At 32.5% G+C, this 234583-nt stretch overlaps 7 protein-coding genes and 1 long non-coding RNA gene across 14 annotated transcripts; 2 read left to right on the plus strand and 6 right to left on the minus strand.

The window, feature by feature from the left end:
- Positions 1–29400: 29400 nt before the first annotated feature.
- Positions 29401–40989, minus strand: LOC145333466 (uncharacterized). 2 transcript variants are annotated; one of them, XM_080178618.1, is made up of 5 exons: positions 40897–40969; positions 34158–34280; positions 33070–33124; positions 30186–30307; positions 29401–29539 (listed from the first exon to the last, which is right to left on the minus strand). In XM_080178618.1, the coding sequence occupies exons 2-5, from the start codon at positions 34277–34279 to the stop codon at positions 29533–29535; spliced, it is 306 nt and encodes a 101-aa protein (XP_080034744.1). In that variant the 5' UTR covers position 34280; positions 40897–40969; the 3' UTR covers positions 29401–29532. The 2 variants fall into 2 exon arrangements, with proteins under 2 accessions (XP_080034744.1, XP_080034745.1); XM_080178619.1 differs by lacking the exon at positions 30186–30307 and having other exon boundaries at positions 40897–40989.
- A 2165-nt stretch (positions 40990–43154) lies between these two features.
- On the plus strand, positions 43155–76795 carry LOC145334020 (uncharacterized). The gene is made up of 5 exons (XM_080179298.1): positions 43155–43373; positions 73606–73722; positions 74574–74628; positions 75037–75120; positions 75773–76795. Exons 1-5 carry the CDS (start codon positions 43348–43350, stop codon positions 75803–75805), a joined length of 315 nt encoding a protein of 104 aa, XP_080035424.1. The 5' UTR covers positions 43155–43347; the 3' UTR covers positions 75806–76795.
- Positions 76796–83754: 6959 nt separating this feature from the next.
- On the minus strand, positions 83755–84854 carry LOC145333151 (AP-2 complex subunit alpha-2-like). Of its 2 annotated transcripts, none has more exons than XR_013884473.1 (2): positions 84427–84690; positions 83755–83981 (listed from the first exon to the last, which is right to left on the minus strand). XR_013884473.1 is itself a non-coding variant. In XM_080178302.1 (2 exons), the coding sequence occupies exons 1-2, from the start codon at positions 84835–84837 to the stop codon at positions 83904–83906; spliced, it is 219 nt and encodes a 72-aa protein (XP_080034428.1). In that variant the 5' UTR covers positions 84838–84854; the 3' UTR covers positions 83755–83903. The 2 variants fall into 2 exon arrangements, 1 of the variants encoding a protein (XP_080034428.1); XM_080178302.1 differs by lacking the exon at positions 84427–84690 and adding an exon at positions 84697–84854.
- Positions 84855–92386: 7532 nt separating this feature from the next.
- LOC145333506 (uncharacterized) lies at positions 92387–113075 on the plus strand. The gene is made up of 17 exons (XM_080178661.1): positions 92387–92453; positions 95691–95775; positions 96215–96300; positions 97660–97787; positions 98567–98626; positions 102658–102742; positions 103168–103209; positions 103790–103875; positions 105311–105358; positions 105868–105947; positions 106871–106930; positions 107444–107523; positions 109424–109497; positions 109928–109991; positions 110358–110465; positions 111180–111262; positions 112441–113075. Exons 3-17 carry the CDS (start codon positions 96253–96255, stop codon positions 112526–112528), a joined length of 1134 nt encoding a protein of 377 aa, XP_080034787.1. The 5' UTR covers positions 92387–92453; positions 95691–95775; positions 96215–96252; the 3' UTR covers positions 112529–113075.
- A 5576-nt stretch (positions 113076–118651) lies between these two features.
- LOC145333472 (eukaryotic translation initiation factor 4 gamma 3-like) lies at positions 118652–121783 on the minus strand. The gene is made up of 2 exons (XM_080178627.1): positions 121577–121783; positions 118652–120907 (listed from the first exon to the last, which is right to left on the minus strand). The coding sequence occupies exons 1-2, from the start codon at positions 121654–121656 to the stop codon at positions 120697–120699; spliced, it is 291 nt and encodes a 96-aa protein (XP_080034753.1). The 5' UTR covers positions 121657–121783; the 3' UTR covers positions 118652–120696.
- A 195-nt stretch (positions 121784–121978) lies between these two features.
- Positions 121979–169747, minus strand: LOC145333471 (eukaryotic translation initiation factor 4 gamma 3-like). Of its 3 annotated transcripts, none has more exons than XM_080178624.1 (41): positions 169579–169747; positions 168125–168190; positions 163827–163882; positions 163288–163431; positions 162831–162928; positions 161875–161963; positions 161433–161525; positions 155133–155409; positions 154640–154779; positions 154156–154361; positions 153634–153817; positions 153194–153301; positions 152366–152476; positions 151248–151406; positions 150173–150227; positions 149882–149965; positions 149163–149404; positions 148656–148776; positions 147893–148071; positions 147469–147568; positions 146974–147059; positions 146626–146730; positions 146019–146102; positions 145423–145548; positions 144966–145028; positions 144497–144606; positions 134367–134460; positions 133846–133914; positions 131633–131734; positions 131193–131333; positions 130818–130891; positions 130178–130261; positions 129443–129631; positions 129000–129079; positions 128462–128571; positions 127842–127912; positions 125916–126000; positions 125375–125461; positions 123130–123259; positions 122383–122705; positions 121979–122225 (listed from the first exon to the last, which is right to left on the minus strand). In XM_080178624.1, the coding sequence occupies exons 5-41, from the start codon at positions 162856–162858 to the stop codon at positions 121995–121997; spliced, it is 4620 nt and encodes a 1539-aa protein (XP_080034750.1). In that variant the 5' UTR covers positions 162859–162928; positions 163288–163431; positions 163827–163882; positions 168125–168190; positions 169579–169747; the 3' UTR covers positions 121979–121994. The 3 variants fall into 3 exon arrangements, with proteins under 3 accessions (XP_080034750.1, XP_080034749.1, XP_080034752.1); XM_080178623.1 differs by having other exon boundaries at positions 128453–128571; XM_080178626.1 differs by lacking the exon at positions 153194–153301 and having other exon boundaries at positions 128453–128571; positions 169579–169674.
- On the minus strand, positions 136070–137887 carry LOC145334536 (uncharacterized). The gene is made up of 3 exons (XR_013884854.1): positions 137705–137887; positions 136423–136542; positions 136070–136192 (listed from the first exon to the last, which is right to left on the minus strand). It is a non-coding gene; the product is annotated as an uncharacterized LOC145334536 (long non-coding RNA).
- Positions 169748–178503: 8756 nt separating the features above from the next.
- On the minus strand, positions 178504–232819 carry LOC145334200 (guanine nucleotide-binding protein subunit beta-1-like). 3 transcript variants are annotated; one of them, XM_080179568.1, is made up of 16 exons: positions 232626–232819; positions 229339–229404; positions 191424–191569; positions 189386–189449; positions 187085–187251; positions 186538–186616; positions 185678–185794; positions 184201–184272; positions 183476–183553; positions 182262–182400; positions 181716–181842; positions 180057–181259; positions 179708–179943; positions 179117–179283; positions 178920–179031; positions 178504–178732 (listed from the first exon to the last, which is right to left on the minus strand). In XM_080179568.1, exons 2-11 carry the CDS (start codon positions 229393–229395, stop codon positions 181736–181738), a joined length of 1026 nt encoding a protein of 341 aa, XP_080035694.1. In that variant the 5' UTR covers positions 229396–229404; positions 232626–232819; the 3' UTR covers positions 178504–178732; positions 178920–179031; positions 179117–179283; positions 179708–179943; positions 180057–181259; positions 181716–181735. The 3 variants fall into 3 exon arrangements, with proteins under 3 accessions (XP_080035694.1, XP_080035695.1, XP_080035696.1); XM_080179569.1 differs by lacking the exons at positions 178504–178732; positions 178920–179031 and having other exon boundaries at positions 180048–181259; XM_080179570.1 differs by lacking the exons at positions 178504–178732; positions 178920–179031; positions 179117–179283; positions 179708–179943; positions 191424–191569 and adding an exon at positions 192512–192657 and having other exon boundaries at positions 180599–181259.
- Positions 232820–234583: the final 1764 nt, after the last annotated feature.

Genomic DNA, 234583 nt, shown 5'->3' on the forward strand with positions numbered 1-234583 from the left:
CACTTTTGCCCCTACCTATCCATGGACATATGAATGCTTTGTTCCCCCAAGTAAGGAATTTTGATTGGAATGAAGAAGCCGATTTTCACTTCAATAAAATCAAAGAAATACTTGCATCTGATAATCTCAGCAATGAATCAGCAAGAAATATAGACTTTCAGATGTTATACACAGACGCCAGCAAGCATGCCATAGGTTCCAGCTTGCTAGGATTTGAAATTAAAGACCTTTTTCAATCCGAGCTGCCTAACTTTATGGACATGCCTGCTGAACTAAAAGCATATTTTAATGGCCATGAAGAGATAGGGGTACTTTTTAAAGAATCAAATTATCTAAACTTATTTTATCAGATATCAATCTTCTTAAAACTAGATTTTTCAAATTCATATGAAAATTGGTATAAAATTTTTTCAAATAATTTTACAATGTATTCACAATTAAGCTATCTTTTGGAAGTCACATCTGACGATGTTGTAAGGACTAAACAAGAAATGAATAAAATATTTGTAGAGAAAATAAATCTACTTAGAGCAGGGGCTCTACCGTTGAATAATCCATACGTTCAGACATTCCTATTCTATTCTTTTTCAATGTTTTCAAAGCATAAACTTCGAATAATTTACCTGTCAAGCAAAGACGGATCCATCCTCGAGAACTCGCTCTACCAGCGATTCACCGAATCCTCCAACTCTGAAATTATAATATTTGTTAATAATGACAATTTTTATTATTTGGGAGTAAAAGAAAATTTTGAAATAAAACAGAGAAAATACAAAAAGACAGTTCAGAATCTAGACGTCAGTGACAGAGAAGTTTATACGTTCCTCGAAAAAAGCATGAAAAATAATTTAAATGATATTAATGTGAGAGGAAAAATATTAGGGTTTTTCTCAAAAACCGTGGCCCCCAAAGTTATGGAGACCACAGGTATAGTGTACCTAGAGATCCTGGCCATATACGAGGGCCTCACCTTCTTTGAGGTGGAGATCAAAGGTACAAGGACATTAATACTGACAGACAATGTGGCTTGTTATAAGATCCTTAGAAACAAGAAAATTGAAAATCGTAAGAGTAAACTTGACTACTTAAGTCAAAAAATTCTCTATTGGTTTGGAAAAATGGTTTCCTTTCTATCTATTCGGACAGACGAACAGCTGGCCGATTTTATCAGTCGCCTAATGCCCCATGCTACTGAAAGACTTGACTTTCAGGTGGAGGAAATAAAGCCTGTATATCAAGGGGAAAATTTTGCTATTTTTGATGCAGCACCCATTATTAGGGACAAAGAAAACTTTATAAACAAGGACACGGATGTACAAATTTTAGCAGTAACTAGAGGCAAAGCTGACGAAGTTCTTAAGAAATATGAGGAATTAACAACCCGCAATAAAAGGGCAAAAAAGGATAAAACCAAAAAGCCTAGTAAAAAGGAATTGCAAGAATCAAAAGCTTTAGCAGAAAAATTACTAGAACAAGTTTTGCCTCCTGTCCCTGCTAAAAATCCGTCCGAAGAAAATATTAATGTGCAACAGGAAAGTACAAGTATACCTATCCCTGTCCCCGAGACATCAGACAATAAGACACATGTTGAAAAGAGCTCAAATAAAATTGATGACCAAAATGTTAATTTTGATTCAGGGGTTAAGGATACAGATTCAGATAAAAATCAACAACTTTTTAATGACCCAATTCCTATAACAACTGAGGATAATAATCCAATAGATATTGTGCCCGTAGATGAACAATTTATTATAAATGATCCTATTCCAATTTTCCCTGACGAAGAGCAAAAAATAATAGAAAATCCAATAAATAGTCTTCCAGATAATGAACCAATAAATTTTAATAATATAGATCCCCTGACTCCTGACCCTATCGAACAAAATATTAACACGAGTTCAAAAATAAATTTAAATGTTGAAAATACTGAGGATTTAGGGATAAGCATTGATACAAAAAAATCATTTTCTGAAGTCCTATTAAATACACAAGAACACAGTACAGTAGGACATAGCTCAAATAAAGCCATGGCAGATAAAATGGCACATTTTGAACAACAACTCAATAAAAAACCTGACAGGGAAGAAAGGGAAAAAATGAGAAAAGAAATAGTAAATGAATTTCTAAATCAACCCCATGATAATGAACAAAATTTGTCAAATAAAACTGAAAGTCACACCGAATATGAAGAAAGCATAATATTATTACCAAATGCAAATGCTACTTTTGAAAGGCTGCGAATTTTTGAAAAATCTACCTTTATACAATTACAAATAAAAGAAAATTTGTCAAATGACGTCGATCCAACGACATTAAAATATAAACAAAATTTATTAATTCTACCCTACCCTCTTTATGGCTATATGGCTGGAAGCATGCACCGTGATATGGTACATGCAGGGGTGAAAAGGGTTCGTGATAATATAACATCTACATTCTATGTACAGTATAAATCAAAATTGCGGAAAATAGTTGAAGCCCATATAGGTTTATGTTGTACATGTATAAAATCCAAAAACAATCACTTAAGGTTAAAGAGATTAACCTCAATTAATAGAAATAATAAATTTAGAAATACGGTAGTAGCAATGGACATTTTGGAATTTAGTAAGAAATCAAAAATAGATGGAATAAAAGGAATACTGGTTTTTATGGATGTGGCCACCCAGTATATTACATTGCATTATCTACCAGACCTAAACTATGAAGATATTGAGAATGGCATAAGCCAGTACATTCTATTGCATGGACATGTCAAAAATTTTTGGGCCGATAACGGCAAAAACATCAAAAATTCTAAAAGTAAATTATTTTTAAGAAAAATAGGCTCAAGATTTTTAGATAGTGCTGCTTATAAAAGTGCCTCGAGAGGCAATATCGAAAATAGGATTAAAGTAATCCAAAATTTAGTACGAATTGCAAGGGCACATGCCGCAGATATAAAAATTAAAACAGCATTAAGCACAGTAATACATATAGTGAATACAATAAAATTAATAGGAACAAAGCTAAGTCCCTATAACCTCCATTACCTTAGTTTGTATGGTTTTGAAGGTGGAATAGTGCAAAATGATAATTTATTTAGACCTAATTTTTCATTTGACCCCAAATCTCTATCCAAGAGATTTGAGGATTATCAGATTCCTTTTAAGCAATTACATGATGAAACACAAGAATTTATTTTCAACAGACAAGAAAAATTGTTGAAAAAACTTAACAAGAATAGGCATGACCATAACTATAAAGTGGGGCAGTTTTGCGTGCTGCGCCGTGACCATCTAAAAAAGAAATACTACGCAAAAAATAAACCAGTTTTTGATTTAATAGTATGGGTAATACTTCATATAGGAACACCCCTAATTACGATAAAAAATATCTGGAGCACTTCTACAAAGAAAGTGAACCCCACGCAAGTAAAAATACTGCGTGAGGATTTAATAGGCGATTATCAATTACCCAGAAAGGTTGCTAAACACTTTAAGGTGTTGACCTTGCGGGATATCCGAAAATTTAACAAAATAAATAAAGCAAATAGAATACTGAGAAGTATATCAGACGACAAATCTAGTTCTAGAGTAGATTCACTGTCAAGTATTTAATCTTAGCTAAATTAAAGAAAGACAAATATCCTAGTTATATAGTAGCTATTCTCCTTTAATATTTAAAAAAAAAAAAAAAACCCACCTTTCGTCATTGCGGCCAATTTCGGAAAGCTCAAGCTCGTCGGACCCCAAGGGTAGGGCTTGTCCATCAGTTCCTTGTCTTGTAACAGCATCTTGCACTTCGCTGTAAACATCAAGTTCCAGCCACGAGCCGGACAGGCAGATGTCCTGGAGCGAGGTAGGAAGGCTACGGGTTCCGATGGGATACAAATAAGGCAGAGATCTTGAAGTGGGGTTGCGCAGCGACAAAGGGATTAAATCCATCTTTTGTTTAGCCACGTTATAACGTCGCTGGTAACCATGCATTTCAGTCCGCAGTCTCAAACATTCTACTCTCAGGCGTTGGGTTTTTGCATTCAAGGTTCTATAGCGAATTTTTAACTCCTCCTCTTCGGTTTTAGATCTCTTCAACAGCTGGCGAACATTCCTCAAATCACACCAAAGGCTGAGGGAGTTACAAATACAGGTCACCTGAAAATAAAAAATACAAATTAATAAAATAAGTGATTAAAAAACACATTTGCTAGAATAAGTGTAATATGTGTCATTCAAAAACAATAGATCTAACAAAAAGCAAACAAGTAGTGTCCCATGATCGCATGAGTATATATTGGGAGCTAGTAAGAATAATTCGACAGTTGGATTTAATGTACAACGCTGTAATCCAGGCTAAAATCTGTCTATGCAGAGCTTGTAAGAACTTAAAAAGGAGAGAAGCTACTCAGGAATCAGCAGCACGTTTTTATCGATACATGGAGTTAAACTATCAACGTTTGGCACGCCCTTATTTGAGAAGAATCATTCTAAGTTTAGCCGTACAAATTAGGTTAAATTTAGGGCAACAAAACTCTTTAGAGTAGTTAACCAATCATTCACTTAAATAAGCTACACAAATTATTTTCAGTAAAAAATCAGAAAATAAAGACAATAATTAAAACAAGTGAAAAACAATGATGGTTGTGAATTCACCAGAACTTTTTAGATGCTTTCCTAAGAAAAAACTCATGGAACTAGTGGATGCTGATATAAAGCAGGAGGATGTGATTGTACTTTGCTATGATTACATTTTCTACTTCAACGCAATGTTCAGGGACTTGAAATGGGTCCAAAGCGCCACCTCCGATGAAATATTTCATGACCAGCTGAGCGATCAAATTCGAAAGAACGGCGAATGGAAAGCCTTCTTGAAAAATTTGATCGCTTGGTTCCGTGAGTCCCCACGGAGTGAAAGGCTGACTAAAGTCTTCCTTGACCATGTGGCCAGCATAGACCATTCCATCAACAAATATCATCTAGCCATTAGGGAATGGGACTCTGCAGTATGGGAGGGAAGAGATAAACCTAGCCGGTTTCAGAGAGAACGACACGAGCTCCCCCATCACGAAGGAAGCCGACTCCAAAGCCTCGGTCGCCGACAACCTCGAGAACATGAAGATCACCGCGCTCACCGCAACCAGGATAGACGAGATAGACGTTACCAACAACTGCAAGAACGCCGTGCTAACCATTACCAGCACGATACTCGTAACCTACTTGGAGAGTACCCTAGAGAACAGCGACAAAGGCCTAGTGGACTAGCAGCATGGGGTTTCAGAGCCTGGCCTACTAGTGGAGACCTTCGCCTACAACTTGATAGAGGAGCAGGACGTCGCCGCTGTGCCTCGGTTCAACCAATGCCACGCTATGACCACGCCCCTAGAAACCACGACGGCTAAGAAAATCAATACCCATTCACTTAGATAGTAGTCTAGAATAGCAACATATTTAATCCTTATTCATGATAACTATATTTAACCATATTATCCTTATTTAATCTTATTTAACCATATTAATATTATAATCTTTATATGTTAATCCCTATATAATCAAAATATATAATAATCAATAAGCACAAAATGAGTTAATGTATCGCCTAAAAATAATTATGAATGATTGATAAACTCTATTTAAAAAAGTTAGGGATAAGTAGATTAAAAAATTATTTGAAATCTTGATTCTATATTTAGCGAAACGAGAAAAATTATAAAAAGTTTCTAAACGAAAAATAGTAGGTTTTGCCTCAAAATAAATAAAACTGTAGCGGTAGAATGTGCGGCTGATGCCTAGAAAAGCTTCGCTCCCAGAAAAATAGGGTTGATATTAAAACGAAAACGCAAAATTTTAAGAGTAGCTTACTCCCAAAAAATTGAAATAAAAAGATTTTATTACTACAAAAATCTATATCGACGAGCGTAAAAAACTAATTTAAGTAAAGTTTCGCTCCGAAACTATTTTCATTTATTAATATTCTCCTTTTGTAAGAACTAATAAAGTGTTGAAAAAAGTTGACACATGTCAAATTTGAGCATAAACAGACCTAAAATGATTTTCAATTTAATTTAAATAATGCAAATTTGAATAAGTATGACGCCAGCTTGCTTATTTTGAAGTCCAACTTGCGAATTTTTGAAACACACTCACACAGCCTAGTCTGCTGGTGTGTGTGCGTCACACAACTCAGTTAGGGATACACACACCCTAGTGCCATATAGGCATACGCACACACAAGCCAATTAGCAGTAAAGTACATCTCAGAAGGTCACTGAGGGACACACACACACACCACCCGTGCTGCACAAGCACACACACACACGCAAATACACTTAGCCTAGATAAAACATAAAACATACAAAATACAATCTTTATTAACAAAAAAAAGTAGCAAATTAATTTATAATCATATTAATAAAAAATTCTTCGCGTAGTCGTAAATATTCATCAATAATAGGTCTCATGCGAACGACAACGGTCTCGCGATCGTCACCATAGCTGGGATATTGGGAGAGAAAGACACTATATAGGCGCTCCAAACGTGCATGAAATCCAGTAAGGAAACCTTCCCTAACTCTCATAGGCAATTCAGGATTATTGAACCTGGTCACACTCTCGTATTTAACTTCATCCAACACTTTATCCAATAAAACCTTAATATGAGTCTGCAAATTCTCAAAATTAAGATTATTTACAAGCAAGGCTTGAGAATTTACCAGCACATTTTCTGCAAACGACATCTTTCAAACAGAAAATATAAATGATTAAAACACCATAATAACCATTCATTTTATACCAAAATAACCAGGTACATTAAAATAGGGATACGAATCAAACTCACGAGTAAACCTCATTAACCTGTCATTAATCAATTCCTATTGGCTAATAGAATGCTGCATGATAATGCGCTAAATTACAGCGGCAAGCCTAACATTACAATTCTTTCCAATACCAAATAAATCTAACCTTTAATAAAAACTATTAATAAATTATTACGCCGTTAAAAACAAATAAAAAACAATTTTCCACAATTTATTTAAAAATCAATTTGGAAACATTAAAAACAATATTTTCAAAATCAAGGAAAGCTGCCGCTGGTTTTCTCACAGATCCTGTTGGAAATTGAATCGAATCTTCGACGGATAAACTCAATGTAATCATTCGAATACTCGATAAAATCATCCCCAAAAGTAGCAGGCTTAGTATCATCTGGTGTGAAACGGCTGACCCACTCAAATTCTAGATCCAGCAACTCTCTTCTAAAATTATCGCGATCAGTTTGAGAAGCTAAATCTCCATATTCGCCGTTTTGTAAACCCTCCACAATTTTGGCTATATTTCTAGTGAAATCGCCATAAATAACTTTTAGAGCCTCGCGACTAGCAAATGTAGGCATTTTCGCAATAAGCAACCAAACACAACTGAAATTAAACAAAACAAACCAAGCAAACATCAACTAAAGCACAAAAATAAACCAATTCGCGCGCAAATTAAGCGCGCCAAATAACAAAGACTTAATAGCTACCACACCTGGAAAAATAAAAAACACCCCTTTTTAAACCGATTAAAATAATAACTAATCTACACAACAGCTGCGGGCAGCTAAACAATAAAAGAGGCGGCAAAATTACTAAACAAAACAAATCTTAGAAATATAATATAAAATAAAAAATAAAATAATTTTCACATTTATTAACGTATATTTGAAACACAAATAATTTGTTTAAACATGAAAAACTTGGAGCTGATGAATTTCTACATCATCTTCTACAGATTTCAATTTAGCAAGTTGAACACCCTCACTTTCTCCTGGCAAAGGCCGACAGAGCAAGACCCTTGCGACTAAAGTCTCTTGAACACCCAATAGTCTAACCACCTCTTGTCTATCAACGGTAGGGTCAGAGGTCTCAATCCTACTTTGTAGATAAGTATGTGCATTCCTCATGACGCTAGTCAAATCTTCCCAAATTAATCTAACAATTTCGCTTGCAGCCATTCTTTTAAATATTCGCTAACAAACTAAAAGTAAAACCAAATGCAAAAAACATTAGAACTCTGAGCACACCAGATAAGGATACGCGCGCGCAAGGATAAATAAACCAGCCATAGAACAAAAACAAAATAGATCAGAAGTATTTTCGGACATACAAAACAACAAATAAATAAATATTACAAAATTTATTCATAAAATTATGACAATAAATTTTATAAAACACTACAAACTAAAACTAAACTACAAATTTAAATTTTAATAATCTTGCCAAATATCATAAACATTCTGGCCAACAAAGCCCATAGCATCTTGGAAAAATCGGTCCAGTTTTGCAACCTTTTTAAAGATAGGTTTCATCTTTCGAACAAAAGCCCCCTTGGTTTCTCCAAATATGGGGCGGCTCAAGCTGAAATAGTTAAACAGTACATCCAATTCACGCAAACATTCTTTAGCCAAGATACAGATACCATCACCAGGATATTCCAAATATGCTTCAAACTGCTGCCGAGCACAACCAAACTCGTATTCTCGAATAAAATCCCAATCTTCACAGGCACTCTCATACGCGTATTCATAACAAACACCCGAATCCGTGGAATCCTTTTCAGACATCTTTATTCCAAAGTTCAATAGAGAATGATAAATTCATAAAGCACAACTTATATTTATACTTAAAATTGTCAAAAACACACATACAGATTACAAACACACACACCGATATCAAAAAATTCAAAATAACAAGCAAAAAACTTAAACCTTAGAATAAATAAGTAAAATTAAAATTTTGTTTCAAAAAGCGTTAAATTTATGAAACTACTAAATATAAGTTATAATCCTTATAGCGTTAACACACAACAGCAATAGAAAAAATAGCAAAATTAAAAATAACATTTAAGCTTGCATTTAAAATGTAATCCTTGCAATAAAACTTTTCAACACTAGCAAAATACGTAGATTTTAAACCATAATAACCAAATAAAATTAATTTCGAATATTAAAATCTCACAACACTCAACCATAAAAATAAAATACAAATTATAAAACACATCATATTTATTAATAAGAAAGAACAAACTAATTTATAATCATATTAGCATCAAACTCTTCGCGCAGCTGATAATATCCATCCATAATAGGTCTAATATTAGCAACAAAAGATTCACGATCAGCACCAAATGCTGGTTGTAGGCTAAGAAATCTCTCATACAGGCTATCCAAACGACCAAAGAATCCAGAATCCCAGAATTCTTCCCTAATTCTTATAGGCAACGTTGGATCATTTAATCTAATAAAACTAGCATAACGGGCCTCATCTTGAAATTTATCCAAAAGGAAAATAAAATTCAATTTCGAACTCTCAAACTGGCTATTATTCAGCTCGAAAGCTTCAATTTTCTCCTCCTCTGTTAAAAGCATTTTCAAACAAAAAACCACAACTAATAAAACCAAAACAACAGCAAACTATTTTTATACCAAATACCCAAGCGCATAAATAAAACACGTGCATTTAACTCGCGAATACACCTCTTAAACCTGTCTTTTAAAACGAATTCCTATTGGACAACCAGCCATAACAAAGAGGAACATAAACAAACTAATGTCCGAACAAAGCAGCAAATAAAACGAAATAACAGCTCCTATCTATCTTTCTCTCGACTAAATCTATATCACTAATACTCAGTCAGTCAAAATTCTAAAATGTCAATAAAAAAAGCGCTACTAGTCTTGAACAAATAAACACTTATAAGATAGATAGAAAATAATTTTAACAAAATACACCCTCCCTCCCTACATCCCTGGAATTTAAATAATTAAAGGAGATATAAAAGCTACATATATGTCGTCAAAATACCCCTAAACAGTAATTTTTTTTGCCACAGGGGGAGAGTATTTGCCATAGCAAATAACATTAAATCTTTTGGTTAATAAAAAATCCTTTAAAGTTTCATTCAAATAAAATAAGGGTAAAGTATGCATACGGCCTTATTCCTCAATAAAAGAAAAAAGAGGTCTTTTAGCTCAAATCAAAAAGGGCAACTAGCTCCCAAACTTATAAACAGATAAGAACGGGGCAATAGGTCAAACATAGACCAAAAATAACTTTCCAAAGACCCTAAAATAAAAACAGGGAGGAAAGCACCATAGGTTATAAAAAACCAAATATATTGAAACTTAAAAAACATAAAAGGTACTCACCACAATAACCAAAAGAAAACACACAACGCCAGCCCCAACCAGCAAGAGTGCTGGGCAAGCGGCCCGAAGGCCGCTCACGGGCGCCTCCTTCAAATCCGGGATAGTTTCGGAACAGTTAAACAAGACAGGAGGCGGCGCTGGATGTTGGTAGCGACTAAAAAAGGAAAAAATAGAATTAATAAATAATACTATTCTTCCTCTAATAAATACTTCTAAAAAAGTACAAAAAATAATCATTACCTACAAATAACATTAACTACAGAAGGCTCTAAGCAACGTAAAAAATCTTTATGATAATCCAACGAACGATCATGGAGATCAACACCAATCTCCTCACTACTATCTTCGTCGTAAACGTAGTTGGGATCCATATCAATAACTAATCAAAAACTGTAAGATTTCAGTGTATAATTTCACTGACTAAATAAAAAAGCAATATATATATCAAAATTCTAATTATTACCTCGCAATCTGCTAAACAGCAGATAAAATAGATGGTGAAATTAGCATACAGCCAAATGGCCAAAGAATACCCCAGGTAGATCTGGGAAAGCAGAAAAATCTGAAAACAACATAAATAAATTAGTAAAGAAATACCAAAAAATATATTAAAAGACTCTTGTTAAATGTCTTTAGATAATAAAACGCTAAAATCGAAATAAAAAATTAGCGGGCTATCGAGAACACTTTATTAAAATAAGTCCGATACTTAAAAAAGTTACTTACCACATAATAGAACAATAAGCTGGGGGAGCATCCTCCACAGCAACAACATCGCGCTCAACAGCGGCGTTAGATATAGGAGCTTCAACATCCTGGAGCTGAAATTCTTCAGTGGCCCCCCCCGGACGTGAGCGAAGATGAAACACCTGGCCAAACGCCAGGGAAAAACGCCGGGAGAAGGCCTTCAGCTTGTCCTTTGGCAACACTGAAAATAAATCAAAATTAATAAAACATTACAAATAAATTAAGATAAACCTTTTAAAGATCGGACCAATACTCAATAAATCTATTAATTGATATCATTTTAAAAAGCAATTATATTATTTTTATGTTTCAGCACAGCATATAAATCAGAGATTAAAAGATGGCGCCTGCATATAAAAAGCAAAAAGTTATATGCATAGGGGGAAGTTACTTTCAACGAGTAAGGTCCGAACTTGAAAAGGCAGGTTTTATTTTTGTTTTCCTAACAAATGTACAGATGTTATATTCATCAAACTTACCCCCCAGAAAAAGAGAAATAAAAAACAATTTCTTTGAATCCGTAAGAAAAGAAATAAATAAAAACACACTAATACTGTTAAACTTAACAGGAAACTCCCTATTTGTCAACCAATGTAAAAAAGATCACCATAACCCAGAAAATACAACCGGTTTTGACAACGACAAAACAATGTCCTACATACAATGTATGAGGAATCTACTATGGTTTCTGATTAAAAATCTCAAGAGAAAAGGGATGGAATGGTCAGAAATGAAAGAAAGAATCGTGATCCTGCCAACCTCCCCAAGATTTATCTATACGTGTTGCCAAGATCCTGAACACCACACACAAAATTTAAAAACAATCCAAGATACAGTGTCATCAATGCAATTACATTTAAAAAATCATTTTACTATATCAAATGTACCAATAGTCCGAGTGGTGCCATTGCGCCACTGGACCAATTTCATACTAATCAACCTAGACATAGACGAAATATTTTGTGCAGATATGGAATTTTTGAAAACACTGTGCAAAAGGAATTTCTCGTACTCTTTCCGAAATCTAGGAGGGAATAAGACCGCTCAAAAAATAATACTGAAATATGTGTTAGACTTGGAAAAAGACAATGGACTACACATCAAATCAGACTACAACAAATTATGGATCGACTACCTGCACTGCCTGGTATCACCTGACTATTCGATTAAAGCAACTGTATACAAAAAATTGCGTATTTATTATGATAAATTGAAAAATTAGGACGATTAAAAATGTACGACTTTCAGTGGTTACATAAAAAACTAGACGATAAACTAAAAAACTTTTTTTACTTTTAGGAAATGACTTTGTTAATCCTATCCTTACTATTTGGGGCTAGTAGTGGTGTCTTACAAGGGGAACAGGTCAGTTTTCTCAAGGAATCTCACTACCTACCAGTAGAAAGATTCCCTTCTTATTACCAAGATGTCATAAAATTCAAAATACAAATTTTAGGGGAAAAAGAGTTTAAAAACATTTTTAGAGATCAAATTCAACATGGCTTTTGGCAAGCTTTTAAATTCATTGCTAGGAGATATTTCTTAAACGATCAACTGAACCATATTGGTATAGGATTACTAGATTTAAAAAATAGTTTGGATAGAATTAAAAATGGCACTATAACGTGTCAATTAGCTAACGTAGAGGATCTGATTATAGAATTATATGACATGATTATTACTAGTAACCCTACAACCACTGAAAGTCCTACTAGAAAAAAGCGTAGTGAACCTAAAAAACCACGTCTTGACCCCGCAATTTCTAACAAACCCCCAGCAATAGAAGACCCAGCATTTCCAGCTTTCACTATGAGACAAATATTGGCAATAATTTTTAATAACGGTTTTGACAATCCACCTACTCAATATAATGATAGACCCAGATCTGAACAACTAAAAATAAGTATATCAGTAAATTATGGAATCGAAAATTTAAGAAGAGAACAATTATTTAGAATAGGAAAACTAGGGAATTTTGATTTAAAAAGATACAAGACCCAAGTACTAAAAAAGAAAGTAAGAAAAGGCATAGCTAAATTGCTAGGAATGGAAGGAATGCCAGACGAAGTGTTTCGCAGATATGTCAGCGATTCAACTTCTGGTTTAATCAACTTTTTGGATTCAAATAATCTTCCATTACTTAGTGCTAATTCAGCTGGCCCTTCTACTTCAAATAATATAAATACAAATAGTGACAGTCAAGACAACGGGGGTCAAAACATGGATTTAGGAGGACTCAATTATAATTATAATGATTATGACGACCCAAATTATAATCCTGACACAGACTCTGACGCTCAAATGAATTCGAGCTCCGACTCTGAAAGCGATAGCGATGAAATTCACGAAAGTGAACTAGATGAACTAGGGGATGAACAACCCCCTTCATCACCCTCAACAGTAGAACCAACATCTGAATCTTTACCTCCATCACCTCCTCCAACGCTACCTTCAACACAATCTGAATCTACCCCATCAACGGAAACCCCTCCAACTACTGAGGCTAGCTCTAACCCTACGGAAAAATCGAGCACAGCAACAGAAGCAAGTACAGACCCTACAACAAAAACGGAAACCCCTCCAACTACTGAAACTAGCTCTAACCCTACGGAAAAATCGAGCTCAGCAACAGTAGCGAATACTAATCCTACAACAAAAACAGAAGCTCCTATGATTTCTCCCAAACCTGAAGAACCACAGGAAGGTCATAGCAATGCAGCCTCCAATGGGGAAGCTCCTCCACCTGGTCATTCTCCACCTATGAAAGAAGAATCTCCTCTACCTGAAAACTCTTCTCCTGTGACAGAAGAATCTCATTTACCTGAAAACTCTTCACCTGTAAAAGAAGAACCTCCTTTACCTGAACACACTCCACCCATAAAACCTGAAGATATCCTAGCTAAACCCGAGGTAGAATCTTATCTATCCAGAGACATGGAAGATTCCATCTCAAATGCCAATCCTATAAAACCTGAAAACAATCTTAACACGGAAATGGAGGTTGACAATGATGACCCTAACCCAATAAAACCCGAAAATAATCCCGAATCACAAATGGAAGTCAGTGGGGAAAGTAATGCTTCAATAAAACCTTTACCTAAAGAGGAAAATAATAGAAAGGGACTAAGATGTATACCACTAAATAGGCTGACAGAGGACATAATGGAGGTGGATCTAACAGAGTGTGATGATCCCAACCACGTAAATATACTACAAACTATTTTTGATCTAAGACAACATCTAGGACAACTTGTTAATCAAGCAGCTAGTAAAGATAGCGAAATAACAAGGTTAAAAGATCATATAGAAGATTTAGAAAACATCATTAAACTAGAAACACAGGAAAGAACCAGACTAGAAAATCTACAACGAGATTGTTCAGCAAGCTTAGCACATTTATCTACAACATATCAGGACTTAGGTCGAAGGTATGATGACCTAGAAACGCAAAATCATGCCTTATTTGGAAGTAAATTAACACTAGAAAGTAGAGTAACAGCTGAAAAAACAAGAGCTGACACAGCGGAAGGAAGATGGGCAGAATTAAATGAATTATACGAACAAATAACGGCTGAAAAATTAAGTGCTGATTTAAGTCTCAATGAACTTAAAAGTACTGTAACATCACTAACAATAGACAACAAACAGATTAACAACGATAAAGAACTACTAACAATAAGGTTAGAGAATTGCGAAAAAAGGACAAATACTCTAGAAAAGAATCTCCAAGAATTAAATCAAAATATATTTGTTTTGCAAAAGGAAATAAATAGACTAGAACTAGAAAGAAATAAAGCCATTAACGAAAAAACTACAGTTCAAAATCAATTAGATACTTTAATATTCCAAAAAGATAGGTTTAAAGATGATAAGGTAAACTGGCTAAATAAAGAAATAAAAGAAATAGAAATAAAAAGGGGTTCATTAGAAAATAAATTGGAAGACTGCCAAAAAACTATCAAAGACCTAACACTAGAAAAAGAAAATGCTCAAAAAGACTATGGGAGAAACATCTTACAAATAAGAGAGAAATTGTCACGAGAGATTTCAGAATTAAAAGAACAACTTCAATCTGCTACTTCATACATCAATGAAGGGATTGAAATGGAAAAAACTCTGCAAAATGACAAAGCAGTGGCAAGAAATAAAGAACTAAAACTTGTTGCTGAAAAAATCGCATTACAAAATAATATAATCTCCATTGACTCAATGTTAAAATCAAAAACATTAAAAAACCGCTATCTTAGAGGCCTATTCAAGAGAACTATGGGGAAAAATAGGGATTTAAAGAAGCAAAATCGTATTCTAAAACGACAAATACTTGAAGGCAATAATTTACCAATCAACGCACCAAAAGTGGAGAATGAAACTCCCCCATCTTCTGAAAATCCTGCATCACCGGCAGGATCAAGCTCCGAAGCACCTCCAGCTAACAATGGAGGACAATCAGAAGCGAACAGTGCACCTCCTGGTAGTAGTGAAGCACCTCCAACAAACAGTGAAACACCTCCAGCCAATGCTGGATCATCCCAAGAAAATAACAATGGAGGACAAAACAATAACAATGGAGGACAAAATAACAATAATGGAGATCAAAATAATAACGATAGGTCAGAACAATCTGAAAAAGGAGACAGTGGCGAAGGTGATGACGAATCTGATTATCCAGACTTCAGAACATCCGAGGAAGTCCTGTCTCAAATTAATCTAGCTTACGGTGAAATTAAAAAGATCAAAAACTTAGTACAAACTCCTGAAACTAGACAAAGATTAATAAGATTGGAAACAAAATATGACACTTTAACTGAAATTTTAGCAGGATTAACACAAAATAGCGAAAAAATTCAGAATACACTAGAATCTATACCAAATAGTGGATTTACACCACTCTACTCCAAAATCAATTTTAGGAAAACATTAAAATTACAGGAATTTGATTTAGGCCTCAGAATACAAAAAATCTATGACATCTTAAAAGGGAACAAAACACCTTTGAGACAAAGAATATACCGCCGTATCATAGAAGAAATAGACCTAATATCAAATTATCTAATTAATATTATCCCATTGGGGGATCAACCTAAAGTGATTGATCCCACCTTACTACGAGAATGCGTAGATTTAGTAGCTGCTGATAAACCTATAGTAAGCATGCTGTACCATGATGATTACCTATGGGCCTTTAATACTGATAAACATTATGGATACAAATACAAAGCGATGTGGTTTGGTGGTGTGCCACAATGGGCTTTGCGAGAAAGGTCGATTTTTTCATCCACCTTTCCCCCAGAGCTCCTTTGTGACAAAACACTAATCCATCATCACTCTGTATATTGCTTAGGGAAACATATAAGAGTAGAGGACAACAAATGCATAAAGGACACAGTGAAAAGTTGCGATTATACTTTTACATTCTCAGCAGACGCACACACAGAATTAATAGAGGACCTAACTTATGCTTGCAACACTACATGTGAAATTTACCAACACGAAGGAAATCCTATCGCCAGCTTTCTTATGACGCCGGACATTATTAACAAATATTTTGGAAAAACCGGATCTTTCAATGATATCTTAGGAGTAATTTACGATTTTATAATACAACACTGGTGGGCAATTTTCGTTTGGATTTCCTTTGGAGGTTTTAACGTGCTCATAGTCATTGTTACATGTTTTAGTAATTATTTCATTAGTAACGAAGGAGAATTTAGATGGTTCCCTTGCACAAAAAATGACGCAAAAAATTTAGCAAAATGTTGTTGTTGCAAAGAACAAGAAATTAGACATGCTGAATATGAGCTCGTTAACATCCAAGGGTCAGCCGTCTGAAGGGTCGGCCACCAGTATACATTAAAAAATTCTTCTAACAAAAATAAATAAAATCCTCTAAAATCTTAAGATCCAGGTTTATCTAGAAAAAACATACATCCAATTGCCGTATTACTAATTTTATTTTTAGGTACCTATATATATACATATTTTTAGACCGACAAATTAGGAAAATTGTACAACAGCCACACAGTACCAGAAATTACCAGGATAACCGAAAAAACCATTAAAATTCCAAAAAGGACCAAAAGACAATAACTAGACATTTAAAACGAAAATGACTGCTTTGCAAAAAACTACGAGACACAGATTCTAACACTATTATGTCACAAAATTTAATTTGCTTAATTATAAAAACATATAAAAAACCTCCATATTGTTCTAAAAAATATAAAAGAATAATTCAAAATCAAATTAAATCAGTTAAGACTTGAGGCTGGACACATGTATCTGAAATCATACTTAACTTTTATTGATCATAATTCAAATAAAAATAGTTTGGTAGAAGAACAATTTTTAAGGTAAACTACAGTTTTTCCATTACAAAATAATTTTAATAAGCCAAACATGAAAAATTACCACCCGATACCTCTAAAACCAATGCTTATTTCTCCATTTTTAATTAAACTTTTAAAACAATTTTGATACATCCCAATCACTAATTAATAATTTTCCTATACTTAATCAAAAAAAGGCTAAATTAATCCGGGATAAAGGAATAAACAAAATCTTTAATGATTTTTAAATATTTTTAGAATAAACAATCAGAGTGTGCATTTCCTAAAGACGAGAAGTTATTAGCCGCGGCTGTAAAGTCCCGCAAATACAGCGTCACCGCTCAGGGTGGTTCTACCACCTGTATTTGTTAGGGCATTCCCGCCTATCCCAGCCACGCTCAGGTGGACAATTGAGAGGATTGACAATGGCTGATAATTTTTCAGGAAGGACAGCTCCAATTGAAGGGGAAAATAATTATATTGGGCAAAATGAAACCTATCCCGAGGGACAATACCAATCTGTCCTAACCGAAGCCTTAAGAAAGCTGATGTTATCAGCTGAACATAAAGATTTCCCATCCAGAGAACTAATGCAATTGGTTGAGAGGAATTCGACCGCTTATACCCCAAAATACAGACGTCCAATTACCCCGTCTGAAATGTTATCTATGTGTCCTAATCAATGGATAGGAGGGGAAGTAATATTTGCCTTTTTAATGGAAGAACTTGGTCACCTTGAAAATGTCGCTATCCTACATACCTACTTTGGCGAATTTCTAAAAAGCAACAGCCGAGAGGAACTAAACCAAAAATATGACGGACAACTAAATACCATGTTAAATCGAGAAATAGTCCTAATTCCCCTTCACCTAAGGGGAAACCATTGGGCTTTCGTTGTAGTTTCTAAATCAAACAATATAATAGAATATTATGATTCGCTTCTCCAATGGGACCTAGCAGATCATAGAAAAAGTATTGTTGAAGGTCTGCAAAAACTACACAACATTTTTGTAGAAGAAAAAATCCTAAACACGCCTGTAACCGTTAGTATCGTCAACGATGCGCCACAACAAACAAACCTAACTGACTGTGGTCTTTACGTCTGTAAAACGGCGGTTGCCTTGGTCAGGGGAGAACCACTCAACTTCGGCGGTCAAGATCTAAACTACTATCGAAAAACCATAGTCAAAAGCGTTCTTGGCATTGACAGCAATGATGCCCCGGCAAATTCTGCGAATACACTACAACCATCAACACCAAGCCTGGAAGAAACCATAGAAATGGACTTAAACCTCACTTTCCAGGATCTCCCTGCCTATAACGAAATGTTAGACGACATTTTTGCTGAAATAGACAATGACATAGCTAATGGCCCTCAACCAACCCAACAGGACGACCAGCCAAACATGGCAAGTACAATGGACCAACCAAGCCCTATGGACAGCGTTAGCCAACTATCTGTAACAGCTGCAGAGGTTGAAGATCCTTTCCTACTATGGAACCAAAAACACCATGAACAACTAGAATATCTTAGAACAACCAATATCCCTTATCTAGACTTTAACCAAGACAAGGTTTTGTGTACACATAACTTTTTAGGATGCTACAAAGATTGCAGAAAAATGTCAGAAGTTGCCCTAGTACTAAGACGACAATATAATGTAGTTGGGGACTATAAATGGACCTTCTTGGAAAATGAAGCCAGGCGAGACGGGCGTTTCGTCATAGATTGGTTTCTAAAAACCCCCGTGTACGACATAGATATTGAACCAATGGCTTTTCTACCAGGAAACAGGAAAACTCTAAGCAGACTGATAAGAATTATAAAACGCATCAACAGACACCAATTGGACTCGGCCCAACAACAAATGATAGACAAAAAACTCAATATGTTCCACAATAATCCTGAATACCACAAGGCAAAAATACGTGAGACCAGGAAGATTCCAACAAAAAGGACCACCAAACGACAACGAAATCAAATGTAATGAAAATCTACCACTGGAAACAAAAACGCAAAAAAGGATTTTATTTTTACTCAGAAAACCCAAAACAAATTTTAACCCAAAAAACCCCAAGCAAAGTTAATTTTTAATCAAAACCCAAAACAAAACTTATTTTTACTCAAGATCCAAAGCAAAATTTCCTACTTTTAAAAGGGAAAATTTAAAAAAAATTTTAAATTAAGATAACACGAAAAAGCTAATGCTGGCTAAAAAACCGCAAAAAATCTAAAGCTAAAAAAGGGAAAGAACTACTCTATAATTAAGATTGACAAAAAAAAAAAAATAAACTACGATAATATATATAATATATTCGGGGAAATATCTGATCAATGATACCTTTCTGTCACTGCTAGCTGCTCTTATGTAAATAATATAAGTGGAAGAGAGTGACATTGATCAGACGGTTCCTTTGACCAATAATTTAAAATATAGTAAACTGATTGAAAAATACACAAATAAAAGAGGCTAAATTGTTTGAGTATTTTACTTTCGGCAAATAAAGTAGTAAAGTTAAAATATATTAAAAAATCGGTCAAAATCGAATAAAACGAACTATGCACTTACGGAATTTCGCAGAAAGGAGGACGATCAGCAGAGAGATTAAAGTCAGGGTGGCTATCAACACGTCTCCGGACACGGGATCAGCAGGGCTGATCATGTCAAGCCCGGCTTTCTCTAACTGATACAACGTATTCTGAAAAAAGGAAAATCATTTACTTATCAAAAAAGAATAATCAAAACAGAATAAAATAAATAAAATATAAAATTCAAACACAAAACAACTATTATGCGATAAGCGTAATACAGGGATGTTTGAAATTTTATATGACTATGAAAATGAAAAAAGTTTCTTTAAAAAATACGTATAAAATTTAGTCCGAAAAAGATATTTATCTACCGCAATAGGGAGACTAAATATTATACAATTCTAAATTATGGAATAGAGAATTTTTAAGAAAACTGATATAAATGATTTACGTTGAAACTAAGCGATAATGACCGAAAATATTGTAATTAATGTAATATTGTAATTAATGTAATAACATTTTATATTTATTAAAATCAGCAAATAAAAGAAGAAAACTAAACCAAAAACAGAAGCTGATTCTAATAAATATAAAATTATTAATATTAAGGGAATACATTATTGTGATTGAAATATTCATTTGATAAAACATTATCTATTATAGTAAAAAAGTCTCCATAGAAAAAACAGGATTAAGGATCAGTGCCGGAACAATAAAAAGGTATATTTACCTGCAGAAACAACCGGTCCTCCTCCTTATCCCTGCCTGGCTGCCCTAACATCTCTACCAGCTTACCGCCGGTATAGATGTTTAGGGCATTAAACTGTTGCATGGTGAGATTATACTCGGCCAAGACCGAGTATAACCTCCCCATGGCAACTTCGTTTAACATAATGCCTGACAAAAATAAGTTTGCACAAAATATGAGATCGCGGAAAATAATCGAAAATTCTGAAAAATAAGAATCACTTTTATTAATATCAAAATGAAGAATTGATTCCTCATTCGACAAGAAAAAAACTTATCACCGAAGGCTAATTCGAAGGGAAAATATATTGAAATTATCACCTAGCCTTAATTTATGCATTTGCACATGCATTTCATATATTTTTAACCTATAAAAGATGAATTTTCACTGTATTTTTCCCTTTTTAGAAAATAAGAAATTTCAGCGTGACGCCACCTTAAAGTAAACTAAAACCGGCATGGTTATCCAATATGGCGTACTCTGGAGTGTACGCGGCATTCGCGAAATATGTGAGATAAGACGACATTTAGCCATCGGTATAAGTATTTTTGGTCTCTTTATGTTTATAAAATAAAAACTTTAACAATATCGTAAATATAGTATTTAGAAATCTTTCTTTGCACAAAAAACACAAAAAAATCATTAAAATAATAAACGAAAGATATCCTATGATTTAAAACGCCTCAAAAACCAAGGCTGTATGAAACACGGGTCATCTTTAGCCTCTTGAAACGTGTTATAATCGAGCTTTTCTTTTTGAGAGGGGTACATGGTTCGTCCTTTTCCCCTAAACCGATTCTATGAATAACTTGTAGAGTAGCTTTACTGGGGAAAAATCCAACCCATACCTTAAATTATGTATTTATTCTAATGAAAGTAAGAGATTATAAAAATATTATCAAAATTAGACAAATTTAAAACAATTTAATATAACTTTTAAGTAAAAAAGCTTGTATAAAGACCTATTTATTAAAATGGGGAAATAAGATCTATAAAACGAAGACCCTAAAAGATAATATTAGAGAACATAACCCTTTTAATAGAATGGTCATAGTACAGCTAAAAAATTATTAGCAAATATTGTCAATATGAATTAACATTAGTAAAACAATACAAGAATCATAAAATTAGAGGTTTCGTGATAAAAAACTGAAAATCTGTAAAAATTAAAGAGGACATTGAAGAAACATTATTAGAAAAAATTAATTCGAAACCAATAGTTTAATGTATTCTTGATGTAAAATAAAATAAAATGTGATCTTACTAATTTATGAAATGAATATTGTGATTTAGTTGAATTATACACACACTATTAAATGCAAAATCTTAAAAATCAGGTCGCCAATTTTTAATTAAACATAAAAATCAACACAAAAATAAAAGTCATCCTTTTTGTCTCTCCTTTTTGCATAGGCCTCAGGCCTATAAAAGTAAACCTGGAAGAGAGAAATAGTTAGTCGTTTTACGGAATTTATATATCACACAAACTCTTGTTAAAATTCTAAAATTTAAGGAAAGACTCCCTTCTCTTTCTTTGGAATTTTCTTGAGAGTCTTGGCGGCTCAAACTTAGGATTTTACATTTGGAACACACCTAAAAAATAAAAAGTTTTGTTAGATAAATTCATAATACTTTGTTAAATAAATTATAGAATATCATTTTGATCTTGGTCAATTGAGATAAATTTAAGGATAGGGCCTTCTTAGGGCCTAAAGGCTTAGGCATCCGGACAGATAGTTATCTCCAAATTTTCTTCTGAAGAGAACTCCTATAGCGCGGTACTAGGTACCAGCAAGTCGCAAGTCACTACGGGGCTAAATAGGAATAACACAGGGAAGGTACAGTGGTGGCTCGGCTACCAACGGTTGATGATAGCACGCTATCTGACGGCCGATACTAACAACTGTATCCTCCCCCAGCTTCTGAAGTATAGGAAAGTTGGAGATCGTTACCTATTCGGACAATTTAACATTTTCGGATTAGAACTCTAAATAAGTTCACGTCTTAAAGGTAGTTTTGCTTTGTTAATACTCTGGAAGATCGGTTCGGAGCTAACCTAGTGATTTTCTTACCTGACAAAGGTACCTAACAAAGAATTTCACGCCTCACGGGGATATAGGCAGCAGAACGGAATGTTGTAGTCATGTTCGCATGGCTCTAGTAATCACAACAGATACTTCCAGTCCAAAAGTGTCGGCAAAGTTAGCTACCTAGGAATAAAAAAAATTCTTAGCACAAATAACAGTATAAAGTTATCGATAATATTTTAATACCATTTTCGGAATAGGGCTTATAGGCAAAAGATTATCCCTTAAGTATATTTGGGTTTAGGATCGGTGTAAAATAGTATCACCATTCTAAGGTTAAATATATTTGTTAAAACAGGGATTAATGCGTCGCTAATCTGGAAAGGAGACATTGGTGAGAGATTGTGGTTCTGTGATAAAGGATTGCATTTGTCCCTGGAACCCGGAGGCGACCCATGTAACATATTTTGTACATGATAAAAAGTAATTTTACATATAAGGTTTTCTTTAGATAAAGTATACAAAGTCTAACTTTTCTGATAATCAAAAACAATCATAATTGAGGCAAAATTTGTTGTTTTTCTGATAAAGCATAGAAAAAAAAACATTTTAAGAAGATAAATCAATTGCTTACATATAAGCTGTAAGGCAAAAATGGTTTGTTTTTAAGAGAAATATATATTATAAATCCTTCCTTCACTCTTCTTCATAGTAGCAATGATTATTCTGAAAAAAATGAGGCAAAATACTTTTTCGTTATATTAAACATTCCCAAAGAAATATCCCAAGTTCAAGGAAAAAAGTTGTAAAAATGTATGACTATTCTTTCATTATTCTAGTAGGGCGTGTAAAAAGTTGTTATTATGAAATTTCTCAGGGATCTAAAGGGACAAGACAATGGCCGATAAATTGATGGTACATCCCCAATGATGATACTTAGAATTACCTCTTCTGTATATTACAATTTGTGGTTGAAACGTTTGGACACTCGTCTTAATGAACCAATCAATAAAGACACAACTCAAGTCCCCAAAGTTGTCAAATTAATGAATAAGAAATCGTCACTAGAAGACTTTGGGGACTAGTGCAATAAACAGCCCAATGTCCTCTCCCTCCCTTGAATATTACTCAACAAACTATTTATTGATCACGACCCCTATTACAAATTACAAGTTTGTATGGAAAATCCCTTTTCATGCAAAATAGGATAAATTAGATGAATGTAAATTTATGATTCAGATCAGAGAGGTATCTGGATTTTTCCACCTTTAAAAAAAAGGTTTTCGATTAAGATGCTTAAAAATGGTTTAGAAGAAGATGTTATTTCCCTCAAAGTTGCTAGTAGGGCACCATCACTCCCTCTTGTTAGTAAAATAGATGGAAAATACTGGCGTTTAGTTTTTTTTTGATAATGCCTATCCCATATAAGGCTACCCTGTTCCTAATTTAACCTAATCTAATTTAGCCTAATATATCAATTAACGGTAGAACCTCCCCCCCCCCCTGCCCAGTGTAATTCTTAATTTATTTCATACCAAAGGAGGGAATGTTTTGTGCTCGGACAGAGGACAAAGACATTTTTCGCGGATATTAAAATGAAAAATCGTATGATTAAAACTGGAATTGATTTTATGATTGTTAAGAATTATTCGTGAAAATTGTCTGTAAAACGATGATATACATGATTTTTTCAGTACAGCTGAGAACCGGCTATGATCCAGGGGATCTAACGGTTTTGAGGCAATACTAGAAAATATTTTCTCGTATTCATTCGAATCCGGTGGATAGGAACCGGTTCTCATCCATACGAAAAAACTATGTCTAGCATCGAATTATATCCAGCTTTCTACGAATATAAAAATGTACAATCATAAGATTAAAACCAGTTTTTTTACCCCGTGCCTTCGGCATCTCGGGGCTAAAAAAACTGGTTTTAATCTTATAATTGTACATTTTATATCCGCAGGAAGCCGTTTATAATACGATGCGAGAAATAACTATTAACCCATTTTAAAGCAAATTCATTTCATAAATCCTAAATTCTTAAGGAACCCAGTAAAAGTGTCGGACTGATTATGACGTAAAAAAATTAATTAGCCAATGAGAGGACACTATAAATTTTACCATTGGTCAATAATGGCCTCTCATTGGCTAATTTTTTTTCTTACGTCATAATCATTTTGACACTATTACCGGGGCTTCTAAAGTCATTTATTATCTTTTAAACTTCCTCGACGAACTGACACTGTGAGTTATAAGGTAGCTTTGCTACAGATTCCTTGTAATTTTTTAAGGTCAAGTATTATCTTGAGTGTATATCTTATTATTCAGACAACAAAAACATTTGTTTGATACGAACATTGTATTTTAACGAAACGATAAAACTATTTATTAAAAGTTGAAAAGATACATGTTTATGTGATCTCGGTCAATTTTGAAATCGTCCGATACGCTTTCAAAGTTCATCTAAATGCAGCTGCATGACAACAACAATAAATAAGTATAGAATATGGTTCCATAAATGGATATATTATTATTTGGATGTTGCATCAGATTTTGGATGTAGTTCTGATAAAGTGATGCTGAAATTGGGATATCCCCCATCTAGCTCCTTTATCCCATCCACTCTCCTCCTACTGGATTAACAAACTGACCAATAAATGAGGTCAATCAAAATCAAATAGACGGCAAATTTTCCCCTGTCAATATATCCACGTATTTCCTATTTCCATTGTTCCATGTCAAATTTATATCTATAAAACAAAGTAGAACGATGTCTATCTGTCTGTTTGTCTGTTTGTTTGTCTGTCTGTTTGTTTGTAGCGAAGTATCTCGCTAACCGCTGAACCTATCGGGTTCTCCTTTACAGGGGAGCTTCTCATAGGTCCCGGGAAGGTTTAAAACTATTTTCTTGGGGGGTGGGACACCCCCAAGCCCCCTAAAAAAATAAAGATACCCCCAACCCCCCCCCCCCAAAAAATACGAAAATTTGGTTTGATCAAACCTCTTGGGGCCCAAGCCCCTAGAGGCTGGGGGGGAAGCCGCTAGTAGACTAAAATTCATTTGAATGTATTTTTAAAATATTGCCTTTTTAACAAATAAGTGTATCGAGTTTTAAGAATTAATAAAATTAGAAAGCCATGAAAAGATTGATTTTTTGATATTTTTGTTATTTTTGATGTACAAATGGCTACGCCCCTAGAGGCAGGATCAGTGGTTAGCGAGATCCTTCATACATACACACATCCTGACACAGATCCTGTAATTTTATATAAGGATAAATGGTCAATGACCGCAACAACATAAAAAATATTTATGTATATCTTTTGATATTAATATTTTAATATTATATTAAATTGTAATGCATTGTTTTAAATTTTAGGATGTCATTGTCTTACTTTTGAATTAAGAATAGTTATTTCTCGCATCGTATTATAAACGGCTTTCCGCGGATATAGAATTTACAATTAATTATAAGATTAAAACTAGTTTTTTTAGCCCTGAGTTGCCGAAGGCACCGGCTAAAAAACTGGCTTTAATCTTATAATTGTACATTTTTATATTCGTAGAAAGCTGGATATATTATGATGCTAGACATAGTTTATTCGTATAGATTCGAATTAATACGAGAAAATATTTTCTCGTATTCATTCGAATCCGGTGGATAGGAACCGGTTCTCATCCATACGAAAAAACTATGTCTAGCATCGTATGATATCCAGCTTTCTACGAATATAGAAATGTACAATCATAAGATTAAAACTAGTTTTTTTAGCCGGTGACTTCGTCACCTCGGGGCTAAAAAAACTAGTTTTAATCTCATAATTATACATTCTATATCCGCGGAAAGCCGTTTATAATACGATGCGAGAAATAACTATTAAGCAATAATATTGTGTACGTTAGTTGGGTGAAAATATTATCTTTTATCAAAATTTTAACTATAATATGAATATATTAATTATTGTTTAGACGATTATCTAATATCTATGAATTGTGGTCCATGACAGATACCTTTTATTGTTAATCTATAAATGTTAGAATTGTCCTATAAATCTTAAACTTAGCTTGAGTATTCGTGCAACAGTTACTTACGATTAAGAAAGTGCAGCAACTGAATTATAGTGCCGAAACTCTACAAGAGTTAATGTCGTTTGTCTTACCTTCTTATTTTAGAGTATATAATTATGATGTTATCATCCTTGTTGAGTTGATACAGGGATAAGGGATGGGAAACCTGACCGAAAATTAGGTCTCAGCCTCCTTTTAAAAGTGATGGGGCAACTTTTCTTTTTTGCCTATAAAATCAACTCATTTCCCCCAGTTCCTCATTGGCTGTAGGCCAATATCCAATAGCCTGAAACTTGCTTTTAGCATTAACCAATTAATTAATAACAAACGCGTCCCCCAGTTCATTATTGGCTAAATTAATTCAACCAAACATAAATTTCTGCTATTAGAAAGACAACAATGGAAACTTTCTGCTATCAGATTGACAACAATATATATGACGTTCAATCACATCAACTTATTATTAAATTTACACATTAATAAATGTCCATATAGCAAAACATAAATTGAGAGATCGTCTTTTGAAGACTGAGTAGGATTCAACATTTTATACTTTAGAACAATGTGAAAAACTCATGTCTTTAGACAATTTAAAAGTTACATTTCATGTGGAATTGATAACCCATCTAAATGATCACAAATACAAAACTAGTTCAATATGTAAATAAAAGTGTACTGTGTTTTGTTAAAAAAAAAATTTCATTAATTTTGGTAAAAATTATTGCTCACTTAATTGAACTTTTCTGTTAATATTTAACGTAAAATAATTTTTTTTTTAAATTCTTAATTTATATGTTTGCTATGGAACAATTAGTTGATAGAATGTTACCCATGTACTTATTCAATTCTACTTAATTTATTTATTAAAGCTGGGGAGCTAAAGCGGTGTTTATTTCTAGATACAAATTTTGGGGTAAAGTAGATCCCCCCTTAAAATGTTTGAAAATAAATCAGATTTAACCATCTCAAAAAAACTTTTTTTTAAATGGGGGGAGGGGGGGGGGTTGGCAAAGTAATAACGGGATTCTACTTAAAGCCACTAACATATTGGTTCTTTGAAAAGTTTTTATTGTATTTTATGATAGGTGAAATCAACTACCTGAATTATATTCTATACTTTTTTACTTTGCATTCATATAATAGCTATTTCATCATTGTTCATAGTTTTCAAATCTAACTACTGCGTCATCCCGAAACTAGTTTTTTAGGCCTAGTTGGAAAATAGGCCTGGAATAATATTTTCTTACGTTTCCCATCCCTTATCCCTGAGTTGATAGCGTAAACAAAAATACGCAATTATTTTTTCTAGTTGTCAAGAAGGCGCTTTGATATGAAGCTGACGTGAATATTTGGAATTCTTAGAAAAATTTAAAAGATGTCTGAAAATTGATTTTAGACGGGGGAAAATTGAATCCATGTGCAGCGTAATTTTGACAAATACGCAATTCTTTTTTGTAGTTATGAAAAAGCGTTCCTGGTGGCTTATAAGGAATTCTTAGAAAAAATTCAAAAGAAATCTAAAAATTAAATAAATCTGAGACGGGGTCAAGTAAAATCCATGCGCCTGGTTTTGCAAAATACTACAACTAATACGCAATTCTTTTTCTAGTTATCAAGAAGCGTTTCTACAGGCTTTTTTGGACTTCTCATAAAAAATCCAGTAGATTAGTTTTGACAATCAAACGTTTTGCATTTTGTCTGATGTATAGTTTCGTTTACAAGGAATTTGCCAAGTTTAATTTTAAGGGGGTTTAACAGTTTAACCCTCCCCCCCGGGCCCCCCCCTCATATCTGCACGCTACAATAGATCTCGGAAACGCTGTGCTCTTTTTATTGAAGATACTAATTATTTCTGTTATCTATAAGGCACAACAAAAGAAGTATTAAAATGTGCAAATATATTTACAAGGATGACAACATTCATAAATAGCGAAGCACAAAAAATTCACATATTGACAAACAGACAAAAAAAATATAATTATATGTTCAGTTGTTATAAAAAAATAGTTATAGAAGGGGTATGATTTAGCCTGTAAACAGGCGCAACTCATTATTATGCACAGTTGGGATTTCAGTCAAGGAGTCGGTTGTCTGTTGGACGTTACTCAACCTAATTATACCCAGCAACGCTTTCAGTTGAAATGAAAGATGTAATAAGGTTTTCGATGATTAGTTGAATTTAAATAGGAACTCGAATAATAATTATCTATGCGCGGCAACCGCGCGTCAGACGCGTGTAAGCCTCAATGTAATTGTCAACTTTAAAATTCTGCTGGATGTCTATACCTGTTCAAGACAATACATCTTTTCAAAAAAAATAAGTAAGTTTAAATTCAAGGATTTGGCTCGGCGAGCCCTGGTAATTATAAAGTAGCTGCGCTTCTGCTAAAGTCGCTTGTAATATTTGCAAAATGCATTTTAGCCCCAACTGGAAACTTTGTTGTCCTAGGAATCAGTATTCCAAAAACCAGATCAATCGGATAATTAAATCACTGAAAAATTTGTTGTTATAAAAGTTAAAAATCAACATGTTTAAAATGGACGTACGAACGTTCTGGTAACGTTTAGAGAATTACCACGCTTTCTTAATTGTACCTAACTACTACTGAAACTACCATTTAAAGTTTGAAATTGATAGGACAATTCTAACATGCCTAAATTAACGAAAAAAGATATCCGTTCCGGATGGACGTTTGGACGGACCGTCAATAATTATAGAAAAGCTTCGCTTCAAAAATTTATTTAATAGATTTTATTCAAAGAAGGAAATATTCTTTAGATTTGGGATACTTTGTTGATAAACCATTTATTATTTTTATTAAACATAATCTTGACATTTTCTGATATGTGAAATTACAAATCTTTCAATTTGATTAATTGCTGATTCTGATGACTCAGATACTCCATCCTCTTCTGGCTTCACATTCTGAATACAATAGATATATTACCCTACATATGGACTGTCAGATATATTCTAAATACAATAGATTTATTACCCTAGAGATGGACTGTCAGACATATTCTAAATACAATAGATTTATTACCCTAGAGATGGACTGTCAGACATATTCTAACTACAATAGATTTATTACCCTAGAGATGGAGTGTCAGACATATTCTAAATACAATAGATTTATTACCCTAGAGATGGACTGTCAGACATATTCTAAATACAATAGATTTATTACCCTAGAAATTGACTGTCAGACATATTCTAAATACAATAGATTTATTACCCTAGAGATGGACTGTTAGACATATTCTAAATACAATATATTTAATTCCCTAGAGATCGACTGTCAGACATATTCTAAAAACAATAGATTTATTACCCTAGAGATGGACTGTCAGACATATTCTAAATACAATAGATTTATTACCCTAGAGATTGAGTGTCAGACATATTCTGAATACAATAGATTTATTACCCTAGAGATGGAGTGTCAGACATATTCTGAATACAATAGATTTATTTCCCTAGAGATGGACTGTCAGACATATTCTAAATACAATACATTTATTACCCTAGAGATGGAGTGTCAGATATATTCTGAATACAATAGATTTTTTACCCTAGAGATGGACTGTCAGACATATTCTGACATTTTCTGATATGTGAAATAACAAATCTTTCAATTTGATTAATTGCTGATTCTGATGACTCAGATACTCCCTCAACTTCTGGCTTCACATTCTGAATACAATAGATTTATTACCCTAGAGATGGACTGTCAGACATAATCTAAATACAATAGATTTATTACCCTAGAGATGGAGTGTCAGACATATTCTGAATACAATAGATTTATTACCCTAGAGATGGACTGTCAGACATATTCTAAATACAATAGATTTATTACCCTAGAGATGGAGTGTCAGACATATATTGAATACAATAGATTTATTACCCTAGAGATGGACTGTCAGACATATTCTAAATACAATAGATTTATTACCATAGATATGGACTGTCAGATATATTCTAAATACAATACATTTATTACCCTAGAGATGGACTGTCAGATATGTTCTGAATACAATAGATTTATTACCCTAGAGATGGACTGTCAGACATATTCTAAATACAATAGATTTATTACCCTAGAGATGGACTGTCAGACATATTCTAAATACAATAGATTTATTACCATAGATATGGACTGTCAGATATATTCTAAATACAATACATTTATTACCCTAGAGATGGACTGTCAGATATGTTCTTAATACAATAGATTTATTACCCTAGAGATGGACTGTCAGACATATTCTAAATACAATAGATTTATTACCCTAGAGATGGAGTGTCATACATATTCTGAATACAATAGATTTATTACCCTAGAGATGGACTGTCAGACATATTCTAAATACAATAGATTTATTACCCTAGAGATGGACTGTCAGACATATTCTAAATACAATAGAGTTATTACCATAGATATGGACAGTCAGATATATTCTAAATACAATACATTTATTACCCTAGAGATGGACTGTCAGACATATTCTAAATACAATAGATTTATTACCATAGATATGGACTGTCAGATATATTCTAAATACAATACATTTATTACCCTAGAGATGGACTGTCAGACATATTCTAAATACAATAGATTTATTACCCTAGAGATGGAGTGTCAGGAATATTCTAAATACTATAAATTTATTATTAATAGATGGACACGCGACCGTGGCATTTTGGGCATCCGCTTGTCGTTTTGGAGGTGATAGGTTCGAATCTCGGCTTACACTTTAGTCGTTAAAAAATGGTTCCTACTCCCTGCTTTATCAGGTGACCGATTATTTTACAATTCATTTTGTGTGTCTGTCCGTCCGTCAGTAACGCTATGGGGAGAAACATGATTTTCTCGGCTCCTATTCAAGATAGACATCTGAAATTTTCACAGATTAAATATATTTACATTCTATATATTTCAATTATTATCATGATTAATTAGTGATTTAAGTTTTTTAAAGTTCATTTTTTTCCGGATGTCCATTCATAATTTTTGAGCTTTGCTACTTATGGATGTTGTCATCCTTGTTTAAAAAAAAACTCTTTCCATGCCAAGATTATTTCACCATCATATAATGAAACCCTTTCTTTTTACCCCACTCTCCAAATACGTTACTTTGTTATAATATAAATGAAATACCAGGGATCTAAGGGATAAGACATAAGCCCCTAAGCTTCCAACCAACAATTTCTGAGAACGTCAGTTATTGAAAAAAAAAGCCTTTCGGCCTTATATTATAAGATAAGGAAATACAACGGCAGTTTCCGAGCACAAATACCCCCCCCCCCCCCCACCTTCTCATTTTGAAATGAATAAAAGAACAAAGGATTGGGCAATTTTTATATAGTTTTTAGTAGCGAAGCTACTCTATAATTCGAAATGTCCGTCCGTCCGTCCGTCGGTCCGTCCGTCGGTCCGTCCGTCTGTCCGTCTGTATGAGACAAAGTGGGGGAAACGTGATCTTCTCGGCTCATTTAAAAGATAGACAGATGAAATTTTTAGTGAAGATTCCCATAACATATGCGCATCTAATCTATACATTGTTTTGTCCATCTGTTTGTTAATTGGGGTGCTAGATAGATTCCTAGATTTTTTGTTTTCGTAATTTTCTCGACTCCTTTTCAAGACAGACGACTAAAATTTTTAGAGATTAATTAAGTCAACATTCCACACATTTCTAAAAGGTTTCATTAAGATTTGTATATTTATTGAGGTGCTAAATCGATTCCTAATTTTTCTAGTTTTCATAATTATCTCAACTCCTGTTCAAGATAAACTGCTAAAATTTTTAGGGATTAATTAAGACAACATTCTACACATTTCTATAAAGTTTTTAAAGATATAATAATTGGTTGGGGTGCTAGATCGATTCCTAGTTTTTCAAGTTTTCATGATTTTTTCGACTCCTGTTCAAGATAAAGAGCTTGAATTTTTAGGGTTTAACTAAGTCAACATTCTACACATTTCTATAAAGTTTTTAAAGATATAATAATTGGTTGGGGTGCTAGATTGATTCCTAGTTTTTCAAGTTTTCATGATTTTTTCGACTCCTGTTCAAGATAAACAGCTGGAATTTTTAGGAATTAATTAAGTCAACATTATACATATTTTCAGAAAGTTCAAGAAAGACTTGCTATTGGTTGGGGAGCTGGATCGATTCCTAGATTTTACGTTTTGTTTCTTAGCTTAATGCTTCAAAAGATATTAAACATTTTTAAAAGGTTTCGTTATTTATTTTATTCATGTCTTTTTAACATACTCAAAAGATTATTTTTTCTTGATGTCTATCATTAAATTTTGAGCTTCACTACTTATGGATGTTGTCATCCTTGTTTTTAATAATCAATTTTAAGATAATAGAGAAGGAGTAGGTACTCGAAGTATTCAAACGGGTTTAAATTTGAGGCGCAGTCAAGCCCTGACTTTAACTTACCAGTAAGCTTTGATGGACCAAGTCGTGGGTGGATAACAATTCCATTATCAGAATCCTAAAACATAAAATAAACTAGGGTGTCAACAACAATAAATAGCGAAATAAATAAATTAAGGGGCGATTCTTCGTATTTTTCACAGAAGGTTTTCTCATATTTCTAGCCCCTGCGGGGGGCTCTAACCCTGCGGGGCCAATTACCAAACCCTGTGGGGCAATCACCTAACCCAATATAACCTAACCTAAAATAACCTATAAAAAGCCATTTTAAAAATACGACAAATCGCCCCTTAAGGTGCGATGTCACGAAAGGGACTATTCCCCAATTAAATTGTGGATTAATAAACGGACAAAGTGAAAATAAAATCGAAAATAAAGCTAAATGTATAATTTAATTTTGATACCTTTACCAACAAAAATTTTGAAAATCAGACCCAAAACTGCTGTTGATCTTATGTTCCATAATAATTGGAATGTTGACAAGAAATCAGAACTCTTGCTTTAAAAGCAGTTGAGTAGACCTCATTTCCAAGGACGTCCAAGGGGGGGGGGGGTAAAAAGGTAAAGGCACCCCCAACCATTTAGGGGGTGGTATTTACCCCCCCCCCCCCAACAATTTTGGGGGGTAAATACCCCCAAAAATATATAATTCGTAACAAAAAAATTTGGCGCGCTTCGCGCGCATTTTTACTGCTAAATATTTAATAGTATTTCATTATTAGATAAGAAAACGACGAACAACTATTTTAGGTTAGGTTAGGTTTTAGTCTGGAGAGCCGAGCGCTGCGGCTAGGCAGGCAAGGGGGCCGAGCGCTGCAGCTAGAGTTCATAGTTCGCTGTTGGGGGGGGGGGGGGTGTGGAGGGGTACTCAAATTTTCAAAATTGAAAAAAAATTTACTAAGAGGATAATACCGAAATTTCACACCCTCTACCCCATCTACTTCCCTTCCCTCTTACTGGAAGAACGCACTGGCCAATAAATGAGTTCCACATAGGCAAGCTAGATTGAAGACATATTTTCCCCTCTGTCATAATATCCACGTAGATTCTACATCCACTATTCTAATAAAACATCCATAAAAGCTCCAAACCTTTGCGGAGTATTTTCTTGGAGCATGTTCAACTTGTTCTCCAGTTTTTCTCTGAGTTGTGTCATTCTTTGCGCCTGACTTTCATATCTCCCTCGTAAATATTCATAGTTAATGTTCCTCATCCTAAATAGATAAAAAGATATATAAATAGATAGATGAATAAATATATATGAGTAGATAGATAGATAGATAGATAGATAGATAGATAGATAGATAGATAGATAGATAGATAGATCAAAAGTTAAGTGTAACTGAAGATTGCTTAATGCATGAAACATAATGTTTTACAAATTTTCCATTATAAACTGCTTACAGTGCCTAATAAAAAATGACGTCATACAATACAAATCACAAATGATAGCATACATACATTGTAATTGACCAATGGTAAAATCTATTTTTAAAACATTTTTTATAAGGCGCTATAAGGTGTTTTTTAGTAGCGAAGCTACTCTATAATTCGAAATGTCCGTCCGTCTGTCCGTCTGTATGAGACAAAGTGGGGGAAACGTGATTTTCTCGGCTCCTATTAAAGTAGACAGCTGAAATTTTTAATGAAGATTCCCATGACAAATGCGCATCTAATCTACACTTTGTTTTGTCCATCTGTTTGTTAATTGGGGTGCTAGATCGATTCCTAGATTTTTTTGTTTTCGTAATTTTCTCGACTCCTTTTCATAACAGACGGCTGAAATTTTCAGGGATTAGGTAAATTTGCATCCTACATATTTTTACTAAGTTTCATTATGATTTGTATATTGATTGAGGTGCTAGATCGATTCCTAGTTTTTCAAGTTTTCATGATTATCTCAACTTCTGTTCAAGATAAACGGCTGAAATTTTTAGGGATTAATTAAGTCAACATTGTACACATTTCTTTTAAGTTTTTTCAAGATATGATAATAGGTTGGGGTGCTAGATCGATTCCTAGTTTTTCAAGTTTTCATGATTTTTTCGACTCCTGTTCAAGATAAACAGCTGGAATAAAAAATTAAAAGGTTTCGTGATTTAATTCATATATGTCTTTTTAACATACTTAAAAGATTATTTTTTCCTAATGTCTATCAATAAATTTTGAGCTTCGCTACTTATGGATGTTGTCATTCTTGTTTTAATTAATAATATTCTTAACGAAAGAGTAATCCTTTAAATTGATTTTTCAGTTTGGTTTCCTAGAACTTATGATAATGTTCTAAGCAAGGCATCTTTATAATCAAATCCTAAATGTGTAAGTATGTCCACATTTAGTATCCATTATTTAAGTCTTTTAAGGATAGATTTATTCTCGTTTGTCTTCTGTCTGTTATGGATGTTTTCATCCTTGTTTTGGTAATTTCTTATGGATAAGATCATCAATTAAATCAATTGATGAGGAAAGTCTCTAGGTGGAAAAAACCATATTTTTTCATCACCTTTTCTGCTTCCTAATATCAACTTCTGTATTGACAACTATTAGAGTATGCAGGTGTTAAAACGAATGAATTCATATCCAACTGGAACCATCCAATCAAATTTCAATAGAGAACCGAAAGCTTTTGAGCCGACGAATAAGATATCGAGGTTTTAAAATTTTGGGTATCTTTATTCTTTAAATGTGTTTTGGTAGCTAGTCATAGAAAAGCTTTGCAATGAAAAAAATTACATAAAAACAGAATGACTGCCGATATAATCCATCTTTATTGATCAAGGTTATTCAGACAGTTGCAAAGCCAAACCAATCAAAGCCAAAGCAATCAAAGCCAAAGCAATTAAAGCAAAGCAATTAAAGCAAAGCAAAACAATCAAAGCCAAAGCAATGGAAAAGTTAAAATCAAAATTAGCAAAGCTTCAAAGCAAAATAGAAAACTGTGAAAAGTCCGCCAATGACCTTGTCAATGCATCCAAAAGTGACAATTTTTCAGCAGCAATAGCCGCTAAGCGAAAAACTCTGGATAAACATTAATCCTTATACTAAAGTAACAGGATGTTTGTCTGTCTGTCTGTGTGTCTGTCTGTGTGTCTGTACCGAAGGATCTCGCTAACCGCTGAACCGATCGGGTTCTCCTTAACAGGGTAGCTTCTCATAAGTCCTGGGAAGGTTTATAACTATTTTGGGGGAGGGTACCACCACCCTCCCAAGAGAAATGACAAAAAAATCAAAAAAAAATAAAATTTGGGGGAGACTTCAACGTCAAATAAGGTGGTATCGTACATAAAAAATTAACTTTAACAAACAACAACATTTAAAGTGCCACTAGAGGCCTCTAGGGGCGTAGCCGCTAGTGCTAAATAAAGCATAAGTAAATAACGGAAACAGTATATAATTTTGAAGGTCAAGAAACAGCATCAGATTTGTTTGAAATTATTGACAGCTGCTCAGATAAGCTGTCATCCGTGTCTTTTATTATTGAAGATTATGATAAAAACAAAAATCTTTTTGGTCAAAATAGTACTCCTGTAGCTCCTGGTGCATATCCTGAAAATTTTCCTTCTTTTCCATCAATTTATATTTAGTTAATAATTAAACTCTTAGTATATATTATTTTATTTTTGTATGAGACTAAACATCATAATGTAAACTCTAAATTGTCGATAGATAGCAGCAATTTAGAGTATTGTATGTGCTATCTCCTAAGCTAGGGGGTACCTAGCAGCACCAAATAAACATTATTATTATTATTATTATTCAAACAGTTGCGAATTCCTGAAATTACATACATAAATTGATGATCATAATTGAGACAAAATGTTTGATTTAACATCTTTAATTCAAATGTATAAGTTCAGTTTTTTTTAATAAAGAAAGACTTACTGTTCTGATAGTTATCAACAAAATCTGAGAGTAGCTATAGTCCTGGCTGCTTTAGGTTTGAATGAATAGTGAATACACGTTACTACTGCTAAAAAGCAATGTGGAGGGGAAAAAAGCACATTGTAGAATGGCGGAAAAAGAAATCCAGTTTGTGTGAAAAAAAGGTCGTCTTGAAGATTATTGAATAAGGAATTATAATGCATATTTTTTTTTTAATTATATCACATAACATATTTAATATTTTATTTTCCAAATTATAGAAAACTAGTGGCTTCGCCCCTAGCCTCTAGGGGCTTCGCCCCATGAGGTAATGTAAAGTCAACCCTCCAGAATAATTTTATAGTTATATTTTCAAAAAAGTTATTCTTTGCCGAATTACTCTTTGCTAAAATTAAACCCAGGTTGTGCGTCGTATGCACAAAAATTTCAATTCGTAAAAATTAAACCCAGGTTGTTCACCGTATGTCTCACACGGGTTGAGCATAAGCGAGTACCCTGTATGCGGCGCAAGCTCTGATAGTCCCACTGATTGGACCACATATACACAAAAATTGAAAACTCTCCTCTGTAAATTTTATTTAATACCTATAATTGCAACAACTTTTTAAAGATGTCAATTTTTAAAAGTTACAAAATGCCCCAAAAAATTTTTTGGTGAAATTTTTTTTTTTTTTGGGGGGGGGGATCATGAGGGCTTCATCCCATTGTGCAGTGGGGTTCCACCAACCCAATTACTGGTTTTTGTTTACAAAAATAAAAAAATTGGAAATAGAGATTTTTATTTTTAGGGGGGTTGGGGTGTCCCACCCTCCTAGAAAATAGCCTAAAACCACCAGAGGACCAGTAGGTATATTCCCAGAAGAGTAGAGCCCAATTTGTTCAGCAGTTACTGAGATTTTACAAAAAATGTAAAAAAAAAATTGAGGGGGGGTGTTTTTTTTAGTTTTTGGGGGGGTTGGGGGTGTCCCACCCCCCCAGTAAATTAGTTTAAAACCATCACAGGACCAGTAGGTATAATCCCTGAAGAGTAGAGCCCAATCGGTTTAGCGGTTACTGAGATCTTAAGCTTCAGACGGACAGACAGACGGACAGACATCAAGCTACTTTGTATTATAGATGACTATTTCTTGCTGAAACAAAATGCATGCAGTTTAAAATGATTTTTATATTCCAAATCTACAATGGAATTTCCTTTCTGACTAATATTTCCTATTTTACCAGACGCGACGCATTAGAAAATTAAAAGATAAAAGAACAGATAAGTATAATAAAATCCTATTATATTTAGAATTTGGAAGGGGTATTTTTGTGTGTCTATTAAGATACCTCTAGACAAATATGATACTTTTTATTGTTTTCGGAAGGGTTTTGTCTTTTTTTTAGAACTTAAAACATGTTGATTTTTTACTTTTTTGACATCAAATTTTTGTATGTTAGAATTATCCGATTCAAATGATTTTTTGAATACTGTTTCCTTTTACAACAAGGTACAATGTTATAAGCGAAGCATCTCTATAAACAAGTCCAAAAATGTAAGTTTGTCCTTATATAGTATTATGTATTTATGCATTTTTTCTACAAATTTACTTACAATTTTGTTTATATTTATGCAATAATAATCTGCTTATTAAGTTCTGACACTATACAAATGTTAATGTTCGTTTGTCCTACCGTTTCAGAGCTTCGCTTGTTTTAAAAGGGCTTAGAGGCCCCTAGGAGCGTAGCTGCTGGTTTGATAAAATTGGTCATTCCAAAAATTATGTTATCCCAAACATTAATAAAACGTTTTAATATTTTTAATAAATTTTAAAAATTATGTTTTTTTAAATTAAATTCAGCGCTTTTTTTCTTAGTTACACTTTAATATAATCAAGTGCTTTTTTACCAATCATAACATTCCTGCAATATTCAAATAATTTGATTGGCGGCGGCATAAACACAATAATGTCATGTAAAAAATTTCTAAACACACATTAGTAGAACGCCCAATTTTCAATTTTGGATACAGTAAAAACTTTTGGATCAGGTCTGGCTTGTAAAACATGTTAAAAAAAAATACTGAAAGAGTTGATTTAAAATAATAAAATGAAAAAAAAACGTCTCTTGTCCTCAAAAAGAGTAGTGAAGCAGACACCCCTTACACCTTATTTTTTAAAAAATGTGTTATTATAGGGGAGTGGAGTTTCTTTCTGCATAAACCCTGAGAGGGTTCCCTCTCCAACTTGAATGTTTTAAAACTTTTTTTTTCATGGAACATATCGATTAAATATAATATACAGACATACAAAAGGTTAGGAATCTAAAAGGATAAGACAATGGCTGATAAATTGTTGTACATCCCTAATAATTATACATAAAATTAATCCTTCTGTAGATTACAATTAGTTGTTGAAACGTTTGGATACTCAACTTAATGCAAGAACCAATGAAAAAATTCTAAAAGCCCCTACAGTTGTTAAGCAACCTAATAAGAAAATTTTGTTATAAAACTGTGAAAGGCCCTAAAAACAGTATCATAGCTATTAAAAATATTACTAAAAGATACATTACTTTTTCTACACATAAAACATAATTAACAGATAAGCGGTCCGACGTCACAAAATGGACAACTTTTTCAGGAAATACTCATTAAATGAGTCATAAAATACTGAAGAAACCAACCAACCAACCCTTATTTTAATTTCTACCCAAAGAAAACCACCCCCTACCTACCCCTGAAAGCAATTTTGTATATTGTGTAAATATCAAAAAAAAAAAAAAACAAGGATAAAATTTTAATACGAAAAGATGATTCATACATAATAAGAACTTTAATCTTGATTGGTTGGTTTAAACTACAAAAGAATTAATTTTGTTTATCATCATTGGATTTTTACATTTATTTATGCCCATTGTCTTATCCCTTAAGATCTAAGTTTATTTTTGTACATCTTTTAGAAATATAAACTCTAAATGTAGAAATTCTTTTTTTAAAGGGTCGGTCTATCCGTACGTCCGTAACGGATAGCTTTTTTCGTTAATTTAGGCATGTTAGAATTGTCCTGTCGATTTTAAACTTTGCATGATAATTCCTCCTACAACAATTTGGTACAATTTGGAAAGCGTAGTATTTTTGTTAAAGTTATTAGAAAGTCCGTACGTCCATTTAAACATGCTGATTTTAAACCCTTTTGACAACAACTTTTTGGATGATATAATTTTTCTATTGTTCTGATTTTTGGAATAATGATTTCTAAGACAACAAAGTAAATATTAAGAGCGAGGCACCACAAAATATAACAAATAAAAACCTTTGGCTGATGAACCGAACGCTAATGTTAATTTTTGATTACTGATTTTGAATTGTATTTATATCTAGAAAAGTAGAATTGTTTTTCTTGTTTTGTTTATATTTCTTATCAAACATGCACATGCTCTTTTTCTATAAAGCAACTAGCGGCTTCGCCCCAAGAGGTTTAATCAAACCAATTTTTCGTATTTTAGATTTAAAAGAAAAATTTTAAAAAAATTGGGGGAGAAATTTTTTTTGGGGGGAGGGGGTTTTGCTGATTTTAAACTTTTTTGACAACAACTTTTTGAATGATATAATTATTCCATTATTCTGATTTTTGGAATAATTGTTTCTAGGACAACAAGGTAAATATTAAAAGTGAGGCACCACTATAATAAAATCCTTAAAAATAAAGAATGAATCCTGTATTTACACAATCTTGCAACAACTTTATGTACGATTTTGTTTAGACTTATACATTTATATTCTGCTTATTCTGCGGTTCAAATACTCTAAAAGTGTTAATGTTCATTTGTCCTACCGTTTCAGAGCTTCGCTTTTATGGATATTGTCATCCTTGTTTTACAAAAAGTTTGGTTCATTTAAAATTTAGTCGTGTTAGGTAAAAAATTATGAACACAAAACTAAAAAAAATTCAAAATATAACAAATAAAAACCTTTAAACCAGAAGTAACTTGTATATAGGAAGGCTGCAAACTACTACTGTACATTAATCTATCACTCAATGCCTTTTTATAACCAATACTTTCATATTTCTGTTAAGTCATGTTAATAAATTAAGTTTTGATATAATCCCAGTCATTTAAAATAAACCAATTAATGGCAAAGAAAACTAAAAGTTCTTAATAGTAATTTATCGCATCGTATTATAGACATCTTTCCGCACACATTAAATGAAAAAAATTATAAGATTAAAGCCAGTTTTGTTAGCCCCGAGGGGGCCAAGGCAAGGGTTGACAAATCTGGAATTTTAAGAATCAGCCATACTCAGCAGCAACCCTAAGCCACACTGCCAACTTCAGCCGCAGCCATAATTAGCCTAGCTCAGCCTAAGCCAACTTCAGCCGCAGCCAAAAGTCGCGGCTGCAGAGCTCTGCAAAACGTTAAAAAAAGAAGCTATATAGATAGTATTATGTATATTTAAAACACAATTTCGTAATGGTACACACAACCCGCGTATACAAATGTTCTTTGTTTGGTCGGTGTTTTCTTTTATGATAACAACTAGCGGCTACGCCCCCTAGAGGCCTCTAGGAACATTTGAGAATAAGGGAGTTCAATCCAAAAACGCATTTTTTAAAATATAGATTTTAAAAAAAGGAAGAAAAACATTTTTGGGGGGGAGAGGGCGACCCCTTCTCCCCAACTCCATTTCGTATTATTTCTTCCCGGGACCTATCAGAAGCTTCCCTATTATGAAACCCGATTGGTTTAGCGGTTACCGAGATCATTCGGTACAAACAAACAGACAAACACACATCTTGTTACTTTATTTTAAGGATTACAGTATGATATTAAATTGCACTAACAATGTAAGATTTTCTTTTGAGACTAATTGCAAAGACAAAAAATGGAATATTACATAAAAGGGATCTTAAAAATACGACTTAGGAATACACATTTTTACAAAGGCTAACCTATCTCAAAAATATGATCAATTAGTCTGTAGTAACATAATTCGGCAGTACATATACTAAAGTTTTTTTTTATATTTAAAAAAATCTTTTAATTTTTGAGAAAAATCTATGAAAAATAATTCGATATATAATAAAAAATACCGCAAAATAGTTGAACAATGTACGGTAACCGTACAAATGGTCGCCTAGAAACATTTCAAGATCTTAACAAACTTTCTATATAAAATAGTACATGTTATATAAATCTTGAAAATAAATTTCAGCGGCCAAAAATAAAATTATGTTAATGGGGAGGTATGATTATTGTAAAGTTCTCGTAAAAAGGTCCCCAATCTTTTAATTACGAGATGTCTTCAATAATTCCCGCCCCATTTGTTAAAAGCAGGGTTCGGAAGCCGCGCCTCAGCCGCGCTTAAGCCTCAGTTTTAAACCTGCTTGTGAGCAGAAAAAAAAAAATTCAGAAAGAAGGATTGTCTGCTAAAGAGCAGTTTTATACATCCAGCTGAATTTTATAGTGATAAAATGAAGATTTCAATGAGGCTTACACGCGGCTTACGCGCGGCTTCCGAACCCTGGTTAAAAGTAATAAGTAACCATGTGATTTAATCTAAAGTATAATTATTATGTATCCTAAGTGATTTTATTAATATAACAATAAACAGTATTTTATAATAATAATTAATTTGAAACCAATTATTAATAGTTAATTAGAACCAGTTCTCAATCATACTGAAAAAAATCATGTATAGCATCAAATTACAAAAGATTTTTCCATGAATATTTTTTTAAAACTAGTTGTAATCTTATAATTTTCTATTTTAATATCCGCGGTAAGCTGTCTATAATATAAAGCAATAAATAATAGTATATAACTCACATAATGTTATTATCATAGTTTAGTTTTTAAACTGCAGTGATAACTTTTAAAGCGTGTTGAGACTTGAATTTGGATTATTCCTGCCATTGCGATAACCAAATGTTATTGTTATTGTTGTTAAATAAGAGTATTTGAAGGAAACTTTGGGGGGAGGGATATAAAAATTGCGTTCAAATTTGATTAGTTATTTTGAGGATGTCGGGTTCGAAGTTGTGATATATTTTAAGTTTGGAATTTTATAGGTTTTGATTGGATGGGTTAAACTTTTTGACCAATAGTTCCAATCTGCAGAAGGGGCAAATTAAATCAATCAATCGTTTACTTCAATTAATGCAACAATTACATGATAAACAATACATTTTGACCAATAGTTCCAATCTGCAGAAGGGGCAAATTAAATCAATAAATCGTTTACTTCAATTAATGCAACACTTACATGATAAACAATTCATGGGTGATTTTGTTTATTGTCATTGGGGATGGATGTACATAAATTTATCGTCTATTTTCTTTCCATTAAAAAAAATGTGTCGTTATTATGTGAACATAAGTATGTAGTTATAATTTCGTTGTATTAACGATATGTCTATATTATGTCAGCTATGGCCGCTTTAAAAAGGTAATAAAATCAATTGTTAATTTACTTAATAGTGTTTATAAAAGCGAAGCTTTTCCAATTCTATAATTAGAGTCCGTCCGTCCGCAACGGTTAGCTCTTTTTAATTTAAATATGTAAGAATTGTCAATCGATTTCAAACTTTGTATGTTGATTCCCATAAAAGTTAGGTGCGATTTGGAAAGCGTAGCAACTCTATAATCGTTATCAGAAAGCCCGTACGTTTGTTAAAAACATGTTGATTAAAACCTTTTTAAAGTGATATAATTATCCTATTTATCTGTTTTTTTGGAATACTGATTCCTATTACAACAAGGTACACTGTTATAAACGAAGCATCTCTATAATAAAGTCCTAAAAATGTAAGTCTGTCCTTATACAGTATCCTGTATTTAGGCAGTTTGCAACAAATTTACTTATTCAGTTCTGAATCTCTATTATGTTAATGTTCGTTTTTCTACCGTTTTTGAGCTTCGCTTTTATATTGTTGTCATCCTTATTTCGATTGATTTTACTTAGTTTTTTTTATTTTTCATTAAAAATCCTAATCCTTGTTTAATATGAAAATGTGTTTAACTTACTAAATGACTATGCTCAATTTTAATCTTCAAATCTATAATTTTTAAAACGTACTTTTTTACTCTTTCCCTAATTTAATATTAAATTAAAATAAAACCAACTTTTTTTTAGACTAATAAGCATATTCTGACTGATGGAATAGTTATAGGGTAATAGTATTTATCGCATCATATTTAAGACAGCTTTCTGCGGATATTAAAATGTAATTTTTATGATTTTTATTTTACTATTCATAGAAAAGTTTATGTAATATGATACTATATGCTATACATAATTTTTCAGTATTGCTGAGAACCAGATCTAACCCAGCGGATATTTATCGGTTTCGAAGCCATACTAGAAACTACTTTATGAAATAAATATCTCTTCCTTTTTTATATTTGTAAAATTATATTAACTAAAATACAAAAATTTTATGTCAAATTTGGGACCAAATTTTGAAATAACCCAATAAAAAATCTTTTGTGACCCGCCTATATTGGGTAAGCACCCCCTATAAATCCCTATTTTGCCGCTGAAACTATAGCGGCAATCTCTTTTTCCACATTTTATTTAATAAAGTAACAGAATGTGTTAAAAACGTAAAATGATAAGTCAAATCTTAAACATACCTGAATCAAGCTAAAAATATTTTCTTTAAAAACGTTCTAACATTTTTTTGCATACAAATTTGCGAAAGAATGTTCGAGAATTTTCTAGTATTTCTTTTATTAACGTTCTTCATGAGCCCAAGTCCACCTAACCTAACATGTTTAAAAGAATAATCGTTTGATATTTAAACAAGGATGACAACATAATTAAGAGTAAAGCTGAACAAATCAGATTTGATTGTTCGTTAGGCACTTTGAGGGAAAGCACGGATTATTGTAAGCATGTTTTAACTGTGTTTTATGGACATGACCTGACCATCCCTTTAAAGTCAATCATCCATATTTGCATTTGTAAGTTTGAAAAGGTTCGTATCTTTTTCCACCTAGCAACCAAAATAGAAAGTAATATATACAATAATAGCAATAAAACTCGGAAATAGGGGTTGATTAATGGAAATATAATTCATCCTCAAGTTAAACTAAATTAATGATGTATTTATGACGGATTGTAGATAAAAGGTTTAAAGTATTTCAAATGGACGTACGAATTTTATGGTAACGGTGATATATTTTCTACACTTTTTACATCGAACCTTATCTTTACAGTAATCATTATGTTAAGTTTAAAATCGATAGGACATACTGTAAGTAAAGTTTTAAATGACAGTTAAAACTTTAAAATGTACAAAATGTTAAAAACTCATAAACTTTCCATTAACTAACATAATATCATGTCCGCAATAACACAAATTCCTTATTTTAGCCCGCCGGTAATCCCCTACTCCCCCTCCTCCCCACAAAAAAAAAAAACTTTTTATACTTACTGTACTGCTTAACCCCTGTCGCACCTGGAATCATTAAGGTGTTATACAATTTTAGGGGCACATTTTTCTAAAATTGTTGACAAATTTATAATTAAATTATTATTAATATATTATATAGTTGTCGATTTTTCTTAAATGCACTAGAGTGATTAGTAACATTATCCAAAACGTATTTTTTTATGCTTTTTTAAGGCTATAGGTTAGATTAAGTGAGAATTAGAATGGCCCCACAGGGATAGAGTCTATAAAGACTTGCAGGGTTAAAGCACCCCGCAGGATTATAAAAAAGTTTTAAAAGTACGGTCAAGAATTAAATAAGTTTGATTAAAAGCATAATATATTCTTTTGGATCAAAGACATTTACAAGTTGATATGATAACAGCACAAACTTTTTACAGGGACCCCCCCCCCCCCCCGGCCCCCCCCCCCCAATTGATCCTATATATAATCTATTATCTATCTAAGTGCCGCGTCATACCCCCCCCCCTCCAAGTGTCCCTGCACGACGTTGCCGCCATCATGATAATTTTCAAATTTTGAAAATGCAACAACAACAAGACACGCAGTGGTTCAACAATTCTGAATAAAAAATTTAAAATAGCTAAAATGAATGTTATATGTTTTTGGCAAATAAAACAACTAAAAAACAAGAATAAAAAGATCCATGGGCAGCAATGCACAACAAATCAATGATGGTCAAAGCTGTTATGGTAATCTAACGTCATATAAAATCATCATTCATCTCTGAATTTATATTTTCTTCATGGATATATTTGATATTCATTACAGGCAAACCAACGGACTAAGAGTGTTTTAAACATTATATTCAGCCATCTATTTTAAGAGGTTTTTTTCCTTCTTATTTTATTCTCAAGAATGATTTTTTGGCGAAAAAAAAGTATAAACATTCTCCTTCCTTACTACAAATTGAAACAATCCTATTATATAAAATAACAAGTTTTTTTCTGTCTATAGCGAAGGATCTCGCTAATCACTGAACTGATATGGTCCTCCTTTATAGTGAAGCTTCTTAAAGGTCCTAGTGTGGTTTTGGGCTATTTTTTGCCCTTCTATATCCCTTTGAATATAGAGCCCCTAGGTGCTAGGGGCGCAGCCTCCTCTAGTATACTTTTATAATGATAATGAGTAAATCAGCAGTATTTATAAAAAAAGGCATATTTGAAAAGTAAGAAAGTTTACTATTCTACATAAATTGTTAAGAGTTTTTGTGATGACACCCACTACTAACAGAAACCAGGGAAGGTTTATAACTATTTTGGGGGAGGGGGAGAGAAATCACAAAAATCAAATTTTTTTACTTATAGAGACTCCTCCGCAACATATTAAGTACCTATCGTAGAAACTTGAAAGCAACATAGATAGGTATAGTATTATAAAAAAAAACACTTTAGGTGCCACTAGAGGCATCTAGGGGTGTAGCCGCTAGTTTTATATAAAGTAGTTAAATGTATGTCTGTTACTTATGAGACCTCTAAGACGTATATACATATTTGGAACATAAGTTTTAAAAAAAAAATATTTTTGCATTTATGATAATGACCAATATTCTTATTCTTATTGAAATTGGTTCTTTGTATGGCGTTTGAATTTCAATCCATCAAGAGAAATAGATGCACTATTACTTGAATCTTACACCAGATTTTCATGTTCTCCAATAAAAACACGTATCAGGTTAGAATAACGATTCCACACTTCCACCCCCTTTACCCCATCCCTTCCTGCTATTGGATGTTCTAACCTACCAATAACCACAGTTCCCCTGTTAATATATCCACATTACCCCGTCCCGTTTTAGAAATATTTTGTTAATTTTTTTGCCCCTAGCCATAATATAGTTGATTTATGCAAAATAGGGACCCATGCAAAATATTTTTTCTGTAATGCAAAAATTGCGATGGTACAAGCACTAGAAAGTTTTTAAAATTTGCAAAAAGACCTGTTTATAAAGCTCTTGTACCATCTCAATTTTGAAGATTTTTACAAAATTTCAATTCTAGTGTGTCAATATAAACCTGAAATTTACCAAAAACAAGGATGACAACATCCATAAAAGCGAAGCACTGAAACAGTAGGACAAACGGACATTAACACTTATATAGTATCTGAACTGAAAAATCGGAACATAAATGTATAAATGTCGAATCAAAATTGTAGGTAAATTTGTTGAAAAACTGCTTAAAAACAGGATAATGTTTATGGACATACTTACATTTTTGGACTTGATTATAGAGTTGCTTCGCTTATAATATTGTGCTTTGTTGTCCCAGGAATCAATGTACCAAAAATCAGATCAAACGGATAATTAAAACACTTAAAAATTTGTTGTTAAAAAAGTAGAAAAATCAACATGTTAAAATTGAACGTACGGACATTCTGGTAATGATTATAGAGTTGCTACGCTTTCTAAATCATACCCAACTACTACAGGAATCATCATGCAAAGTTTGAAATCGATAGGACAATTCTAACATGCCTAAATTATCAAATAAAAGCTATCTATCTCGGACGAACAGACGGACCAACCCTAATTATAGAAAAGCTTCACTTTTAAAAATGGGGCCATATCAATTATAACATATGAAGGACAAAGGTGTAGCAAGTAATTTTCTAAAGTAAAAGTTGCCAAATTTCATACATAAATAATAGGGTTGGGCCGGATTGGACAGATACAGATATCTTGCTGATTTATAATGCTGAATATCAAGTATTCAGGTTTATATTGACACACTAAAATTAAAATTTTGTGAAAATCTTCAAAATTGAGATGGTACAAGAGCTTTGAAAACAGGTCTTTTTGCAAATTTTAAAAACTTTCTAGTGCTTGTACCATCGCAATTTTTGCATTACAGAAAAAAAATATTTTGCATGGGTCATTATTTTGCATAAATCAACCATATTATGATTAAAATTGAGATTGGACAATAAGATATATAAGTTTTCCGGAATTTTAAAGTTAGGGGGAGATTTGAAATCTGCGTCAAATTTTAAGGATTTTTTATAAAATTCGTTTTTCCTATAATTCTTTATTTAAGAGCGGAAATGCATTTTAAGTTAATTAATTTTGACCAATAGGATAGGTGGATTTTAAACTACCTGCGCTCTAATTGGTTGAATGATGTACGACATCCAATCAGAGCGCAGATTTTTTAAATCCACCAATCACAGATGCCAAAATTAATTAACTTAAAATGCATTTCCGCTTTTAGATAAAGAATTATAGAAAAAACGAATTTTATAAAAAATCCTTAAAATTTGATGCAGATTTCAAATCTCCCCCTAACTTTAATATTCCGGAAAACTTATATATCTTATTGGACAATAGCTTTAAAAATGGTCTTTTTGCAGATTTTAAAAAGTTTGTACCATCTTAATTTTAAAGATTATCACAAAATTTCAATTCTAGTGTGTCAATATAAACCTGAATACCGGATATCAAGCATTTTCAATCAGCCGGATATCCGTAACCGTCCAATCCGGCCGAACCCTATTATTTATGTATGAAATTTGGCAATTTTTACTTTGGAAAATTACTTGCTACACCTTCGTCCTTCATATATTATAATTGAGATGGCCCCCATTTCTTTTAGTAAATTTCAGGTTTATATTGACACACTAGAGTTGAAATTTTGTAAAAATCTTAAAATTGAGATGGTACAAGAGCATTAAAAACAGAGCTGGATCTTTAAATCATTTTAATGGTGATTTCGCGCACCCCGATCTGATTCACCACTAAAATGATTTAAAGATCAAGCTCAGGTATTTTTTGCAAATTTTAAAAACTTTGCAGTGCTTGTATTTTTGCATTACAGAAAAGATATTTTGCATGGGTCATTATTTTGCATAAATCAGCCATATTAAGGCTGGGGGCAAAAATTTTTTTAAAAATTTTCTAAAACGGGACAGGGTAATCCACATATATCCTTTATTATATATACAAAATGACTATTATTTTTATTGTAATAAATTAATATGTAAATGGTTTTAAAATTTAATTTATAAAAAAATTCGCTAATGTTTATAAATAAATTTAGTATAATATATGTAACTAGAGGCTAAGCGCCTAGCATTAAGGGGCACTTGATTGCAGTGTTAAGGTTGGAAGCGGATATATAGACTAAAACCATCCAATGACTTTAATATAAAAATGTAAAAGACTAAAACCTTCACGGAGCCTATGTCAAGCATACCTAAAATAGAAAAATCAATTGGTATAGCAGTTATTGAAATCTGAAGCTACAGACAAAACCTTTCTAATTTATTTATATAACAGATTGGCTTGATATTACAAACCTAATTCAAGATTTTTATAGGAGCAGGGTGGTGATGTGGATATATCTATTAGTAGCTTAAAATTTCTTGAAAAATTTACTAGGGCAGGATAAGAATTTCCCAAGTCCATTTTAAAGTTTTAATAGGAGTAACCAATCAGTATAGCTAATGGTTAACATAAAACAAACAAAGAAGTTTGTCTGCTATATTTTTTTAAGTTTGACGGACTATGGGGCTAGTATGACCATCTAGGTTTGATATATCTATTGTTATGGACAATTTTGTTAACATCTTCACCTATCCTTTAATCCCTGCATTCAATGACATCACTGATAAGCACAGCGATAATATAATTCTCTCAACCAATCACAAACATTGGCGGCAAATCATTCAAGAATTTTCTAGAATGTAAAGTAAATGCGTTTCCAAAATTTTGTGTACTTTCTTTGCAAGGGTTATTTACTATAGTGTTTAAAAATAAACACTTTTCTCGTATTCATTTGAATCCGGTGGATAGGAACCGGTTCTCATGAATACGAAAAAACTATGTCTAGCATCGTATTATACCCAGCGAAACTTTAAGAAAAAAAGGTAGCATGCTACCTTTTTCAATATCTATAAGAGTAGCATTTTGGCGAACTTTTGTGAGCTCGTATGATGGTAGCTAGCTAGTATTTGCGAGCTCCTAAACTAGTAGCTTAATACCTCATAATTTATTAGCTTTTCTGCTAACATTGGCGATCTCGTAAATACTAGCTTGAAGAAAAAACGCGATGTCGATTAAATGTAGCATTTTATATAGTTAACAAACATTTACAAACGCACACACAATCAACCCATGATCAAAATTAATAGGAGAGAAATATAGTTTATAATTTTGCCACTAGGGACTCAAATAATTTGTAAATATTGTTTTAATTCATCTGTTTTCAAACTGAAAACAATAAAAAATGGTAAGACATAAAATTTTATAGTGTTGATAGTCTCTGGTAATAAAATCATTTTTAAAAAGGCTTTCTTTTTTTGAAATCACATCAAACAGTTAGGGAGTTGAATCCATTTTTATAGAAGCAGAAACATAATCTATGATTATGGTTTGGACCCTCTAAAACTGTAATCTACCCTTCCACTTTCCCCTCTCTTGGTGAAGATATCTTCAACGCCGATACGATTTTTGAAATGTAAGATTCCACTTTTGCCTCTCTTGGTGAAGATATCTTCAACGCCGATATGATTTTTGAAATGTAAGATTCCACTTTCAATAGAGGCGAAACTGAAATCATGGTTTACATTTTTAATATCTATGTTTCTGTAATCTTCCATTACTTCTTTAACATCGACATAATAGAAATGTACCATACTGGTTTAAAATTATGTCAAATGTGAAAAAAAGCATAGATTTTATATATAATTTAAACATTGTTGTATATTCTTAATTGATTAAACAAAACATACAAAGAGCCTTTTATAAAAGTTGTTTTGTTTATTTAAAAAAATACTTTTAAAAGTGTATTAAATGAGTAATCAAAATTATTTTAAGAAAGTCGTTTATTAATTAATTCAATTGTATATATTTGTAATTTTTTTGTTCAATTTATTTCATCTTAATATTTCCCTAGTAATCTCTCACCGTGTAAGTAAGCACTAAAAGGTTAATTACTTATCTAATTGTGCATTTTTGTGGTAAATTACTGATCAATTACTGAACAATTTGGTATGATTTGTGTGTTAAAAGTGGATGGAGTAAATAAATGGACATTTATAGTAAAAGTTGCTTGTATCGGTTGAAGTGAAGAAAAAGAAGGAGGAGTAATAAGGGGGGGGGGTGTTCTGACACATTTGCGTAAACCTGGTGTATAGGCTTTTTCTTTGGACTGAGAGGATAGGTTATTAGGAATAAAATCATTCTTATATGATGAATTTCTCCCAGATTTAAGATTTTTTGGATAGGCCTCCAGGTTCCGGAGCTTAAGGCCTCCAGGTGGTCTCTGTACAGATAAAAATTTAAAATAAGATTTTTTTTGAAGAGTTAAAGGTTAACTTATAAAACAAAATATGCTTCTTTTTGATTGTTATTCACATATTTGAAGAAAAACATACATATTTTGTCTCATAAGCTGACTTCTAACTCTTAAAAAATTTTTTTTTTCATTTTTACCTGTAGAGAGACCACCTGGAGGCCTGGAGCTCTGGAACCTGGAGGCCTATCCAAAAAATCTTAAATCTGGGGGAAATTCATCATATAAGAATGATTTTATCCTTAATAACCTATCCTCTCAGTCCAAAGATAAAGCCTATACACCAGGTTTACGCAAATGTGTCAGAACTTCCCCCCCCCCCCCCCTTAATCCCTTCCTTCCTGTAAGCAGTTTATGACGAAAATTGAAGATTTGGCCGATATAATCCAAAAGAGCAAAATTTTCATCGATTGCTTAACCCTTAACGGTTGGGGGGGGGGGGGGCGTTGAACGCCCCCCCCATCCGGTTTTTTCTATCTAATTTTCTGTGTGTGAAAGATAAAGAGCCCAAACTGCGTGACTTTTTAAGTATGGGTGTGACACATAACTGAGAGTTGGAATTTTTCGAATATCTCCATCCTTGCGGGCACAGGATGCCAGCAAACCTGGCAGGGTCATCCAGGTAAAGAGCAAAAATAATTTTTTGACTAAAACAAAGCATTTTATCATACCAAAATACTAAAATATACTCTAGTAGTACATCCACGATATTGATGGCGACCTTGCATGCTACCTTTTGCTTGAAAGGACGATTTTCCAACATTGTTCGCCAAAAAATTAGGTGTTGATTCATGGGGAATGGGATTCGAGGTAGCATAGGACTCTGTACATATATTGCACGAGCTCGTAGGTGACTCTACGGAGAAATGTTTTGCTGGGTATCCAGTTTTCTACGAATATAGAAATGTACAATCATAAGATTAAAACTAGTTTTTTTAGCCGGTGCCTTCGACACCACGGGGCTAAAAAAACTAGTTTTAATCTTATAATTGTACATTCTATATCCGCGGAAAGCCGTTTATAATACGACACGAGAAATAACTATTCTAGTATTCATTTGAATCCGGTGGATAGGAACCGGTTCTCATGAATACGAAAAAACTATGTCTAGCATCGTATTATATCCAGTTTTCTACGAATATAGAAATGTACAATTATAAGATTAAAACTAGTTTTTTTAGCCCCGAGGTGCCGGAGGCACCGGCTAAAAAAACTGGTTTTAATCTTATGATTGTACATTCTATATCCGCGGAAAGCCGTTTATAATACGATACGAGAAATAACCATTAAATCCTAACAAATTAAAATCGGCAGTTTCCCTAAAAATGCATTGTTGAACACTGCTAACCTCCCTCTTTAAAAAAAATAGTTTTCTTTTGTTTGGTAAGGTTAGGTTATATTTGGTATCCCCGCAGAGTTAATGACTCTCGCAGGGGTTAGGCATAGATAAAGACTACCCTCCCCCATTATTAGCAATTTATTTCAAAATAAGGTGGTGGGGTTTCAGGGATTGATAGGCAATTTGAGGGAAATCACCTAAAACTCAAATGTGAAAAATTATTGGAATAAAAATGCCTTTTCTCTAATGACATATTTTAGCAACTAAAGGAAAAAAATAAAATATCAAAAGAGGAGATGATTTCTGGAAAGGTTGGAGTTAAAAAAAAGAAAAAAAAGATATTCTTATATATTATCAAGTTGGGGTTTATGTCAATGTCATTTTAGGGAAGCTTCACATATATCTTAATATTGGAATTTTTTTGTCAATCTAAGTTGATAACATGGACATCATTTATTGGCAAGTTTGTTCATCCAGTATCATGTGAGTGGATTTGGTAAAGGTGGTGGGAGGTGGTATTGTTCTTTTGGCCAGCTACAAGTTTCATTTTTTTAGAGTACGTAATAATTTGCTGTAAGATCCAAGTGACAATAAATCCATTTTAGCGATAAACACCCGGTTGGCTAAAGGATAGAAAATATTTTTTATTTCTAACTGTTTAGTATATAATACTGTATGATATATATGCAGCTATACTAGGTCATTGCACTACCATGCACTTTTATAGGTTACGGCTTAACAAGAATAACATATTACAAAGTTATACATTAGCTATTTGTTCACTACAATTTGGGGACTCAATTCTCGAATAAATATTATCTAGGAATATTTCTTTATCGCATTGTATTTTAGACTTAGTTTTTTGTCTTTGACTTTCACCTGACATATTAAAATTGTAATGAAAGCCCTTTCTAAGTGGAACTAAATTGAAAACTGTATCAAAAACATAACTCCACAGTTTATAGATTAAGGTTTAATTTAATTAAGATTGTAAATCTCAAAGAAATATACAAAAATAATCATCGTATAATAGACAACTGTCTGAGGATATTAAAATAAAAATTATAAGACAATTTTCTACGAATATTATAACAAATTGATACCAGTTTTAATCGTATAATTTTTGATTGTAATATTTGTGAAAAGTTGTCTATAATATGATGCGATAAATAACTATTAAGATTTTGGTTCTTAGCGCAGCTACTCTATAATTATTTATTGTCTCCACGTTCGCGAAAAGACCTTTAAATAAGTTATCTTTAACTTTCTTGTTTGTTGATTGATATAAAATTTTAAAATCATAATTGAATAAAAGTTTAACAGCTATCTAAAAATTATATAATTTTTTGGATCAACTGCAGTTCACGGTAAAATATTCCTGGTAACGAATATTTACAAAAATCTATGAATTTTAAAGGCTGCTAGCTGCCAGACGGCTGAGCGTACAGATCATGCCCGCACACTGTTTTAAGCGGCATAAGAAGGCCTACAAATAATCTGGAATAGCCATAAATCAATAATGCATAATTAGCTCGCAGTGCAGAGAATTACGCGTTTTTTCTTCAGTGCATCATTGGATCTTGGCTATTCCAGATTATTTGTAGGCCTTCTTATGTTGCTTAAAATGGTGTGTGGGTATGACCTGTACGTTCAACCGTTTGGCAGCTCGCAGCCTTTAAAATTCAAAGACTTTTGGAAATATATTTGTTACCAGGAATATTTTGCCGTGATCTGCAGTTGTTCCCATATTTTACTATTTAACAAACACTTTAGGCCTAGAGAGCAAATTGTTTCAAACAGACAGAAATCCATACGGCCATTTTTAAATATAGAGTAGCTTTGCTACTGTAAAGAAAGACAAAGTAGCTGCACACAGTGGTCCTCAAGGCAAAAGAAGTTTGACAAAACCTACCATAAAAACGGACTATATGGCCATCAAATATACACATTGGAGGGCCAGGAACTGATTTTCTTTAAATCATAGCTGTTCCTTCTTGGGGTTTATTCCATTTTAAAGTTAACAGACCAAATTTCCTAAAAAATCAAGGTTGTTTGTCGCGATTTTGTTGCTTTGGATTCAAACCTATATAACTTTGGCTGTATGAAAGACTCATGAAAGCTAAACCTACCATTAGAAAGCCTATTGAATGACAATTTCAGACATAGCTTTAAATTTTTTGTAGCTTTCTTACTTTTTGCTCTACAAGGAAAATTGTAACCAAAGGGAGAAAATTTATTGATAAATCTATTCTCAGAATGGCTTTTACTAGGGTATTTTGATATAAATTTTTCAGGATTTTTCTTATGTTCAGTGATTCTTTTGATGACAAATGCAAAAAATACACTTTCATACATTTAATTTGGTATATTTGCTTTTTTTCTACCTTGTGCCAAAAATTTTTTATAAAAATTATATGTTGGTGTATATTTTTTTGTCCAAAATTGTACATAAATTTCAGGAATAAATATTAAGAACCATCAATTGCTACATTTTACATGTGTAGTTTTAAATTTCCTATATTTATGGTTGTGTAGGAGCCTCAAAAATGCTAAACCTACCATTGTAAAGCTTGTTGAACACTCTATCCAAATAAATCTACGACTTTAAAAAAAAATTGACATAAAAGGCTTGCACAGGATTTATGTTAGGTGTAATAAATTTCACCAAAAATGTTTTCTTTCCTACAAAATTTGGAGTAGAAGGGAGGTTACAAACCAGTAATAGTTATCACATGTCCTGTTTCAACACCAATCTATGGAGGGGGTGTGCCCCCCCCCCAAAAAAAAAATGGTGCAGGGCTTAGGTGCCCCCCCCCCTTTCCCCACCTAAAAAGGGAGGGGGGTAACATTTTGATAGTTGAAAATAATGCAAAATTTAAAAATTAAAAAATTTTTTTTTTTTAAAACTCAACAAGATATAATATACCCCCCATCTGGACCCCCTCCCCTATCCCATATCTATGGGGAATAATTCACAGTTGGGGGAGAGGGGGGGGGTGTAAAAAGTGCATGAAGAGTCATCATCATTGCCTCTTAGGCCATGCACAATGGTTCTCCAATCTTCCTTTGTTTGGGCACGTTTTGAGGCAATGCTGAAAGATGGAATTTTTAAATCTTTTAGTTCACTTAAAGGGACTGTAAATGTAAATTTTTCTCATCTTAATATCAAATCTTAACATTATCTCATTCATAATATCTCACATATAGAGCAAAATGTGCTTTTGTTTGGTTAAGAAACGGCTTTTTCCGATGATTATTATAAGGTACAGGGAAAGGAAGAAATTTTAAGTATTATATAAAATGTGCATTAAATTCTTTTTTTCTCCCATTATAGCTAAAATTAAACTTTTTCACATAGTTCTTGATTTTTCCTAACAGTTAAGCTAACTTTTAACATAATCCTTGCTTTAAACCAATGTATAGTTACTTAGAAATTGATAAAATAAGCAATATTTTTTATTGAAAACCAAATACAATAACAAAGCTAGAAACTGGTTTTTTTTAGTATCCAATTAACTTTAGATGGCCCATCTCACGCCCACCATTAATTACAAAATTTGTAAATAATAAAGATGCAATATTTCTTTATAAACAGTCTGATAAAAGTGTAAACTAATTCTCCAAAGTGGGTTGTTTATAGTCCAACACAATAAAAAAGGATATTATCACTTCAAATAATCTCTGAGATTCAACCCTTTGTAAACAGTAAGGTATTTTTTTGTCAATAATACGAACTTAAAATAAATCGTTATTACTTAATTTCTACGTTATTACAGCATGAATTACCAATTTTATGTCATAAAATAAATGCTTAACAGTAAGTAAATAGTTTAAAGTATATGTGTTAAATATCCCTACAAACATTTTAATAAAGAAAAAAGTTCAGATTTTCCCTGTTTTTCCAGTTTTCCCTCCCAAAATACCAAAAAATCAAGGCTTAAATCCTTGATATTTTTGTTAATACGACGTTTTTAGTTGATCAGTTTATTGAAAGGTGCTTAGAAAATGTTAAGATTTGATAATATGATGAGAAATTTTTACCTTTACACTCCCTTTAAGTGTTCCCTCCTCCAGGTTGTTTTTGGTCTACCTGGTTTCCTCTTTCCTATTTGGGGGTTCCAAGTCAAGGCCTGGATTTATCATCATGCCCTCTCCTTAGTGTGTGCCCCAACCATCACCATTTCCTCTGTTTTATTGTCAGTTTAATGTCTGACATGTCACTGCGCTCTAGAAGCTCAGCATTAGTGATCTTATTTGGCCAAAAGATCTAGTGGATTCTCCTGAGACGTTTATTGATATATGTCTGTAGCTTGGAGACCACTGCTGTGTTTAGGAACTAAGTTTCAGCCCCATACAGTAAAACAGAGAGAACATCTTAACTTGGTCTTTATGGAGATGTTGTTGGAATTCCAAATTTTGTTCAGGCTGGCAAAGGCTGTCCTAGATTTGTTAATTCTAGCTTTAACATCTGTTAAAGTGCATCCAGCTTCATCAATTTTACTTCCAAGATACTCAAAACAATCTACATCCTCAAGAATTTGGTCTCCATTAGTAATTGGTTCTTGGGAATTTGCATTTAATTTGAGTATTTTGGTTTTAGGAACATTAATTTCTAGTCCAATTTTCTTGGAAGTTTCAGCTATCATGTTAGTCCTTCTTTGCATTTGACTTCTATTGCTTGTTAACAAAGCAATATCATCAGCAAAGTCCAAAACTCCTAAATATTTTGGATTGCCAAATAGCTCCCAGCAAATGCCATTATTACTTTTACAGTTCTTCATGATCCAGTCAATGGCAAGGAGGAAAAGGAAGGGAGAAAGAAGGCATCCTTGTCTGACGCCTGTTACAATCTCAAAAAAGGTTGATAGTTTACCTTTATACATTACATTTCCACCTCCTTTATGAAAGATAGCTTTAATGATATTGATTATCTTTTCTGGAATGCCATAGTGTCGGCAGATTTTCCAGATAGATCTTCTGTCTAAAGAATCAAATGCTTTTTTGTAGTCAATGAAGTTTACAAAGAGCTCAGAGTTCCATTCCTTGGATTGCTCTATGATGATTCTTAAAGAGGTTACCTGATCAATATTGGAACGGTTTAGTCTAAATCCAGCCTGATTAGGTCTTAGCTTTTCATTAACCTTTTTCTTTATTATATTAAGAAGAATCTTACTAAGGATACGGCTAGGTACTGAAAGAAGCATTATCCCTCTGTAGTTTCCACATTGGGTCAAGTGTCCTTTTTTGGCTAATAATGAGATATGTCCATTCTTCCAGTCCTCTGGGCATAACTCATCATTCCATATCTTTGTGATCAAAGGTAGGAATGCCTCAGCTGATGTATCTAGGTCTGCTTTTATGACCTCAGCTGGTATGTTATCAGGTCCAGTGGCCTTGTTATTTTTCAAATTTTTAATGGCCTCTTTGATTTCCAATAGATTTAGCGCTTGACAGTCAATGTCAAGTGCATCTAATGGTGGAATCTCAGTTTCTTCCTCTGGAACTGGAAGATTTAGCAGTTCAGTGAAGTGCTCTGCCCATCTATTTGGAATATCTTCATCAGTTTTAAGGAGTGAACCATCCTTGTCCCTGATGTGTGATCCTGATTTGTGTACTTTACCTGCAATGCTCTTAGTAATCTCATAGACATCTTTCATTCTATTTTGATTAGCAGCATGTTCTGCTCGCATAGCAAGGTTTTCCAAGTGTTCTTTTTTGTCAATTCTGACACTTCTTTGGATTTCCCTGCTGAGCATCTTATACAGGTCTTTATCTTCTGGAAAGTTTATAGAAAGTGTCTTTTGTCTTACATCTCTTCTTTGGTCCATGAGATCAATGGATCTTTTAGTGATCCACGGCTTTTGGTTAGCCTTTTTGAAACCTAATTATTCTTGGCTAGTATCATTATAAACTTTTTTGATACTTTGCCCAATATCTTCAACTCCATCTTCCTCTTGAAGAGTCAACAACTCAAATCTGTTCTTTTGAGTGAGCTTAAACTCTTGTAGCTTTTCAGAGTTTTGACGGGTTGTTAAATTATATTTCTTCCTGGGGTTAGGGTTTGAGTCCTGCTTTTTAAATCTAAGCTGAACTTTAGAAGATAGAAAATAATAGTCTGAATGGTCCTCTTTTAACCCTGACATCAAGGAGAGAACCTTTTATACATCTAGATATACAGATGTGGTCTATCTGTTTAAAGGTTCTTTGATCTGGTGATCTCCAGGTGGCAGTATGAATCTTCTTGTGTTTAAAGATGGTTCCACCAATGACAAGTTTGTTTTCAGTACAAAAACTTACAAGTCTATCACCATTGTCATTTTCCTTGCCATTTCTTAAGCCTAGGCCATATTTGCCCATGACTTCTTCTAAATTCTCATTATTACTCCCCTCTTGAGCATTGAAATCTCCTAGGAGCATGGTCAGGTCCTTTTCTTTATGACCATTCTTAAATACAGAGTCAAGCTGGTCATAAAATTCGTTTTTGACCTCTGTATCTGCTTGTTCTGTAAGAGCATATGCTACTATAATTCTCAGATTGATGTTTATATCTGAGGATTTGAAGTAAGCCTCCATGATTCTTGGACCATGGGGTTGGTAACTGATCATGGCCTGCTCTGCTTGCTTGGTCAGCATAAGAGCCACCCCTTGCTTATGTCCTAGATTCTCATTCATATGGCCTGAGTAACGTATTTTCAAGCCAGAATGATGTTTAAACTCTCCATTATTTGTCCACCTTGATTCGGTAGCCAGGATATCAACCCTGGCTTTAAGCATTTCTCAGCAAATGTTTTCTTTCTGGCCTGACTGAAACATTGTCCAAACATTCCAGGTGCAAATTTTTGCTGGTCTGTGGGAATTCAGAATCATCTGCCTGACTAGTCCTTTAGCAGTTTCCCAGCCAAACATCATATTGTTGTTTCCAACCTCTACTTCATCCCGAGCCCAAAGTTAAATTGGTCTTTACTTTGTGCAGATTGAACGTGAGCAGGTTTTTTTCTATGGAAGGATTGTTACCAGAATTTAGAAGGGGAAGAGTTAAAAAAGATGAAAAAAATTCCCAGAGATGTCTAAGGAGGTGGGGGGAGAGGTTGAAATCACCCCCCCACCAATTTTTTTAAAAAGATATATAGCAGATAATACCCCCCCACCCCATAAAAGTGTTACCCCTGGGGTAAATATATTTTAGGAAAATAAAATAAATTTCAGCACTTTTCATGCACTTTTTACACCCTCCCCCTCTCCCCCAACTGTGAATTATTCTCCATAGATATGGGGTAGGGGAGGGGGGCCGGGGGGGGGGGGGATGTTATATCTTGTTGATTTTTGAAAAAAATTATTTCTTTAAATTTTGCATTATTTTCAACTATCAAAATGTTAACCCCCTCCCTTTTTAGGGGGGGAAAGGGGGAGGGGCACCTAAGCCCTGCACCATTTTTTTTTTTGGGGGGGGGGGGCACACCCCCTCCATAGATTGGTGTTGAAACAGGACATGTGATAACTATAACTGGTTTGTAACCTCCCTTCTACTCCAAATTTTGTAGGAAAGAAAACATTTTTGGTGAAATTTATTACACCTAACATAAATCCTGTGCAAGCCTTTTAAGTCAATTTTTTTTTTTAAAGTCGTAGATTTATTTGGATAGAGTGTTCAACATGCTTTACAATGGTAGGTTTAGCATTTTTGAGGCTCCTACACAACCATAAATATAGGAAATTTAAAACTACACATGTAAAATGTAGCAATTGATGGTTCTTAATATTTATTCCTGAAATTTATTTACAATTTTGGACAAAAAAATATACACCAACTTATAATTTTTATAAAAAATTTTTGGCTCAAGGTAGAAAAAATGCAAATATACCAAATTAAATGTATGAAAGTGTATTTTTTGCATTTGTCATCAAAAGAATCACTGAACATAAGAAAAATCCTGAAAAATTTATATCAAAATACCCTAGTGAAAGCCATTCTGAGAATAGATTTATCAATAAATTTTCTCCCTTTGGTTACAATTTTCCTTGTAGAGCAAAAAGTAAGAAAGCTACAAAAAATTTAAAGCTATGTCTGAAATTGTCATTCAATAGGCTTTCCAATGGTAGGTTTAGCTTTCATGAGTCTTTCATACAGCCAAAGTTATATAGGTTTGAATCCAAAGCAACAAAATCGCGACAAACAACCTTGATTTTTTAGGGAATTTGGTCTGTTAACTTTAAAATGGAATAAACCCCAAGAAGGAACAGCTATGATTTTAAGAAAATCAGTTCCTGGCCCTCCAATGTGTATATTTGATGGCCATATAGTCCGTTTTTATGGTAGGTTTTGTCAAACTTCTTTTGCCTTGAGGACCACTGTGTGCATCTTCCATGGTGAAATAATATGTCAATCAAAATACCTCTTGCCGCCGTCTCAAAATATAAAAAGGTTGCACCATGCTCTACTACGAGTTTAAACATGCTCCGACAATTCTTTCAACTCAAAATATATTTGGATAATAAAATTTTGAAGCTTCTCTTAAACTTACTTGTTTCTGAAATCTACGACTATAACGCAACACAAAATGCATCCGCTCGTCGTCTGGGAAGGTAATGGTTTCGAATCTCGGCCTCAGCCGTTATATTGCTGCTATGTAAGATTCGCGATATTGATAGTAATGTATGTAATGCTCTGAGGGAAATGAAATTTACTCAGCCGCTAGACCTCTTATTTTTCTTGACAACATTACCAATTTAATAGAGCATTTTTAAAAGCGAAGCTTTTCTATAATTAGCGTCGGTCCGTCCGTCCGTCCGTCCGTACGTCCGTCCGAGATAGATAGCTTTTATTCGTTAATTTAGGCATGTTAGAATTGTCCTATCGATTTCAAACTTTGCATGATGATTCCTGTAGTAGTTGGGTACGATTTAGAAAGCTTAGCAACTCTATAATCATTACCAGAATGTCCGTACGTCCATTTTAAACATGTTGATTTTTCTACTTTTTTAACAACAAATTTTCAAGTTTTTTAATTATCCGTTTGATCTGATTTTTGGTATATTGATTCCTGGGACAACAAAGAACAATATTTTAAGCGAAGCAACTTTTTAATCAAGTCCAAAAATGTAAGTATGTCCATAAACATTATCCTGTTTTTAAACAGTTTTTCAACAAATTTACCTACAATTTTGATTCTACATTTATGTTCTGATTTTTCAGTTCAGATACTATACAAGTGTTAATGTCCGTTTGTCCTACCGTTTCAGTGCTTCGCTTTTATGGATGTTGTCATCCTTGTTAAGTATATAACATCCATGCAGATTTTCACATTTCCTTGGTGTTTACTGTCCGATTTTCAAAAGGAGACATTGGGCTGTTTGTTACATATAAGTCACCAAATTGGCGTTTTCTTATTCGTTGTCTCAACAACCTTGGGTAATTTATAAAATTTTCACTGGTTGGTTCATTAAGTAGAGTATCCAAACGTTTTAACCACTACTTGTAATCTACAGAAGGGTTAATTTAAAATACGAGAAGCTACCCTGTTAAAAGGAGCCCAATCGCGATTAGCGAGATCCTTTGGTACACACAAACAGTCATACTGTTACTTTGTTTTAAGGATTTATCTTGTAGTTCTAAACAGCTTCCCTTCTATAGAAAGTAACTGTTCTTGTTATTTCCAGGGATCTAAAGTGATAAGACAATAGCATATAAATTGATGTACGTTCATACCAAATGAGGAATAGGATACACAAAATTACCCCTTCTCTAGATTTGACACTCAACTTAATAAAACAACCAATAAAAATTCAATCAGTCCCCGTTGTTAACCCAACGAAAAGAAAACGTTATTATCAAACTTTTGGGACTGGTGAAATTAACAGCCAAATGATCCATCCCTCCCTGTGTTGTTATTTCACAATAAGGCGCCACGAGGCATTCCCTAGATTCAAAGAAAAGGGGTTACAATTACCCAGAGATGAAACATTTTATAATTTAAACAGAGATAAAGGCATTTTAAAATTGTTAAAATCATGGACAATTTTGTCTAAAAAAAGTTTAACAAAAAGGTAAAACATTATTCGTGTTATGAAAAAAAAACTGAGTTGTGTTTTTATCATTTAAAAAACATTTTATTTTAAGATTAGTTTATCTGCTAAAGAATTTTGAAACTGACAAATATAGTTTCCAAAATAAATTAGTTGCGAATTGTTACCAAGAATAGTTATTTATCGCATCGTATTATAGACAGCTCTCCAAGGATATTAAAATTATCTGTAATAGGATGCTAGATATGATTTTTCAGTATGGCTGAAAACCAGTTCTAATCCGGCGGATATAATCGGTTTCGAGGAAAATTAGGAAAGAAAATAACACATATCTTCAGGGGCGTCCAAGCTTTTTTATTTGGGGGGTTAAAATTTTTTTAAGGCAGGGGTAATTTGTTGTTGGGGTGGGTAATTTTTTTTCCCACCCCCAAAAAAAATTTTTACCCCGAAGGTAAAATTTTCTTGGAGGGGGGGGGGGGGGATAATTAACCCCCCTGAAATATGTTGGCAGGTGTAAATTTTCTTTACCCCCCCCCCCCAAAATTTACCCACGGGTTAAAATTTTTTTGGGGGGTAATTTAAATACTATCAAATATGTAGTAGTAAAAATGGTAAGGGAGGGTAAAATGATTAAAAATTCTGGGGGTGCGGGGGTAATCCCCACTCTACCCTTCCCCCCTTGGACGTCCTTGCATATTTTGTATATCCCAATATCTCTGAACATAAAAACTGTCAAATTTTGATTAGCATGAAATCTGTCTGGATATACACGCACGAAAATAAAAAATTCTATAGTAAAGTAGTTGTATGACTATGTTCATGCGTTCCTTAAGATCCATGTAACGGCCCTTTGTTTCTTGATACATGATACTTAGCTCCGTCTGCTTTTTCAGTTATTATATGTACATTGTACAAAAATACTTTAAAATTTTAATAATATTCAAGGTTGAAAATACTTTAATAGTATCTAGCGCCCCATAGAGGCCTCTAGGGGCGATTGGAGGTTAAGGAATAGCATGCCCTAAACTTTCAATTTTAGTTTTAAAAGGAAAAGTAAAAAACATTTCGGTTCAGTGGTTATCGAGAGCCTTCGTTGCACACACACAGTGCACACAGAGACATCCTCTTACTTTTAATTAAGGATTAATATTATTAAGTACTTTCATTTTGTGTTTTCACTGATGATGGGGTGCTTGCTAGTACATTTCTAGTAAAGTTGGAAACTTTCCTCCCTTAGATGTTATCCTTCTTGTGAATAAATTAGCATAATTCATGGCGTATTCCCTAAAAGTTCAAGTTGAGCACTGAGAACCCCCCTCCTACCTACTTAATTTAAAACAACTTGAAAATGAGGAAGGGAAAATGTATTACTTGAGGATAGGTTAGGTTATATTTGGTTCTGGGTAGCCCCGTAGTGTTAGAGCACTGCAAGGGTTCAGCTTAGGAAAAAATTATCTACCCTTATATTATTTTTTTGAAATGGGGGGTAGGATTCAGTGTATAACAGGCTATTTAAAGGAAAGAACCTTATTCGCTCTCAAAATGAGAATATCATATATGCGTTAAACGAAAAATTCAATTGATGCGTAAAATTCTTAGAAACTAGAAAAGTCCAACATTTTTATCCCCTCTGTGACCCCCTTTTTAAAAGCGAAGCTTTTTTAAAAGCGAAGCTTTTCTATAATTAGGGTCGGTCCGTCCGTACGTCCGTCCGTCCGTACGTCCGTAACGGATAGCTTTTTTCATTAATTTAGGCATGTTAGAATTGTCCTATCGATTTCAAATTTTGCATGGTGATTCCTTTAATAGTTAGGTACGATTTAAAAAGCGTAGCAACTCTATAATCATCACCAAAATGTCCGTACGTCTATTTTAAACATGTTGATTTTTTTACTTTTTTTAACAACAAATTTTTATGTGATCTAATCATCCGATTGATCTGATTTTTGGTATATTGATTTCTGGGACAACAAAGTATAATGTAATCAGCGAGGCAACTCTATAATCAAGTCCTAAAAATGTAAGTATGTCCATAAATATTATCCTGAATCAAGCAGTTTTTAAACAAATTTACTTACAATTTTGCTTTGACTCTTATACATTTATATTCTGATTATTCAGTTCTGACACTATACAAGTGTTAATGTCCGTTTGTCCTACCGTTTCAGTGCTTCGCTTTTATGTATGTTGCCATCCTTGTTATTCTATACAGTTTGTTAAAAAAATGTTTAATGAAAACGGCAAAATATTTTTCAAATTTACTTTAAGAATTGACTACTCTAAATAATGAAGGTCTGTCCGTCCGTCTCAGTATGTTTAGTAAAATAACATTCAAATGTAACTTTATTGTTTTAGTAGTAGCGAAGCTACTTTATAATTCGTAAGACACGAAGTGATATTGCAGTATATAATTTGCTTCTGACACTATTTCAGACGATTCCTCTTATCTATTAGAATCCAACCTATATGTTACTTTGTTTTTCTGTTTGTTTTCTAAACATCTTTTATTTGTGCTTCGCTCCTTATTGGTGTTGTCATCCTTGTTTTAAAATATTCTAAATCCAAAAGTCTATCCATGTTTTTGTTGACTGATGCAAAATATGTCTTGGATGATTTCTCATATGTGACATGAGATGGTTTTAGGCTATTTTCTAAACTAACCCCCAGAAATTCTAGTGGGTATCGACGAAGTTATTAGTTAATAAGTTATCATTGTCTTTTGGCAAATTTTTATTGAGAAGTGGTAGCGGGTCAAAGTGTCTCAAGAATCATCCATGTGACGTCATAAAAATGAGGGAGATGAGGGGAGAAGTGGGAAAGAAAACCCCTAAAAATGAGATAGATAATCACTCATTTTTATGACGTCACATGGTTGATTTTTGATACTCTTTTTCCCGCTACGAGAAGTGTTATATTTGTTCTTAATATAAAAATGTGGTGACTTTGTTTGAACACCTACAAATTTAGGTCTGGTGACTAATACATAACCAGGAGTTTTTCATAAAAAGGAAATACTTGTAAATACTTTTACCAGAAGATTTTCAGCTTTCGACAAGGAAAGACACATTTTTGTTGCTATACAAAAAATATCTCAATTAACTTTAAGGTAACTTTGTTTTATTTAAGTGTATGTCTTTTTTTGGCTATAAGTATTAGGAAATATTTTAAAGTATCGCTTCACAACCGATTAATATCTGCTGGATTAGAACCATTTTTCTGTCCCAATGAAAAATCATGTGTTGCATCATATTGCAGCCTATGTTCCGAGAATATTAATATTCGTTATTTTAATATCCGTGAAGAGCTGAATCTTTAACATGATGCGACAAATAACTTTTATAATCGTTCTTAGATGTATTTGAATGTCTAACTGATGAATGCGAATGCTTGTCTTATCAGTAAAATTTTATGCCACCTTTAACATGAAATTTTTGCTATCATTTACAGAAATATTATTATTTTTTGGTTTGACATATTAAAAAATAATTTTCAGTCTTACTATGTATTTTTTTGATGCATTGCATATATGCCAAAGCATAGGATGAATATGTCTGTCTACATAAAATTTTGTCTCATCACTCTTTTTTTTTGTCCGTTTGTCCATCTATGTTTTTTGTGCTTTGCTATCCATTGATGTTGTCATCCTTGTTTATATTTCTATTTTGTCTCTTTTCATTGCATCTCCGCTTGTTATGAACGTTTCAAGTCTAGTTTTAATTAAAATAACCATTTAGTTTTAATTAAAACTAATCTTGTATTAATATAATCTTATTTTCTAAACTTTGTTTGTGATAAACACGTACCCTGTTAGTTTAGATGATAAAGTCACTAATGACAACAATGTATATTATATTGTAGTTTGAAAATATAATTTGAAAAGCAAAGCTTTTACATAATTAGGGTCAGTCAGTCGTACGTCGCGGTTCGCTCTTTTCGTTAATTTAGCCATGTTAGATAGATTTCAAACTTTCCATGATAGTTACCAGAAAGTCCGTAGGTTCATTTAAAATATTTTACAACTATTTTTATGATATTATTATAGCGAAGTATCTCTATATCTAAATATAAAAATAAAAGTATGTCTTTTTACTGTATCCTGAATCTTCGCTATTTTGCATCAAATTTATGTACAATTTTGTAAAGATTTACTAATTAATATTCTGTTTTTTAAGTTTTTGTTATTTTTCGTTTATCGGTCCTTCTTGTATAAAGCTTCGGTTTTGTGGATAATGTCATCCTTGTTTCAAATTAAACTTGGCATTGTTTTTGGTATCATGATTTGCTTACACATGTCATTTTTAACTTTCTCAGACAAAAAAATTTAATACAGTATTTTTAATACTATAATACTACCAATACTTAATTTCTTAATAAACAAGGATGACAAAATGCATAAAATTCTATACAAAATTGTAAGTAAAATTGTTGCAAAACTGCTTACAGAGAGGATACTGTTTAAGGACATACTTACATTTCTAGGACTTGATTATAGAGCTGCTTTGTTTATAACATTGTACCTTGTTGTAATAGAAATAAGTATTAAAAAATCCGGTAAAAATGTAACCGATCAGGACATACGGACCGACCCTAATTATAAAGTTTTACTTTGAATAATCCCTAAAAAATTCCATAAATATGCAATTTCAAGGGTTTGTATTAACTGTAATGTATGTCAACTTAAATAAAAAAGTGGTCAAAGCTGACAAAACATATCCTTACATCTATAAATAACAAGTGGTAATAGTTGACATTGTAGAACATTTGGCCTTTTTTAAAGAAAAATATTAAGTTTTATTTTTTAAGTAATATAAATATCATGCGAAAATAAAATCTATTTTCATGAGCTATTTGTACTCTATTTTGACATATTTTAAACAATTATATTTTTAGTAGCTAAGCTACTCTATAATTCACTTTGTCTGTCAGTCAGTCCGCCAGTCCGTTACGCTATGGGGAAAATAGGGTTTACTCAGCTCCTATAAGAGATAGAATGGTGAAACTTTATGACAACATTCAAAATTCATTAAGGAGCACAATTAACTATAAAACACCAGTTGCGGTCGGACCGCTCTTTAGCAGGTTTTAGGCCATTTTTATATTTTTCACATTTTCTTCATATCTTCAGTGTTTATGGTCCGATTTTCAAAATTTTTTAAGTTTTGGATATCAAAATTAAATTACCCATCATTTAAAGAAAACAATCATGACGGCCAGACTGGCTTTTTGCAGTATTTTTCCATATCTCTGGTGTATATGTTCCGATTTTCCAAATTTTTCAGGTTAAGGATATTATAAAAATATAATTTTCTGTCGTTTTAAGAAAACAACCATGGTGGTCAGACTGCCTTTTATCAGGTTTTTGGCTATTATTATATGTTTTACATATTTCCCCATATCTTTAGTGTTTTTGGTCCAACTTTTTTGGAATATCAATATCAAAATAATTTTTCCTATTGTTATGAGCATCTTTTATGTAATTTACTTTGACCGTCGTCATCATACAAAATAAAATAAGGTTTCGTGTTTATTTTCTCCAATAAATCTATTCTTGATTTTAATAAATGCAATTTAAATCTACTTGTACGTACGTATTCCCATCTACGATTTTTTGTGCTTCGCTTTTTATGGATGTTGTCATCCTTGTTTATTTTTTCTGTAAAATTTTACTCAACTTAAAAAGTACATTATAATTCAGCATTATTATAAAATTAAAATAATCGTATCTAAAGAAAAAAATTCCAAGTTAGAGCCCTTGATAAAAGCGAAGCTTTTCTGTTATTAGGGTCATTCTGCCCATTCGTCTGTTCATGACTTTTAATGTTAAATAAGGCATGTTATAATTTTTATTTTTTAAAGGAAAGTTTAGAACTATTTTTTGAGAGGTTAATTTCACCCCCACCCCCCCTAAGGCCTCTAGTGGTGTATTTGCTAGTATGTTGTTTTTCAGGAAAGAATAGAAATAATAACTTTATCCCTCAAATTTGAAAAACTAAAATATCCCTGAGGGGGTAAAGTAATTCCATATTTATGTTGGGGGCGTGAGCACGTGTTTAGAAGTGTGTGTGAGCACGTGTTTAGAATAAAAGTATTGTTTGCGTCTGCATAATTATGTAATCTATAATACAAAGTAGAACAATGTCTGTTTGTTTGTCTGTCTGTTTGTTTGTCAGTCTGTTTGTAGCGAAGGATCTCTCTAACCGCTGAACCGATCGGGTTCTTCTTTAAAGGGTAGCTTCTCATATGTCCCGGGAAGGTTTATAACTATTTTCTTGGGGGGTGGGAACCCCCCCCCCCTAAAAAAAAATGATAAATCCCCCCCCAAAAAAAATTTCTTTTTAAAACTAAAATTTAAATAGTGGGGTCGACTACCCCCCCCCCCCAAATTTTTTTTTGTTAATTTTATTTTTAATCTAAAATACGAAAAATTGGTTTGATTAAACCTCTTGGCTAGTAATAAGTATAATAATAAGTAATTCCATATTTATGTGTGTGTGAGCACATGTTTAGAATCAAAGTATTGTTTGCGTTTGCATAATTATGTAATTATGTAATAATTATGTAATAATAATTATTAATAATAAGTAATTCCATATTGATGTGTGTGTCTGAGCACGTGTTTAGAATCAAAGTATTGTTTGCGTTTGCATGAACACAAGTAATGAACTTCTCAAGATATTTCTGGTGCATAAAAATTTTTATTCTGGTAATTTTTTTTTTGTTCCAAAAAGAATTGGATCAGTTCAACTTTTACATCACACAAGTAAGATAAAAAATTATGGCGTTCTCCTCTAAGGTACTAAAACGCAACAAAATAAAAGAAGAAAATTGCCAGCATGAACAAAAATAGTAAGATCTTTAATTTGACACTTTACTTTTTAAATTCTGTTGAGTAATTATTGAAAAAATCAATTTTTTTAACCTCGGTTTAATCAAAACTTTGAACTTAAATATATTCTCACACAGCCATAAAAAATATGTGTTTATATATGACTTTAGAATGAGAAAAATATTACGAATCCATTCTAAGCAAAATTGAAAAAGTTTTATAAAACTATAATAAAAAATATAAGTTTATTTTAAGAATCAAAATTTTTGGCTTTAAAGGGTTAACTTGAACAAAACCTAAATAAATGTACATACAATGTAACAGATATTTTTTAAACACAAGAAACTGCATTGTTTTGAAGTTTATAAACAGACTGAAGCATATTTGTTCATAATTTTTCATTCTTTACATGTTATCTATTGTATATATTGTATGAACATTATCCTTTTTGTCAATTCTATTGGTTAACTTCTGAGGTTAAGCATCCGGATTTGTCAATTTTTGAGATTTGTGATTGGCTAGTTAAATAGTTACAATTAAGTGTTGCCTGTAAAATATAATATGTTAGGCCATTTTTATTTTTTTTACTTTTTTTCAATTTAGCTTACAATCGATTCGTAATATTTTTCTGATTCTAAAGGTATATATGAACCCATATTTTTTATGCCTGTGTGAGAATATATTTAATTTCAAAGTTTTGATTAAACCGAGGTTAAAAATATAAATTTTTTCAATAATTCATCAACAGAATTTAAAAAGTAAGGTGTGAAATTAAAGATCTTACTTTTGTTTATACTGGCAATTTTCTTCTTTTATTTTGTTGCGTTTTAGTACCTTAAAACCAATCTAATTTTTTTTAAAAAAGCCTAAATTACTTCAAAAATTAGAGATCTACAAAAAAACGATTGCAAATCTAAATTCTATGGACCATTTTACATCTATTACTTACTAAAAACACTGACTAGCTATTCTAAATAAAAAACAAAAACGTTAAGACGCCTTCTTTGAAAATTTGAGTACCCCCCCTCCCCCCCAGACAACTATTTTAGTTTTAGGTTAGGTTATGTTGTAGGCTAGGGAGACGAGCGCTGCGGCTAGGCAGGCAAGGGGGCCGAGCGCTGCGGCTAGGCAGGCTAGGGAGCCGAGCGCTGCGGCCAGAGTTGTTCGTTGTTGGGAAAATTGAAAAAAAAAATTCTTAGAGTATATTACCAAAATTATTAAGATCCTTAATTCTTTCAATGAATTTATTTTAAAGAAAATTATAATTTACTTTGTCCGTCAGTCCGTAGCGCTATTGGTAATATTTGTTTTTCTTGGCTACTACTAAAGATAGACTGCTGATATTCTTATGAAGATTCTTTACTCACTTGGTCCGTAGGTCTGAAATACTTCAAAAGACGTGTTTTTCACGATTATCTACTTTCTAGCATATCCTTCTTTATTATGTTGTCATTAAGGTTAACTTGAAAGTCACTTCACATAAATATCCTCCTATAAAAGTAACTGGATGCATGCCTGCCTGTATGTCTTTGTGAACCAAAGGATCTCTCTGTACTCGCTGAACCGACATGATTCTCCTTTACAATGTAGCTTCTCATAGGTCCTGGGAAGGTTTATAAATATTTTTTTTTGGAGGGACGGGGATACCACTCCCATCCAAATAGAAATCCAACGAACGGGACTATACCCCAAATTTGTATTATATTTTACTGGATCAAGTCAAGAAGAGTGTGCCAATTCCCTGTTTTGGCTCACTTTGCTTGACTTGGGGAAATATTGACATACTCTGCTTTACTAGTTATTAATTAATATGATAGAACATTTGGCAATTTAGATAAAAATATCAAGTTTTATTATTTATGTAAGAAAAATTACCATGAAATTTTTGTACACTTTTGAAATGTATAAAATTGAATTTATCATTTATATAATCTCCACATTACACTTTTCTTAACAAAAATCATAAAATGTAAAGTACTTACAGTATATTTCAGCTTTTTTATTAAATTATTATAATCGTATCTAAAGAAAAAAGATTCCTAGGACGATTGTTACAGCATTTTGTTAAAAGCAAAGTTTTTCTGTAATTAGTGTCATTCTGTCCGTCCGTTTGTCTATAACTAATAGCTTATATTGATATTTGAGGCCTTTTATAATTTTCTAAGGAAGTTTTAAAACTATGTTTGAGATGTTACCTTGGCCCTCTCAAAGACCCCCCATCCCCCTGATCACAATTTTTTTTCTTTCTTTTTAAAACTGAAATAGAGGTCGACTTCGCCCCTTCTCTCTAGGAGTGTACCTGCTGGTATTTTGATTTTCAGGAAAGAATATAAATAATAACCTTATCCCTCAAATTTGAAAAACTGAAATATCCCTGACGGGGTAGTAATTGTATATTTTTGTGTGTGTGTGCGCGCGTGTTTATAAGAATCAAAGTATAGTTTGATATGTGAACTGAAATTATATTTATTTTTTGTGTTCCAAATAGGGTTTGATCAGTTCATTTTTTTCCATCAGACAAGTAAGATAAAAAATATTAAGATCCCTAATTCTTTTAAGGAACACTTATCTTTTAAAATTATAATTTATTTTGTCCGTCAGTCCGTAGCGCTATTGGAAATATGGGATTTTCTTGGCTTATAGTAAAGATAGACTGCTGGTATTTTTTGTGAAGATCCCCTTCTTTAACAGTATTCAACTCACTCGGTCCGTAGGTCTGTCATACTTCACGTGTTTTTCACGATTATCTACTATCTAGTAATGTTGAAAATGGCCGGATAATAACGGATATCCGGCTGATTTTTTAATCCCGGATATCAGATTATCCGGCCGAATATCCGGTAATTTGCCGGATATTCGGCCATTTTCAATAACAGGCCGGATACCGGGTATCCGGCATTAGAAATCAGCTGGATATCCAGCCAAAAAAGTATCCGGCCCAACCCTACTATCTAGCATACCCTTCTTTATCATGTTAACATTCTTGTTAAGTTGAAAGTCACTTTACATAAATATCCTTCTACAAAAGTAATAGGATCTGTGTCTGCCTGTATGTCAGTGTGTACCAAAAGATCTCTGTACTCGCTGAACCGATACAATTCTCCTTTACAATGTAGCTTCTCATAGGTCCTGGGAAGGTTTATAAATATTTTTTTGGAGGGAGGGGCATACCACTCCCATCCAAATAGAAATCACCCCTAGAATAAATGAACCCATCTAATTGTTTCTTTCTTTTAAAAATAAAATCGAACGTTGTATGTCAACTTATACCCCCCACCTCAAGTGCTCCTAGAGGCCTAAAATTGAAATATTTAAAGTAGACGGTCGACTTATCCCCCCATACTTAAAGTGCCCCTTGAGACCTCTAGGGGCGTAGCTTTTAGTTCATATCTTTTTATATAAAGTAATAAGGTTTTTTTTTGTCTGTAGCGAAGGATCTTGCTAACCGCTGACCCGATATGGTTATCCTTTACATTGAATTTCTATAGGTCCTGAGGTGTTTTTAGGCTATTTTATTATATAGATAAAGTCTGGGTAGGGTTTAGGCTATTTTTCTCCTTATTTTTTCTTTAGAATAGAGCCTCTAGATGCTAGGGGCGCGCCCGCTTGTATCTATAATACATAGTAGAATGATGTCAGTCCGTCTGTCTAGTATAACATTCAGTCCGTCTGTCTGTCTAGTATAACATTTATTTTGTAATATTTTTAGATAGTACATTTGTATGATATAAACAAATTATTTTTAGGATGCAAGACCACGAGTATGCTACCCTCAAGGCCCGTTTTGACGCTGTTCTGGACCGTATGGAGAGAATCAAGGCCGCTTTGATTGCGGCAGCTGATGGTCTTAATCATGAAGACAAGTATAGTTATTTATCACATCGTTTTAGAGACATCTCTTCGCGGATATAAAAATTTCAATTATAAGATTAAAACTAGTCTTGTTAGCCCCGAGTGGCCGAATACCCGGGCTAACAAAACAGGTATTAATTTTATGATTTATATTTTAATATTCGTGGAAAATTTTCTGCAACACGATGGTTTGCATGATGTTTTAGTATGGCTTGAAACTGGTTCTAATCCAGTGGATATTATACGGTTTTAAAGCCATACTGGAAAAAATATTTGGATAGATAGGTACTTGGTAAACACAACCATCCATAAACTGTTAATAATCTTATGACTTTTGTTTTAATATTCGTGAAAAATTGTCTGAGAACCAGATGTAATCCAGCGGATATAGAAATATTTCTCTTTCGCAGAGAAAACATTACTTGTTAGCGTTATTTATATACGAACGGACATAGTGAGCTTTAGAGTTTATCCTTATTTTTAGAGAAATCTTCACAAAAATATATAGCTAGAAATTTTATTTATTCCACAAAAAAATAGAACTTAATTGACCTGTATCTATATATCCTTATATACAAATAACAGGACGTCTGTCTGTCTGTAGCTTAGGATCTCGCTTACCACTGGACCGATTTAATTCTCCTTTACAGTGAAGCTTCTTTAGTCCAAGGATGGTTTATAATAATTTTAGAGGAGGGTACCTCCACCCTCCAAAGAAAAATCGCCCCTAGAAATAATGACACCCTCAAATACTTTTCCATTTTTCTTTTTATAAAACTTAATAGTCGACTCCCTCCCTCACCTCACCTAAGTGCCCCTAGAGGCCTCTCGGAGCGTAGCCATTAACTCTTTATTATTGTAGGCGTCAGTGTTGTGTGATGCTCTACAATCACGGTTACCTGGAAACCAATCTCAGGGTAGGATATTACCATTTTCACAGGAAGGGAGGGGATATTGGTATTGGTAATTTTACTAGTACCCAAAGTTTTATAGTCACGTTTTCTTATTCGTTAGCCTAACAACTTTGGGTACTGATATTATATTATTAATTAGTTGGTTCATTAAGTTGAGTGTCTAAACTTTTCAGCCAATATTTTTAGTCTATAGTAATTTTATTTAGTTTATCATTAATGGGATTAATCAATTTTTTGTCCATTGTCTTATCCCTGAAGATTTCTGCAATTTTTTAACCTTGGAAAAGTGTCTACGGTTAAAAAGCCTCTTCCTCACAACCCATTTTCGTGTGTGTGTGGGGGGGGGGGGGGTGTAATTTTCGTCCCCCCCCCCCCCCACCTATACAAAATTGCTTATTCTATTTTTTTTAGCGTGTGGAGCCCTTGAGAGAGAAGGAATACCTGTCTGAGCTGCAGAGCTTGGATAGTGTCGAGGGGGACATCAATCGCCATGCTCAGGAATATAAATATATGGATAATATTAGTAAAAATTAGGGTTGGGCCGGATATCTGGCCTGGCCGGTTATCCGGTCATTTTCAATATCCGGCCGGATACCGGATATTAAAACTATCAGGTTACATGATATCCGGCTGATTTTTGACACCGGATATCCGGTAATTTGCCGGATATCGAACGTTGGCCAGATATCCGGCCGGAACCGGATATCCGGCCCAACCCTAGTAAAAATGTATAAAAAAACACAAATTGGTGCTTTCACTTAAAGTGCATTGCATATCGATCACTCAATCCCCCCATCCCCCATTAACTTTTTTAAAAACTGAAAAAGTTTTTTTTTGTCTATGATTAAAGAAGCTCTTCAAAGTGTCTTAAAAATGAGCCGTGTGACGTCATTATATCCATCTCTTTTTAAGGGGTTTCCTTTCCCACTTCTTCTCCTAGCCCTCATTTCAATGACGTAACACATCACAAATTTTAGGACACTTTGTAAAGCTCCTTGCCTAACCATTGCGGAAGGCACTAACCCTGCAATGCCCTAACCAGGCGTGACTGCCCAGTACTCTATATAACCTAACCAAACATTTTTCTTTTGATGAAAGCAGAATTTGTTTTTGATATTTATCCAATCTATTTATTTAATTATATTTACAGGAGACATCAATATTTGTTGGTGATATGTGATCTGAACAATAGAATAACATGAAGAAAAAAATATTCTACAGCCTTCTTACACCATACCAGCTATAACCAATAACTGAGATACTTAAAAAAATATTTTGTAAATTCATTTGATCTTGGGGACCTCCAAAAGACAGCTGAAAATCCGAAATATTTTTTTGATGAATTAATCAAATTGTTGGTTTTACCTATTCCTGAAACCATCCACTGATTTGGTCCTTCAAATATTCTGATGATTCTAAACCAATAACTAATCAATTTTTAAAAGCGAAGCTTTTCTATAATTAGGGTCGGTCCGTCCGTCCGTCCGAGATAGATAGCTTTTATTCGTTAATTTAAGCATGGTAGAATTGTCCTATCGATTTCAAACTTTGCACGATGATTCCTGTAGTAGTTAGGTACGATTTAGAAAGCGTAGCAACTCTATAATCATTACCAGAATGTCCGTACGTCCATTTTAAACATGTTGATTTTTTTACTTTTTTAACAACAAATTTTTATGTGATCTGATTTTTGGTCTATTGATTCTTGGGACAATAAAGAACAATAGTATAAGCGAAGCAACTCTATAATCAAGTCCGAAAAATGTAAGTATGTCCATAAACATTATCCTGTATCAAGCAGTTTTTCAACAAATTTACTTACAATTTTGCTTTGACTCTTTTACATTTATGTATATTCTGATTATTCAGTTCTGACACTATACAGTGTTAATGTCCGTTTGTCCTACCGTTTCAATGCTTCGCTTTTATGGATGTTGTCATCCTTGTTATCATTATAAAGAATATTTTTCTAATTCTAAAAATCTACAATCAGACTGATAAAAAAAAGTTCTACCTCACTTTACTAATCACAGGGTATTTCACGAAGAAAATACAAATTTTAACATGACATATTTGTTTGAAAAAGCAGCTATGACACTTGCTTACGTAAAATCAAGCCTTTTTATACTTTTTTTTGTAATTAAGATATTAACAAAGCTTTTGATACAAAATATAATTAATTTTTGTTTTATCTTAGTTTAAGTAACTTTAATAATACATATTATATTTTTTAAACTTCAATAAAAAAATTATTTTTTAATTGTAGTTATTTATTTTAGTATCGTAGCTACTCTATAACTAAGGTGAGTCGTTATATCTTTCTTCGCGTATGTGATGGACAGTTACGTTTGTGATTTAAGTATATATACTCTTTTATCAATATAACAGGGCTCGGCAGCCGAGACTATTATTTGAACCCGTATGCGTGCTTAAATTTTTGTTCTTCAAAGTGATTGCCATATTTTTGGTTGGGCTTAGGCTTCTAGCTTATTTTGTAGGTTTATTTTTCTTACGCTTACAGGCGTTAAACAATAAATGTACAAAATCTAGAGTTCTAATCGGATCAAATGAAACACAACGTCGGAACAATCCGATCATATTTTGGTACGAATTGGCAATTACTTTTTCATTAAGTCGCCGAACTTCGCAAGGTAAGAAATTAGCCGCATATTATGAAAGCTGTGACCAGTTTCTTATATTACCCGCCGGCAGTTAAAAATCCGGCAACATATTGGTAACGTGTCGAGTTCGGTTAAACCGCGGCATTACTACGAGACGTCAAAAAAGTTATCTCCTCCTGCTACTATTTGTTTACTAGCAGCTACGCCCCTAGAAGCCTCTAGTAGTACTTAAGGTAGGAAAGGGGAAATTTTGCCTCATACCATTATAAATTTGAGTTTCAAGAGTAAAAAATATCTTTTTGGGGGGGATGGGGGTGAAGTTACCCTCCCCAAAAATAGTTTAAAACCTTTCCAGGACCTATAAGAAGCTTCACTATAAAGGAGAACAATATCGGTTTAGCAGTTAGCGAGATCCTTCGGGACAGACAAAAACGATTACTACTTTATATAATAGGATATCAATGCAATGGGAAGTATTTTGAAATTTAATCCAAGTTTTTTTTCCTTGACAACTTTGAAAACTTATCAAAATAGAATTGGTTGGTCCAAAATTTGCTACAAATAATCATCTGCAAAAAGGTTAACATGGTTTTCCATGATTAGGGTTGTACAATCCTTAAACTAAAGTAACAGGATGTCTGTGTGTTTGTACCGAAGGATCTCGCTTACCGCTGAACCGATCGGGTTCTCCTTAACAGGGTAGCTTCTCATAAGTCCCGGGAAGGTTTATAACTATTTGGGGGGAGGGTACCACCACCCTCTCAGGAGAAATCGCCCCTAGAAAAAAATTACCCCTCCCGAAAAAGAGACTTGAACGTAACATAAACCAATTATTTCTGGAATTAGATATTTTAACTAAAAAAACATTCAAAGTGCCACTAGAGGTCTCTAGGGGCGTAGCCGCTAGTAGTATACACTAAGATTTATAAGTTGGAATAGTTATTTCTCGCATCGTATTATAAACGGCTTTCCGTGGATATAGAATGTACAATCTTCAATCTTATGATTGTACATTTTTATATTTGTAGAAAGCTGGATATAATACGATGCTAGACATAGTTTTTTCGTATGGATGAGAACCGGTTCCTGTCCACCGGATTCGAATGAATACGAGAAAGAATTTTAATGTTAGAGGGAGATTTGAAATCTGCATCAAATTTTAAAGATTTTTTTTTTATAAAATTCGTTCTTGTATCCTAATTCTAAAAGCGGAAATACAATTTAAGTTAATTAATTTTGACATCTGTGATTGGTGGATCGAAAATTATCTGCGCTCTGATTGGAGAAGCTTAATTGTCGCACATCATTCAACAAATTAGAGCGCAGGTAGTTACCAATCCACCTATCCTATTGGTCAAATTTATGAACTTAAATTGTATTTCCGCTTTTAGATAAAGAATTATACAAAAAACGAAATTTATAAAACAAAATCCTTAAAATTTGATGCAGATTTCAAATCTCCCCCTAACATTAAAATTCCTTCCAACTTATATATCCTATTGTACAATACATCAATTTCGTTTAATGAAAAATAACCGCAAATATATCCCCCAAAAACTTAATTTTCACTAGACACCAAAAAATAAGAATTTCTCAATTGGAATGACTTTATTTCATAATTAAAGATAAAACATTTCCATCTAAAATCAACGATCAATATATCGACTTAATTAATCAAATGCCTAAAAAAAGGTATCATTAATTTTGCCATGAAATATAATTTCTATGACAAAACTAAAAGATACAAAGACGAAAAAAGTACAATCTATTTAATAATGATTAATATTTAGCATCAAATTATATAAACTACAGGTTTACATTTTAACAATAAATCTTTGTTTTTTTTCTTCAGAAAACATTTCCCTTCATCTTATTTTATCTAAACTAATTGCTATTTTTTTATATAAAAAGCTTTATAATAATTTTTACTATTTAAATAAAAGTCAAACATGTCTAGATAATTAATAATTGTTACAATTGATAATAATTAAAATCACAGAAAATAAATAAAATACATAAAAAGAAAATTACTTTCATACTTTGTTTCTATAATACCTAAATATAATTTTTATTATAATTTTGAAATATTAAGTTTTAAAAAAATGTTTTAACTCAACCTTACTAAAACACCATTATCTAAAATGGGTTAAAAGCAGCGTTGCGGAACCGTTTGATTTTGATGCGGCTCCGGGTTTGACTCCGGCTCCGACCTAAAATCAAGAAAAACTCGACATATTTTTTCCCCACGTCTATTTTTGACTTTTGAAGGTTTTAAAAGTTAAATTTTTGATAAAAATGGACTTGAAAAACTTAAAAGGGGAATTTGCACATGACAAAACAGATTAACCAAATTATAATTTATAAAAAAAAATCTCTTTATTATTTATCTAGTCCGGAGCCGTTTTCCGGCAAAATATGGCAGCTCTACAGTTCCCGGCTCCGCAACACTGGTTAAAAGGATGGTTAAATTATAGTTTAATTTAAGAAGTACAAATATTCTTAAATAGGCAAATCAAATGCAAAATAAAAATTATTTCAGCTCTTAATTGATTAAACACATATTCAAACTTAAGTAAGAGATTCAAAAAAAGTAATTTTAATATTTTAAATCAGGCTTTTCTTAAACTAAACCAGAGATAAAGGGACATCTTAAAGATTCTTAAAAAAAGTAGTCTAAAATTTCCGGCCCCTTCATATAGTGAAGAGCTTGAGATGCCTTATATTTCCCAAACCCTTAACCCCATTAGATTATTTGAAAATGAGTTTAATACAAGAACACCGGCTTATAGTAAAATCTAACATAAACAAGAATAAATCTGAGATTTCTAATCCACAAAATGCATCAAAAACTAAAAGCCTACGATGTAAGCCTTTAAATTAGTTGCAGCCCTAAAAAAATTTAAAATGTTGTTTTATAAATACTAAATACTTTAGTATGTAACTAATAAGACAGTTGTTTTATACTTTAAAAACTTTAAGATTCAATAAAAACAATAAGATTTAGAACTAACCAGGTTAAAGTAAATGCCAGATCAAAAACGTCTCTCCTTTTTAAACATAAAAATTGAAAATTTTTGGTTATTTTTCATCAAAAAGGTTTTAACACTGGGTTTGAAATACATTTAGAAACAAGCTAGAAATAAGCTTTGATTCTTAAAATACACCTTATTAAAGATTATAATTTGACTAAAACTAGTTAACCACTGGTTTTAAGTATTCATAAAAAAATGACAATTAAAATACTTTAAAGCATTAGGAATTGTAGCTTTCTATAATATTCAATACAGCAATAGGCCTTAAAACAATGTACCTAATGTTTTTTCACTAGGTATGCATTTCTTAAATATTATTTTTTGTGAAATGATTCAATAAATTATGCTAATAACATATTATTTTCTGTCAAAAATGTTCAAAAATTGCTGAGCATTATTTTCAGATCTTGGTCAATTTTCATTTTTTTATGTTGTTGTATAAAAGTTTATTTTAGATAAAAGTATGTGTCATTTTAAAAAGTTTAGTGATTGTATTTATAAAATCAATCACATACTGCCGACTTATTTTCTTCATAATAATAACTATCTAATACACTTCTTTTTCAATCCTATTTGAAAAAAAACTTAAGTTAATATTTACTGAATAAGTACATTTAATTGTTTGTATTTTAAAATAAATATTATTAACTAGAAATGCCTGGATGTACCATCCAGGTTTAGATAAATTAGTGAAAATTATTGTTTCCTTTTTTTATAATACATTATTGGTATTGCATCTTATAGCTATTCTTTCATAGCGTAGTGGTATGATATGAGAGAATGGGGTACGAAGATCAGTGGTTCAATTATTGTTGTTAGAATAAACATATTTTATTTCCTTTAAAAACAATTTAATTTTTTATTAAATAAATAAAATAAAACTAAAACTTATTTTGAAAAGTCACTTAAAATCTTTAAAAAAGCAATTTAAAAAAAAATGTTGCCAAGCCTCGAACCGACTTCCTTGGCCCTAAATATTCTAAAGAATATTTCTTTTTATGACATTGTAAACAATATCAGTAATTAATAAAATAAAACTAATTTTGAAGTCCCTTAATATATTTAAAAAGGTAATTAAAAAAAAAATTATCGCCAAGCCTCGAACCGACTTCCATGGCCCTAAATATTTTAAAGAATACTTTATACTAATTGTTTAAATTAACTGATCATTAAAGCATTCCTCTTTAGCTCAGTGGATAAATTTTATTGTTAATATTTTATCCAAGCAGTCTGAAGCACCTAAGATCGAAACCTCTTCGGGTATTTAAAAAATATTTTTATCTGTATAGAGAGAGAAAGAGAAAGAAAGATATTGTTGTGTGGAGGGGGGGGGGGGTAATTTTTTTCCAGAACGATTTCTCTTGGGTGGGTGGTGTTACCCTCTTCCAAAATAGTTAGAAACCTTCCCAACCTATGATAAGCTTCCCTGTAAAGGAGAACCATATGGGTTCAGGGGTTAGCGAGATCCTTTGTCACAAACAAACAGACATACAAATAAACATTCTGTTACTTTATTATATGGATGATAGCTTTAATAGTTTATTATACATGCGGGCAATAGAACTGGAATTCTTGATAAGTTACTTGGGGGGTTTTGAACCGGCGACCTATAAGCTTTGAGGGATACTTAATATTATAGGAGGAAAGAGAGAGAGAGAGAGAAAGAAATTCGTAGGTTGCGTAATTTTCAATCATCAGCGACCGTTTAAACGGATATAAAAATCAAAAATTTATAAAGTAACAGGATATTTGTCTGTGTGTTTGTATGTTTGGAGGGTAGGGCGAGTAATATAATAGTTATTTAAAGCATCGTATTATTAACTATTATTATATAACACTGGCTTTAATCTGAAATGATTGTGCATTTTTATATTCATAGAAAACTGGATATAATAAGATGTTAAATATATTTTTCAGTCTGTTATGTTAAATAAAAAAAATTTTTTAAATTAATGTCCCCACCTGGAGTCGATCTTGGATAACCACGACCTTAGCCTTTCAACGTACCCCTATGCCACAAAAGCCGCATTAATATCAAACAAAAATTGGTCATGTTTTTACAACCCAAAACAAAATTAATAATGGGGATTAATCAACCCTTCTTTTTCTTCCATTGTTCTTTCCTTGAACTTTCCTTGAATATTAATATTTTTCTTCCATTGTCTTTTACCCTACTATTAATCTTTTTCTTCCATTTTCCAATCCCCGACTATTAATCTCTGAATATTAAGGGGATAGAAATTGAAATTATTATAATAGCTAACACTATTACGCCGATATTAAATTACACCAAATTTTTGTTAAAAATATTGTTATAAGAGCTAAAAAAAACGTTCCGCCGACATTTAAATACTCTTTTGTTTTAATTTAAATTAATCTAATAATTTTTACAAAGACGACATTATAAAAAAATCACGGAGGTTTCATGAATTTCATTTTGGGAGGTGGGGGGAGACATAAGCAGGAAATAGGGAAGGAAGAACATATGAAGTGGGATGGATTTATAATAATAGTATAGTTTTTTTTACAAAAACTTAATTTTGATGTAAATTATTAAAAGAATATCGTTTTTAGGATTATTATATGTGTATGTACATTAAATATAATGTTTTAAATAGTTTTAATTAATATTAGGTCAGTTTGAGCTTAATTTATACGAAACATTGCTAAATTTTAAATCTTTTATATGGGAAATTTTGTCCATGTACTTTTCGACCGAAACCACGAAATTCAAAAGTTGGGAGGTTTCGTGAGAAAAAACTTCGAGGTTTCGTGAATCATACTATTTTTACTACCTTATCTATTTTTACTTCCAATCTTTGAAGTTGCATATAGCTTATGTATAGAATGTGTGACTTCTTATCTGGCTAACCCAGGTTCGAATCCCGTCCGAGAGGGCCACCGATTTTGTAAATGTTAAAAATTGGAAGATTTCATTAAATAAAAGTTGTCGCAAATATAGGTATTAAATAAGTGCATAAATTAACTGTCTTTAACTTTATTATTACAAGAGTTAGCTTTGAACATTTTTTATCTATTTACTAGGGCTAAACATAAAATCTTATAATAAATAACGACAATAATCATGATTCTTTCTTCTAATTCCTAAAAATGTTTACAGCTAACTCTTTAATATCTCGACCTTTATGGTAATGTTCTATACCATACATTTGGAATTACATAATCAGTTTAGGCAGACCAACTATTTTAATAATTCTAAATTCAATAATAACATACCGTCTCAAAAAACAATTATTTGAATCTAAAATCATTTTAAATTGAGCCACCTAATCATATATTGTCTCATATATTGTTTTAAAATATGCTATGTTTTTTTTTTTTATTTGTATATGATGGTTACAGCAGTACGATTTTAAATCGATTTAAGTATAATAAAGTGACTAATCTACTAATACCTCTGCTTTTAGGTAATTACTATTAGTTTTTGGAAAAAAATATATTTTCAAACAAAACTCTTCTTTTTTAGATTTCCATCCTTGGTATCAAATCCTTACTTTAAAGTAACATTAGTAAATTTGCCTCTTTATTACACTACAATCAATTTAAGCACCTCACTGGGCAGAGTGTGGAAATATGCTAGGCCGCCTCGTGGTGTTGGCAGAGTTTAGAAGAAGTTTGAGAGTACATCTACAATATGTTGTGACACCGCGTCTTTGCTGGAGCGTACGGTTAAACGGTACATCTGAAAAAAATTTAAATAATCTCTCTGTCTATTAGCCATTTAACGTCAGTCTGTAAAGCTTTCTGTCTGCCTATCTGTCAGTAAAGCTTTCTGTCTGTCTGTCGATCAGAAAAGCTTTCCGTCTGTTTGTCTGTCAGAAAAAGCTGTTTGTCTGTCAGAAAAAGCTTTCTGTCTGTCTACCGGAAAAACATTCTATCTGTCTGTCAGTAAAGCTTTCTGTCTGTTTGTCTATCAGAAAAGCTTTCTGTCTGTCTGTCTACCAATAAAGCTTTCTGTCTGTCAGTCAGTAAAACTGTCTGTCATCAGTTATACTTATTCAATTAGTCTCTAAGTAATTTGGTCACTATGTATCTAGTATATATGAATGGTTTAGGTTTTTAGGTTCTAGCCTAATCTGAAGGTCCTTTTAATGTGTGTCTGTTAGTCTTTCTATAAGGTTGATTACCTGTGCCTGATTATTAGGTTCTAGCCTGAGTAGGACTCCTATCTGCAGGGTCCTGGTGTGGATAATCTATCTATCTATCTGTATGATTACCTGTGCCTGATTATTAGGTTCTAGCCTGAGTAGGACTCCTATCTGCAGGGTCCTGGTGTGGATAATCTATCTATCTATCTGTATGATTACCTGTGCCTGATTATTAGGTTCTAGCCTGAGTAGGACTCCTATCTGCAGGGTCCTGGTGTGGATAATCTATCTATCTATCTGTATGATTACCTGTGCCTGATTATTAGGTTCTAGCCTGAGTAGGACTCCTATCTGCAGGGTCCTGGTGTGGATAATGCCAGCACACACATAGTTCTCTGGATTGGGGTCAATATTCTCCAACAGCTGAAACAAAACATAGGACATCATCATTTCACGTTAGCCCTCCACTATTCAGTATCAAGGGTGCAAGGATAGGACAATCATAACAATCAGAGACTTTATTGCGGTTTATACAGGGAGGGAGGGGATATTGGACTGTTTATTCTACTAGTCCCCAAAGTTTTTAAGTATCGTTATCTTTTACGTTACATCAACAACATAGACGTCCAAGGGGGGGGGGGGTAATGGGGCGATTACCCCCCCAAACGAATTTGGGGGTGCCTACGGCACCCCCAAAAATTTTTTCATTTTACCCCCCCATTTAAAATTTACCCCTACCCTAGGGGTGCCGTAGGCACCCCCAACCATTTAGGAGGGGGTATTTACCCCCCCCCCCAAATAATTTTGGGGGAGTAATAAATAAAAAATTTTGCGCATTTTTAATACTAAATTTTTAATAAAATTTAAATTACCCCCCCCAAAAATTTTACCCCGGGGGTAAATTTTTGGGGGGTAAACAAATTTTACCCCTGCCAACAGATTTCAGGGGGGGTAATTATCCCCCCCCCCAAGCAAATTTTACCCCCGGGGTAAAAATTTTGGGGGGGGTAAAAAAAAATCGCGCGCCATTTTACCCCCCCCCCCCAAAAAAAAATAAAAGCTTGGACGCCCCTGGTCAACAACTTTGGGGACTTTTGAATGGTTGATTCATAAAGTTGAGTGTTTAAACGTTTCAACCTTTAATTGCCACGAAATGGGTTTCCATAAAAAGAATGCTGCGTTTTTTCAATTTAAAAATTTAAACAGAGTATACAACTATTTATTTAATTATTTCGCTTTTGTTGGTACGGCCTTCATAGAAGAAAAACAAATTATCTTCAATCCATTTTTGCTGCATATTAATTAATGCATCTTTTTAGAGCTGTATTAGACATTATACAAATGGCTAAAATAATAATTTTAAAATTTTGAATTCTTAAGTTGTATACTTTGTTGAAATTCTATCATCTTCGTTCAATCAATCAATGTCTAAAAAATGTAGAAAAAACGCGGCATTCATCTTTCAAAAACCCATCTCCGAAGACTTAAACCTGAAAATAAAACAGCCTAAAATCACGTGAAATATGTTGAGCTTATCTGAATAGAGAACCCAATTGGTTCAGTAGTTATCAAGATCTTAAGCTTCAGACAAAAAAAACTTACTACTTAATATAAAAGGATTACGATATCTTGACATTAGTCCACCCCCCCCCCCCCCATTAATACAAATTGCAAAGAAATTTGCAACAAAAATGAGCAAAGTCACAAAAATGTCTCTTTTGTCTTGAACGCTCAAAATGAATTGTCGTAAAATATTTTTCAAGTACTTTTCCTTAAGGTCAAACAGTATTTAAAGTAGTTTTAGAAATTTTTTAAAGCAAAGTTTTACTAAACTTTATTTTGTCGGTCTTTTTATCTGAATGTATGTTCTTCTGTATGTATGTCTGTATGTCTTTGGTTTTGTTGGTATTTCTGTTTTTTCTGTCTGTATATATGTCGTTCTGTCTGTGCTTTTGTCTGTTCTTATGTCTGTTTTCAGTCTGTATATTTATATATCTTTCTGTCTGTATAATGTCTGTTAATCTGTCTGTATGTCCGTTTTTCTGTCTGTTATTTTGTCTGCATGTCTGTTCTTATGTTTGTATATCTGTCCTTCTGTCTGTTTGTCTGTTCTTATGTATGTATGTCTTTTCTTATGTCTGTATGTCTGTTCTTTTGTCTGTTATTTTGTCTGCATGTCTGTTCTTATGTTTGTATATCTGTCTTTCTGTCTGTATATCTGTCTTTCTGTCTGTATATCTGTCCTTCTGTCTGTATATCTGTCCGTCTGTCTGTATCCTTTTGTTTGTATATATGTCCTTCTGTCTGTATATCTGTTCTTCTGTCTGATATTTTGTCTGCATGTCTGTTCTTATGTATGTATATCTGTTCTTCTGTCTTTATGTCTGTTCTTCTGTCTCTTTGTCTGTTTTCAGTCTGTATATTATTATATCTTTATGTCTGTATAATGTCTGTTCATCTGTCTGTATGTCCGTTTTTCTGTCTGTTATTTTGTCTGCATGTCTGTTCTTATCTTTGTATATCTATCCTTCTGTCTGTATATCTGTTCTTCTGTCTGATATTTTGTCTGCATGTCTGTTCTTATGTATGTATATCTGTAATTCTGTCTGTCCTTCTGTCTGTTATTTTGTCTGCATGTCTGTTCTTATGTTTGTACATCTATCCTTCTGTCTGTTCTTCTATCTGTATATCTATTCTTCTGTCTGTATATCTGTCCTTCTGTCTGATATTTTGTCTGCATGTCTGTTCTTATGTATGTATATCTGTTCTTCTGTCTTTATGTCTGTTCTTCTGTCTCTTTGTCTGTTTTCAGTCTGTATATTATTATATCTTTATGTCTGTATAATGTCTGTTCATTTGTCTTTGTGACTGTCCTTCTGTCTGTTATTTTGTCTGTATGTCTGTTCTTATGATTGTATATCTGTTCTTCTGTTATTATATCTGTTCTTAAGTATGTATGTCTGTTCTTATGTATGTATGTCTGTTCTTATGTATGTATATCTGTTCTTCTGTTATTACATCTGTTCTTATGTATGTATGTTTGTTCTTATGTATGTATGTCTGTTCTTATGTATGTATGTCTGTTCTTATGTATGTCTGCTCTTATGTCTGTTTTTCTTTGGTTCTGTCTGTTTGTCTGTTGTTCTGTTTGTATAATACATGGAGGCGAAATAAATCTTCCATTGTCCTATCCCTGCATGTAGTTTTGTAAGTGTATATTTTACCCAAGATAATTAGAAAGGATATTTACAAAACAATCATGGATATAGTAAAAAGCAGGGACAAGGGAAGGCTATTCTGGCAAACAATGCTTTAGAGCTGATTTCTTAGATTTCCAGTTTAAACTTGATGATGAGATAAAGCAACTTTAAGCAGAATTTGATAAGAAACTCAAGCATTATTTTAATACTTTTTGCTCTGTTTACTAAAAGCCATGCTTAGAGGATTGTCAGAGTTTGTCTGCACATTCAGTTTATAGATGTATGAGCAAAGTCAAAGCTTTTTTTACAACTTTTAGGTATTTTATCTAAATCATAAACTACTCGTAAATTATATGTTAAATAGTGAATAAATTTATTAAAAATTCTAAAGAGTGGATAGCTGTAATACTTTTAAAAATATTTAAGATTGTTTAAATATTTATCTCATTTACAAATTTAAATTCAAAAAAGGTTTTTACGACACCTAGCAATAAAATTCTGAACTACATGGCTATGTATTTTCACAATCATACATTTTATGATATTTGTTGTAGTTTAATTTTGACTTTCTTGGCAACTTCTTGTATCTAATGGCTAAACACGTTGGAGGAAAGTGGCGAATTAGGGAAGTAAAATAAAAAAGCTTCCCTGAAATCATGATTTATTAAGTACTGCAATAATTAAACCTAAAAACTACTAATCTTCTCTAAATATTACAACTTACAAACTTTTTTAATCATTTAAAATATGGGTAATTTCCCCCAAAGTGCCTTGTAGAGCACAGAGCCCCACCATTTCCCTGCCATTAATGTAAAGCAAATTGAAAACGATCAAAGGGGAACTACTCCTTTTGGTATAGCAAAGGTAACCAAAAAAAAATTAAAAAGGAGGGGAACAGTGCTTGATAGGCAACTTTGTGGTAAAGCCCTAATATATGCTTTTTTATGCTTATTTTAGATTAAGTCTTAGATCTTCAAATAGAATTTAGTATTTTATATTTTAGGGTTATTTTTTTCAAGGAGAAGCTTTTCTATAATTAGGATTGGTCAGTCCATAGGCATGTTAGAATTGTCCAATCATTTTAAAACTTTGCAGGTGATTCCTGTAGTATGTATGATTTAGCAAGCGTAGCAACTCCATAATCGTTACCAGAATGTCCGTATGTCCATTTTAAACATGGACAAATTTTTATGTGATTCCTGTGACAACAAAGTACATTATTATAAGCGAAGCAACTCTATAATCATGTCCCAGAAATGTAAGTATGTCCATAAACATTATCCTTTATCAAGCAGTTTTTACTTACAATTTTGCTTTGACTCTTATACATTTATATTCTGATTATTCAGTTCTGACATTCTACAAGTGTTAATGTCCATTTGTCCTACTGTTTCAGAGCTTTGTTCTCATAGATGGTGTCATCCTTGTTTAATAAGTAATGAACAATTAATTTAATTTTAAGCTTTATGCATAAGTTAGATTATTTTCTAATTATTTTCAATTTTTCTGTAAAGATCCAATTCGTTAGGGTTGAATTTGTCCAATTTCTTTTTTTATAGATTTATATAGTGAGATATTTTTTAGTTATTGAATCATTTTGAAACTTTTGCTTTAACCTGCCTCGAGGGGTTAATCAAGGTGTTAATCAAAGTGCTTTTGATTAAAAATTTGTTGAAATATTTTGTTTTTGTTTGTAAACAGTTACAAATATCATGAATAAGAAAAAAATGTAAAGATTTTAATTTCAGGAAGTGTTATAAAATATTTTTTAAATCTCCCTAATTCTAAATTGTTTAGTAAGAAGCCTTTGTTTTGATTCTAAAAACAGACGGTTAATGAGGTGAGGTTTGGTGATAGCTTATGATTTATACCTTCTGAATTGAACAATACTACAAAATACAAGTATGTTGCACCTTCTCTTTTGCTCTGTACCCTATAAGGTTTTTAGAGTAGGTTTCGTGATTTTCCTAGAATTGTTGCCCAGAAAGACTATCCTTTGTCCTTGAGTAAAAAGTAAATGGGTGACCCATAATTCTCCCTCCCTCCGCCACCTTATTCTAATTATTTTTCGCGGGTGATGGGATTATATACCCTCTTAAAAACCTCCCAAAATTTTGGTGGGCTTTTTGCGTCAGTGATGACAGCCCTTAGTTTTTACAAATCATGGGAATTTTTTTGACATTGGAGGGGGACAAATTGTCGGAAAAATCAGCAATGTGACGTCATAAAAATGAGAGGAGAAGTGGGAAAGAAAACCCCTAAAAAAGAGATGGTTAATCCCCCATTTTTATGACGTCATATGGCTGATTTTTGAGAAACTTTGTCCTCCTCCCAAAAACATTTATGGGGGTTATTTCCTCCCTTCAAATGTAAATTTTATCCCCTAGGTAAAAATATTTTAATATTATAGGTGTCATAAAAATAATGTCAGTTTAAGCGGATTTACTGACTTCATAATTATAAAGTATCTTCGCCCCTAAAAAAAAAACGACATTAGACTGTTTAATACACTAATCCCCAAAGTTTTAGATAACGTTTTCGTTGGCTTAACAAATTTGGGGACTTTTCATTGAATTTTTTTGGTTGGTTTTCAACGTTGAGTGTCCAAATGTGTTAACCACTAATTGTAATCTACAGAAGGGGAACTTTTGTTTATTATTATCAGGGATATACATCAATTTATCAGCCATGGTCTTATCCCTTTAGATCTCTGGACAACTTTACATTTCCCCTATACCCATGCATACAAAAGAACTAAGGAGGAAAAAATTTGACAAATGTTGCAGCATTTTTTTTTTCTGTAGTATACAAAAGTACAGCCAGGTCAAAACTCAAATACTTTCAAGATAAAACATGACTCAGAGTTCTTAAGAGATAAGACAATGGACAATTAAAAAACAACAAAAAATTATCCAATTAATACACGGAAATAATATAAATTTGAAAAAAAGTACGCAAAACTTTTCAGCTAACTAATAAGTAAACGTTGTTTTAAAACTTTTGGTACCAGTATTATTAACAGTGTGTTCCAATAAATGTGTCCCCAAAGTATTATTTTTGTTGTTCGGCTGTCGAACCGTGACTGTCAATATGTAAATTAGGCTTTGAAAAATAAAGTACATTTGTTTCTAAAATAAATAGTTTTAAATATTTTAGATAACCCCAGGGAGTAAGGGAGGGGACAATGGGCAATTAATTCAATTTTAGAAATCTAACTCAATATCTTCAAAACCAGATATATCTGGAAAATTTCAAAAATTTAGATATAGCAATCTTTATCAGATTTGTATAATAAGAAATTATTAAACACTGAAAGAAAAGTATTTAACATTAGGTTATCATGTCTTATTTTCCTGTGAATAGTCTGTAATTTATCACATAAGGTATGACATTAGTACTGGCAGCTTCTTATAAAATAATACCATAATTAGGGTTTGTTTTCATATTTGACAAGGGGTTGATTAGAATTGATAGTTACAGAAGTATCACAGTAGAATTTCTGGTTTATTCCATCCATTCTTAGAAGAAAACTCAGGGAGTAAGGGAGGGGACAATGGGCACTTAATTCAATGTAAGAGTTTTTGAAGAAAGGCCATGAAAACCAGAATAATCCCGAAAATATGGTGGAAATTGGAAAGTGATTGTTAATTAAATCTAGAAAACCATAAACTAAGAAAAAAGTTCCAAGAAAAAAAGCAATCATTTGTAAATAAGATTACCAGTATTACAGACTGACATAACCATTCTGTAATTAATTACTAGAAATATCTCCCTGGATCTCTTCAGATGACAGGGAAAGAGAAAAAGAGATTTGGGGGCAAGTGATGTGAACACGGAAAAAAGGGGCAGGCAGGCGTGTAGCTGGATGGGCAAGTATATGACCCCCACGCCTTCCTGCCCCTTTTTATTCTGTTTATTTCCCCCACCTCCCTTCTCCATTTCCCTTTCTCGTCTACTTTTGAAAAGGAGGTGGGGATGAAGGGAGTGAAATATAGTATGGGAGGGGGGCCGTGTATTTATATTTGAACTACTCTCTGTCTGCAAAACTATATATATTCAAAACTAACATAGCGAGTAACGGCATTTCTTGCGCAAGTCCCCAAACTCAGTCAGAAACTGCTAAATTCTTGCACATTCCCTTTAGCCAGTCCCCAAAGTCTGAGACTCCTAAAGATTAAATATTTGATCCATTGTCCCCTCCCTTACTCCCTGAGAGAACTACCAAAATAAACTTGTTTTGAATTCTTTTCAAACTGTCTGCTAGTATTTGTATTGGTTAGTTCAGTAAGAGTCGTCTGCTTTGGGAATAATTGTTTTAGCGGCATTCTTTGCGCTGGTATCCAAATTCTTTGAAATTTGCCAAAATAATAAAAGTTGCATGTGTTGTGGTACCCAAAGTCCAAGAATGTTAGAAATATAAATTTTAGATTCATTGTCCCCCCCTCTTTTCCTCCCTGTATAACCCTGTCAACTATTTGTTTTGCTTTATTATCTACTAATGGCTTCGCCTCAAGACTGGCAAGGCTATGAACCAAGAGGGAGGGATATGATAGTCCCTTCTCCCACCAAGAATATACCTAAAATGGGGGATGGAAAGATTGTCAGAACAAAAGTAGCGAAAGCTCCTGCAAAATAGCCTAAATCCATTCTCACACCAATACATAAAGGTGTGTTTAAGAGACCTTGGTAGAATAGAATGCTGTAATATTTAATTTAGTTAGACAATTATTTTATCTTCCATTGCCTATCCCTGCAAACATTTTAAATTAAAATAATTTTTTTTATAAATATTTAGATATCTGTGACGTGTTAGAAAATGGTCAAGATTGCTCAAATAAACTTATTCTTACAAGCTCTAATAAACAGGTATAATACAGTTATGATAATCATTTGATTGAAATAATCAGTTGAAAAGTGTATATACTTCTGGATTTGACAACAAATTTTAAGACATAATAAAAGTCTCTAACGTTTTATAGGTCAACGTGTTTATACAACTTTTGGGGCCAGAATAATTTCATTTTCCCTTTCCTCCTGAAAAAAATGTGTCTTTTCCTTTTAGAATATGTAATTGGGTCACCTTTAATTTAAGAATGTATACTTTTGTGTTAAAATTCTTTTTTTACTGAAGCAGGGAAAATGGAATGTCAAATTTCAACAACAAAAAAATTACCGCAAAACTCCTTAATAAGCGAAGCTGTCTGTCTTTCTATTTGGTCCTCTCATTTATAAATTCAAGATCGTAGCAAACTTATACTATAAGTAAGCGTATCCTTTTATTAATAACTAGAGGCTACTGCCCTAGAAGCCTCTAGGGGCACCTAAGGTTGGGAGGGAGGAGGTTTTAAAAATGTAAAATTTGAAAAAATTGGGGTAGTATTTTTCTAATGGTGATTTCTTTTAGGAGGATAGAGATTCCCTCCACCAAAATAGTTATAAACCTTCCCCAGACCCATAAAAAACTTCCTTGTAATGGAGAACCATATCGGTTGAGCGGTTAGCGAGATCCTTCGCTACAGACAAAAAAAGCTTGCTACTTTATAAACCCAGAACCACTTCATTATGCAATCTACATTTTCCTGGATATTTTGTCAACGGTAGACCATAAGTGTACAGCTTTACAGTACATTGTTTCTATTTGTTAAAGCAACACGTATGATAAAAGGAAAAGATTCTGTTTAAAGTAAAATGCTTATATTTTAATCGAAATCTATATTTTTGTATTTTTTACCGATCCACGTCATTATGCAAATCAAAAGAAAATCAATGAGAAAACGTTTGTTTTGCCCTTTTCTCCACTTTTAAAAATTAATTCTGATAAAATAACAATTTTTTAAGGGATTTATGCATTAATTATAATGAAAAACAGTTTAAGGTAGATTTTATTGATTTTTCTAAATAAGAAATAATTGAAAAAAAGAAATTCTATCCCTATAACTTTAGAGGACAGCTGCCGACCCCCAGTCTTATGGATGAAGCTAAATACATGTTAAAGATAAAAATTTGCCTGAAAAGTATACAAAAATGTTTTTTGATGTGTTAAAAAAATCCATTTTAAAATCTTGATTTTGAGGATGATGGTCTTTAAGATGCTCTTACTGGTAATGATGGTGAGCTAAATGTTATCAAAGTGCATGCCCTTGAAGAAAACTTATATATTGAACTATGGTCCAATTTTTGTAGTCATAGCAGCCTCCAGCCAAGCAATATTAAAAAAGAAAAAAATTGCAATTTTAATTACTAAAATTCATAAAGTAAATAATGTAGTTTTTAGATAATGGTTATATTTCATGTCGAGAGGCTCCACTGGAGGCTGCTATGACTATAAAAAATTGTACATAGGTTAATAGACAAGTTGTTGTAATGGTCATGTACTTAGATAACATTTAGCTCACCTTCACCACCAGTAAGAGCATCTTAAAGGCCATCATCCTCAAAATCAAGATTTTAAAATGGATTTTTTTAACACATAAAAAAAATATTTTTGTATACTTTTCAGGGTAATTTTTATCTTTAACATGTATTTAGCTTCATCCATAAGACTGGGGGTCGGCAGCTGTCCTCTAACGTGATAAGGATAGAATTTCTTTTTTTCAATTATTTCTTATTTAGAAAAATCATTAAAATCTACCTGAAACTGTTTTTCATTATAATTAATGCATAAGTCCCTTAAAAAATAGTTATTTTATAAGAATCATTTTTTAAAAGTGAAGAAAAGGGCAAAACAAACGTTTTCTCATTGATTTTCTTTTGATTTGCATAATGACGTGGATCGGTAAAAAATAAAAAAATATAGATTTCGATTAAAATATAAGCATTTTACTTTAAACAGAATCTTTTCCTTTTATCATACGTGTTGCTTTAACAAATAGAAACAATGTACTGTAAAGCTGTACACTTATGGTCTACCGTAGACAAAATATCCAGGAAAATGTAGATTGCATAATGAAGTGGTTCTGGGTTTACAATAGGATAAACGCGCAATAAATCTAATTTCTCTAATTAAATATTAAACTAATTTACTCCATCTAAAGATTAAAATTATGGGCTGAAAAAGTTGGCCACTGCTAATTTAAACCAACCAATCAAGACTTTATAAAAGTATGCAAGTTTTAGGGTAAAAAATTCTTTTAAAAACTTTGGGTACCTTATCCCTTAATTATAGTACCCAATTTAGTTAAATGTTATGTGTTTGTATTTCTGGCTTAAATACTGTTGACATTTGCATACCTTTTTGTTGTCTTGAGGCTACTCTGTCATTCACTTCGTCTGTCTGTTCGCACGGCTAGGAAAAAATCTTTTTAGATGCGTAGAAAACAGATCTATATTATAGATGTATATACAGACAACTACCTCCCTTCCTTTTTCCAGGACCTCTTTCGTCTGCTTCTAAATTATTTTTTGCTACTTGGCTGTGTTAATATAAGCGACACCATTGATTTTCAATGACCCAATAGAAAGGTTGCACAAAGTGGTTGCGATGGGAAGATACAGTTATTTAACCCATTCTTCCTCTAGTGTTTTACTCTAATGCGCAGTATAGTGCTACTAGCGTGACCTAAAGATCAATGATATAGATTTATTAGTGAATAAGTTTCCTCTTTTATTTAAAAATCCTATAAAATTTATTTTCAACATTGCATATATGACTATTTTCCCCCCTCTATCTCGGCTCCTGTTACAGATAGAGACGTAAAAGGGATGGGATAGAGACGTAAAACGTAGTATAATGTAGAAATTAAGATTTATTTAGATTTTTTTCTAATTTTGGTGCTACCTAACCGACTTTGACCGGACACCACGACCGACACAGACCAGATATCCTTATAAATCAACTCTTGCCGATGTATAGTTACTAAACTTAAAAAGTCATAAAGTCACAGCTCTCTATCTTTCCTACGAAAAAATGACATTGGAAAAACCCCGATCTGTAAGGGTTAAAGGGATTTATGCATTTATTATCATGAAACATGGTATATGGTAGATATAAATAAATTTTCTAAAAAAGAAATATTTTAAAAATGTTCTACCAATTACCGCTGAATGAAATACGTTCATATGCTTTGCTTCTCATTTTTTTTGGACATAATTTTCCTTTTTTAGTTTTGTAATCTGAGCAGCTCCGTAGATATTGTGTACAATAATCAAGCTGGACGTTTTGCTCAGGCTAACAAAGTTATTCAACCAGGTAAAACCGGGGACAGGATAATGGATATAAATTCTTTTTTATTGTCTTAGATAATGTGGGGGGGGGGGGACTGACGCAACATTTCTTAATTTGGCTAATTTTAAACGTTTGTGGGGAACGCGCATAAATGCCGCTAACTAACTTTTTTACAGTTTCGAATTGTTAATTAAACAGCGAGAATTTGTTTTTTACTTTAGGTCACAGGTTAGGTTAGGTTATATGGAGTACATGTATATTCACATATAAATAAATATGTACATGCCCAAGGATGGTTAAGGCCCTCGGGGTTAGGCATAAGAAGTAAGAACTATCCCCTCCTCTTATTTTCAGTTTCTGTACTTGCTAGACACTTGATAAAGCACCAATTTATCTAATATAACAACCTCTATCTCACAGATAACAATTAAAAACCTAACCTAAGAATAATGTATTTTACCAGGTGAGGTTATTCTAGCTGAAACTCCTGTGACTTGGTCAATGAACGCCAGCGTAGCAGATAAAACTTGCTCAAGATGCCTCAAAATGGTAATAAATAAACAAGGATGAAAATATCCATAAGTTATAAAGCTTAACATCTATAAAAAGCGAAGCGCAAGAAAATGTCAAAATGTTACAAAATAAACATTTTCCTTCACTTTAAAATCGTACGTACCTGCAACATTATCCAAGTTTAAAATTGATAAGATAATTCTAATATGTCTGAATTGACGACCTGAGCTTTCCGACCTGGATGTACGGACCGATACTAATTATATCAAAGGATCTACTGCAGTTCACGGTAAAATATTGCTGGTAACGAATATTAAGAATGCCTACAAATAATCTGGAATAAATCAATAATGTTTAATTATCTCGCAGTGCAGAGAAATGCGCAAAAAAGGCCTATTTTACGCGTTTTTTCTTTAGTAAAGCTTTCCCTGTGCATCATTGGATCTTGGCTATTCCAGATTATTTGTAAACCTTCTTATACCGCTTAAAATGGTGTGCGGGTATGATCTGTACGTTCAGCCGTTTGGCAGCTAGCAGCCTTTAAAATTCATAGATTTTTGGCAATATTCGTTACCAGCAAAATTTACCGTGAACTGCAGTAGATCCATGTCAATGAATTTATTTTAGTATTTAATCAGGGGTCTAAAGGGACTATGGATGATGAATTTATTTACATCCCATTTACTACAAACAAAATTTATCCTTCTGTAGTTTAAAATTGTTGGAATAGTTTAAAACTGCTAGTTTGTATAACCCAATCAATATTTTTGATGAAAGTTTTAAAGCTAAAGAATGCGATAATTTTTCCATAAAACTTTAGGGATTGGTATAATTAACAGTTTAAAGTAAAGTATAAGATTACCCAGCAAGATATTTCGCCATAGAGTCGCCTTCGAGCTCGTGCAATATATGAACCGATTTCTATGCTACCTCGAATCCCATTCGCCATGAATTACCACTTAAATTTTTGGCGATAAACGTTGGAAATCGGCTTTTCAAGCAAAAGGTAGCATGCTAGTTCGCCATCGATATCGTAGCAGAGTAGCATAAATTAAAAGAGAGAGAGAGAGAGAGAGAGAGAGAGAGAGAGAGAGAGAGAGAGAGAGAGAGAAAGAGAGAGATCATACCATTCCCGGCTTAATTCAATAAAGAGTAAGATATGTTTCTCTCTCTCTCTCTCTCTTAACTTATGCTACGATATCGATGGCAAACTCGCATGCTACCTTTTGCTCGAAAGGCCGATTTTCCAACGTTTATCGCCAAAAAATTAGGTGGTAATTCATAAGCTACCATTTGAGATATCGAACAACGTACCATGCTATCTTTTTTTTAAAGTTTCGCTGGGTAATTTATCTTCCCTTGTTATTCCTTGCACTAAATTTTTTTTATATTTAGGTGAAGAATGGCCTACTGCCCAGCCCTATCTCCGAATGTAACGTGGTTTGTAGTTTAGAGTGCTACAACAATTCTGTAGATTCTGGAAAAGAAAATATACCTACAGCAACTACTACATTTGATTCCAGGTTTTTAAAAAAACATGAAAGGTTTTTCTATAAAGCTTAAATACCGCCCTTTCTCTAATAGCCTAAAACCTGTATTTGAGTACTTTAAAATTGCCGTTTTATGAGATTTTAGGAAAGACAACAACACTGTGTTGCTTTAAGTGCTTTCCTTCAATGCCCCTAGAGAGCACAGAGGTGGATTCTTTAAAAAAAATTGCCCCACTAATCGCTTAGTGGAGCAAACTTTTTTCGTAAAAATCCACCAAAATCACATTAAAAATCTACAAAAATTAAACAAAATCATAGAAGGGTTATTAACATAAGATTTTATTTAATTTTTGTAGATCTTTTACGTGATTTTGGAGGATTTTTCACGAAATAAAATTTGCCCCACTAAGCGATTAGTGGGGCAAATTCTTTTAAAGAATCCACCTCAGAAATCTTCTACCCCTCCCTTTATTTTTTAAATAAAACAGACACATGAAAAACCAGTGCCTTATTTTCCATTTATTTCAAAACAAGGGGGTAGGATTATGTGCTCGACTGGGAACCACCAGGATTTCTTTTACCATGGACAACTTTCAGGGATAAGACAATGGCCGATAAAGTGATGTAGATCCCCAATGATGATACACAAAATTACCCCTTCTGTAGATTAAAATTTTGTAGTTGAAACGAACACTCAACTTAATTAACCAACCAATCAAAATTCACTAAAGTCTCCAAAGTTGCTAAGACAACGAATAAGAAAACGTTATTATAAAACTTTGGGGACTAGTGTAATAAACTTACATTTTTAGGTTGGAAGATTTATTCTCACTATCCAATGACGACCAAGCCACCACGCTTCTGGCATTATGGTAAGTTTTTAAAAAAATATAAATGCATCTCTATAATTCACTTTGTCTGTCTGTCAATCCGTATGTAACACTATGGAATAATAGTAGTTTGTTAATATTTACTAGATAGTTAGATAGATAGATATAGAGAGAGACAGAGAGACAGAGATAGAGAGACAGAGAGAGAGACAGAGAGAGAGAACCAGAGAGAGAGACATGGAGAGCGACAGAGAGAGATAGAGAGAGAGAGAGAGAGAGAGAGAGAGAGAGAGAGAGAGAGAGAGAGAGAGAGAAAGAGAAAAATAAATCATGAGAAGTTCATAGTATGTATGTTAGATCTTTTCATGAAAATACTCTTTTTCGAATTTTAGTCTTCTGCTAACCTAAAAAGTTTCTTTAGGAGCCTAGAAATACATGTACAAAATTTCAGCTCTCTATCTCTACTGGCGACCTAGCGCCAGGCATGTAAAATATCAACAGATAACGGTAGCACGGCGGTTTTGACAATATCTCAGCAATGTGCAAGTTTTAAGCTCTTCTGCATATTTTAATTTAAACACATAAGGGCAAAGATATGTTATCCCAAAAATCTTTTGTCAAAGTCTACTCTACACCTAGCGCCAGTCAGTTTTCTAAAATCATGCATTTTATACCTGTGAAAATAGAAATCACCAGCGCTAGGTGTAGAGTAGACTTTGACAAAAGATTTTTGGGATATTATATCTTTGGCCTTATGTGTTTAAGTTGAAATATGCAGAACACCTAAATTCATCTTCCAAGCCATTCTCTAGGCATTTTAATTTTTTTTATGAAATAACGGGATTTCAAAACTGCCCTTTGAAAAGGCCTAAAAAATATCTTTTTTTGTCACTTTTTTCACTGCTTATAGTTACAACTTATTAAGATATTATGCTCGGTTAAAAAAAATCGGCGCCTCCAGCACCAAAACCGGCAAAAACTGGCAGTTAAACTTCTGTGCCCCTACTTGCCCCCCTCTTCGGCCAACAGTAGTTATCTCAAGAAGTAAAATAGATATCAACACAGAGAAAGAAAGCTTTTTAAATAAAACTGAACTAAGTAACCATTACACATTTAATTTTGGGACTTTCCTTCTTGGCGCTTGTGGAGCAAAAGACCCACCAAAACACTAATAATATGAGTTCTGAGCTTATTTTTAATGATATCAACCTGATTTTTTTAAAAATCTTTTGTTACCATAATTGAACTCAGTAACATTTACAGATTTCATTTTGGGACTTTCCTTCTAGGGGCTTGTTTGGCAAAAGACCCCCAAAAACTAAAAATGTGAGTTCTGGACTTATTTTTAAAGATGTCAATCTAATTATTTTTGAGAAAACTTTTTTCACATAACCAAACTCAGCAGCTCATACAGATTTCATTTTAGGACTTTCCTTCCAGGTGCTAGTGGAGCTAAAAAAACCCCAAAACACAAAAAAATATGAGTTCTGAGCTTTTTTTAAGATATCAACCTGATTTTTTTAAAGAAATTTTTTAAATAAAACTGAACTCAGTAATGATTACACATTTCATTTTGGGACTTTCCTTTGAGGGGCTTGTGGAGCAAAAGACCCCCCAAAACACAAAAAATATGAGTTTTGAGCTGATATTTAAAGATATCAAACTGATTTTTTTAAAGAAAACTTTTTTAACATAACCAAACTCAGCAGGGGCGTCCAAGCTTTTTTTTTGGGGGGGGGCTAAAATTTGCTTGGGGGGGGGGTAAGTACCCCCCCTGAAACCTGTTAGCCGGGGCAAATTTTGTTTACCTTCCAAAAATTTACCCCCAAATTTTTAAAGAAAATTTTTAAAATAAAACTGTAATCAGTAATGATTACACATTTCATTTTGGGACTTTCCTTTGAGGGGCTTGTGGAGCAAAAGACCCCCCAAAACACAAAAAATATGAGTTCTGAGCTGATATTTAAAGATATCAACCTGAATTTTTCAAAGGAAACTTTTTTAACATAACCAAACTCAGCAGGGGCGTTCAAGCTTTTTTTTTGGAGGGGGGGGCACCCCCAAATTCGTTTGGGGGGGGGGGTATTCCCCACTTTATTCCCCCTCTTGGATGTCTATGAAACTCAGTAATGTTTACAGATTTCATTTTAGGACTTTCCTTCTAGGGGCCAGTTGGGCAAAGACCCCCAAAACTAAAAATATGAGTTCTGAGCTTTTTTTTAGAGATATCAACCTGATTTTTATTTGAAAACTTTGTTAACATAATCAAACTCAGTAACATTTACAGATTTCATTTTAGGACTTTCCTTCTAGAGGCTTGTTTGGCAAAAGACCCCCAAAAACTAAAAATATGAGTTCTGGATATTAACCATTTAGGAGGGGTAAACAATTTTGAATACCCCCCAAAAATAAAAAATCTCTAACAAAAAAAATACCAAATATTTAATAAAATTTAAATTATCCCCCCCCAAAAAAAAATTTTACCCTGGGGGCAAATTTTGTTTACCAACAGATTTCAGGGAGGGGTAATTACCCCCCCCCCCCACCAAGCAAATTTCACCCCCCCCCCCAAAAAAAAAAGCTTGAGTTTGGTTATATTAAAAAAGTTTTCTTTAAAAAAATCAGTTTGATATCTTTAAATATCAGCTCAGAACTCATATTTTTTGTGTTTTGGGGGGTCTTTTGCTCCACAAGCCCCTCAAAGGAAAGTCCCAAAATGAAATGTGTAATCATTACTGAGTTCAGTTTTATTTTTAAAAATTTCTTTAAAAAAATCAGGTTGATATCTTTAAAAATAGGCTCAGAACTCATATTTTTTGTGTTTTGGGTGGTCTTTTGCTCCACTAGCACCTGGAAGGAAAGTACCAAAATGTAATCTGTATAAGTTGCTGAGTTTGGTTGTGTAAAAAAAGTTTTCTCAAAAAAAATTAGGTTGATATCTTTAAAAATAGGTCCAGAACTCATATTTTTAGTTTTTGGGGGTCTTTTGCCAAACAAGCCCCTAGAAGGAAAGTCCCAAAATGAAATCTGTAAATGTTACTGAGTTCAATTATGGTAACAAAAGATTTTTAAAAAATCAGGTTGATATCATTAAAAATAAGCTCAGAACTCATATTATTAGTGTTTTGGTGGGTCTTTTGCTCCACAAGCCCCCAGAAGGAAAGTCCTAAAATTAAATGTGTAATAGTTACTTAGTTCAGTTTTATTTAAAAAGCTTTCTTTCTGTGTGTTGATATCTCTTTTACTTCTTGAGATAACTACTGTTTACCGAAGAGGGGGGCAAGTAGGGGCACAGAAGTTTAACTGCCAGTTTTTGCCGGTTTTGGTGCTGGAGGCGCCGATTTTTTTTAACCGAGCATAATATCTTTATAAGTTGTAACTATAATCAGTGAAAAAAGTGACAAAAAATGATATATTTTTAAGGCCTTTTCAAAGGGCAGTTTTGAAATCCCGTTATTTCATAAAAAAAATTAAATGCCTAGAGAATGGCTTGGAAGATGAATTCAGGTGTTCTGCATATTTCAACTTAAACACATAAGGCCAAAGATATAATATCCCAAAAATCTTTTGTCAAAGTCTACTCTACACCTAGCGCTGGCGATTTCTATTTTCACAGGTATAAAATGCATGATTTTAGAAAACTGACTGGCGCTAGGTGTAGAGTAGACTATGACAAAAGATTTTTTTGATAATATATCTTTGTCCTTATGTGTTTAAATTGAAATATGCAGAAGAGCTTAAAACCTTCACATTGCTGAGATATTGTTAAAACCGCCGTGCTACCGTTATCTGTTGATATTTTACATGCCTGGCGCTAGGTCGCCAGTAGAGATAGAGAGCTGAAATTTTGTACATGTATTTCTAGGCTCCTAAAGTAACTTTTTAGGTTAGCAGAAGACTAAAATTCGAAAAAGTTTATTTTCATGAAAAGATCTAATGTATGTGCTGGAAAGGGAGAACCGAATAGAGAGCAGCATTACAGACAGGATGAAGGACAGACAGACGGACGGATACACAGACACAACACACTTATAGAGTATGTTCGCTACTAGTAATAGAATAATATTTTTAAGGTCTTTGAAATCGAAGCCCGTGTCTTTTTTCACCTCGCACAAGGAACTATTTGAAAACGTGGCAGCTGACTTTGGTGTTAATCAGGTAAGATGAAGGGAGGGAGTGGACATTGAACTGTTTATTAAGCAGCGTTTTTATTCGCTGAGTTAAAGATATTGAGTAAAGCTAGCAGTAACCAAACGTTTCAACAACTCTTTGACCTTTTTCGTCTGCTAGCAAATTGCTTTCTGCTTTATTGTAGCGCCTTGGCTGTATTAAATTTCCCAACGCTGTTAACTGATTTTCAAAGACCCAATTGAAAGTCGGTTGATGCCTAACCCTTTTTCAAACCTGTACCTGTGGTGTCCTATCTCTTCGGGGCTTCCCTTATATAAAAACTAACCTAACCTAACCTAACAAACAAACAAAAAACAAGGCTAAAACACTGAATCTAAATTATATATAGACAATTTTGTTTATCATAGTTGGGTTTACATAGTTTACAATTACTATTCTTTTTTTAAATTTAGGATGAAAACTGGAAATTAGAAGGTGACGTGGAAATGTATAAGGTAAAGAACGATAAACAGTATAATTTTTCTCGTATTCATTCGAATCCGGTTGATTGGAACCGGTTCTCATCCATACGAAAAAAACTATGTCTAACATCGTATTATATCCAGCTTTCTACGAATATAAAAATGTACAATCATAAGATTAAAACCATTTTTTTTTGGCCCCGAGTTGCCGAAGGCTCGGGGTAATAGTACATTCTATATCCGCGGAAAGCTGTTTATAATACGATGCGAGAAATACATATTCCTGTATGTCTTCAAACCGATCAATATCCGCTGGATTAGAACCGGTACCGAACAATACGGAAAAATCAAATATAGCATCACATTACAAACAATTTTCCACGAATGTTAAAATAAAATCATTACAAAACTGGTTTTATTCTCCGTGAAAAGCTGTCTATAATACGTTTTAAAATAATAATTAGTAAATAAAAATTTATGTTTATCAATTTTAGTGTGCCTTTCATTCGGTAATTTTTCATGGGATTTAATCATAAATATATAAAAAATCCAAGAACTATAAGCACAATACTGAAAGCAAAGCATCTCTATAATTAATAATTTTCTTTTTTAGTCTCTGTATAACCTAGTGACGCATATGGATGAACAATCATGGGATGAAAAAGTAAATCTGTTAATCATAACAGTTATTCTACTAAGGTTATTTTCTTTTAGTTCACTTATTAGAGTAAAACACTAGAGGGAGAAGGGTTAAACAACTGTATCTCCTCATCGCAACCACCTTGTGCAACCTTTCTATTGTGTCATTGAAAATCAACCAATGGTGTCGCTTATATGAACACAGCCAAGTAGCAGAAAATAATTTAGTAGCAGAAAGAAAGAGGTCTTTGAAAAAGGGAGGGAGGAAGTTGTCCTTGAATACATCTATACTATAGATCCCTTGTTCACTTACTCTTTAATCAATACGTCTATCTGTATTTATGGCGTATAAGCAACCCGCCCCCCCGGCCCCCCCCCCCCCGCAAAAAAATGATAGCCCTTGATGTCACACCATTTAAGAAAAGGATGTTAGATATGTAGGGTGAAATTTTATTATTTGTTGCAACTGCAACTCTAGAAATCATTAGATAAATTTTGTTTAGTTTGCATGTATAAAGATAATTTTTATTTTTTAATTAATTTAATTTCCATTTTCCCATCCCTGTATCTTTGTTTTTATATTTTTATTATTAAAGTCCTATTTAATGTAATCTTAGCGTTCTTTAAATCATTTTAGTGGTGAGCCAGATCGGGATGAGCCGAATTTTAGCCAATCACAGCGCGGCATTTCATAAAATGCTGTGCTCTCATTGGTGGAAAGTTGGCTCACCCCGATCTGGCTCACCACTAAAATGATTTAAAGATCTAGCTCTTGACTTTTGTAAAGCGTTTGTTATATAATATACACTTTTTTTGCCTCTCTGTCAGTTAGTCTGTAACGCTGTCTGTAATGCTTTTGAAGACTTATATTTGTTTTTAAAAGCGAAGCTTTTCTAAAATTAGGGTCGGTCTGTTACTCCGTCACAAACGGATAGCTTTTTTCGTTAATTTAGGCATGTTAGAATTGTTCTATCGATTTCAAACTTTGCATGGTGATTCCTTTAGTAGTTAGGTACGATTTAGAAAGCGTAGCAACTCTATAATCATTAAAAGAATGTCCATACGTCCATTTTAAACATGTTGATTTTTTACTTTCTTAACAACAAATTTTTATGTGATCCAATCATCCGATTGATCTGATTTTTGGTATACTGATTCCTGGGACAACAAAGTATAATGTTATAAGCGAAGCAACTTTATAATCAAGTCTTAAAAATGTAAATATGTCCATACACATTATCCTGTATCAAGCAGTTTTTTAACAAATTTACTTCGACTCTTATACATTTATATTCTGATTATTAAGTTCTGACACTATATAAGTGTTAATGTCCGTTTATTCTACCGTTTCAGTGCTTTGCTTTTATGGATGTTGTCATCCTTGTTTTTAAACGCTTTGTAAAGCTTCGTTTTTTTCTAAGAAGTTCCATATTTTCTGTTATTTAACATGATGTTCTTCGCTACTAATGGATGTTGTCATTCTTGTTCTATTTAGATTTCTTAGAGAGATGAAATACTTTACACACTCAAGTAAAAATACAAGGTAATTAATTTTATTCATATATATAATTTAAGATACAGCATGTATTTACGGTGAAGTTTTTTTATAAGTCCAAGGAAGGTTTATAACTTTTTAAAGAGAGAATACCTTCACCCTCCAAAATGATATTAAAACTAACTCCCCCTCCCCCACACAGGCCTTTAGGAGCGTAGCCGCTAGTATCCTTATGTGGAAGCAACAAGATGTATGTCTATCTATTTTTACCGAGGGATCTCGCAAACCACTGAACCCATTGAGTTTTCAATTTCAGTTAAGCTTTATTTTATGTAATGAGCAGGTTTTTAGGTTCAGGGTTTCTAAAGTACAGTGATTTACATGAATAAATATTTGTCATTTTCTATTAATTCATGGATTTAATTTCCTAATTTAAAGTTGACACATCTTTCAAAATTATAATTACAATGAACCCTTTGATCACACTACCTTTTTATTTTGTCTCTTTCTCCCCCCCCCCCCCCCCCCTCTCTTTAAGATATAAATTTTTGTTTCAGTGATGATTTAAGCTCCGAAGAACAATTTATTGGACGTTTGTTGCATAAATTTCAATGTGGTATGAAATACAATCAACATGGTAAGTCAAATCATCAAATACTCAAAACTTTTCTATACTTAGGTCTGTCCGTCCGTAACATCTCTCATCGCTAATTTAGGCATGTTAGAATTGTCCTATTGTTTTCAAACTAAAGGCTAAAAAAATCCTGTACCAACTTAGAAAGCGTAGTAACTCAATAATTTTTACAAGAAAGTCTGCATATTCATTTAAAATCCGCAAATTGAAATTAAACATGATGATTTTTGAGATTTTCATGTTGATTCCTAGACTATTAGATATAATCTTAGAAAACGAATCATGTTTGTTATCTTAAAATGTAAGTATAATAAAAAATATTATTGATTTTGGATTAATAATAAGAAAACAATAAAATGTATTAAAATAAAATTTATTGATACAAAAATGTATAATTAATAGAATTTTAGATAAATTTACATCTTTTCAGCACTATGTTTCTTTGTATTCTTGTGCGTATTGCCGAGTTCAATGCTTTTATTCTTTGTTTGATGGCGCACTTTTGTCACAGTTCTGCTTGAAGGACCGGCGGTTTTCAAACTCATCTTCATGAATCTTCCTTTGGAATCTCTTTTGAGCATCGGTCTGTTGGTTTTTCTTGCGGAACCTTTGGATATCTTAGATCCTGATTTCATATATCTACCTTTGGAATATTTAGCAAGCGTTGGCCTTGTTGGTTTTTTCATAGCTCTTTTGGTCATCCTCTTCCCTGTCTTTGAGACTTTCTTGGCCATTATTAATTTTTTTAAAGTGTTTACTGATCAAATGTCTTATATAAACTATACGATTAATGATCATTATAAAAATTTGAAGATTTTTCTGAAATATTTTGGAAGATTTTTAAATTTTTTTTTATTATTTATCGACAAAAATATGCTTTATTTCTAGAATTTTACCTACATTTATTGAAAATTTTCTTTGAATAGGTATCTATCAGACAGAAAAAAGTGTAGAGGTTGGAAAGAAATTACCCCTCGTTAGCTCAGGTAAGACAGACTGATACATACAGACGAACAGTCAGACTTAAAGACGCATACACTTACATACAAACATTTAACTTTTAAAAAGCATTGCATATCTGGGAGAGAGGGTAAATTCTAAATTACACTGGTCCCAAACTTTATTATTACGTCATCTTTTCGTGGGCTCCTAAACTTTGAATTCTTAATTTTGATTGGTTGGTTCCAAACTAGTAGAGTCTATTTTGTTAATTGTCATTGGGGATGTATATCAATTTATTGTTCATTGTCTTATCCTTAAAGATCCCTGATTGCATACAGAATTTTTGATAAATAAATATATAAGTATAGATGTATAATCCAGACAACTACCTGGCACAAGATGCAGATCAATTTTTGTCTGCTAGCAAATTGCTTTTGTTCTTTTGTAGGGACTCGGCTATGTTTCTAAATCCTGATTCTATTATCTGATTTCTAAGATCCACTACAAAATCGGAACAGAGCTCATGCCCCCTCTATTCTTTTACTTTAATTTTTAAGGTATTGGTGTGTACCCGACGCTGCTATTCTTCAATCATTCTTGTTCACCCAACACTCTCAGAATTAATGACGGAAATATGGTAGGAAATATAATAATATCTATAGTATAGATGTATATACAGATAACTACCTGCCTACCTTTTCCATAGAATCTTTTTTGTCTGCTAGCAAATTGTTTTCTGGTTCTTGTCTGTGTTAATATTCGTGACACTATTGGTTGATTTTCAAAGACCGAATTGAGAGTCGGCACAAGGTCCATGGGATGGGAACATACAGTTATTACCCATTCTCCCTTAAGTGTTTTACTCTAATAGAAATTTAATAAAATAAGGACTATTACTTTCAACAGTAGCGAAGCTGTTAGAAATAATGTGGTAGCGGCCGCGGTTTGTCAGCCGCTTCCCAAGTTCGGGTATTACGGCAGTGTGAACAGACGTGGACAAGTATAATTGTAGAGAAGCTGGGCTTCTCTATGTATCACCAAATAACAAACAGAATTTAATTGGGTGTTACTTTATTCAGAGTCTAAAGGTTACTAAAGATATACAACATAATATAAATGCATATGGATTAGGAATAGAGAAAGTCAAATGTAAATCATATAAGTAAAACATAGATAGTTGCAATGGTCAGGTAGATGGCTATCCCTGTCCGGGGGAGGCAAGATAGCCCATGGAACAGCACAATAGGTAGATAAGAATAGAGGGGTTGAGTGGTAGGTCTGGGTACTAAAAGGGAAGGTTTGATGATTACTGTGACAATAGTCTGTGTGGGTGGTGGATCTATCTGGTGAAAGAAGGCTTAGAACCCCTATCCTCAGGGTTGAGGTGGTGCTGATAACTTGGTGGTTGAAGGGGAAGGGTCCGGTGCTTAAGAAGGGGGAGGGAGGGGTAACACCCCTCCCTCCACTTGCAGGACAACTGAGAGATGAAATCAATACCATTATCTTGCATATTTGCAGGTGCTTTTACAATTGTAGAATAACAGGATTAGCCGGGTGCGTAGCATCACTATAATATCTTGGTTTCCGTCTAGCCTACCACAATAACTTGAAAATATAGAAATATACATTGAAAGCTGGATAAAAAGAGAAATGGCTGAGCTAAGCCACTAATAGATTATATTGTAGAAATCAAATTTTAAATGCAAAGATTATAAAAAATAATCGGTACTTCCTCTCAAAGTGTCTAGCGAGCACAGAACCTTGACTTATTTATTGAAAATCAATTCAAAATAAGTATAGAAAATTCAAAAATTTGGGACAAAACAACATATACATATAATATCAACATTTATAAATAATAATTGCATTGCATTAAAATTTTTTTAATAAACTATTTTTTGTAAACAATCCTTATACTAAAGTAACAGAATATTTGTGTGTCTGTGTGTTTGTTTGTACCAAGAATCTCGCTAACCGCTGAACCGATCGGGTTCTCCTTAACAGGGTAGCTTCTCATAGGTCCCGAGAAGGTTTATAACTATTTTCTTGGGGAGTGGGACACCCCCAACCCCCCCCCCAAAAAAAAAATATCCCCCCCTCAAAAAAAATCTAAATTTTTTTAACTAAAAGTAAAAAAGAGGGGGTGGGCATCCCTCCCCCCCCCAAAAAAAAAAAGATTTTCACCCCCCCAAAAATATTTTTTCTTTTTTAAAAAAAATCAAAAAGAAGAAATTGGGTTATCAAATTCGAGTCCCCCCTCCTCAAGTGCTCCTAGAGGCCTCTAGGGATGTAGCCGCTAGTGAATAATATAGGATTAACACAATATAATACAAGTATCCAAGGACTGGTTTTTTTTCATGCCTTATTCGGATTCCTGCAGGGCATATACCTTCCGGGCTAATATGTACCTAATACATAACCTAAAGAAAAAATATTCACTTTCCCTTAATTTCAATCTATTTTAAAATGATCAGATGCAGGGTTCTGTGCTTGGAAGGCAATTTGAGGGAAACCGGCAATCCATTGTTTTGTCTCAGGTGTATGTTATTGCCAAAGAGGTGATTAAGCCAGGAGAAGAAGTTAGTGATTGCTATGGCATTCATCATTTAAGGTAACGTTTCGGCTAGTTTTTGGAAAGGTGACTAGTTCGAGTCTTGGCCTAAACCACATCTAAAAATTAAAGACGTCAAAAACATTACACTACAGCTGCAAAATCACATTTAAGAATGACAAAGATCAAAGGTTTCACTGTGCCTGAAATAAGTAGAAGGAATAAGATTGAAAATTAAAAAGAAAATATTTCAAAATTTAAGATTATATTTATATACGTCTAAATCAGTGCTTTCCCTCAAAGTGTCGAACGAGCACAGAACTCTACCCCCCCCCCCCTTAAAATTGAAAATTATTCGGTATTTTTTATTTCCTGTGGAACTACAAGGAGCACTGTGCACTTTGAGAGAAACCACCGGCACCAACAATAAAAAATGAGCTTATAGAGTGTAAAAATAAATTTACATAGGTAATTTTTAAAATATTTGTAGCATTCCACGCAAGGAGAGACATGAAAAGCTGACTAGAGGATTTAAATTCAAATGTTGTTGCAAGGTAAGAACAAATGTGAATTACTTAGCTGCTATTAAAGAAAGTCAGCAGAAATACACTTAAATGTTTGGTCAATATTCTCTTTACTAATTAGCATCTAGTATATAATTTACTTAATCCATCGGTTTGAAGGTCATTCTTCAAAAGACATAAATACTTTAAAGTATCGTGATTTCTGTGATTTATCGCATATTCTTTTACATAAGACAGTTGAATAACTGCTTTATAACTGATCACTTTGCCTTCACTCCTTTTGGATGTTGTCATCCTTGTTTATTTCTTACTACTTTTTTTTTCTTTTCTTTTAACTCTCTACTCCTCTTTTAACAGCTACTATTGTACATAATTTTCTTTGTAATTATTATAGAGGCGTGTACAGAGAACTGGCCCATGTTTCCTGAGCTGGAGTCAAGCCTCACTCAAGAACAGATGGGAAGACTTGGAAATAATCTGTCCATGTACCAGAAAGAATTTAAGGTTTGTATATCAAAGTAAAAAATAGAGGGGGAAGTGGTTATATAACTTTATGTCCTCACCCCGTGGACCCTTTGTCTACTCTTAATAGGGTCTTTGAATATCAGCCAATAGCCTCGGAAATATTAACACAGCCAAGTTGCTACAAAAAAGCGAGAAAGCCCAATCTGTCCCGATTTTGTATCACTTTTAAAAGTGCGATTCCAGTTACGTCATATACGTTTCGGGAAAGAAAAAGGGATGGGGGGAAGAAAATCTCTTCAAAAGAGATGGGAGAAAAGGGAAGATATTTTCTTCCCCCCTTCCCTTTTTATATGACGTCACAGGAATCGCACTTTTCAAAAGTGATACAAAATCGGGACAGATTGGGCTTTCTCCAAAAAAGCAGAAAGCAATTTTCTAATCCCCAACACTGCACTGGGTCCAGGTAGTTATCTGGATTATAAATCTATACATATGTGTGTGTGTTTGTGACAAGTTATGTGACCGACAAGTATGATCTATATAAAGTAACAGGATGTCTGTTATCTGAACTGGCATGGATATCCTTTACATTGAAGCTACCTACAGGTCTAAGGAAGGTTTATAACTAATATTTGGGAGGGTACCTCCAACCTTCCCAGAGAGATAACCCATAGAAAGAAAATCCTACCCCACAAAAAAAGACAAACGGACATACAAACAGATAAGGTAGATATATAAAGTTTTTTTGTTTAGAGCGGACACTTTGACAAGGCTTTTGAGCTGTGCCAGAAATATCTGACAAAACTGGATGAACTCAAAATATCAACTCCTCACAGGTAAAACATTTAAACATTTTTTTACCTAAATCCCCCCCAAAAAATTTTAATTCTGGTTCTAAATTTGTTTTAGTATGCTTTAGTCAACAATAACATGCTAAAAAGATTCTTTATACATTGTTTATAATAAAAAAAACAGCTGGTCGTACACCTTTAAAACCAGTTTACACGGTCTCTACGTTATTTTAAGATAACCAAAACCCATTATTTAATTGAAAAATGAGCTAGGGGAAAAATTGTGTTAAACTGAAAGATCTATCTTCCATAGCCGCTGAGAAAATAGAATTTGTGCCTATGTTACTCTATGTCATTCATACCGATGGACAGACCAACTCTAAATAATTAGTAGCTGCGCTACTAAAATGAATGCTGCATATCATTGACCTGATACAAATTATAATTTTGATTTATTTTTAAAACCTGAAACCCCTTGTCTAGTGTAGTGAAAACCCTCAAACATTAACATTACAATTTTAAAAAACTAATAATTATTTATCATTTTTCCATCATTTACCATTTCTCATCAAAAAACACAGTACAAAATCAATTATAGGAGTTTCAAAATGTTTTCTGACCTTATCAAAGCATTTGATATTAATTGGAAAAAAATTTATCTTAATATATTTTATTTTTTCATTAGTTATTTTTAAAAGTGAAGCTTTTCTGTAATTAGGGTCGGTCCGTCCGTCCGTAACGGATAGCTTTTTTCCGTTAATTTAGGCATGTTAGAATGGTCCTATCGACTTCAAACTATGCATGGTGATTCCTGTAGTAGTTAGATACGATTTAGAAAGCGTAGCAACTCTATAATCATTACCAGGATGTCCGTACGTCCATTTTAAACAAGTTTTTTTTAACTTTTTTAACAACAAATTTTTATGTGATCTAATTGTACGATTGATCTGATTTTTTGTATACTGATTCCTGGGACAACAAAGTACAATACTATAAGCGAAGCAACTCTATAATCAATTCCTAAAAATATAAGTATGTCCATAAACATTATCCTGTATCAAGCAGTTTTTCCACAAATACATTTATATTCTGATTATTCAGTCCTGACGCTATACAAGTGATAATGTCCGTTTGTCCTACCGTTTCAGTGCTTCGCTTTTATAGATGTTGTCATCCTTGTTCTTTTATGTTTATCAATAAATTATTTGTGTTTATATCTTTAGAAACTACGAGATAGGATCTCTGGCTATGTCAGGGTGTGTCTGGGCTAAGTTTGATACTAATGGGAGAATAGAGCCATCTGTGGCATAATTCTTGAACTAATATCAACAACATCATAAATACACAGCTGAGAGCAGCGGCTTATAGTAAATGGAAAAGACAAATCAAAATAAAATAGATTAATAATTTTAAAAAATATTTGTCTTTCCCATTTCTATTAGTAATGAATTGTAATTTTTGAAGAAAAAGTATAAATATATATATGAGCTTAAAAGTGAGAAAAAGACAAACTAAGAGGAAAAATAATTCTATTTGAAGGTAATTTTATTTTAATTTTGTATGTTTTATATGTAAAACTGTATGTACATATCTTTTGTAATTCTATAAACTATTTATGTTTTTTTATATAAAATACTTAAAAATAAAAATCATATTTTAACATAACCATCATAACAATTTTTGGCACAGAAATTTTCTTTTAAAAATCATTATATAAAAATAGTTCCAGATTATTCCTACCAACCCAAAAAAAAATTCAACCGTTTTTTTGAAGAATTAATTTCTCTGCCAAAAATTAAGACATTTGTATTATTTGTTAAAATGGAATACAGGAAAATTATTAATAAATACAAAAATGATTATATTGTGCTATTTTTACCCTGCTTCAACCCTTTACTAATATTTTTTGGTGCTTTCCCTTAGAGTGCACATCGAGCATTGAACACCTATCTTTTTTTTCCCATCACCAACCACTGATCCTAATCCTGCGGTGCTGCTAAGTACCCAATATAACCTAACCTAACCTAACCTAAGGTGAAACAAAATAAAAAAAAACTACCAACCCATATTTTTAATTTATCTTAGCAAAAGATGGTCAAAAAGCACTTTTAGGGAAACGCCTATTTTTTTCTTATTTAATAAATGTTTATGAGACAATAAACAAAATAATCCAACTCTATGCTGTTATCTTCTAAGTCTAGGCTTTGGTGGGAAGCTTTATTCTTCATCAGACATTAGTCATAATTGGCCAAATCCTACAAAATTTCATAGGAGTTAACATATTCCTTTATATTTTTGTAAGGCTAAGGAATCTTTAGCCTGGGACATTTTATAGAATTTGTCCCAATATCATTAGAATATAATCGGTAACATGTCAGAACGAAGCTTAATCTGTCCTACTTTTGATTCCTGTGACGTCATAAAAATGAGGGAGATGAGAGAAGAAGTGGGAAAGAAAACCCATAAAAAAGAGAGGGATAATCCCTCATTTTTATGACGTCACAGGATTCAAAAGTAGGACAGATTAGAATTCGTCACATGGCTAAGACCACTTCAATTAACCCTTAACGCCCCCCCCCCCCCCCCCAACCACAGTTATCTCAGTTAGAGGGCTATTTGATAAAGAATTTCAGACTTTAAGTCAGTCGATGTCAAATTTCACTTCCTTTTCACTTTTATTTAACAATATTTTTTAAAATCCTTTTTATTTTGAAGCTATTTTTTCAGAAAATATTTATTTTCATGCAAATTTTATATCAATATTTTCTTGTATTCATTCGAATCCGGTGGATAGGAACCGGTTCTCATCCATACGAAAAGACTATGTCTAGCATCGTATTATATCCAGATTTCTACGAATATAAAAATGTACAATCATAAGATTAAGACCAGATTTTTAGCCCGTGTCTTCGGCACCTCGGGGCTAAAAAAAACTGGTTTTAATCTTATAATTGTACATTCTATATCCGCGGAAAGCTGTTTATAATACGGTGCGAGAAATTTCAGAAAGTAGTTAACCATTAAAATTGCATATCGAGAGACTGCAATCATATTTGCATGGCCCAACTAAACTATTAGCATTTTTGCATTGGCGGATTTGTATAACCTGTCGATTATTTCGCAAGTGCTAAGCTGCTGTCTATGACACTTTAACGTCAAGGTCCAACAAGCAAGGGGGAAGCCAATATATCGTTTTCTTTGCAAACACTTGCGGTATTAGGTTAAGAAACACAGGGTAGCCCCGCCGGGTTGGAGCACCGCTGGTTTAGAACCCCCAGCAGGTGGTGTAAATAAAAAATATATCCCACCTCTTTATCAAAAACTAGCGGCTACGCCACTAGAGGCCTCTGGTGGTACTTCAAATGTTTAGAGAAAAAAAGTTTCTATGTTGCGTTCAAGTCTCTAAGTAAATTTTTTTTTGATTTCTCTTGGGAGTGTGTTGGTATCCTCCCGCAAAATAGTTATAAACCTTCCCGGTACCTATGAAAAGATACCCTGTTAAGGAGAACCCGATCGGTTCAGCGGTTAGCGAGTTCCTTCGGTACAAACATACAAACACACAGACAAACACAGAAATTATTTGAAAAATGAGGGGGAATTCTGTACACGCTAGGCGTTTGAGGAAAAGCACCTAAATAATTCTCCCAAGAAATTTGATTATTTGGAAGTTAGTTTGAACTAAACATTTGACTAATTATAAATACTCTTTCAAAAAATAGAATGCCACGAGTTTTGACATGGTAGTAAAATCGATATATATATATAATTACTTGGATGTTGCTCCAAATTTTCATTTACACTAATAAATAGATACTTCTAGCTGGCTAAAATAATAAAACCCTCCATCCACCTCCTTTTATCCCATCTCCTCCACTCCTACTGGAGAAACAAACTGACTTATAAATGAGGTCCATATTAGCAACCTAAATTGACGACAAATTCCATGTCAATATATCCAACTAACTTTGTATATATCGATTGGTAGTACAATAAACAAGAACTTAAAAGTTCAACAAATGCTAATCTTTCAAATATTAGATGAAAGCTAAACATAAACTACATCCCTATCATCTAGCATCTATTCGATTGGGAAAAGATTGGCAGAAAAATAGACTAAAACAATCCTGTTACTCATGTATACGAAAATAAAAATCGCACGCTTAATGTTGAAAATAATGAAATCAGGAGAAATATTGAAACAGTTAATTCAACTTATTAAGTTAACAGTACTTAACTATAGAGCAGCTACCTTAATGAAAATATAATCACAAATAAATTAAATGATAAATACAAAACTAAGTCTATATCACAATCCATGGATGATGTTTTTAATTGTCGTCTTAAATTGATTTGAAATTTAATAGGAAGAAGTTGTTGATTTCAGGGATCTAAAGGGATAAAACAATAGCCGATAAATTGATATACATCTCCAATGATGATACACAAATTAACTCCATCTGCAGATTACATTTTGTGGTTAAAATGTTTGGACACTCATCTTAATGAACCAACCAATAAAAATTCAATAAAGTTATCAAGCAAACTAATAAGAAACCGTTATTATAAAACTTTAGTGACTGGTATAATAAACAGCCCAATGTCCCCTCCCTCCTTGAATTGGCTTTCTTTTTAGTAGCGAAGCTACCCTAAATTGAGTTGTGAGGATGGTAAAAAAAAGAAAAACACAAATAAACATTTATATTATGTAAATAATAAGAAGGATGAAAAAAATAGATAAAGGATTTTAGAGAAAAATAAAACAAAATAAATCAATTATGAAAGCAAAGAGAGTATAAAAGGAAAAATTATAAGATAGATCATAATTTTAATACCAAATTTTAAGTTTTAAAATTTCATTGAAGATTAATAAGTAAAGTTTTTATTTAAAAAGAAAGGAGAAAGAAAAAAGCACATAAAAAGGAAAAAAAAGCAATACTTCAAGACTTTGTCATTCTATTATTTTATTATTTTTTCAAAACAGAAATTTCTATTCCGAATGACCTTTTTTTGAATATGATTTTCTCGGCTGTTATTTAAGATAAGCATCTGGCTTGGTCTGTAAAGATTCTCCTTGCCAATGAGCATCTACTCTATAACTTCTATTGGTCCACAGGCCTGTCTGTAATGCATTATAGAAGACATTAAATGAAACAGGTTTTTTCTCTTCTGCTATTTAAGATAGAGAGCTGAAATTTTTGCTGACTATAATTTTATCATTATTCGTCGGTCTAATGGTAAATTAATACGTCCAAAATTTTTAGAAAATATATTTTTTTTGGCTGTTATCAAAAACAACCTTCCTATCCACATAATTAAGGGAAAGCAACTATTTTATTTATAGTAATATGCAAAGATAACGACTTTTAATGGCCTCTGTAATAATTTATTGTTCTGCCCTTTTAAAGTGTTTTTTTTTAAGAGCGGCTAGCTATCCTTTATACTAGGGAAGGGGGGATCAGCCGACCCTAAACATTCAATTTACTAAAAAAAGGAAAAAATTTCTAGGGACTAAATCTCATTCCCCAATACATTTATTAACCTTCCCTGTAAAGGAGAACCTTATCTGACCAGCGGTAGAGCAAGATTAGACGCTACAAACACACAAACATCTTGTTACTTTTATATAAGAAAGATACCAGAGAGAGGGGACAATGATCTGTTTATTACACTAGTCCCCATTAAGTCTTATATTCATGTTTTCTTATTCGTTGCCTAAACAACTTTGGGGACATTTAGTCAATTTTGATTGGTTGGTTTATCAACTTGAGTGTTCAAACGTTTCAACCACTGATTGAAATCTACAGAAGCAATAATAATGTGTATAATCCTTGGGGATGTACATCAATTAATCGGCCATTGTCTTATCCATGGGAACATACTGTTCATTATATTTCTCGTATTCTTTCGAATCCGGTGGATAGGAACCGGTTCTCATCCATACTATGTCTAGTATCGTAATATATCCAGCTTTCTACAAATATAAAAATGTACAATCATAAGATTAAAAACCAGTTTTTTTAGCCGGTGCCTTCGGCACCTCGGGTCTAAAAAAACTGGTTTTAATCTTATAATTGTACATTGTATATCCGCGGAAAGCTGTTTAATTAACTAAATAACTATTTATTATTTTTTTAGGACTTATGAGATTGGATGCCTAGCCCTATCCAGCTGTGTGTGGCAATTCTGCAACAACAATCTTATTCGTTGTCATTAGAACTAAGACGATCAAGGGAGAGGTCATTTTCTAGTAAATCCCGTAAAGGTGTGTGTTATAAGGCCTAAAAATAGTAGTAGAACGATAAGGTGCTCTAGATATATGTATTCCCTATTGAATAGAACAATAGGGAAATTTTTTTTTTTTTTTTGATAACCGTACCTGGATTATCTAAAAAAAATACGAAATTTCTATCAAACGCTTTGTTTGGCTCAAACTGACAAAAATTAAAAAAAAATATAATTATAATAATAATGTTTTCTATAGGTACAAGGTAAAGGTTAAGAACAATCTATACCATTAAACAAAGGAAGAAGTCATTCTTTACAGGTTGATTTATTATAATTATATTTTTTTTTATTTGTGTCAGTTTGAGCCAAACAAAGCGTTTGATAGAAATTTCAGATATTCCAGGTACGGTTATCAAAAAAAAAAAAAAAAATTTCTTCCCTATTGTTCTATTCAATAGGAAATACAAATATATAGAGCACCTTATCGTTCTACTACTATTTTTAGGCCTTATAACACACACCTTTACGGGATTTACTAGAAAATGACCTCTCCCTTTATTTATTTTTTTGGAGGGTAGAAAATGCACGACATTTTTTATCCCTCTCAAAAGTTTAAACGCAGGGGTGGGGTTGTCATGGGTTAATTACCAGCATTACATGTTTCTTTTTAAGGGGGGGGGGGGGTGAATCCCTCATGTCTTCAAAACAAAGGCTTTGAACCAACAAAATGTTTCTAGGGGTTTTAGTGGGTAGCCTTAATACCCTACCCAAATTATGATTAGGTAACTTCTTTTATTAAAATAAAGTGAACATAAATTTCAGCTTTTTCTATTCCCATAACCCCCCCCCCCCCCCAATAGTAGGTTGTCAAAGACAATCGCCACTTTTTTAGAATTAGATTTTCTTGCTGTAACTTTTTAATGCTTTTACATCCTCGCAAAATTTACTATTTTAGAGAAAAAAAATGACGTAACTGAAGGGGAGTGGGTAAGAAAGGGGGAGAAAAAGAGATGGGGGTTTTGAGGAAATTTTCCTTTAGAATTGTTTGTCAGAATCACATTCCCTTTTTCCTGCGTTTGATTGTTAAATGCTTTTACTATGAGTGCTAGGTACTTAATTATCATTCATATTACTATGTAATAATTTTTTAAAAATATTTTAAAATTTTTTTATCATGTTGATAAAAATAAATGAATAAATAACACAACATCTTAAATAATAATTTATTGTAATTAACATGTTCGTTTCGCGTGGTGTGTAGGTGCGTTGCAGTGCCTTAACTTTACACTTTTTATTACGACGTTTAGTCGTTGTTTACAAACGGAGGCAAAACCTTAAAAAACTGTTCCACAATATCATCCTACTTAATATATAACATAAAAAGCATAAAGTTAAAACACATCATTTTATAATTCTTATGTTGATGAATAAAATTATAAATCACATTTTTCTTGTTTTTTAATTCTTAAATCAAAACTTACAATTGGCATTTTTTTTGTATAATCAAACCAACATTTTTTTCCCTACGGTGTAATTCTTTTTCATTATGTGGGAAAAAAAAACATAAAAACAAAAAAAAACTTAATTTTTGCCCCTAAAATTAAATTTTATTAAGAGTTCTGTACATTTTAGTTTTGTAGACTTCAGAAGCACTCTTCCAGATTTATTTACATTTTATTTCATACTAAAATTTCAGCATTTCTTAATTTTACTTTAAATATTTATAAATAAAATAACATTCTATTATTATTTAAAGAGATATTATTTTTACTGCATATTGCGTTAAGTTAAAACCGGAATTCTTTATATAGGGGACTAGAATAATTTCTAGCCTTATAAAAAAGACTAAAATGAAAATTTCACGCTTTTGTTTATTATGTTCTTGTATTTGCTAGTAAACATATGCAATTTCTATTCTTTTTATCAAGTTAATAATAAGAATATCATTTAAAAAGCTTAGATGTTTCAAAAACACCTACAATTTATGCCTAAAGTATAAGCTCTACAAAAATATTCAAAGCTTGATATTCATATTATTATCTTACAACTTGAATGCAATTATAATTGAATAAAATAAACAATTTATATAATAAAATATTAAAAGATCTATTGAGACCCAGTTTTCTTGGACCCTTTACTTTTTTCAGGGCTATTTCTTGAGATAATAAAATAATAATTTAATAATTAAGTTATTAAATATGATAATTATTAATAATTTCACTGAATGCTAAAATTATCACCAGCTGCGTAGAGACAGTAGCATGCTCATTGTTGCCGCGTACAATTATTTCCCCATGCGCACAATTAACGCGGGAAAACTAAATTTTTTTGCGGGAATCCCATTACAAATGGCGCCAACACAAGAAAACTGTCGCAATAATTTAGTGTACGGCAAGTAAGTAGCCAACGCTTTGTAATACATTTTTCCTCATTTATTATGCAGATATTTAACTTGTGATATTTTTTACATACATACATCATTAAAAAGTTATAGGTACAAACTTAAAAAATTGAGCCACTTGCTTTACTTTCTTCGTTTTATATTATCTAGGCAATTATTCTTTGCTTTCCGTACACTAAAAGATGATAGAGAGTGAAAAGTAACAAAAAAAAACTTGAGTTCATTCATAGTTTAAATAATTACTTATTCATGATAATATTAATAATGATAATTATAATAATATAGCAGTAACAAAGTGAAAAACTTTAAATTCGCCTATCTAAGGTAAATATTTCTTATTTCAAGTCCTTTTTTATATGAAATTCTCTCCTCTAGTTATTTTTATAACTAGATTACAAAACTAGTATTTCCAAGCTAGTTTTTCTCAAGTATATTTAAATTCTATATACTTTATATTATGTTGTGTGATTATTTCGACTATTTGCCATCTTCAGGAGTCGAACCCCGTTTTTAATGTATAATCATATTATATGTAGATTATATTTTTATGTTGTAACTGCACAAGCGTAGCAACTACTCACTTTATTCACATTAAGTAACGTTCACTAAAGTCTAAAACTGTACCAAACCCAAACTATATCACAAAACGCCTCTTATAATATACGGCGTGCAATTGTAAGTAGTTTTTTTCTTCCAACGTCCATGTGCATTTTTGCATTTCTCGGGATATTTTTGAAGTTTTAAAAACTCACAATACTCTCACCTCCTAACGATGTGAATCAACCAATTCGAGCTTGGTTTCTTTTTTTTTTATCATAAAAATTTGCTAAAACAAGTTTAATTTTATATTGTTTTAATTTGTTTCCATGTCATTCTCCCCCTCTTCGTATTCCATTTGCATTTCAACAAGTAGGTTGTGGCAGGAGCTGACACAGACACCCTTGCCGCGCTGGTTGTCCGCCTTGCCGTCCTCCTTCCAGGCCTTGGCGGCTGGGAATGACACGACATCGGACTGGTAGAGATTGTTCAACAGGTTGAAGAAAAGGCCAGTTGGGTGCTCCAACCTAATAATACGAAATTGATATAGAAGTGTTCAGTTAAAAAGTTGTTTAAAATTTCATAGCAGCGTTGTGGTGCCGGAGCCGCCATATAGCCGGAGCCGTTATTTTCCTCAAAAAACGGATTCGGCTCCGAGTTGGCTAAAAAAGAGATTTTTTATTAATCATAATTTGGTAACTCTGTTGTGTCGTGTGCAAATGCCCCTTTTAGGTTTTTTCAAGTCCATTTTTATCAAAAATTAAACTTTTAAAACCTTCAAAAGTCAAAAATAGAATTGCCAAAAAAATATGTTGAGTTTTTCTTGATTTTAGATCGAAGCCGGAGCAAAATTCGGAGTCGTTATTTTCACAGGACCCGGACCAAAATCAAACGGCTCCGCAACGCTGTTGCAAAGAATTTAATACAATAAAGGTATATCTTATTCGTAGACTAAAAAATCTTTTTAAAATTACAAATCACTTTCAACCGCCTATTTTGAAATAAATTGAAAAATATGGGGGGGGGGGGGGGAGTAGGGTTGGGATAGTTCTTGTTTTTAAATGTATATTTAAGGCAAGTTATATTAGGTTAAGAGTAGCCCCGCTGGGTAAAGACACCCTAACTTTTTCAAATTCATTTTAAAAGATAAGAGGGTTCAGTACTCGCAAGACACTTTTTTTGAAATAAAAACTTACTTAGTGGCGAGCATCTGAATGGCAAAGATACACTGCATCTCTTCCTCGGTACTCAACTCCAAACTCTTCAGGACATCCATGCACAGATCAGTGAAGGGTTCCTCCTTCAGCTTCACCTCGGCCACGGGGCCGCCCAGCCCGTCAATACAGTGCTCGGCCAGGGTGGTGACCAGACCCTGCACAAAGTCGGGATGTTGCCGGTCCTGAGTAGCGGGGCCAGGGTTGATGCAATGTTTTTTTTTTCAGTGATATTGTCTGTCTGTCTGTACACCTGTCTGTACACTCAGTCAGCATTTTCACTTATTACTCCACCTTTCTCCCTTCCTCTCAAAATATTAAATATACCCTTTCTTTTTAAACACCTTTACTACTATCTATTAATTGGACGTCATTGTTCTTGTTTTAAAAATCTGATACTTTAACATTTCATCATCCATTCCTTAGAGCGATCATTGACAAAGTTAACAATATTTGAAGAGTCGGCCTTTAGTCGGTCGCGCAGCTCCTTGCAGAAGCTGGCCGCGTCAAAGCCACCGGCTGCTACCGGCTTGTAGGAAGACTGGTTGCCGCCAGCCGCAGCTGGTCCGCGCCCCGCGCCAGATTCCCGCAGGAATTCCAGCTTATTATCACGAATAAATGATTCAATGTCCTAAAATAGATAATTAATGAATTTAGAATGAAGTTATCCTTCAAAAAAAAACAATTTTGATAATAATACAATTAAAAATTTGTTACTAAGCCTGAAAATTGTTACTACAATGTTTTTCCCCCCAATTTCGATTACTATGAAAGAATTTTAAGATTACCTGTGACCCAGTTTCACTGAGACAGGTGGCAAGCTCCAGGCCCGAGTCCGCCCACACCTGCCCCACCCGCGACTCACTCTCGCCCTTGCAGCCGTGCAGCACGGCGGCCAAAAATTTTCCCCGATTTTTCACCTCGGGCTCCTTAGTCCTGGACGCGTCCATCAGAGCGGCCAGCGACAGGTGGCCGTCCATGACGGAGGCCACCAGGTGGGCCGCCAGCGTGTCCCAGAATTTTGGGATGTCGATTTCCAGGTCGCCGCCGATTTCAAGGATAAAGGAAAGGCCGCGGATGAATTTTTCTTCCGTCACAAGGCCCTCTTTTACTGAAATAAAAATAATGATTAAATAGGTAAACTTTTAACAGTTGTAAACTAGCGGCCATAGGCTTCTAGGAGCAATTGAAGGAAGGGGAGGATGGAGTTATCCCTACACTTTAAATTTAAAAGAAACGGGTAGAGGTACCCTGCCTCAGAACTATCCTGGACCTGTAAGAAGCTCCAGTGTAAAGGAGATATTATAACATAGGTTAGTGAGATTCTTCACCGCATATGAATAGTTACAGCCTGTTACTTTTAGGATGAAGGGACAAACCAATTATTTGTATCAACCCCCATCCCCCTCTAACCAACAACTAATCATTCATTACAAAATATAAAATGTTGAAATTAAGACTTTAAAATTAGAATTGACGGACAGTAGAACATCCAGCAGGTTTTGAGTAGCTGTGCTACTAAAAATAATACTTACACAAACTACTGAACAAAAGGCCAACAAGTTTAATTTCTTCAAGGCGTTTCTCCAGACAGAACTCGAGACTTTTCTCAATAAAGGCATGCACTGTCGTAGAGTGGAACTTTTCTCTAATACTCTGGTGAGCCTAAACAAACAAAAATGTGTTAAAATTATTATAATTATGATGCCTGATCGTCCTGGGATTCACTATTTGAAAAAAAAATCTTGGAAGCAGGACAATCGGACATCAAGGCTTTGTGGAAATGAGTTATTGTAAAAGATAAAAGTTACAAAAGTTCAGCCCGACCACCATGGATGTTATACTTAACCCATTAGTGCCGAGCGCCACTTTTATGGGCCGATCGAGCTGTAAGTTTCAGGGAAGCTTTATAATGGTCAAAACGGAATTCGTATTTTTTTGTTTTGCTCTAGTGGCGTGCACAGGAAAGTTGCAAAAAAACCCGGTTCGGCTTGGCCATAAATACCAACCAGGCATTAACACCCGTTTTTGGTGCTTTCCCCCAGTTTTAAAACCCGGTTGACCTGTATAATAAGAGATATAAGTTTTCCGGAATTGTAATGTAGGGAGTAGATTTGAAATCTGCATCAAATTTTAAGGATTTTTTATAAAATTCGTTTTTTGTAAAATTCTTTATCTAAAAGCGGAAATACAAATTAAGTTAATTAATTTTGGCATCTGTGATTGGTGGATTTAAAAAATCTGCGCTCTGATTGGATGTCGTACATCATTCAACCAATTAGAGCGCAGGTAGTTTAAAATCCACCTATCCTATTGGTCAAAATTAATTAACTTAAAATGTATTTTCGCTTTTAGATAAAGAATTTTACAAAAAACGAATTTTATAAAAAATCCTTAAAATTTGATGCAGATTTCAAATCTACTCCCTACATTAAAATTCCGGAAAACTTATATCTCTTACTGTATAAACCCGGTTATTTTGACCAAAAATCGAAAAATGTAATTTTTGAACGCCAAAAGTGAGATGAACACTTTTTAGAACTTTGATACGATCCGTAACTGAAAACTACACAACCTCATGTAATCTAAAGAGCTACAAGTATAATACGAAGCGATTTATTTCAAATTTAGTGTTTCGGCTATAGGTGCCGCCGTTTTCGGGTAAAAAAACCCGTTGCTCGAAGTTTTAAAAGACACACACTACAAAAAAAGAACATATAAAATTTGGGTGTTACATATCAGAAAACGATCATAAAACTATTGGGTGACACCTATAGAGATTACTAGGGTTATTATGGTGGCTCAAACCCTTACTAATGACGTTAATTGTTATTTTTATTGGTTGAAAAGTTAAAACCGGGTAATAAAAACCGAAACCGAGCCGGGTTTTAAAATTTTCGGGTATGTATGGCCAAGCCGAACCGGGTCATAATAGGGCGTAAAAAAACGATAAAAAAATCATATAAAAAATAATAATTTGAATAAAACGAATTCACATATAGATGTACTTGTCAATAAACATTAGATTTCACGAAAAAAATCAGCGACTTTACTATAAAAACAAAAAAGTTAGATGGGGTATTTTGAATTGTCATGATTTTCAACCTTTGTTGATCTATACCAGCAAACGGAAGTAAGCTAAACTGCCTGCTCCAGGGGGAAATGAAAGCCAGGGTAGTAGAGGGGGGATTCATACTGAGAATGATGCAATTATGAAGCCGGAAACCGGTTTTTTTTTCCATTTTCTGGCACCGGGTTTTAAAACCCGGTTCGGCACTAATGGGTTAATGCTACATAATGATGGAATTTTTGATAAGAAAATTAGAAGCCGACATTTTGTACTTCCCAATTAAATAAATGCATATTTATAATCACTAAACCTTGCAAAGTAGCAGCGCGTATTATAGAAACACAAACAAACTTTTTGAAGATCATTGTTTTAGAGGTACCAGGTGCCACACAAATGAGGAAGAATAGTTATTTCTTTCATCGTATTATAAACTGCTTTCCGCGGATATAGAATGTACAATTATAAGATTAAAACCATTTTTTTTATCCCCGAGGTGCCGAAAGCACGGGCTAAAAAACTGGTTTTAATCTTATGATTGTACATTTTTATATTCGTAGAAATATAATTCGATGCTAGACATAGTTTTTTTCGTATGGATGAGAACCGGTTCCTATACACCGGATTCGAATGAATACGAGAAATATTATTATTTTGTTTGTTAATATGTAGGAAAAGGCTAAAACTAAATACCTTTTTTAAAAATGTGTTACCTCTTTATAGTCCTTGGTACTGAGAAATTCGTTGACTCTAGATTCTGACAACATTTTCAACTTATCTTCATCCTCGTCCGCATTACCCTAAAAACAAACAAACTTCATTCCATGTTTTGAAAACTACATGGTAAAAGGTGATAATTTCTTTTTTTCCGCAATTGTAAAATATTTCACCCCCCCCCCTCTCCCACATATTTATCTTGTTTATTCCCCCCCCCCCCCCAAAGATGACAAAAAATTAATCTAAATTATTTTAGGTACTTGCTATTACAATAGTTTGAGATTGGTGTACTATTTTAAAGACAAAGAGGGTGATTATTGTACATATCTTGCAGACAAAGTGTACAAAACGCTATTTGGTGGGTTGAAAAGTTTGGGCACTAACAGTTTGGAAACAAACAATCAAAGTTCAAGGACAGTACCTCAAGTATTTTGGTTAAAGAATAAGATAAGGTGGTAATAAAACTTTGGGTAACAGTGAAATAAACAAGCCAATTTCTCCTCCCTCCCCGGGATTATGCGCTATATAACAACAAACCTGGAATCCCACGTCCTCTTGGTCTCTTGATTTAGAATGAATCCTCATACTAGCACTCTTACTAGGTACTGAAGTTCTACTACTCCTGAAATAACAAAAGTTGGAATAACAATCTTTGGATGGCGGATTGGTGCACCACAAGGATCTCCTGTAGTGTCATCGATAAATAGCTCGCAATATAGTTTCTATATGTCCTTCAGAAAAACATTCTTTTAATGCTAGAAACCGAAAGAAATGCTGTTCATTTATGAGTTGATAAACAAAACGTGCCTGACAATGACTGCAATATATTTTAGATCCTTAGTTTTGACAACTGATAGGTATTCTGAGATATTGTGAGAGATTCTCGCCTTTCCTAATTAAATATTTCTCCCAACTGGCTAATATGCCAGGGAGTAAGGGAGGGGACAATGGGCAATTAATTCAATTTAAGAGTTTTTGAAGAAAGGCCATGAAAACCAGAATAATCCCGAAAATATGGTTGAAATTGTAAAGTGATTGTTGATTAAATCTATAAAACCATAAACTAAGAAAAAAGTTCCAAGAAAAAAAAACAATCATTTGAAAATTAGATTACCAGTATTATAGACTGACATAACCATTCTGTAATTAATTACTAGAAATATCTCCCTGGAACTCTCCAAATGACAAGGAAAGAGAAAAGAGATTTGGGGGCAAGTGATGTGAACACGGAAAAAATGGGCAGGCAAGCATGTAGCTGGAGATGGGAAAGTATATGACCCGCACGCCTTTCTGCCCCTTTTTATCCTGTTTATTTCCCCCACCTCACTTCTCTATTTCCCTTTCTCGTCTACTTTTAAGAGGTGGGGATGAAGGGAGTGAAATATAGTATGGGAGGGGGGCCGTGTATTAATATTTGAACAACTTTCTGTCTGCAAAACTATATATATTCAAAACTAACAAAACGAGTAACGGCATTTCTTGCGCAAGTCCCCAAACTCAGTCAGAAACTGCTAAATTCTTGCACATTCCCTTTAAGCCAGTCCCCAAAGTCTGAGACTCCTAAAGATTGAATATTCGATCCATTGTCCCCTCCCTTACTCCCTGCTAATATGCCCATTATGACCTTACCCCTATCCCTTCTCTTGACAATGGAGGAACGTATTGACCAATATCTAAGGACCTAAATTGATAAAACTCTCCTGTTACAATATTAACCACTAGTGGCTACGCCCCTAGAGGCTTCTAGTGGCACTTTAAATGTTTTTGTTTGTTAAAGTCTACGATAATTCTTTATGTTACGGATACCTCTTAATGTTACGTTGAAGTCTCCCAGATTTTAAGAAAATTTAAATTTTTTTGTCATTTCTTTTGAGAGGGTGGTAGTACCCTCCCCCAAAATAGTTAAAAACCTTCCCAGGGCATATGAGAATCTACCCTGTTAAGGAGAACCCGATCGGTTCAGCGGTTAGCGAGATCCTTCGGTACAGACACACAGACAGACAAACATCCTGTTACTTTAGTATAAGGATTCTCAGATTTAAGGCAGAGACTGAACGGAAAATATAGCCTTGACTCTTCGAACTGCTACAACTATCCCTGCGGGTTTCTATCCTAACCAAAGCTATTATATAGGGTTGGGCCGGATATCCGGCTCTATATTTTTTATGCTTTACACCAAAAATCTCTGCTTTTTAAAATTTTAAATGGCTATAATTTTCTTATTATTGAAGCTAGAAGAACATTTTTTCTGAACAAGTTTAACTTTATGTAAATTTATATAAGATTTATGAAGAAATTTTTTTTTGCTACTTTAGTATCTGGTAATTTGGCCGGTTATCCGGCCGGATAACCGGTAATTTGGCCGGATAACCGGATATTTGCCGGATATCCGGCCGGTTACCGGATATCCGGCGTTTGAAATCAACCGGATATCCGGTATCCGGCCCAACCCTACTATCATACCTGTCTGGCATAATGGTACTGACAGATCTGCCCCCAGGCCCGGAGCCGGCAGGGTGCATATTTTTCACAGCCTAAAATAGAAAATATAATTTTTCAATTTTAAATACGCAGTAAGATCGCGTAAATCTAGACGTAAGAAAGTGAGATTTTAAATCAAACTAGTACCTAAAGTTTTATAAATAGGCTCTCTTATTGGTTGACAAAAAACTTTGGGCCCTTTTATGGAATCTTGATTGGTAGGTTTCGAACTAGTAGTTTTCAAACAGAAGGGAATATTTTGTTTTATCGTCATTGGGGATAATTTATCATCTATTTTCTTATACTTATCCCTAAAAATATTTCCCCCTATTATTATTAAATAGTTTCCCTAACCTCTAATTAAAAATATTTTGATAAAATTAAAAAACAATTTGTCAATATAAAAAATAAGAATAAAAAATTGCGGCTAAAGATTTCGATACATATTCAAGTAAACGTTTAAATGGACTATAAATGAATCTTCCCATCAAACCCATGAGGAAAGTGGGGGGGGGGGGGTGATCAATGTATTATTCTTTGTCCTATCCTTTTTAAAATAAAACGTTTACTCAAATGTGTACTTAAATCATTACCTGAATTGCCTTTTCTTGTTCCGATGACTGTCCACGGCTGGACCTGCCAACGTAGGATCCTGGCCGCGGGCCGCCGCGATCACCCATACGGCCACCGCCGTAACCGCTGCTAGACCGACCTTAACAATTAACAAGATTAGATTTTTTTCATTTACCGACAGGGGTTTTTATTCTGCAAAATTGACCCTGCCAAAGGGGGATTGGGGGAAAACAATGGAAAAATTAATAGAACTAAAAACATTTTTATCCATCTTTTATCCCCTCTTTGGTGAAAAAAAACTTGGTCAACTTATAAAACAAAATATGCACCTTTTTGAATGTTATTTACATATTTGAAGATAAAAGATGCATATTTTGTTTTTTAAGTTGACCTCTAACTGCAAATTTTTTTTTTTTTACTTGTAAGAAAATTTATCATTTAAGAAGGATTTTTTCCCTAATAACATATCCTCTCAGTCCAAAGATAAAGCCTATACACACGGTTTACGCAGATGTGTCAAAACTCTCCCCCCCCCCCCCTCCCTACTTAATTATATTTGAATGATACCTTCATAGCCACCACGGTCATAACCGCCACTTGTGCGACCCTCGTACGGGGAATTACTGCTTCCACTAAAGGCATCAAATCTAAAAAAAAAATAATTCAAAATGAAATATCTTGAAAGTTAAGTTTTGACAAAGGGGGAGGCTTGCGCAGAAATCCGTGAAGGTGTGAGTTTTTAGACTTTAAAATAGTAGTAGAACTCTAATATTTGGCATTGCAGTTGCTTTAATGAGGAATAACGTGGATTTGGAAAAAAATGGTGGCTGAATTGCCGCTCCCGCCGAATTTTTTTACGTTTTCTCGCCAAATTAAACAATTTTTAATCATTTGAGACAATTTTTTTCTAAAAAAATTCCCTATATTTTCTCCTGACACTTTTTTTTGTAGTGTGGGACTTGAGCACAAAAGGTCAACTTTATTAATTAAAAGTACACTACAAGTCATACCTGTTTCCTGAAATGATTTCTGGTTCCTGGCGGGTGGAACTGTTGCGGGAGGAGGAGGCGCCCTTGCCCCACTGGCCCCAACCCCCGGTCTTGGGGGCCAGCGAGATTGTGTCTGCGTCAACGGGGTTCCGGCTCTGCATGTTCTTGATCTTGTTGGTGTCCACCTTGTCCAGGGTGTTGCGGGCAGCCCTAAATGAAACCATTATGTCTAATCGTCCGAGAAGTTAATGTATGGTAATGACCTTGTGTCGACTCTCACAATTGGGTTTATGAAAATCAAGTAAGAGCGCGAATATTAACACAGCAAAGTAGCAGAAATCAATTTGTTAGCAGACGAAAGAGGTCATTGAAAAAAAAAGGGGGGGGGGGGGTAGTTATCTGTACATAAATCTCTACTATATATCTGTTGAGTTAATATAGCAAAAATCAAGTAGATACGATAATTATATTATACAAAAAAAATGCCATAAGACTTCAAAAAATAATATTTCAACAAGTGATTTTATAGTAATGATTTAAGAGTTTCTATGCTTCCTCAATTGTACCCAACTGTTTCAAGAATTATCAGAGCAAGTTGGAATAGAGAATCCTAAAAATCAGATCAAAAATACAAAAAAAATGTTACATCTGCAATTGTAAATCTTTGCTTCTTAAATTAAGTAAGGTAACAGTCTTACAGAACAAAACTAAGTTTCCCGCCGGCCAAACTAATGATTTTTGAAAGCAACTACTGACCTGGTTGGAACAGTCCAGCCATCTGAATCTGTTTGTGGTGCTTTCTGTGACCGTTTCCTTGCGTCCCCACTTGGTGGTCCCATACTGATACAAACAAAAGGTTTTATAACAAAATTATATTTGTTTGAAATATTAATTCATAATATTATTTCAACACAAAAGACGACATTTGACTCTTTTTAATTGTACGCAGCAAGTACGTACGTGTACCACGTTTTTTAATCAGCTGATATTTGTTTACATTTACATACAGTCTACTATTAAAAATAAATAAATAAACTCTAGATGAACAATCTAATAGGAACAATATGTCCCACAGCATAGTAACAACCCAACCACATAATTGGTTTAAATGTACAATACACTTTGATACAAAAGAGGAGTTATTGTTTCATTACTAGGGATGCACGAAAGAAAAAGCATAAAATAATCCTAAAGACTTAAAACTAAAATCAAAAGCCTAAAAACCTTCCATAAAATCTATGAAATTGAGAATTTAATCAGTTCTGTGATAAGAACTTCAAATGGAATTTCCTAAAATCTTTCTTGACATTCTAATGCTTACGCACGGACGTGCGTAATGTGTGTGTGTGTGTGTGTGTGTGTGTGTAGGGGTGGGGGGGGGGGGGGGGGTGCTTACCTGTCACGTTGCTTGGGCATAGACATTGTGTTCTGATTATTCAAAGACTGGAATAATTCTTCCTTTTTCATATCCTAGGAAAAAAACATGAGTTAGTTAAATTTTAAACTAGCGTCTTCGCCCCAAGGGTCACTTTATGGATTCCTATAGTCATTAGGCATAAAAATATAGGCAAGTACATAGTAAGGATCATGCGTAATTAAATTAATTTTGGGAGGCTAGATTTACCTGGATTTTTTGTGTTAACATTTCTAAATAATTAATGCATTGTCTATGTTAGTTTGTCTAACCTCGTTGTTAAGCTTCGCTTTTATGGGTGGTGTCATCCTTGTTTTACTACATTTACAGAACAGTTTAATAACAAAAAGAACATACCTCGTGGATTTGGTCAATTTTCTTGGGTCCCGCCTCTTCTCTTCGCTTTTTCCAGGAGGCCTTCTTTAGGTCAATAACATCTTGCATCAGGAAACGGACACGAGAGGTTGTGGCTCGCTTCTCAATTATTTCGTGCATTCTCTGACAAAAAAATAAACATATTGAGAATTTATCTAAATTAAAATAAACTAGTAAGGAATGGCTAAAGCACGATATCTTATTCGTTGGAACAAAATATTTGGGTGCTTTTATCTAATTTTGATTGGTTGGTTTCAAACTAGCAGTGTACAAACTTTTCTACTAATAATTTTTATCTACAACAGGGGTTATTTGGTTTATCATAATTGGGGATGTGTATTAATTCATTAATGTGAAACCCTAAGATTAAATAAAAGTAACTATTTATTTGATTGATTGGCAGAAAGATTAAAAATACTTACATCAAAATAAAATTGTATGGGTTTAACAGCGGGATACTTCTTCTCCATATTTATCTTGCTGATGTTACCATCCTTCCGGTTTGTTAGCACTACGTTCGTCTCCTATTAATAAGAACATTATAATAAATCAATAGAGGGGAAAGGGTTAAATTTCTAGTACCAACAGCTACCGGTTCGAACCGTTTGAGAAGGTTTTTGAGTGACAAAAATTATTATGTGGAGAATCGAGATAGGTTTCTTGACTAATTTGCTCTTAAGATAGCAAAAAAAAGGCAAAACGGCTGAGCCGTCAGCCGATACTTTTCGAACTTTTTGTTCCATTTAGGGAAAATAGACCTACCAAGGATTATTCTTGCAAAATTTCAGATCGAAATTCGAATTCTAAGTGCCATTTAATCATTGATTACGAGATTGTTGCATTAACCCCCCCCCCCTCTTTTATTAAATTTCAAGCTAAAAGAAAAAAATCTGAAGGAAAAAAGGCAAAATTTCATGTCGATACGTTAACATTTACCATGTTATTTAAATGAGAACTTTTTTGGAAACAAGGGGGACGTAACTGAAGCTTTTTTGATGCTGGGGGGGGGGGGGGGTGGAGGCAGGGGGGTGACTTCTAAACTATAAGTTAGTTTATAAGCAAAAAAGCTTAAGTTTAAGAAATCATCTCTATTGGTTGTATGGTTTCTGAGAAAATAAAGGTTAGGTTCATTTTTATATTTTTTTTTTATTTCCGGAGGGCTAGGGGTTGGCGGCAGGGGGGTGACTTCTATACCAAAAGCTAGTTTATAACCATAAAGGCTTAAGTTTAAGAAATCATCTCTATTAGTCGAATGGTTTCTCAGAAACCATAAAATGTTCATACCCATAAAAGCTTTAGTAATAAAATTACACGGTTCATCTTGTGGTTCCAGAGAACCCCCCCCCCCCCCCCAGCATCAAAAAAGCTTCAGTTACGTCCCCCTTTTACCCCACTTATAGTTATAAGAATTTAATGATTAATGGCTTATTTTCTTCGTTTTTTAAGACAATTAATAGAACATTTAAAAATACCTATTTAATTTGAAAAGTACAGTAAAATTCTAAAATTCAAACTCAGGTGTCAATATCTAAAAATGTTTTTTTTTCGCATTTTTCTTATACTCAAATCTTCTACCCTTTGCAAGAAAAAAAATTGGATATTCAGTAGTCGAATTTGGGGGGCCAATAATTCCTTCCTGGTTGAGATATGGCCTTGCAGCCAATCTTGCAAAAGGTAAGAGATTTGAGCTTAGGAAAAATGCACTAAAACTATGTTTGGATGATGACACCTAAGTTTTAAATTTTAAATTTCTACTGTACTTTTTAAATAAAAACTGAAATATTTTTTTTGTTATTTTATTAATTGCCTTAAAAAAACGAAGAAAATAAGCCATTTATCATTAAATTCTGATTACTATAAGTGGGGTAAAATTGCATTCAAAAAGTTCTCATAAAAAACACACTATATAATATAATACTACTTTAAAATATAGACATCCAATTACTGCATTGAACGACAGAAATTTATTTTCAATATAATTTTTAGTCCAAAAATCTTGGCTGTTGTACAAACTTTACATTAAGGGGGGGGGGGGGGGGGGGGTTAATGCAACCATCTCGTAATCAGTGAGCAAATGGCACTTAGAATTCGAATTTCCATCAATAATTTTGCATGAGTAATCCTTGGTAGGTCTATTTTCCCTAAATCGAACAAAAAGTTGGAAAAGTAACGGCTAACGGCTGGCGGCTCAGCTATTTTGCCATTTTTTCGATATTTATACTGCAAATTAGTCACGAAACCTCTCTCAACATAATACTCTTTTCTACTCCAAAACGCTATCAAACGGTTCTAGACGGTAGCTGTTGGTACTAGAAGTTTTAAAATTGGTTATTGCTATCATTTAACATGAATTAAACCAAAAATATGTTTTAAAAAGTCGATTCCTACGTAATTGATGATAGATTTACCCTGAAAATAGGCAAAAAACGGCTGAACGGCTGAGCCGCTAGCCGTTACTTTTCCAACTTTTTGTTCGATTTAGGGAAAATAGACCTACCAAGGATTACTCATTCAAAAGTTCAGATCGAAATTCGAATTTTAAGTGTCATTTGCTCACTGATTACGAGATGGTTGCATTAAAAACCCCCCCCTTTATCCTCCATCATCATATCCCTGTAAAATCCCTGTGACATACCTTATCAAATTGTGATCCCACAGTGGTGATGAGTTTGCAAAGGCACTCCAGTGATTCCTCGTCTGTTTTCTATACATAAATAAACAAGTATTAGTCAACTCATGAAACCAAAATGCGTTGTTATGAAACTGCGTACTTTTTTGAATAAAAAAGATTACGGTCTTTCCGTAAAGTGATAAACAAACCACATTTTTTTTCTGTAAAACTTAAAAGCTGATCAGAATATTCAGACAAATACACAAAAATCCTACTACTTTGACAGATAAAGGTATAGAAAATGGTGTTAAAGTTATATATCGTATTATAGACAGCTTTCCAGGGATATTAAAATAAAAAATAACATTAAAACCAGTTTGGTTAGACCAGGGGGGGCCAAGGTTTGGGCTACCAAGCTAATTCTAATATTCGTGGAAAATTGTCTGCAATACGATGCTATACAAGATTTTTTCAGTATGGCTGAGAACCGGATCTAATCCAGCGGATATTAATCTGTTTCGAAGCTAAACTGAAATAAAACTTACAGAAATGAGCTTGTTGACACAGTCGTGCATAATGTTGAGAGTCAGCAGCTGCAGGTTATACAGCTCTCCGATAAATCTGATGTTACCCAGAGACCTAGGAAATACAAAAATTAGCAATCAAGTTTAAGCAGGGAATCTAAGGGATAGTACAATGGACAATAAAAAGATACACACTGTATACTAGTCCCAAAAGTTACATGATAACGTTTTCTTCTTCTTAACAACTTTTGGGAATTTTATTCAACTTTGATTGGTTGTCTCATTAAGTTGAGAGTTTAAAAGTTTAAACCACAAATTGTAATCTAAAGAAGAGGTATTTTTGTGTGACATCATTGGGGATGTACACCAATTTATCTTCCATTGTCTTATCATAAAATAAATTCCTATGGTTACATCTGAATTCTTTATAATAAGTATTCTAATTATTTTCGTTTTTTCATTGATCTAAAGGGATTAAACAATAGACTATAGTATTAATTAACAAATAAGGGGGGGGGGGAGGGAGGGAAGTTTTGACACATTTGCGTAAACCTGGCACCTAGGCTTTATCTTTGGACTGAGAGGATAGGTTATTAGTGATAAAATCATTCTTATATGATGAATTTGTAATAAATCGCTAATAAATGATAACAAAATTCTATCTTTCTCTTAGTTATATTTTCAATGTTCACATTCAACAGTAACAATCCAACTCATCAAATACAAAAATTAATAATCCTAAATCACATTTGACAAGTGTGGTTTAAATTTTAGATTGACGTCATAAAATTATATATTTTGTCCAAATTAAAACAATTTTTCTACAATTTCATTGCTTGAATTTATTTAAATTTTACTTTTTTATCAGAAAAGTGTCACAGTCTGCCCCCACAAAGCTTAAAAATTCATCTAATTAGGGAAAACAAAATTTCAATTGGACTGTTTGATAAAAAAATTTTAATTTTTCTGAACAAAATTGAATATTTGAATATATATAAAAAATTGCACTTTTTAATTGTTTTACTTAAAAATAAAGATTTAAAAACATACTGTAGTTTTGCTTATTTTTTCAAAGAAAAAAGAATAAAAAAAAACGAATTACAGCTTTCATTCAGAACTTAGAATAGTAATATTTAGACATATTTGGAAAAATTATAATTACAATATTATTCAGGGATTCAGCTTTTAATTATGAAGATGTTCTTGTTTTTGTAGGCACTCCTGGTGGCATCTGTTGTTATGGTGTTCTATACTTCATCAGCTCCTGATGGTTCCAGTTTGATTGTGTTTATTTCTCTTTATTTCCAGGGATGAATGGATATTTCATGGTGCCTCAGCAGATTAATGGATTTTTCTGCTCCCATTGGTCGAACTCGCACCCGGATCGACGTTGTTGACTCATCATTGGTCAGGTAACATAAGTGATTTCCCTTTAATTTGCATTTAATAATATTTCCAAACGCTATTAAAAAGAATTTTCTAAAGTTCTAAATTGCTATCAAAAGACAAAAAACATTTTTAATTTGCTATTCATAATATTCAAATGATTAAAAGGAAAAAAATTTCTTCTGTAATTTTACTTTTCAACAAAAAAATTTCATGTTTACTTTTTACTTTTAATAAAATTTTAACTGAAACTTTCCGAGGAGACTTCAACATAATTGTAAAAATTTCTTTAAATAATAAAATTTTCTATTTTTTTAAAAAGGAAATAAAACCACAACTTTTACATTAGAACATTTACAATAAGAGATTAAACATAGAAATCACTTGACTATTCCTTTATCCTGTTTAGTTTGAGTTTCTTGATTTCAGGTTTTTGTTGATACCAGTTTCAACCCAATTTTCTGTAATATATTTAATCATTAGTTTTACCGTTTCCAGTGATCTATATACATCTACTAGAATCTATCATTTTAATCTCTAATTTTTTATTTTTCTTGATAAATTTATTTTAATTATCTTTTAAACTTTCAATAACTTTGTATAGTCTATCATAAATATTCCAAGAAAAGTAATATCTTTTTAATAATTTTTATAGATATTTTCTAAAATGAGTTGTAGTAATACCATTTACCTTCAGTTTAACAAACTTATGTCTGTGTTTACCGTGGCACAAGCATTTAAATTTCTACTGAATGAGCCGTTCAGCGCCATTTTGTTTTTATCAGGATCCGTTGACATATCCTTGGACACCCTAAAAGTAACAGAATTTTACTTTAATGAATTTTTTCAACTGTTATTTAATTCTATACATCTTTAAATTAATTATCTTTCTCAAATTTACCTTAGTTTATTATTGGTTTTATTTCTTTTATTTCATAAACATTTTTACCAATAATGCTGTATTGTTTTAAAATTTTCTTTAGGCATTTTCTATCTTAAATTTTATTTATCTTTTAAAATTTTCTTTAACCATTTTATCTTTTTGTTTAAATTATCTTTTTAAATTTTTCTTCAAATATTTCTTTAAATATTATCGTTTTATAAAATTTCATAAGTTGAAACCTTAAATATTTCACAAATTTACCATTTTAAAGTTTCATTAAATTTGAAACCTTAAATATATCTTTAATAGCATATGATAAGTATCTTTTTGAGGTTTAAACCTTAAGATATGGATGATATATGGAGGATTTAAGGTTTAAACCTTAAAATTATCGTAGAAAAAACATTAAACTATGGTATGGCATTAATTATCTGACAATTTATGAGTAAAAGGATTTGACGAGTATTTAATAATCACAGGAAATTTGAGTATTTAATATTATCTTTGAGCATTTAGTTTCCAATATCACTAAAAATGAGAATTTTAAGTATCATAAGCGTAAGAATATATTTGATATAATGTGTGAAATTTATATTTGAAGAAAAATTTTCTTTTAAGGATGGAACCCTGATTACAACTCTGTGCACGCAATTTCTTCGCTACTTGCTTGTCTGTTACTCCATAATAATGGTTTTACTGGTGACTTCATATGAATCCCATACAAAATTACCCCTTTTAAAATGAATTTACCATTTTTACTTTCATTTTAAAAGTATTATTACCCTTTACCTCATAAGGGTAATCTTTTTAGAATTACTTTTAACATATAATTCATAATTCTAAAAAGCTTCGAATTAATGGTTACCGTAAATTAATTAATTCAAAGAATTTTTGCTATGGTTTAATAATGATATTTCTGAACGTTTAACTATACTTTGTTCAATTGAGGGATATCTTTATTATAGTGTTCTAATAGATTTTACTCAATTCTCTATTCACTAGCCCATAGACTTTTATATTTTATTCTGTAAGAAGCGTGCCACTGACAAAAACCCGTCTGCTCAAGAAGAAATTAGGTAATAATTTTTACCTCATATCTTTATTCCTGTCTCTTTCTCTATCTCTTGCTTGCTCCATTTTCTTCTGAAATTTCACATATATCATTAACTGTATTATAATTTTAATTTATTTCTTATTTTAAATAAATTAAAACCAAGAATTCTTGTTTACTATAACTGAGATCATTAATTATTTTAACTTGAGATTTGTTTCATATAAGAGTATTTCTAACTAACTAATGTCATACCAGCTGCTTTACTTTAGTTTGACAGTTTTTTGTCCAGTTCTAAAAAGATGTTTTATTTAAAAGAACAGTCTTATGTTTGTTTAAAAAGATGTTTTATTTAAAAGAACCGTCTTATGTTTGTTTTTCTAAAGTTTTTTTCCTTGTTTATTATTTCTATTTAAAACAGATTTTTTATATTTCTTTTGTTATTTTTGATTAATAATTTATTTAATAATTTCTCAACAATATTTATTTCAATTTGATATATTAACAGACCGAGTGTCCCTTTTTTTAAAGCATAATTTATAAAAGGACAGTCTCTTTTTTCTTTTGACTTTCTAACTTTATTTTTAACTTTATTTCAACAATTTTTTATAACCTAAGTTATCTTTATCATATTTCATAAACCACATTATCTTTTACAAGTCTTTCATTTTTATAATTTAATAACCCAAGTTATCTTTTATCATATTTCATAAACCACATTATCTTTTATGAAGAATAATTTACAAGTCTTTCATTTTTATATTTTTTATCTTATAAATTTTTCTTTGTAAGTGTCCCTTTAAAAAGGTAGTTTATAAAAGGACATTCTTTTATTTAATGTTTTCTTAAATAATCATTTTAATATGTCACCCCTGTTACAATGTATAATTCCGGGGGGGGGGGGGGGGGGGGGGGGTGGTGTGGTTTTGTTTATTTGGTGTTTATAACTCTGACACTTTATCTTTTTTCCCTCCATCTTTAATTTTTTCAGTATGTTGGGGGGGGGGGGGGGGGGGGGTTGTGGTGTTGTGTGTGTAATGTTTGACCCTTTATCTTTATCTTTATATCTTTTTTTTCAACTTTTATTTTTATTTTAATTCAAAGTAAATCATTTTGCTTTTTAATTTTACTAAAAAAGTGTCCTTTTCTTAAATTGGAGACCCCACTTTATTTTTACCTGACCGTTTTTATTCATAGTGTATAGGACACTCCATTTTTTAAACATGTTTTATATTAAAACTATCTTAATGTTTCTCATGGATAATTTTTCTCATTTCCACTAACATTTTTCTTCACATAAGTGAATATTTAAAATTTTTTTTATCTTAATAAAAATTTTCCAATAAAACACACTATGGTTTTTTCCTTTTTAACTAATATTTTTTACTCACAGAAGTAAATATCTAAAATTTTATCTTCTCTAATCTTTTTAAAAGTTAACGATTATCTTTCTTTAATTAACAAATGATTGTTGTTGTATACATTTTGAAAATATACATTTACATTTTAATTTAAACTATCATTAGGTTAGATTTTTTAATGATCAGCAATTATTTCATGTCTCCTATTTCAAATCTATAATAAGTTACTTTACACATTTAAAATACAATTTTTGTTTATTTAATCATTTTTATGTTTATGAAAGTTTATTTAATCATTTCATTTTTATATGACCTCAAAACTTTTTAAATTTTTATGAATCATATACCTTTTTGAGTGTTTATTTTATCATTTTATTTTTTTTATGACCTCAAAACTTTTCAAATTTCTATGAATCATATACATTTTCAAGTGTTTTTATTAAACATTTTATTAACTAGTGTACACTTTTTATTTAATTACCCTTAATTAGTGTGATTAGGTCTATTTTACAGGTGTCTTTTTTTACGGTTTTATGGCTATCATTTTTAAGTATCAACACCTGATTATATAGTATATTCAATTTCCTAATTTTTCTTTTTAAATATACATTGATTTTTCAAAAATATCAATAAATAGTACCATTATTCTTTGTTTATCATAGAAATTATCATTTTGAAGATTTCATTATTTCTTATCATTTTTCCAACCAATGTTAGGCCAGTAAAAATATCAATAAATAGTACCATTATTCTTTGTTTATCAAAGAAATTATCATTTTGAAGCTTTCATTATTTTTTATCATTTTTCCAACCAATGTTAGGCCAGTAAAAATATCAATAAATAGTACCATTATTCTTTGTTTATCATAGAAATTATCATTTTGAAGATTTCATTATTTTTTATCATTTTTCCAACCAATGTTAGGCCAGTAAACACAGACTTTTTAATTTCTCAAAATTATCTTCAATATTATTATGGAAATTTATCTTATTATTTGTAAACAAGAACATGTTTCTTCATTATAGGGTTTTATTATGAACAAATCTGAGATATTTATTTATTTGGTCTCTATTAAGCAATATAAAATCATGGAGTGTTTCACTATTAAGATTTCTACCTAATTTAGCTTCTTCTATTCTCAAAATAGATAATAGTTGAGTTGGTAGATATTTCATCATTTGTGAATGTATCCTTCTTTCTTTTTCACTAGCAGACATAATATTAGGAGGCAAATTATTTATTTTTCTTCTATACTCATCATAAATATCTTCTATGTTTCTCTTGGATGTTTTAAATGTTTCAAGCATATAATCAATGTTATGATTAGCTATTCTTCCATTGTTAACAATGTCACTGACAATGTTCAAATAATCTTTGCTAGTCAATTTTGCTGGGTTTATATTTTTGCATTCAATTCTATCTTTAGTATCTCTTGGGAGAGAATTGTGGAAGACCGCATTGAATTCATACTGGGAAAATCCATTGAAATCAAATTCACAGAATTGGTCGATATAATCGATCAATCCTACATTTTTCAGTGAGAGGAGTTGATTTTTTATAATTTTTAATTTATCACTAACTTTTTCAACATTGTAATATCTTAAACTTGTATCTATAAATCTAGGTGTGAAATCTTCACAATTGTAAAACTTTGATGAATTAAATTTATTTTCTAGTGTTTGTATCTTACCAATTTTTGATAATTGTTTAATAACATTTTCTTTCATTTTTCGTTTTTCTGCTTGATTTGATACTAAATATTCCTCTAATAATTCTACCGCCTCTGCTGCATGGGTCAGCGAGAGTCCCGCAGGGCTAGTGTCCCTGTTCTCAGAAGATCTATATACTGTTTTAGCTTCAAATTTTTCACCTCTAGCTGGTTTTCGTTTTAAATATTTTATCTCCATATTTAAATTATCAATTTTCTTTTGCAAATCATCCATATGCTTTTTGTTTAAATAAGAGTCTCTATTTTCTTGAAAATTATCTTTTCTGTATTGTCTAGAATTTCGCTCAAAGTTTCTCTCATTTCTTTCAAAATATCTTTCATTTCTTGGATATCTTTGTTCTTGTTTATAATTAAAACCTCTATAATCACCCCACTGATTTTGATATTGATTATTTTCAGAGTCATTTGTGTTAAGATTTTCTCTATCAAAATTAAATTGATTAGAATTATCTTTATGTTGATTAAAATTACCTCTTTCAAAGTTCATTTCTCTATCCCTTTCATCCCTTAGATTTCCAAGTGAAATATCATCATCAAACTCTGTAAAGTCATCGTTTGTCATATAACTTTCTGCATCTCTATTACGCAATAAATCCATTGTCTCTTTATTGAAATCTGCTTGGTTTTTGCGTACACCCTTGTAATCTTCTCCATTTAAATTTTCCAAGTTATCTTTATATCTTTGTAGCCTTTCTAAATATTTTTCCTTATTTTTCAGAATCCAATTACTAAACTTTCTTCTTCTGGCACCAGCAAAATAAGGATCATTTTGTTGTTCTGTGTCCGACATCTTTTATCTTGTTATCTTTATTTTTAAGAAAAAGTTTTTTTATACGGTGTATTATAAAATAAAATTTGGTTACCGTTGGAAGTTTTTATTTTAATTAATATCTTTTTATTTTTATCTTACCAAATTATATAAATCAGGAACAATTTTCTTGGCAGAGAATATCTTTACTTCAGATTTTGATGAAATCTGAACAGGAACAATGTATTTTTGATGATTTTCCAGATTAATCAGGTAGAGTTATCTTTTAAAATTATCTTTACCAATTTTCCAGATTAATCAGGTAGAGTTATCTTTTAAAATTATCTTTACCAATTTTCCAGATTAACAAGTAGAGTTATCTTTTAAAATTATCTTTACCAATTTTCCAGATTAACAAGTAGAGTTATCTTTTAAAATTATCTTTACCAATTTTCCAGATTTGATGAAATCTGAACAGGAACAATGTATTTTTGATGAGATTAATCAGGTAGAGTTATCTTTTAAAATTATCTTTACCAATTTTCCAGATTAATCAGGTAGAGTTATCTTTTAAAATTATCTTTACCAATTTTCCAGATTAACAAGTAGAGTTATCTTTTAAAATTATCTTTACCAATTTTCCAGATTTGATGAAATCTGAACAGGAACAATGTATTTTTGATGATTTTCCAGATTAATCAGGTACAGTTATCTTTTAAAATTATCATTAACCTAAAAAAGAAATTTACAATGTTTGTTTGAACCTAATTCTTATAATATTTATAGAACCAAGACTAATTTGACAGCTTCGAATTTTTTCAATCCAATGTTGTCCTCTAATTTCAGTACATAGAATTTTTAATTTCCATAAACCGAAAATATTTAAGCAAAATTTTATCATTTAATCACTTTAACAATAATCTTAGTAAATTTTTATTTTACTAAAATATTTTTATCCAAGTTATATATCTTTTAAATTAATTTTATTAGTTTTATAAATTGAACTATTCTTTTGTGTTCAATATACAAAACTTTTATTTTATCTTTTTTAATTATCTTTATATTTAGTTTTATAATTTGGACTTTTCTTTTGTGTCCAATATACAAAACTATAATTTTATTTTTCTTAACAATTTTTAAAATGTTAGGTAATTAAAAATTTTCCAACTTCCCAACTTTTTAATATCATATAATAAAAGACATATAATTCCAGTGTATGTCCGGTGTACACACTTGTATTGAAATATTTACACTTTTATACAACAATTTTTTTTTGAAAATTTCAATATTTTTATATTTTTATGACGTATATTTTTAAAACTTTATTCCGAATCAGAATGATAGATATTATCAATTTGACTATTTCCAACTATTATCGTTCCTCCTAAATATCTTCTAAACTCAGGAAACCTGTCTAAAGTTCTGTTTATTCCAAAATGACTAAAGGTAAAGGGACCTGCTATTTCTTGATCTACCTCCTCTCTATCATATAATGAATTATTATTAAGATTCTCAGCTGTATTTCTATCTCCTATAGCTATATTATCTATTCTTAGTAGATTATATCTATCTTGAATTAATCTTTTAACTGCATGGTATAAAATTTTCAAATTTTCCCTAATTTTAAATGAGAAATTTGCTTCATAAACATAAAAATTATTATTTTGATTTATTGACTGATCAAAAGTTTTCTTTTTTACATCAAATTTAATGATAACTATTTCAAAAATGTTTATTACCAACCTTAGAACGTAGTGTAGCATAAAATTATCTTTGTTGCCTCTATTTTTAGTAGACAAACTTTATTTGTACTATCTTTTTGTCCTTATCAGACAAAATTATCTTTTTTATACTATTTACAGCAACTAAATTTTATCTTTTTGCCTCTATTTTTAGTAGACAAACTTCATTTGTACTATCTTTTTGTCCTTATCAGACAAAATTATCTTTAAAAAAAAAGGGAATTAGATTTTATTCACAAACAATTAAATATCTTTTCACATTTATCTTTATTTGAAATTATAACTTAGATTTACTTTAATTAAAAGTTACCATTTATCCGACTAAAAAAAAATTTTGAAAAAAAAAAAAAAAAAATTTTCCAAGTCCAAAAAAAAATTTTCCTTGATTCTTGACCGATGGGGTTGCCAATCTGTAATAAATCGCTAATAAATGATAACAAAATTCTATCTTTCTCTTAGTTATATTTTCAATGTTCACATTCAACAGTAACAATCCAACTCATCAAATACAAAAATTAATAATCCTAAATCACATTTGACAAGTGTGGTTTAAATTTTAGATTGACGTCATAAAATTATATATTTTGTCCAAATTAAAACAATTTTTCTACAATTTCATTGCTTGAATTTATTTAAATTTTACTTTTTTATCAGAAAAGTGTCACAAATTTCACGAAGTTTTAAGATTTTTTGGATAGGCCTCCAGGTTCCGGAGCTCCAGGCCTCCAGGTGGTCTCTGTACAGGTAAAAATGAAAATTTTTTTTTTTTTTTGAAGTTACAGGTCAACTTATAAAACAAAATATGCATCTTTTTAAATATTATTCACATATTAGAAGAAAAAAGATGCATATTTTGTTTTATAAGTTGATTTGTAACTTAAAATTTTTTTTTTTCATTTTTACCTGTACAGAGACCACCTGGAGGCCTATCCAAAAAATCTTAAAACTTCGTGAAATTCATCATATAAGAATGATTTTATCAATAATAATCTATCCTCTCAGTCCAAAGATAAAGCCTAGGTGCCATGTTTACGCAAATGTTTCAAAACTTCCCCTCCCCCCCTTGGACTATTAGTGCCCATAGTTTTAAAAATACATTCTCTGATTTGTTTTCTTATCAAGTTTGGGCACTTTGATTTTTATTAATCAATACTTTTCATTTCAACCAATGTTTTTTTTTTATCATGATAACGAATAATGTGTAATGTACAATACATCCCAATGTCACCTCCCTCCCTGGGAATTTTTACCTTTTTCTTGCTTTTCTTTCTTGTGTTTCAAATTCTTCCCTTGCCATCTTCCTTTCTGCCTCGGATAGGGAGGCATCTTCAGATTTCTTCTTCAATTCCATATCAACATCCTTAATTAAGTTAAATAATAATGTTTATCATCCTCATATAAAAGTAAAAAGAGGTCTGTCTGTGTGTGTGTAGCGAAAGATCTCGCTAACTGCTGATGCATCAATTGATTACAGGGAAGGTTTATAACTATCTTGGAGGAGGTTAACCCTATAAACAACAGCCCCCCCCCCCTCATCTTCCCTCAGACGACGTTAAATACTTTATGGGCTGTAGCAGAATGTCTGTCCATCTATATAAGGTATTTTGCGTGTCTGTTCATTAAAATCTGTTTAGTGTCCAAATGATTTTGTAATACAAGATGCAGAAAAAAACAACAGCACATTTTGACGCAATAATGATGCTTAATAAAATAATTTACCTTCATATAATCCTTGTCAAACTCCTTCTGCACACGACGGATCAAAATTGTACGGAACTTGACCTAAATTAAAAACAAGATTAATTTTTATCAGGGGTAGCTATTGTGACAAAAATTTCTAAAAAAAATCACGTATGTGGAAGTATATTTTGTTTTCTTATGTAAGTGAAGAGGGGTGGGTAAGAATTATTTGTCAGAATATCATTCCCACGTCCTTGAATTTTTATGATAACTAATGCCTTTTTTTAACGTAAAAAAGAAAACTGTCTTTTCATGTCAAGACAAACCATAAAAATCTAGAAATTATTTTCTGAATTTTTTAACCAATAATTTTAATCTACAGAAGGTATAGGTAATATTGATTTATCATCATTCGGGATGTAATATTATGTATATCAATTTATCGTCCATTGTCTTTTCCATTAAGATCCCCTATTAATTAGACTGGGAATCTTACCTTCTCCTCGCCGACGCTGATCTCTCTTTGTGCAAGATTATGGCACATCTGGGCGTAGGCGACGCTGAAGGCGGGCTCGTCAACAGCCTTCTCAAACACCAGCTCCATAGCAGACTCCATTTTTTCCTTAACAAATTTGCATGTCTTTAAAAATAAAAACTTTAAGGATATCAGGTATAATTTTATAAAAGCAACAAGATGTCTGTCTGTATGTGTGGAAGAATCTCGCTAACCGCTGAACCAGTACGGTTATCCTTTACCGTTCAACTTCTTAAAGTCCAAAAAATGTCATAGTATTATAAACCCAAGAAAAACTTTATAAAGACCACTGTTTTGGAAAGTCCCTCGAGCCATGCAAATGACCATAAATGTGTTCTTTTTCAAAACGAACTATACGTAATTCTACCAACGGGGAAGGGACCCTGTGCCGACTTTCCATTGGGTCTTTGAATATCAGCCAAAAGCGTCGAAAATCCAAACACAGCCAGGTCGCTAAAAAAGAGCAGAAAGCAAAGTACTAGCAGACGAAAAAGATCCCCACCACTTGGGCCAAGTAATTATATGGATTAATACATATATTTATTACAAAATCTTACCTTTGTATCAATTGGAAGTTCTTGGAATTGTTTGACTAAAGTTTCAAACTTCTGTGGAGTCAGCTTGTTCAAAATAGCACGCACCTACAAAATATAAAGACAGTTAAAAATATATATTTAAATCTATATTCATTAAGAACTAAAAGTAGTATAGTAGAATAATGTCTTTCCGTCCGTTTGTCTGTTCTTGAGATCTCATTTACCACTGGCAAGGCCTCATACATTAGATATCCCTTTTTTTAATATCCAGTTTATTATTTTTAAAGGAACTCTGAGATTTAAAAATTATTTTCACATGAAAATCAGCTGTATGTATATATTAAATAGCAGCCAAGAAAATGACCGTGATTGACATGGTCAGTTGGAATCAGAGAATGCCAAAACTCTAAATATGCAGGGAACTAAAGGGATAAGACAATGACATATAAATTTGTGTACATAAAAAATGATAATACATAAATTACCTAATCATCTGGTTGAAACGTTTGGACACTCAAAATAATGAACCAACCAAATTCAATAAAAGTCCACCAAGTTGTTAAGCTAACGAATAAGAAAACGTTATTATAAAACTTTGGGGACTAATGTAATGCATTGGTTTGCTTACCTTCTTCTTGAGCTCCTCAAGATCGTCGCCTTCAGGGTCAGCTCCCTTCTTCTTGGCAGCCACACCTGGCATCCACGCCTTGTCAGACTTACGAAGCTCAACATTCTAGATAGAAAATAAATGGTTATTATATGTTTAGACTAACGGCTACTAGGGACACTTGAGAAGGGGAGAGTCGAATTTTATAACCCAATTTATTATTTTAGATTTTAAAAGAAAAAGTAGAAATTTTTTTTTTTGGGGGGGGGGCGGATTTTTTTCTTTCTGAGGGGGGGGGGGGCGGTTGCCCCCCATCCTAGTTTTAATTTAAGTTAAAAATTGTAAAAAAAGAAGGTAAAATGTTTCAACCTGACTAAAGCTGGGAATATTAATTCTCTTGACCGGTTCTTTGCTCTTGCTTGGTCGTTTGCCTAATCCATGACCGCCATGACCACCTAAAAACAAGTTTTAAAAATAATATAATCTATTGTGTCTAAAGAGTTTCTTTAGTCCTTTTTGACACTTGTTTTATGTGAATATTACCTGTTAATTTTATCATTATCATGATCAATATGATATAATTGTGATACTTTCATGTTTAGGCTTTTGTTGCCATTTTCTACCACTTGGACAAAAGCCCCAAGATGCTACGGGCAATATCAAGGCATAAAATAAATATTTTACTTCACATTTACTCTAAGTTCTTTTATATTCATAACAGTGTACCTATTGAGTTGAAAAGTGCCTCAAATCTTTTTTAACCTTCTATACCTACACTAATAGACATTTTAAATCGTTTTTCTCGTATGTCTTTTACTACCTATACTTATTTTGGTCTCGTGACCGAATGACCGTTCTTCTTACCTGGGCCTCCATGACCGCGGGATTGGCTGACACTGGACTTGATGTAGGAGGGTTCAAAGTTGTAAGAAGCTCGGGGGATATCACGTCTGATTGGTTTATCCTGAAATAGATATTGATTGTTGATAACTTAAAAAAAATGTACCTTCTTCCATGTATAGTAGGTATATTATAAATAAGATACACACACATGAGAGATAAAGGAATGTAAGAAGCGTCCCCCCCCACCGACACCCTTACCTCTTTTGAAATAAATGAAAAATAATGAGGGGAGGAAAGGGGGGGACGATTTTTTTGTTTATTACTTTAGGCTAAGTTAAGTTTTATTGGGTACTGGGTATTCCTGTTAAGGAACTGCAGGTTACCCCTCCCCCCTTTTATTTCAAATTAATTTAAATAATAACTTGAAAAAGAGCAAAGTTTATACCTTAATAATATCCATATCAGGAAGATTTTCTGGCTTAATCTGGGACATTTCATCATACTGCAACTGGATTAGGAACTCTCTCTCGTACTGTTTCTTGCCCGCAGGGTTCAGCGGGCTCCACTGCTCCTCGTTGTATTTATATTTCAGCTTGAACTCGAGACCACCGATACTTCCCTCGTCTACAGATAGGTCACAATAATTCAGGTTTTATTTATCGTTTAAGAAAGGAGGGGAAATTGTACTGTGTAAATTACACTGGTACCCAAAGTTTTATAATCAAGTTATTTTATTCGCTGGCTTAAAATCTTTGGGTAATGATCTTAATTGGTTGGTTAAAAACTCTTTTGGTCAATACTTTTTAACCAATGATTTAAATCGACAAAAGGGGTTATTTAAATTTTAATTTGGGGTGTATATATTAATATTTTTATTAAGTACTAAGATTAATATTAATATAATATTTAAAAGATCAATTTGCAGGATGTCTGCGTTTAGGATATCGTAAACCGCGGAACCGACATTGTTCTCCTTTAGGTACAAGATTTAGAACAATTTTTGGGGAGGGAACCACCACCCTTCCAAGAAAAATTGCCAATAGAGAAAAATTACCAAAAACAATGTCTTTTTTTACTCTTTCTTTTTAAAACAAAAATTTAAAATTAAGGTGGGGCGACTTCTTGACCCCCACCCGCCTCAAGTGCCCCTGGAAGCCTCTAGGGGCGTAACCTCGAGTCTTGTTTCAATTAAAGCCTGAATTATTTTCCTGTATCATCAATGATCTCTCCCTCCTCCACCTCTTGAATATGGTTGGCTGGAGTGGAAAGTTTATCACCAGAATTGTTGTCCATCTTATCAGCCTTGTCGCTGCTTCCAACACCGTTCACCTTCATGAAAAATTCATTTAAAGCAGGTATTGACATTAAATCATCAATTATTATTTTGCTAGTAAAAGTGGCCCTTTATCTCGGCATCTATTCAACAATAACAGCTGAATTACTGTGAAAAAAATTCCTAGACCGATGAACAACTTAGTCCGTTGTATTTCGGTCATGCTATCAAAGAACAATACATATTTCATGTAAATTAAAAAGTTACATATTTTTTTTATCTTTATATTATATTATTTTATTTAATTATATTTATTTTTTATGTCACTAAACATCTTATCTAAAACTCGTTTGTCAAGTAATCCATTAACAGTTGCTTTGTGCTTCGCTAATAATGGTTACTGTCGTCCTTGTTAAAAATCGCCCATTATAAAAAATTATACCTTTACAGTCTCGGACTTGTGATTAAAATGTTCGGGAGACGCGTGTTTCGAAGATTCTGACATCAAAGGCGTTGGTTCGCGGCTTGCCGCGGCGGACACCGCAGCCTTATCGGCGGCGGCGGAAGGCGGGGAAGCCTCCTTTGTAGGTGCAGCGGCGGCGGCTGGAGGTGTTGGCTCCTTAAAGCCGCCGGGCTTTGAAGTTTCTACTGTGGATTGTTTGGGGGCTGGTTCAGGTTGGGAATCTAAGTTATAATTCAATGTTTTAATTTGATGGCTTTATCGTAAATTGTAACGCCTTCCGCTACATGTCATAGGGTGTCACGTCAGGATCGAGTCTGTCCTACTTTATGTAATACTAGATAGACACTCATAATGGAACTTATAATAAAATATTGTTGATGTAACGAATTTGCTGAGAGATTCGCCGATTTTACCATGAACGCACAGTAGTTAGGACTTTTTAACAAATGTTGATCAATCAATCAAAGGGTTGATTATATAGTCTTATGAGTCAAGAATGACGTTAAGATCTCGTTAACTACTTAACCGATGATTTCTCCGTTTTGGGGAAACTTCAATAAGAAACCGGTTTAAGTTCAGATTATATTAATCTGAAATTCTTAGTCATGGGATGGTTTTAAGCTATGCTTCTATGCCCTTGCTACCCAACTAAATGGTAGGGACAAAGCCAATAGTTTGAATTAAAACATTGTAAATGCCTGAAACTTTGAAAACATCGAGCATATCTCCACCCTTTCTCTCCTTCTCCTCTCCCTTCTTGTTCAGCTCAGCTCGTCTTTGACCTAGCCACAAAATATCATAATATAAATATAAACAGCTTTCCACGGATAAAGAATGTACAATGAGATTTAAACATGTTTTTTTAGCCCCAAGGTGCCGAAGGCACGGGCTTAAAAAACTAGACTAAGATTTTTCGTATGAATAAAAACCGGTTCTAATCCACCGGATATTAATCGGATTCAAATAAATACGAGAACAAGCATTATCACCTGCTGACTGCTTCTTCTTTCTTTGCTTCGCCAATTCTGAGTGGGCATCTTCGTCCTTTATAAAAATACGAGATTAATTTTCTTAACACTTTGCCAATAAAATCTTCATTTTTTTGAAAACCCATTGAAAAATAGTTATTTAAACATGTTTTTGACAATGTACAAAAAAGTTTCAATTAAATAATGATAGAAATGTTGATTAACAAGGATGACAACATCCATAAAAGCGAAGCACAGAAACGGTAGGACAAACGGACATTAACACTTACGTAGTGTCAGAACTGAAACATCAGAATATAAATGTATAAGAATCGAAGCAAAATTGTAAGTAAGTTTGTTGAAAAACTGCTTGATACAGGATAATGTTTATGGACATACTTACTTTTTTAGGACTTGATTATAGAGTTGATTTGCTTATAACATTATATTTTGTTGTCCCAGGAATCAACATACCAAAAATCAGATCAATCGGATGATTAGATCACATAAATATTTGTTAAAGTAAAAAAAATCAACATGTTTAAAATGGACGTACGGACATTCTTGTTATGATTATTGAGTTGCTATGCTTTCTAAATCGTACTTAACTACTAAAGGAATCACCATGCAAAGTTTGAAATCGAAAGGACAATTCTAACATGCCTAAATTAACGAAATAAGCTATCCGTTTGTGACGGATGGACGGACGGACCGACCCTAATTATAGAAAATCTTCGCTTTTAAAAATTTCATCAGTCTATCTTAGACAGAAGCCGAGAAATTGACGTTTCGACCATATCGTATCAGTCATTTCTAATTATAAGTAGCTTCACTAAATTACTACTAAAAATATAATATTAATGAGATAAAAATCAACTTAATTCTTCATACATTGACAAACTAGAGTTAATGTTTGAATTTCAAACTACTGAAACGATTGAGTTCTACATTTTAGGTAATCTTTGATAGGTCTCGGAATAGTTTTAGGATACTTTTTTTCTGCCACAAACCTAACTCACGATATGATACAAAGCCCCTAGATGCTGGGGTCGCAGCACCTAGTTTGTATATAGCGACAATAAACAGCTTTATGTACCTGTAGACTTTTGTCTTGCGATTTAGCGGCGGCGGCGGCCGTGGCAACCCCCTTGTTCTCCTCTACGGGACTGTCTGGCAGCGGGGTGGGACTCACTGGCTCGTACAGCCCTTGGTCGTCGCGCTTGTTCTCAACAGCCACGCTTAACATCTCCTTATCCTAAACACGATTAAAAAATTATAAACACGTCCCCTCAATTTTTGACTTGGATTATATCTTAGTTGTGTGTTACAAACTAACAAAGTACGCAAATAAGGGGGGAGGGGGGGATTTAATGCAAACATTTCGTAATCAGTGAGCAAATGGCACTTAGATTTCGAATTTCCATCTGAAATTTTGCAGGAGTAATCCTTGGTAGGTCTATTTTCCCTAAATCGAACAAAAAGTTGGAAAAGTAACGACTAACGGCTGGCGGCTCAGCAGTTTTGCCATTTTTTTGATATCTATATCGCAAATTAGTCACGAAACCTCTCTCAACATAATACTCTTCTCAACTCCAAAACGCTATCAAACGGTTCTAGACGGTTACTGTTTGGTACTAGAAGTTTTAAAAATGGTTATTTCTATCATTTAACATGAATTAAACCAAAAATATGTTTTAAAAAGTTGATTCCTAAGTAATTTATGATGGATTTACCCTAAAATTAGGCAAAAAACGGCTAAGCCGCTAGCCTTTACTTTTCCACTTTTTGTTCGATTTGGGGAAAATAGACCTACCAAGGATTACTCATGAAAAAGTTCAGATCGAAATTCTAATTCTAAGTGCCATTTGCTCACTGATTACGAGATGGTTGCATTAACCCCCCCCCCCCCCCCCCGTTTATTCTATTCTATTTTTCATCATAATTGGGGGTGCAGTGTACTGTATACCTACTCAAATATTACATTCAATTGTCTATCCCTTAAGATTCTAAGCACGTTTATATTTACTTCTTTGTTTGTATACTCTTTAGAACCCAAGTAGGGTCATAGACTATAGTAAGAGGTCTGAATAACTAGCCCAGAATCTGAATATGACTATTAAGTCTTTTCTTGAATGTAGATAAAGGCCTTTTTCACATGAACAGAAAGATCATTCCAGAATTTAGCTGCTCTATCCTTGACAATATTGACCATACCTGTGGGTGTGCGTTTACGTTGCTCTCCCCGCTGCCCCTTGTTGGTGGGGGCACAGAGGAGGGTGGGGGTGTGGCCTCCTTGATATCTGTGCTTGGAACTGATTGTTGCATCTAAAAAGATAAACAAAAATTAACTTTTTTTAGAGTAACTTTGCTCTTAATTCTTCTTTTATTTAGGTTTTACTCAGGGGTGTATATACTGCACAAGATTTATTTTTTTCCCCTGCTGCAAAATCTTTTATTTTTTTCCCCTTCTGGTTTTTTTCAAGCAAGGAAGGGATAAAATTGAAAAAAAATTTACAACTCTTTATTTATTCTATTTTATCCCCCCCTCCCACACATTATTTTAATTTTTTTTTTCACCAAGGATGAGAGAAAAATGGAAAAAGTTTTCATTTCCCCCCCCCCCCTAACAACATATATTTTTATTTTTTTACCCCCCCCCCCCTCAGCCGGGTCAATTTTGCAGCATATACACCCCTGGTTTTACTACAGTTAGGGATGTAAACTACAAGGTCTCCCTTAGAATTTATTTTTCTCTTCCAATATTATTTAGTCAACCTTTCAATTTCAAGAGAATTTCCCCATAATGATAAACATAATCACCCCCTTAAAGAAACAAAAAATGGTACCGGGGGGGGGGGGGGTGGGGAGGAAGATTTCTAACCATAATTATGATAATACCCATGTGATTAAATGAAAAAACTTTACACATTCATTTTTAAGGCCACGATAGAGCAACAACATTTTAATTCAGGGGTGTATATAATATATGTATATTATCTTCATATAATATACATCCCTGCAATTTGTTTATTGTTACATTACCGGCGGTTTTTGTGTTGGCGGCTGGTGAACAGCGGCCGCCGCAGCTAAATTAGGCGGTGGGTGTTGTGGGACAGCCGCTGCCGGCGGTTGAGAATGGATAGAATCATCCTACAAGTAATTTCTCCATCAAGAAATTATTCAAGAAAAAATTTTAATTGATGTATTTTAAGAATGGAGCCGGCTTGTATTAAATAAGATACATAAAAAAGTAGTAAGGTTTTTAGAAAGAAGCAATAGATCTCAGAAAAATCTAGCGTTATGTTTAATGGGAAATTCCCAAGGGGGTTTTATACTATTATCTTGCCCCTAGAGGCTGGGGGTGAAGTCACTTTTTCAGTTTTATTTAGCTTCAACCCTTCAATTCCTCAATACAAAGTACTAAACGTAAAATAAAAAGCTTAAGAATTCAGAGTAAAAACAGTTCGACTTTGATGTTATACCTGTTTAGGTGCGACAGATTCAGAAGGCTTTTCGTTTTCGGCGGCGGCGGATTCTTTCGTTACCGCCACTGATGGCGGCGGGCCAGAGGCGGTGACAGAAGGCGTAGAGACGGCTTCGGCGGCTCCATTGTTGAAAATACTCCGTCCCGTGTTAGGGTTGATAAACTGCAAAATTTTCTTCTCCCTGAAAAGTTAATTTTGTGATGAAATAATTTTTTCTTAACTTCTCAAAAGGGAGAGGACATTAGAAATGAACAACACTGGTACCCAATGTTGTGGGTAGTACTCTTATCAATTTTCATTAGATTAAACTAATAGTCTCCAAACCTTACAAGTTACAACCAATAATTCTAATTCGTCCATTGCCTTATCCCTTCAAATCTCATGCATTAGGTATCCGAAAAACGCAATAGTAGTAATTTAAAAACGTTTTATAACAAATATTTTTCTTCTTCAAAATATACAACAAAGAATATTGTACAGAACCTAGTTATGAGTATGTAAGCTGCTCAAAATGGTTACCTTTTAGCAAGTGAAGGAGGGGGCTGAGTGACAGCTATCTGCTGCTGAGCCACGTGCGGCTGTACAAGTGACGGCGGCAGCGGCTGTTGCGGCTGGAACGAGGCCGCGCTCACCGAGATGCCGCCAGAGCTAATGCTGACAGGAACCTGCGGCGGCAGCTGTGAGGGCGTGGATGAGGGGGGAGGCACTGAGGCAGGGATCTGAACCTGGAATTATACTTATTTAGAGAATCGTAAAAAAATGGTATCAGGACAGTCCTTTGAGTAAAACCTGTGTACCAAAACAGACAACCAACCATTTCATTAAACCTTAGTTTTGAAGTCCTAAATGATTATAACTCTTGCAATTACGCTAGTTAGTAATAATTATAAAATGTCATGTTATTATAAAAAAGGGGTACTTAAATTTTGTTTATTGGGGATGTAAATTAATCTATCCTTCATTTTCTTATTATATCCCTTAAGATATCTTGTTAAATGTATACCTGTTGATATGGGGGTTTGCCAGGTTGTTGTTGTTGCTGAGGGGGTAGTGGGGGTCCCCCTGACATCGGGGCACCGCCAGGGTTAGGCATGGGGGTGGGCTGGCCAGTGTGAGGAGTCATACCACCCGGCATAAAGGTTCCTAAAATATATTTTTTTTAAACAGTGTAAACAAAACTGATGAATTTTATGATTTTATTTTATTATTCATGGAAAATTGTATATCTAATAAGATTTTACTGTATGACTTATAACCGGCGGATATTAATCGGTTTCAAAGCTACAGTAAAAACAAATTAATATCCGCTTGGTTAAAACCGGTCCTACTCCTAAGCAATATGGAAAAATCATGTATAGCATCGTATTACAGAAAATTTTCCATTTATATCAAAATAATTATGCCAGGCCTCCGGCCACTCGAGGCTAACAAAACTGATTTTAAACTTATAATTTTTTATTTTAATATCAGCGGAAAGCTGTCTGTAATAACTATACCTGGTTGTTGGACCAGGTTGACGTTGGTGCCAGGCGGCATCTGGTGGACCAGGTATTGATACTGCCCGCCAGGACCGCGGGCTGCATAGCTGAAATGTTGACCGCCCGCAAAAAACGGCTGCTGATATATACTCTGCTGCGGCTGGGCACTGGAAGCCGCCTGAAGACTGGCCGCGGCAGCTGGAGCGTATGTGTTGTAGCCGCCTGTACTGGCGGCGGGAGCCGCTTGCGGAACGTGTTGGTACTGCATCGGGGCTGTGTTTCGCACCCCATTTGGCTGAAACAAAATAAAAATAAAGTAGAGCTTGTAGATTTATTACCCTAGATGGTCAGGTCAGTCTGCCACAATAATCTATTAAAACTTAAAAAGGAATTTCTATTACTTTTCCAAAAATTTCGCCGCTCGTATGAGATAATTTCCTGAAATTCAGCTTTAACCTAAGATTTTTAACTATGTATAACTGACGTATCATATAGATGAAATAAAAAAAATAGCCCTTTCGTACCAAATTGTTCATATTTTCAACTAAAACACTGTTTCCCTATTGGCCAAATCAAGGGATTGGTGATCTATACTTCATTGTATAAAATGAAAAAGAAACGCTTTGCCTCTAGCAGATACATCTTTTTAATTATATACAAATTTTCTAGCTGTTTACTTCTGACATTGTGACGTTTACGTACAGATACTGATTGTAAAAAAGCTTCGCTTTCATAAAAAAATTGCAGGATCTATTATAACTCTGTAATCGTGTCATGTTCAGAATTTTTCTAACAGTGACGTCATCATATATTCATTATTCATTATTTTAGTAACATACTGTTGAACCAGGGTTATCAATGGATACACTGAATTTCAATCTTTTGACATTTGTGAATTTTTGTAGCGAAGATACTCTATTATTTACTTTGTCTGCCCGTCCATCCGAAACGCTATGGGGAAAATGCAATTTTCTCGGTTGCCATTTAAGATTACATTTTCCTAATAGCATTACGGACTGACGGACGGATAAACAACGTGAATTATAGAGTAGCTTCGCTACTCAACATTCTACTAGTTTCTTACATAATCGTTTGGAAGGTGTATAATATATATTGTGTTTTTTCAAGCCTATAAATAGATTCTTACGAAAATGCATTTAACCAATTACCAGAGAAAGGGGGGGGGGGGGCGGCAATGGCGGTAAAAAAATAATAAACAACCCTTTTGTTCTACCTTTATTTACAATCTTTTTTATTTCAAAGCATTTTTTGCAACTTTCAAAATTTAATGAAGGATTAAACTATTATTGTGCTTTTCCCTAATCCCTGACCAATTACATAACGCACTTCTCTTCAACAAGAAAATCCACGATAATAAAAAAGGGCGGATCAATGAAAAGCTAACAATGCGACGACACTTTAGTTTTCAAGTGAGACAGAGAAGATTTATGGGATCTTAATGGACGATAAATTAATATACATCCCCAATGTTGATAAACAAAAATACTCCTTCAGTAGATTAAAAAAATTAGATAATGTCCCATCTGTTATTAATCTGTAAACTTGAAAAATATGTCCTCATCAAGCAGATTGGGTCGTGTTTTTAAGCCTGTTTTCGGGAGGGTTGATTTCTCTCCCCACTTGAGGATCCAATTAATTATCGTTCAAATCTTAAAGAGATGCTACGATTTAAGATTTGGAAGTGTAAAAAGTACAGTGTTGTAAAACAATTTTATTAGAGGATTCTTAGAATGACAAAATAAAAAGGATGACAACATCCATAACTAACGAAGCAAAATTAATCATGATAAGCAGTGTTCCGGAGCCGGAGCAGCAACATTTTTGGTGGAGCCGGAGCCGTATTTTTCGTTAAAAACGGCTCCGTCTCCGGACTAGCTAAAAATGATTTTTTAAAGTAATATTATAATTTGGCAACGGTCTATTTCCATATAATAAACTGAAAAACTATTGTTACTTAACAAATAGACACACATCCTTCTACTTGTATATAGCTTTAATCAAATAAAAGCAAAATATTTTATATTATTTATTTTATTTTATAAAATTCAATAATGAAAAAAAAATAATATATTAATTTAAGGTAGGAGCCGGAGCCGCATCAAAATTATACGGCTCCGACACCCTGATGATAAGACAAACAAACAAAGTGAGCAATATAGCAGATATTAAGTGAGCATGACCGATTGACATCTGGACCAAATAAATATGCTCTTAGTAATCTATCCTTGATAGGAGCTGAGAAATTCATGTTACACGATTTTTTTTACAGACGGACTGACAGATGGACATACAGGGTGCGCCACATAAAACCGGACTTTTTTAAAACGGCCATAGCGTCAAAACTACTTGACCAATCAGGACGTTTAACCCCTCTATAAAAAGCCTAGGTAATGACCTTTTAGCACAAAAAAATCTTTGGACGAAGATGGGATCGTACTCCATGCTGGCCGCGCTTATGTTCAACAAGGCAGATTCGAAATGCGCTGGTGGTATAATATTGATTCTCGACTAGGGCCCATTAAATCGGACCTCAGCCCATTTGTAGATGAGGTAGAGTTATGCAACTTGCTGGGGATACTGTTAGATACATAAGTAAGACACTAGAAAAGACTAAAGCTCTCTATCTAAAATGGCTTGGCTGTAGTACTTCGGCAAAGTGAAACGTGGCAGATTTAGAGATGTCAAAAACGTCAAAAATCATGTAAAATCGTGAAAATTTCTCGATTCTCGACGTTAGAGACCCATATGGAACTTAAAAATTCATTTTAGACTAAAGCTTGCGCTGACAACCCTAGCTTAATCTTCATGCCATTACCAAAAAGATATAGCTCAACTGTGGCCCAAATGAGAGCCGCCGTGTCAAAGGGCAGCTTGAAAGTTGGGTAAATTTGGATCCTGCGGTTACTCACTTTCCTAAGGAAATGGGGCCTCCCAGCAGCCCGATCTTAATTCAAGGGACTTTTGGGCCAGGAGCTACTTTGAAGTATGCACCAATAGACGTGCCCATACCACAAAGAGCTCCCTTATTGCCACTATCAAGGAGAACTTCGCCAGCTTGGACAGGTACATTTTGACCTGGGCCTGCCGGCGGTTGAGGAGGCGGGTGAAGGCGGTGGTTGATCCTGGCGGCGATTTTATTGAATAATCTAATAGTCATATACCAAGTTTGCTTCCCAGTTTTTAAAATTTAATAAAATCTTTAAAATTGACGATTTTATGTTCATTTGTTCACAAATTAGAAAAAGTCCGGTTTTATGTGGCGCACCCTGTAGTAAATTATATAGTAGCTTCGCTAAATATAAGAGAAGAGAAAATAATGAATGCTCAATTTTATAAAGTAATTGAGATATACGAAAAAATATATATCCTTTTGTGATTTTTCCAGGTTCGATCATGTACTTTATAGGAATATTTTAGTCCATTTATTGGGTTAGTGTTTTTCTCCAAAAGTGGTTTACCTAATTAAATAAAATGTTTTAAAGCCAAATATTAAACTTTTAGAAGCAGTTTTTTTTCGACAACTTCACCAAACAATTCACCTCTGTCTCCCGCCACACCTCCAACCCTTTCTCCAGAAAAATTATCCGCAAAATTAGACACCGCCACCGCCTCAACAGAGATTTCCAACCTTTCACACCTGCCCTTGTCCTTGAAGCTATTAAAAATTCCTCAAATTCATCTGCACTTGGCCCTGATCACCTCAACATCCTCCACCTCAAACACCTTGGTCCAAATGGCATCTCCTACCTTACCAAACTCTTCAACCTCTCCATTTCCGCTGCTAATATCCCTGCCATTTGGAAGCTCTCCAAAATTATTGCCCTCCTCAAACCTGGTAAACCCCCTGACCTTTCCACCTCCTACCGCCCAATCTCCCTCCTCTGTCCTGCAGCTAAAGTCCTTGAACGCCTCCTTCTCCCATACCTTAAACAATCCCTCTCCACCCACCCCTCTCAACATGGCTTCAAACCCCTCCACTCCACCACATCCTCACTCCTTAATCTTTCCACCTCCATTGCTAACGGTTTCAACCAAAACCTCCCCCCCAGCCGCACAACCGTAGCCTCCATTGACCTTTCCAAAGCCTTCGACTGCATCCCAATCCATCTCCTTCTCCAAAAAATCTCCTATTCAAACCTCCATCCAAACATCATCAGATGGCTGTCCTGCTACCTGCGTGGCAGAATGGCCTTCTGCTCCTACCAAAATACCAACTCCTCCCCCAGAATTGTCCACACTGGTGTCCCCCAAGGCTCTGTTATTTCCCCCGTCCTTTTCAACTTCTACATAGCAGATGCCCCCCACATCCCCCCTGCCACCACCTCCTCCTATGCCGACGACCTCAACTCCTTCCACTCCACTCCTGACATCCCCCAGTCAGTTGAATCCATCAACTCCCACCTCTCCTCAATCGCTGACTGGGCCTCCACCAATGGCCTCTCCATCGCCCCCAACAAATCCACTGTCACCCTTTTCACTCCTGACCGTAAGCACCAATCCAACCTCCATCCTCAAGTCCAAATTAACGGCTCCATCCTCCCCCTTGAGAAAACCCCTAAGATTCTTGGAGTTACCTTTGACACCTTTTTCAATTTCAGTTCCCATGTCTCCACCATTTCCTCTAAAATTTCCTCCCGCCTCAGAATCCTTAAATGTCTGGCTGGCACCAAATGGGGCCACCAGAAGGAGACCCTCCTCACCACTTACAACACCCTCCTCCGCCCCATCACCACCTATGCCTGTCCTGTCTGGTTTCCTAACACCTCCAAAAACAACATTGACAAACTCCAAGTCCTCCAAAACCAAGCCCTCCGCATCTGTACTGGTTCCACCAAAAAATCCCCCATTAGCCACCTCCACCAAGAAACTAAAATCCTACCAGTACGGAACCACCTCTCCCTTTTATGCTCCCAGTACCTGGCCTCCTCCCTCCGTCCTTCCCACCCATCCTTCCCCAATGTCACAACCCCTCCTGGTCCTAGATCAAAGAAATCCACCCTCCAATCCATGTTCCTCCCGAATCTCCAACCTTTTCTCACCCCTGACAACACTCTCCTCCCTGCAAATTACAAATCCACCATCTCCCGACTCCACACCTCTGCAGTTACCCAAGCCATCAACTCCTACCCCCCTAATCCTGTCCTTAATCATGCCCCTCCCAACATCAACCCCTCTGAGATCCAACTTCCTAGGCACTACAGAACCATCCTCTCCCAATTAAGATCCAATTATTGTCCTAAGCTCCAAAGTTACCTGCATTCCATCAACGCTTCTCTTTCACCCAACTGCCCATCCTGCCCCAACAATCCTACCCCTGAAACAGTCCAACACCTCTTTTCCTGCCCTAATAACCCCACCAACCTAAATCCCATTGACCTCTGGCAAAATCCCACCCTCGTAGCTGCCTTCCTATCATCACACCCCAGTTTCACCAGCCTCCCTCCTCTTCAACGCCCCCCTCCAGAGCCCCCTCCATAAGCCTCCCCTCCCACACCTACTGATGACAACCTGGACACGAATATGGACTATGAGCAGCCAATACAACAACAGTAATAGAGCCAAGGCACAAAAACGTGTGATCGCGTGGCGTAAGCAAATGCGCAAAAAACCAAACGATATGCTTATCTACAATACTATAAATGATACATTCTAGCTTAAAATAACAAAAATAAAATATCGCATCTTCTTAAGAATGCGCATACGGGAATGGGTTTCAATATTAGTCTGTTCACATGGAAAAATTGAATTTCTACCATATTGACAGAATATTAGGAATATCCATTCCAGCATGATCAATATTACGAAAACACGATAACAGTTATTTCTTTCATCGTATTATATACAGCTTTCCGCACCTCGGGGCTAAAAAAACTGGTTTTAATCTTATGATTGTACATTTTTATATTCGTAGAAAGCTGGATATAATACGATGCTAGACATAGTTTTTTATTGTATGGATGAGAACCGGTTCCTATACACCGGATTCGATTGAATACGAGAAATAACTATTATACACCCCTAAACCCGAGACCTTGGGTCATTTGCTCGTTGTCGGGGAGGTGATAGGTTCGAATCTCGGCCCAATACCGCGTCATAACTACAAATGTTATAATGGTTTCTACTGCTGCTAAGTAAGGTGCGCGACATAAATAGTTAGAGTATGTAGAATGCATTGGCCCAAAAACAGGTGCAACTCATTACAATGCAGATTTAGGACTTCTCAGACAAATGTAGTGCAATAAAAGAGTTGTTTGTCTGTTGGAGGCAACTTAACCTTGATGAAAAAGGCATTCTTACCGGATAATAAATCTGTTGTGGTTGTTGTTGGACTGGAATAAAATGTGGTGGAATCTGATAGGGTGTGGCGTTCGGGTTTGGCTGATACCCACCCTAAGAAAAAAGAATTATTTGCCTAAAAAGTGTAACTTTTTGGGATGAAAAAAGATTACGCTTAATGGCCGGAAAAAAATTAAAATTTAACACAAATTGGAGGATATATAAGACTCAATGATAAAAAGTAAATACACTTATTCATAAGATTAAAATCAATTGAAAAGTTTGAACACTGCTAATTTAAACCAACCAATCAAGGTTCAATAATAGTATCCAAAGCTTTTAAGCAAAATAATGAGATAATCAAACTTTCGAGTACCAATATATTTTACAGTCCAATGTCCCCTCCCTCCCTGGATTTCATCCCCCCTAACGAATATTACAATTGTCGCGTGATTTGTGTTACCTGTTGAAATGTGGGCCTAATTTGATTGCTAGGAGGTGGCATTCTGAAGCCAGAATTCATCATTGTGTTCATACGAGCCTGGTTAGCACCTTCAAACAAAATTAAACTTTAAACTTATTCGCCGATTAATTTTAGTACACTTTACAAAAAAATTACATTGCAGTGGGTAAAACTTTGTAAACATAACTGGACCGCATATTATTACAAAAGAGGCCTCTAGGGGCACTTGAGGAGATGAAAGTCGAATTTGATAACACAATTTATTATTTTAAATTTGAAAAGAAAAAGTAAAAAATAATTATTTGGGGGGGGGCGGGATGCCCCCCCCCCCCATTTTAAATTTGTTTTTTTTTTGGGGTGGGGGGTTATTTTTTTCTAGGGGCGATTTCTCTTGAGAGGGTGGTGGTGCCCTCCCCAAAAATAGTTATAAACCTTCCCGTGACCTATGAGAAGCTACCCTGTTAAGGAGAACACGATCGGTTTAGCGGTTAACGAGATTCTTCGGTACTAACACACAGACAGACAAACAGACATCCTATTACTTTAGTATAAGGATATTTTTAAAAAACCTTCATCTTCATTACCTTGCATGTTTTTACGAATGCAAAACAATAATCAGTTGTGAAAATATGCGGAAGTGATTGAATACTCGTAGAACACGGATGACAACATCCATACGTAGCGAAGCACATATGCATCATAAATGGAAATACGGGGGGAAAATCACGAAATTTTTCACATGCTTTTTATGTGTTCCGGTATTTATAATTTTGTATCATGCCTGACGGACTAAGTTAATTATATACTGGATGCACTGCACATTGAAATCGAGAATCTTAAAAACTATCAGGCTTCTATCTTGAAAAAGCTGCCCAGAAAATCAAATTACCTCATTACATTACAGACTGACAAGCAGTGAATTAACGAGTAACTGCGCTATGAACAGTGGAACAAACCTGGATTGAAACCCTGGTGGTTCGCCATGGTGGAGGTAAGGTGTGTGTGCCAAGGTCCTTAGCACAGGGGAGCAGAAAGATTTTCTTTTGATTCAATCCTACAAAAACAAAGTTATTAGGAGTATCATGATTTTCTCTGCTTTTCTTAGGTTCTCATGTTATTGAGTCGCAAGTATGGAGATACACATGATGATAATTTCTAGGGGGCTTGGGTGTCGCTTTGGTTTTAGACCTGTATGTGTATGTGTTGCGCCAGATTAAGGGCCAAGGCATTCCCCTACTAGATGTCACGCGTCTGCATAGCAGCAGTAGGTACTATTATTCACGTCTCTAGTAAAGTATGATGCGGCGTGGTCCAGACTCGAACCCAACACCTTATTGTTTTGTTTTTCCATGTTCTTTTTGGATTCTTTTTAAAAGATTCTCATTGCGTACTGAAATAAAATGTTGCACCTACCTCCCCGTTGTTATGGCACCCCTGTTCAACCCTTCTGCACCCCTGTGAAGGTTTGACGTGGGCCGTTGCGCCCTGCCCCCCGCCCTAGATACCCATCAATACTAACTGGAATGGCAAGGGGAGTAAACCCCAACAGTTTTCAATCTAAAAAGATAAAAAAAAATTAAATCAGTTTCTCTTACAAAAATCTATTTTAAAAAATTGAAAAGTTTAAATACAATTGCATAAATAATCTTTTTTGTTTTTCAAAGAAAAACAAACAACGAATATTGTAACAAAAGATTATAATTGTACTTTAAGTGTTGAAAAGACTATATCCAAATAAGGAAAGCTACATGTACTATATCGTATTCGTGACTTATAGTCAAAGGTATCATAACTTTACGTAATTTAAGTGCTACAGAGTCATCAAATGCAAATAACATTTGAGAAGCTATACTTTCTATAATATACCAAATTGTTCAAGGCGTAGTACTAACACACCATAAAAGTATTAAAGCCTAGCTCATTCAGTTTTATTGTTGACAAATAAAACTTACCAAAAAATCAAATAAAATGTGAGATCTTCTTACAACCTGCTGTATATACTTCTTTCCTGAAAAAGATACACTTAAATTAGAACTGAAATTGTAAACAAACAAAAAAAACGGTAAAGGTCTACTCAGAGATCCCGTAAAACAAAGTTTATGAAAAAGTTAGACAGGTATTTTAATGTATCCTATTATATATAGTAGTAAGCGTTTTTTGTCTGTCCCGTAGGATCTTGCAGGAACAGCTGAACCGATATTGTTCTCCTTTACAGTGAAGCTTCTTATAGGTCCTGGGAAGGTTTTAAACTATTTTTGGAGAGGGTGTCTACAAATCCCTCTCCCTTACAAAAAAAAACATTTTTTTACTCTTTAGAAACTCAAATTTAAAATGGGAGGAGGTGGACTTTACACCCCTCCTACCTTAGGTGCCCCTAGAGGCTTCTAGGGGGCGTAGCCGCTAGTCCTTATACTAAAGTAACAAGATGTCTGTGTGTCTGTACCGAAGGATCTTGCTAACCGCTGAACCGATCGGGTTCTCCTTAACAGGGTAGCTTCTCATAGGTCCCGGGAAGGTTTATAACTATTTTGGGGGAGGGTACCACCATCCTCCCAAGAGAAATCGCCCCTAGAAAAAATCCCCCCAATTTTTTTTAATTAAAAAAAATCCCTCCCCCAAATTTTTTTTAAATTTTAGTTTTAAAATCTAAAATAATAAAGGGGGGGGGGGGGCGAAAGTGACACTTTTTGAAACCAAAACTAAAAGTCAAAGGAACTCAACTAAAAAAAGAGTTACAGGTCTGACATTTTGCATGGCAGTTGCTTTATAAGGGTACAATATGGAACTGTGAAAAAACGGCGGCGCAACCGCCGAAAACCGCCGAGAAAAGGCAAAAAAAATTTCGGCGGGAAACGGCAGTTTTCGGCGGTTGCGCCGCCGTTTCTTCACAGTTCCGTATTGTACCCCTATAAAGCAACTGCCATGCAAAATCTCAGACCTGTAACTCTTTTTTTAGTTGAGTTCCTTTGTTGACTTTTAGTTTTGGTTACAAAAAGTGTTACTTTCGCCCCCCCCCCCTTTGGTTATAAATTTCAACTCTCCTCAAAAATTCCCTCCCCCCAAATTTTTTTTTTACTTTTTCTTTTAAAATCTAGAATAATAAATTAGGTTATCAAATTCGACTCTCCCCTTCTCAAGTGCCCCTAGAGGCCTCTAGAGGGGCGTAGCCGCTAGTAAATTATAATAAGTTAGAAGAGTTACTTATATATAAACAAAGATGGCAACATCCATATATAGCAGAAAACAAAAAAATGTAAATGGACTACCCCAGAGGCGTCCAATTTTTTTTTTTTTTTTTTTTGGGGGGGGGTAAATTTTTTTTAAGGGTGGGGTAATTCTTTTTTTTTGGGAGGGGGTAAAATGGCGGTAAATTTTTTTTACCCCCCCCCCCCCTTGGACTACCCAACAAACAAAGTTCTAGAGCAGATAATCAGTTTTAAGAAAAAAAAATAATGAAAAATTTCAATAAACTATGAATCATTCTTTTTTATAAAGAAAGACAGACTGACTAAGTAAATTGTACATTTACTGGATGCCAAGCAGAAGAGGAAATCTTCAAAAAAATTTAGCCGTATATCTAGAACACCGCCCGAGAAAATCACTTTTCCCGAATAACGGGCGGACATATAAAATTACAGAGTAGCTGGGCTCCTGAAATTATGCAAGGAGCAGTAAATAACGTTGACGCGACGCAACGATGCCCTTCACGTTTTTTTTCTTATAATGAATCTTTTCCAGAAAAAAATATTTAAGATATTGTATTAATAGAACAATGTCAGGCAGGGAAGGGACATTGGACTGTAAATTAAACTACCCCTTAAAGTTTATAAAAGTTATTTCTCGCATCGTATTATAAACAGCTTTCGGCACCTCGGGGATAAAAAACTGGTCTTAATCTTATAATTGTACATTTTTTTATTCAGAAAAAGCTGGATATAATACGATACTAGACATAGTTTTTTTTCGTATGGATTAGAACCGGTTCTTATCTACCGGATTCGAATGAATATACGAGAATATTTATTTCTCGCATCATATTATAAACAGCTTTCCGTGCCTTCCGTGCCTTCGGCACCTCAGGGCTAAAAAAAACTGGATTTAATCTTATTGTTGTACATTTTTATATTCGTGAAAGGCTAGATATAATACGATACTAGACATAATTTTTTCGTATGGATGAGAACCGGTTCTTATCCACCGGATTCGAATGAATTCGAGAATTTTTTTATCCCATTCGCTTGCTCATAAGTTGACTTTTTATTAGCCTGTAAAAATTCACAAATGTTTAACTCTAAAAATACCAACAATAATTTTCATTGTCTATTAAATGAATATTAATGTATATTAAAAATTATATTAAATTAATCTTTATTTTAGTTTTACATTGTAAGATTCTGTGTTTGGTAGTTTGTTGATATCCATTACCCCCCTTCCATAGAATTACAAAATTTTTGTCTTATGTAGCATAAAGATATTGAAGCAAAATATTCGTGCTTAAAAATCTAAATTCTTAACCTTGGTGTTTGAATGCTTAAAAAATGCGTAATTTACAGAATTTAAAACATTGTTTTTGAACAGAAAAATCCCCTTTTCTTCTTATTTCAAGAAATTCAGGGATCTGAAGGGATACGACATTTGATGATGAATAAAATTACGCTTTCTGTAGGTTGAAATTAACAATTTTGCTGGTTTGGAATCAACCAAACAAAATGCTATGAAAATTACCAGTGTAATTTATTGACCAAAATACTTGAACTTGAAAAATGTGTAATTTACAGAATTTAAAAAATATTTTTTAAACAGAAAAATCCCCTTTTTTTCTTATTTCAAGAAATTCAGGGAACTGAAGGGATAAGACATTTGGTGATATATTGATATACATCCCCATTGATAGTAAACAAAATTACACTAAATTGAAACAAACCAATCAATATTATATATATAACGATTAAAATAATGTTAGTACCAGGGTAATTTATGGACAAAAATAATTTTTAAAATTTCAGGGAATTAAGGGATAAGACGATTAAACCATTGAACACCTATTGCTTCCCCTGATATTGACGACCACCTAAGGCAAAATTTTGGACGTAATATGGGAAGCGATTTTTTTATGCTTGGTTGTCATATTCCTATTTCCCTGTTGAATTCAATGTTATGCAAGTTATATAAACAGGTTTTAATTTTAATCTTTTTTTTCACTGATCCTTTCGAAGATACTCTATAAATAAAAAGAACACGTCAGTAAGTCGTTCTTTGAGAAAATTGAAAAAGTCTTATTTAGTGATTTATTAACGATACCTTCTAAAACAACCATCAGTCTTATTTGCTACAGAAAGATAAAAATAATATTGTTACTTTTTTGTAAGGATTTTAAATGATTTTTTTCAATAATGTTACATATATTATTGAACTTTTAATGCGATAAAAAAACATAATATCAATTACAAACTGCCGGAAGTTTAAAAAGTAGATATTTTAAATCCAGAGCAATGAAAGGTCAACGTTTTAATAACAACTAGCGGCTACGCCCCTAGAGGCCTCTAGTGGCACTTTAATTGTTTTTGTTTGTTAAAGTTAATTTTTTATGTACAATACCACCTTATTTGACGCTGAAGTCTCCCAGATTTTAAGAAAATTTTCAATTTTTTTGTCATTTCTTTTGGGAGGGTGGTAGTACCCTCCCCCAAAAGAGTTAAAAACCTTCCCAGGACATATGAGAATCTACCCTGTTAAGGAGAACCCGATCGGTTTAGCGGTTAGCGAGATCCTTCGGTACACACAGACAAACATCCTGTTACTTTAGTATAACAATATCAGGGATCTAAAGGGATAAGACATTTACCGATAAATTGATGTACAGCCCTATTGATGATACACAAGATTACCCTTTCAGTAGATTAAAATTAGTTGGTAAAACTCAACTTAATGTTCCAACCAATTAAGTTTCAGTAGAGCCCCCAAAGATGTTAAGCCAACGAATAAGAAAACGTTATTATAAAGCTTTGGCGACTAATGTAAATAAACAGTCAATTGTCCCCTCTCTCTGTGAAAAAATATACATCAATTTGAAAAAGGTAAGGATTATCTATAATACAAAGTAGAACGATGTCTGTCTGTCTGAAGCATTTAAATCTCAGTATTCACAGGACCGATAGGGCTCTACTCATCAGGGAATATCCCCATAGCGTTACGGACAGACAAATTAAATTATAGAGTAGCTTCGCTACTAAAAAAAGTCATAGCTTACCGTTTTAAAGAAATTTAAAATTGTGATATTAGCGTAATGTGGCATACCAGCGTCGCTAATAGAGACCTAAAAATATTAATATATACAAGTAAGAGGATGTTTGTTTGTCTGTGTAGCGAAGGATCTAGCAACCAAATGGTTCTCTTTAAAGAAAAGCTTCTAATAGGTACAGGGAAATATTGAAACTATTTGTGAAACAAAGCTTTTCTGCAATTCGTGTCGGTCCGTCTGTTCATAAGGGATAGCAGTTATTAGCTCTAAACCATTTATCTAGGCAGGTTAGAATTGTCCGATAGACTTCAGACATTGTATAATGATTCCGGAAACATTTAGGTACAATTTAAAAAGTCTAGATCTAAAATATTCATTAAACTAATCACTTAATAAGAGAAGCATCTCTGTAATGAAGTCTAAAAACATTAATACATCGATATTAAGAACTGAAACTATTATTATGTTGACTTAACATTAAAGGAGCAATCACTTTATCTTCGCTTTTGTGGATAATGGTATCCTTCCCGCGACCGTGGCTCAACACGTAGCGCATCCACTCGTCGTCGGGAAGGCGATAGGTTCGAATCTCGGCCCGACACCGCGTCATAACTAAAGACGTTAAAAATGAGTCCTACTGCTGATATGTCAGGTGCGCGACATAAATAGTTAGAGTAGGGGGAATGCCTTGGTCCAAAACAGGCGCAACTCACTACCATGCACAGTTAGGACTTCTCAGACAAAGGTCGTGCAATCAAAGGGTTGGTTGTCTGATAGGCAAATGGGTGCATTACATCCATTAAATAATTTTTTAAGTAAAACGGACACAAGACTCACACAAAGTTTCATTACACTTAAAAATATCCTAAAGTATAAAGTCAAAATTCTATATTGCTTCCTTCCTATAAACATCTATCTGCTATAAAAAGAATCAATTGAATTTCAAATTCTTGACCGTAAAACTACCACATCTAATGATTTAGTATAGTGTTTACAATATAAATCTATATTATACATATTTTCATAGGAAGCTGAAGATAATATTTAACATTTGCGTAAACCTGGTATATCGACTTTATCTTTGGACTGAGAGGAAATGTTATAAAAGATAAAATCATTCTTTTATGATGAATTTTCCCAACTTTTAAGATTTGTTTGATAGGCCTCCAGGTGGTCTCTGTACAGGTAAAAATGAAATTTTTTTGAATAAGAATTAGAGGTCAACTTATAAAACAAAATATGCATATTTTGTTTCATAAGCTGACCTCTAACTCTAATTTTTTTTTTCATTTTTACCTATACAGAGACCTATCATCTCAGTCCAAAGATTAAGCCTATATACCAGGTTTACGCAAATGTGTCAGAACTCCCCCCCCCCCCCCTTGTCTAGACATTTAAAAACCTAATCAATAGACAAACAGCCCTATTCCAGAAGTAGAGTACCTACGCTACAAAAATCTTACCTCTTATAACTGAAATTTTGTGTTTCTTTTTTTCAAAACTAAAGGGATAGTTTCACGAAGTGCATTTAAAAAAAAATAGTGAACTGTAAGTTTTTTCTATTTTAAATAACCTAGTAGTGCATTATATAAAGTTATTAATTAAAATTAAGAGATTTTACCAGGGATTTTCCTTTAAAAATTAGTTTTTCATTTTTATTTTCAACTTTGTTGCGTGTTATGTATGGCAAAAACTTTTTTGTCATAAATACAACTTTATAGCATTTACTAGTTAATAGAACTTTAAACTTTTAATACAACAAAATACACATAACAACAAAGAATGACCAATAAAATATTCAGTATGGTACTTAGAGTAGTGATCTTTTTATATGTCTTAGTAGAATATATTAGGCATTTGATAGATATGATTGTGATAAAGAATTTTAACATTGACTTGACCAAACTTTTTTTATTTGACAATATCTAAAAGAGTTAGTGATTTGCAACATAAATTACATGAGAATGGTCTTTTTATATATATATATGTTGTATGGTTAGTTGGTATTTCCGCGTGAGATAATGTGTATATTGTAAGTAAACCGCACGGTTTTCTTTATTTTTTAAAAAAGAATCTATAGAAAACCTGTCCTATAGTGAACCGGACGTTATTTTTTATGTTTTTTAAGTAACTTATCCCAAGGGGAACCCCTGTTCAATTTTTTTGTAACTCTTGTGAAATATGTGAAAAAAGATTATCTAAAATTGGTGTTTTGGCTATACATATTTGGAAAAAAATAGACCATTCTCATGTAATTTATGTGGCAAATCTCTTTAACTTTTTTCGATATTGTCAAATAAAAAAAGTTTGGTCTGGTCAATGTTAGAAATTCTTTAACATATAATCATATCTATCCAATGCCTAATATATTCTACTAAGACATATAAAAGTTCACTACTCTAAGTACCTTAACTCTTTAAATACACTTCATAGAACTATCCCTTTAATTTGTTTCTCAATTTTATTGTTTTACACTCTGAAAGAAAATTATATGGTTATTTTTACTATAATACATGAATTTAATAATTCCTATACCTATCAAAATAAAATATGCATTATTAATAGGTATTATGTAATACCTATACTATATTTTTTACTGTTCGTACAATTTAATTCAATAATATGTTTATTTTGGTATGTTTTTACAGGGGTGTATATTCTGCAAATTTGACCCGGCTGAGAGGGGGGGGGGGGAATGAAAAATATGTGGTTGGGAGGGAAAAATATAAAAATTAAAAGGACTTGTGCAGAATATACAACCCTGTATTTTTATTAAATACGTATTTAAAAGATAAATAATGAAGAAGATTATTACAATAATCATAACGCAGCATAAGAAGGGAGGAAGGGTACATTGAACTGTAAATTACACTGGTACCCAAAGTCTTATAACCACGTTCTCTTATGCATTGACAAAGTTTTTTTTGATACTTGATTGGTTGGTTCAAACTTCAGCAAAAAATTCTTTTCTACAGTAACATCCCAGGCTGGGAAGTATTTCTTAACGTATTTATTTGTTAGTTAAAGTTATCCTTATCATCAAATGACTCGCATTAAAAGCTTTTAACTTTTAGCTACAACACTAGGTTTTAGTTAAGTACCTATGTACTTTTTGTAACCATAAGTTTAAAATTAAAACCTTTTCTTGATTGTTTTTACTCTACATTTTTGAAATTTAGGGTATGACCAATTTTAACAATTCCTTGCGTTATTATGCTGAAACATATTTTGACAAATACAGTTAAAAATCACCAATTAACGATATCCTACTGAACACCTACAAACAGCTGCTTAAATATGTACTAATATTAATAGTATCAAAATAAGAGAAAAATAAATGAAAAATTAGCTACAGACAAATAAATAGTTCATTAATTCTTATTATGAAAAACTCAAAGGATTAATCACAAAACTATCTTTCATGTAAAGATTATACAAATAATAAAACACTTGTATTTAACAAATTACACAATAATTCTTTGAAAGTAGAAATAACGGATTGTCTGAACATATGCTCTGGTTTGTAAATTAAGTTCTCTAAAACGTGCAGAATCCTTAATTTTCTCAAGTACTTAAATGTCTACATACCTAGTCTGCAAAAATGCCTTAAAATGAGCTTTAAAAGAAGAACCACAAACAAAAATTTTATTTAAAAATGAGGAGATATGTCAAATCTCCAAATCAACCCACAATAACTAAGCCACGTAAGCACAAGAAATAGAAGCCACACCCCTTTAAAGAATAAATGACTAATTTTTATACAAATACGTATTATAAAGGAATAAAATAATGGACGGCATTTAACTTTGTTACCAGCACCAATGATGATAAACATAATTAACAATTATGTAGAATTTAATAATTTTATATGTTTTAAAGTTCAACATCTGTTAGTTTGTACCAACCAATCAAGATTTGGAAATTTACTGAAGGCACGAAAAATCACTTTGGTATATTGTTTAAATCATAGATAAAAAATTAAATCATGAATATCTTATAAACAAAACTAATTTGGGCACATAGATGCATGTTGTGACCTTAACATAAATGTACGCGACAGATCGAATTAAGTAGTATAGCCTAAAACTAGCTAGACAGGTAACTATGTGAAATTTTCTTAACTGGAAGCTAGAACTTATTGGTTAGGTCGATTGACCGCATGAAATATCGGAACAGCTAGGAAAAAAACAAAAACAATTTCTTTTGCTATATCAATACCCTATTATATATCTTAAGACTCTTTATTTAATCCAAGGGGAAAAAGGCAAGGCGCCGAAAATAGCCACAAACCAAAAAGATCTAAAACCAAGAAACATCATGGGATCGAGACCTATAATAGTTATTTCTCGCATCGTATCATAAACAGCTTTCCGCGGAAATAGTATGTACAATTACAAAATAAAACCGACATTAGATAACAATATCCATCAGACGTTATAACATAATAAATTCAAGAGACTTAATGGACACTTCATAATTAACATTGTCTTATATTTTTATCACAATTTAAATTTTTACTTTACACGTCCGCAATTTTCAAATTTACAAATTTTAACTTAAAAAACACAAAAATTCACTATTAAATAACAGTTTTAATCATTAATCACTGAATATTCATAATTAAATCACAAAAAATCACCATTAATAGGTCCTTAAACTTGGGACCGGTATTTCAAAAAATGTGTTAACAGCCTGAAAAAATAACAAAAACACAGAATCACTGATCAAAAACAGTCAATAAACAAAGAATTATCACAAAAACACGTAAATTTGATAGCCGAAGGCCTAAGAAGGCCAAAAATTGGCCTAAATACGCTTAAAAATTGAAAAATAAAAAAGTTTCACTTTTATTGCACACAGGCATTGATAGATTCCTTCCCCTTGGTGGGAGGGGTGGGGTGGCACCCCCCGCCCCTGCCACAAGATGTCCCCCCTGCACCCCCATCCCTCTCCTACTAACTAACTCAGACCCGGAAACGACTGGACTCCATTTTGGTGTCTAGTGTACACTCACAGCTTAACTCGGGGGGGTGCGACAACATTTGCGCTATGAAAATTTGGTGTTAGAATTTTTCTTCGTAGATGTATAATATAAAAGTGCCTTATCCATTTCAAACTAAATCTAGGAATATGACAAAAATTCAAAATGATATTTCTAAAAAAGTCTTTATGTGACATTCTGCTAAAAAAGAAGCAGGGGCGTAAATCAGAGGTCTTTGATTTCATAATTGGAGTCCATATTTTGTTATATTTTGCAGCTGAATTTCTAAATCTTGTGGCGGAGATCAGAGTTGTATTCGGGCTTTATGTTTATGCTTTGAACAACCAGCCATTATTGAAGCCTTGTAGTTAATCTAAAGCTTAGACTTAGAACTGCTAGCACTTGTTGAAGCCTCACAACTAGGCCTAAAACAGCTAGTAACCAATCAGAACATCCACCAGGCCTTGAGTAGCTACAATATAGTCAGGTATCCAAAGAAGGCTTTGATTTAAAGGAAGACTGCAGGAAATACATTGCTTTAACTGCTGAAAGATTGCCACAATTAGACCCATACCTGAATTTGAAGCCTCCAGCTTTAATAACAAAAAACTTATAGACATTTCAGAACGACATTTTAGGAACATGAAAATCTTTGCACATTTCTCACTCTCATATAAAAAGTTTCAATATTGAATTTCACCAATCAAAAGCAAAATTATGAGCTTATTTACAATAAAAACACCCCTTTTACAGTCAATATCTCTCCAAAAAAGTAGATTTATCTTTTATGATTTCTAGCAAAATATTAGTTTTCTTATTTTGCTGACAGGATTTTAAGTTTAGTAAAAGAAGATGAACTGAAATTTTTTGAGAGATTTTGACTAACAAACGGTTTTCATTGTAAAATGTAATAAGTTTCTGGCATTTAACTATTATGCATCATATGAGCAAGGCTGATGTCCATGACACCTTAACTTCAGGTCCAACAACCTAGGATAAATAAGGAGAGCCAAATCTCTCCTTTTTTTGTCCAAATATTTGGGGTTAAGTAACACCCAACAGACAACCAACTCTTTGATTGCATGACCTTTGTCTGTAAGTCTTAGCTGGGTATGGTAATTTCCCCCTACTCTGTCTATAAATGTCATGTATTTGACATAGCAGCAGTAGAACCATATTTAATGTCTTTAGTTATGTAGCAGTACTTACTTACTTATCTGCGTCTTGCTGTTTCAGCAAATTTGGCCACTGTATGTGGACTGTATGTAGCAGTGTTGAGCCAAATTAAAATTTATAGAAACTTTGAGTCCTACCCAGCGAAACCTTTTTTAAAAAAAGGTAGCATGCTAACTTTTTCAATATCTCTAAGAGTAGCATTTTGGTGAACTTTTGTGAGCTTGTAAGATGGTAGCTAGCTAGTATTTTAGAGCTTCTACTTTAGTAGCTTGCTACCTCATAAATTATCAGCTTTTCTGCTAACTTTGGCGACCTCGAAAATACTAGCAGAAGAAAAAAACGCGATGTCGCTCAAACGTAGCATTTTACAGTGTTAACACACACATACATCAAACACACAATCAACTCATGATAAAAATTGATAGGGAGAAAACTATAGTTTATAAATTTGCCACTAGGGACTCAAATAAATTTTTTAAGAATCTATCAATCTTTCTGTTTTCAAACTGAAAACAATAAAAAATGGTAATACATAATGTTATAGAGTGTTGATAGACTTTGGTGAAAAAAGTAATTTTTAAAAGGCATTATTTTTTTTAAACAACAGCAAATATAGAAACATATCTTAATCCTCATTATATTTAGCCGAGAATGGTATGATCTCTGTTAAGTTGAAAGTTTAGTCAATTAAGCAATGAGTTTAAAATTGAATTAAAGAGAGACATGATTGAGAATGACATATTCTTTCTATCTATCTCTTTCTCTCTCTCTCTAACATTCCTCCATTCCTTCGTGCGCCTCCCCCCTCCCTACTTGTGCCTTCCACTTTTCTCTATGATTATAGCTTCCCCCTAAATTTGGAGCATTTAAAGGAAGCCTGCAAGAAATACCCCCGCTTTAACTGCTGAAAGACTGCCACAAGTAGAGCAAATACCCCAAATTTGAAGCCTTCAGCTTCTATAACAAAAAAGTTCTAGGCATTTTAAAATGACATTTTATGTACAATGAAAATTTTGAAAGAATTGCAATGCTCATGTTGAAAACTTTGAAATTAAACTACGTGGCCTAGAAACAAAATTATAAGCTTATTTTTGTCATAAATTTAGGTTTCCAGTAACTAATTATATTTTTACAATAAAAATACCCATTTTTATAGTCAAAATCATTAAAAAAAATTAAGTTTTACTTGCGTTGTACCGAATGTAATGTAGCCAATCAGAAGGCTGAATCAGCTTAACAACCAATCACAGCTAAGCTTGTATTAGTTTACCCCTTTGTTTCCACTATGATTTTTGTTTAAAAATGCAATTTAAATCGAATTTTTTTCATAGATTTTGACTATAAAATGTGGTGTTTTTATTGTAAAAATGTAATTGGTTACAGGCAATCTAAGTTTCTGACAAAGATAAGGTTATAATTTTGTGTCTAAGCGACGTAATTTAATATTGTTTTTTCTTTTATGAGCATTGGAAATCTTTCAAAAATTCCATTGTACATAAAATGCTATTTTGAAATGCCTAGAACTTTTTTGTTATTGAAGCTTAAGGCTTTAAATTTGGGGTATTGGGTCTTCTTGTGGCAGTCTTTCAGCAGTTAAAGCGTGTTATTTCTTGCAGGCTTCCTTTAAGAGTTCGTATAATAAATGTTTTGAGTCGCCGTAGAGATCTCAATTGACGCATTTTAATTTGTGCTACTATTGTGCTACTTTGCCCCATACTCTGCTATGATATCGATGGCGACCTCGCATGCTACCTTTTGCTTGAGAGGACGACTTTCCAACATTTATCGCCTAAAAATTAGGTGTTAATTCAAGGCGAATGGGATTAGAGGTAGCACAGGACTCCGTACATTTATTGCAGGAGCTCCAAGGCGACTCTACGGCGAAATGTCTTGCTGGGTAAACAAATCTTTGACCAAATCTTGATAATAAATTAGTGTATGATTACTTGGGACAATGGTTGATTAGATTCCAGGACCTAAATTGTAAGTTGTAAATGGCATGGTAATGGGCCTGTTTTGTGCCCAGGCATTACCACTACTCTAACTATATTTTTGTTGTGCATCTCACATAGCAGGTGGGGAAACCATTTTTGATATCTTTAGTATGGCAAGATTTTAAAACATTATATTCTACCTAACAAAAAGTAAATGCATTTGAGTGTTATTATTTATTCACACATAGATACTCATAATAATTAGCAGATCTTCACTAAAATCAGGAGTAAATAAAAATTTGTCCTGGAAGAGACAGAAAGGTGAGTTAAAGAGTCTCCTTGCTATTAAAATAGTCTACAATTGTAAACAATGAAGATAAATTTTGAAAACAATCTTGACTTCAATAAACCAAAGATCGTATTATACACATTTGATTTTAAGAATAGACTTGAATATGTACTGTTGTATTTTCCTAATGTTGTTAGAAAAAATGTTGTAGAGAAAAGCATGCCTGAAAATGTCGCCAGATAAACTTTAGATTTTAAAGATAACAAAATAAACTTTTTTTGTAAATTGCAGTAAAACTAAATTTCACCATTGAAATTAACCACAATTTTTCTGAATAAAATGTAAAATTTCGAATAGTTATTGTGTAGATTTTTATGTATTTTGCCTATCAACTTTTGATTTTCTGGCAACAACAAAAGCCATTTTTGGATCAAAACTTAAAATACAAATTTTAAAATTTACTTGATTTAAAAATACTTCATGCTATTATTTTAATGAGAAAACTAGTTTTAGGCGAATGAAATAATACAAAAATCATACTTGACGAATTACATTTTCTATCAAAAGTTTTGACCGTCTACTTTCAACAAGGACTAGAAACCGGTGACTTTCGTTTTTAATGCAAAGAGGGCATGAAAAAAAAAAATGAATGCAAGCATAAGAAGCAATGGTGTTTTTACTTGCATTTTATCCTGATGTAAATGAACTTTAAAAAGCATCATTCTATCAATTATTCATAAAATTATTTAAAAATGCATTATAAGTCTGTTATCAAAAAAATTTATACTAGAATGTAAAAAAATATATGTGTTGAATAGATTTATATATACATATAACATTTCAAACTAATTTTCTTTATACTGTGATTTTATTAAAAATGCAACACATATATAAGAAATATATTTAAGATTGGGTCCAAAAACTAAATAATTTAGGGTAAAATAATCATGTTAACAAAAGTCGGCAATCAAATCTAAATATTTAAGGATTGATCTTCATCAAGACGACATTTAGATCATAACGAAAAACGCGGCATTCCTATTATATTTTTCTAGGAACAAGCATGAAATTGGAGAAAAAGAGAATAGAAATTAGTTATTGTTTTTATGACAATTTATAGCCTAAAGCCACCATCTTAACTAAAACTAATCTAACAAGTTGTATTTTTATGCCCTAAAATTAATACCAAATTGTCAAACAACTGATATGGTTTCTAAAGTGATAATAGTTATTTCTCGCATGTCGTATTATAAACGGCTTTCCGCGGATATAGAATGTACAATTATAATATTAAAACCAGTTTTTTAGCCCCGAGGTGCCGAAGGCACGGGCTAAAAAAACTGGTTTTAATCCTATGATTGTACATTTTTATATTCGTAGAAAGCTGGATATAATACGATGCTAGACATAGTTTTTTCGTATGGATGAGAACCGGTTCTTATCCACCGGATTCGAATGAATACGAGAAATATAATTATTTTTTTAAGACCTACTAAATTATCTGTGTTAAAGTTTGAACGCCGCAAGTTTGTACCAATCAATCATAGATTATTTTAAAAATTTTAATTCTTTAAGCCAACAAATGAGAAACATGTTTCAATAACTTGGGGTACCTATATAATTTACAGCTCGACTGGTTATTACACTGGTACCCAACGTTTTATAATAACAGTTTCTTAGTCGTTGGCATTTCAACTTTGGGGACTTTTCTTGAATTTTGATTGGTGGTTCACTAAGTGTCATAACGTTTCAAAAAGTATTTGTTGAATTTTGATTGGTAGGTTCAATAAGTTGAGTGTCAAAACGTTTCAACCAGTAATTGTTTTCTACATTAGGGGTAATTTCGTGTATCATCGTTGGGGAAGTATATTCATCGGCCATTATATTATCTCTTTAGATCCCTCATTGGAATTGACCTGTGTTTAAATGTAAACTAAGTAAGTTCACTAATTTGTCGTTGATTGTTACCGCACTACTAAATTAACAATGTAAATTAAAAGCCAAGATATTAATTTTATGCTTTATTTATAACCTAAGATAATATACATTTGAAAAAATCTAATAAAAGATAAAAAAAAGAAGACAATTATCATAATGCTTCAATACTAAGAGAAAAAATTGTGCTATTTAAGTTTTTTTGATAAATCACTGATGATAAATAAATGATAATAATTTGCGCTGCATTAAAAAGGTACACGTACTAAGCAAATAATAATTAAAAATATGGCAATCAAAATCTTTAGTTAAAACGCAATGCATTTGTACTAAAGTAAAACGTCGTTACTTTTTTTAACACATTGGAATATTTCTTACAGTTAAACACAGAAAATTAATAGAGATAGTACCTTTTCATCGATTTACTTTGAATATTTTAAAATTTTTTGTACAAATGCTTTGCGAATTCTCTAAAGACCCAAACAAAACCTAAAAATCAGAAATACAAAGAAGGTTTCTTATGTCCAACAACCTTTCTGTTCAATAATACTTTTTGTAGATATTTTATTGAAAAATTATACCATCATGTTTCTATCCTTTTCTGATAAAGATTTTAATTTAGTTTTTATTATACATATAAGTATTCAAGACTAAAATTAAAATCTTTATCATGTGTAAATGCTTACTTTTGGGCATTGAGAATTGTCATTAAAATTGCAGAGTATTTTTAATAAATAAATTACAATATTAAAAAAGTTTTTGAATTTAATTTTGAGATTACCACACATTTAATTGGTAAGTTTTAATGAATTGAAAGTTTTTTTTGTTTAACTCCAGCCACCGTATAAAAACACTAATTTCAGGAATATTATTCAGAATAAGGAATTAGCATGAAAAAAAGATTCGTTTTTTAAGTTTTAGACAAAGAGAGGGGTAGGTTTCTGGTAGAATCCGTAAAGGTGTGTGTTTTAAGGCTTAAAAATAGTAGTAGAACGATAATATTCACTAAATATGTGTATTTCTTATTGAAAAGAACTAGACAAATTTTTTGTTTAAAAAGTTACCAAATTTTTATCGTTCTACTACTGCTTTTTACTTAACACATAACCTTTACGGATTTTATCAGAAACCTACCCCTCTCTTTAATGTACATCAACAATTACGAAAAACAAAATTATCCCTTTTGTAGATTGAAATCAAAAGTGGAAAAGCTTGAATACAGCTAGTATGAACCAACCAATCAAAATTTAAACTTATTCTCATGCTAATTCCTTTACTTTAATATTCCCAGCTAAACTAAGCACAAATCTAGCTATTATATCCTCTCTCTTTTTTACTTTTCTCTCAAGCCTAAATCTACCGATGTTAACAAGTATAAAAAAGATAGAAAAAAGGTATCGGCAATAAAATCACAGTTTAAATTGATCAAATATCTTTCTTACTGTCGTGCGTTGCTTTAGTTTTTTTTCATAAATAACAATAATAATAATATTGGTTACAACTTATTTGATTACTGAAAATTTCAAACAAATTTTTCAACGAATTTATTTTATGTAAAGAAAACTTGTTCTGACTTAATATGATAAAATAAAGCAAATTCGTTGATTGGAAAAATACAAAAATTACAAAGCAAACATTTCAATTAACATCACATGGCAAATAGTATATTTAAAGTTTTTATCTTTTACAATATATTTGAAAATTTGTATAAATTAAGAAAGCGAATAAAAAAGCTTTTTATGAAGAATAATGTTTTTTTTCTATTATTTCAAATAAAGTTAAAATCATGCCTTTTTTTACTTTTGTATAATACAGATTTTAAAAAATAATTTAGGAACCATTTGAAAATAACTATGTATATCAATATCATATATGTAGTATAAATAATCATTTCAACATAAAACAATAATTGTTAAGACTATGTAATAAAAGAACCTACACATTAAATGCAAATAATTTTTCTGGTTCTTTTGATTAAAACAAAAAAAAGCTTTCTTTAAAAAAATTACTAGTTGATGAATCATCAAATCTATAAAGATAAAGGTTGGCTAACAATAAAAATATGCAATTTTTTTTAAAAATAAGAGCACTTTTATTTATTTTTCCAAGTCCTTTATTTCAGCAAAATTTGACAGTTCTATAATTCAAATATATCTTAAATATGTCGCTTAATATTCAGAAAAAAAGTTATCATGATTGTTCAACAAATTTTTAATAATAATTATAGGTATTGTTTGTATATTTGTTAAATTACATGTAAAATAAAAAATCACTAATATAGGCTGAAAGTGGAACACCTGCCATACGCCGTTGAAAATAACGGCTTGGCCAAAGATTATCCCTTTTTAAGCCTTGATTATCTTTTTTTTAGAAAATAATAATTGCGTGTCCTCTTAAAATTGTTCTTTCTATGTTGCTTTTGTATTCAAACAGCAATTTTGATGTTATTTCTATATTTTTTTAATCACTTCAGAACATTTTAATTTTTAGGCACCTTTCTTTAATAGCAACCATGGATTTATGCACTATTTATCACACTCTAAGGGAATATTGATCTGTTTTGGGGAAGATTAATTTTAAGTTAGGGCCTTTGGATGGCATTTTTGAAGATAACTTTAGAAATCATCAACAATTTAACAATAAATGCGCTATCCATCTATCTCATGATTGAAAAATAAATATTATATTACAGACCAAATATCCTCGAGGTGTGCGTGTGCTTTGATAAATGTTTTATTTTGTAATACTTGATTAAGTTGAACTTTAGGCCCATTCGTTTCAGGTGGGCTGCGGATGGGAACTGTACGTTATAGCTTGGTAACTTCAGTCCTAAACAATATTTATTAATAAACAAGGATGACAACATCCATAAAAGCGAAGCTCTGAAACTGTCGTACAAACAGACATTAACACTTGTATAGTGTAAGAACTGAATAATCAGAATAAAAATAAAATAAATAAGAGTCAAAGCAAAATTGTGAGTAAACTTGTTGAAAAACTTCTTTATACAGGATAAGGTTTATGGACATACTTACATTTTTAGGACTTGATTATAGAGTTGCTTTGCTTATAATATTGTACTACTCCATAATATGTTGATGTTCGTTGGTCGAATGTCTTAAAAAACGTATAATAAACTGTCCTTTGAGATCAAAATTAAATTTATTTGGCTATAATTACAGCTTTATGTGAATTTTCCATAAAACAGTCAAAAGTTGTGTAGACTTGTTATTGCAGCGCTACTTCTGAACATTATAGTCTTTGTACAAGATTTAAGGACATTACCTGCCAACAATTGAAGTTGTTTAATTCCAGACTTTAAGGAAAGAGTCCCAAGATCCCGTGCAGACGGCCATACCGTCTTCTGTAACACCAAGACAAGATACACGGTTCTCATGACCAACTAGCACACCTAAAAAACAAGAATTTGTAATAAAATATTTTAAAACATGTAAACTACCTACCTATTCTACAGGTGAAAAATAGGCGTTTTAATTGTACTCAAGATGATTTATTTCCCACTGCCATATAAATTAACCTATTCACTTTGGAAGGTAAGGTATAAAAGAAACTATCGCATAGTATTATTGACAGGTTTCCAGGAATAGTAAAATAAAAAAATTAAGATTAAAACCAGTTCCTCCGACCCGAACCATTATTCAAGTTTCTAAGGCCCCGAAAATTTTTATATTTTTATTTTAGTATTCGTTGAAGATTGTATTGAAAAATTCAATACATGATTTTTCATTATGGCTTAAAACCGGTTCTTATACATCGGATATTAATCAAAGTGCATTATCTTCTAAGCTCATCATAGAAGCTTCTCGATACCTGCTCTTTCTCCCTTCATGCTGTCCCAGATGTTGCAGTTGAAGTCCTCGTAACCAGCCATCAGCAGACGTCCTGATTTACTGAAGGCGACACTGGTTATTCCACAAATTATGTTCTCGTGTGTGTACAGTAACAATTCCTGGAAATAAGAACAGTTTTCAGATTCAAGGCCCATGGATAATACAATCGACGAAAAATAGATAGGTATTAATCAGGGTTGTGTAAAACCTGGGTTAAAAAAAAAAATCGGGTCGTGGAAAATAGGGGTTTTACCCGGGTTTTAAAGGTTTTTTTTTTACTGTAAAAGCTTGAATAATACATGATATATAAATATCTATAATACTAAGTAGCCTGATGTCTGTCCGTCCATCCCTTAAGATCTCAGTAACCACTGAACCGATTGGATAGATGTGGATCTGGATTCTATTGAGTAATGTCAGTGTAAATTTTGTTAAATATATGCAAGGGGTCAATGTTTTTATATAATTAATGAAAATAGAAAAATAAACTTATTTTTAAACAATTTTTGCTTTAAAAAAAAACCAAAACCCCTTGGGTTTTTTAAGTGGGTTAAAGGGCAAAAAAAACCAGGTGGGTTTTGGGGTGGATTTTTTTGTCTGCCAACCCTGATATTAATCACCAATGATAATTGACAAAATAATTTCTCTGTAGAATATTATTATTTGTTGAAACGTTCAAATACTGCTAGGTAATAAAGTAACCAATTGTAAATTAATTACGGTACCCAATGTTTTTTAGCCATCGAACAGAAAAAAAGTAAACTTTCGAAATGGTAAAAAAAAACAAATGACCCCTCCCTCCCTGCAAGCTCCTCTTTGTCAAAACCATTTAAAAATAAACATTGCATTGTAATGAATATTTTTTATCTAATATTCTTTCGCTTATCATAATTTTTGTGGTTCCACAAACAGATCTATAGTATAGATGTATATTGTATATACAGACAACTACATATCTCCCTTCGTTTTTCAAAGACCTCTTTCGTCTGCTTCTAAATTATTTTTCTGCTACTTGGCTGTGTTAATATAAGCGACACCATTGGTTGATTTTCAATTACCCAATAGGATGGTTGCACAAGACGGTTGCGATGTGAAGATACAGTTATTTAACCCTTTCTCCCTCTAGTGTTTTACTCTAATGTTCCACAAAAGTTTTATGATGGAAAGGGGGGGGGGGGAGGGCAATTAATGTACCTGATCTGCTCTGATATCAAAAAGTCTACAAGTGGCATCATCTGAACCTGTGGCGAAGGCGTAACCATTCGGGAAAAACTATAAAAAAAATATATTTATTGCAATGAGAAATGAATCAAAAACTAAATTTCAAACACAGATAAAGACGTTGCGTAAATTTAAGTTGAATAAAATAATTCTTTAATGCAAAACTTTACATAAATTATTGTCGTCAAAACATTGCATTTACCAAGTATGAGTCAAAAATTTGTTTAAGATTACTGCATTATCTATTTCTGTTCTAAATTATTTAGTAGATTTTTCATTAAATCTTTGATCAAGATCTTAAATCAAAGATAAATTTGTCACTTAACCCTCAGACGGATGTACAAAGCGTTTTCCATTTTAGTGCATTTTTTAGCAGGGAAGCTCCCCTTCTTAATTTTAATTAAAATGAAAATAAGGAGGGGGGTAGTTCTTCGATTGTTTATCTATTAATTTAGGTTGGGTCATATTGGCCGGGTACTGGGTAACCCCACAGGGTTACGACTTGAGAATAGAGAAAAATCTCCCTTTCCTCCCCCCCCCCCCTTATTTTATTCTTAAAGGGAGGTGGAGTTCAGTGATCGACAGGCACTTTGAGGTGAAGCACCTTATGATTATAGAGTATCTATGATTACTTACTGTACAAGCATTGATATCTGAATCATATCCTGTCAGAGTCTGCTTGTAATATAAATACTTACTGTAACAGCATTGATATCTGAATCATGTCCTGTCAGGGTCTGCTTGCAAAGTCCTTCTCTAATGTCCCACAACTAAAAAAATAAACACAAAATTATTATCTGGGATTTTAGCTTTTTAAGGGATATGACAATGGAAGAAAAGCTAATGAACAGAACATGATAAGAAACAAAATTATCCCTTCTGTACAAAATTATTGCACATTTAATATATCATTCTAAAAGTATCCAAGGACCTGTGTGAACTAAATCAGTCCAATAGTTTGCGAGCTCTTGACGGACAGACAAAAAAAACCTTACTAGTTTAAATAATAGGTTATAGATAACCTATTAAATTCGTTTATTGATTTAAGTCTCAGCAAAGGGGTTTTTATTAGCATAGGCTTCTCCCTTATTTATAATATTAACAGAAAAATGGAAAAAATAAAATTACAATTTTCTCACTTCATACCTATAATTTCTTTGGAAAAGTCTAAGCAAAGTAGGTAATATGAGAAGTAAATATTTCATTTACAGAAAAATATGTTTTTAAACTTAAGAACAAGTAAAACAAAAGGTAGCCAACTTGTTTGTTTTTAAGTTTTCATTATTTGAAATGTAATTTTTGACAATTGTTGTCATTGTAAAACAGAAAAACCACGCAACCTTTATTTAAGCAGAAGAAAGCGTACAGTTAACCTATTATAAAGTAGTAAGGTTTTATTGTTGTTCTTTAAGATCTTGGTAACTAAAGGACCATGTCAGTTCTCCATTTAAGGGGGGCATAACATATTTAGCACTTAAGATGGTTTTAAGCTATTTAGTTCTATATAATCTTAATCAAAGAGACGGTGTGCTATCAAATTAATTTCAAAATTAAATTGAAAATATTTATTTATGTGTCATAAACATTTATTTAAATTCCTAATCCTTCATTAAATTGAAAAGCTAATATATTTCTTATCACAAATGTTGATAAGCAAACTTCCTTTTACATTTAAATATTAGAAAATTTGGACATTTTATTTATTTGATATTGAATTTGCATTAGGATATTTGGACTTTGTACAAGATCATCATTTCTGTATAGACAGGAATTGGACAATGGACGATTAATCCATTCCCCAACAAATATGATAAACAAAATACCCCTTTTAGAATTATTGAAAGAATGTAACTTTGTACTGTCTATCTCCCCAAACATATCTATAGTAAGATAACTACCTGCCTCCCTTTACCAAGGATATATTTCATCTGCTAGAAAATTGTTTTCTGCTACTTGGCTGTATTAATATTCCCGACACAATTGGTTGATTTTTAAAGACCCAATTGAAAGTTGGCAAAAGGTCATTGGGATGGGGACATACCGTCATTTAACCCCTTCCTCCTCTAGTGTTTTACTCTAACTCTCCCCCCATAAAATTGCTATGTAATCGATTTTTTTTTGAATGGAGGGGGGAGGTGGGGATGGGGGGGTTGTGATTAGAAATAAATTATTTACCTTAGCGGCTGCGTCGCATGCTCCAGACACAAATGTCCTGTTGTCCGGGGACAAGGATATGGACATGACGTCTCCAGTGTGGCCGGTAAACTGAGACACCTGCACCCCAGTCTCAACCTATATACAAATATGTTTACAGTTAATTGGTGGATTTGTAAGTTTTGTTTTTCGAAGATTTTTTTCACTTGGCCTTTCTAAGGATTTTTCTACATTTTAGAATAATGGTTTCTAGGATTTTTTAGCAAAACGTAATAATCTCTAATATTCGAGTCCTAAATGTAAGTTTTATTTAAAGGGGGGGGGCGAAAGTGACACTTTTTGAAACCAAAACTAAGAGTCAACAAAGGAACTGAACTAAAAAAAGGGTTACAGGTCTGAGATTTTGCATGGCAGTTGCTTTATAGGGGTACAATATGGAACTGTGAAGAAACGGCGGCGCAACCGCCGAAAACCGCCGTTTCCCGCCGTAATTTTTGTTGCCTTTACTCGGCGGTTTTCGGCGGTTGCGCCGCCGTTTTTTCACAGTTCCATATTGTACCCCTATAAAGCAACTGCCATGCAAAATGTCAGACCTGTAACACTTTTTTTAGTTGAGTTCCTTTGACTTTTAGTTTTGGTTTCAAAAAGTGTCACTTTCGCCCCCCCCCTTTAAGTATTATTCTGGTAAGTATTCAAGTACTTTTGGGATAGAGTTCCACGGAATTTTAGTTTAAACTTCTAGATATTTTTTAAATATTCAATGCATTGTTTCTTTATATTTCTATTCGTTTGCCTGTCTGATTTATTGAGCTGCGCTGTTATGGACTTTGTCATCCTTGTTTATTTCTAAAAATAATGTTGGACGAACAAGGAATACTTACATCCCAAAGAGCGCAACTGAAATCGCCACTAGAGGTTACAATCTGATTGTCATCAATAAAACGGCAGCAGGATAGGTATCTAAAAAAATGAAAAAGTTAGATTTTAAAAAGAGTTACGGTGCCAACAATATTTAGGACAGAACCCGGTCCCCCACTTTAAAATAAGAAGTGGGGGAGTAGATTTACTTTTAATTATTACTTTGTCTTTAGGTCAGGTTGGGTTATATTGGCCACTGGTTAATCATAGAAAAAAGACCCCCTTCTTATTTTATAACCAGTTGCTTCGCCCCTAGCCCCTAGGAGAGGGCAAAGGTCAGTAAAAAGCCTAAAACCACCTAGAGGCATTGATTTATAAAGATTCTCTGAAAACTAAAAGTATATTCAATTCGGACCAGCAGTTTCCGAGATCTATAGCTTCAGACAAAAATCTTAGGTAATACTTCAAATTATAGATATGGAGGGGGGGGGGGGGTCTTAGTAATCGATAGGCACTTTGTGGGAATTGGCCTCTAGGTGTCATAATGCAAATTAAACTTTGACCCCTTACCCTATGTGACCAGGCAGTTCCCTGGATATTTTCTGGTTGCCCTGGTTGGTTGGCCGCAGGCTGTAGATTGTGCACAAGTTGTCGAGGCCTCCGCAGGCCACAAACGCGCCGGAGGGCGCGTATGCGCACGTCATCACCCAGGATGAGCGCAGAGGGATGGCGTTCACCTGAAATAGGTGGAATGATTATTGTATCGAACTCACAATCGTATTATCTTTAGAGATAAACAATGGAAAATATATTGATGTACGTACATGACCAATAATGTTAAACTATAACTACCCCTTCTATGGATTAAAATTATTGGTTGAAAAGTTTAGACAGTAGGGTAAATTATCGTCCCCTACTTTGTACATTAAAAACATCCCAGAAGACAAATAATCATTAATAGCCTTTTCCATTTTTATTATTAGATGATTTACTGGACAAAAATACTTTCCCTCCCCTCCCTCTTAAAACTTATCTAAAGAATTTAATTCTTATCCGATTATTCAAAGTATTTTTTGCGCATTTTTACGTTGTAAATAAAACAACATTAGAATAAAATTGTATAATATAAACTCTGTATATTTATTGACCTAAATAACTAAAATAACTAGTGTACATATTTTTTCAGGGATCCCAGTTTCTCTTTAAATGATAAAGGAATAAATAAATCTATAAGTTAAGGCCATAATAGATTTTAACGTGAGACTCTTCACGTAATTGATAAATTGAAACTCAACCTATATTTGCCCCTAAAACGTCAATGACTGAAACAGTAAGGTGTATTAAGTAGCTTCACTGTAAAAATATTTTTCTTCTGATGTAATATCCCTAACTTTCCTGATTTTTTATGCTTAAATGTAATCTAGCCAGCATGTTTTCGTCTCTACATTTGGTTGTTTCCATCAAAGTCCCTAGTAAATCACATAACCCCCTCCCTCCTTATTTTGAAATAACTTTAGGTTAGATCACATGCAGAGGTTAAGCATAGAAAAAAAATAAATCCACCCCTAGTTTCAATATATTCAAAAAGAAGGAGGTTGTGATCAGTGCTCGCTATACACTTTGAGGGATAGCACCGTACATTTAATAAACATCAAGGGATAAACATTCTTATAAACAAAATATTAAAGCAAGGCAATAGGTATCATTTTAGTACAGATTCAAATAAGAAGGAGATGACAATGGCGGATAAATCATTCTCCTATTTTTACTCATAATTTAAAAGCTATCAGTTATAGAACAAGGATGACAACATCCATAAAAGCGAAGCACTGAAACGGTAGGACAAACGGACATTAACACTTGTATAGTATCTGAACTGAAAAATCGGAACATAAATGTAAAAATGTCGAATCAAAATTGTAGGTAAATTTGTTGAAAAACTGCTTAAAAACAGGATAATGTTTATGGACATACTTACATTTTTGGACTTGATTATAGAGTTGCTTCGCTTATAATATTGTTCTTTGTTGTCCCAGGAATCAATATACCAAAAATCAGATCAAACGGATAATTAAAACACTTAAAAATTTGTTGTTAAAAAGTAGAAAAATCAACATGTTTAAAATGGACGTACGGACATTCTGGTAATGATTATAGAGTTGCTACGCTTTCTAAATCGTACCCAACTACTACAGGAATCATCATGCAAAGTTTGAAATCGATAGGACAATTCTAACATGCCTAAATTAACGAATAAAAGCTATCTATCTCGGACGGACGTACGGACGGACGTACGGACGGACGGACCGACCCTAATTATAGAAAAGCCTCGCTTTTAAAAAAGACAAATAGTTTTTATCCTTGTGCTATTTTCCATCCAAGTAACTGTACTAAAAAATTAGCCATGTTTTACTATTTTTATATTTCTCTGTATCTATTCTAATAAACTAGTTGTTATGTCTATGAACATATAAATAGGAATTTTAAAGGATTATTTTCTAAACTAAAGGATGGGTGGGTTTTACTAGCTAGCAATCTGGGTAACTTTTTTATATTCTAACTGGCTATTACTATTTTTGAAGTAGCATATAATACCTTTTGAGTTTTAGCAGGCATTTCAGTATTTTACTTATTGATAATATTAGAAATTTTAACCTAGGAAACCCCTTAAAAATGTCGGCGCTTTTTTTACTGATCAGGTAATTTTATTCATTTCACACCAAAATTGTGGGTTTTCAAGCACCTAAATTATCCCCCTTAAATATTAACTCCACTAAAATGAATTTCTGAATTTTTTAGATTTGAATTGCCCCCCCTCCCTTAAAAAATATGAGGAATTTAATGCGCGCCTTCCCTGTTGAACTGACTTACCTTGTTAGTACTGTAACTGTCCCATACAATAAGTTTTCCATCCTGGCTAGCACTTACAAGATGCCTAGACAAAAAATTCATTAATTTTCTTATTTTTAGTAACATTTATATAATAAAATTGGTTGTTTTTTAATACAAGTAGGCAGCAATTACAAGCTAATGGCATTGATGATTTTAATAAGTCAATAAACCACCAATAAATATTTCAAGAAACCAAAAAAAAATTTCGGAAATTTTTTATATCAAAATCCACGAATAAATAAAATAACTTATGAAGATTATATTTTGGTTAATTTTATTCAATAAAATGACGGCCGTACGGATATTTTTAGTTATTTAGTAGCTGTACTATTAGTAACAAATTTTTTTATGTCCATAGACTTTTTAAAGCAACGTTTGCTAATCTTAGTTTAAGTATTAATTTTATGATTAGGACTAATTTTATTGGTAATTGAAGAACTTATTTATCAACTGCTTACATGGCAATTAACTAAAAGGGATAGTTGCATGAAGTGCATTTAAAAAGTTTGATTGCAAGAAAAAGTTACAAGAATACCATCTAAAATATATAATTTTGTATTAATAGAAATCAATTAGGCACCAACAAAATAGTCATCATGCTGGTTTTTAAAAACAGGACAGCCATATAAGTTGCCAATGCATATATCCAAAAAACATGATTTTCAAGTCTGATATTTTTAAAAATACCTAGTAGAAAATCTAAATTCTTTCAAATATATGTCTTATAGATGTAGTTTGAAATATTAAACAGAAAAAATATGCAGTTCACTAAATTCAAGATTAAATGCACTTTCTGCAACTACCCCTTTAAGCACATAATTAACTAAACCATAGTATACCATGTAACACAACAAACCAACTTTAAAACTTGTAGAGTAGCTTTGCTTCCAATTAATTATTGAACATAGAAAAAGCATAAAAGCGCATAAGAATGTATAAATATAGAAGAAACACAAACAATAAGAATACCATGCCAATAAAGCGAAGCTTTAAAGAATAATCTTATAAATGGGGGGGAGGGGGTGCATTTTCACCATCCTTTTCAAAACAAACCATTTCATCAATTTGAGATCCTTGTCTAGGAGTTCAGGGATCTTAAGGGATATGATGATGGACGATAAATTGATGTACATACATCTTCAATGAAAATAAACAAAAATACTTCATCTGCAGATTTAAGTAATTGGTTAAAATGTTTGGATACAACTAGTTGTTTGATCAACTTTTCAAAATTCAATATAAGTACCCAAAGTTCTTAAGCCAACGAACAAGATAAAATGTTTCCAAAACTTTGGGTACCAGTGTAGTTTAAAGTCAAATGTTCCCTCCCCAATGCTAAGAATTCATCACATGCTTTTCAGGGAATGAGAAGACATAAGACTGTAAATTAAACTGGCCCCCAAAGTTTTAAAAGACAATTTTTGATTCTTTTATTATGAACATCAATTTATCGTTGATTGTCTTATCCCTTTAGATTCCTGGGTTAATTTGACATGGATGGTAAGAAATATATCTTCTCTTTAAAAAACAAAGATTATTCTTTTGAAACTGAACTTGAATGAAACATTTTTGAATAAATATTAAGAATAAAAACAGTACAAAGTTAAAATTCATGCCTCAATAATACAAATAGAAAACATAAAAAGCTTAAGAAGATAAAAGGTAAAAATACTTAATGTTTATAAAACACCCTAATTTTTTAAAACTCCCAACGACAAATAAAAACATTTTGTTACAAAACATATCTACATAAATAAGAAATTATGTTATTTTTGGAGAAAATTTCTCAAAATCTAAATATGCTTTGTAAAGGATTACTATACCTTAATTTTCAATAAAAATCCAAAAAACAGTAAAACTTGTAGAAGTTTAAGAAGTCTATATTTAAAAAAAGAAATTTCTCTTAAAATACGGAATAGATAAATTGTTGTATGTATAAGTATAAATATTTATTCCAATAAGATTTACTGTTTTATGGCATATTTAGAAAATAATAATAAAAAAAAACGTGGTCAACCTCGAGTCTGTGGCCCAATGCATGGCGTAGATCTTGGCCAGATGACCTTTCAGGATCCGCCTGGCCCGCATGTTGATCCTGGAGAGCTGGGCCACGGTACTGGATCTCTGGTGCAGGTCAGCGTCCTTCACCTCATTCCTGCGTTGCTAAACACAGAAAAAAAGAGAAATTAGCGAAACTTAAAAAAATACGAAACTAAACCATGCTACGGTTTGAATGGAGGGGGGGGGGGGGGGGTAGCATTTATATCACAATGAAACAAGTGTCTTCATATAAAATAAGTTTTAATGTTTTTTGTCTAAGAAATTGGTTTGCACTTTTTAAGGGAGCTTAATAAATGTGATGGGTTGGTTTTAGGCTATTTTTCTTAACTCTCTAAACCTCCCCCTTAAGACAAGGAAACTTGTTCAAAAGTGGTTGAGAAATTTGAGCAACATCCCACACGTGACACAAACAAACAGATTGACCACCAAACCCTTACCCTATTTTTTTTATTTTAAAATCGATATTTATTGTTCAGATGGGCTGTAGTGTGGTCCTTTTCGTTTAAAGTGAAATTGTCCTTTAATTGTGATAATATGCCCCCCTTCCTCCCCCCGTAAGACAAAATATTTTTAATCCCATTATTTTTACCTTTGAACTAAAAACAATAGGTAATTATTAATATAAAAAATCCCTAAAAAATTAAATTAGCTACAACAATACAAAATAACTTAAAAAAATATACAAAAATAAAATATCTAAATACATTTAAAAATAAATAAAATACTAATAAATTACGACTAAACAAATAAAATACACCATACATAAGATATTTTAACATGCCCTGTATATATATTTAAACATTTTTAATCAAAAAATACTATTTTTCTTTTTTTGGATTAGAAAATAAAATAGTATTTTTAGGTGTTAAAATCTACGATATAGGTTTAATTTAGGATTTTTTTATATAATACAATATAAATAAAAATAGCTCTAGCTTAATAACATGCGCGCAATAGCATAAACACAAAACAAAATGATAGATAAAGTGCATTTTAATTTTGGGGAAGGTAACTAAGTTAAATTTGTAGCGGGTATATCCCAACCTGCAGTCTTTGGACCACATCAAGGCGTAAACTTTACTAAGATGACCGCGCAAAGTTTTGCGGACGCGGTACTGCACGCGGCCAATAGGATCCAGGTTTGCCACGCACTGGGCAAGGTTCGTGTCACACGCTGCACGCCTTCCTTCCTGCAGATAAGAGGTTATTTAGATTTAGTGACTCCTATCTCCCTCCTTCTTTCTAATCAAACTTTAAAATACTGTAAAAGGGGTAGTTCCATGAAGAGGATTACATAAAAATAGTAACTGTCTTAATTTGTCATCTTTAATAATATTAACTATAACTTTATCAATTTTGATTAAACCACCATTTTGATGGTATCTACTCAAAATCTTAGGGTAAGGGGGGGGAAATTTCGGTTTTTTTTGGGTTTTTTTTGAAAAAAAATGGGGTAAATAGTAATATTTTCAAATGAAACCAAGACCAGTAGAAAGCTTACGGAAAGGACTATCAGGTCCTAAAAGGACATTATCCTAGGACTTTTAGAAGTTGGCCGAAATTGACCGCAAAAAAGTTACCGATATTTCCCCAATTTGAAGCAAAAGTGTCATCTTTGCAAAAAATCTTGACTACATTTTAACCTTAAAAAAATCGATGAAAAAAGGCCAAACGACCAAACAAGCGTAATAAATCATAATTAGTATAGGTAATTGGGATTAACCACAAAAAAATTCATAAAGATCGGACTATTCCTCCTATGTCATAAATATTTTTTTTTCAAAGGACCAGAAATTTTGATTTTTTCCTCGCAAAATTTTGATTCAAAAAATAAAATTAATTTTTTTTTTGTTTTTTATCTGTTCTATTCATTTTTAGGCCTAATTCTTAAAAAGTCCATATGGAATAATAGATTTGACAAAAGAAAACATGACCTTAAAAGTTTAATTTTAATTTCTTTTGAAATTACCAATTTTTCCCCCGGCGCCAACTTTGGTCATTTTTGAAAAAAATATTTACCCGATTTTAAAGCTCTCAACGGATTTGGAAAAAGCGGGCAATTTCTAGTTCAAAAAGTTTTTCAGATCAGCTCTAGGTCTTACCAATTTTTGTGTAGGTCGATCTTTACACACCTACTAAAAAATTTTTGGAAAAAAAAAATTTTTCGTCCGACTTTGAGACCCAATAAGTACCCTTAATATTCATCTCACAAAAATTTCATTTTATACTTTTTTGTAGGCAATTTAATAAGGAACAAATTTGCTTTGATGTTTTTTTCTGTCATTTGAAAAGAACATGGAGAAAAAGGTCATTTAATGAAGGTAGGTCGAAATTACCGAGAATAGCCCCTTACCGAAACTTCCCCCCCCTTACCCTATACAAAACTAAAAATGTAAATATTGATTTTTTTGGATTATTGAAATAACAAAACTTCATAATACCCTTCATGAAACAATCCCTTAATTAATATAATATAAATACATTTTCATATTTACTATAATAAAAGTGGTGTAAAATACTTAATACATGAGACACATATACATTATATCTATAGAAAATCGTAAACTTTATTTGTTTATAAGAGATAGGATTTATTACATTTATATCATATCTTTATAGTTTGCAAACCATAAAACAATTACATCTTTTTATGTAATATCCAATTAATACTTTAAATATCATGTTTTTCGTAAAATTTAATGGTAAAAATGAATTAATAATTTGTAAATAACTTTTAATTTCTATCTTATGAGGGAAATATCCCCCCTATCCCAAATTCTTATGTTAAAGAATTCTAATAATTCCTTAATTTTTTAACACATTTTATGAAGGTTGAAGAAGGCATAGAATTTATTTATCATTACGATAAGATTAATTTTATCTCAAAGCTATAGCAGGGGTGTGTATTCACCTCCGCATATATACAAATCATCAGAACCGCATATTATTAAAAACAACAAACTATCTCTTCCTCTTTATTATTTATTTACGCTTGTGTCTTTTTGCGCATCTTTTTGAAATCTTAAGGGAAAAGACAATTGGTCTTCAATGGATGAATATTCCCTTAATTGTGATAAATAAAATGACCCCTTCTGTATATTAACATTATTTGTTGCAATGTTTGAAGACAACTATTTTGAAATCAACCAAATAAAGGCTTTATGAAGTACCCAAGATTTTGTACCAAAAAATAAGATAACATAGTTATAAAACTTTGGGTACTAATATAATTCTAATGTCTAATTTCCCCTCCCATCCTGATATGAATAAATGCGGATGTCATTGCACACTTTTAGCATCACCTAAGGTTATCACGGGTAAAGGAATTATTTTCGTCAAATCGTTCAAAGTACCCTGTTTATATACAAGCTATTTGAGACCATAAGAATGCTTCATCATATTGTACAAAAGAATACTTGAATAAAATCCAAAAGAAATTTAAACAAAATATTTCAAGAAATATTGTATTGGCCTATCACTGTATGCATGTAATATTACCTAGAGGTTAGTTAATATCTTTATAAATTGATCCAGGCTTAATAAGGTCAACAATAAATCATTCAAACATTAATCAAGCATAAACAGAGAGGGAGGGGGGGAGGGGACATTGGACTATAAATTACACTGGTACCAAAAATTTTATTACCACGTTATCTTATTGGTTTGTTCAAAAACTTGGGTTGCTGTCTTTGAATTTTGAATTGTTGGTGTGTCCAATATCTTATTTAACAGATGAGGCGATTTTGTTTGTCATCATTGAGGATGTGTATCAATTTATCGTCGATTGTCTTATCACCTAAGATCCCTGAAGATTGCAACAACTTAAAACTTGACACTAGTTAAAATAATAAACATTTAAACAAAAAAGTTCAAATCTTGTTCAAATGTTATTCCAATCCGTTAATGTAATGTTTTTGTGGTGGAGGGGATAGAAAAAAAGTAGAAAATCAGTAACGGTTAGATGAAATACAGCTAAAACTTAATTTAAATTTCTAAGGCTGGCTGCTTAAATTTCTTTCGCAATTGCTTTAATCTCAATTATATGTAACTTTTCAACACAAGAATTTAAAGAAAAATCTTCGAAATATGTTAAAGAAAATCTACCAAACTATTTGATTTTCCCTTAATCCCTTGATAATGTGATGTTTTGTACATAAAGGAAACATTTACTTACAAACACTGCACCAGAGATATTGCATATGAAGATAATTTATTTGGTTTAAGCTTTTCTAACAGTAAAATATGTGGATTTGAGGCATATTCTATTCTTTAATAGAATATAAGAAATATTGAAGTTATACCAAATTTTTTTTTTTTTTGGGGGGGGGGGATTTTGATTATTTTTGCCTGTCCCTTGTTTTTAAAAAGTACATATTGCAATGTTATTGGTACGTAATATGAATGCATTTACTATAAACAGGGATGACAACATACATAAGAAGTAAAGCACAAAATATCATTGATTTAAATTATATTTTTGTGTTTAAGGTAGAGGAAGACCAGAAAAACAGCCTAAAATCATAAGAAACCTTTATCTATAAATAAAATAGCCTAAAACCATCTCTGGACAAATGTTAAGTTTTCCTAAAAAGAAAAACTCAATCGGTTTAGAATTTATCGAAATCTTGAAGTGCAGCTAAAATAACTACTTTATAGTTTGGTATGTTATTGTATCTTAAAATGTTAGAAACATATTTTATGGTGTTTCTATATATCAGCTTAATTCTGGGTTAGAGTATTAATGTATAAACACTTCTAGTACACGAATCAACAGTGGACATACGTATAATTAAATATTTATCCCACAGGGAGCTACAGATTAAATTATAGCCTCAATGTAGTTTACATAGTTTCAATTCTTTGTCAGTCATTTTTATCTTCAAGAAAGCAAAATTTCCCTTAATAATTAAGAGGGAAAGATTAATTTCTCGTCCATTAAACTAGCCCTCTATCCCTGATTCAATATATTTAAGAATGTGATTCTTGTTAAAACTGCCCAAAGCGACCGAACGTCAGTCAAACGTTCTGATAGCGACCTCTCAGACAGGGATAATTTTGATAAGAACCAAGTGACATATTTCGTGGATGATTTCTATTGGGAGGTTGGTCATACCCCCCCCCCCCCCCCCCTCCAAATACTTAAACTTTACCAGAAACTATGAGAAGCTACACTGTAAAGGTGAACCATACTGGTTCAGCGTTTATCAGTCACACATCCTGTTACTTTTATATAAGGATGATAAAAGTCTAATAGTTTTATTATTTTATATCAGCCCTACTGCTTTTATTGTATAGTTGACATAAAAATGTTGAAATTGATGTCAACCTAACACAACTTGCTATTTGTTTTTTTTCTTCAGTACACTTGTCCTTTTTCTTAAGCCTACTATATAATATACGTACAATAACCCCACTTCCCAATTTTTATTTAAATTTATCTTTATGCATAAAGCAAATAAGCTCTCTCTTTCTTTGGAAGCGAAGCTTCTCTATAATTCAAAATATCTGTATGTATGTCCTTTACTAATGTTATGTTAAAGATACAAGATACTTAATAATATACTCTTAATGTTTTTTTTATTATTACTTTGTTTCTTTTGGATGTTGTCATCCTTATTTTAATTTAATTCTTGTGGATTTATTTAAATATTTGAATCACTATGAAAACATGGAAATTTTAAGAAAAAACTATAGTTAAATAAGTTCAATCCTAAAGAAAAAAAATAAATTTTTTTTCTCCAAAACTAGAGTGGAATTATTATCAAAAAACTGAGGGGGGTGGGGTGGGGGGACGAATTTGTCGACCATTGCTCTATCCCTAAATATTTAACCTTTTAATTAATCCACTTTCTCGTGTTCTAGTTTTATTTCTTTTCAAGAATAAAAATCTTCATCATAACAAACATATTTATTTAGTAATATTGTACTTTCAATTCCGCACTTCATGTTATTAATATTATAAAATCAACAGAACTGCGAATAATACAGGGATCTTAATGGATAAGACAATGAAAGATAAATTGATGTACTTCCCCAATGATTATGAACATAATTATCCCCTATTTAAGATTAAACCATTGGTTGCACAATTTAGACGGTTCTGGTTTAGAACCAGTTATTAAAGATTCATTATAAGTACCCAAAGTACTTGAGCTAACGAATATTACTTTGGGTCCTACTGTAAAATGAACCCTTTGCGGAAATGATAAAATGTCCTAACAAGCCCTAAACCAAAAGGGCTGCTAGCCCAACAAAAAATAAGGAACTAATATAAATTTATATCATTGAGTGATAGATAAAAATGGGTTAAAAGGTCTGTGTGGGCCAACATTTTTTTTCTTAAATCCAGTTTTCTTAAATTTGACAAATATTTATGAAATTACAAGGACATTTATGTCCCTAAATAGCACATCTATGCAAAGTTAGAACAATGCTAGCTAGAACTAATCAATTCATAAAACTCTTTGGGTGTCATAATAGTTCACAATCCTCTCTACGGCTGATTAATTTAGTTTTTTTGAAAAATAAGAAAGAAAATTTATATAACTTTAAAATGAAACCACATTTAAAATGTATAAATACAGTCTTTTTGGGAAATGAAAAAAGTTTATGTTTGTTCGTCTACGTGACATGATTTCAAAACAGTTTACATTTTAAAACAGGAAAGTAAAAATAAAAAAATAAAATATTTTAAAAATTTTCCACAGATAATAAAAAAAATTGTAATATTCTACTAAGAAAGTTGTTGTAAAAAAACACAGATTTCTCTATGTAATATTAAAATATGATAATGATTATGGAGTATATCAAATTTCTAAATTTCATACATATTTTATGTTTCAATAATAAAAATATTGTTTTAAGATGTGAAAAATATTATTTTGAACTAAGTCATAACATCGTGAACAGTGAACAATGTGCGAATAGGTATAAACATTTTTACCAATATTTTGGACCAAAATTTAAATAAGTTTTAGTCCCCAAAGTTGTATAATAACGTTTTCTTATTCATTGGCTTAACAACTTTGGCGACTTTTATTGAATTTTGATTGGTTGGTTCATCAAGTTAATTGCTAAATGTTTTAACTAATAATTAAAATTTACAGAAGGAGTAATTTTGTGTATCATCATTGGGGATGTACATCAATACATCGGCTATTTAGATCACTATACATCATTTAAGTCAAATATAAATAATATTCTTGCTTTTGATTTCATATAATAAGGTTAGAAGTCGTTTTAACGGCTTTGGTTTCACTTCTTAGTTTAAAACAAAATATATTTAGGTGGTTTTAGACTATTTTTCATCTTAAAAGGTTTTATGAATCTAAATCCCTACCCCATGAACAATGTTGTTTTAAGAATGGAATTCTTGCCCTGTCATTGTGATTTGTTAATCAAGGCTCCTTATATTTTTCAGTGAGGAAAGGGACTAGTTGTAGGATTTGTTAATCAAAGCTCCTTATATTTTTCAGGGAGGGAAGGAACTGTTTGTTTGATTTGTTAATCAATGCTCCTAATATTTTTCAGGGAGGGAAGGAACTATTTGTGTAATTTGTTAATCAAGTCTCCTTATATTTTTCAGGGAGGGAAGGAACTAGTTGTGTGATTTGTTAATCAATGCTCCTTATATTTTTCAGGGAGGGAAGGAACTATTTGTTTGATTTGTTAATCAAAGCTTCTTATATTTTTCAGGGATGGAAGGAATTAGTTGTGTGATTTGTTAATCAAGGCTCCTTATATTTTTCAGGGAGGAAAGGGACTAGTTGTATGATTTGTTATCTAAGCTCCTTATATTTTTCAGGGAGGAAAGGGACTAGTTGTATGATTTGTTAATCAAGTCTCCTTATATTTTTCAGGGAGTGAAGGGACTAGTTGTATGATTTGTTAATCAAGTCTCCTTATATTTTTCAGGGAGGGAAGGGACTAGTTGTTAGATTTGTTAATCAAAGCTCCTTATATTTTTCAGGGAGGGAAGGGACTAGTTGTGGGGTTTGTTAATCAAAGCTCCTTATATTTTTCAGGGAGGAAAGGAACTAGTTGTTAGATTTGTTAATCAAAGCTCCTTTTTTTTCAGGGAGGAAAGGAACTAGTTGTTAGATTTGTTAATCAAGTCTCCTTATATTTTTCAGGGAGGAAAGGGACTAGTTGTTAGATTTGTTAATCAAAGATCCTGATATTTTCAGAGAGGTAAAGGATTAGTTGTATGATTTGTTAATCAAGGCTCCTTATATTTTTCAGGGAGGGAGGGGGATCATTAATTACATATTCGGATAGTAAGTAAATATGAGAAAACAGCTTCAAAGATTAAAAATTTAACAACTCATATAATTAAACATAGAGATTTTTGCAGACAACAAACCTATTGTTAGTTAAAACATTCGAACTAGTCGCATATAGAAGGTCATCCACTAAAATTGTAGCTTTTGTATGACACTGTCAGAGCTTAGAATCGAACCTGTTACCAACACGACCATCAGACACATTATTCTTGTGGCCATAGGTACTTGATTCTTAATTTTTGATGATTAATTGCACGTCATGTACTATGAAAAGGGTCAAAAAATTCAAGCCGTCAATAAAAATATACTAAAGTGTTAAGAAAAAAATTAAAAGGTGTGCTTAAAAAATTAATGATCCTAATTTTTCGAAGGGTGAAATGATTTTGTTTAAAATTCTCTAATTATATTTTAAAATCTTTAAAAATTGTAAATCTAATTTCTAAACGTTTATGTAAAAAATCTATTTTAAGTAGTTATCTTTAGAAGACATCTTATCATTATTATTATGAAACAAGGATGACAACATTTTACATTTGCTGAGCTGAAATGTAACAAAAACATTATTACATTAGCAACATGAAATATAGAGGGTATTGAATTAGCACAATAAGAAAAACTAGTCTGTCTCTAACTTAGAATTATTATTCCAGTATGACTTCAAAACCGATTAATATCCGCTGGATTAGAAACCGTTCTCGGCCATACTGAAAAATCATGTATAGCATCGTAATACAGACAATTTTCCTCGAAACAATGCTTAGTTGTTCTGAATTAAATAAATTAAAGAGTAGCTGCACTACTAATAACTATTCTTTTCATAGGTTAACAATAAAGATAATTAGTCCTAGCTGTAAAAAAAATCCGCAGCTATTTGTCTATAGTAGCAAAAACATGTCTGACCATAATTAAGTATCTAGATGTATGTTTGTCTGAATTAAAATACCTTATAAAGCTCTATTGGAATTTGTCATATTAGAAAGCTTTGTATTGGTCATGAAGTGGTTTTAGGCTATTTTCTTAAAGCTAGAACTATAAACTGCTTATAGGAGTGCCTTAGAAGGAAGGTTTTAAGGCTAGTTATAAAAATAAAGTCCTTAGCTTATCGAAAACTGTTTTTGTATGTATATATTCAATAATTTCATTATTTTTGAATACAAAAAAATACAAATTAATATTTAATGTCTATTGTCTATAATACAAATTTGAACGATGTCTATCTGTCTGTCCGTCTAAAGCTAAAGATCTTGGTAACTGCTGAACCGAATGGGCTCTACTCTTCAGGGAATATACCTACTGATCCTGTGGTCGTTTAAAGCTATTTTCATGGGGGATGGGACACCCCCAACCCCCTCAAAAACTAAAAAAAAAACCACCCCCCCCCCCCAAAAAAAAATATTTACATATTTTGTAAAATCTCAGTAAGGAGGGTTGACTTCCCATCACTTCATAGGGCGAAGCCCCTAGAGGCTAGGGGCGAAGCCGCTAGTACTCTTAAAACGTACCTAACAATTTAAAAAATCCTATATATGCTGTGTATTTTTTTTGTGGGGGGGGGGGGGAGGGCTTAGTTAATGATTAAGAATTTGAAAGCGTCGCATCTATGTAATCTCTGCCAAAGCAGGAATAAACGGATTCGAAATGGTATTGAAACAAATCAAATGAGAATTTTTTCATATTTAGTACAGCACTAATAAACTTAGGTAAAAAACCAAAAGAATAGTAAAGTGTTATACAGTAAGAAAGCTGGTTAGCGTCGACATAGATTACTACCATTTAATCATAAATATTAAGACATCATTTGAGAATGTTTTTTTTTTAATCCTTAAATAGAAGTAACAGAATTCAGGTTTGTGTGTTATGCTTCAGATCTCGCGAATCGCTGGACCTATATGGTTCTCCTTTACGACGAAGCTACCTATGGATAGAACAGAATTTTCAAGCTATTCTAAATGACTCTGTAGGGGCGTGTAGTTACTAGTTTAATAAGCAATTAATGTTATATAAATCTACAAATAGTAAATACGCCTTAAAAATTGTAAGATTTATTTAAATTTATGGATCCATTTTTCCTTGGATATTTTACACTAAATCATATATTATAGCTTGCGTGTCAAAAGCCAAAGAACAGAATTGGATTTCATAAAAAAAATAATAAAACTTCATTGATAGGAACAGACTAGAAGTGTCCAAATTTCTTCACCAATCATTTTAATCTACATGTATATAAATTTGGTTATTTTGTTTATCATATTTTTAATAATAAAATAATTTCCCGGAAACTTATCCCTCTCCCCAAAAGGAAAGACATTTTATTACTGCCAGACCATTAATAGAGTTAACGATTTCTCTAAGGTCACAAAATTATTAGTTGGGTAAATGACTGGGATGGAACATTTTTAGAACGAATAATTCGGTAAACACTCGCATGTAGTACTTATTAATAATAGATTTATATGGCAACAGTGGGATAAAATGATGTTTTTTCTCGTATTCATTCGAATCCGGTGGATAAGAAACGAAAAAACTTTGTCTAGCATCGTATCATATCCAGCTTTCTACGAATATAAAAATGTACAACCATAAGATTAAAACCAGTTTTTTTGGGCCTTCGGAACCTAGGGCTAAAAAACTGGTTTTAATCTAATATTTGTACATTCTATATCCGCGGAAAGCTGTTTATAATACGGTGCGAGAAATAACTATTTTCTGTAACATTTGCATGATTTCAAACCTTTAATGTTCTGGTACAAAAAAAAGTATTTGCTATTGTAGTGTGAGGTATCCTAAGCCTTATATACAGAAGATACTTTGTTAATAATGATAAATGTTGAAGGCAAGGAACTTTCCTTTGGTATAAAATAGATTTTTCGACCCGTATTTGCTATTTCAATAAGTTTACCTCACTGATTAAGGATGAAAATTAAGGATGATTGTTGAAAGGAAACGCTTCTCATAAACTTTCCCCCAAAAATTGGTCTTTGGGGGAAAGGATAAATATTTTGAAGATAATCAAATTTAGAGGCTTCTGGGTGGCGTAGCCGCTAGTTCCTTTAAAATATTACCTATTTTTCATCTAGCTTTTCGTTCAGTCCTACATGTCCTTTGAAATATACGACATAGAAAATTATTCGTGCATACGTCTGCAAAATACTGACCAACATTAGAAAGTATTAGCTATATAAATATTAATTTTTTTAAATTAATAATATTAGTTTTTTATTGATAAACTTTTTAATACCTACAATTTTCTTTATTTCGTAATAATAAAACAAAATAAGCAAATTAACCAAGTTAGTTAAACATCATTCTTCAAATTCAATAATAAATTATATATCTCAGCTAATAGCAAAATTGGGCAGAAAATCTGTAAAGGAGATGAGGGGGGGGGGGGAGAAATTGTAATAGGAAAAAGGAAGATTCTTAAAGTTGTGGCAATCTTATAGCATGGATCTTAAGGGATAAGACAAAGGACGATACATTGATGTACATCCACAATAATGATAAACATAATTATCTTTTCTGTAGATTACAATTATTGGTTGAAAAGTTTACAAACTGTTAGATTGACCCATCCAAGTAATAAAAGTACTCAAAGCTTTTAGGCCAACGAAAACGTGAATACAAAACTATGAGTACTAGTTTAATTTAGTTAAAGGTCCCTCCCTGAAAATAAAGAAATAAGATTAGTTTTACCCGTTGTCATATCCCTGTTTAAATAAAGAAATAGGATAATTCTTGAATAAACTAATAGTTGCCACATCGCTATATCTTCAACCCAAAAATTTCTCAAAACTTTGCGGCCTCCTATTGGTCGAACTTATAATCATGTGATCTAAACCAAGCCTTCTGATTGGTCCAAATTGCTACCCACAGGCCTTAAAGTTATGTTAATAAGGGTATGAAATGGTTGGGCATTTGTGTGTGTGTGTGTGTGTGTGTATGTATGATTATAGACCAATGTATGCTGTTTACAGAAAATTAGCATTGTAAAGAGATTTCAGTTTTCATACTTAAAGTCTTAAAATTACAGATTTTTTTTTACAAATATTTGAAAAAAATGCATAGTACCTATACATTTTGCAATTAATTTACTTCCTTTCTTTACCCCAATATTTGCTAGCTACCAAAGGCAATATACTACAAATAGAATTATGTTGGTGTAATTTATTGTCTGTATAAAGTTTTATTTAATCTTGTTTTTTTGGTTCAATAAGCAGTGTCTAATAATTTTTTGTATATATATGTTTATCATAACAGGGGGTGCAAATCAATGTATCGTCCATTGTCTTATCCCTTAAAATCCCTGCTCGTTTCCCAATCTTTAAAATTTTTTATTATCCTAATCATGGAAAATGTATAGAGAGGTGAATTATTTGAGAAATGAGTTGCAATAATCATTAAAATATGGAGGCTAAAATCCACGGATCTACAGGGATAAGCCACTGGACGATGAATTGATCACATCCCCAATGACAATTAACAAAATTACCTATTATGTAGATTAAAAATAATTGACTAAAATTTTAATTGCTGCTTTTTTGACCCAACGAATGAGAGAGCGTGTTTATAAAGTTTAGATACAAGAAAATTTTTTTATTCCAATGTACCCTTCCTTTCTGCAAAAATTGTTGTGCAACCACTTCCACGAAAGCCTAAAGAAACGCATATATAATATCTTTAATCGCCACTTATGTATAATTTGAGGTTTTATGAAAAACTAGCGGCTACGCCCCCTAGAAGCCTCTAGGGGCACTTAAGGAAGTAAGGAGAAAAGTCGACCTCATCCCATTTTAAATTTGAGTTCAGAAGAGAAAAATATATTTTTTTTTGGGGGGGGGAGGGGGTTGAAGACAACCTCCCCAAAAAAAGTTTTAAACCTTCCCATGACCTATAAGAAGCTTCACTGTAAAGGAGAACAATATCGGTTCAGCGGTTAGCGAGATCCTTCAGGACAGACAAAAAAAAGCTTACTACTTAATATATTAGGACTAGCGGCTATGCCCTATACAGTACTTACAGTAGTTGGGGTTGAACCCCCCCCCCCTATTTTTTTATGTGTATTTTAACAAAAAAATAGTTTTATACCTTCCGATGAATCATGAAAAACTATATTGTTAATGAGAACCATATCGGTTCTGTTGTTAGCGAGATCCTTCGGTACAAACACACAGAGATCCTATTACTTAAATATGAAGATACAGTGAACTGGATAATGAGAACCTAACCCTTTTTGCAGACGTTATAGAACACCCTTTCAATCATAGATACCTGTCACAAGTAGCTAATTCAGACATTCTTATCTGATTTTGATCCATACACAAGAAGGTTTATGCAAGTATATGGCACCTCAAGAATAACAGTTTCGTCTAAAATTATCTACAAGATTTTCCTTGGCAATGTAAAAAAATCCGAATCTGAAAAAATCCACGATTTGCTTTTATTTGCGCGGATTTCAGACTATAATATGAGTATTTATTTTATTTTAAATTCTTCTTTTATATCAAAAATACTTTATGACAAAATAAACAGAAAAGAATACAAATATGCATTGAAAGAAAGATTTCCCTGAAAGGCCTATTAACAAATTGATATATGCAATTATCAAAGAAATGGATTATTAACATAAAATTAAAATAAGCAAATTAATCTTCTAATTCTAAAACATGAAAATTTCGACCTATTTTTTTTGTGGGGGGGGGGGGAGTAAAGGGAAGGGAAGTTTTGACACATTTCCGTAAACCTGGAGTATAGGCTTTATCTTTGGACTGAGAGGATAGGTTATTAAAGATAAATTCATTCTTATATGATGAAATACCGGCAACTTTTTTTGGAAAGGCCTCCAGGTGGTCTTTGTACAGGTAAAAACGATTTTTTTTTTTTTTAAGAGTTAGAGGTCAGCTTCTGAATCAAGATATGCATGTTTTTTCATCAAATATGTGAATAACATTCAAAAAGATGCATATTTCGATTTTTAAGTTGACCTCTAACTCTTAAAAAAAAAAATTTTTTCTTTGTTACCTGTACAGAGACCACCTGTCCTCTCAGGCCTATACTCCAGGTTTACGCAAATGTGTCAAAACTTCCCCTCCCCCCCCTTAAATAACCTCTCTATCTCCTTTTCCACCAAATTCTTATATGTCATTTGGATTCTTGTAAAAAAAATCTTCGAAAAACAATTCCTTTTCAAGGCTTCTAGTTACTCGACTTAACCATTAAGGTATCAGAAAGGGTAATGAAATTGTGCATAATGTTGAAAAAAAAGAGAAATATTTTCTGATAAACAAGGACAATTATGTCCAGAAGTAGCACAGCAATGAATAGCTAACAATGTGTATCAAGAAGGGGACAATATATGTTGATTTATTCTAAAACCATTGTATAGAATAATATTCGAAGCAACATAATATTATATTTTTTATTGGTTATGTTCTTAAAAAGTAATGATAGCTTATTAGTTTTAATTCATGCATCATTTATGATGTTTGAGAAATTTAATTTTTGTTCTCAATAAACATCCCTCTCCACCCGTTAAAATGCAGGGCAAACCCCCTAGTTAAGGCCCATCAAACGGACCGAGAGGGGTAAACAAGGTCAACAGTAATTACCAGGGATAAAGGGATCTGAAATACCCAATTACAATAAACATAACATATCCTTATTATTTATGGCATGTGCCCGGTTTAAAGAAGGGTTTCACTGACTTTCATATTTTTTTTTATCAATTTACACATCCCTTCATTCGTGTCTCCGTAATGCAAGCAATATTCATTAGGTACTTAGCAGGGCATGCATATGGATACAGATGGAGATTCAGTATTCTCAGCTGGAATTGTTATAAACAAAGAAATATTATCTCTAAATATCTTATATTTTCAGGAAAAAGAAATATGGTACATATTTCAAGAAAAACTAATTTGTCTCCAACTTTCCCGCCAATTAAATAAGACATTATTTATACCAATTAGCATAAGTTTTTAGAAAAACAGCTATAAACTACGTCTTAATAAAGATACTAAATAAAAATATAATTTTTTCATCAATATTTATGCGCAAATTAGTTCAATTTTTCTTCTTTATCATGAGGTCAAAAATCGTTATACAGAAAATGTTATTAAAACCATACTAATAATTTTATATACTTAGAATTGAAGAAGGGAAGTTTAATTTATTTTCAGTTAGCCTATCTCTTCATCAAATGATATGAGAAACAAAAAGAAAATTCATTTCAAGAAAGAAAGAAAGAATGATAGATTAACCTATGTTTATCATGTACATTAAACAAAGATTCAAATGAAACAAGGATGACAACATCCATTATTTAAGAAACTAAATATCATTTAACTATGAGGTTAATCTGTAGTAAAATTGCTTAAAATGCATAAATCCCCAATTATAGACATACAAAAGGACCCTAAATGTAAGAAAGCTTAGCTATTTAAGAACATAATTAAGCATCTATAAACAGAGAAAAACAGATTTCTCGTATTCATTCGAATCCGGTGGATAGGAACCGATTTTCATCCATACGAAAAAACTATGTCTAGCATCGTATTATATCCAGTTTTCTACGAATATAGAAATGTACAATCCTAAGATTAAAACCAGTTTTTTTAGCCGGTGCCTCTGGCACCTCGGGGCTAAAAAAAACTAGTTTTAATCATATAATTGTACATTCTATATCCGCGGAAAGCCGTTTATAATACGATACGAGAAATAACTATTAAAACATACAAGACTATTAGTAATATCTATTTGATAGTACCACCGCGTTTTATAATGACTCCAAATCCTAACCTAAGGCGAAAGAGATTCAAGAAGGGCTAAATATTTTTTTATATCAAAAATATTTATAACATATGTTTCTTTATACTTAGGGTATGTCAGTATGTCCATTATTTTATTTCTAGTAATGAAACTACTCTATAACTAATGTAAGTCTATAGGAACATATTTAGCCCTGTAAAAAAAATGAGGCGAATTCAAAAGCCATGTATGTTTGTAGATATAACTTGGGATATAATAAAAGTAGAGATACATAGAAAGTAAATCAACCCTTCTTTATATATAATTCTAAATTCAACAAAATTCTTTCCATCTTGGTCTTTTTAGAAATATATTTAATCATAATGTTGTACACAAACATGTAGAAAAGGGGAGGGGGGGGAGTTCTGACTCATTTGCGTAAACCTTGTATATACCTGTACAGAGACCACCTGGAGGCCCGGAACCTGGAGGCCTATCCAAAAAATATTAAAACTTGGGAAAATTCATCATATAAGAATGATTTTATCCCTAATAACCTATCCTCTCAGTCCAAAGATAAAGCCTATATACTAGGTTTACGCAAATGTGTCAGAACTTACCCCCCCCCCCCCTTGTTTTACTTTTTTGTCAATTCCGTAAATTATTACTACAGCACAAACTCTCTATTTTCTTTGACTTTAATCATATCTATTTATTACTTTACGAAACACTTTCCAATCATTTGTTATAATTTTTATTTTGATGTTTTATTTTGTTAACAAGAGAAAATCAATAACATTTTATCCCTTTATCGACGGTCTAGATATATAAATTCTATTTATGTAGTCCCTAAGCCGGCAAAATTAACCCCTCTACGATGATGGATGAGTAAAAAATTAAGGCCCTAGTTTTCGTCATGGATAAACGGATAGGATATCAGAGAAAGAGAGAGAGGTGACAATGGGCTGTTTATTACTCCAGCCCCCAAAGTTTTATAATTACAGTGAATTTTAATTGAATGGATCATTAAGTTAATTGTTCAAACGCAGTTTATACCAATAACGAAATTCTGATAAAAATCACGAAACATAAACGTGTTTTTCAGCTGTCCTTGGGGGGTGGGGGGGGGGGGGGGGTCAACACATCGTAAAATTGACGATATCTCCATTTGCCCCCCAAATATTATTTTAGATTTATTTTCCTTGTTGGTTATACCTTATGCCTGGTTCAAACGTTTCAACCAATAACTTTAATCTACTGAAGAGTAATTTTGTGTATCATCATTCGGGATTTATATCAATATATCAGCCATTGTCTTATCCCTTTAGATCCCTGAGAGGATATAGAATTCTTTATAGTTAGATATAACATAGTAGTAGTTAACTAATTGGTGGAAGAAGGGTTTGTAAATTAAAGAAATTCAAAAAATCTAATATTATAATATATTTTTTTCTAATATGTTACCTATCTCGTAGTTACATGTAATTTACAAAGATGGCGAATGGATATTACGATTGAAAGATGAGTTTGTAGATTTTTTGTATAAAATGTATAAATTCTAGCTTGATTTTAGTTCTGATCATTTAGGGATATAATGTCAACGATAATATCGACAATTCTGTTGAAAACCAAGTAGCTGCCCTACTAAAAATAAAAACAATGCATAAAATTGAAGTAAATAGGTATAATTTGCTTTATAGATTAATGAATATTTTATGTATTAATTTGTTAATGGTCGATTTTCACTCAAATCACACAATGTTCGTTGAAACTTGCATAAATATATTTTATTCTGAAGATATCACGAAATGTTTCATTAAATCAAAAGTATATTAGCAAATATGCTAAAAAATTATGTTAATTGTTAAAATTATGAAGATTTTTGCTTATGTATGTAGCCTAACTTAACATTACATAAGGGGGGGGGGGGTTAATGCAACCATCTCGTAATCAATATATAAATGGCACTTAGAATTCGAATTTCAATTTAATCTGAAATTTTGCATGAGTAATCCTTGGTAGGTCTATTTTCCCTAAATCAAACAAAAATTTGGAAAAAAACGGCTAACAGCTGGCGGCACAGCAGTTTAGCCATTTTTTGGGCTATTTTCAATGCAAATCATCACGAAACCTATCTCCACATAATACTATTTTCTGCTCCAAAATGTTTTCAAACGGTTCTAGCCGGTAGTTGCTGGTACTAGAAATCTGAAAATGTTGTTTTTGTATCATTTCACATGATTTAAAGCAAAGATATGTTTCAAAAAGTTGATTCATACGTAATTTATGACAGATTTGCCCTAAAAATAGCCAAAAAACGGCTGAGCCGTTACTTTATCAACTTTTTTGTTCGATTTAGGGAAAATAGACCTACCAAGGATTATTCATGCAGAATTTTAGATCGAAATTCGAATTCTAAGTGCCATTTATACATTGATTACGAGATGGTTGCGTTAACCCCCCCCCCCCCCCCCCTACTTGTACTAAAGTTTGCTATTATGTTATTAAAGCTTTAATTAATATATTGCAATTAAGAAACTTTGATGAAAACTTTAACAAACCAATAAAAAACTTCGCAAAAAAAAATGAGTTTGTAGTAATGAATGAACACTTACAAGGTGGGTACTTAGGAAAATACCATTAAATGCTTTATTTATATTTGTAATGGTTTGTACTTTTTATACAACTTTCAACGAAACTTGTTTTTATCCATTTAAATGACAAAACTCAATTGAAATGAATACTTTAAAACCAATTAATCTAAAATGCAAGGCATATAATATAATCCTCTGTTCCCTTAATTATGTACATATTAATGTCTTTAATTACTAAACAAAACACATAAAAGGAACACACACACACACAATAGAGCACAAAAACACACACCCAAAAATGCATATGATGGCAGGATGTTTTAGACACTAGAATTTGTTTAAACGATCCCATAATCCACCTAACATCTCAGGATTAGGGGATATACACACCCTGAAAAGCTAATAGAATTCAATAGATTAAGGATATATCAGGTAGTACAATGAACGATAAATAAAACTTTCCCCGTATTTTTTCAACAAAATTTCAACTCTGGAAAGGAAAATATTTTTATTAATATTGAAAAAATTATTCGTCATTCTACAATTCTTAATTTAAACTGAAGCATTAGCTAATAAAAATATATTTTTCCAATACAAATTCTAAGATTTAAAACGTTATACCTATTTGGTTTTAAAGAATCTTTATCCAAAGTTGCTCTAAATCAATTAAAACCCACTATACCCACTAAAACACCTCAAAACAACTGTTCTTTAATAGAGAAGATACTCTTTAATTAATTAAAAAACTTTTGGAAGATTTTTACATTTAAAATTTAACAGATTTTTTGCTTTTAATTCGCATTTTCTTATCTATTATTTTTTTTAGGGGTTTGGTAACCTTCATTAAAATGCTAAAAACACAGACATACATGAATTTACATAGTTAATATCATACATTAAAAAACGCATATAAGAAGTTTTAAAAGGTAGTAGAATTTTGGTATTAGAGTTAAGAAAGAACGTTCATTTTTTTCATTTAAAAGAGTAAGGTTAATGGCTGTATTCACGTTAATGTATGCCCATCTTTTTGCTATACTAAACTACATAAATAGATATACCTTACTGAAAAGTCAAATATTTTAGTCGATTATTATTTATAATTTCAGAGGGTAGCGGTTATATATTTATGTCAGTTTGTACGTAAAGTTATTTACTTACTAATAATCATTTCTAATATTTTATTTATTAAATAAACATTAAGGTTTATTTTCTTCAGAACTCCAATTCCCACTCGAGGGGTTTGTACCAAAATGATTTTAAGATTAATTTGGGGTTATTATGCATGCAAATTAGAGGACGATTTTAGAGATATTTTTGGACCAGTGTATCACATAAGAATTGCTGCGAGAGTTGTACTGATAAACTACTGTTTTTATTAATAATATGACGATCTTTGGAATGGCTTTAGACCTCGCTAGCTCAAACATCAGCCAACATTTCAAATATGTCGATATAACATTATAGGGAGGGTGATTTATTGTCTGAAAATATAAACTTTAACAGGATCAATTTCCAGAAACCTATAAGAGATAATGATTTATGTACATCCTCATTTAGTACTTCTTTTAATTAGAGCATTGGTGAAAAAGTTTGAACACTTAATGTTTATACAAGTCCATCAAAATTTAATGAAGGACCCAAAGGTTTAAGACAACGTATAATAGTAATTGTGTATAAAACTTTGGGTACCAGTGTAATTTACAGTCTAACAGACACCTCCCTCTCTACCTCCTACTGCTTTTTTTATTCTTTTTTTATGAAAACATATCCCAAATAATGTTATATAGACGAACCTTATAATGTTTGTTGCTGAAATATTCATTCATATAATAAGTCTTTGTAGCGAAGCTACTCTAAAAATAATATAGTCTATATGTCAGAACAAAAAAAAATCATTTTAAAACTCAAAAAATGCATATCTTTAAAAGGAATGTTTCTTTAAACTTAAAGGTCTACATGTTAAGCAGTTATTTGAAAGTTTTGAAAATAACTTCGGTTAAAAGAACTAAGTAAGCTTCTTTAATCTTAACATATTATTCAATTTTATAACAAAAACTACGCCTCCAATATTTTTTTCTTGTTTTATAAGAATGAATATTTTTAATAAAATTTTATAAATCATTAGCTTTACCTTTTAAATCTATCAAAATGTATTCATTATTGAAAAATTTAGAGAAAAAAACTATTAAAATATTAATAGATATTTTTAATTGCTGTATATAAATATTTTATTTAAATGAACAATCATTTCAAGTACAAACCAAATAAAAAGGTTACAAAAAAAAATATAAACAGTTAGATGGTCTATCAACTATCGTATGTAACGTACAATTTACTCTACATATAAAGTAGCTGCGCTACTGAAATTGAAATGAAAGTTTCTTTATGCCCCTAAGTAATGGTATAACAAATAAATTAATCAAAAATATTCAACGAATCATTCTATATTCAAATTATTGTTTAATCTATTGATAAATTGCAGGGACCTTAAGGGATAAGATAATGGGTGATAAATTAATGTTAACCCAAGATAATGATTAACAAAATAGTAATACCCTTCTGTAGATTAAAATTATTGGTGTTAAAGTTGTTAAAGTTTAAACACTGCTAATTTATACCAGCCAACCAAGATGTAATAAGTCCTCAAATTTTTTAAGGCAACGAAGGACAGGATGTATTTATAAAACTTTGTGTACCAGCAAAGGGTCCTACGACAAACGCAGGAGTCCCAAACCTCGGATGGGACAAACGCAGGAGTGGACACTGAACCTAACCTAACCTATTTTAGACCATCTTATAGGTTTTTAAAATGCCTATAACCTAACAGGGGGCTTATTTGTACATCCATATCTTAACACTCCTGCGTTTGTCCACTCCGACGTTTGGGACTCCTACGTTTGTACTGGAACCCAGCAAAGTTTATGCCGTTTGCGATATCTAGAACCGCAGAATCATTGAATTCTTACTAGTATGGGAAGCTCTATTAGCTCTGTCAAAAAGAAATTCATCTAAATATGAATATCTTTTCATTTTTTACATGATTGAAATGCACTTTGAAAGAGACGAGGGAGGAAATTGTCTATTGATAATTTGCAGCCCCGAAGGGGAAAAATGTCCATCTAACGATGATAAGGAGAAAGGGGGTATTTGTCCAAGGGATGATAGGACATGGGATAAAGATTCTGTTAACAAAAAAAATATAAGTGTTTTTTTAAACACCTGAGGAAGGGGAAAGAAAATATCTTAATACATGGCTTCAAAGAATACCTAGATATTTCTAACATCGTATTATAAACAGCTTTCCGATATAAAATGTACGATTACAAGATTAAAACCAGTTTTTTAGCACCTTGATGCCGAAGTCACGTGCTAAAAAATTGGTTTTAAATCTTATGATTGTACATTTTATATTCATAGAAAACTGGATATAACACGATGCTATACATAATTTTTCAGTATGGCTGAGAACCGGTTCTCATCCACCGGATATTAATCGGTTTAGAAGCGATACTGGGAAAAATATGTATCTAACCGTTGACTACAAAAAAGCGCTATATAACGGCAACGTCATTTTACCATTTGCTAAGACCACCCTCAAACTTTTTTTAATACATATCCATAATCCTTGTAAACAAAAATGTGTATGGATGATAGGTCAATTTTGCTTGCATTTCCAGATAAAAACAAAGCTTCTTGTCCATTCAATAATTCATTTTTATCCTATGCATCACTTTTTAAAAACTTTTTTTTTCGACAACAAATATTTTTCTACAATCAGGGTTGGTCCGTCGTTGCGTCTATACTTCCGTTCTTATTTACTTTAATCAAAATCTGTAGTTCTGAGGTATTTATCAGAAGGTTTGTACATTTTTAACATATTTTAGCTTTTTTGAAAAATTAATATAATGTTTTATAATTTTTTTTTGGATAGTGATTGCTAGGACAAATGGTCACAAGCGAAAGATTCTGTATTAAAGGAATTTTAGCATTATAATATTACCTAACCCTAATAGTAATACAATTAATTAAATAAAGAATATTTAAATTATAAAATATTTGTTTTTTAAAAATGCTAATATGACAAATTAAAAGTCATTAATTTGAGTCAAAATAATTTTAAATTGGTTGATTAGGCTTAGAACAAGGGCAGTTATATCCATATGTTGCGTAGCAATAACAAGGAAAAAAATATTTACATGTGAAAAAAAAAAGAGTTTAAAAGAACAGTTAAACAGTAGAAAATGCCCATCAATGTTTAAAGTAGTTTATATAATCCTTCTAAACTTCATACTCTCATAGAGTGGCGTATGGACAGACCTTGGTTATAGAGTAGCTTCTCTACAAAAAAAGGAAGTTATTATCACAATCAATGCAACTTTTTCCTTCCTTGATAATAAAAACAATTAACATTTTAATTTTTATACTATAATTTTTATATTTATTGTCAAAAACAAAGCTTCTACATAACAAGGAACATTACGTCAGTATGTTACTACGTCATGCAGTACATCTGTGTATATTAAGTCTTGATTGCTGGTGATAAAAGAGTTGATACTATACATTTATAGCCCAAAAGTTAAAAATGCCATGCATTCTTTTAGGACAAATCTGATCTTTTTCTCAATAATTTAAAAACCAGGAATCGCAAGGGATAAGACAGAATACAAAATTGATGTACATCCCCACTGATGATAAACAAAATCACCCCTTCTGAAGATTAAAATTAATGGTACGATCCAATCTCCATATTTAATAGTACCCAAAGTTATTAAAATAATGAATGAGCAAATCTTTGGACACCATTATAATAAATATCTCAGTTTACATTTAAGAACATAAGAATCTACCGGAAAGCTTTGCTCTCTAATAAAAAATGAAAGTAGATCTCTAGTGAAACTCGCAAGCAAAATGCTTATAAAAAAAATTTCAAGGGGGAGGGAAGGGGAGATTTTAAAAATTCAGGACAAAATCATGAAAAGGGTAAGGGGAGGGGGTGGTGGGGAGGGATTAAAGGATGCGAATGGTATTTGAAGTAGGGGATTGGTATTCCAAGCAATATGCAAAAAAAAAATAATGATGTATTCTAGCCAAACAACGTTTTATACATACTAAAATTAATGTAAATCTCACTTCGTTTGTTACTTAAATTATCTATAACAAGTTATCTATTATTCATTCGAAACCGATTAATATTTCAGATTATAACCGGTTCTCATCCATACGGAAAAACTATGTCTAGCATCGTATTATATCCAGTTTTTATAAAAATGTACAATAAAAAACTGGTTTTATTTTATAATTGTACATTTTATATCCGTTGATAGCTGTTTATAATACGATGCGAGAAATAACTTTACTTTAATTTTAAGGAATGTTTTTGTTTGAATTCCATTACCCTAATAAAATAGCCTAAAACTGGACCAGAACTAATGAAAACATTTATTAAAATGATTTTAGCTGAATCATAGGAACATAGAGAAAAAGGGTAGAGGAATGAAAGGGCGTATTGATAAGAAGGGGGTTCCAATTCAAAGGCTTTGGCAAACGCTAGCGTGATTATCATACAAACATACATACATGCCATTCATGTGGGTCTTAATTTATTGGACACGAAAAAAAATAAATACTATGTTTATATAGTTTGTAAATTACAGCTTAACTTTTTATATTCTAAGGAAGAATAAAACAATACATTTTGTTTCATTAATAAACATTACATATGTGTGTCATGAATTTACATTTTTATACAGTTATAAAAATCCGCAAACATTTAAAAAGTAAAATCTTCGAAAAATAATTGGAAGAAATCTGGGAACTTGAATTGAGACTGGGCTACGGCTAGGCACACAGGTCAATAAGTCAGGCGTAGGGTCTCGATAATTCAGATTGCATACACAAACACACACACACACAAACAAACTACACATAAACTGGCACTTTAAAAAATCGTGAATGCGTGCAAAGTTGTTCTTTTATGGCTTTGACTATGAGGCTTATCAATAAACTTCTCGAGAGGATTTTTTTTCAACATGTGCAGCTACTCTATATGCTTTTATATCTGTATGTCCGTCTGTACTATAAAAACAAAATATTATTTGGCTACAATATCATTACTTTTATTTAAAAGGCATTTCTTAATCATAACTTTTCAAATAGCCAAAGATACATTAGTTTTGGATGTTGTCATTCTTGTTTATTCTTTCGTTATCTGAGATTTCAATCTTTTACATGTTTGTGCATAAAAATGTGTTTATATCTGACATATGGCTGATGCGGGGGGTGGGGCGGGGGGCTCGAGGGGTTACAACCCCCCTAATCCACCAAAAAATTGTTTAAATATAAAATATTTGTTACGTTTAAGAAGCTTTAAACGGATCATGTAAAGAAGGCTAAGTATTCTTTTAAAAGATAGATTAAGGAGAATAAATCAAAATCATGAAATTCACGTAATCATACTTTATAAAAGATTTTTTGTATGTCCGTTAAAATCTAGCTTACCCCTGAACCGAATGAGGTCTCTATTTAAGGAAAGCTTTACAAATGTTTTTGGGTAATATTATTTTCTAAATTAAAGACTTTGGAAGGTTTTAGGTTATTTTTCTTCCATTAGAAACCCCTGTATCTCTTGGAGCTATCAATGATAGAATCCAGAAAACATAATTATTGATTTTCTGACCCACAAATGACGGGGGAGAAATTCTGCCATTATTATTTTTTTAGGGATTGGGATCGGAATTCAGAAAATCAAACCAACATAACTATCCCTAAAATTATTTAAACTCATATTAAGCAAAATTTACAGTGACAATTAAGATTTATTAATCTTCAAGTGTCATTTCCCTATATCCATTTAATTTTTATGTCGGTTAAAAAAATATAATTTAGACAAAATAGTCTGTTTTCTGCATTAAAATAAAGCTTATTGCGGTAAAAATAACACACAATTCAAGGGCAAATGCCATTTTCGATGGCTGAAAATATTTGTCAGGTTCCCTATCCCTGTCCTGGATTATTATTGAGACAATGATGCCATGATATCAAGAGTCAAAACATATTGCAGGCAAGATTCCTCAGGCAATAAGGGATAAGGCATACAACTTTTCTACTAACCAATATATTAATTTCCTTCCCGGTGTGTTGAGAGTTTAAACTGGATTTAAACCGCAAAGAAACATCAACAACATTTCTTATTTATGTACCCGCGGTCTACTGTATTTAAAACCGCACAGGAAATTTTAAGTAAAACTATATTCTTTATTGTTAACAATTACAACTTGATAATGTACAATAAAATACATTGTTAAAGACGTAAGAGGCAAACATGTATCTTTTTTCTTCTTCTAATTATTCGCAAACTTTTTTTGTGAACCATTTATCCTTAAGATCCCTGTAACAGACATAGAAAAAGTGAGAAGAGAAAGAGGAAATGAGAAATCTTTGTCAAGATTTGTATCTCTTTCACTAGAGTTGTGTGACTTCATTTTCGCATTGTTGTCACATTGTCAAATCATTAGAATCGCATAATATTATAACAGCACAAACTGTCCCTTTCCTTCCCTTTCTCTTGTCATTTGATTACACACCATGGATCTAAAGAGATAAGACAATGACCATTAAATTGATGTATGGCCCCACCCTATGATAATATTCAAAATTTCTCCTTCTGTAGATTAAAATTACTGGTTGAAGCGTTTCAACACTTAAATTAATGAACCAACCAATCAAAATTCACTAAAGGTCCCCAAAGTTGTTGAGTCAACGAATAAGAAAACGTTCTTTGGTGACTAGTGTAATAATCAGCCCATTGTCCCCACACTCTCAAAAGCTTAATTGCAATTATGTTTTTTTTGGGAACATGAAAGACATTGCGGATGTGATGAAATGCGGGAGTAATAACACACTCTTACGTGGATAAGTATTTTAGAAGGCTTAAGGCAGCAGCTTTTTGCAGCTAACGGTTCCACCAGCAAAATGGCCGCATTAAGACCACATTTGGCGAACAAAAAAAAAACAAATAATTCACAGTATGCTGTTATTGTTATTAATAAAGAAAATAGTACTATTTTTCAGGAAAACCGTTATTATTTACTGGGGGAAAAAATTGAGGCAAAATAGTTTGTCTTGCAAAAAAATAACCCAAATAAAGGAGCCAATAGTGATCATTATAGAAACAAAACGTCATGCATCTTTACAATTCAGTTATCAAAGAAAATCTATTTTTTAACAGTGAATGTTCAAACGCCAGTCGTCCGTTACTTAAAATCTCTAAAATGACGGGTAAATCTACAATTTTTGGGAAAACCTATTTCCAACCCATTTTCAGGTCCTTATACCCCCTAGAAATGAGAAATTCTAGACGAAGCGACATAATCACCTTCCTTATGACAAAATTCAAAGTGATGCAGTGATAAGACATTGGAAGATACATTAATCTTTGTTCCCCAATTTTAATGTGCTATATTATGCTTTTATAAGAATATTGGAGAAAAAAACTACCTAATTTAATCTATAAGATTTTATATTGATAACTACAGAACATAATAATTGATACCTAATTTTTCTTGAGTGTATTTTAGGTAGGGAAGGGAAAATGGACAATATATTACATTGATACCCAAATTTTGATTTCAATGGAGATGTATATCAATTTATCGTCCATTGTCTTATACCTTAGGATCTTTGGAATTTTGTGTTTTGTTTTCTTCTAAGAATTAAAAGTGACTTAAGTACCCTAAGGGTCAACATAAGAATGTAACTTTTTCTTCTTTTTTCTTTTTAATTTGTATAACAAGGATGACAACATCCATAAGTAGCGAAGCACAAAAAATTGTGGATAGGAATACGTATAAGTAGATTTAAAGTGTATTTATTAAAGTCAAGAATAGATTTATTGGAGAAAATAAACACGAAACCTTGTTTTATTTTGTATGATGAAGACGGTTAAAGTAGATTACTAGATGCACATATCAATGGGAAAAATATTTTGAAACTATTAATGCAAAAAAGTTTTAGAATTTAAAAAAGATATGGGGAAACATGTCAAACATATAAAAATAGCCAAAAACCTGCTAAAAGGCAGTTTGGCTGCCATTGTTTCTTTTCTTAAAACGCCAGAAATTTGATTTTAATATCTTTAACTGAAAACTTTTTGAAAATTGGACCATAAACACCAAAGATATGGGGGAAAATCTGAAAAATATAAAAATAGCCAAAAACCTGCGAAAAGGCAGTCTGACCATCATTGTTGTTTTCTTCAAACGACAGGAAATTAAATTTTGATATCTTTAACTGAAAACTTTTTGAAAATTGGACCATAAACACCAAAGATATGGGGGAAAATCTGAAAAATATAAAAATAGCCAAAAAACCTGCAAAAAGGCAGTCTGACCATCATTGTTGTTTTCTTCAAACGACAGGAAATTTAGTTTTGATATCTTTAACTGAAAACTTTTTGAAAATTGGACCATAAACACCAAAGATATGGGTAAAATTTGGAAAATATAAAAAATAGCCTAAAACCTGCTAAAAAGCAGTCCGACCGCTATTGATATTTAAGAGTTAATTGTGCTCCTTAATAATGGGAATGTTGTCAAAAAATTTCAGCTCTCTATCTTTTATATGAGCCGAGAAAATCACGTTTCCCCCAATTCATTAATTACGGACGGACGGACGGACAGACGGACATTGTGAATTATAGAGTAGCTTCGCTACTAATAAAAACTGCCCTTTTGAACTTAAAGATGTAATGACGTTACTATTCCACTTATTAAACTGTTGTGATTCTAACGTAGATATAGGTTTTTAGTAGCAAGATTTTATGTTGGGCATTCTGTCAAAGTAATAAAATTATAAATATCAACGCATATTGTAAGTATAGCTCTTATTTTTAAAACAGCTCTAACCGATGAAAAATTATTGAAACGATTACTAAGTCATTCCATATTAATGATTCGTGTAAAATTTGCCAATTGTAAGACAAGTTGAAATTTCTCTTGGGTTGTGTGTGATCATTACCGCATTTTGTCACCTTCGCTAAGGTTTTAACAATAGCGAAAAGAAGAAAAATAAGAAGAATGTTTATTATTTAGCAAAGGGGAAGATTTTTGTATACTCAATAATTTTAATTTGTGCTTGATTATTTGACGAAATGATAAAACACCCTGTTGGGTATTAAATGGTTTCTAGCGTCATAGAAATCCTCAAATCACAATAAGATATAAACACTAGATAGTATGCCATATCAAGATGTAATATAGCTGTGGAAAATTGCTCTTAATCCCCAAAATTATGAGTTGATAAGGCAATGAGTAGCGTGATATAGAAAAATGTTTTTGCGATACCTACAAATTTTACAAAGAGGAGAGAGGGGAAAAGATTCAACAAGTTTATTGGGAAGGGATGGGACATTGGAATCGAAATGCAATCAAATTACACAAAGTTTCTGAGCGAATAAGATAACGTGGTTATAAAACTTTGAGTACCAGTGAAGCCAAAAGCATCCTGAGACTTTTATTTAATGAAGTTTTCCTAAAATGGACAACTCAATCATTTCAGTGGTTAGCTATAGAGTAGCTACACATCTAAAAATCAACACTCTAAATAGCGTATAAAAATCCCCCAAATATCAATGCGGTTAATATTGCTTCAAGATATCAGAACGAAGAGAAGGATAGATGTTCTAAAGAAATTGTGGCAATTTACCTCAAAGTCCCTTTTCGAGAACAGAACCCCCCCCCCCTCCCCCCCGGTATCCTTTGTATTAAGAAATAAGGTTAGAGTTTCAAGCCTTTCCTAAAAATTAAAAACTTGTATTGAAGACTAAATGAGCGAGAAAAAAAATTCAACGCCTTTTTCTCAAGCTATGATTTTTTGCATCTTGGCTAGTACTGATATTTTTGAGGCCCTCTTAGCTTTTTATAACAACTCTTAAACTGCTTTTTTTCTGCTTAAAATCTTTTTATAATAAATGCTCCTATCTTTTGGGTAGCTTTATAGGCATTGGTAAAAGGAATTGATAGGAAATTGATTACGCCAATTTCCGCTAAATTATATCAATTTGATAACAAAATCAGTGGATACGACAATTTCTAAGTTTTATATTATGAACCCCCACCACCCCACATTTGTTAATATGTCCGTCTATTTGTTACTTGTCATCCCTCAAACGGAATCACGTATTAAGCGGAATCTCCACATAAGCAGAGTAACAGATTTTAGCCATTTTCCACTGTTGAATGCTCATTTGACCCAAGTAAGAAAGAGGTCCAAAATTTAAAAAGTAGGATATTGTTATTTTTCCATTTTATGCTACCGTATAGGTATATAAAATGCCTAAAATGCGAAGTTTTTAACGGTTCCTGAAACTTTAATAAGTCACCAATTAGAATGACAACGTACAAAAGTTTAAATGGGTAAAAAAATTGCCTTCCTTAATGCGAAGTAAAGGTCATTTTGAAACTCGAAGCTATTCTATGTATAGAGTCTGTACATATGTATATGATCTCATAAACGGCTTGACGGGCCAGTCAACAATTTTAAGGGAGTTTTATAGATAACAGAGTCATGCTTTAGGCTATTTATCAGTTGTATATTTTTGGCGAAGTGTCTAGAGGCTAGGGGCGCCGCCGAATGTTTTTCTTTACAATAATATCATGTTAAATTATAGCGTGTTAAATCGCCAAATTGTGTTGAAATGTTAATTAATATAAATAATAGGAAAAACTTTCTATTTATGTCATCGTAATAAACAAGAATGACAACTTCCAAATACAATTTTAAAAGACTTTTTGTTGGTCAAAATTAACATCATTGATCAATACTAGGACAAAATTAATTAGACAACTTTTCTGCTGATATTAAATTGAAAATTTATAAGATTAAACAAGTTTTGTAGACCCCGTTTGGCCGAAAGCTCTGGCTAACAAAACTGGTATTTATTTCATAATTAGATATTCGGGGAAAGTTGTCTGTAATACAATGCTATACACGATACATGACTGAGAACCTGTTTTAATCCACCAGATATTAATTAGCTTCTAAGCCATACTGGAAAAATGTTATATCTGTGGAGTTGCTACGCATCTTAATAAAAACAAGGATGACAACATCCATAAAAGCAAAGCTCTGAAACGGTAGGACAAACGGACATTAACACTTGTACAATGTCAGAACTGAATAATCAGAATGCGAATGTATAAGAGTCAAAACAAAATTGTAAGTAAATTTGTTGAAAAACTGCTTGATACAGGATAATGATTATAAACATACTTACATTTTTAGGAGTTGATTATAGAGTTGCTTCGCTTATAATATTGTACTTTGTTGTCACAGGAATCAGTATACTAAAAATCAGACCAATCGGATAATTAGGTCACATACAAATTTCTTGTTAAAAATGTAAAAAAATCAACATGTTTAAAATGGACGTACGGACATTCTGGTAATGATTATAGAGTTGCTACGCTTTCTAACTCGTACCTAACTATTACAGGAATCACCAAGCAAAATTTGAAATCGAAAGGACAATTCTAACAGGCCTAAATTAACGAAAGAGGCTATTTAAAAAGTAAAAAAATCAACATGTTTAAAATGGACGTACGGACATTTTGGTAATGATTATAGAGTTGCTACGCTTTCTAAATCGTACCTAACTACTAAAGGAATCACCATGCAAAATTTGAAATCGGTAGAACAATTCTAACATGTATAAAATTACGGAAAAAAGCTATCCGTGACGGACGGACGTACGGACGGACCGACCCTAATTATAGAAAAGCTTCGCTTTTAAAAAGAGCCCTAAAATTGCGAAAAGATAATAATAATGTTTGTAATTGATCTGGAAATTTAGTTGATTCCAAAGGGATGTGGTAAAGAAACTTTTCTTACATACATCTAACGAGACTAGACTTATTTTAAGCTGTTATTAAATAAGAGAAAATATCTTAGGAATTAGCAAGGGTGTTTGAAATCAATAGATGTAGCCCCCCTCCCCCTTTAACTCCTACATATAGTGAGAAAAGTAGTGAATCAAAAAAAAGATTTTAAGAATATTTAAATAAATAAAACGGCAGTTACTTTTAACTTTTAAGTTAAATATTACTTCTCTTATCGACAATAAGTAGCTTATAAAAGTAGTACATTTTGTATCAATAAAGATTAATTAACTATAAATAAAATTAGAACTATTTTTCTTCAATATGGCAAGATTAAAATTGTTATCATTTTGTAGCACCACTGAGAAAATCGTCCCACTTTAAGATGCGATCTAGCCAAGATATGCCCCGCACTTTTCACACTTGGAGGGGGGGGGGGGGGGGGCAATATAATGGCATACCATGCATCCCCCCCTCCACCCCTCCTGCTAATTTTAATCCAACCTCCTCCGCATATTGTAGTTAATAGTATTTTTGCCATTCTGCAAAAATACGCAAAAAATCTTTTTCAGATTTTTATACATTATTTTTTCTTTTCTTTAATGTTTAAATGTATGTAAAATACTGGCGATTTTTAGAAAGTTATTAGTTCCTCTTTAGAGTCTGTTTTGGAAAGTATTTACGACTTTTTAGTCTAATACAAAATTATGAGTGTCCTTAATAATATAATTGCAAAATCTCTAAAATAATCTCTAAACGCTCCCCTCCCCATCTTTTTTTTGTTTTACTATGATACTATGATGACTGCATTAAATGGACATTTTAGTACATGCGGTTAGATAAGGGTGTGTAATCACTTCTGCATATTATCAAAATCTTTTATTTTTGCAAATAGCCATAATAGCAAATTAATTGAAGAAAGTTTTAAGTTATGAGAGTTAAGCAAATGAAAATAGGCATTTTTATAATGATTTATAAAATTGCGGTTCTGAAGAATTCTTAATATTTAACATGTGCGGAAGGGAATGAACACCTAAGATAAGAATTCCTTATCTTGTGACAATAATCGTGGAAGCCGAATTTGAAACATTTTGCAAAAGTTTCAATTATATTTATGAGCATAAGCAATATCAAATTTAATAGTTGCTTTTTTTAAAGATTCGACCAAAAGGAGATTTCATTTCTTTTATTAATAAGAATTTGAATATTACTTTTACCATTGTATTTTTTTATGGATACTATTTAAAATCACAGTTTTTTTTCTATAACACAGAAAACATAACATTTTGTACGGAATCCACCCAATTTTGGAATCCAAATCCGGAATCCGTTTTTTAATACTTGTCATTATCATCATTATAAATAATAACTTTTAAAATCTGGTTCGATTCTCGGAAGTGAATTATAGAGAACACCAAGAACATTCATTTTTAGGAAATATGTAGCACTTAAATTTTTTAATTTAAAAAAGCCTTTTAAAATATTGCTAGAATCCGGAATCCGAATCCGCCAAAAATAAGAATCCGGAATCCGAGGAGAATCCGCAATTTTTTGGACGGATTCTTGTAAGAATCCAAATCCGGTCCAAAAATTAGACGGATTTCCAGCCCTAGGTTAAATGAATACAAAATCGATGTTTGCTAGCGATGAATGTGTAAATTTCGTGTGTATTAAAGAGACAAATTCTACTATATCTTTACCACATAACACACACACACACACACTCACACAAACACACACAAACCAACAAACACACTTTCTTGGGAAAAAAACTAATAAATTGTAAAGTTCAATTAATTTCACAGTTATTATTGAATGTAACAAACCAAGTATATGGACCATATTTAAAATTAAACAAGGTGTATAAATAAAAGGTTTGGAAATGCTAAAAATTAGACTAGAGTTTTCTGAAAGACATATCTTTTTATTTTTAAATAATAGGATGTCTGTCTTTACCGAAGAATCTCACTAACCGCTGAACCAATAGGGTTCTCTTTTACAATGTAGCTTCTTATAGGTCCTGGGAAGATTTATAACTATTTTGGGGAGGGTACCATCACCCTCCAGAGAGAAATCGTCCCAAGAAAAAATTGCCCTTCAAGTATTTTTTAAAAGTATATCTAAACCTTAATGAGACATCATTTTCAATTCCTGTATACCTAGTGATTTATTAGCAATTCCTGTCTTTTCAAACTGTAATTGCAGGGTTATTTAAAATACATATTTTCTAACTTTTTTACTAGACACCCATTTTGCAATTTTTTGCCAACAGCAATTTCATTCATGTTTTAAAATTAAACTTTATTTAAAGTTAGGAAGGGGTTGGGAAAAAGTTGATTTTTAATCTTTAATTAAAAACCAACTGCAACTGATTTAAATCAAAGAGAAATTTTGTGACAATTTTAAATGTTATTAAAGTCTATAATACAATTCTAATTATGCTCTTATAACAAGCTAACATTTTAGGTAGAAAAAAAAAAAGAATTTAAGGTATAAGACAATGAACGTTTAATAGATTTAAATCCCCAATATACAGAACTAATCCTACGGTAGATTAAAATTACTGGTTGAAAAGTTTGGACAGTGCTAATTTGAAACAACCAATGAGAGAATGTGTTTTTTTTATAAGACTTTGGGTACCAGTGTAATTTTCAGTATAATACCCTAACCCCCATTCATAAAGTTTTACAGTAAAAGACCCACTACTACAAAATCTACTCTTAGTTGAAAACTATGAAACCTCTCTTTCACGAATTGTCCACTTTAATGCAAAAAATAAGTAATATTTTTTTTATAAATATCTATGGGATCATTGAATAACATTTTGTTTTACGCAAGTAAAAGCAAGGGCGATTGTGGAAGAAGCGCGGCAATAACAAGCTATTTTATAAAAAAAAAGCAGTTAACTAAAATAAACTAAATTCTAGAAAAGCTTGTTACATATTCATAACAGTAATCTTTATTCTTAAAAAAATATGGTCTGTCTGTAATGGACAATCTTGCCACTAGACTGGTAAGGATTTTCTTTACAGTGAAGCTTCTTACGGGACCCAGGAGGGTTTTAAACTATTTTGACAAAGGGTTGTTTTCAACTTTTATTGAGTATCTACGCTACTAAAATGCAATAACTGCATTTTAAAATCGGAAAGGACAATCTGGAACAATAGAAGTAAATTTCAGAGATTTTCGGGGATAAAAAAAATGGACGATAATTTGATGTATACTCCAAACAGAGATTAACAAAAAATACCCCTTTTGTAGGTTAAAATCATAGTTAAAAAAGTTTAAGACAGTGAAGATTTGTACAACTCAATCAAAAGTCCGCAAAGTTTTGAAGCCAGGTGTCTTTTGTAAAACTTTGGGTACCAGAATGATAACCAGTCAAAAGTCCCAATGTATATTCTTTGATAGGTTTATTACCTAGTTGGTTACATATTTAAAATTGGTAGTATTTTTTATTTTTATAATATTTGTATCTTTCCATTTGCTAAAAGTACTATTTTAGTTATACAACTGAACTTTTACAAATAAAATGCTTTTACAGAATAAACTTGGTGACGAATATAAAAAAAATGAGGGGGAGGGTAGAAAAAAAACTCTCGAAAGTTTAGTAGCTAAAAATACCAATCCTATAAGTTAAAAAACATTTATAACATAATTGAAATATGTATAGGTATAAGTTAAAGCTTCTATTAAAAAATATTGAAAGCATTTCATATTTTATTTGGCCTTCAGTGTTAGATGTATAAGCTAATGTAGGGTAGGTGTTATTTTTATGACAATTGCCTACAGGGATAAGACAATAGCCTAAAAATTTCAAAACTATAAATAGATCAATTTGACACAAGATTAAGTCATTATTAGAACAACAATAGAAGATTTTGTTGGTAAAAATGACCTAGGTTGAAAAATATATAAGGCTTGCTTCTAGAATCTACAAGAAAATATTTTGATATTATATTTATGACCAATTTAAAAATCGCTATATCCCAAATAATAAATGCATATAGGGTAAGGGGGGGGAAATTTCGGTTTTTTTTCGGTTTTTTTGAAAAAAAATGGGGTAAATATTAATATTTTCAAATGAAACCAAGACCAGTAGAAAGCTTACGGAAAGGACTATCAGGTCCTAAAAGGACATTATCCTAGGACTTTTAGAAGTTGGCCGAAATTGACCGCAAAAAAGTTACCGATATTTCCCCACCACCGGGGGAAATATCGGTAATTTTTTTCAACCTAAAAAAAATCGATGAAAAACGGCCAAACGGCCAGTCGAACATAAATAATCATAATTAGTATAGGTTATAGGGATTATCCACAAAAAGTTTCATAATGATTGGACTATTCCTTCTATGTTAAAAATGAATTTTTTTGAAAGACGCGAATTTTCGATTTTTTTTTCGAAAATTTTTTTTAAAAAAACTTAAAATTAATATAAGAAAAAAACGTATTTTATTACTTTTTAGGCCTGATCCTAAAAAAGCTCACATTGAACTATAGATTTAGCCCGAAAAACATGAAAATTGATTAAAAATTGACCTTATAAATTGAATTTGAAGCAAAAGTGTCATCTTTGCAAAAAATCTTGACTACATTTTAACCTTAAAAAAATCGATGAAAAAAGGCCAAACGACCAAACAAGCGTAATAAATCATAATTAGTATAGGTGATTGGGATTAACCACAAAAAAATTCATAAAGATCGGACTATTCCTCCTATGTCAAAAATATTTTTTTTTCAAAGGACCAGAAATTTTGATTTTTTCCTCGCAAAATTTTGATTCAAAAAATAAAATTAATTTTTTTTTTGTTTTTTATCTGTTCTATTCATTTTTAGGCCTAATTCTTAAAAAGTCCATATGGAATAATAGATTTGACAAAAGAAAACATGAAAACATGACCTTAAAAGTTGAATTTTAATTTCTTTTGAAATTACCGATTTTTCCCCCGGCGCCAACTTTGGTCATTTTTGAAAAAAATATTAACCCGATTTTAAAGCTCTCAACGGATTTGGAAAAAGCGGGCAATTTCTAGTTCAAAAAATTTTTCAGATCAGCTCTAGGTCTTACCAATTTTTGTGTAGGTCGATCTTTACACACCTACTAAAAAATTTTTGGAAAAAAAAATTTTTTCGTCCGACTTTGAGACCCAATAAGTACCCTTAATATTCATCTCACAAAAAAATCATTTTATACTTTTTTGTAGGCAATTTAATAAGGAACAAATTTGCTTTTATGTTTTTTTCTGTCATTTGAAAGGAACATGGAGAAAAAGGTCATATAATGAAGGTAGGTCGAAATTACCGAGAATAGCCCCTTACCGAAACTTCCCCCCCCTTACCCTATATAAACACAAAAATTGTTGTTTAAACCTACGTAGTTTTTTTTATACAATTGATTTTAAGGATTAAGTCGGTTACACGTAGGAAGCCCTTTGGACTATGGCCATGTTTTTTTAAAACCGGCTGAACGGTTGAAATAACACGGTAAAACATGCATGAAATAGGACTATTGGCGATTTCTTTGCATTTTTAGGTCTTGGTTATTTTATAACATATATTTAATAAAATTTGGGTTTTTGTTCGCAAGATATTTACAAAGGGACCCCGGCTTTTGTTCAAATGCCTTCTTTAGTATTCTAGACATGATCTGATAATAAGCAAATATTTTTCAAATATAATATAAATACCTATATACTTCAAAAGTACATTACAATTTACAAATATAATCATATTATTTACTTATATTATATATAATAGAGAAAAAAGTACTTTAATTATTAAAAAATAATAGTAATTGAGGTTTTGTTAATGCACAAGTATCAATTATAAATCATATTTGTTCATGAGTATTTACGTTTATAATTAGGAATTTTTCATAAGTATAAGTATTATTTTTTCATATGAAATGTTATCAAATACATATAAGGATAGGTTTTCAGTGGTTTTAATCTGTTAAAATTGAGTAACACTTATTTTACATCTCAAGAATATATTACCAAATTCTAAGGAAGGAAAAATGTCTGGCCTATTAGCCACCCCCCCCCCCCCCCCCCGATTATCATTTTAAAATCACTGAAAATCTGAAGCTTTCACACAAAGAACCTAGTGAGCAATGATACCACCCCCCCCCCCCCCCGTGTATTGAAATAATAAGAATATAGTTTTTCGTTTTTTTTTAATACTTCAGGATAGGTTACATTAAAGTGAGTATTCAGTAGCCCCTTAGGGTTAGGAAACCTCGGGTTAGGCATAGAAAAAGAAAATATCACTAGCTTTTTTATAGGGAGGGGGGGGGGGGGTATACTTATCCGTGCTCAACGGGCACTTTATGTGATAGCACCGAAAATATTTCTAATTCTTTTAATGGAACTATTCCTTACCTTTATGACACTCTTCAGCTGTTCAGCTTCATTTCTTAGTCTGTCCAACTCATCCATTCTGTTTAACTAAAATAAAATAGTATCAGTTACTGTCAGACGCGTGAAATTAATTCAAATAATAGGAAGATTGTCTCATTTTTTAAGCTAGAACATTAAAACAAAGGTTCTGAAATTAAAAGGTTGGTAGACTTTGTCTTGAATTGAGAAAAAAATGGGGGGAGGGTGTTGGACACCGAGGGGGGCAGGGATGAATTAAATTCCATATTAGTTACTTCATTAATTTTAGTACTATTGTACATTAGTAATATTGAAATAGTTATAACCTAAGTATTAAAACAATAGGCAAAAAATACCCTTACACACTTTAAAAAAAAATTTCATTTAAAATTTGGGGATGAGGCGAAGCAAAGTGTACAATAAGTTGATAAACAAGGATGACAACATTCCTGAGCAGCAAAGCATAAAAAAATAAGGATGGACAGACGATTTTTTAAGAGCTGATATTAAGTGCCATAAAAAATGTAGCTAGAATTTAATAAAACAGCAAACTTCCCAATTAAAATTGTATTTGTCTTTTTAAAGGAAATCTACACAAAAAATCAGCTGTCTATCTTGAGCATCAGCCAAAATTTCACGTTTTCTTCATTCCTTTTCTTTCATACGAATAAACAGAATTTTAAAAAAGCTTCAATTCTTTCAAAGCTCAACAACGTAGCAATAAAAAAAAACTATGATTAATAATATTTGTCATGAGAGATTCATATAAAAAATCAGCTCTAAACAATATTGCTTTATATTGATATTCAAAGAGCAAAATAAATCTTCGAAAATGTATCATGCTTTAAATCATTAAATGTAAGACATGAAAAAATAAAGGTTAGCAAATTCTCTAAAAGAACACGGATAAAAACTAGTGATGGCAATCCGTCAAATTTTTAGGCCGGATTCGGATTCCGGATTCTTAAAAGAATCCGTCAAAAAAAGTGGCGGATTCCTTGCGGATTCCGGATTCTTATTTTTGGCGGATTCCGGATTCTAGCAGTATTTTAAAAGGCTTTTTAAAAAAACTTTAAAAATTTAGTGCTACATATGTCCTAAAAATTAATGTTCTTGGTGTTCTCTATAATTTATAATTTTAGCATACCAATTAAGAATCCGGAATCCGCTATTAAAAACGGATTCTGTATTCGGATTCCAAAATTGGCCCAAAAATTGGGTGGATTCCGGATCCGGATTGCCAACCCTAATAAAAACATCAATAAATATTGAAGAATTGAGATACAAATTCTATATGAATAATTGAAATTACTAATAATACTAGGTGTTCAATATTAACGTAATAACATATTAAACCTTTTAACATAGATACTTTGCTTACAACAAAGTATATAATCACACTAGGAATCGCTATTTAAGACAATATAAAATAAGTTATTATATAAGTAAAAAAATATTTTAACTATCAAATTCAGATGTGTTTTAAATCTGATTTGGTTTATACCTAGTGTAGTTATCATAAAAATAATGTGATCGCTTAGTTAGTATCTAGCAACTAATATTGAAAAAGCAATATTCTTCCTTTATTTTTGATGAAAAAAAATTAAAATAAGTCAGTACAATGATATCAAATTTCCTAAGAATATTAAAGATAAATTCCCACTTGAAAAGTGAAACTAATCATGTACTCTGAATATAACCTCCCAAATAATAGTATATTTTACTATCTATAAGTTTTAAAATTTTAAAATGCTACGTTTAAAGTGTTGGAATAAGGTGTCAACACTCCCCCTTATATTGATATTTAGAAAGCACCCCTCACCCTTTTTTCTCCACCTAATGGTTTTACATCCCGGCCCTGGTAGATTGCCGTGCACGCCATCCATTGATTTTAAGGTAATCCCATTTGGTTAGGACATAATATAGGGCTAGAGCCGGCAGGGGATAAAGTGAGGGGGGATATTATGACTGCAGAGGGGTCCGACACTATTTAAATTGGAAACTTCAGAATTAAAACATGTTTAATTTATGCAAGAATAGGTGAAATGTAATATTATATTTCTTCTCATATTATTCAAACACTGCACATCTTATCAAAAATATATTTTATAATTTAATTTATTCATTATCCAACACTTTAATTTAATCGAATTGAGGTAGGTAGGTATGAAATAAAAAAATAAAACGTATTATCCTATAGGATATTTTTGTGAGGTAAATAGCACAATCGGAAAAACTGTTATATATACCTCTTACTTACCTATCGACCATCAAAAGAGTATTTTATCTCGCATATATTATAAAATTCCTATCAAAGACAGTCATTTAAATTTAAATGACTTTTATTTTCAGCTTGGCATAAAATATATTTGTAGATACCTTTGTGAATCATGAAGTTCAACAATGTAGTTTTTAAAACATTGTAAGGTGGTATCCCATATGGGTCATGTTTGTGCACAAAACCCCAGTTAGGTTAATTTTAATATTAAGACGAGTAGAAAAGCAGTTTAGTAGAGGGAAACCCGGCATAAACATAATCAGCCAAGTCTAAGTATGGGTTGTATAAATCGAACTTAATTTTTCAATTCCCGACCATTGGAATGAAAGGGAGGAGTAGATTGAGCTAAAAATTCGTCAAGGTTGTGAATTTTAAGTTAAAATCAGAAGTAGAACGATAAAAATTTGTTAACTTTACAAAAAATTGTCTTTAGTTCTTTTTAATAAGAAATACACATAGGTATTTAGTGAATATTACCGTTCTACTACTATTTTTAAGCCTGAAAACTCACACCTTCACGGATTTTTAGCGCAACCTACTCCTACCTTTGTGGGGATTATAGCTATAATGACAAAATTTGAGGGAAAGCACATATTAAAATAAAAATTTAGTTTAAACTGTAATAGTATTACTTATCCTTTGAATATCTTCATATGAAGATATTTGAATGAATAATAACTACGATCAATGTAAATTTTAGAACATATCAATTCCAAAAATATCTTTTTTTAATACCTACAGGTCATTGGAGGGTTTATATCTATTTATTTACCTTCTAAGGGAAATTACCCGATCCCTCGAAAAAATCTAACCAGCCTAAATTTTGTTTTTACTTTTTGTTTCAAAACTAAAATGGTAAATGTGTACAGGGGTTCGACTCCACCCACCTCGAGTGCCCCCAAAGGCGCTCCTCTAATATTTATATAAATTAACTAAGTTAACTAATATATAAATGATTTCGAGATTTATGAAAATAAATTCAGGTTTATGATTAATTTTTTTTAAAACTTACCTTTATAAAGCTTATGTAGGATAAAAACTAATAACTATTTTCTTTCAAGTATCACTTTAGAGACTTCTAAAAAGCCTCAATGCAAATATGTTTCTTCAATCTATATTTATATTTGATTTTTAACTAACACGACTATTTCACCAAATAATTTTCACTAATTTTCACATATTACAAGAAATAAGAAATCTTTATCTGAAATTAACAACAAAATTTAAAACTATACATAAAATAAGCGTTAAAGCAATGAAATAAATATGTAGTCGCTAACTTTTCTGCCATTATTAAGATTCAAAGATCTTCTAATACAAAATACTTTCAATTTAAAAATTGTGAAATACAAAAAAAAATTAAGGTAGATCCAAGATAAAGAGAGAAAAAAACAAAAAAGACAAATTAACCATTCAACTTTATCATTGTATATTATTTAATTTAATATTAATTAATCTTTTTTTTTTTAATTTATTTTAATATGAAGACATTAAAAAAACATGTTAATATTAAATAAAAAAAAACTTTCACTTGTCAAAAAACTCAGGTTTTGAAACTATAAATAGTTTTATTTTCACTGAAATTATAACAATAAAATAAAATTACTTTATTTTACCATAATTTGCCTTTATTTCTTTTATAAAATTAAAAAAAAACGTATTTTTCTCGAAAAGTTTTGACATGTATGTTTTTGTAAGTGTTGTATTAATCCAATATGGCCGTCTACTGCAATCAATACACACACACTGAAAACAGGGTGGCCAAATTTCAAACCTTGCGAATGTGCATGTTTTAGCCGGTTTCCTATAAAATGGGCCCTGACTTACAGGGGACTTAATGGATAAGACAATGGAGTATATATATTGATGTACATGCCTAATTATGATAAACTTAAGTAACACCTTCTGTAGATTTCATGATTGGTAAAGAAGTTTGGACTTTGCTATATAGAACAAACCAATCAAGACGTCTAAAATGAACCCAAAAATTACTATGTATTCAAAAATAGGTTAAAGTATAAAAAGAAAATTCATGCCGCCTACAAAGATTTCCTAAAAATTAAATATTATTTCATTGGGCGAATTTTAGCTTTGGCAACCTTGAGGTAAAGCAACATTTTTGTCAGAAAAAATCCGGGATTCAATTTTATATATGAAAATCATCACATTATGCGGATTTTTTTGCAATTTGACAATTGATAAAAAGTTAACAAAAGATTTTATAACATAATAAGTTTTCTCGTTTGATTTGATAAAATGTAACCACACCCCTACCCGCTCCCTAAAATGATAACAGGATTAACAACGTTTTGTTTAAACTTAAATATTCAAGACAGAGCAACCGACTTTTGTTAAAATTTCTTTATTTATAAACCAAAATCTAAAATTGTAAAGAAAAAAAAGAATGTAATTATTCTTTTAAATTTTAATTTACTTCTTATATTTCATTTACAATAATAACATTAATAAATTGTCAAGATATTAATTGATAGATTGCTTTTACTAATTATCCAATGAATAAATGAGAAAATAATAAATTAAAACTTTAAATTCATATTTTTTGTCTTACTTTTCTTCAATATTTATTTGTCATAGAAAAGGGTAATTTAAAAAAAATGGATTTAATATTGTGTGTCCAATTAGTTGACAAAATGATTCTTGAAAATTTTAAGTATTAGACTCAACAGCTGATATTTGTTTTGAATTTGCATTTCCCTTTCTCCTCCCTATTTCCTTCTGTTTTTTAATGGGGAGGGAAAAAAGTTAAATAATAGGTTAAAAACTTTTTATGGTAATATTTTTATCTTTGTGTATTTAACATTGTAAAACACTGCAAGAAAAAAACATTTATTTTACGAAAATACTTTTTTATCAAATTAAATTTATTAAACTTTGCTTAGAAGTTATGTGTAAACCAAATAAAATAAACAAAAAAAGATGTAAAATAAAGTTGTTAACTTATTCGGCCAA

This window comes from Acartia tonsa, chromosome 12 (assembly GCF_053477335.1).
Source record: "Acartia tonsa isolate MP-2025a chromosome 12, ASM5347733v1, whole genome shotgun sequence".
Classification (NCBI taxonomy): domain Eukaryota; kingdom Metazoa; phylum Arthropoda; class Copepoda; order Calanoida; family Acartiidae; genus Acartia; species Acartia tonsa.

What these genes read in the sequence shown, in the direction of transcription:
- LOC145333466 (XM_080178618.1), bottom strand. Translation starts at nt 34,279, where the DNA reads ATGAGGAACATTAACTATGAATATTTACGAGGGAGATATGAAAGTCAG. An exon ending in CAAGAAAATACTCCGCAAAG is followed by an intron (nt 33,125 to 34,157) that starts GTTTGGAGCTTT and finishes TTTATGTTTTAG; the next exon opens with GATTCTGATAATGGAATTGT. An exon ending in TGGTCCATCAAAGCTTACTG is followed by an intron (nt 30,308 to 33,069) that starts GTAAGTTAAAGT and finishes TATTGTATTCAG; the next exon opens with AATGTGAAGCCAGAAGTTGA.
- LOC145333506 (XM_080178661.1), top strand. Translation starts at nt 96,253, where the DNA reads ATGAACGCCAGCGTAGCAGATAAAACTTGCTCAAGATGCCTCAAAATG. An exon ending in ACCACGCTTCTGGCATTATG is followed by an intron (nt 98,627 to 102,657) that starts GTAAGTTTTTAA and finishes AATATTTTTAAG; the next exon opens with GTCTTTGAAATCGAAGCCCG. An exon ending in GAATTAATGACGGAAATATG is followed by an intron (nt 107,524 to 109,423) that starts GTAGGAAATATA and finishes GTTTTGTCTCAG; the next exon opens with GTGTATGTTATTGCCAAAGA.
- LOC145334200 (XM_080179568.1), bottom strand. Translation starts at nt 229,395, where the DNA reads ATGGATGAGTTGGACAGACTAAGAAATGAAGCTGAACAGCTGAAGAGT. An exon ending in GAACTGCCTGGTCACATAGG is followed by an intron (nt 186,617 to 187,084) that starts GTAAGGGGTCAA and finishes TCATTTTTTTAG; the next exon opens with ATACCTATCCTGCTGCCGTT. An exon ending in CATGAAGGGAGAAAGAGCAG is followed by an intron (nt 181,843 to 182,261) that starts GTATCGAGAAGC and finishes CTTGTTTTTTAG; the next exon opens with GTGTGCTAGTTGGTCATGAG.
- LOC145334020 (XM_080179298.1), top strand. Translation starts at nt 43,348, where the DNA reads ATGTCAGCTATGGCCGCTTTAAAAAG. An exon ending in ACCTGGAAACCAATCTCAGG is followed by an intron (nt 74,629 to 75,036) that starts GTAGGATATTAC and finishes TATTTTTTTTAG; the next exon opens with CGTGTGGAGCCCTTGAGAGA. An exon ending in GGGACATCAATCGCCATGCT is followed by an intron (nt 75,121 to 75,772) that starts CAGGAATATAAA and finishes TAATTATATTTA; the next exon opens with CAGGAGACATCAATATTTGT.
- LOC145333471 (XM_080178623.1), bottom strand. Translation starts at nt 162,858, where the DNA reads ATGGCGAACCACCAGGGTTTCAATCCAG. An exon ending in TTGACAAGGATTATATGAAG is followed by an intron (nt 144,607 to 144,965) that starts GTAAATTATTTT and finishes AACTTAATTAAG; the next exon opens with GATGTTGATATGGAATTGAA. An exon ending in ATGCCCAAGCAACGTGACAG is followed by an intron (nt 130,262 to 130,817) that starts GTAAGCACCCCC and finishes TGTTTGTATCAG; the next exon opens with TATGGGACCACCAAGTGGGG.
- LOC145333151 (XM_080178302.1), bottom strand. Translation starts at nt 84,837, where the DNA reads ATGATGATGTCCTATGTTTTGTTTCAGCTGTTGGAGAATATTGACCCC. An exon ending in AACCTAATAATCAGGCACAG is followed by an intron (nt 83,982 to 84,696) that starts GTAATCATACAG and finishes AATTTTTTTCAG; the next exon opens with ATGTACCGTTTAACCGTACG.
- LOC145333472 (XM_080178627.1), bottom strand. Translation starts at nt 121,656, where the DNA reads ATGGATGTCCTGAAGAGTTTGGAGTTGAGTACCGAGGAAGAGATGCAG. An exon ending in ATTCAGATGCTCGCCACTAA is followed by an intron (nt 120,908 to 121,576) that starts GTAAGTTTTTAT and finishes TCGTATTATTAG; the next exon opens with GTTGGAGCACCCAACTGGCC.